Here is a 288,358-nt window from a genome sequence, read left to right as displayed (position 1 = left end):
TGCCAAAACCAATGATGCCAATTATAGAGAAACCAACAATAAAGCATGAACGTAATGCTTTGTATATATGTGCACATGTATATTTGCAAGAAACTCCCTCCCAAAAAAGGAGAGGATTAAGAGAAAAAGCATATTGATGAATAATCAAGATATCAGGTTTACTGATTTCTATCTGCACATATCAACCATTGTCTTACATAAAAATGCAGACCTACTGTACATAGAAAAAAAATTAAAAAATTGCCTCCTTCCTTTTATCAAGAAACATCAAAAAGGAAAAAAAATAGGATGGAAATGAAATAAATAGAAGGGGTAGCTGCATGGATGCCGGCCATGGCTCATGTATTAAAATTCTTGAATGAAAAAAACAGGCTGTCCTTATATATAGGGAATTTCTCTAATATCTGAATATATTGGGCATTAAAATAATGTTGAAGTTGCACTTACTCTGACCGTAGACGAGCTTCCATACCATCAGGGAGAAATAGTTTTATTGTTGAGACAATGCATCCATGAGTGACTGTATAAAAAAAAGACTTTAAGTTCTAAGTATCTGGTTATTAAAAATTACATTATTAAAGCAATTTATGATAATTGCAAAAATGTTACCTAGACAGAACAAAAGCAATACACAAATGAAAACTGAACATTTCGGGAAAAAGAAAATTCAAATTCTTTCTTCCCAAAAAATAAAAAATAGCAAGCCATTTAAAAACATCAGGAAGACCTAAGTCCTATGCTACTTCCCACCTTGTGGTATGAAAATATCAATTTCACTAGCTTATCCCAATAATTTCATTATGATATTCTAATTTCCAGAGGTTTGAATATGAGGCTTCCAGTGTCACCTTCTGTAATTGGTTTCAAAGGAAAGAAAGGAATTAATGTAAAATGATGCCTCTCAAACCCATTCTCACCTGATATGCTAGAGGTAGACTGTCACAGATTAAAAGATCTACTGATTAGGTCCAACTATAAGCATGACCAGATATAACCTAAGACCGTGATGGCGAACCTATGACATGCGTGCCACAGGTGGCATGCAGAGCCATATTTAACGGTACGCGAGCTGTCAGCTCTGGCATGTCAGCTGATTTTCGGCCTTCCTGAGGGCCAGGGGAGACCGTTTTCGCCCTTCCCAGGCTTCAGGAAAGCCTCTGGAGCCTGGGGAGGGCGAAAAACAGGCCCAACAGGCCAACCAGACATTTGGAAACAATCCGTTTCCGAATTCTGGAGGGCCTTGGGGGCTGGGGGAGGCCGTTTTCACCCACCCCAGGCTTCAGGAAAGCTTCCAGAGCCTGGGGAGGGAGAAAACTCCTCCCGTGCGGGGGAGAGTATGCGCATGCACCGGAGGGGTGGTGCGCCCATGTGCAGAAGGATGGGGCACATTCCATTGTGGGTGTGGCCACAATTTTGGCACGCCTTTACAAAAAGGTTTGCCATCACTGACCTAAGTCAACTCTCATGAATTCCAAGAAGTCTATAAAATCTCAGTTTCTCCAATCTGGCCGATTTCTAAATCAGCATTGTACTTATCCCAACTAGCTGAGTTAGAATAACCATTGGACAATGGGGAGAGCATCATCATCCAAGAAAGTGAAGTATACTTGCCTCACTTCTTGAAGAAACTTATTCAAGACAATTCTTTACAATATCAAGCTCAAACACCCATAGTCTCCATTTGTTTAAAGCTTATTTTGTTATAAAATGTATTTGGCAGAAGAAAAGAAAGTGATCCAGACTCTTACCTTTCCGTGTGTTCTCTGTTACATCTACACCAAACTGTATAATATCTCCAGACAGAATTTCACATGGTGGACTCTCTTCAGATCCTCTGCTCAATCTCTGACTATTTATAAAGGTACCATTACTGCTCTTAGTGTCTTGAAGATAGAACTATAAGATAAACAGAAAAAGTCTGTATTTTTTTCTGACGTATTAAAGTTTAAGTCAAATTTAAGATTAAAATTTCAGACAATTCACTAATTGAAAATTAAAAGAGGATATTTATGATCATTCAAGTGCACTACAGATAATATCTATATTATAATTGCAGCAGAGTAATAAATGAGTTTATCCCTTACACTTTGAGAATGAAAGAATCCCACAGTTGATCACCTATTCATTGGATTGCATTCACCTCTATTCTGTTATCTAGAAATTTATGTTTAAATTAGCCTTATTATAACCTTTAATAAATTATGTACCATCTGAATAATTTTCTTTTTTTTTTCTTCTTCACCCCAACTCTCCATCAGGTGCCGAGGTGGCGCAGTGGTTAAATGCAGCGCTGCAGGCTACTTCAGCTGACTGCAGTTCTGCAGTTCGGCTGTTCAAATCTCACCGGCTCAGGGTTGACTCAGCCTTCCATCCTTCCGAGGTGGGTAAAATGAGGACCCGGATTGTTGTTGGGGGCAATATGCTGACTCTGTAAACCGCTTAGAGAGGGCTGAAAGCCCTATGAAGCGGTATATAAGTCTAACTGCTATTGCTATTGCTATTGCTACTTCCCTGAGAGCACAGTGCTGTCCCTCAGCAAAGTAGTAGAATTTATAGAAGTTTGTTTTAAAAATCAATGTAAGTATCTGGAATTCTATTCATGGGTGAAAGAGCTACAGTCATTCTGTATTTTCACTTCGTAACAAGTATGTTTAAAATTAAAGAAAAAAGTGAAAGGAAACAAAATTAAGAATAACAATACTTTGTGAGAAAGGCTTTATCCATTAATGTCCTCCACCCATTTTTTTCCAATTTCATTTACAAAATAAATATTGTGAGGGGAAAGAGATTTTATAAAACATAGAATTAATGAAAGTAAAATGTTTCATAGAAGATCACCCAATATTTTCACACCAAAAGCTATTTACTTATATTGGTGCCAATAAAAGAGAATATTTGTAGCTCAAGTTTGAAAGAAAAAAAACAAGCTCCCATTTCCTTCTAACACTGATGATATTACCTAGTTTGATAATGAAATGTCTGCAAGAAAACTACCAAAATCAGAGAGCACGAAGAACCCCACACTTACACTTTTTAACCGCAATGTGTAATAAAGCATTTAACAGAGCAGTCCTTACACAAATATCCTATTTGAAATATCAATGCACTACATCTTCTGTTAGGTTTAGTTTTGCAGCCTTAAGGGCCTCCCCACATAAGCAGACAGATATGTGCAGATGATAGCTCCACAAGGAATGCCACTGAAACAAAATGCCAGTAGCTTCATTTTAGATCAATTCTGGTGGAAATGTCATCTCTGTGAGCACACAATGTCCGACAACATGCAGTAGAAGTGTGTTAAAAGTTTGAGGCATGTTCATCTCTAAACACTTAAACAAATACAATCACAATTTAAATTGGTAAGCAAAAATATTTTAGATAAATTTTATAATAATTTCAGAAATACTGGGCACATTTAGAGTCAATAAATTGTATATATGAATTGTTAGTGTATACGTTTGTTTGGGCTGTAACATTTTGCTTATCCAAAAAAAAATAATATTAGTGTAAACATTTTAATAAATGAAATATTTTATTTTTTGTTAGCTTTAATGAAGTCTGCATTAAAAACTAGAATAGCCAAATATTGCAGGATGTAATTATTTTTATTACGTTCATTACCTAATTGTTACCATCTGTTATTTATGGAATTTAAACAAAGCTGAAATTGTCTACATTGAACTTTATTATAATTAATTGTAATTAATGATTATATCACATTGTAGCTCTCAAAAAACTGTGTCAAATAATAGTATCATCTAGTTTCTATAAGCAGAATAACATAGATTACATGCCAATAATAAAATTATAAAAATACAATAAGAATGTAACAAAGTATTTCTACAAGACTTCTATTTCACTCCTTCTCGAGGCTCATAACTTAAAAATATACATATTCCTGCATTTAAAAAATCGAAACAACACAAGTTTGTCTCTGAATTTTGCCTAACTGCCATTGTAGTTTACAGTAAAAAGTTTGTTGGATGTCGTTTATTTTACTTTTTATCTCGTATGACAGTTTAAACCCAATCTGAGTCAACTGAACTGTTAATTCATTGAAATAGATATTACTAGAGCAATACAATGGCTTTTCTCAATTGCACTGTACATATATAGCACAAAATACAAGTAGTACATGGACTCAGAATTCAGAACTTTCAAAGGATTCGACTCAATAAGTGGTCAGAGATGTTTCGTATCTATTGTCAAAATGTCTACCTGAGATGAGTTCATTAAGTATCTCTTAGTGAAAATTCTTCCTAGGTGAGACCTAGAACTGTGTGGTAGATATAGTCCCCTTGGAGGTTATCCATACTAGATTCAACATATAATAAACTGATATAATTTATTATAGGTTCTAGTGACTGGTAAGTTATTCATTCTGAACTGTCTCTGCTATTTTCAAATCACTGCACATTTCATTGACCATTAGGAACAAAGCCTCTGAAAGGTGGAAAGATAATTAATATTGACCCATACCTAAATACTCATTTATCAAAGGCTTCTAGATTTCAATGTATTTTTATATACTTGTTTAGTCATTAATATAAAAAAGTATTCAGGGAATTGAGTGAGAGTGTAAAAGTATGTGTTACCTGGGATTATAAATTTGATTATAACATTGCTACAAATGTATAAATTGCACCAAATGTCCCTCCCTCCATTCTATGGAAATCAACTGAACTGATTGCTAACTTACCTCTGTCACCACAAATTTAATTTTTTATTTTATAATCTGTACTAATGAAAATATTTTTCAAAAATAATTTTATTGAGTTTTAAGAACATTATACTTAATATCTTTCAGCAAGCATATTATACATAAAGTACACAGGTATTTAAATATATTGTTATTGTATAAAATGTTCAGTAATAGGGAAAACACTAACCTATTATATAATAATGTCTTTAAGTAGAATTTTTAAAATATACTACATAACATTAAATTACCTAAATTAAAATCAGAAGTAAATGGTCCCATGGAATACAGGATTCATAAACTTTTATTTATTTAACTTTATTTATTAAAAGAATAAGAATTTTAAAAGAAAACATTCTGTAAGTAAATCTGTATATATGTATGCATCTAGCTAGCTAGTTATCTTACTGCAAGACTTGTCTCCATAGCTACAAATTAGTACTTAAAACCTTTTCCTTCCTAAAATTTGTCACTCTTCTCCATAAGAATTGACAAGTATCACACGAGATATTCATCACAATTACAATTTAGTTACTTTCTATGTAGTTCTTTTCCAGTTTTCAGTTGAGTATCTTCACTTCAAAAGACACACTTTCTCTTCATTAGCAAATTTAAAGACCATAAAGCTGATTTCTTAAATAAAACAGCCATATATCCCATAGGAATGGTGATAACTGTCTATCTCTTAACTATCTGGATCTGGCCATTTTTCCATCTGAGGGGCTCCATTTTGGAAATGTTCCTTTAAAAATGCTTCCTCAATGGAAGGATAAGAGGCAATCTGCATTGAAGCTTTTCTTTCAATTGTGTTGGGAGACTTCTACTTAAACCATCATAATAAAAATTGGTGTCAGGTTTATATTCCAAAATTACAGTTGACTCTTCTGCATTGTCAACTATTTGTGAAATTGCCTCAGTGGTTTGATTACTTTATACACATATTTGCACCTCTGAAAAAGTTTGAGTAGTCTTTTTAACATCCTTGGAGCCTAGCTGTTCTATAAACTGATGTATTTTATTTTTTGAAAATTTCAAATACATCTCTGATAATTTGCTCCTCCTCCTCCTTAACTGTTTAGTCAAAGAATACTGTTTAGTCAAAGAATAATGGCTGCTTCTTCAATCACCAACTGACTGTAGCCTGATCCTTCAGGTGTCAGTACACAAGCTGCTTCAAAGCGCAGCTCTTGAAGCTGCTTGCAGATCTTTTGCTGTATCAGAGAATCTTGAGGGATAATTCTGGAACTTTCTGTAACCCAGGAAAGTCATATAAACTAAAGGAATGCAAGTTTTTTCTGTTGATAGTTGAAGAAGCTACATTTCAGGGGAAACCTCTCAGGGATCCTTCCCTTACCATGTAATTAGTTGGCCATCTTTTCACCGGAAGCAATTCTCTTATATTTCAATATAAAAGCCTACTCCACATTGCTCTTAGTACATTAATTGGTAAGAAGGTTTTTGTTTTGTTTTTAAATGATCATCCAATTCACTTATACAGCTAATATTTTCATCGCCCTCTTGTAAGCTATGATTTTTAAGTCCACCTTAAAATCCATTTCAAGTGTCTTCAAATGAGTTTGTTCACCTTCAGTAACAAATTTTAATTTCATTTAAAACAGTTCACATATAGAAAGTTCAAAGGTTTCTTTTAAAGAAGCCATCATGTGCTTTAGTAATCAACTTTCAAAGTCCTGTTTTGCATTGAAATATAAGCAAAACACTTTTTCACACATCAAATAATCTAATTAGTTTCAAAACCTTTCTTTAAATCAGTTTCACAAAGCCTTAGCATGCCCTGCCACAGTATCTATCCAAGCCCCTAAATGTAGAATACAAGTTGTGGGTGTAAAGTGGCTCTAAACTCATTGATGGAAAACCCATGAGTCCTTAACACATTCAGCGTGAGATGGAGATCACCCATAGCCCTGTCACTGGAGGTTGACTGTACCAATATGTCATCCAAATAAAATTGTACCCTGATAGGAATGATGTGCAGATGGGCCGCTAGGACCGCCAACACTTTAGTAAAAACTTGGGGCGCAGAAGAAAAGCCAAAAGGTAATGCTCTGTATTGATAATGATATGACTGGTAACAAAAATGTAAGAATTAGCAATAGCAATAGCAGTTAGACTTATATACCGCTTCATAGGGCTTTCAGCCCTCTCTAAGGGGTTTACAGAGTCAGCATATTGCCCCCAACAGTCTGGGTGCTCATTTTACCCACCTCGGAAGGATGGAAGGCTGAGTCAACCTTGAGCCTGGTGAGATTTGAACTGCCGAACTGCAGATAACAGTCAGCTGAAGTAACCTGCAGTACTGCACTCTACCTACTGCGCCACCTCAGCATTGACGATGCTCCCTCAGGATGGGTACATGCAAGTACACCTCCATGAGGTCGATCAAAGTAAGAAAATCGCTGTTGAGAATACCTTCCAAAATGGAGATTAAATAATGCATTTTAAAACATCTGTACTTAACATACTTATTCAACCGTTTCAAATCAAGGAAGGCCCTCCACCCACCCACCCCCGAAGAATTTGGTATGACAAATAGAATGGAATAGAACCCACAGCCTGCCTGGTCCGCAGGGACTTCCTGTATGGCTCTAATGTCCAGCAGGTGCTGGATGGCTGATTGCATGAGAAGTCGCCTCTGGGGGTTGCTAGAAACAGGGCAACAAAGGAAAAACTATGGGAGAGGGGAAACTAACTCCAGGGTCAGACCGAACCTGACCGTGGTCCTAACCCAGGCATCAGTAATTGTAGCATCCCACTGGTCAGTGAAAAAAAGTAACCTGCCTCCAATGGGGACCTGATTCTGAAAGGGATTATGATCTGTGCTAGTATCGGTTACCGCCCCCCGAAAAGGGATGCTTAGATTGGTTCCCCTTCTTCAGCCTACATTGCTGAAAGAATCACTCCTGTGGCGAAAACCCAAGGGAGAGTACTCCGATTGCCGGGAGGGCCCCCCATATTCCTGGGCACGAAAGGGCTGCATTCTAGAGTTGGGTGCTGGGCATGAGAACCCCCTCTTGGGGTTGGAGGGAAGAATTTTGCATTTATCCTTACCCTCAATCAATAGGGGAGAGAATCCACAAATAGGGTGCCCCCCGCATATGGTTCAGATGCCAGGCGCCACTTATGTTTCACATCTGTTTGCCACTGTCGCAGCCACAACAGTGTGCACACGGCCACCGATGACGCCATTGCTGTGGAGGTGAACCGAGTAGCGCTCAAAGTGGCGTCTGAAGTAAATTGTACAGCAGCTACAATTTTATTCAAGTCCTGATGGGCTCTTGAATTACTGGCCGGAATCTGCTCTTGCAGCTGTTGTAGCCAGCAAAGGCTCGAGCGGGAGAAAAAGGATACCACCGTCAAGGCCTGCACCGCCCAGGCAGCCACCTGGTGACCCCCTTGGAGGACCTTGTCCGCCTGCCTGTCCTCTGGCTTGAGGATGTCCTCTTGCGCCCCTGGCATCGTGATGTTAGTATACAGAGCGGCAGTAGGGAGATCGATTGTGGGCCACAACAGTGACTTGTCAAGAGTCTCAGCGACATTGTAAAACCGCCTGTCATTGGCTGGTCCAGATGTAGGAGTAGACCACGTCAGCAAATTGTGTCCACAAACAATTGCGGAGCCGAGATGACATCAGCCTCCATCTAGTGCTCAGTGAACCATACACTCGTTGACTGAGCCTGCTGAGGGGGCTCCTTTGCCCCTTGATTCCCAACCAAAGAGGTGGCCTTGGCCTTGCACAATAGGGGGTAAACAAATTGGACGGAAAGAGGCTGGTGTAGGTGGGCTTCTCGGGAGCGGGTCCCTTCTCCTCTGATAGGTTGGCCTCCCTGATCTCCCCTTCCTCTGATGCCGGGGAGGGGCAGCGGTCAGGCTCAGATGGTGGAGGCTGGGCCATAGAAACTGCCTCCCCTCTGTGCGGTGCCCAAGGAGCTCCTGTGGGCCTGTGGCCTTCTCCTTCAATCCTGCCGCAATGCCTGTTTTATAGCCTCTGCTATAATGTCTTGGAACCCTGATGTCATAGCTGGCACAGCGGAAGGGGGGTACATGGTTGCTAAGGGGGTCACAGTTCCCTCTGGATGAAGCCCAGCTGTGGTAGGGGTGAAGGTGGCTTCTGCACTGTGACCTTGCCAACGAGTGTCTGGACTGCACCACAGTCCTGAGGTATTGATGGGCAACATAGGGCTGAATGGGCCCTGACACGTCTGCAATTGAAGTGGAATTGAAACTGGTTGGCTAGGGGCCCATGGCCCCTTATCTGGGTGGTGGGCAGGCAGCCCTGCGGTCTCAGAGTGCTTGCTCTTGGATGAAGCCTTATGAGGTTTTTGGGTCTTTGACCCCTTGCTGCCAGAGGAAGAGCCCTTGCTGGAATCAGTAGTCCCCTAGGAGGCAGCCGGCCCAGAGGGGGATAGGGCAACCTGGGCCACTGCAAGGAGCCCTTGGTCAGCCTCCATTGCTCTCCTGCCAGCTCTGGGTTGCCCAGATCAACCACGCTGCTGTCGGCCATGTGGTAAGCAAGGAGGCTCAAGACAAAATGGCTGCTGTGGTGTGGCTCCGCCCACCTTCCAAAATGGTGTTCGTGCTCTTTTGAAGCCACCAGTTGGGCCTGTCAGCGCTGCGGGCTGCACTGCCGCTCTCACTGCTTCGGTGCTTGGCTGCCTGTTATTTTAGGAGCCTCCTCGTGGCTCTGCAACCTCCTGCCTCGCCCAGCACTTCCGTGCCTTCTCCAAAGCCTCGCTATGAGGTGGGAAGCAGAGGCGCTTCCAATCGGCTGCCATGTGGCAAAAGGGCTTCTTCCCCAACTCCGGAGGCTGCTAGGGCCCAGGAGATAATTGCCTCAGTTTGCAGCAACAAATTGTTTTGTCGTCGGGGCGAATTGAGCAGTGTGGGGAAGAATTAGCTCCCAGCCAGAGCAATGTTCCCTCTAATTTTTTTTCAGTGTGGGCGGAAAAGTATAGTGTTTGAGTGGCACATTTTCATGCCTGAGCACCTGAATTTTTTTCACAGATGTCACCCAAGACAACAACGAAATCAGTGTTATTTGAAAGTCAAAGTTATATTTATTCAAGATACACATTTAATTAAAAGTGTTATATATCAGTATCACTTATAATATTATTAAAATATTAAAATACTTGGTAATGTACACTGTTATTCACTGAAAGTCTGTCTCATCTTAAAGTTTCCCACGTCTGTCTTTCTTTCAACAACCATTCCGAGCACACTTTGTCAAGATCAATCTGCGCCGCTGAAGTCTGGTAAGATCGGATTTGCATCAGCATATCCAAGTGCTCAGTTTGCAGCCGATTGCAAGCTTTGGTTTTGATGGCATTCATCAGGCTGAAACCTCGCTCACAATCGGTGTTTGACGCTTGGAATGTTGCGCAGATGTCCAGCAGACATGACAGCAATCCAAACTGTTGCTCTCTTAGTACAAACTGAACTATATCATTAAATGAGTGCATTAATCCAGACTTGAATTTCTCTGACACCAGAAATCTGAAGTCACGATATTGTGACTGTACAGCTGATGTGATGCTGACTTCATCCAAATCGTCAAAGAAATGCTGGTATTTTCCAACCAGAGTTGCAATCTCAGTTTCCCCAAAATTAAAAGAATTCGCATTCGACAGAGCAGCAGTTTCGAATATATTCCAATCTGTCAGCTCATTGTCTGGAAAACGACTGTCAATATGCAAGCACAAAGGTTCAATAAATCTGAGTATAGGAGCCGTGTCAATGTCTGGGGTTGCTCCATATATTTACGAGCTTCGTTATTCCAGTAAACCGTTTCACCTAAATACTGCAGGCGAAGCTTGGTTATTCTGGCCTTCACAAACTGAACGGCTTCTATTGGTGTCAGGTTGCTTCTTTGCAACAGCTTGTTCAACTCGGCTAATTCGCAAACAACGCGGTCAAACACGATCAATGCAGCACGAATCTGTGGATCCATCAACTTTCTGTAACAAAATTTACAGAAAGGTCACTGTGTGTTTCTGCTTGCTCTTTACAGTACTCAACCAAAACTGTAATGTTTCTCATCAATACTCACAATGCAAAATGTCTGGAAAGCCATACTTCATTCAACAGTTTGAAGGCTACCGATTCACACTCGAGAACTTCTGCTAGTTCTGCAAATGCCGTTTTCTTCACAGAAGAGTGGCAGAACAGAGTGTAGACAGTTCGTAGTAAAGTCTTGATGTCCTTCATCAGTGAGACGTGCTTACACACATCATCAATCCCCAGGTCTTCTTGATGTGCCACCCAGTGCTGTTCAAGCAAATGGGATATATCTCGACGAAGTTGAGCAGCCAAACCATTATTCTTACTCAGCATCACAGATGCACCATCTGACGTAAACATGACCATCTTTTGAATGTTGATGTTGTTTGTAGCATAGAACTCTTTTATGGCTGCTGTGATTGCTGTGCTGTCGCACACTGACAACTGTAAAATTCCTGCAAACACGGTTTTATAAATTGCAGCATTAGACGGGCGGAATTTCGCATACAAAATCAACATTTTGGTGACTGATACATTGGTGCTTTCATCAGCAATAAGAGTATGACAACTGGCATTATCATGCATGACTTCTTTCTGAACAACTGCATTGATGCACTCCACAAACTCAAGGCCATAATTCTTGCTGCGCCAGCTCTCCGGAATGGACACATACTTCCCTATGTGGTCATGTATGACTTTGACTGATAATATTGACACATTCATGTTTATGGCCAGCAACACATTATCAATCAAAATTTTGACTTCATCAGCATTGGCATTTCTGCGCAGTGAAACTTCTTTCTGTTCGCTCTGTCTTCTGCACTTTCAGTCAGTAGCCTCGGCAGCCCTCCAGGTTTCTGGCATCGTAGTTTAGTTATCGAATCCAGGTGAATCTTTTGATTGATATGACGCTTCAAATAATCAATTTTCCAATCGTTCCATCATTTTCCAGTGGTGAATGCACCGCCTGTACAAGCTTCTTGGCATATCTGGCAAACAATGTCGTCACTACTTTCACGATAAGTGAAGATGTCACCCAGTTTTGTTAATTGTTTTCTACATAAAGTTATAGCTAGTTATAGTTATAGTTTATTAGTCTTGTATACCGCCCACTCCCGGAGGACTCCGGGCGGCTTACAATACAAAGGGGAAGTTGGCAGTTCAGTCTCTACTAACTCTCCCAACCATTCTAGTTTAAACTTCCAGCTGCACTTTTTTTCTCGTAGCAACATTTACTCCAGCTTTACGTTTCAACATCAGCACTGACTGATGATGTACCTATAGGGTTAGGGTTTATCAATTATTACAATTCTTTTTTCAAATTCATTTTGGATTAAATAAAAAAGAGCTTTGAAATGAATGGCACTTAATACCAGTAATATTAAAATAGTAAATGTTTGATATACTTCATTTTAATGAATTTCACTTGATATACTTCATTTTAATGAGTTAACATTCAATTGCAAAAGTTGTCTATATACTGTATGCTTCTGTGAATGTATTATATGCAATTTGCTATTTTAAATGAGTAAAATTATTAAAATCTCCATACATAAAGTCTCATTCACATCTAACAGTTTTCTTCCATCATTAATTTGTAAACTCAAGGATTTATTGCCTGCATGTTCAACAATGCTTGCTGATTGTTTAAAAATTTGTGGGAATTTGTTCCTCTCTGTACAGGGGGTTTCAGTAACTTACTACTACTGCAAAATTAATAGCAAAACTAATAGCAAAACATTAAATTTTATTATTTTTAATATGAAAAAATAATTTGACTCATAAAATCTTATTTTTTTTCATGAATGCTCACACAGAAGTTACTTGCTATTGGAAAAAGTACATTCTAATAATGAATAGCTAAACAGAATAGGAAATTGCATTATCCAAAACTCTAAAAAAATGAAGTGAAAAATATTTTAGCCACACTTTTTTCAAATCTTACTCCTCCTACAACCCAATGAACTGCGTGAATGACTTTAAAGTACTTATATTGTAGTTAAGGTTTTAATTCTAAAAAATTTCTAAACTCCATACTACTTGCAAATATAAATAGATTGTTAAAATGGCTATACCATAACAAATAAGAAAAAAAACACCTTCCTTTTGTTTATAAAGTAGTGATTTTAGTTTGCTCCAAATGATTTAACTATGGAAGTCACTATTTTAAACTGACAGATAGGAAGTTTAATTAGATTAAAAGCAAAAATATTCTCAATGACTTTGAAAATACCAATGAGTTATCAAATATAGGTACTCCTTCATTACAACATGGGACTGGAATTTTAATTACTCAGCAATGTGGTCACAAAGCTGATGTCATGTGACCGGGCTCTCTTGCCTCTTTCCGACTCCGAGAGCATCAATCATGTTAGCCCAGGGATCTGCAAAGTTTGCTCTTTTAAGACTGGTGGACTTCAACTTCCAGAATTTTGAGAGTTGAAGTCCACCAGTCTTAAAACAGCCAACTTTGCAGACCCCTGTGTTAGCCCAAAGCCTGGTGCTGGGCTTTGCTCCCCCATTGGTGGAGCCCCGAGAAGCGAGGAGGGAGAAAAAGAGACGGAGTCCAAGGAGCTTCCCCCTCCCCCCCCCAGCAAAAATCTAACCGGGGAGCCGGGCAGTAGCAAATTACCCAATCACGCAGCACGCACGGAAAGCGAGGTCCGACTGGGTGGGCAGCGAAACTCCAGGGCTCTTTTCTAATTCCCCATGAAAACTGTTGCCTCTGAAGCATTTGCTCCAGTGTTTTGAACCTTTAAGTGCCCCTTTCCCTTTTTTCTTTTCAACCCACACTGATTAGGGAGAATCCTGAAGTCGGGCGGCAATGTACTGCAGTAGGAAAGGTTTAGCTGGAGGGGTTTTTGATTGTGATTCCGTAGCCGCTCTGTAGTTCGTGTCCAGCAGATACGTGACGCTGCATGGCAGTTAGAAACTACTGAGCGGCGTATTGCAGCCATGTATGCGGCCGCGCAAGCATGCACCTTAGAGGGAACAGTGAGCCAGAGCGAGGGAGAACTTCACGCATGCCTGCAATTAGCCGGCAGTCAGGCTTCAGAGCCCTGAATCTGGCAGTACTCACAGTCAATGAAAGCAGAAATTTTGAATTAATCAGGTTCATAGCAATATGTATCAGATATGGAAAGGATAACACAACTGTCCCAGAATGGACTGAGTCGGAAACTGGGTGGTACCACTCATGGAAGCAGGTTATATGGGGTTTAATTAATTAGTAATCAGACTCAGTCCAATCAGAGCATGGACAGTGTCAACCCATGCATGGATGCTATCTCCATCCTTATTGAGAAATAAGAATTTTAATTTGTCCTGAATGATAAGCCTATTTTAGTTTACATGTTAAACTTATTTAGTACTAGCTGTACCCGGCCATGCATTGCTGTGGCCCAGTCTGGGCATAGTGGGGCAGAAGGTGGGTGCTGCCGTTTGTCAGGACTCGGGGCTGCTGGGCAGGCGAGGTTGGTTGGGGGAGACGGTGCCGGGGCTGTCAACCTCATGGAAGTTGTTGAGCATCTCCTCGGAGGAGCTGCACTCGGGCTCCCCCAAGTCGGTGGCCCGGGAGAGTGAGACGTCCAGGATCTCGGAGGAGGAGGAGTCCTCGGTGTGCCGCCTCATGGGGCACCCAGGGGGCACCCCAGCCCCGCTGCACCTCATGCTGACACCGCCACAGCCACCCTGTCGGAGCTGCCTTGGCGAGGCCGTAGCTGGCTCGCTGTGAGGGGGCCAGGCTGAGGAGGCGCTTCGCCTCCTCTGGAGCTCCACTGGGCTGGCTGGGGGTAGGCCAGCTTAAGGGCGGAGGGAGGTGGCTGAGGGATGGCGCAGGTGGCGCCCCGCCGCAGACAGCAAAGGCCTGGTGGGAGGGGAGGGGAGAGAGGGGAGGGGGAGGCCAAAGGGCTTCGGCTCCCCTTGGTGGAAATGACCGAAGCTCATCAGAGGGGTGGAAAGGGGAAAGAGTGCAGCCGCAGCCCAGCCACACATATAAAGGAACTGTCGGGATGAAGCTGGAGAGAGGCCGAACTGTTCCAAATATACTATACTCACTAAATGAATGCTATGGTAAATGACACAGCTCAATTCCAACACAATGTCACACAAAATAATTAAATCAAAATGAAAATAAATCAAAATCTATGAAAATTCAATATAACAATGCAATCGGAAACATTGAAATGTAATCATGAAATATTTAGTATAGCGTGTGTTGCTTTTACATCCACCAGATGGCGCTGGAAACATTGAAATGGAATCATGAAATATTTAGCATAGCATGTGTTGCTTTTACGTCCACCAAATGGCGCTGGTTTTCAAAAAAGCATGTTTTTAGAAAAAATCATGTTTTTACCTGTCACAGGTGTGACATCTATATAATATACGTATATAAAAACATTCGCTTATTCGAATGCAACATTGTGTCAAATTTTCAAAGCAATCGGTGAAGAACTTTCAAAGATTAGTGATTTTGAACAAACAACCATAACATTTTTATTTACATAGACTATTATTATGAAGATATAGCCATATTCCACAAAATGCTTGCCCTATTTGTCGGACTATAAGATGCACCAGAGTATATGGCGCACCAAGATTTTGAAGAGGTAAATTTTAAGAAGAAGTTTTTGCACTGTGCAGGCCTCCCAAACCCTCTGCATCTCTCCTTTTTTGTGAAAAATGGGGCATGCAGAAAGTTTGAGAGGCTTGCAAAGTGCTCCTGGGGGCTGGGGAGGGCAAAAACAAGCGAAAATGGGCCATTTTTTGCTCATTTTTGCTCTCCCACAGGACCCAGGAACACTTTGCAAACCTCCAAAAGCCTATGTATGCCTTGTTTTTTTTGCAAAAAACAGTTCCCAAACCCTCTGCACGTCCATTTTTATGAAGGGGGCAGGGTTTTGGGAGGCCAAAAATGCTGCATGTATAAGATGCAACCAGATTTTCATCTTCTTTTGGGGGGGGGGGAAGGTGTGACTTATACTCTGAAAAATATGGTATGTTTTAATAAACATTATTCTAATACAAATGAGTTTATAGATATAGATAAGTGTTGATTTTTAAGATTTACCTTACCTTGCCATACTGGTTCAGAATTTATTCTATTTATAAATTGATCTATTTAGGATAATAAAATTAACTTAGGGTCTGCTTTGTTTTTATTTACTAAGACATTTTACATCGCAGAAGCAAGTTTATTTTTCAAAATGTTAGATTCTGTTTCTTTACAGCATGCAAATTTTTGTTAATCAGTATACAGTGATGTTTTTAAATTACAGTTTTCAAAAGATTTTAAAAATCAGTTGTAACAAGACCATATTGAAAACCAAGTATGTGTGTACATAACTGTCCATATAAAATACACATTGAATTCCTGCTGTGTTTATTAGCTTAAAATGTATTTATATTATGTCCTATATGTTAAGATTTTTAAAAAGATTTTATATTTAACTTTTGTAATCATTTTCCATCCTGTCTTTTGCAACTTAAGCATTCCACCAGGAATATGAGTAATTAATTGGAAACAGAGGCAACTAAAGAAGGGTGCGGCCTTTCCAATTATAGTTCTTAGTGCAAAAACGCAACAAGAATATCTTGAAAATGATGTGTTTCTTTAATGATGTGAATAATTTCCCTTATAATCAAAACAAAAATACTTAGGAAACAAGATTTTACTCCTTTATCACAAATAATTCTTAAAGAGAAGAACTACAACTTCCTCACATGTTTTTGCTACCCAATAAAGAAAAAGTCCCTAAAAACTGGGTACTGTGTTCATGGGAAATATTCTATAAGAACTTTATAAATAGTTTTGTGGAATAACTATTTTCCCCTTTTTATGCTGTTTCATATAACAAATATACCTATTACCTATTTTCAGCACAAACAAATAAGGAGTAACAAGGTTATATAAAATGGCCATATCATTCAAAGAAAGCAATTATCTCTTAATATTTAAATATTTACATAATACTTAGAAGACTGGCTAACATTTTAGAAGAAAAGATGGCAAAATTGAATAAAAGACAGCAATGTGATGCAGCTGATAATAAGACATATTGATTATGTATAAACAGAAGAATGGAAAGTAATTGTCTCTCTCTACTTTGCTTAAAAAGGCTTCACTTAGTATAGCATATCAATTCTGGGCACTGCTATCTAAAAAGGATGTTAAAAAACTGCATTTACAGCTGTTTACAACATCCTGAGGTCATGTGATCATGCTTTACAATGTTTGTTGGAAACCTGCATTTATTTCCGGGTTTTGACAAAAAACAAAAACAAAAAAACCCCACCCACAGCAACCACTGCAAAGCTGGTTGTAAAATCAGTTGCAGTCACATGGTGACCAGAATGTCTTACAACCATAATTTTGGCCTCAATTATGATCGTAAGTTAAGGGTAGTCCTGTAAAAAAAAGGAATATACATAAAAATATTAGTCAATGAAAAGATCTTTAAAAAAACCAAAAAAAACAAAAAAACCCAAACCTATATGGGTGGTAGGGATCAGGGAGGGCAAGAGCCATAACAGATAAAGATTCTCAAAAAATGATATTGTTAATCAATGGGACCAGAAAGTGATTTTTAATTGTTTTTCATACTTACAACTATTGCATCACCCCCTTGGTCATGTGATCAAAATTCAGATGCTTGGCAACTGGCTCATATTTATGACGGTTGCAGTGGCCCAGGATCATATAATCACTTTTTGTGACCTTCTGACAAGCAAAGTCAATGGGGAAGCCAGATTCACTTAACAGACATGTTACTAATTTAATAACTGCAGCAATTTATCTAGCAATTGTGAAAAAGCAGGCTGTAAAATGGGGCAAAACTCACTTAACAACTGCCTTGCTTAGCAAAGGAAAGTTCAGGGTCGATTATGGTCCTAAACACCTAAATACTGCCTGTACAGTAATTCAATAAAAAGGTGATCTGGAAGCGACTGTGTGAAAGACCTTTGGAATCAGGAGCAATTGGGGTACTAGATGAACTTGTACAAATTTTGGTTTTCTCTTAACCATGGTTGCCACTTACTTTTTGAGCAGGAGCTGTGAGTCCAAGAGGTCCCCAAGATTACATAGAAGTCCCAAATGGGGAAGCATGACCCATTAAACAACAATGATGGAATATCCCCAGAACAGGATGGCCCTAATAAACACAGGCATTCAGTCTTGTCAGGATTGAACCTATTTCTGTTCCTCTCAATTCAGACCAGCACAACCTCCAGATTTTGACAGCACTGTTTGATCAACTCAGGGTCTATATGCATGGGGTACCATCAGCATATTGATGTTAAATGGTCCGAAATCAATAATTAACCCCACCCAGCAGTTTCATGTTAAACAAAAAGGGAATGACAACCAAGTGTGAATGTCTCTCTGCCAATCCACACCAAATGAAACCAGCCACTATCAGTTCTTCAAGGAAGACCAAGCTAATATCTCCCCTTTATTTTTGTGGGAACTGCAGGAGAGTTGTCTGGGAAGTTTACTCATTCTTGCCCATACTTGGGCCCTTTGCTACTTTTATCTGATTGTTATCTTGGCACAGGCTCTTCCTCCTTCCCTCAGGGTCCTGTCTTCTTTGCTTTATAGCCACAGAGGAAGGAGAAAAACTACAGCAAAATAAGTGGAATGTTGGTACTATCTGACATGTTGCTTCTCGGTGGGTTGCGGGAGGATCCAACAATGGGATTATCATGTCCTTTATCTGCCCAGAGACTGAGTCATTAAATTGTAGCCACTCTCTCCTTGGCTTCAGTTTCAACGAGGATGCAGCTGGGTACAAATGATATAGTGGAACAAAACCCTGTGTAGGGTCCCAGAATTACAGACCTACTATTTACAGGGCGGGTTTGGATCCTCCCGCAACCCACTGAGAAGCAATGTGTCAGGTAGGACCAACGTTCCTTCTCCAGTGTAGTTGCGGGAGGGTCCAACAATGGGACATACCAAAGTGGCTGTCCTAAGGGTGGGGAACTGACTGGTCCAGAGTTCCCGATGAAGTGTGCACTGTTTGAAGAACCCTCCATCCGAAGGAAGCCTCCATCAATGCAAAGGCATCGAGCCTATAGTGCCATATGAAGGGCTATGGTGAAGCCCAGGCAGCTGCCCTGCAGATCTCCTCAATAGGACCCTGGGTAACCCACGACGCTGAAGCCACGGCGCTTCTGGTTGAGTGGGTTGTACTCCCACTTGGCACTGGTAAATCCTGAGCCTTGTGCTATAGATGCCCTCAGCCAACGACCTATGGCTGAAGGGGTAACCCTGGATCCTAGGGTTGAATCTTGGAAGGATACAAAAGGAGCCTCCGTTCTCCTGAGAGAGGCAGTCTGTTTTATATAGATATGGAGTGCCCTCCTAATATCTAATCTATGCCACATCTGTTCCCTATCATGTGAAGGTCCCGGGCAGAAGTCAGAAAGGATGATCTCCTGAGCTTTATGGAATAGAGAATTGACCTTTGGTATAAAGGTGGGGTCTAGGCAGAGTACCACTGTATCTGGGTGGAATATGCAAAGGTCCACCCTGACCAAAGAGCGCCCAGCTCTGAAATGAGTCTAGCTGATGTCATAGCTACCAAAAACACTACCTTAAGAGTCAAAAACTGAAGGCTAACTGTCTTCAAAGGTTTGAAGGGCTCCTTTGTGAGAGAGCCTGTAGAACCGTGGTCAAGTCTCGGGGGGGGGGGGGAAATCTATGAATTACTGGTCTAAGATTGGCCGGCCAGATGCTCTCATCCCTTACCTGCTAACATGGTAGACAGCACTGCCACCTGTCTGCGGACAGTGATGTGAGAGAGAAAGAGCCAAGAAATTATGTTCTACCTTGGGCTGGACTGAGTTGAAACTGGGGCCAAGGAGAGTCAAGGAGGCGTGGCTACAATTAAATGACTTAGTCTCTGGGCAGATAAGGACATGATAATCCCATTGTTGGACCTTCCCGCAACCACACTGGAGAACTTTAAGGTTCTTTCCAACACTAAGTTTCTAAAAGAAATATTGAATGTTAAAGACTTATCACTAGATACATAACTATCACAATGGTTAATTTTTTACCATCCGGAAGTGGGCAGGCAATAGAATCTGTTTTCAACAGGAAGCAAAATGTCATCCCCAAGTCACATTACTTAATTTTGGGAGTTTGGCAACTGACACAGATTTACGACTATAGGACATTAATCCAAAAACCACTGTAGATTGTTATTATGCTAATAGCTGATCCCATCTGCCCTGCGCATGCTGCTACCTCCCTGGCCATCTTTTAATTCGTATTGCAGTACTTTCATCATTTATTTTTGCTCTTTTATTGTTTTATATTTACACTTTTTATCAATTTAAATTCTACAATTGTACTATTGTAATCTGCCAAAGTAACCCCATGCCAAGATAAATTTAATAATAAATAGATTAAAATAGATTAAAACACAAGCAATAACACCACTAAGAGCCAGGTGGCTCAGAAACTGGGCTAAGGAAATTGTCAACATATTGGCAAAACCACAGCCATGCTAGACCTCCATCAACAACCCAGCCCAAGTGATTGGGAAGCAAGATCTTAACAGCCTTCTGCATAATAGTATCAGGGTCAGCTATATCTTGAAAGGGATACTATTCCACAAAACAGAAGCCATGATAGAAAAGAAATGCTTCTTGGGACCCACAAGATGCTGCTGCTTCACAAATGGGAACTAAAGCACACCCACTCTGTCAGATCTAGAAGGATGTACTGAAACCACTAGGGATAAGCAGTCCACAAAGGGTTTTAGAGGGCAACTAAGATCTTGAAATGAATCCAGAACCCCTTTTAAACCAGTTCTACTCATATAGCAATAATGGCATATTGTAGTATATCAAATCACAAAACACCACTGTTTTATACCAGTTTACACTTCCAAACACTCATCAAGGACAGTCACATGTCATGCATGTTACAACAATTTAATCAAGTGATGACTACAGCACAGGTGACCATGAAACTGCACATTACAATTAAGGAATAAATATAATTGGCACACAAGATGTAACTATACAAATTGGCTAGCACACTATACAAACTGAATAAAAAATTTTTGCAAACCTTCCCGATCGCAGATACCATCTTCTCTTTGAGCAGGAGCCACAAATCCTATAGAATCCTTGAACTGTACACCAATTCTGCCTCAAGAAATATGTTTGTCCCCCAGATTTTCATATGTCAGTGATGAAGTCTAGGGATGCTGTTTACCATAGCAGTAGAAGTCATGGGTTATAGCAGCACAAGTCCTATGGGTTTCCCTGAGCAAGGATTTTATGATAGATTAGATATGAAGTTGCATATCTAAGGATGTCAGCACTGACATAGGGCCATGAAAGTCATTAACGGAATAATCATCTTACCAATGGTTGTGGCCAGACATATCACAGTCACCAGGTCAAAAGTAATCAGAGAATATATATTTCCTGCTACTTTCTTCAAGAAGTGCCTTGGCCAAGAAGTGCCTTGGTTCAGAGGCCAATATCCCTTTGGCCTCTGAACCAGAAAAAATACTTTTAAACACTATCTTCTTCTCCACTGGCCTAACAGGCAACAGATTTAAACATTTTAAGTAATTAGTATTAGGAGGTACAGTATATTCTGCACATCAGGCCTTAGTTATTAATTTTCTACCAGTTTTATTTTACAGCTAGTCTTCTTGGTGAACTAAGAATGAAAAACAATCTAACTAGTTGGGTTTAGGTGTTTTCACAGCATAAATGACTTGGTGAAATTAAGTTCACCATAATTGTGTGCATGATCAGTTAATTTTAACTGTTAATTTTCAATTAATTTTAACTGTTCTGAGTTAAAATTAAAGTTGTGGAGATTAGTTGACCTTTTTCTTCTTATCACAGACTCACTCTACAGATTATCTACGGCTGCTGAGTACAATTTTAACTAACTAGCTATCCACTAAGATCCAACTTGGTATAGTGGTTAAGGCACTAGACTAGAAACCTGGAGACTGAGTTCTGGTATCATCTTGGGCACAAAGCCAGCTAGGTGACAATTGACTAGTCACCTTCTCAGTCCTAGAAAGGAGGCAAAGAAAATTAATTTCTGAAAATTCATGCCAAGAAAACTATAGAGACTTGTCTAGTTTCCAAGTTTCAGATATGACTGAATCGCAGAACTAAAAAGGAAAACTACATTTTCATACTATTAAGTGCACACTTAACTAGCATGTTAATCAGAATGTCATGGATAATATTTTTTCAAATGTTTTGCTGAAATAAAGAAAGTTGTCATCATACCAATATTTTAGCCCCACTTTGGTACTATTTTGGGCCAATCACTTTCCCTAGACCAACCACACTGGCTTGTTGATGTGGGGAAAACAGAAGATAGAAACATTAGGTATATGCATCCTAAATTTTAGGTAGGCTAAAAAATCAAGTAATAAAATATTTTAAAAATCAAGATCCTTACAGAATGATTGTTTTACAATCTGTTCTAAAATCTTCCCAGATATAAATGTTACTGGTTGATCTGTAATCCCTGATTATTGTTTCCCCTTTTAAAGATAGTAGTTTTTCTCTTCCAATCATACATCTCTTCAGTTAGCTAGAAATTTTAGCATATTCAAAAGAAAACAAGTATTCCTTTTCTTGTATCAAATTTCAATCCTTCCCCTTTTTATCTTGCTCTTCATAATCACAGAACACTTAAAATTTAACTAAACTATAAGGTGAGCATTTTTCTTTTTATGCATTGCCTATAAGCATTTGAGATTACCTGTAAGCATTTGTTTCACTGAGCAGCAGATACACTGATTTTTTCTCATCTTTAATATTAACTTTATATCCCACTTTCTACTTTAATTTTCAAAATTTAAATATAGATTATAAGCATATTATACAATACAATAACAGAGTTGGAGGGGACCTTGGAAGTCTTTTGGTCCAAACCACTGCTTAGGCAGGAAACCCTATACCGTTTCAGACAAATGGCTATCCAACATCTTCTTAAAGACTTCCAGTGTTGGGGCATTCACAACTTCTGGGCACATGCTGTTCCACTGATTAATTGTTCTAACTGTGAGGAAATTTCTCCTCAGTTCTAAATTGCTTCTCTCCTTGATTAGTTTCCATCCATTGCTTCTTGTTCTGTTCTAATGTGCTTTGGAGAATAGTTTGACTCCCTCTTCTTTGTGGCAGCCTCTGAGATATTGGAACACTGCTATCATGTCTCCCCAGTCCTTCTTTTCATTAAACTAGACATACCCTGTTCCTGCAGCTGTTTTTCATGTGTTTTAGCCTCCAATCCCCTAATCATCTTTGTTGCTCTTCTTCGCACTCTTTCTAGAGTCTCCTCATCTTTTTTACATCGTGGCGACCAAAACTGAATGCAGTATTCCAAGTGTGGCCTTACCAAGGCATTATAAAGTGGTATTAACACCACGTGATCTTGATTCTATCGCTCTGTTTATGCAGCCTAGAACTGTGTTGGTTTTTTTGGCAGCTGCTGCACACTGCTGGCTCATATTTAAATGGTTGTCCACTAGGACTCCAAGATCCCTCTCAGTTACTATTATTGAGCAAGGTACCAACTATACTGTACCTGTGCATTTTGTTTTTCTTGCCTTACTTTTTTCACCATTGAATTTCATTTTGTTAATGCCCAATGTTCTAGTTTGTCAAGATCCTTCTGTATCTTAAACCTATCTTCTGGAGCATTGGCTATTCCTGCTATCTTGGTGTCATCTGCAAATTTGATGAGTTCCCCATTTATCCCCTCATCCAGATCATTGATAAAGATGTTGAAGAGTACTGGGCCTAAAACAGAACCTTGGGGTACCCCACTGCATACCTCCCTCTATGTAGATGCAGTTCCATTGAGGACTACACATTGAGTGCGGTTGGTCAGCCAGTTACGAATCCATCTGGTGGTGATGCTGTCTAACCCACATTTTTCTACTTTATCTAGTAGTAGGTTATGGTCTACTTTATTCAGCCTTGCTGAAGTCCAAGTAAATTATATTGATGGCATTCCTCTGGTCCACTAATTTTGATTAGGTGTTGTCTACTTTCAGGTAATTATATATTTTAAATACATAAGATTGTTCAGCAAAAACCTTTATATAATTTAAACATATAAATTCAGAAAATAACTATATGGAATTCTTGTTGCTCTCTGGATTTAGTTGTTTGTTTGCAGGCATTTCTTCTCTGAGCTAAATAACAGATAATGATGGTAACTGCAAACAATCAAGCATAGAGACCACGTCCATTGAACTCCAAGTTACAGATATCCTTTTCTATTGGAACTATATGCTAAAATATACAAAAAGACCGTTGGCTTACCTGAACGGTCGTTCTCGGGGCACTGCGAAGAGAGCCCAGATGCTGGGTTAACACAGCCTATCTGCCCTTGGACTGAGTGATGTTTTTCTTGACCACGCCTCCCTTTGCCTGCACATGCTCAATTCGAAAACGAAGGAACCGTCCTGTAATCAATTACAGTCAATACAGCCACATCGTTCAAAATACAAACACCCGGGTGGGTTTGGGCTCTCTTCGCAGTGCCCCGAGAACGACCGTTCAGGTAAGCCAACGGTCTTTCTCCAGTGCACTGCTCAGAGAGCCCAAATGCTGGGACATGCCCAAGCTATTGAGTCCCAGGGTGGGGAAGCGCCGAAGCCTCTGGCATTTCAGCCACTCTTTGTAATACTCTTCTGCCAAAGGAGGCTTCGGCTGAGGCAAAGGTGTCAATCTTATAGTTTCTAATAAAGGCCGTGGGGGCCTTTAATAAAGTTTCTTTAATATAGTTTCTAATAAAGGCCCAGGTGGCCGCTCTACAAATGTCTAGGATAGAGGCCTGGGTTGCCCAGGCTGCAGACGTTGCAGCGCTCCTGGTGGAGTGAGCGGTGATTCGTCTCGGAGCCGTCTTGCCCTGGTGCTCATATGCCAGTTTGATGCAAGCACGTAGCCAACGTCCCACAGTGTGAGAGGAGACCTTGCGGCCCAGGGACGCAGGGAGGAAGGAGACAAAGAAAGCCTCTGACCGGCGGTAGTCCTTTGTTCTCTTTACATACGTGCGCACGGCCCGTCTCACGTCCAGCTTGTGCCACTCACGCTCCTTAGGGTGAGAAGGATGGGGACAGAAGTTGGGCAAAATAAGTTCTTGAGTCCTGTGAAACAGGGAGTTAATTTTCGGAGCAAATGACGGATCAAGTCTCAATATTACTCTGTCCGGGTGAACTACGCACAAATCCTCCCTGACAGAGAGCGCAGCAAGCTCGGCTACCCTGCGAGCGGATGTAATGGCCACCAGGAAAGCGGTTTTGATGGTGAGGTAGCGCAGACTGGTCTTTTTCAAAGGCTCAAATGGGGCTTTGGTCAGGGCCTTAAGCACAAATGGAAGATCCCATGACGGATACCGGTGAACAGTTGGAGGGCTGATGTTCGCTGCTCCCTTGAGAAAGCTCTTGATCTGGGGGAGCTGACTCAGCGAGCGAGAGGAGCCCTTTGCCAGGATGGTAGACAACGCTGCAACCTGGCGTCTGAGGGTGCTGACTGCAAGGCCCTTATCCAGACCCTCTTGCAAAAAGTCTAGGGTCTGGGGGATCGAGGCTGAGGAGGCCTCTATGTTCCTAGTCTTGCACCACCGTGAGAAGGCGGCCCAGGTGGCATCGTAGATTCTAGTCGTAGAGGGCTTCCTGGACGCTTGGATTGTTCGAATGACCTGGTCAGAGAATTTTTGCTTTCTCAGGAGCTCCCCTTCAAGTGCCAAACGGCTAGCTGCAGCCACTGGGGCTCCGGATGGGTGATGGCCCCCTGGCTGAGGGCAATCTTGTCCCGGGGGATTCTCCAAGGTCTTTGAACTGAGAGGCTGACCAGGTCTGCGTACCAGGGCCTTCTGGGCCAGAAGGGAGCCACCAGAATGAGGTCTGCCTTTTCAGTCAGGAGCTTGTTCACCACTTGAGGGATGAGCGGAAGTGGAGGGAAGGCATACAGAAGTCCCTGAGGCCACGCTGACCTCAGAGCATTGGTTCCCTCCGCCTGGGGCGAGTGGTAGCGACTGAAGAAGCGTGGGAGCTGTGTGTTGTTGTGTGTGGCAAACAGGTCTACCTGTGGCTTGCCGAACCTCCTCAGGATCTGCTGGAACAGGTCCGGGTGCAGGCGCCACTCCGAGTGGTCGATGCGTTGTCGGCTCAGCCAGTCTGCTTCCCGGTGGCTTACGCCGGAGATGTGATCTGCACTGAGAGAAGCCAGATGACGTTCCGCCCACCTGCCCAGCGCTTCTGCCTCGAGCATGAGGGCCTTTGATCGAGTGCCCCCTTGCCGGTTTATGTGCGCTTTTGTCGCCACATTGTCTGTCATCAACAGTACATGAGCCCCTCTTACTAGAGATGCGAACTTTCTCAGCGCTAGGCGAGCTGCCCTCAGTTCCAGCCAATTGATGCTGTGGGCGGCCTCCCTCTGAGTCCATCGGCCTTGGGCTAGGTGGCCCTGACAGTGGGCGCCCCACCCCAGGAGGCTGGCATCCGTGGTGACAACTAGTCTCTCCGGCTCCTTGAACAGGCAGCCCTTCCTGACTGCCTTGGACCTCCACCATGCCAGAGACCGGATCACCTTTCGTGGGAGCCGAACCCGCCTGAGTGAGTTGCTGTTCCTGGCCCTCTGCACTGGCAGCAGAAACCACTGCAGCTCCCTGGCGTGAAGGCGAGCCCAGGGAATCACCCCCAGGCACGAGATCATTATCCCTAGGAGCTGGGACAGCTGAATGATGGGTACCGACCTGGCAAGGCTGCAGTGCTTCACTCTGCGTCTCAGGTTCGACAGCCGGTCTGGCGAAAGAAATACCTGGCAGGAGGTGGAGTTGATGACCGCACCCAGGTGCTGTATACAGGTGGATGGTCGGAACTGGCTCTTCTCCATGTTGACAGAGAAGCCATGGTACTGCAGGGTCTGCACAGTTAGAGAAACATCGCGGTGTGCCTGCTTGGTGGTGAGAGAGTGAATGATTATGTCGTCTAAATAACATTCCAGACGAACCGGATGGTTGCGGAGATGAGCCGCTAGCACTGCCAGAATTTTGGTGAATGTTCTGGGCGCAGATGATAGCCCGAAGGGAAGAGCCCTGTACTGGAAATGCTTCCCTTCCGCGTAGAACCTCAGGAACCGCCTGTGGGCCACATGGATGGGGACATGCAGGTAGGCCTCTTTGAGATCTATTGATGTCAATAGGTCCCCCTCCCTCACACAGCCCAGGATGGAGTGGAGTGACTGCATCTTGAACCTCTTGTAAGCCAGATGCTGATTTAGGCTCTTGAGGTCCAAGATGGCCCTCCACCCCCCTGAACTTTTGGGCACTAGGAAGAGGATCGAATAGAAGCCCCTCCCCTGCTGATCCTTGGGGACTGGCTCTATCGCCTCTATCTCTAGGAGATGGCAGATTTCTGCCCTCATGCGTTCCCTCTTTTCTGGGTTCCTGGGGGTAGGACAGCGGATAAACTTTCTTTGGGGAAAGGATAGGAAGTCCAGGAGAAGGCCCTTGCGAATGGTGTTGAGGACCCACTTGTCCGATGTTATCTCCTCCCACCTGTCGGCATACAGCCGTAGCCGACCCCCGATGGGGGGATCCCTGTGACCGTCACTTTCCCTTACGAAAGGGCCGGGATCCACCACTGTTGTTTCCTCCTCCTCGGAATGGTCTCCGAAAGGAAGACTGGGATTGGTTGGCACGAGCCCCGAAGGATCTGTCTTGGTGCCTATCCCCCCCTGCCTGAAAGGGCCTCTGATAGGAGGAAGGGTGAGAAGATTGCCCTGTTTCCTGGCTCCTGTAGGGTCTCTTACGAAAGGACCCCGCCCCTTTCCGGTCACCCCTTTTAAAGGTTGCCGGAAGGATCTTGCGTTTGTCCTTGGTTTCGGTGACAAACTTGTCCAGGGCCTCTCCAAACAGAAAGCCCCCTTTAAATGGGGCCGATGCCAGCTTCCATTTAGCCTTCATTTCGGCCTGCCAGTGCCTGAGCCATAGGAGGCGGCGGGAGGTGATATTGGAAGCTAGAGCTCTGGAAGAGAATTTGCTGCTGTCAAGGTGGCTTCCGCCGAATACTCGACAGCGGTAATAATCTTGGTTAGCTCATGGCGCCACCTAGATTTCCTGGGCGGGGGTCTGGACCTGAGTTGGCGCAGCCAGAATAGGGTGGCCCTAATAAAAAAGGAGGCAGAGGTGGATGCCTTGATGGCCCAGGCAGACGCCATGTGTGTTTTCTGACATGCCTTTTCTGACCTCTTATCTTCTGCCTTAAGTCCCTCTAGGAGCTCAGCTGGCAGGTTGGAATTGGAAGTCAGAGACACGATTGGGGCATCTACTTCTGGGAATTTGAGGATTTCCTCCATTTTATCTTCTACTGCATATAGAGTTCTATCCCCCCCACTGGGGTTGGTCAGGGTGCCTGGCTGTAGCCACTGGCGCCGTACCGCGTCCATAAATAGGTCTGGCACAGGAATAACCTCGGGAGTTTCTACTGTCTCTTTGAACAACCCATGCTTAAGATCCTTGGAAGTGGAATCCTGAGAGGCCTCAGGCCTGGAGGTGGGGCCTAACTCTGTGGCCGTCATGGCTTTGTGCAAGATAGACTTGAATAATGACGGTTGAAATAGGCCAGAGAATTTTGGCTTGTCAGGGGTGGGGTTTTCGTCTTCGGAAAGGGCGAAAATCTCCCCTTCTTCCTGCTCAGAACTTGATAACCCAGAGTGAGAGGGGCTTGAAGATGGGGAGGAGGATACAGGCTCCTTAGAGGTGGAGGCCCGAGGTTTGCGTTTCTCCTTTGGGGCCTTGCCCTTGCGAGAGCCCTTGCGCTTAATGCCTTCAGCTATCCCTTGGGAGATGGCTAAGGCAATTACCTCCCTCATTTCATCCGAGAGAGCAGGACTTTTCCCCCTTTTTTTCTTTTGCTTACTGGTCCTGCGCTGGCTAGGCCTGCCTGAGCTGGATCCACCCTTCCCAAAGGGGGAATTCTGGACAGAATCTCGTTCCTCTCCGATGGAGGAGCTAGGGGAGTCGGGGTACCCCCAAGATGCTTCAGGAGATGGATCCCTGGATGCATAGTTATCCCCAGACAAGAATTCACTGTCCCCGGGGGATTGGGCCTCACGATCAGGGGAAGCTGACTCCCTGCTGCGACGGTCTGGGCTAGGTTCTGGCTGAAGGGGCCTTGAAACCTCCCTGGGATCCACTGTGGCTCTTGGAGAAGACCTTTCAAGTGAGCCTTTGTGCCCTTTGCCTTTATTTACAGAGGGATCCAGCTTGCAGCGCTTGCTGGAGGGCCCCACCTGATCCCCTAAGGCCTCCCTGCATTCCTCAGCCATTTCAGGTCCCCACGAGGCCTGGGAGATAGCTGGAGTTGGGATGGGCACGCGCTGGCCTTTGCAGTCCAAAAGCGCTGGCAGAATCTCCAGGAGGGAAGGGCCGCCTTGGGGTCGGATTTCCTTCCTCCCACCGCCCTCGGTTCCCCGAGACTTAGCTTATTTTCCGGAGGGAGAGACTAGCTGGCTTCCCAGACTAGCCCCCAGCCTCCCCGCGGCGTTCTGCAGTCGTTGAGGGCTCGCTGAGGCTCCGTTGGCTGGCTGGGCTCTTCTTGCTGCCTTGTTCCTAGCACGCTCTGAGCTCTGCCGCTCTGCCCAGTGAGTCGGAGCGATCCAAAATGGCGGGGGTGCGCACGCAGCCGCTTCCCGCTCTTTCCAGCCCTGAAAGGCGCGCGAAGGCTCCAGCCGTCGCTGCTGTTGCCGGGCAAAATGGAGCAGGCGAGGGAATCCTAGCAATCCGGCTCACCTGCTTTAGAGCCTTCTCAGAGCCTTGCTGGACTTTTCCTCCCCCTGGGACGCCCCTGTTCCAACAGGGAACTTGGTTTATCCCACTAATTGCTCCCTTGCTAGCCAGCCCCCGCTGTGCAAGCCTTTTCAACCCCCTGCAGTGCTTGCAATTAGCAACAGCAGGGAAAACCCGGCAGCCCTTCTCTTAAAGCGACGGAAGCCTCACTGGAGGCAAATAGACAGACCTGATGTAGAAGTGTGATTTCCTCTATCTGAGAATTTAAACGTGGTCCAAATTGGGAAACTTTTTCCAGCCTTTCTGCTCTTAGACTGGAGCTCTCCCAAAACAGCCCTAACTCGGGCGGACTGAGTTTTCGAATTGAGCATGTGCAGGCAAAGGGAGGCGTGGTCAAGAAAAACATCACTCAGTCCAAGGGCAGATAGGCTGTGTTAACCCAGCATTTGGGCTCTCTGAGCAGTGCACTGGAGAATATGCTCCTTCTCCCTTGCCATTTCAAATGTATCTAACAAATTCATTTCCTAATGTTATATTGCTATTAGCAGTTATTCCTTGTTAATTGACAGTGTTAAGAAAAAAAAACACTGTCAATTTTTGAATGTTTCATCGGAGATAAGACAACCTTCTCTATTTGTGGAGGAAGAAACAGCTATGGATTAGTCCAGAAGGTCTATGATGCCTCTCCTCAAAAACATTTGATGCCATATCTTTAGATCCATCCCCATTCCAACCCACACTCTTTAAATGACTTTAGCCTTATCAGGTTTCTGCAGAAACCCATACTTTTTGATAAAATGAAAGCAACTGCATATAAAATCATTATCTACTATGTCCTTTTGCCCTAATGACTTGTTCCAAAAGACACAATTGCTTGCAATTTATTTCCTTGTTACTAGTCTCATCCATTATGATTTCTGTAGGGGGAGGGGGTTTCCACACATACATACAGACACACAAAAGACCCAAAAGAAATGTGCTACATAACCTGTCTTTGCTGTAATTAAAGTTTCATCCAGTTAAGTGGAATTATTTTATATGCAAAGCACTGAAAGCCTAAATAAATACAGATGCCTTTCCGTTTATAATTTCACAAGCACAGTGCCAGTCAATCTAAAATTCAGGGAGAAAAGATTAATTATTAGATTAAAGCATATATGTGTGTGTGTGTGTGTGTGTGTGTGTATGGGTATGGGTATGGGTATGGCTAGCTGATGAGAGCTAAATAGCTTGAAATAGATCTATACTAATCTCCCTTTATTTATTTATCAGCACAAATATAACAAATGTAACAAAAAGGCAACAGTAAAAAATATTGGGTTTCTGTCTGGATGGTGTCTTGTGACGAGCCGAAGGACAGAGAATGGAAGTAGTTATCTTCCTCCCATATTTGGGCATACCGGGGGGTTGTGACTATATATATATAATACACACACACTATATGTGTGTGTGTGTTTGTGTATGTATGTGTGTATGTGTATGTGTGTGTGTGTATGTATGTATGTGTGTATGTGTGTGTATATATATATACACACATACATACATACACACACACACACACACACATACATACACACACACACACACATACATACACAAACACACACACACATATAGTGTGTGTGTATTATATTATATAGATTATATATATAATCATATATATAGATTATATATGTAATCTATATATTAGATTAAACCAAATTGATGTAACTGTGAGAGGGATCTCCCATTTAAATATGAGCCAGCAGTGTGTAGCAGCTGCCAAAAAAGCCAACACAGTTCAAGGCTACATAAACAGAAATCAAGATCACGTGAAGTGTTAATACCACTTTAATGCCTTGGTAAGGCCACACTAGGAATACTGCATTCAGTTTTGGTCGCCACGATGTAGAAAAGATGTGGAGACTCTAGAAAGAGTGCAGAGAAGAGCAACAAAGATGATTAGGGGATTGGAGGCTAAAACACATGAAAAATAGCTGCAGGAACTGGGTATGTCTAGTTTAATGAAAAGAACGACTAGGGGAGACATGATAGCAGTGTTCCAATATCTCAGGGGTTGCCACAAAGAAGAGGGAGTCAAACTATTCTCCAAGGCACCTGAGGGTAGAACAGGAAGCAATGGGTGGAAACTAATCAAGGAGAGAAGCAACTTAGAACTGAGGAGAAATTTCCTCACAGTTAGAACAATTAATCAGTGGAACAGCTTGCGCCCAGAAGTTGTGAATGTCCCAACACTGGAAGTCTTTAAGAAGATGTTGGATAGCCATTTGTCTGAAACGGTATAGGGTTTCCTGCCTAGGCAGGGGGTTGGACTAGAAGACCTCCAAGGTCCCTTCCAGCTCTGCTATTGTATTGTATTATGGTCCATGGCTTCATAAAACTTCAACTCAGCGGTGAAATCCAGCAGGTTATGACAGGTTCTGGAGAACCAGTAGTGGAAATTTTTAGTAGTTTGGACAACCGGTAGTGGAAATTTTGAATAATTCAGAGAACCAGCAAATGCCACCTATGGCTTGTCCCAGAGAGGGGATGGAATGGAGATTTTGCAGTATCCTTCCCCTGGAATGGGGTGGGAATAGAGATTTTGCAGTATCCTTCTGCCACACCCACCAAGCCACACCATGCCCACCAAGCCACGCCCACAAAACCTGTAGTATAAAAAATTGAATTTCACCACTGCTTCAGCTCCTTCCTATTATAGATTTAGAATGGGAAACATAGCATTCAGGTAACAGAGGCTAGCCTCACAATGAAATTCCCAAGCCTGTCAAGGTGCTGTTAACACATGGAGCTGCATAAGAAAGAGCTAAGAGAGTTGGCAAGGTCCCAATCCTATCTGGAGGATTGTAGCAAGAATGGCAATGACAATTTCCTACGTCTGGTTGAAGCTGTGAGTTGGTCATACTCCTATACCCTCTATGTTTCACAGCAGAGCAATATTACAATTAGTGATCCCAGTACAAGAAAACAAAGCAAGAGTAAGGAGAACAGGTGAATTTTCCAGAGTGGGTTTGCAGGATGGTCCAGTGATGGTATTATCACAGCCAATTGGCCTTGAGACTGGGTTGAAGCTGAAGCCACGCCTCTGGGCTCCTCTCCTCTGACTCCAGTTTCAATCCAGTCTGGCCAAAGAGAGGTTGAAATTTATTGACTCCTGATCTGATTTACCTTTTCTGGACCATCCTCGACTCAGCTTGCTTCCTTCTCACAAGGAGACCCTTCCTTCACCTCCCAGTAAGTCCCTGCCGATAGCTGTGTTTTTTTTCCAGCTACTCAAGGGTTAAATCTCAAGGCTTGGAGGCTCCAGTGGCTGGGTCGCTGTCCCAGCAGCCATTTTGACCAGCGACCACATGGAGCCTTGAGCGGGCAGATTGGAGCCGGTGGGGGCTAAAGGGCTCTGGTTTCCAGCCCAACAGCCCAGAAGCCTAGTACAGAGCGCGCCTTGCTGCAGCAGGATTAAAAGAGGGCGCAGAAGAGCGCAAAGGCTGCAGAAGCCCCAAGAGCGACAGAAGCGGCTGGGAAGGTGCGCAGCGGCAGCAGACTCCCTAAGAAGCCACGACAACCCTGAAACAGGCCCTTGCAGCGCTTAAAAGATTAGGGCCTGCAGCGAAGGAAGTGAGGACCGATATCCTTCTGGCTGCGGGGTAGAGGTGAGGAGGGAACCACAGGAAGCACGAGGAGTGGTCGTAAGTAGCTGCGTGATAGCGGATAGATCCCCTTCCCCCCCATGTCCCCTGGAGAAGGGACTTCCTCCAGGCAGCGTCCCACTGCTTCTTTCAGGAGGCTTAAAACCTCAGCTGACACTCGCCCTTCCCGTGCCAGCCAAAGAGACGAAGCTAGGAGGCACACGGCTCTAGTGAGAACCTTTTCCAGGGCAGAGAGGTTGAGGGCTCTGCAGGGCAGGATCAGCCCCTCCCCCTCCAGGTTCAGATCACCCTTAGGGGGTCTTTCTAGGCAGGATTCTCCCCCTAGGTCATCAGATTCCTTGAGGGAGTGCAGTGGGGGCGCCCATTCCCCCCCCTTTCCATGGAGGATCTTGACCAAGTAGAAAATCAGGCTGAGTTTCTTTCTCAAGAGACACAGTGGGGAGGGAGAGACCTATCCAGGACTTTCCTGGCACCTATCCCCAGCCTTAATCAGGTGCCAGTGGGACCCAGCTGGGGTTCCTTAGATATGGAGGATCTGCCTGTTGGCCTCCAGAATCTCATTGAAAGAGCCATTGCCTCAGGTGTGGCTACAGGCATGCAGCATCAAGTGCCTTGGCCTGTACCTCAGGGAGAAGTCATGGTCCCCAGTTCTTCATCATCCCAGCCACGTGGCCCGACCCTGCCAGTCTGTCTTCCTGGGACCCCTTCCCTGGTGAGTGAGGGGTCAGTCTTGGGGGACAAGGCACAGTGAGACCCAAATCTCTCTGAGGATGAGGAGTATCTGGAGCCTGACCCCCCCTGCCTTCACTGAGTTGTTCCCGCCTACCCTATTTCCGGTCCCTCCTACACAGAGCACATGTCATGGCACACCTGGGGGGGGCAAGGGGACAAAAGAAGGGGAGCCGGCGAAGAAACCCCAGGGCCCGGTCTATCCCGAGCCAAAAACTGTTAAGGAGGAGATCCCAGCTCCCAATTTATTCCTGGAAATAGTTAGGAGGCAGTGGGAGACACCCGGGGTTTTCCCTACTCCAGGCAGTAATGACAGACGGTTCTATAACATTGAACCAGATTCCTCTCAAGCATTGCAGATGCCCTCTGTGGATCCACCTGGCCTTGTCTGCCCCAGCCTCGCTGGTACCCAAGGATGTGGCAGACAACCTGAAGGCAGAGGACAGGAAGGCGGAGATGATCTTCAGGAAAACCTTCCAGTCGTCAGCTTGGGCCATTAAGGTGGTGGCCTCTGCATCATTCTTCTGTCGTATGGCCATCCTTTGGATGGAACAGATCCTGGCGCGCGTTCCACCAGAGGATGTCCGTCTACACCAGGACCTAAACAAATTAGTGACAGTTGCTCAGTTTTTGGCTGACGCAACCTTAAAGGCTATGAAGCTTTCTTCCAGGGCTATGGCATCATTCGTCGTATCTCGTTGCCTCTTTTGGCTCCGAGGATGGCAGGAGGACAATAAGGCAAAGTGGCAGCTGGCCTCAGCAGCCTATACAGGGGGCTCCCTCTTTGGAGCTTCCCTTGACCCAATCCTGGTGGAGGGTAAGAACAAGAAAAAGGTGCTACCATCATCAACCAAGAAGGTGGAGCAGAGGACCACGCCCTACTACTGCTGGTCTGCACAGTGACCACAGGAGCAGGAAACTCACCAGAGCAGGTATCCTCCTGACAGGTCGGATAGGCTACCCGACAGGGGATTCAATCGGGACAGATCCCTCTTCCAGCCTCAGAACAAAGGGCCCTTTTGGGGAGGGTCGCCCCTTCCACCGGGGCAAGCAAGTCCCCTACGACCCTACCCATTGGAGGCCACCTGGCTCTGTTCGCAGATGCCTGAGCAGAGATTTCCACAGATACCTGGATCCTCAGTACTGTGACCTATGGTCTCCGTCTAGAGTTCCTTTCCTCTCCCCCCAATTGTTTACAGGTATTCCCCCGGCCAGGAATGTTGATAAGCATCTGCAGATGTGGAAGGCCATCCAGCACTTGCTCGACATTGTGGCCATAGAGGCGGTCCCTGGGGACCAGAGGGGCAAGGGGTTCTACTCTAACCTTTTCTTAATGCCAAAATCATCGAGGGGATGGGGAGCCATTTTAAACTTAAAACTCCTGAACCAATTCCTGGTATACAGATGCTTTAAAATGGCCTCTCTCAAGTCCATCCTGGCAGGGATTTAGGAGGGGGACTATATGGCATCCATCGACCTCACTGAGTCTACCCGCACATCCCCATTTTCCCTGAGCATAGGCGTTTCCTACGTTTCTCCTACCTAGGGGCTCACTTCTAGTTCAGGGCACTTCCGTTTGGGTTGGCTTCGGCCCCCAGAACCTTTACCAAGGTACTAGCGGTAGTGGCTGCCCACCTGAGGGAGATTCCCATCAGGCTCTTTTGTTACCTGGATGACATCCTCGTTCAGGAGGCGTCTCCTGCCCAGACTAGGTCAGATCTCCAGCAGGTCATTGATGCCTTCCGAGGCTTGGGGTTCTCGATTAATTTCGAGAAGAGTACTCTCTCTCCAGCCACCCAAATCCTCCACCTAGGGGCGGTCGTTGATTCCTGGTTGGGTCAGGTTTTTCTCTCCCTGGACCGCAGGTCCAGCTTGTTGAAGTTAATTAACCAGATCCGGAAGGATTGTTGTGTTCCTGTAGCCCTTCTTTCCAGCTTGCTGGGAAAGTTCATCTCATGCATCGGAATGGTCCTGTGGGCGCGACTACATGTCAGGACACTCCAATGGAGGCTGCTGCCATATCAGAGGGCCGATTCCAGCAACTCGACACTCAATGTACGAGCAACGCTGCAGATGCTGATATCTCTCAAGTGGTGGATGTCCCCAGCATTGCTCAGGGGCTGCGAATTCAGGGAGAAGGAGCACCTCATTTTGACAACAGAGGCCAGCCTGTTCGGTTGGGGGGCTACGCTAGGCTCCCAGCTGGCACAAGGCCGGTGGTCAAAGAGTGACCTTCGATACAACATAAATTTGCTGGAGCTCTGGGTGGTCCACCTCGCCCTACGATGATTCCAAAACTCGGTAGAAGGTCACCACTTCCTCATCTTAACAAACAATGTTGCAGCAAATGCGTATATCAATCGACAGGGGGGCACACGATCCAGAGCATTGCACTCCAAGGCGGTATCACTGGGATACTGGGCGGAGAAACACCTAAGTTCTATCGGAGCAGAACACATCACCAGCATCGACAACCATCAGGCAGACTGGCTGAGCCGGGAGACTGTAGACAACGGAGAGTGGAGTCTGTCCAAGGAGCTCTTCCAGAGGATCTGCCAAAGGTTCAGGAGACTGGTGGTGGACCTGTTTGCCACTCCGTCCAACGCTCAACTGCCATGGTTCTTCTTTCGGTTCCCAGCTCGAGGAACGGAGGTGGTCAACACCCTTCGCTCCAGGGGGCCAGTCGGGCTGCTGTACGCTTCCCCCCCCGTCTCTCCTTCCCAGGGTCATCCAGAAGGCAGTCAGAGAGCAGGTGGAGGTAATCCTAGTGCCCCCCTACTGGCCCAGGAGAGCCTGGTTCGCGGACCTGCTGAGCCTGTCAGCAGGGAGACCGTGGAGGGAGATGAGATTACTACAGGGAAAGTTGATCCACCCAGATCCACAGTGGCTCCAACTGGCTGTGTGGAGATTGAGCGGGAGCGCCTGAGAGGCACCCTCCCGTCCCAGAAAGTGATCAGAACCATCGAGGCTTCCCACAGACAGTCAACCAATCAGATTTATGATGCCACCTGGTTGACGTTTGTTTCCTGGTGTCAGGCTGCCCACGTGACCCCTACCAGGACCTCGGTACCCCAGGTGTTGGATTTCATCCAGGAGGGTCTGTAAAAGGGACTGTCCCTAGCTAGTTAGGAGACAGTTAGCAGCACTAGCCACGGTGATTCCTGGGGAGGGCCCCACTCCACTGCCTTGTCTGCCTTTAGTCAAGAGGTTCCTCAAGGGGGTAGCCCACCTTCATCCACCACCAGTCCATAGGTTTCCCACATGGCATCTTCCCATGGTGCTATGGGCCCTTATGGCCAAGCCTTTCGAACTGCTCCGGACAGTCAGCCGGCAGCTACTCACTTGTAAGGTTGTGTTCCTGCTGGCTATCACCTTGGCTAGGCGAGTATCAGAACTGGGAGCCCCCTCCTCCAGGGAGGATCTATGCAGATTTCACAACAACAGGGTAGTGCTTCGCCTTGACCCGGCATTCCTGCCCAAGGTGAACACGGTCTTCCACCGTGCCCAGGAGGTGGTTCTCCCAGACTTCTGCCCAGATCCGGTCAGGGAGCGGGAGCACAGGTGGCACCTCTTAGATGTAAGAAGGGCCATACAGATCTACTTAAGACGGATGAGTTCCGGAGGTCTGAGGCTCTGTTTGTATCGTTCCAACCCTCATCACTAGGGAAGAGGGTTTCCCCGTCCACCATTAGTCGGTGGAGTCACCTGGCCATTGCCCTCGCCTACGAGGTACAAAACTTGCCGGTTCCAGCTGGAATCACGGCACGCCCCACCTCGGAGCGGAACCACCTCGGCAGCCTGGGCCTCCCAGGCCCCTATAGAAGACATCTGCAGGGCAGCTACGTGGGCCTCCCCATCGCCCTTTATCCAACACTACAGACTGGATGCTTTTGCATCCTCTGATGCGGCATTTGGCCGCAGGGTCCTGCAACAGGTCCTGTCAGATGAGTGAGAGCCCACCCTATGGGACGGAAACTTGGGTATGTCCCATCACTGGGCCATCCTGCAAACCCACTCTGGAAAATGACAGTTGGTCATTTAAGAGGTGTTTGCAGGATGGGCCAGTTCCCACCCTAGGTTAGATAGACAGTATTGGGGGATGGAGGTGTCTCCTTTGTGACTTGTTTTCAGGATCTCGGGAGCACATACTGTGTTGAAACTGGAGTCAAAGGAGAGGAGCCCAGAGGCATGGCTTCAGCTTCAACCCACTCGTGGCCAATTGGCTGTGATAATACCATCCCTGGCCCATCCTGCAAACACCTCTTAAAATAACAGTTCAGGTAAGACCAACTGTCATTCATCTATTTCTATACAAAAGCTTGTCCAACACATGCCCAGTCCAATGTCTGAGAAACCCTAAATCATCAGTGTGCAACTATTGTTATCGAACATACTTGGCCATTCTATCACACCAACCCCTTCATATTTTATTGAATAGTCCAACTTCTAAAGGCACAATCAAATTCTGCCAGTATTATCCCCTCTGCTAACTTTTGCTGATATTAGCACTGCTATTCAGAAAGCACAACATACTATTAATCTACATCACCATTGAAAAAATAAACAGAATAGTGCATTTGCACTAAAACTCCAGACCATTCTTTTCTAGCCCCATAAGTTTAAGGCAGAAATAATTTCTGCCATTTAAGCAATTTGTTACATAATGGATTGATATAAATGGGTTAGGATTAGAGATTAAAAGTGTCAATAGCTTGGGGGAAGGAGGAGGTGAAGGAAGGAAATTATTATGGAAGAAAAAAGAGCGGGGGAATCAATGTTTTTTCACAGAAATAGAAAGTGAATTCAGTGCCTTATTTATTAGTAAATGGTTCCTGTTCCCAAACAATACAGGAAATCCTTGACTTATGACTGTAACTGAGCCTGGCAATTATGAATAAATCATGGCAGTCATAAAGTGGGTCATCATGTGACTGACCAATTTTACCATCTTTTTTGCCATGGTTGTTAAGCAAACAGCACAGTTGTTAAGCAAATCCATTGTTCATCATGGCCACATTTTTGTCAGAAACCAGAAGTAAATACGTTTTTTCCGGCAAAAACTTTGTAAATCACAATCAACTGCCTGCAGGACATGTCCAAAAAGCTGTAAAGGCTGGCCAGTTGCAGAGCATGCAAAAAGTAGCCATTCTGGTTCCCGAATTTTCGAACAGGGTTGTAAGTAGCTTTGAAGAGGTCCATCATAACTTCAAACAATCACTACATGACCCGTCCTAGATTGAGCTGTATTGTATTTGATAGCATTACTACATGAACCATATTATTTGATTTCTAAAGCTTCCTATCTCACAAGTGACTCTGGGCGACATACATTATAATACATAAAACTATTTTAAAAATTAAAAAAATACAAAATAAATATGTATGGCACTAATTAAAGCGGCAGACAAGACATATCTCCTTGTCCCCAGTGGACAACCCTTGCAGCAGGTCAAATATCCCTGACTAAATTAGACAGGCAGAAACAACTGGGAGAAGACTTTTACTTAACCCAATATCAGCTGCATATACATTTATATATATTTTATAATGTAAATAAATAATTAAATACCTATGATGTGAATAACCCACCAGCATTCACAATATTGTATTAGTCTCCTTGCTAGTCTAGGAACTGTGAGACTGAATACATACCTACCCTTAGGCATGGCCTTTACCCTGTATATATAAGATCCCTTCTTAGGTAACAGAAAAAGTTTTGATCTTTGAAAAGGCAGACCTCTAGAGATTTGAAACAAGATGTTTTTCTATCTGAGTTCAGAAAGCAGGAAGAAAGCATTCTCTCTTCAGCAGGTTGATAAATGATTGGAGGAGGTATCCCAAGTACACAGGGTAAGCCTAGGGACAAAGGACTACATAATTCAGCTTAACTGAATTAAGAAACAGATAGCTGCTCTAGTTAGACACTGCATTAATTCTATTTTTTTAATCATTCTCCTACTGATACTTCCCTAGGCAAGTAAGAACCCTCTGTGCAATTTCAGACTATTTTCCAAAAGATGTGTCTTCTCTATTAACTTATTGTGAACCAAAAATCTAGCTTTCTAATTATAGTGGATCACCACTATCTTGTGTGCCAATAAGTTAATGGCCTGTCAACTCACTGTTCAGGCCTGGCTGCACAAGGAGGAGCTAGAGAGGTTGGAGCACATTCCAGCCCTGGCTGTGGTAGTGCCTCAATGCAGAGCTGCACCTCTCTGAAGTCATAGCAAGGAGAAGGAAGCAGCAAGGCAGAGGCTCCTCAGATGGTCACTCTCCAAAGGAGGAGGAGAAGAGGAGAGAGAGAGGAAGAGATGGATGGACAGACAGATTTCTACAATTTTCTTTCCAGAAAAAGTTGCCAAGTTATATACTACTTCTGCAAAAAAATACTAGCAATGTTTGAAAACTATATATAGTTTTCTATAGTTTTTGAGAAAATTATATATAGTTTTCTCAAATTAACAAATGAATATTGATATCATGGCTGACATGAATAATTGCAAGTGAGACTAAGGATGCATTCATCTCAGGATGTAAAACCAAATATTGTTCTAGTAGTTGATTAAAAATTATGCCAGCTAAATTGCCAAAATGAAATGACTTTCTTTTATAGGAAATGTGGCTTTATTTATTAAATGTATGATTAATGGACTATCTGATATTCATTTCCTCATTTTGACTTGGTAAGGACTTTTGTATCAACATACAAAAAGGCTTCAATGTTATCTTTAAACTAATGAATCAGTTCTCAGACATCATGTGTGATATTTTGAGTTTTAAATCCTTAGGTCAAAGCATTATTTTTGAACTCGTATCACTTGTTTAACTATCATTCAGAATCAAGGTCTTTGTGAGGAGATGATGATGATGATGATGGTATTCCTTCAAGAGAGATCTAACAAAGAAGGGAGGAGAAATTTTCTGACAGTAAGAACAATTAATCAATGGAATAGCTTGCCTCCCAGAGTTGTGGGTGTTGTGTCACTGAAGGTTTTCAAAAATAAACTGGACAACCATTTGACCGGGATAGTATAAGTGAGCAGGGGGTTGGACTAGAAGACTTTTAGGTCTTTTGCAGTCCTGTGAGTGTTGTTGCTTTGTTCAACTTTAAGTGACTAACAGATACATTTTTCTCTGTAGGAGACTTAATTAGCCAACATTAAAGCAAAGAGTCCAGTGTTTACTTATCTCCAGAGGTGTTGGGTTCAAAGTATCAGGACCATATGTTAAGCTGAAGTACAGAAGATTTATTCAATCTATTCAACTAATGGTCAGCACTAAATTGGCATTAGATAGGCTCAACAGAATTCAGGGGTGGAGGAATGGACTTGGATCCTTTGTGGCATCTGTAAAGATAACATATTTAACTCTGCTCATCAGCTCTGTCTGCTCTTCTCCTTTGCAATCCTAAGTGAAGTCTGTAGTTCTTCTTGAATCTAAGTACTTTGGACAATTTTCAATTGTTATATTCAATATATAATTACACAATTCCAATGTTCATTAGCAAATCATTCATCAGAACAGGCAAATCTTGGTTGTACCTGCATCTGGAAACCATTATTGTATATTATGCATATCTAAATAGCATGTTTTTCAACTTCATAATGACTTAACTAGCTATCATTTCTTCATCACTGACTGATAACAGCCGGATCTGGAAATATCAAAATTTTGTAACGGAAGTTGATTATTATACTACCAGCTTTTGGTAAACCTTGTCTTATAGTTCACCATTATGTGCAAATCAACCCACTAGTTTGTTCAATAAATCATGTCTGAAAGTCATAGTTTAGTACAATGTACAAAGCTAATCTACAGCAATTTATTTAATTAAAAAATTGGTTGGATTATATGCAAAACACTCAATCATGAACCTACTGTTCATAATACAGTTAGGTTTAGCAGTACAATGTGTGAACCTAAACATATCACAATATAGTTGTGTGTGATATGTTAATTCAATGTACCAAATGTTAAGGATTTAGGATTTTTAGGATTTTATTAGTATTTATAGGCCGCCCTTTTCCCTGAGGGGACTCAGGGCGGCTTACATAAAATAAGGAAGGGAGGGTACAGACAATAGACACAAACAATACATAGAAGTAAAATAGTAAGCAACATTCATTCATCATTCGGGTGGGGACAAATTATCTTTATCCCCAGGCCTGACGGGCTAGCCAGGTCTTAAGGGCTGTGCGGAAGGTCTGGACGGTGGTGAGGGTACGAATCTCCACGGGGAGATCGTTCCAAAGGGTCGGAGCTACTACTGAAAAGGCTCTCCTCCGTGTAGTTGCCAGTCGGCACTGACTGGCAGATGGGACTCGGAGGAGGCCTAATCTATGCGATCTAATTGGTCGCAGGGAGGTAAATATATGAGGCTACCCTATATCTAACATTAGCCAACATGTCAATCAGAATAAAAAAGTATTTGTTTTCCCTTACTTTGAAATAAAATAAAAATTCTAAAAATGTACAAAACATTTCATGATTCTGAGTTCAGAACAGGTTGTTCCAACCACACTGAAGCGAATTCTATGGTACTCCAATTTTGACGGAATTACTATTTCCATCATAATTATAAAGCAGTTATATCAATCTGATTGATATAATCATGCAGAGCAGGCATAATACATCTTTCTTCTCTCCTGTGAAAGCTTATAGTAAAATTTGTAGTAAACATCTATGGTTAATTATTATTCTCATTTAATTTTCTCATTTAAATTTAAATATGACCTCAATATTTAGGGTTCCCTCAATATATTCCAATATGTATACAGACATAAGCATGAATGTTTGACAACAATTTAATCTATATATATAAAAGTCAAATGCCACTCACTCATCACAAAATCTCCAGAACTGCAAAGCCTGAAATTCAACACATATGTTCCTCTTGGCTTCTAAGTGCTCACTAAAAAAGGATTTTTCAAAATGACCATCACATCATCAGTATTTCTTATAACTGCCAGCTGCTTTATAGTAACATGCTCTGTTGCTATCCCTTCGTTAAACAGGGTGTGGGTGTGGCCAGTGCATGACTCATCCAGCCTGCGGGCTGTGAGTTTAGACATTCTACTCACCCTCCCCACCTGAAAAGAACTCTGTTCCAACTGCTAGTTGCCTCACATTCCATTACCTAAGTTCCACTCCTTCACTCAGGAGTAGCCTGGGGCTCCTTACAGTTTGTAACTAGCTGGATACAGCATGGGTATCCAGCTAGTTACAAATGTATTTTATTCCTTCCTGAACCACTGTACTAAGGAAGGTAGGGACAATGCTCGGAGAGACGCTCTCTCAGAACTTCACTGCTTGCACCACAATAAGCACTGACAGCTTCCATAATAATCCCTTCCTGTTGCATGAGGCTAGGCTGGATTAGTATGTGTGGTTACTGAGCTTCATTTTACTGTCACTTCCTATTTGGACTGGGCACAGAATCTTAATGTTAGGTTATGTAAAATGTTGGATGAAATATTTTGTGATAATATTATTGGTGATGTTAGTATTACTAATCATTTGTAATAACATCAATAATTCTATGTACAAATGAGAATTACAGAAATTAATATTAAATATCAAAAATATTCCATATTATTAGTTATTACTTTCTGTAATACTGATTTACATACAATTATGTTTTAAATGAACAATAAGGTAAGGTCATATTTAGATTTTGTATGTAAACGATATCATACAATATGAAGAGAATATACTGGAGCATCTCCAACAATTACAGTATTAGCTCTGCAGCAATGACCACATTAGTATCTCTGCAGGAAAATCCTGATCAGTAGGCAGTAACATCTCCAAGGAATTAATTGCTGATGTTACTTCTCTTCCAAATTCCAAAGTTAACGGTAAAGCTGTTTTAATTTAATATAAGAGGAACAATTTTCTCCTCTTGTAACTAATGCTTTCTCTGTAAATTACTAACTAGACACTGCTTCTGAGAACATTCAATATCTGGAAAAAGAAATCGCTTTCAACACTTACGAACACAGATTAAATCTGACCAAAATATTGTACTTTTTATCCCAAAATAATTACTCTGACTTTTTATTGATGAAACTTTGGTTGTTTAAGATATTGTAGTGCATTACATGTTAGGTATTTCTATAAATATTCCTAAATCAGACATACTCAATTCTTAAAATGTTTAATACTTACAGATTTACCATTCATCAGATTTGGTATAAATGTGGCAAAAGCCTGAACTCTGGTTTGATGTTAATTTACTGTGCATAAGTATTCAGATATAATATATAGAATATTTAGTAATGGACAAATGATATTCCAAGATCATTATAGTCTTGATAATGAGCAACTGATTAATGATCACAGAATACAATTGTATAAGATACAATATATTTGCTCAGAGTGCTTTTTCTAATAGAATCTAAATATGTAAAACATAAGCATAACAAGGATCATCTTTCTGCCAACATATCTGCTACACAAGAGAGAATACAGCTTAGGCAAATCATTCTAGTGCCAGCAGTCACAGAAGCCAATGATATCTGGGGCCAAAGCGTGCCAGAGATTCCAAATTATAATATGAAATCTGTCTTTTTACCCTTGTGCAAAGTGAAAAATCTAGTTAAAACTATAGTAGCACCTAATACTCTTTATCACTATTGTGACTATGCCAGATAAATAGAGTACAAGTGTGGCCATTTTATCTTTCAAGGCCATCATGGAGAACAGCAACCAACTATAAACGCATTAAAAGACCTAATGTTTAAATTCAGATTAAACAGCTCTCAATCTCATTGCAACCATTACAATATGTATGCTTTCCAAATTTAACTGTTTACAACTGTATGGTAGCTCCACTGTTCTCCATTCCTATTTTCAAGAGTTCATAATATTGAATTAATGTATTTTTTGCACTATAAGATGTACTCCCCCCCCCCAAAAAAAAGTGGGTGGAAATGTCTGCATCTTATAGAGCAAATATTGCGGTGGGAGGAGGGGGTTGTTGCGACGGTGGCATTCCCTGCTGCCTCCTGTCACCACCACCACCATTCACCACTGCCGAGGAACGCTGGAGCCTTCACTGCCAAGCAGCTGATTGGCAGTTGGATTTGCCTCCTGGAATACCACTGATCAGCTGTTCTAGGTAGCAGGGATTGCTGCCGCCACTGCTGATCATTGCTACCAAATGGCGGCAATTAGCAGTGGCAGCAATCTCCACCGCCTAGAACAGTTGATCAGTGGTATTGCAGGAGGCTGATCCAACCGCTAATCAGCTGTTCGGCAGCGAAGACTCCAGCATTCCCAGGCGGCACCGGCAGCAGCACAGGTCAGTTGACTGGTAGTGGCCGGAAAAGAGCAAAGCCCTGATGAGCCATGTGCTGAGGCTGCGATAACATGCTGAAGCTGACCAGGCTGCTTGCTGTTTCGTGCAAGGATGCTAGCCAGATGAATACCAGATGGATGCTGGGAGGCAGAGGCAGAATTTTTTTTTTTTGCTTTCCTCCTCTAAAGCTAATGTGCGTCTTATTGTCCAGTGCGTCTTATAGTGTGAAAAATATGGTATGTTCAAGAGGGCAAAGGTAAAGATGATACATGTAGCACACTGTGAACTAAGATAAATACCTGTGATAACCTGTAGGAAGATAAAGTCAAATAAGTGCATCCACTTGATTCTGAGGTGAAAATGGATAACTAAATGAAGCAGAGTATGCAAAATCTCTTATTTGTTCCAAGATTGTAGTAGCCATATTGAAACTAGAAATTGTACCTCAGCTGAACAATCTGCTACTATGCAACACTGTAGTATAGTTTTAAAATAATGTGTAGAATAAATTACGACAAAGATATAGACGCACACTTGCAGAAAGTATTTCAGCATATTTAGTCAAACTAGAAAGATTGGTTTTAGGACTGAAGACAGACTATACAAACAAATTAACCAGTATTATTTTAATACTTTGTTCCTTATTTAATGTTAATTTTCACTACTAAAATAATTCAAAGACCTAGACTGACTTTAACCAGAATTCCTCTTAAGTCTTGTGAATATCTTGGGATGGTTGCTTTGATACATTACCATTTCCCCTGGTGGTCTTGAAGTAATATCTTAGTGTCTTTCAAGCTTCTTAGTATCATTAGAAACGCTTGATCTTTAACATATTACAAAAAGTGTGACTGGATTCTATATTTTGAACTGTTAATTTGCACCTTAAATACAAGTTACTCTACATTAAAGTCACATGACATTCATGTTACAACTTATTCAACTTTCAGTTTGTTCTGTTTTTTTTCCTATTGCATAATGTGCAGGAAAATAAGCATCCTTATCATGTCCATGCCATACTGTGCCAGGTGGTAATTTTTGCTAATATATTAATTAATAGCTTTCACTAAAATAAACCAAAAGAGTGTAAGTGTTTTCAAAATAATAAATGTATACTAATACCTGACACTAAAAACTTATTTTATAGTCACTAAAAAATAGGACAGGCAATCCTTGACTTACAATCATTCATTTAGTGACTGGTTGTAATCACTAAATGACTGTTCAAAGTTACAACAGCACTGAAAAAAGTGACTTGATTATTTTTTAAACTTATGACCATTGTAGCATCACATGTCAGTTGGATGCTTGGCAACTGACATGAATTTATGATAGTTCCAGTGTCCTGATCATGTGATCACCTTTTGCAACCTTCTCACAAGCAAAATCAATGGGGAAGCCAGATTCACTTAACAACCATGTTACTAACTTAAAAGGGTTTCACTTAATAATGGTGGCAAGAAAGGTCTTAAAATGGGGCAAAACTTACTTAACACTATCTTGCTTAGCAAAGGAAATTTTGGGATGAATTGTGATCGTAAATTGAGGACTACCGGTACTTTAATGAATGTAACTTGGATAGCAAAAGCATTGATGTGAACATATTACAATATCTGAATATTCTACTTTAGTTTCTACTTGAGAAACATAGGTATTATGGCATGCTTAACATTTAAAGAGTATCAGCCTTTATGCCACAAAAACTTCTAATACAAGCTAAAGCTAAAATAGTACAGAATGCCTATGCAATCCAACATAAGTCTTATGTTGAAAAAAGAAGTTTTCACAAGAAGCCTAGACTTCTCATTGTACCTTTCAGGAAATGATTGACATGTTTTAGATGACATTAATCACAAGTTTGATCACACCAAAATCTTAGTTATGACTTACCTTGTGTACCACTGATTTAAAAAGTTTGATTTGTATGCAACCCACGGTACCCATTCCATTATGGTACTAATGGAATGTAAAACTACAATACCGTGTACAGGTATTTCCAATTTTTTGTGTTAAATACTTAAAATTAAATTGTGTATTCTTAAAACTGGAACATTCTTGCTTAAATATATTTTAAAACATACAAAGCAAATAAAGATACATTGCTCAGATACAATCAGTTATATTTTATGAAGGGTGAATATAACAATTACCCAAAGGAATCCTCAATAAAATGTGCATCTGCTTGCCATGTAAAGTTGGAGGTTTAAATTATAGCTTCAGAATACTAAAAAATTACTTCACTTAAGTATTACTTTCCTCAGAATGACAAGCAAAAAACTAGCTGCATCATTAGCTACAGCATTCATTTTTAAAAAACTGGAATATTTGCCCAATTTTAAATCATATTACAATAAAAAAACCATCTAAGCATAGATAGTGAAGATAAAAAATGATTTATTTTTTAAATTAAATGATTTATTAGAGAACTAATGACTAAGGTACTTTTGATCAGGCATGGAAATATCTGCTATCTTCAGACATCAAATTATATAGTACTATAAAGCAGTGTTGGAGACAATAAGTCAATAGTACTGTTTGAGATGGATGTGCAGTATCTGCACATTTCTTAGTTTCAAATATATAATAGTGCAATGAGAAGGTTGTTGTCAGAATAAATTCAACAATTTTTTAAAAACACTTTACAAGCTAATATGGCCTATTTATTGATAAATTTCTTAAAAACCAATGCCTTGGGCAAAATTTAATAAAGTCTGAAACATGTAAATCAACATTTCAGTCTTCGAAGAATTAGCAACACTAAAGTAACTAATATTAAAGAAAGCATGTTCATAAAATTTTCTTGAGAAATTTAAAATGTCTTACCTTTCCAGTCTTGTGGTCAAACCAGACAAGTGCATGATTCCTAGACAGGACTTTACAGTCAAAGGTGGCATTATTTTGAGCCGGTCGACATCGAGCCACTGATCGTCCAATTTTGACAGGCTCATCCAGGTAGACATGGCGTTCTTGAAATGGATGAGAGTTCGGGCGGCAAGTAAAGATAGCCAAGGCTGAAGGCATTGAGGATAGATATGTGGTGCCACACCAACCAGGAAAGAAGAGAAACTCTTCTTGATCCAAGTCCCCCTCCACAGTTGATAAGCAAAGCTCCCACTATACTTCACATTAAAGCAGGACAAACATTACCTGCCATCAAGGTCTAACAACTCATACCTCCAGTCTGTGAACTAAGGCAGGCAATAATCCAACAGAGAAGCCCCATTGTTTTCTTTTTAAAAAAAGGTTTGTAGCAAGTTTAAGAAGTTCTACTTTAATCCATCTCCCTCAATGATGTGAATAAGCATATACCACTCCAAAGAGAAACAGAACTTGTTCAAATTAAGGTGGAGATAGTTATAAATCCAAGTGAATGACTCACACAAAAAATACTTGTTTGGGATGTGCGCACTTTTATCCTCTTCCGTAATCACTTGCCCTAGCTTTTCTTCACCAGAGAAGCAATAAAAATTTCAAGAGAGTGGGACTGAAGAGGTTCACAAGACAGGAGTTAAGAACTGGAGAATGATCCAGGGATAAGTCTGTGGTTCATCGTTTCACACATCAGCAGGATCAGGAAAGGGAGGATGCCTTGCTAAAAAAAAAAAACAGGTTTCCCCCCCTCCCTAGGCAGCATAGGCCCAGGCTCCAATTTTCAAGGAGCCAACGGAAACCCCAGTGCGATCATGAAGGAAATGCAAGTATTTCCCCATACATCTTAGCGCAATACACCTGGCTACATATCCGAGCCACTGAATAACACGGGGCTCCTCCAGCAGAGAGAGAGAAACGGACAGGAGGCTGATCAGCCAGATGCGGACGTCGGGTGAAAGCAGGGCTCTATTGGGGTCCCTTCCACTGAGGGTCTAAACCAACGCAGATAACTTATCGGGGAAAGGGGGAGAAAGCCGTCCGGCGGCTCTCGCTGTGGAGGTCTCGGGGCAAACGGCGGCAGAATCTCCTCAGGAAACTGGGAGGGCGAAGGCCGGTGGCACCGCGGGCGACGAAGACTCGGGAATTGCAGGTGGCAGCGAAAGGGCGAAAAATTTCACTCCCTTCCTGAGGCGCCTTTTGCTCTCGCCCTGCCGGAGCTCCGTCCCGCTACCGCCCGGGAGAGGCCTGGAGGCCGGACGCCTTACGAGCTGGGTGTCAAGCGGCCGCCGTCCACGAAAACTTTCCCTCGACCTGTGAAATCAAAACAAACCCGGTCAGCCTCCGGAGCTCAGGCGGGCCCCGGCTCAGCCGCCCCTCGCGGGGTTTCTCGGCTCGCTCAAGGCGCGCCAGGGCGAAAGGGCAGCGGGACGCGAGAGTCTCAGCGCCCTCCGCCCGCCCGCCTGCTCTCCCGCGCGCTCTTACCTTCCCAGCAGCAGCAGGAGCGGCCATACTGACTGGAAACCTACCCGGTGTAGCAGCCGCCGCCGCCGCTGCCGCCGCGCTGCCGGGGAGGGGAAAAGGGAATGAGAGGGGTGGAGCTGCCTTGCAATGGGCCTGACCAAAAGAAAGGCTGACGGCCGGCCAGCCGTTCTGCGCAGGTGCAAACTGGGAACGCGCGACAGGGAGACATGCGCAGAGGGAATCGCTGAAGCTCTTGGTTGGAGACTGGCAAGCCGCGGTTGCCCGTACTCTGGGAATGCGCTGCTGGCGCTGTTTCCGGGTAGTTAAAAAAAAAAGAAGAAGGGTAAAAGCTCACCAGAGGACTAAATGGAAAGGCCCCGGCCCCTAAAGGAAATTTAAGTTCTGCAGATACTGGGGGTGGGGTGGGGTGTTCCCCCAAAGAAGGGAGGGAGGGGAGAAGGCATGTTGAATGGCAAGGGGTGGAAAAGCGGGCAGCCAATAGGTTTACCTGAGAAGACGCGAAATCTAAAGCAAAATTGGATATCGTTACTCCACGGAACGAGTGGGAAAACTTTTATTTTACACCTTTAAAAATCGCGAAATTGTTGCAGCAAGAAATCGAGGCGGAGACCTTGTCCAGTATTGATTTGCCTGGGAGTAATTTCACATAAATAGAGGTTTCTTATTATATCAGTATATATATATATAAACAATATATATATTGTTTATTAAGCAGTTTATACCATCCCTGAGATTTATTCCAGTGTAAGTGCGGATCAGTTTGCAGATAGTTCTTTAGTCCTTCGTTCCCTTTGCCACAAATGCCTCCTGCATTTTCATCAATGATACCAGACATGTCAAACCAAACAGTATTTAAAATTATCTTGAACTGGAAGGTTGAGTACAAATCAACAAGAGCAACATTAGCAAAACCAAGGTCAAACTTAAATGTTGAGGAAACAACGGTACAAGGGCAGGAGATAACTGGTTACAGAACATCATTTAAATTAGTTGGGCTAGAGTCCAATTCTGCTTTGTTCATGGAAGGGGGAGTAAGTTCCACTGAACAAAAAAAGGCTGCATTTGTGCAACATGCCTATAGTTAACTGGATTGTTACTCAGCCCAATTTCCTGAATTCACATGATGCATTAATTGATCCAGGAACTGCGCTCACACAACATGCTAAATTAAAATAACTAATTTATGACTGTCATGCAAATATAGTCACTTGGTAATATTTATCGTGTTGTTTTTAAATTAATCTGTTTTTTCATATTCAACATCCAAGCCAGTTAATTAAAAAATTAAACACTGGCTCTGTTGACATGAACACATTGAATATGGAATATCTGTCTAGATTATATGAGCTCTACTAATGAGTAATTACATAGTTCATATCCTTTGAATCCAATAAGGTAACAATGGTTAAGTATGTCATTGTAAACACACCTATTTAAATATATATAATTTTGTAACAACGATAAAATCCCAATTACAATTGCTCAAGTATTTTCAAATCACAATAGCTGGTCTTAAACGTAAGCATCCTCTCTCAATTACAGTCCTTCCTAAAAATCGTTGCCAACACTTTTCCTTTTTTCCATATAGATTACAATCCTAATGTCAGGGACTAATTGCAAAATGCAAAATATGCTATTTTCTTACTTCTCCCCTTTCTGGAATATATATAATTCTTTACAACAATTGAGGTTTATTTACCATATTTTTCGGACTGTAAGATGCACCAGAGTATAAGACACACCAAGATTTTGAAAAGGTAAATTTTTAAAAAAAGTTTTGCCCTCCCCGGCCCCCAGGAGTACTCTGCAGACCTCTCAAACCCTCTGCACACCCCGTTTTTTGTGCAAAAAGGGGCATGCAGAGAGTTTGGGAGGCCTGCAAAGTGCTCCTGGGAGCTGGGAAGGGCAAAAACAGCCCAGTTTTTGTGAAACACGGGTCCATTTTTGCTCGTGTTTGCCCTCCCCAGCCCCCAGGAGCACTTTGCAGGCCTCCCAAACCCTCTGCACATCCATTTTTTATGAAAAACGGGATGCATGAGGCAGGGTTTCAGGAGGCCAAAAATGCTGTATTCAATGTATAAGACACCCCCAGATATTCACCCACTTTTTGGGGGGGGGGGAAGGTGTGTCTTATACTCAGAAAAATATGGTAATATATCTAAATCTTGAGCAAGTCCAGTTTTAGATATGTAAAAGCAATTTAAAATCAAGTTGAAGATTTCACTTCTAAGTTTCAGATGTCCAAAATAGTAACAATTTCAAGATTATATGATGCATTAAGCCTCAGATAAAGCTCCAAATGTGATTAAGAATCCATATAGGTCTTTACTGATCCATTTTTGTGATTTAGTGTGAATAACAAATGATTTGATCACAGTGTCTAGACTCAATTCACGTTTGTCTAGTTTCTGTTCATATACAGTTAGGAGTTATGGCTACAGTTGGGACTGGAACTTCTGTGGCTAAGTGAGATGGTCATTAAGTGAATGATTTTACCAGAGTTTTGACCACAGCTTTTTTGCTGTGGTTGTTAAATCTTGCAGTCATTAAGCAAATTCAGTTTCCTCCCCATTGAATTTGCTTTGTTGGAATCCAGCTGGCACAGTGGCAAATGGCAGTTATGGGACTCTGAGCCAATGCAAGTATGTTAAACACATGTCGATTGCAAAATGCCCAAGTGACTGTTGGTTAAATTACAATTTAGGAATTATTTTCCTCATAAACATTTTGTAGGACAGAAAGCAATACAATCGCAAACCAGAGTAGTCATGTACAGTATTTCCTCTGTCTGTTTTTCGCTGCTGTTTCCATCCCCAGGTGCACAAGGAGCTATTTTCAAAACAAAGAGGCTAGGGAGTGAATTAGTTTTGCATGCATGTTGCCTCACTGAACTACCATGATTTGTTTGTTTCAATAATTGAAATAAATAAAAACAAATAAAAAGGAATGATTGACCTATTAAGCGCAACAAAATTTACTAAGTTACCAAGTGAAACAGTGAATTGTCAAAACATGTCTGTAGTTTGCTAGGTGGAGCCCTTAATGATGATTAATGCTGAATTTGCCTTACTTTGTCATATAAACAAGCCAGCTGTGTTCATACCAGCGCATTAATCTACAACCTAACTAAATGCATTACGCTAAGTGCACAGCTTCAGAAGAATTGCTTTGGACTTTGCTCAAACATAGCACCTTGGTATGCTTTATTAAATCATGCAAACCTTTTTCCCCGGCTTCCATGAGAGTCTGAGAAATATGCTGCTATTTTTAAGAATTGCATGCAACATATACTGCTTTAATAATTTACTGCATTACAGCAGTAGCAAAGGCATCCTGAGAATTGAGAACTTTTATCAAAAAGTTGAATATAACATCACATCATTGCAATGCAACCTCTACCTCTTCCATGCCTGCTTGTTTATAACAGGCACAGCTTGCACAGAAGAGGCAGAGCTTGTATTGCCTCACTGCAAGGCCATTTTCATCATTTGCCCTTCTGGATGTTCTTAAGCAGCAACATCATTTTCACACTTGCACAAAAAATCTGAAAAAAGACACTCAGATTTTAATGAGCTACCGAAAGGTGTTATACTCATTCAAGAGCCAAAGCACTTCTTTTTTAATCATTTCTGAAGCAATTACATTCAGTTAAGTGTTTTATGCAGTGTCAACTGAGATGGTCAATTTATGGTCTGTTGTGATGTATAAAACCAGAAAAGTTAGTCATTGTTATAAAACATAGATAAAATAGCAATGATATGTTGGAGAAAATCGTGACCCGTCAAATGCGCGCCCGACAAAACCGTGCCGACAAAACCGCGTTGAGAAAAGAGCGAGGTCAAAATTGCGCCCATAGAAGCGCGCCGATAAATGCACACCGATGAAAGCGCGATTAGGGTTAAGGTAAGGGTTAGGGTTAGGGTTATTACTTTGTTTTCGTGTTGTTTCTTGATGGCGTGCTTTCATTAGCGTGCATTTATTGGTGCGCTTCTGTGGGCGCGATTTTGACCTCACTCTTTTCTCACCACGGTTTTGTCGGCACGCTTTTGTCGAGCGCGCATTTGTCGGTGAACAGAACAAAATTAGCCCCTTTAAAACATCTGACTCTAGATATGCCCAGAGCAGTGACGTGCGGTGAGGTTTATGGCTGGTAAGGCAGCAATTTAGACTTGTGGACTTCAACTCCCAGAATTCCACAGCCAGGCATGCTCAGTTCCGATTTAAAGTGACAGCATTTGTTTTTCTCCTTTGCTAAATAGGTTTCCTTCTTTCTTTTTCTTTTTCTTCTCCCTTCCCCTCCTTCCTCCCTCTCTCCCTCCCTCCTCCCTCTCTCAAACACATACACACACAAAGTTGCACCAGGAGGATGACGTTTGAATTCCTCCCCCTCCCTCCGACCCACACATACCTTTTCCAGCTGTTTCAGAGAGGATTTCAACTCTGCTTTTGCCTGCCATCATGAAAAGAAAAAAAAGGAAAAGGAAAAAGGCAAGAGCTGATGTCAGACTGGGCTAGTTGCTGCCAGAGTCACCATGGATGACTGCTTAACTGTTTAAAAAAGCCTCTAAAAAAGCACCCTCTACAGGAGGAGGCAGGAGAACAACATGCCTCATCTGCGTCAGGAATTGTTCGGCTTTTAACACTTGTTTAACTCTGCTCAAGTGATCATGAAAAGTCAGACTAGATGAGGCACGTCATTCTCCTGCCACCTTCTGTAGAGGGCGCTTTTTTAGAGGTTTTTTTAAACAGTTAAGCACTAAGCAGAGTCATCCACGGTGACTCTGGCAGCAACTAGCTCAGCCAGACCTCAGCTCTTGCCTTTTTCCTTTTCCTTTTTTTTTCTTTTCATGATGGCAGTGGTGAGGCTCTGCCTCCCCTGCCTCCCCTGACTGCACATCCCTGGCCTAGAGTCAGATGTTTTAAAGGAAGGCATAGAAAGGATAGGTAACTTGGTGCTCTCTATACTTACCTAGAGGGCACCACATTACCTATCTTTTCCCTATGCTTTATTAACCTACCCTGTTTTCCGGAAAATAAGACCTCCCTGGATAATAAGCCCAATCGGGCTTTTGAGTGCAACTGCTAAAATAAGCCCTCCCCTGAAAATAAGCCCTCCCCAAAAATATTGCAACACAGCAGCAGCCAAGAGATGACCATACTCGCCACCTCCTGAACCTCAAAAATAATAAGACCTCCCTGAAAATAAAGCCAAGTGCTTATTTCGGGGTCAAAAGAAAATAAGACCCTCTCTTATTTTCGAGGAAACAGTATATAGGAAGCTTCCCTACCCCTTTCCTCAACATTTTTTTCATCTCCTTCATGATCTTTTCACTCACGCTCTGTTCCTCAACTTGCAGTTGCCTTGTCTCTGGCTTTATGACTTTTATTAATTTATTAAAATATTTAAATCCTACTATCCTCTAAGCAATGCTTCCCAAAACCAGGTAAACTACCCAAAATTAGGTAAAAGTGAAGTTTTTTTTTTGAAGGGGGACAATGACACGCAAGGTGCTTCAAGAAGGATTTTTTCGATTGCCTAAAATTGCTGAAAGGCAATATTCAACTAAAATATCTTATGACCAAAAACCTATATTACACTGGAAAGAGTTTTCAGTGCTACTAAACTAACTCCATATTTTGAAGACAATTGAGGAGTATTAAAGTAAAATGAATATCTGCAAGAAGTTTTGTAGAGTTGAGATACTCTCTTTTAACAAATCAATAAATAGAATTTTAAATAAAGCAATTGTATCTCTTATTTATTTAATTGTATCCCACGTTTTATTATTTTTACAAATAAGGTAAAGAAGCTGTCCAACACACCTTCCTCTCCTATTTTTCCCCACAACAGCCCTAGACGGTGAGTTGGCCTGAAAGAGAGTGACTGGCCCAAAGTTACACAGCTGGCTTTGATGGCTAAGTCAGGATTTGAACTCATGCCCCCCTGCTTTATAACCTGGTGCCTTAACCACTAGATCAAACTAACTTTCTTTATATGACTTTTAGATGAAAATAATTCAATAGAACATTTTGTGAGTTTAGTTTATGCTTATCAATTAAAGGATATTTATAAAAGACTAAATGACAATTTCAGCTTGTTGGAAACTTAATCTAATAAAGGGGTACTGGCATATATAATTTGGGTTTATTCTGTAGTGACATATTTCTGAAATATTCATATGAATATTCATATGATGTTAGAAAGAGAAAGTGTAAAATTATTCATTAAATTATGTACTGAAAATCTGGAATTCGTTCATCAAAAACTGAATCATAACACACTGAGCACAGATAAGAAAGACTCTGCAAAGACTCTTATTACACCCAGTTTAAATGCTGGCTTGTTGATATGTGACATGATACCCTTTACCTATGAATTTTTTATAGTGATTCAATTGACAAATTGATCCATTTTTACCATGTGGCTAAGGTTTAAACATTGGTTGTCTGTTGTTTTTAAATATGTTTATCCATCAGTATGTTTTAATTCTTTTAAATAATATTTTTCACTTCTTTCTTTAGAGTAATAAAGCAACACATTAAAAATAATGTCAATAAATGAACAGGTTTATACAAGAAAAAGCAATCCTTTAATACCTCGGTCCCCAATCATTCAGAGCCTTAAAAATCAATACCAGAACTTTGAATTCTATCTGGAAGGAATCTGCAAACGAATGTATTAATTTCAGCAAAAGAAACAAGTGTCTACTGCTTACAACTGCTCTTATAGATCCCATGTGAGGTTTTGACCCAGTAAACCACTTTTTTTCCTTCACGATGCACGATGCAAATATTACAGCTGGCAGAATTGAGCTGGAATACCCACACTGTTACTGGTACATTAGAGCAAACAGGGTTTTCTTCATTTCTTCATTGTCACATAGGCATCATCCATACTTTTGCTACCCAGATCTGTTAGTCCTAGCAAACATGCTAGTCATTTTACTCTCCAAAGAGTGGGAATGTTTTGGACAACATCCATGCCACTTTATGAGCTCACATTATCATAAGAGCCAAGTTGGCACAAAGCAAAGGTCGATCCAGTCAAATGTTTTACTCGCACAGCACAGAATTTGTAACCGAAAGTTCATAAGCACAAATAAGGGTATAAATAGCACTCTACAATGCAGGTTTCATAACAAATGTTAACTGAGAGGCATTTCCTTTTAAAACAACACACTTTCAACTAGTAGCCTAAAAGCCATAGCCTCTGTGACCTTGTTCCAGGCTTGTGACTGGTACCTTGCTGCATTGAGGCTATGCTATCATAAGCGTAAACTCAGGAGTCTGATAGCACCACTTCTCTTTGCGCTTTAATAAAAGTCATAAGCTTTTGTGAGCTGTATGCCTGCTGATAAAATTGCCTTTTAATAAAATGCGTTAGAAAACAACCTTTTTTTGCCATCATAAACTAACATGGTTCTCCTCTTACAACAGAATAAGCTTGATGCATTTCTCTTTATAATTCTGTAACACACATGCAGGCATAGCTAAAGATAGGCAATCTTGTCCCATCAGCTGTTGTCGAACTACAACACCCAATATCCCTAACCAGCATAGCTAGCAGTGATGGCTGTCAGAAGTGGTTGATCAGCATTATCAGTAGGATCGTAGTCTCCTACGAACAAAAAAAAATGTCCTTTATCAAGCTTCACTCATTGATCTACAGTGTATACAGATGAGTGCTCCCCTAAGGAATCCTATGAACTGTTACCGTCTCAACCCAGTCTTCAGATACATAGCAATAGCAATAGCAATAGTAGTTAGACTTATATACCGCTTCATAGAGCTTTCAGCCCTCTCTAAGCGGTTTACAGAGTCAGCATATCGCCCCCACAGTCTGGGTCCTCATTTCACCCACCTCGGAAGGATGGAAGGCTGAGTCAACCTTGAGCCGGTGAGATTAGAACCGCTGAACTGCAGATAACAGTCAGCTGAAGTGGCCTGCAGTACTGCACCCTAACCACTGCGCCACCTCGGCTCTCTCCACATACACCTACAGGTAGTCCTTGACTTACAACAGTTCATTTAATGACCGTTTGAACTTACAACATTGAAAAAAGTGACTTACGACCGCTTTTCACACAACTGTTGCAGCATCCGCATGGTCACATGATCAAAATTCAGATGCTTGGCAACTGACTCATATTTATGGTGGTTGCAGTGTCCTGGGATCATGTAATCACCTTTTGCAATCTTCTGGCAAGCAAAGTCAAGGGAAAGCCAAGTTCGCTTAACAACAATGTTACTAACTTAGCAACTTCGGTGATTCAGTTAACAAATGTGGCACGTAACGTCGTAAAATGCGGCAAAACTGACTTAACAAATGTCTCAATAGAAATGTTGGGCTTATTTCTAGAAATGTAACTTTTGCATTATAAATTCATTTGTAGTTTCAAACATGTTATGTAGAAATAAATATGTGTTTCTATCTGTGGGAAACTGAAACCCAGTTCTGCAAGTATGTTTGCATTAATTGCACAATATACCGCAGGTATAATTTCCCTTATCAAAGAATCACAAAGTTGGAAGAGAAAATTTAGGCCATCATTTCCTACACCCTTCTCAGTGCAGGAATCCAAATTAACTATCTGGAATACGTCCAAATTTCTACCTCTCTAGGTTATTGCTTTGAGTACAGAATTTTTATCCTAACCTTAAATCAGGTTCTAGGAGAATAAAAACAGGTCATGCATTCTTCCATGGGCTACATTTTTAGATTATAATCCCTCTCAGTCTCCAAAGGCTAAACAGACAATTGTTCTTAAAATTTTGTAAAACTCTTTTTAATTTCAACATTTCTGCATAAATATGACCTAAAACACGATCTGTTCTCCACACAAATCCTAAAACTCTTATCTAATAATAATTGAGTCAAAAACACACAGGCAATCCTCAATATATAACCACAACTGCGACCAGAATTTCTATTGCTAAACAAGGCAGTTGTTAAATTAGTTGCACTCAATTTTATGACCTCCCCCCACCCTAGTTGTTAAATGAATCACTGCAGTTGTTGGGTGAATTATGTGATCTTTAGGCAAATCTAGCTTCCCCCACTGATTTTGCTTGGTCAGAAGCCAACTGGGGAGGCCCCAAATGCAATCACATGACCCCAGAACACTGCAACCATCACAAATACATTGTCAATCACAGGAAATCAGGAGTCCATGCAGTTTAAATGAATATATAACTTTATTGCAGAGTAAAGCTCTAGAAGAATCATAATTACTATCAGAGAAAGTGAGTTGGTGATAACTAAGACCCAAAAATGCTTTTTCAAGAAAAAGTCCAGTTGCCTCTTGAAAAAGCACCTTTAGGACAACCATGACCTGGATGACTGAGAATCTCCATTAGACGGGATAGCTAAGAGTTAATGGAATTGAAGGTGGGCTGGACTAGGATCTGTTGTGGAAATGAAGGGACTCAAGACTAATTATGCATTTGATCCCTCCTTTGGGCTTAGCTTGGTCATCTCCTACTTACATGCTGGTTGTATTTACACCTTGATTACAATTTTCATCACATGACAGGGCAGAAAAATTGAAAATTCAAAAAGGTTCATAAACATTTAAGCACCATGGTACATGGCTCTTGGCATCTTTCCTCATACAATTTTGTTGCACAGTAACCAATACTAATCCTCAGGATAGGATCCCACTAATGCAGAAAAGAACTGGCTTTTTTCTGCTGAACTGTGCCTTTATTGGGAACTGTGCCTTTATTGCTACATCTTAAAAATGCATTTGCCTTTTTGGCAGTCACTGCAAATTTGTTTTTAGCCACCCTGTTTCCCTGAAAATAAGACCTCCCCAGATAATAAGCCTAATCGGGCTTTTGAGCGCATGCGCTAAAATAAACCATTCCCAAAATATTGCAACACAGCAGCAGCTATGAGGTGACCACGCTCGCCGCCTCCTGCATCTCAAAAATAATAAGACCTCCCCGAAAATAAGACCAAGCGCTTATTTCGGAGGTCAAAAGAAAATAAGACCTTGTCTTATTTTTGGGGAAACATGGTAGTAATCAGACTACTACCTCAAGGTTTTTCTTTTTGTATATCCTGGTACGTTCAATTGTTTTATTTATATAGCTCCACTCTATTACTTTCAACCTTTCAACCTATTTCTCCAACCTGTAAGATCCCTTTTAACATCTTATAGAGTATTAACTATCCTCCTCCTATGTTTTTAATCGCCTGCATATGTGATAAGTATTCTTTCTAGTCATACATTCAAGTTATTAATAAAATACAAACCTGTATAGACATATGATATAATTGACCCTACCCATCACAGTCATAATTCATGACAGTCATAAAAATGGGTTGACAAATCTGATTTTATGACTTTGTTTGCAGTGGTCATTTAGCAAACGTTTTTGTCATGAAGTAAACCAATGGCTTGCTATGGGTGCAGTTTTGCCAAAAACCAGAAGAAAATGCCAGGAATTGGTATGCATGCATGGGACATTACAAACAGACATAAATTGGGCCTGGTTGCTGAGTGACTGAAGTTTGGTCATGTGGCCACAAGGGGAACCCAATCATTGGAACCTTGAATCTGGATCATAGGTAGCCCCCAGGTAGGGCCATCATAATTTTGAACATCATTAGGTGACTGATCCAGTGGTGGGTTACAACTGGTACACTCCGGTACGGACGTACCGGTGCCTGCTGGGAGCACCAGGTACCGTTCTGGTATGGTGCTCCAGAGAGCCCACCCACCCATGCTCCTTACCAGTATTTGAAGTTTTTGTGGCTTCCACACATGCACACGGAGCGTACAGCACCTGTGCAACACTCCACTGAGCAGTTGGAGCATCGTGGAGGCATTGTGGATTATCGTGGGTGGTAAGTATGAATGGGCGCATTGCATGTATGTGCTCATGCACTGCGTACATTCTTGTGGTGGACGCCCGGCCAGGTTGCACCATACCGGATCCGGAACCCATCACTGGACTGATCATAAGTAAAGGTATATCTGTATTAAATCTTGGATCTTGAAACTTTGTGGCACCTGCATGATCCCTTATTCCTGCTTTATATAGATAATTAGATATACACTCAGGCTCTTTGCAGGAAAATAGCCTTATTCTTTTAAAAGTTATCTAAAACATACTAAAATAAAAAAAATTACAAATGTAATTAAGGGAATTCATAAGAATTTGGAGTTTCATATTTTATGATTTAAAGAAGCTAATTATAACACATGTAGAATATAATTATAATATCCAATGTGGAAAAACAAGTAAATGTTGTTCAACAGATTTTTATTTGCTATCCTCAGTAGCTGTTTGCTATAATTAAATAGCTAGTTCACATTCATTCAGGTGGAGCTGGCAAAACAGAGATAGAGACGTTTGCCACCCATTCCAAGAATGATAAGATAACAAGATTAACATAGCAGTCATCTCAGTAAGATAAGGAGACTCCATATATTGTATGTCACAGAATAGGAACATTTGAATGACATTAAATTGTCTCAAAATCTCAGGATAATTAGCTAATTTTAGAAAAGATAGATATTTAGTTTGAAATTTAATATATCAATTGTTTTAATTTGGGAAAAATATGCCCATCTGTGAATAGTGAGCTATCATAAAAATATCTAAAATAAAATAACTGTCTATTTAGTTTTAATATAACACCTGTTGCAAGATCATGTTTAACTGGCTAGCAAAACTATTCACTTCATTGACAAAGAGAAAGTTACAAAATTTGCTTTTCTTATGATTCCTAACAGTGGCTTAAAATTACATTAAGTTTATATATTAGCTGAATTCAAACAGGGCAGCTGACTGAATCTGCCATTATTATAATATAAAAGATTTACTTCTTGTTCTAACTAAAATCAACTAATGGTGAAGGAGAGGAGAACTTGTTTTGTTCACTATCATATGACAGTTCTAATTATTTTGTCTAACTTTTCAAACAAACTATAATGGTCCAACTGGGGTTAAAATAACTGGGATTATAATGAGATACAATGTGTTAAAAACAAAGATCTACAGAAACAGTTCTGCTTTATGATGCCCTTGTGAGCATCCATCTGTATGATTGTTCCCAGATCCTGGAAGAGAAAGCAAATCTCAACACTGTTTTCAGGTTGAGCCAATACAATATAGGACTATCACATTAGGTTGGAAAAATCTGGGCAACCATTAGATGGCATCAGGGAGCCAAAGTGTGCAATGTGAAGGTGGTCACAATAAGTAATTGTGTATAACATAATTACTCAGTTTCAAATAATTCTGATTAGCTATTAGGAAGCTATTTTAATACAAATGTTAACATCAATATTGGTATAAATGAGATTTCCTACTGGTAGCAGTGCATTTTAAAATATTATAATATGTAGTAAAAAAAAGTTTGAATTTGAGTGGATTTGGTGTGGTCTTAATGAAATGTTGAACAAAGGTGCTTTTTCCAACAAAGATTAATAAAGTCGCTTTGACATATACAAATCTTGCACTTTTGTTTGTATTTATACAAAATGCATATTTTGATGAATGGATGTTTCCCAGATGTGCTGATCTGAGTACATTTTTTCTGGGAAGAATTGTTATTTCCTGTTTGCTTCTATAATTACAGCATCTCTCCTTTAAAACACACACACACACACACACACACACACAGAGGATAAAAGAAAGAAGAGAATTGCTACCTCACGCAAAAAAGGTTCTAGAGTTGATATTCAGCTATTGTCAGCAACGAAAAAAATTAAATGTAAATCAGTGTGTATGGATGTGCGTGTAGATTAAAATTTAAAACTATATAATTGAAAAGCTCAGGGTTTAGATTCTAAATTAATAGAAATACTTCATAATGCTGTGTACAAAAATAGGTCAGTTCTTAAAGTATTATGCGACATATGACTTAAGTAAAATCAATTTTTCAAAAGAAAACATTGAATTTAGGCAATAATATATTTTAAAAAATTATCTATTGGACAAATTATGTATGGACAACCAATTCTGCTTTCAGTAATCTAGTTAAGACTTTGCTGCTGCCTGGCACATTGCTACTGATTATCCGCAATTTTGCACCTATTTTTATCCTTTCAGAAAGAAAAAAAATAGATAAGACACATTAAAATGATTTAGGAGTATCACGCTGCTATAAGTTTCCAAAAAATTCTATTAGTCTGACTTATGAAAAGTAAAAAGGGGCTTTTGAAATATGTTGATCAAATGCATCTCAGAGAGCTAAAACTAGACTTGTATAGTACAGTAATCAATATATCTTGTTTAAAAATAAAATATATACTTTAAGATGTGGTTCTGCAGTAACATTTACTTGTGGGCAAAATATTATTATCTTTCAGAGTAAGAACATATGGCATGTGAAGACCCAGAAAGAAAATAGAAAGTTTACTTGTGTGCGTATTCATGATCTGATTCACATACCACAGTAACTTAAAATGTGGTTTTGCTTTAGTTTAGCAAGTTATACAAACCCACCCACGATGACAATGAATTATAGTTTAAGGCATTGTGCAAGCCCAGTCAATCATTAAAATTTTGATAAACAAAACAAGAATTTAAAAATCAACACACATTTGCTTTTCACAATAACAATTGCAAGAAAAGCTGCTACATTAGGAGAAGGAGGGAAGGGTTCAGTAGAACAACTTGTAGACAAGGTCATTTCATCAGATTTATTTCAAAAAATGTTTGAAGAATTTGGCAAAAAGATGACTGCAGTGGTTAAAAAGGAAGTGGAAGAAGATCTTGTAGGAATAAAAAAAGATTTGAAAGAAACTAAGACAATTGAAGGATCTGTAGTGCAACTGGCTACAAACTTTAAACAAATTATTGATCCAATGGAAGTTTTGGAAAATAAGCAGAAGTTATAAACAGATGGAGAAAGATTTGGACAATTTAGTGCTACTGGAGCTGACAGAAAAAGTATTTTGCTTAAAGTTTAGAGCAATTCAAGAACAATGTAGGAGGGTAACAGGTTTTTTTTTTTTTAGGACTAATCGATACATAGCTAGAAAAAAGCTACTGAAGATTATTTCACTACGTGATTACAATAGCAATATTATATGCACAGGGATGGGGAGATTTGACACTACCCGCTTTGAAAGAAAACTTGGTAAAACATGATTTTATTTGTTTATATTTTACATTTCTGAACTGCCCATCTCCCTTCAAGCAGGACTCTGAATTGTGTACAATAAAGCATCAAAATATAAAACAGTATATAAAAATTAAAGTGCTAGAGTTAAACATTTAGAATTAAAAATTTGAAAATTACAATAATTTTCAAGAAAGCAAGATTAATTAAGACCTGCTAAAATTAATTGACAAAGGCAAAGGGAAGGATCTTACAGCACTAACCAACCCCATGACTGCTCCCCATGCAAGATCACAGAGCCATTTAAACCCCTTTTTGGAAGGCCAGAAGAATGAGGACCTGCCTCACCTCCAGGGAGAGAATATTCCATAGGGAGGAGGCAATAACAGAGAAGCTCTATTCCTAGAGCCTGCCAATCAAAATTCGTTGCTTAATGGGCTCTGCACCATATCTACCCAGATTGATTGGGTGGGACAGACTGATGGGATGGGATGAAGTTGGTTCAGTAGATAGCCTGGCCCCTTGCCATGTAGGGACTTATAGACCATGAATTGGACCCAGAAGCAAACTGTCACCCTGTGCAGTTTGCAGAACACAAATGTTGCGTGTCCCCTTTGCCACTTTGACTGCCACAAGGTAAACCTTAATGGCTTTCATTTGTGTTCAGTCAAATTCATTCTTTGTTTTCCTCCAATGTTGCTCTACATATCTCTTGACTCTTTTATAACTCCTCCATGAAACAATGGGAGTAGCTAGGAGAGACCACACAGACATAATCTTGCCAACAATTCCATCCAACTCCCTATTGCAGACATCCATCAGAGCAGTATTTCTCAACCTTGGCAACTTTAAGTCCTGTGGACTTCAACTCCCAGAATTTCCCAGCCAGCTGCCTGGGGGATTCTGGGAGTTGAAGTCCACAGGACTTAAAGTCACCAAGGTTGAGAAACACTGCATCAGAGCCTCTGCAGCAGAGGTGAGTTCCTACTGGTTTGGATTGGTTCGGCTGAGTAGGTAGTAACTCACTGCCCATGCCTCCGAACCGGTCCCATCTTGTTTTTTGCTTCTGCGCATTTGCAGAAGCAATATTTTCACTACTGTGCATGCACGTGTAGCACGCATCAAGCGCACACATGCCCAAAGCACATCCCTGAACAAACCGGCAGTAAAATAATCCAGAACCTACCCCTGCTCTGCAGGATCATGCAGCAGATCAGCACATAGCTTTCCCAGCTTCCTTTGAAACCTAGTTGGGTCCATCAGTCACTGGGCGTAAGCCAATCAAATGGATCTATCCTCCTTGAGGAGGGAAGGGCAGTGCAAGAGAACCTCAAAGTCACTGGGGCGTGATCTGATCATGACAGAGGAACTAAGGAAAGGTCTTCACTCAAATCACATTGCCATTGCTCTGACAAGAAAATAAAATCTAGGGTGAGGTCATTGTCCCCAGTCAGGCCAAGCATGACCTGGAAATGGCCCAGGGCCATCATGGAAGCCATGAACTTCTGGGCTGCTTCAGACATCTGCCCCAGGGGTAGCAAAATGAAGTCCCCCAGAACCATAAGCCTAGAGAACACCCCTGACAGGCCTGAGATGGCCTTAATGAGTTTAGGCATGGACGTTCCTATGCAGCAAAGAGGCTAGTACAGTAACAACAATCACAACTGTTCCCAAGATCCTAACTTCAATAGCAATAGCAATAGCAGTTAGACTTATATACCGCTTCATAGGTCTTTCAGCCCTTTCTAAGCGGTTTACAGAGTCAGCATATTGCCCCCAACAACAATCCGGGTCCTCATTTTACCCACCTCGGAAGGATGGAAGGCTGAGTCAACCCTGAGCTGGTGAGATTTGAACAGCTGAACTGCAGAACTGCAGTCAGCTGAAGTAGCCTGCAGTGCTGCATTTAAGCACTGCGCCACCTCGGCACTTCAGGAACATGTGTCTGTTAGATCAGGTGAATGAAGGCACACTCAGGCTTCAGAGTAACAAATAGCTCTTTATTATCACAAGTCAACTATGTACAATCCAGCGAAGGTTCAGTCTGACAGCAGCCCTTTTATAGGGAGCTGTCAGACCCTTCAACCAATCAGATTGAATCTCTGTTCCTGCCGGAACAGAGGACCTTGGTGTAAACCATTACCAATGTTTCTGGTATCTAACAGTCTCCAACTAGCAACTTGTGGAGCAGGGTCCCTGATGGCTACCAGAGATTCCTGGATTACAATTGATACCCTTCCTCCCCTGCCCTGGGGTCTCAGCTCGTGCCAAACCCTAAATCTAGTTCGGCATATTTCCGAAAGGGCCACCTCTCACCAGGCCCAGCCAGATCTTGTAAATACATGTCAGATGAAAACAATTGTAGGAACAAGATGTTTCTCTTCAAGCAATTACCGATTTTTGGCAGTTATTAACTCAGTTAATATACTTTTTACATACATCTACTGGGTAGTGTGTGAAGCCTCTAGGATTAGTTTCAGCTAGAATTGGTGATCCAAGATTGAAAAGTTGAGCTTTGCAGAGAATTTTTATCCCAAGAGGGAGGGGATCATTTTAAATTCAAGTTATCTCTATACTGTACAGTAATTAATACAGAGCATGAGGAGTAATAAGTTTAATTGCATTTAATTACATTAAATTGTAATCATTTTAAAATCAAACTTGAAAGCAAATCAAATTTTGTTAGCTTTCTGACTCTGCCCATTTCTTCCTCCCAGGCCTGTCTATGTTTTGGAGTACAGTATCCCCTTAGCAACTACAGTCCATAGCATTGCTCATCCCTATTCTCCCTGTGAAAGGTGTAACATTAATGGGTCTCAGCCATATGTTTAAAATGGTAAAGTTTTAACTGTTGTTTGTAAGTTGTTTTTAAAGTGCCGAATGTTTAATGATCTCAGTCCTTGAAAAATGCAACATTATAAATAGGTTAAAAAAACTTTTACTTGAAATAAGAGAGTAGATTGAAACATAGAAATATAAATTATTATTGTGTAAGAATTCCTTTCTACTGAACGCCATTCTAGAAAGGCTAACAACCTGGCACAATAACAATAAAAATATTTGAGTAAACAATAGCAGGAATTGATAATATATCATGAATGCAATTTTAGAAGGATTATCAGAAACTAGAATACCTGTAATATACATTTCATCTTATTATCGTCCTTTTATTTGTTCAGATTTATTTAATGCAATGTGTGGATGACAATTATTTCATAATTTAGTCCTACTATAATTTTTTTTTACTGGATTCACACATTACACTGTACCTTATTATGTGACTTTAGCTTAGTGTGTTTTCTGAACCCAATACCTATGGCTTAACAAACAACCCCTGGCTTAATCTCATGTCCTCATTCATCACTGGATTTCACATTAAGAAGCCTTAGTCTTTTTATCCTCTGACATTTCACATTGAGAGTAAACATTAAGCTCTATCTGGTGCCAGCAATGGGTAGGTCGTTTGTCCATTTGAATAGTGTCAGATGATGCAGAAACCAAAATCAGCTCTGGTTTGCTGTTGACTTGTTATTTTAGATAATATCCTAGCACCTTTGTTCTAGCCAATACTTCTTGTTTGTTTGTTTTTTAAATTAATTTTGCTTTTTTGTAAAAAAAAAAAAAACACCGTTATTTGTATTACAAAAGGGAAAGAAAACTTGTTAGACAGCACAGCAATGCAAAAAGCATGAATTGCTCAACATACAAGTAGATCCATTCATTCAAGAATTATAAAATTGTAGTCATTTATATGAGAAAGAAATTAATTAGTGGAACCACTTGCCTCCAGAAATTGTGGGTGCTTCATCATTGAAGTCTTATAGGCAGGGGTCCCAGGCCTTGAGCCATTTGGACCCAGGATCCTGAAGTGGCGAGCAAATGTGCACACACGCATCTCCACTTATGTGAGTAATGCTCAAGTGTGTGAATATTCTCTCCCCCACCCACCCCCCCGGTCCAGGCTGCAAAGTTGGCAAGGTTGGGGAACTCTGGTTCAAGGTTTCCTGCTTGAGCAGCGGGTTGAATTAGAAGACCTTCAAAGTCCCTCCCAACTTTGTTCTCCATATTCTGAAAGAAGCTTCATTTCCATCAATGAAATCTCAAACAACCTTGCAATGGTAATTTTTCCTGAGCCAAGATACACCCACTGTGGAACTCTTGAGTGAATTCCAAGTCCCATTCATTGAAATAGGATTTCATAAGTTCATTATGTAAAGTGCACACGATCCAAAACCATGTTTCTTACTCATAGTAACTATTATTTACAACATGTTATTATAGATCACAGGCAGATTCTCTCATAGCACTTCTATGCTGCAGATGTCAATTATTTCCAATTATCCCAGAATCTGTCATTTCCCTTTCCACTATGGGATTTAGGTTGACTTTTGCATGAACTGTTAATCCTAAATGACACAGATACAATTACGAAACCTTGAATGAGGATGCTTTTCTGGCAAATTATCTGAATACTATATTCAGTAGTGAATAAAGTGGCCCAAGTGCTATTGCTATTATAACCAACCAATGGGCACAAATGCTATGGGGAAATACACTAAACATGCCCATAGTTACATTACTATGTGATTGTGACTTCTACTAGAAAAGTACCTTAGCCATGGAAATGAAAACTTTGAGCCAGTCATTGTCTTACCTGTTCTGGAATGATGTAGAAAAACTAGAGGAAACAATGCTATGCATCTCTGAGCCATGACAATAGGTTTAGTTTATGGTCCGATGTAACATAGCAATCTAGAAAATTGAGGTTTTTAAAAAAATATAAACCAAGGATAAGTAAGTATATCATGCAGATGGTTTTTCAGTATGAGTGTTTCAATCAAAGGAGTGGATTCTCTAAGCAGACTGATCCCTAAACATAGTTTCGGAATTGAATGGCCCTGCTGATGCAGCACTCTTAAGCCCAAACCATACAAATAAATGCCTCAGCATATCCCATTTTAATCTTTTGGAAAATGGGGGGTTGGACTAGAAGACCTCCAAGGTCCCTTCCAACTCTCCTATTGTATTGTAAAGCCAACCAGAATGCTTAAAGGACAACAACTTCCATTTATTTTATTAAAAAACTAATTGTATTATATAGGGCCTGAAGAAGCAGTAAGTAAGCTATCTCCAGTGGATATGGATTTTAGCCACACAAAACTATCTTCTATGCACGCTTACAGGACTCCAGAGGATGGTAGAGGACCAGAAGGCCTGGAGGAATGTTGTCCATGGGGTTGCGACGGGTCGGACATGACTTCGCAACTAACAACAACAACATGCATGCAAATAGCTGTAGCTGTGATGCTGATGCGCTTTACCAAATGAAGCCTAGAAAACAACACGGTACTTAATTACAGTGCAGTATTCAATCAACAGAGAAAAGGCCTACCCATCTAGAAAGTATCAGAAGAGTGGAGAGGGGAATCCTGCCTTGCTGCAAAGTACTAGACCAAATGTCAGGATACTCCAGTTCATCTTCCTTCTACTGTCCTTATCGCTTTCTATAGAGGGACAATTGAGAGCATCCTATCATATTACATTACTGTCTGGTTTGGAAGCATTACTGCTTCAGACAGGAAGGCGGTGCAGAAAGTGTTGAAGATGGCAGAAAATTCTATCTATCCAGGACATAGCACATAAGTGATGTTTGAGCAGAGTCCGCAGGATTGTCTGGGATACTACACGTCCTCTTCATGACCTGTTTTCCTTGTTACCTTCTGGGAAGAGACTTCGTGGTATCCAAAGCAGAACATCTAGATGCAGACAAGTTTTGTTCCATATAGCAACAATCTTGTGAACTCTCAAGTTTCCTCTTTCCACTAAGTATTCAAAATGGACAGTGATTAATATACAGACAGACAGACAGAGCAGGTGTATATTTATGTACGTATATAGTGTTGGAAGAACTGTCCATCTGGGTTCAGGTCCAAATGGGGAGAAAGACACTGGAAACAATGGTGGCTGTTTGGAAAAATGGTTTTAATGGTGGACAGAACTACATGGCTTGAGGTCCTGGGCAAAATTGGGAAGAGTCTTCCGAAGAGATGCCGAGAGCATCTCTGGGTTTTATGCCCTCTGGCTTTTGAATTTGAGCTTGTATTCTGATTGGTTGTCATGCTCCCATGGGGCCATGCAGGGGCAACTCTGTGGGCCATCCTGAGTCCTAAACTTGGTTGACTCTTGCTGGATGATGATGTAATGAAAGGGCTTTGGGATTCCTATTATGGCTCTGCCTGAAAGAGGTAGATCTTTGTTATGTAAAATAGACTGGCCTATTGACAAAGGTGTGGGGGCTGAGTTTCTGCCTCTCTTTTAGGGGAAATATTCTGCCCTTTTTAATATTTTCTAAAATAATTCATTTTCCTAGGGGACGGCAGGGTGCTAACTTCCTACAATACCATGTGTAGTATAAGTATTATGTATTTGTTTGTTGGATATACACTTTCTCTTGAGAGCAGGCAACATAATTTCATTTTTAATGTGGGGTGTGTGTTCTTGTAGTAAAAAAAAAAAAAAAGACAAAGTTATTTTATCTTATCCAAGCTGGAGTACCAATGTGTCGGATTTAAGAAACAAGTTCTTAAAGCTTTCTTGAGTTCTGGGTTGAACTCAAATGGGAATGCTGAAAACAAAAGGACTTTTCCTGCATCCACAGCACCCTTGCTGTTTCCCAAGAATCTTGCATTCCATGAAAAGGGAGAGGACAGAGGACTTTTCAACATCTTCCCTTTGTACCACATTGGTTTAGAAACTTCCTTTTCTCCGCGCAATTGTACTTCAGTCCCCGCCCTTCGCTCCATCCCTCCCCCCCTCATTGCTTCCATTTGGACTCTTCCATTTCCCTCCTTTCGAGTCGCTGTGGACTTTCCCACCGAGAGTGGGGGGAGGCGGTGGCCCCGAAGAGACGTGCGTCATGCGGTCTTTCTTCCTCCGGAGTCGGGGCTAGGAAGCGACACCAGCCGCGTCTTAAATTGAGGGCGAGAGGAGCTCGGCCGCTTATAGTAGAGACTGACTGCGGAGGCGGAGGCAGCCGCCGGTGCAACCCTGCCGAGCGCCATGTCGCTACAGAAGCCGGCCGAGGGCGGAAGCGGAGGATTGGCGGATTCCCCGGGGGCGGAGGAAGCCGAAGATGGCTCGCCCAGTCCGTCCTTGCCGCCGCCGGTGTTGCCCTGGGACCGCTTCTCGGCCTGGCTGCACTGCGTGTGCGTGGTGGGCTTTGATCTGGAGCTCGGCCAAGCTGTGGAGGTGGGTGACGCGCCCGGAGAAGGCTAGGTCCGGTATGCCGCTCGCCCGAGCCCGTCCTCGGCAGGAGTCGCCCTGCTCTGCGGAGAAGCGGCGGCGCTTCTTTTGCCGAAGGTCGCCCGGGGAAGAAACCCAGGAGAAGGAAGCCTTTCCTGCCTTGGGCTTTTATTAGGAAGTGCGGACCGCTGAGACGGCGCCGAACGGGGTTTGGTGCGTTGCAGAGGCCAGGCATCCCGAAAGCGAGGAGGGGACGCTCTCTCTTCTCCCCTTCGGTGTGCACCAAACAACTAGCGCAAGAATTCCGCAGCGTTTTTCCAATATGCAGCACTGAAAAGAGCAGCCAGGGCCACCACCACCACTTCGTTATGGAGTTAAGCGGGGGTGGGGGGGACCTTGTCATTGAATGATAAGGAACCTTCTGTCTGGAGTCTTTTAAGACAAGCGGTGTTTTTATACAGCCTGGAAAATAAACATACCGGTGTATTTCGAGGGAAAAAACCCTCTTTCAAATAGATTTGCCTGTTGGTTTCATTCCTCCCCTTCTAAAGAACTCTAGGTTGCTTATGGCAATTTAGGTAATGATTTATTGATATGGGTTTTTTTTTTGTCCAAATGTGGTGTTCAGAATGGCTGTAGTTTTTAGAGACATCCCTGAAAAATGTAGGAACCTGCGTGAACAATGCCACATGTTGCATTTCATTGCTGATGGTTATTCCGCCATTTAGGCTTACTTAGTAGAACAGAACAGAGCAGAACTCTTTATTGGCCAAGTGTGATTGGACACACAAGGAATTTGTCTTTGGTGCGTAGGCTCTCAGTGTTCATAAAAAGACAAGATACATTCATCAAGAATCATAAGCTACAGCACTTAATGATAGTCATAGGGTACAAATAATCAGGAAACAATATTAATCTAAATCATAAGGATGCAAGCAACAAAGTTAGTCTTGCAGTCATAAGTGGGAGGAGATGGGTGATAGGAACGATGAGAAGACTAATATTAATAGTAATGCAGCCTTCTTGAGCAGTTTGACAGTAGCGAGGGAATTATTTGTTTAGCAGAATGATGGCGTTTGGGGAAAAAACTGTTCTTGTGTCGGGTTGTCTTGGTGTGCTCTATAGGGTTGTTCTGAGGGTAGGAATTGAAACAATTTATGTCCAGGATGTGAGGGGTCTGTAAATATTTTCTCGGCCCTCTTTTTGACTCATGCAGTGTACAGGCCCTCAATGGAAGGCAGGTTGGCAGTAATTGTTTTTTCTGCAGTTCAGATTATCCTCTGAAGCTTGTGTCTGTCTTGTTGGGTTGCAGAACCAAACCAGACAGTTATAGACAAACTCAATAATTCCTCTGTAGAACTGAATTAGCAGCTCCTTGGGCAGTTTGAGTTTCCCAAGTTAGTAAGCCTTCCAGATATGAAGATATGTTTATGTTTAATTAAATTCCCAGGACAAGCAGTGCAATCACAGGGGCAGCAGTTTGCAGGTCTTGCTTTTCTTCTGTTATAAGTGCACGGTGCCTTTGAGCATTCATACCATACGTTAAGGGATAAGATTAGCCAATGAAGAATGGAATAGAGTTAGACAGAAAAATGGAAGATAATCTGGGATTTGAATGAATATAGAGTTGCAAATGAATTGCCTAGAAGCCACATTGAAAGTATAATGTTCCGTATGTTGCTACTTGTATTAAGCTAATATTTGTGATTTATACTAGGTTTTGTATTTCAAATAGGAATAATTGAGCATGTGGCAGGAGTTGAATATGAATCAGCTTTAATCAAGCCAGTTAATTTCCATACTAAGTTTACTAAACATGAGTTTGCTCTGGACTGACTTAGCTGGAAATAAAACTGTGGGTTTTTTTGTTAAAAAGAAATAGGGATAAAGGCTAATTTTATTCAATGCAGCATAGTATAGTGTTGATAAATTTAGAGTGACATTTAATATATCGTTAAACTTACCATTCTTATTTGCCCTGGTCTCTACTTATGAAATGTCCCCATAGATCTATGTTACAAATTGAAAACTGTATACAGTTTTCTCACACTGTATCACTTTTGTAGTATTGTGGTATTTCCTAACCTGATACCCTTAGAAGATTTCAATTGCTATAATTTTCAACTATACAGTAAATAGATTAGTTAGCCCCATTTTTATTTGTTTTGCATAAACAAATCCCAGCCCACTGTTAAGTATTAGCTCTGAGAGCTGTTAGATGAAAAAGGACTTGTGACTTGTATTTACTAAATAAATCTTAAATTTGAGTTTAATGAAATTATAAGCATCTTGTGATTACAAGTCACAATCTCATAAGTCTTTTTTTCCCCAACAACATTCATTAATCTAGTTTTTGGGCATTAAGTAATCTAGGACCCAAGTTGGTGAGCTTTTGGATTTGATGAGCAGATTTGGAATTTCCCATACATATTATAACAAGTTCAGAAGTCTAATCGGTTAAGTTGATCGAGCCATTCCCTTAATCCTCTTAATTTCCCCATCTTGCTTTTGCTTTTCTTAAGGACAGGATGGCACAAAAAGAGTACTTCTCCAGCTTGTCCCCCCCATTAAAAATACCGGTTTGAAGCCCAAGTAAGAGTAAAAGACATTTTTATAAATCAAAAGAATGCTATAGGTTTAATATAAAAAGTATGGCAGTTTTTCACTTCTTTTCACATGCTGTAATAATTAAGGTGAAGTATTAATCTGTGTTAGGAAGCCAGTCAAAATTGGTTATAAAATCTTTTAAGCATGTCAAGTCTTTATTTGACATTATTGTTGGAACTGTTTTGGGAAATATTAGTTTGGAAAAGTTTTATTGGATGCATATGATGTTGAATATGTAGTCTCTTTGAATTAAGAATATAGGTTAGCAGTTGTGGGCTGCTTTTTGGTAATAACCAGGGCCCAGTCATATTGATACCTGGTCCTGTGTACTATGTGATAAATTAATAGAATACTTTCTTTTCTCGACTGATGAAAATTCTCGTTTACAGGTTATATATCCACAGCATTCAAAACTTACAGATAAAGAGGTGAGTAAGATCATTAAGAAGACATTTATAAAATATATTTTCCCCTCCAAAATGTAACTTTTATTTTTCTCCCCTAGAAAACCAATATTTGCTATTTGTCTTTCCCAGATTCCAATTCAGGTAATCAGATATGTATGTTACTTACATATATATTTGTATAAAATATTTGTTTAGCTAGAACTGTGCAATAACTATTTTTGTTTTATCTTTATTTCAGAGTTTTATGAAGTGAAGTATGAGGGATAAGAATATACCCTTTTATCTGAATGTTTCACAGACAGTCAACATCTAGGAAGCTGTTGTGTAGAAGGTGTAATTGGATGTCAGAATTATGTAAAATATTTGGAAGAGGATTTTCTCCACACTGCTTGCAGTATTCAGAAGGCTGCATTTCTTAAAAGTTCAGGGTCATAGCTTGGAAGCCTTTTCCAGCAGAAATGCCTTCTGCACATGCATGTGTCTTCCCTGAAGACCTGGAAATGTTGAACTTCTAAGAAATGTGGCAGCCTCAATACTCCCAGCAGGAAATTTTGACAAATATTTTGCTTGCTCCAGAAACTTCCTCTCAATGCTTCACAAAGTCCTACTAATATTCACGATAGGCTTAAGACATACATTGTACTAAGCCATAAAGCTATTTGATTTTTTGTAATATTGCATATTATGAGAAGCAATTTAGGTAGTAAACTATAATGTAGCATGTTGTACCAATCCAGCCAGCTTTAATCTAGTCAGTAATTGTGGCTAACCAAATTGTATTTTAACATTGAGTGTAAACCCAACCGTACCAATGCAGAGTTGCAAAAAGAAGCATCCAGAAGAGGGTCAATAATATCAAAATGGTGGGGACAATGTGACAATCAAAGCCTTACCACTTCTTAATGTATTTCATTAATGTCAAAAGGATCAAAAAGGATGGGGCTTCAACTGCACTTTTGCACCTGTCATTTTGATTTCATTGATACCTCCCCTCCAATACATGCACTGCAAATGTCCTAGACACAAAGATTGCATGTAAAATCCTGTGTGTACCTATTTAGAAGCAAGTCCCATTGGAATCTGTGAGATTTGCTCCTAAATAATGTACACAGTATAGTACTGGAAACTTTTTATATCCATTCCATAAAATAATTTCAGTTTGCACTGAGGGTAAGAGTTTTGCAGATACTGTAATGATTAAAAATCACTTAGCAATAACTTAAAATTGCATGCGTGTAGCGCACGTGGAAAAAAAAATCTTGAAGTATTTGGAGTGGTTGAACCTGGAATTTTACATGAGGAATTGTAGCTGATGGCTCTAACTGATTACAGATTTTAACTCTGAGATTATTCAATATTTTGTTTGATAAACCTCTTAATTTTCATTTTAGAAATTTTATATATATTCAAAGTACATAGTGTTTGCCTGGCTGCTTGAACAATCTTAAGATGATTATACTGTTTTGAGGGCAACACATAACGTTACAAATGATAAGAATGTGGGCATCCATGGGAAACAAATGGGAAGAAACAAATTACATGTTTGTAATCACTTAACTGCTGTGAGTCATCAGAACAGGTACCTGTGTCCTTTTGGCATAATCATAGTTAACTGGATACCAGCAGCTAAGAATATTTTGCAATATTCAAAAGGATTCAGATTAATCCCTAGCCTAGAGCAGTAGTTTAACTTGGGACCTAAGCATGAGGTTACTTAAATAAATCTGTTTATAAATTACTGAATGTATTAAAATGTTTTTAAATAAATGTAAAATACTTGCCAGTTGTAACAAAAGCTTTAGATGTTTTCCTGGAATATAGATTACAGGGTTTCTATTTTTGCCAGCAATTTGGTAAATATTTTTAGGCTATTTTTAATTTTTCAAAAATAAAAATAATCTTTATTACCATTATTGTGAAAACAATAGTAGAATCTCTAAGGAAAAAGCCTAGAATATGCTTGAGAGGGTTTGGCTTGGCTTGGACTCCCCAAGTATGTAAAAATGTTCCATCACAAAATGTTTCAAAGTAAGAATGTAAGAATTAATTATTTTGTATGAATATTCCTATGCAAGTATTCTGCCTTGGTCAGGCTATGTTGCAATTACTTACTGGTATTTGAGAGATATTTTTTCATGTAGTCCATTTACCAGAAATAGTTTTGATTGAATTTGATTTTTGGATTAAAATTGGTTGCTCAAATATGTTGGATAAGGGTCAATTTGAATGACAATTATTTAATGAAGTTTCAAGAATATTTCATCAAATTATATAACTCCCCACTGGCTTCTCATCTTACCTTATAGGTATTTATGAAGATAATTTAAATTATTTCCGCCTTGTGAAATTTTTAAAATGATTATTTCTATTATGAATCAAATTTGTTTATTAAGTTTAGATGCCACCCATCTCAATATCTTAAGGTTTCTTTTATTAACAGTTTTAGTGAAATGTATTTTGTGGGGATCAGGTTGAGGCTAAAGAAAGAGAAAAGGCCTGTTATTAGCTTATGTTTTTTAATTTATATGATTAGAATTTTACACAAATAGGTGATTCTTAAATACTGAAATCTGTGTAGCCATCAGTTGTGTAAACCTTTTGTAGTGTGAATCTTGTTAAGTATGAATTTACACCACGAGCATTTGGGTGGAATATATTCATTTTTCTTGAAGTTTTTAGAAAATACCTTGGTATTTTTTGACATTTCCATCTGGGGAAGTGTATATGGATTTCCAGTTTCATCTGATTTGAAATGAAGTTGAAATCACATTAAAGTTAAAATGGTGCTTCCTACAAAGTGCTACCCTGAAATATTTTGATGTAAAGCTTGAATCTGCAATGATTTTAATTGGCAACTCAAATTTGGTTGCTGTTACAGGTTCTTGTTAAGTCATCTAGGCAGAAGGAGATGAGCAGTCATATAGCACCACATCAGTAGTAGGCAGGACAATGGGAAAAAACAGTCAGTATTAGAGTAGCAGCACTGATTACTGGCATTTGCTCTCTTTCTGCCAGTTTACTTGGGTCTTCTTTAGAAGCTAAGTAACTCCAACAGGGCAAAAAAGGGAACTCTATAGAAAGCCAGCCTGAAGGTGCAAACTTGTATTCTCTTGATAGCAGGGCTATCCACAGAGTGTGTTTTTTTAATGTGGGTTGCACCTAAAAACAGGCAAAGGTTTGATTACACTAGACTTTCTTTTACTGTAATCTGTAGACACTCCTTATTGGCAGAGAAAAAGAGGTACAGTCTGCAGCAACCATAGTATTTGTGTTACATTCAACAAGAGAGGACGGCATCATACTTGGACTTTGTCAAGTAGAAAGTCGTCTAGGAGAAAATACCACTGTCTGCTTCCTGAGCCTTTCTTGAACGTAAACACTGTAGGTTTGATTTCTATGCATGGAGTTACCTAGAACTGTGTTTGGCATTTAAGGAGCATTTAAACAAAAAATTAATAATATTTGTTAAAAGCACTTGCTAGTTACATATACCCTTTTAAAAAATATTATCATCTCAGTATAGTCCTTTGCTGTTTTTCTCCTCTTTCCTTTTTGGTTTAGGTTGCCTTGGAAACACACAATTTTGTTTTAGGTTTCGGCAGTCTTCTAGCAGAAAGCTTTCGTGGCACTGTTTGCTGGATCAGTTGGACAGAGATCTACCAATTTACTTGAAGGTTGGGAAAGTAGGATGTTTTATCTTGTCCAGGCATGATAGTGTCTTTTGAATTCTAATTATTGTGATGGTATTTAATGGTAGAATTGTTAAGTTTTGTTCCTAATAAGACATGCTGCATTGTCCTGCATCATGTGGCCAATAACTTTCAAAACTTTTAATAATGAACATATTAATTATCCTTTCTGCTGAAATACTACTAATTAAAACAGCTTTATTTGTGTATACAATTGGAGGGGGTTTTTTTTGAGGGGGGTTTATTATAATGCTGTTATATTCAGCTGTTTTAGATTTCAGGGAATCCTTCCTGAATTTTTCTGAGGATTCTGGGAATTATTGATCTCTAGTTGATCTCAGGACATACCCAAGCCCTTCATGGGCTGGCAAATTGTAATGGATAAAAGTTCAAAACACTTCTGTTTACTATTTCATAGCTACACGTTAACATTTTAGTGCAGTACTGTATCTCCAACATTACATACAATTATGTAATTTACAATTATGTAAAAGTTATAAAGACTTGTGGTTCAAAAATGCCTATAGTGCAAACTAAATTGGGAGGGGGGAAAGAAGCATTGCTTTTCCTTCATGGAAACTTATCATAAGTGACATAATAATGTCACAGATTGTAGATAATCTATGTAACAGTACTTGTTTGTCTTCTGTAAATATCAAAAATGTTGAGAAACAAAGTATATAAAATAAAAGTACCTCTTAATTTTTAACCAGTTTCTTAACAACTGTTCAGATTTATAATGGATCTCCTCTAAAGATATTATAATCCAGTTCCAAAGTTCCTAGACCCTTTTTGGCACTTGACAACTGGCCTGCATTTTTGGCCATTTGCAGTGTCTCATGGGTCTGTGACTACAATTTACAATTTAGTTTTGCCCCAAGCTGGTGTTTACTTCCAGTTTTCAGTAAAAATTCCCTGTAGCCAACAATGAGTTTAATGACCACAGCATTCGCTTAAATACCACGGATTCATTTAATGACTATGGCAATTTGCTTAATGACTACTGAAAAAAGTGACCTGGTTTATGACTGTCGTGAATTATGACTGTAATGGGAAGGCTTCATTATGGTCATAAGTCAAGGACTACCTGTAAAGGCTACTTGTGTAGGGAATGTTAGCTCCTGTAGATTCTTAATTTTCATAGACATGAGCTAGATGTGTGTGATAAAATGTTTCCAGTGACCTCATGTCTGAAAATGTAAATATCCTGAATAATCCTCCTGTGATTTTAATTAAAGTTTCTTAAAGAACACCTGCTAAGTATATAGCATTACTCAGATTCTGTGTTTTGGGATGTTTTCTTTTTCTTTACAGAGGGATCCTGCATATTTTTCTGGATATGTGTATTTTAGACAAGTACAAGACAAGACGTTAAAACGTGGTTATTTTCAGAAGGTAATTTAGTTTTAGCTGAATTGTTCATGGTTGTCTTCTAAATATATTCAAGACAAAAAAATAAGCTCCATTTAAATCAGTGGAAAATATTGCCTATAATATGTTTAAGATTGAGGCGTGAATATTCACTCCTCAATTATAAACACATTACCTTGGCCAATCTGAAAATCCAGAATACTTAAATCACCGTGCTATCTGCAATATATATTTGGGTCATAGCCAATGAAATTAAATATCCTTAAGCAAAACAAGTGATAACTTTTTGGTGTAAAGAATTAGACTAGAAACTTGGAGACTTGGAGTTCTAGTCCTGCTTAGACAGAAAGTCATCTGGGTGATCTTGGGCCTGTCCACCTCTCTCAACTCTGAGAAACGGGCAAGAGCAAAACAGTTCTGAAATATTGCCAGAAGAACTGTAAGGATACTGACTCAAAGGCATTCAAAAACACAACAAACCAATTGCCTTACCTAACCCATTGTCCTGTTCTACATTTATCATTATTTTCATATATGAAACGTACTATCAAAAAATGCATGGACATTAGCTGAAGTGGCTGCAATCCATGGTTCCCCAAATTAAATAAAGAATATTTTAAAATGTATTTGTTTTAAAAAATAGTTAAACTCTTGTGAGATCATCTTATTTTAATATTCCCACCTAAATCACACTGGAAAATGTTGGTCCAATTAGCTTATAAAATCAACTTGTGAATATACAGCCCCCCCCCCCTCAAAAGTAAATACATACAGGTAGTCCTCAGGCATGTCCATTCATTCAGCAACTGTTCAAAGTTACGATGGCACTGAATGAGGGAGACTTATGACCAATCCTCAGAATTTCAGCCATTGTAGCGTATCCAGAGTCACATAATTATGATCCGATCACTCAGCTTGTGACTACACAAGCTGAGTGAACCACAGTGGTCCACAGTCAGAACCACAATTTCTGACATTTCCTTTTGGCTTCCTACAAGAAAAAATAACTGAATTTAGTGATGAACTAATATAATACTTAATATAAATTATAGTGGTTTTGGAAAAACTAATTATGAATTATTTTGCTTCTCTTACAGTCTTTAGTTCTGATTAGCAAGTTGCCTTATATCCACTTATTTAACACTGTTCTTGAACAAATTGCACCTGAATATTTTGAGAAAAATGAACCTTTCTTGGAAGCAGGTTGGTAATATTGATGGTTTGGTGATATTGTATATTTTCAAAAAATGTGACATTAATTACAACTTTTCACCAGTGTATAATTTGTGAATATTAGTGGAAGAACACTGACTTTGACTTCAAAATTGCTACCTCTGACATATTAGTGAGGATGCTGTTGCCGGTTTGTCATCTGATCCAGATCATCTGATGAACCTGAATAAATTTAATTCAGTAGATAAATCTTTTTATTCACAAATGTTAGGGAGCACTGTTAATAAAGTCTACAAATATGATTACTTCTCCTTTGCTTTAGCTTGTAGTGATATTGATCGATGGCCACTGCCAGTCCCAGGGAAAACACTCTATTTGCCCATTATGGGCATTGTGATTAAGGTAATTTTAAATTTATTCCATTTTTCTTTGTTGCTTGAATTCAGCCAACAATATCTGTTTTTGTATGTAATATGTTTATTAGGTATAAAGCATCATCTTTTTTAAAATAAAGTCTTAGTCATCTAAATGTATATTTATTTCATACTTGCACAAGTAAGAGAGGAAAAGAGTGCCTAAAGGAGAACTTGGTATAGGTAAAATCCTAAAGGAACAGTGTTTCTAAATATTGTTTTCAATTTAGACCTGTAATTTAAAAAGGTGCATTTGTTTGCCTCTGGAGCAGTGGTGGGATTCAATTTTTTTTACTACTGATTCTGTGGGCATGGCTTGGTGGGCGTGGCATGCTTGGTGGGCGTGGCATGCTTGGTGGGCGTGGCAGGGGACGGATACTATAAAATCTCCATTCCAGGGGAAGGTTACTGCAAAATCCCCATTCCGTCCCGATCAGCTGGGACTCGGGAGGCAAAGAATAGTTGGCGGCGGGGCCAGTCAGAGGTGGTATTTACTGGTTCTCTGAACTACTCAAAATTTTCGCTACCAGTTCTCCAGAACTGGTCAGAACCTGCTGAATACCACCCCTGCTCTGTAGGATGTATGAGGCCTTTTAATTGAGCATTAAATTTAATTAATTACTGCTTGTCATTTCTTAATGAACTCTGCAGTGGTTATTTAGTTGATCTTTGTGTGAGTCTTTGATGAATTTACTTAAGTAGAACATTTACCCCTCTTCAACAACTTAGACAGCTATTTCAATTGGTACAGCTAGACTTTGATTTTTAATAGACTCTCACACACACACCAGGGGTGGGTTGCTGCCGGCATTACTACCAGTTCAGCACACAAAAAAATTTGCACCTAAAAAGGTCTGCACATGCATACATCGTTAGAAAAGGGGAAAAAAGTAACTTTTGCAATGAAGATTATTCTGCACATGTGCAGAACTGAAAATCAAGATGATGCTGCCGCCGAAAGAACCGGTTTGCGTGCGTGGCAGGACGAGTTACTATCTACTTGGCCGAACTGGTCTGAACTAGTAGGAACCCACCTCTGACACCCTCATGCACACACACACACAAGCAGAAGGAACTGTTTAGAGCAGTATATTTTCACGGGTAAATCTAGCAAAATATTGCTTTCTTGAACAATATCTCAAATCTTAAAGCTAATTAAAGTTAACATTTGCAGTGAATGAAGAATGCATATAATTTTTTTCCTAAGGTGCGGATTCCTACCTGTCACGACACGCCTGGAACTACTCAAGTGTTACAGTTGACACATCAGGTAGTTCACTAGCAAAATAATATTCCCTCAATACAAAGATCTAACTTCAAACGCTTCATTTCCTAGTATTTTAGTTGGGAATTCTGGAGTATATTTTTTAAAGCAAGCTAGGAAAACTATAACAGAAAAAGAAAACTTATCTTTTTGGGTGGAGATAAATGAGATAATGCAACTTAATATTATAATATTTTCTAAAACGAGTTTCTTTGTCAACAATGAGTCTTGGGAGCTGAAGGAAGGAAGCATTTCAGATTTGGCAAACATAAGTTATTCAGCTTCAAAGGAAAACAAAGGAGGCAAAAGTTGGCTATTAAGAACTCCTCCTGTGAGTGGATCCTACTCTGCAAACATTTCATATTTTAAAAGCCATGTCATAGAATCTAGATAAATATTGAAGGGATTTTATCATTCTAGAGCAGGGGTGTCAAACTCCCATCATCATGGCAGCATCACATGACATATCGGGACTCCCCCCCCCTTTGCTAAACTGGGTGTGGGCATGGCCAGAGAGTGACAGATCTGGCCTGTGGGCAGGGAGTTTGACAGCACTGTTCTAGAGAATACTTTCACTTTTATACATCTTGCTGATGTCATTTATTTTCAGCCCATCCCTTTAAAATCAACTTCCTGCCTTGTAAGAGAGAAAAAATGTGGCAGGCCCTCCTATTTCTTCAGCCTGCTACACATTGTTTTCCTGATCTCTTTTGCCTGAAAGGAGTGAGAAAAATATTGTGATGCCTTTAGAACGATTCCTAATCCTGCAATTCTGTTACCTACAAGGTGAACAGAGCTGCTTCTAAGCCCAATTAATAGAGGAGGAGATTCTGGTTAAACAGATAATACTGTAAGAGGATGGGGGTGGAGGTGAAAACTCTTGTTTCCTTTCCTCTCTTCTGCTCTGATAGAAGGGCTTAGAGAAGAGAAACATTCTCTTTTAAAGTTATGCAGTTTCAGAAAGGGAACTTGCTGGACTGGCAGGAGAGATAGGGCTGAATTTCAAAGTATTAGAAAATGGAAAAAAGAAAAAGTTAAAGAGGATGAAAAGAGACAAAAATAAAAATACAAGAAACAACCCCAAAGATGCTGTGGCAGCCAGCAGCTTGTGAAAGCCTATGTTTGGGGAAGTGGAGAGTGGGAGGCTGAAGAGGAAATTCGAGACACATCTTACTGCAGAAGACTTGAGTCCAATTGCATGATGCCAGGAGGAGCTCAAGTGGGATAAATTCCCTGGAGGCCACAGCAGAAAAAGTTGAAGTCTTAGATGATTAAGCTAGAAAAACAAGGACAATTGGTTAATTTTCCCTTTACACTCTCCCCACTTCTATTGAAATGATAAGATATAGGGGATCCAGGAGGCGACCTTGAAGGCTATGCTGATTGAAGTGCAGCTGCAGTCCGTCAGAGACAACAGCCAGCCATATCTGCAGAAAATAAGCAGAGCAGCAGCTGCCCCTAGTAGGAGAAGGCAGCAAAGCATAATTGAGTTCAGGGGAGTCAAGGAAAGTCAAGAAAATATATGGAGAGACCTTGGGTGGAAGCAGCAGAAACCAGGAAGTGTGGCTGGAGCGTAGCAGCAACCTGTATTTTCTGCTACAGCACCAAGGAGCAAGAAAGGATTGAACCAGACTTAATCAAAACAATAGCAATAGCAATAGCAGTAGACTTATATACCGCTTCATAGGGCTTTCAGTCCTCTCTAAGCGGTTTACAGAGAGTCAGCATATTGCCCCCAACAATCTGGGTCCTCATTTTACCCACCTCGGAAGGATGGAAGGCTGAGTCAACCCTGAGCCGGTGAGATTTGAACCGCTGAACTGCTGATCTAGCAGTAGCCTGCAGTGCTGCATTTAACCACTGCGCCACCTTGGCTCTTAAGGGATCAAGATAACCTATAGATGCAGGATAGGGCAGTGAAAGGTAGCTTTTTTAAAGAAAATGAAAACAATGTGACAAAGTATATCAATGTATGTATTGATTATTTAATGAGGATAGTTTATTAATAGGACTTAAATTAAGCTTCTGATCGGGGTATTGCAGGATTCAAATGGCTATAAGAGGCTCCCAAACCTTCTTTTCATGGAATCAAGGAGATGGGAGGTATTGTAGTCGAAACTTTTGCCCATTGCAGAAATCCTCATATTCTGAATAAAGGGCTGTCCGATATATTCTTGAAAACCTCCAATGATGGGGGCACCCGCAACTTCAAGAGGCAGGCTATTTGATCGCTTAACAGGTCTCACAATTGGGAAATTCCTTAGTTTCAGTTTGGATCTCTCACTGTAAAAGTTCCACCCATTTTTCTTGTCCATCTTTCACTGCAGCAAGATGAGATTTATTTGCCCATCTCAGATGTGTATCGTATCTGGGTGAAAACTGTACTTGAAAGCTGAGTTAAGGAGAGGATAATAAGCATAAAATTCCGCAAAGGAGCTTTTCTAGCAGCTTTAATGTTGGCTTCGCTTTGGCACCTTTCTGATCTGTAAACTTCAACTCAGAATTTTTTTAGCATGCAGCTGGGGAAGGGTGCCGTAGTGTATTCATTAAAGAAAAGATTGAAGTGGAATAAATCTAGTTGTTCAGAAGCAGATATGTGTTAGAGACTTGTAGTAGCCATGGCCATCTTGTGTGCAAGTTTTGTCCATTCCTGAAAAGCCTTTTTACTCAATCACCCTATCATCACCTACTATTTGGACTCTATGTATTCTATTTGAAGCTTGTAACCATTCACTATTTACCAATAGGCCAGTCTTTCTACTGTTATTTCTGTCCAGATGGTAAGTTCTGGATGAGTTGGTACACTCCAGGTCCCAGCTGTAAAGCACTTCATCTTGTGGGACTCTGGAGATACATCATCTCAGTAGATGCTGAGCAACAGCATTCCTCTGAGGTCTGCGTGGGTCTGACTTTTTGGCTTCTTATGGCTTAAAGCAGTGTTTCTCAACCTTGGCAACTTGAAGATGTCCGGACTTCAACTCCCAGAATTCCCCAGCCAGCATCCGCTGGCTGGGGAATTCTGGGAGTTGAAGTCCAGATATCTTAAAGTTGCCAAGGTTGAGAAACACTGGCTTAAAGCCATAAAAACCTGGTTCTTTCAACAAACCCTGGGATAGATGTAGTGATTGGCTCCCTGATGCTTGTTGGAACTAAGTTTGTTTAGTTGACCTTTTTCTTCTATGTGCCATGCATTATTCTGTTTTTGAGCTGATCCTTTTGTTATGTTTATTAGTTGTTTGAATTCTATAGTGTAAACTGCCCAGAGTAATTTTGTAACTGAGATTGTGTACAAGTAGAGAAATAAAAAAGTAAGGAATCTAGTGAAGACATTCTTACAAATGTATGTGATCAGCTTATTATTTAAAAATTGTTTATTTTGTTATTCTGATCAAAAGTTTTTTTCTTTTTTAGGCAGATTCACAAATCTCCATTGCTTTGCCATCTGTCTATGAAGTAGATCTATTTAGGTAAAAATGAAAAAGATCTTGATTTGATTACTTGAAGTTCGCACATTATATCAAAGTATTTCAGGAAATGAAAGCATGAATTGATTAATTGGCAAAGAGACACTGAGATAAGATAGCCTATGAAACACATGTATTTAATTTACGTTACATGCATCTTTGTGTCATGTGTAGCTGTTTATGTGCTCTCACACATAATGTTATTTTCCTACATTTTTGGCTCTTCTACTAGCACTGCCCATTTGGCAGTAAAAACAGATAGCTATTTCCTTTCTTTTAACTGTGGAGAGACAACATTTTCATTGCAATCACCACTGAAGAACTTTTAAAATTAAATAAACTTTAATCTTGCTTCTAATAGCAATGAGAAAATACGTGTTTTACCCACTCTTTGGATTAGTAGGGATTATAGCTTTTCCACCATGTGTTGTAGAGGTGGGGACAAAATTGGGAGGAGGTGGGAGGGGTGATGACAGACATGTACCATGTCCATTTGTGCATCTGCTTAAAGTTCTTGACTCCAGTCCAAGAAAATTATCTATCCTTGGTTGATGCACATTATAATCATTAACTTTAACATACTGTTACTTGAATTTGATCAAATTTCTTTTTGTGTAAAATGAGCCTACAGGTGGGTTTAGAGAGGTTAGAGAGGAACTCTATCCACTAATTAGGAAAGCAATTCCTGTTGTACGTTTTCTTTGCTCTCTTTATGCAAATGGTTATACTGTATTTTGGAAAGTGACTTCTTTTTGCAGTAAAAGAAGTCAGAAAGTCATTTCTTGAGAATTTAACATTCTGTGTGATCTCCCATTGTGAATGCTGCAATATGAGTGAAGGCAGCTCTGATCTTGTCCTGATAGCTGGTTAAAAGTAGGAACCTGGTAACTATGGTTTGAACCATACAGTTCAATTCATACTTTATCTGCAGAGCTTTTCTACTTCTATGTTTTCCAAGAAGTTTTAATAATTATTCTTCCTTAAGAGTTTTGAGTGTGCAAGCTAAGTTATATTTCAACTGCAAATTTTGGTTCTGCTGTCTCTTATACAAGTAGGGCAAGGGGAAAAATATTTACTTTTGTAAATCTGTTTCAGATGTTTCTTGCCGGTGTTCTTTCACATCCAGATGCTGTGGGAACTAGTGTTGTTAGGGGAACCATTAGTTGTCATGGCACAATCACCATCAGAATCTTCAGAAACTGTCTTGGCGCTTGTGAGGTAAACATATGGAGTATTTTAAAAAGCTATAGGATGGGGCTCTTGGAGGGAATCACAGAATGGAAAGGTTGTAGCGGGATAAAAGCCTTTAACTTTTCATTAAAAAAGAAAAAAAACTATCCAGACAACACGATGTTTATTAAGTACTAAGAAATGTAATTAATAAAAAATTAATACAATTTATTTTTTAAAAAAAAGAAAAGAAAAACTTGGATCGGATTTCATAAGCCATAAAACTGGTTGCTTTTTCTATTCTCCAAAAGAACCTGAAAGCAGGACAAGAAGCAATGGTTGGAAACTAATCAAGGAGAGAAGCAACCTAGAACTAAGGAGAAATTTCCTGGCAGTTAAAACAATGACTTGCCACCCAGATGTTTTGGTGCTCCAACACTGGAGGTGTTTAAGAAGAGATTGGTCAACCATTTGTCTGAAATGGTATAGGGCCGTGATGGCAAACCTATGGCACACGTGCCACAGGTGGCACACGGAGCCCTCTCTGCAGACACGGGAGCTGTTGCTCCAACTCAGCTCCACCATGCATGTATGCTTGCCTTCTGCCGGCCAGCTGATTGTCAGGTCTCTGCTGTGCATTTGCGGGGCGTGGGGCTCATGCAGGAGATATGCAGGCATGCATGCACAGGGGGAAAGGGAGTGTCACTTGTTCATGCACAGGGGTGTAGTGCGCCCTCCCGTGCCTCATTTCTGGTCCCAAGAGGCTTCAGGGAGCCTGCTAGGCTCTAAATTGGCCGTGCGTCGGCGCATGCGCATGCACGGAGGGGGGGGAAACCTGTGCATTGGATTATGGGTGTGGGCACGCAACAGCAAAAAGGTTAGCCATGACTGGTATAGGGTTTCCTGCTTGAGAAGAGGGTTGGACTAGAAGACCTCCAAGGTCCCTTCCAACTCTGTTATTCTGTTACTCTGCTATATTATGTTCAGCCCGCCTTGAACTTTCTCTTAAGAGAGCTACCCTTTTTGTTTTTGTTCTTGTTTCTTGCAAACCTTGGAATTCCTTCCAACTTGTTAAATTTAGTTTTTCTACATATAGAACTGTTTTGTTCTATGTGCAGATTTTGACTTGGAAACTAGGATTTGAAAAACTATTTAGATAGTCAAATCCAACATCCTGTTAGTGCAAGAAGCCACATTAAAAGATCCTTGACTGATGGTTGTTCAATGTCTGTTTGAATATATCCAGCAAAAGAAAACTGGACACTCCCTCAGTAATTGTTTCCAGCACTAAATGGCTGATCCTGTTTACTGTTAATAAGAGTAGTGTGCAAAATGTTTTGAATCTTAGTTATTTCAAATTTGAAATGAGGTGTTTTAAATTCAAAACATTTGACAAACTCTTGTAAAATTGCTTTAGCTGTTCAGGAAAATATGTGTTGAAAGTCAGTAGAAAATTGCTACAACTTGGAAAATTTTATTGAGATTAGCTAGCAAATATGTAATAAATTGAATATTTTATCTCCTATATGTTCATTTCACAGTTGTATCTCGCCTTTGAAGTACTACAGTGATTTTAGACCTTATTTTACAATACATGACAGTGAATTCAAAGACTATACCACTCGTACACAGACCCCGTAAGTAAATGTATGGTTATGTTATACATATACAGCTTGTTTGTTAGAGTAATTTTTCTGATATAATTTTGGCTTGACAAAGGACCTTTTGCCTTTCTACTCAAAAGTATCTCACTGAGTTTGGTGGTGGAATATTGATTGAAAAGATTAGGAACCTTTAAAGAGGAAGTTTTAATGGAGGAATGTATTATTCAGTTCAACTATCCATAATTAATTGAATTTCAATTGAGAATTGGAAAAAAGAAAAACTGTTGCTTATTTAGTAAATTTTCTCTAGAATACTGTTTAAAAAAATTATTCAGAATGATTAAATATCCAAATATGGAAAACATATTTCTGAGCAAGTTTTTTTTAGAAATTAAATTGTGTTGTGCTTACCACCCTCATGGAAACAAAGCAATGCTTGGAATGTTGATGACCCCATTAAACAAAAGTAAAAGATCAAGCAACTTGTGACTTAGCATACACTGTTATTTCAAACCGAGTTGACATCTCTCTGAATATTTTGTTTTGGGGTCTACACTTCTTTGTGGTCTAGGCAGCATTTCCAGTTGTCACATCTATGGAGTTTTCCACTATAGTTACTTTCAAAAGATTATTCTGTTTGTGTGTGAATTTACTAGGACTGTTGGTTGAAATTCTTGATAAATTGAGAGGGAGATGAAATCATGTCTAAACTGTTTATAGTAAACTAAAGTTAAGCTCATCAAAACTTAAAGTAATGTTTGTTTTAAAAGCTGCCCTAGAATGCCCTGATTTATTAAGAAACATGGGAGGATTCTTGAGTCTGATAAACTTAACACTGAATCTCTTATTCATGTTCATTTTTAATTCTTTCCTGCTCCTCCACCAGATTAGTATAGGTTTGCATTTATTCCCAGTTGTTGTATTGATAATGTGCTTTTTTCTGGGTATTGAAAAAACATTGCAGCAGGTTTATAATTAGTAATTTGATTCCTGGGATTTTGTTGAGATATTACATTAGTGTTTTAATTCAACATGCAAGGAGCAGTGACCAGCCCCAACTATCTCCTAATCTGTTGGTAAAATAAATGGATGTATACCACAAGGAGCCTTCAATGCATGCAGAAGTTTTCTTGTAAACGGGAATCATCCACTCTCAGAACTGCAGTTCAGAAGAAAGAAATCATCCATAGAGTTGATAGAAGCGATTGGCTGTAAGCAAGGAGACCAGTTTTTTAACTTACATCACCAATCTAATTTATGGAGGGTGGGGAGGCTGGCTCCACCATTCCTTACATGTTGAATCAACACTTAAAGGTATCATGCAATATTACTGGTTTACCGAATGCCAATTCAGCAGGTTGATACCTGCATTTCCTTTATCTCAATTTCTTTATCTTTATTTCAATTTAAAATTAAATTGGTGAAAATGTAGCCAAGTAAATGATTTTCTCAAGTACGATAAGTTACTACATTGGTTTTCCCTTTTCTCGTGATAGAGGTTAAGTTTAGTTGCTTTTATTGTAGTTCTTTGTTAAAAATCACTTTAGCTTGCATTATTTTACTTAGATTTTCTACATTTTAAAAAATATTCCCATTTCTTTTTATTTCCAATCTCATTTGCTCTTTTACTTTACAATTGTTTGGATTTTATAATGATGGCTACATTTGTCTGATATTAGCATCAGTTTCTAGAGATATATATGCATGGTTAACTAAACAATTTGATATGCAAAACCTAGGTGAATAACCAGCAAGCTTTTTCAGCTGAGAATAAACCATCATGCATCTGATCTAGGTCATGGAATGTACTGGGATGTGGCAGGCTCTCACTTGGGATTCAGTCACGAGGGAAGGGTCTGAGCATGGAAATAGGATCTTCCAGATCTTGTGAGGGCAGCTAGTTCTCTGGGGATCTGTTGTACTCCTCAGCTTTAATGGGGACAGCATTTGCTTAAGCTGTGAACCATAATGTCCCCAGAAAGAAAAGAGCAGAACTAAGTTGGGTAATAATAAACAATACGAATCTGTCAATTCTGTTGAGGATCAGAGGCAGAAAAGGACACACATTCTTTTCAGTTCAGGGGCTAGGGAATAAAGGAAAGGGCTGGGGTTCCTTTGTTTTCTTGTGTGTTGCTTGTGCACTTTCAGCAAAGGAAAGGGGCGTTCATATATCTGTGCCTTCCGAATCCCAATCCAGTGTGGTTTATAAACTGTTATGGCTTGGTGTGTAGTGTGAGTTCAAACCATTGTATTGGATTTGACAGAGTCTGATCAAGCAAATCATGGCTTTGGACAATGTGTTTATCCACTATTTATGTTTACAAGGGCTTTCACCCTCCAGCACTTGCTACCAACTCTTCCCTTCTCCCATTTCTGTTCAAATTTCAGCTAACAAAATTGGCTCAGGAAGCTGTCACTGTTTTGAGGAGTAAATCTCTGGCAGACCCCCTTTATGGGTGATCTATAAACATGAACATGTCTCATTAAGAGAAACTGGGAAATAGTTTTTTTCCCCCTCCAACTCTGTTCATAACTCCCAGATTGGCTTTAAAAATAGCATGTGGGAAGCACAGCAAGCTGGAGAGGAATTTGCAAAATTACAGTCCTTTATGTGAACAACAGCTTCTGTCATTGGCACTGAACTGAAATTCTTTAATATGAATATACAAAATGAGCCCTTTTGTTTGGGAAAGGGCTACACTGGATCTGAACTTAATATAAAATATGCTGCATATTTTCTATTTATGCCTTCCCCTCTGGGGCTTAGCAAGTTTCCATCTCTCACTGGTCTCATTTAAGCACCTTGTGTATTACAGGCCTTCTGTCATATTAGGAGTGACAAATCCATTTTTTGCTAAAACGCTGCAGCATTGGCCACACATCATTCGAATAGGAGATATCAAGGTCTCAGGTAAAGTGTTTAAATTGATTGGCGATTTGTTTTGAGATGTACAGAAAGTTAAACCTACATTCTTCTGTTGTGGTTAAATCAGAGGTGGGTTTCAGCTGTTTCTGTCTGGTACACCCGTACCGGTTGAAAGAATTTAGCATGCCTTCCCGTAGCGGGGCTTCCAGGGCCCCCGTAACGGAACTGTCACTCCCCTGGCCTGCTCCCCCCACCCCCACTCTCCTGCCAGCAGAAGCCTTCTGGGAGGTTTTGGCTGGTGGATGCACAGAGGGAGCTCCAAGCCTTTTTGCCTTCTGGCAGAGCTGATTCTGCACCTTCTACGTTTTCTTAGGCAGAGTCACACACCCACCCGCCTGCCTGTCTTGCCTTACACAAGTTGGTCTGGAGTGGGGAAGGGCCATTCTTCTGCTCAGCTTACACATGGTTCCACATCCGCAGCTGATCTCTTCCCGGCCAAAAGGGCACCTTTTTGATCCCAGCGGGGCTTCTGGAAGAGAGTGGCCGAAGCGGCTTCGCTCTCCTTCTGCCAGCCGAAAGAAAAGCCTCAGGGAGATATTGATACAAAATCAATCACCTCGTGGCCCGGCCAGTAATTACCCTGTCAAGCGGCTACAGCTGATTCAAGTGCCGATCGGAACAGTCAATCCAGTATAAGAGAAAAGGAGAGAGGGAGGAGAATGTGTGCATGCACACATGCCTATTCAGGAAGTGGTGGGGAGATTTTAAGAATTTCGGAGTCAATCCAGTATAAGAGAACGGGAGAGAGGGGAGAGAGGAGGAGAATGTGTGCATGCACACATGCCTATTTGGGAGGTGGTGTGGAGATTTGATAAGCTTCTGGAGTGAATCCCTTCCCAATTTTTAAATTGTGGTATTGTTTTGTTCGTGTTTTTTCTTTTCCTTATTTGTACACCCCCCCCATTGACTTGGGTTGTGAGCCGCCCTGAGTCCCCTTCAGGGAAAAGGGCGGCATAGAAATATAATAAATTCAAATTCAATTATTTGTCTCCAAAGGTGTGCGCAGAAGCGCCTGGGTCCATCCACTTTCCACTCACTTCCTTCCCCCTCCCCCTTTCCCTGCTGCTTTGATCAAATTAACAGGAGAATCGCTGGGGCTTTGACACCCAGCAGATTGGGAAGGAAGAAGTGGGTTTGTGCCAGCGGTGGATTTTTAGGGGAACTGAGCGTCAGAACCCAAAATCCAGCCACCCCACCCCCCCATTAAAGAGGAAGGAGGGAAGGAAACAAAGGAGCTAGAAATGAGATGGAAGGAAGGAGAGTAGAGGGGGGTGGAAGAAGGAAGAATTGCATGTGACCCCAAATAATTTTTAGGGAGGATTGGGAGAAAGGAAATATTCTAATACATTATTACTAGTATGTTTATTAAGAAGATACATTCAGATATTAAGAACTGAACACCTTTCTTTTCTTTCCATCCTTCCAACCTTCTTCCTTCCTTATTTCTTCCTTCCTTTATTTCTCTACTATATTATTTTGCTCATTTCCACATTCTTAAAAAAAAAAACTAAATTATCTAAATGGATCATTTATAGTCAAGTTAACGAATCTGAGCTAGAGCTTTTGTCACGGAGTACAATCAGTTTTGAACAAGATTTCTAGAGGTCCTTTAGATGTGATTTCTAAAATGTGAGAGAGAGAGAGAGGAAAGAAAGAAAGAGATAAAGAAAGAAAGAAAGATAGAGAAAAGAAGAAAGAGGAAGGAAGGGAGAGAGAGAGAGAGAGAAAGAGAAGGGAGAGGAAGGACAGACTGTTAACCCTGGCACTAGACAGGGCTTTAGAAAGTGCTTTGAAACAGCACAGCAATCTAGTGCTGGAAGGGATCTTGGAGGTCATCTAGTCCAACCCCCTGCCCCAGCAGGAAACCTTATATCATCTGGATTATTTTGGTGCCTCTAACAGAAAGGAAAATTGCCAGAAAGGAGAAGAAGTTTACTAGGACAAGGCTGCTGTGCAGAGGAAGGCAGAGATAGTCCTTATGACCACAATTGAGCCCAAAATTTTGGTTGCTAAGCAAGGGCGTTGTTAAGTGAATTTCACCACATTTTCCAAGTTGGCCATTCCCACTCAGTCACACGACTGCCAAGACATTCCCACCCGGTCACATGACCGCGGAGCCACTCCCACAAAACAGGCCACACCTACAGAATAGATTCTAAAAAATTTTGAAACCCACCACTGGGTTAAATGTTGATAAAATAAGTGTGGTACACACACGGCAGCTGTACTTTGCGTGGGCCACTGCATTTTGTATCAACTGCAGTTTCTTGCTATTTTTCAAGGGCAGCGCAATATAAAGCATGCTTCCTTGTCAAGGTGGTGTGGATAACAGTGGTTAAATCCAACTGATATGTTGCATGTACAAAGTTTGATCATGCTGGTGGTTATCACCATCTTTCCTGTTTAACCATAGTGTGAGAGCTGATGGAGGCTAACATGGTTGGCCCTCTCAAAAGATCTACCAAATAGTGAGTCCCTTCAGGTCTTCCTTCCACCCCAAGTCAGGGCTCTTTTTTTTAATTATCTTGGGAGCTGGATGGTTAACATCTGTGCACAGAGATTTTATCAGGGAAGATTTTCAGCAACCTAATCATTAAAAAAGTTGGAAGTAGGTATTATCTTTTGTATTCCCTTCTCCCCGCTTGTGGGTCCTGGAATCAGATCGCCATATTTATGTCAGCATTACCTAAAATGGAAAGATTACTTTTAAGAAAATGAGCATCCTGGAACATTAAAAGATTCCCTTTTTATGCGATCTGGCAGGTGAAGTTCCAAAGCAGGTTAAAGTAAAAAAACTGAAGAATTTAAAAACCTTGGATTCCAAACCAGGTAATACATTTTTTTTACATTATAAATTTCCAATTTGGAGTCATGTGGGACAATTCCAGATATAAAATTAGTGTTTTTCCTTCCTAGGTGTTTATACATCATACAAATCATACTTAAACAAAGATGAAGAAATCATAAAACAATTACAAAAGGTACTGTTTCAAACATGAAGTATTAGCAGTAATTGATACTGGACAGAGACAATGCTTATCTACTTTGTTTTCTCCCTTTTTTTTTTTGAACAAAAATGTTCTATTTTCACATATTCCCTGATTAGGCACTGCCCTCCTGTGAACTTCTGACTTTGTACAGAACAGAAGATGGCCATGTCCCTTTGTTATTTGAATTGTTGTCTTGTTTGGTATTTATATGCTGGTGAGGTACTCAAGGACTGAGTTGTGGCCTTAAAGCTGCAACAACCTTTCAACTAATTTTCACCTCGGTCCACCTGCTGCAAGATACCTATAATTAAAACATTTTAACTGTCCCTTCCCTGTGACTGGCTACTTGGCTGAGAGAGAAGAGTGTGCAGAAAGTTTTTTTAAAAATAATGTCAAAGAAGGTGTCATCAATCTTGTCTGTATTCTGGTCCTACCCATTGCTCATTTCAGGTTCATCTACCTTGCAATCCCCAACAGATTATTTCTATGGGAATTTGACCCTCAACAATATCAGCATCACAGTGTTTTCCATTATTCACAAATTTGCGCTCTATTGTTGTGTTACACACAAGGCAAGAGTTGGATGTTATGAGTCTTGAACCTCAGTGGGCCCCATTTTATCCTTATCTTATGTTAAAGATTTATAGCATGGTTTAATTTGTGGCTTTAAATAATTTGTCAGAAATTCTGGCATACATTCTCTCCCCCCATTATATTGTATAATATTATGAATATGAACATTGTACGTTAACAGTTGCTTATTCATTTCAGTTGAGTGTATCTGCAGTGAGCATAATTGCTTGTTTTTCAGGGAGTACAACAGAAGCGTCCTGCAGAAGCCCAAAACATAATCCTTCGTCGTTATTTCTTGGAATTGACTCAAAGCTTCATTATTCCCCTAGTAAGTGGATATAAATGAGAAACCTATTTGTTTCTCAGTGGGTGCTGTATTTTTCATAATTTATTTGTAGAACTAGAATGAAGACAGTTTGAACAGTAGACTTTCTTTCTAAAAAAAGAAATAATTGTACAAAACTTGTTTGATAATAAATAAATCATAGTCCGGGATGCAGTCAATGATTATGGTAAGTTCTAACGAAAGTTTCTTTTTAGTTGTTTCCACATTCTTTTAAAGCAGGGTTTCTCAACCTTGGCCGCTTTAAGCTGTGTGGACATCAACTCCCAGCATTCCCCAAACAGCATGGCTAGCTGGGGAATTCTGGGAGTTGAAGTCCACACAGTTTAAAGTGGCCAAGGTTGAGAAACCTTGTTTTAAAGGAATCCAAATCTGAATTAAAAACATATTTATCAATAAGTTCTTTTGGATCTTACTTGTGCTTCTAAGACAACTTTAAACACAGCTATTTTTTCTTATTTTGTACTATGTCTATGTCATAGTTCATTTTAGGATTTCAAAATTCTAAGAGTTTTTTCAGAATAAAAAGTACTAAATCTTGTACTTAGACATGTACTATTGTGCAAGGCCGCACTTCAAAATTTGGTCTTTCATAGAATAGATGCTACAATTAGCATGATGCCAATTTTACGCTTTTTCTTTCAAAACAGCTCTTCTAGTCACTTTTTTGAATCAAATAAAACACAATTTTAGAGTTGCTTAATACCTGCCTTTCTGTACAGTATCTTATTTTTACATCTTGTTTTTGTTCAGGAACGATACGTAGCAAGTTTAATGCCTCTACAAAAAAGCATATCCCCTTGGAAGGTGAGAATATTTTTAGAAGCTAAGAATTTATTCTATATGCACTCACAATCCATGCCCTGTTAGCTTATAGTTGTGTCTTCTCATAGAGTCCTCCACAGTTGAAGCCATTCAGCAAAGAGGAGTTTATGAAAACGCTTGAGAAAACGGGGCCTCAGCTTACCTCTCGGTTAAAGGGGGACTGGATAGGATTGTACAGGTAATTTTGTTATACTAAAAAAAGCCTTAGCAGGATGCTCATTGTGTTCTAGTAGGCCGTGTACAGTTACATTAAATTTTGTTTATCAAATGTATATAGCCATATATCTCACAAAAATGACTCTGGGCAGTGTATAATAAAGCAGTTAAAACATATTTAAAACAAGAATTAAATATAAGTATGAATAAGATTGCAGGAGAATGAAGCAGTGTCCTACACACAATGGAACCATCTCATTACAGTTGTCCTTTCTTGCTTATGAAATGCATATTTTTAAAAAATCTTTTTTGCTAATGTCAAAATGTGTTTTGGAGGCTATTATTACTAAGGTATTTGAATGTGTTTTGATGCTTCCTAACTAATCATTCTAAGAGTATACCAGCGCAAAACATAATGGGCCATTCTTTCCAGTTGCTAGCTAAATCAATTATTCAGCCCCTTATAAGACAAGCTTTAACTGTTTTATAGTTTGGGAATGGAGTATGTAGATGAAGGAGAGATAGGAAATTCATGACTCATCTGCTATTTAAAAATGGGTTTCCCAATAGTACGTTAAACAGTGCATCTGCATCTATATATCATTCATTCTTGAAACATCTTCAATTCATAGTATTTTGGTCTGTGGGATAGTTCTTTGGAAATTTCTTCCACATTCAAAATGTTACAGTATGTCTTCAAAGCAATATAACGCTGAAGTTCATAAGAATCAGTCCATTCTTCCTCTGGCAGTTTATATAGAAGTAACAAACCAATATTTGTCACTAACCCTAACACTAATTACTAGTCATTGTTCTGAGATATAATAGACACGTATTACAAGAGGGTTCTTTGTCAGCATACAAATGTAAGCAATTCAAAAATATATCTTATGTTCACATTGGATACATTTCATTTGGAAATTAAATAAATAGATATTTTGCTTTGATTGCAGAATATTTCTGTAGTGAAACAAATTTTCCCTTTGTCTTATAGGCATTTTCTGAAATCTTACAATTTTGATGGTTGGTTTCGGACACGGCGGAAAGAAATGACACGGAAGCTGGAGGCACTGCATTTGGAAGCATTGTGTAATGAGGTTAGATCAGTGGCTTTACATCAAGATTTTTCTCATCTATCCATTGTAAAAGTGCAAAACAGTGTTTATACACTACTTGAAAGTCCAGTTGAAAAATGTGCATATCAAATTGAAATAAGTGTTGAAGAAATTGAAATAACAAAATGCTGAAGATAGTTTCCCGCCACTGATTTTAAATTACATTGTAGAATCTTGGTATAAGGAGTAGTATTAAAATCATTAATAATTTAGTTGTTTTAGAATTGATTTGCTTTTCTTGTATCTTGTTTGATGTAATATTTATGGATGTAATTAATTTTCAGGCACATTTTTTCTTTTTCTAGGACCTGCTTTTCTGGAGTCAGAAACATACTGAAGTGGAAACAGTGGATCTAGTCTTAAAATTAAAAACTAAATTGGTATGTAGATTATTTGCAAAAAAATTGTTATGCCTTTGCAAATGTTTGTATGCTGTCCGCCTTTTTAATTATTCCAGTTGACACATAAATTGTTAGAATGATTCAAGGAAACCATATTGTATATCTGTCCATTCTCCCATCCGTGAAAGGATAATGCGAAGGACTTTTGATGACCCATAACCAAGGTTCCCAATTCCTTCTAACCAGCATTGTTACTCCCCTGTCGATAGTTTTTCTTCCTGGCATCTTTGTTGAACATGTGTAATGCTATTTCACATAAACATACAAGTTGCTCTAATTCCTTAGATGGAGAAATAGGCAACTGTTTTTAGACCAATGGACGTTGATGAAATTTTGAGCTCAAAAAAACCCCATTTACCCATTTTACCAGGAGGTTTCTTGTTAATGTGCAGCATGGCAGCTTCCCATTTTTTAAAACAAATATTATTAATTAAAACAAAATTCAGCTAGAGAAGGAGGCGTTAGCTGGGTGCATTTTAACATCCCATTTTAACATTCCCCAGACATTGCCTGTCCTCCTTGCAGTGTATAAAAGTGTAGCACTTTTTATTTTCATTACTACCAAATGTGTATTGATGCATTTTTTTTAAAAAAGTGCTTATCGGAATAATATATTTGTTCACAGCACCATCTGCTGGTCAAATGCAGTTGAAGGGAAAATCTATTTTCCATTTAATGTAAAACTAAGTTTACTTCCATGAAGTGGAAAACATTGAAAATCTGTCAAAATGAATTAGTAAAAGGTACCCGATATCATCAGTCCAAATATTTGAATAAAGTTCTCCATATAGCGACTGACAGTAGCACTCCACTTTCAGACAAATATCTTTCCGAATTGAAATATTAGAAATCTTTTTTATATAAGCATTTTTATTGAGTTATAGAATATTATAAAATACAAAAGTAAACAGAAGAGCAGTGAGGGGAAAGGGGGAAGAGAAGTGAGGAAAGATATGGGGAAGAAGCATTGACTTCTGACCCTCTCTTAAGTAAAATAAGGAATTAACATCAAAACAAGCCATTTCTATAAAGATCTATCGGTCTAATATGTTAAACCCAAAGTCAGAGTTTCATTCTTTTCCACATAGAACATGAAGTTCAGAAGTGGTCTCCATGTGGAAACAAAAGTACTTACTATATTTTTCGAAGTATAAGACACCTTTTTCCGTCAAAAAAGAGGCTAAGAATCTGGGTGCATCTTATACACTGAATACAGCATTTTTTGCCTCCTGAAACCCTGTCCCCTTCACCAAAATGGCTGTGCATAGCTTTTAGGAGGCTTCCAGAGTGCTCCTGGAGCCTGGGGAGGGCAGAAATGAGTGAAATACGGTCCGTTTTTTGCTCACTTTTGCCCCCCTAACCCCCAGGAACACTCTATAAACCGCCTAAAAACTATGCATGCCCCCCTCTTTTTTTTACAAAAAATGGGCCCATTTTTGCAAAAAACGGACCATTTTTTGCTCAAAACCCTCCCCCCCCCCAGCACTCTACAAGCCCCCTAAAGGCTATTCATGCCCTTTTTCTGAAAGATGGGCCGTTTTTTGGGACGTCTGCAGAGTGCAAAAGCTTTTTTAAAAAAATTGCCTCTTCAAAATCTTGATGCGTCTTCTACTCCGATGCGTCTTATAGTCCAAAAAATACGGTATGTTATTTACTTTAATCAAAATAGTCAGTTTTGCCATTTCAACTTCTGCAACCATTCTTCCATGGTAGGAATCGAAGTGTCCTTCCATTTTTTTTGTGCATACAATAGTCTTTCTGCTGTCAACTTATGCCAACGGTATATGGGAGCAAAGTTCCAATTTTTTTCTCCAGTTCTTTTTCTATTAAGTTCTGATTTCATTTTTATCTCCATTTTCAAATTTTTCTGTATTAAAATATAAATCATATTCCAATTTTTTTTGCTTGATCACATGTCTACCACAGATGAGAAAAAGACCCTTCTTTGCTTTTATACTTTTATACCAACATTCATTTGACATATTCATATTTATTTGAAATATTAGAAATGTTGAGCCTTTGATCTTTTATTTTACTACTGAACTTTAGAAATAGATAAGATAGATATTAGATGTAGCAGTGATAACATAATAAAATATTTTAATTTGCATTTTTATAATTATAGACCGATGGAGAAAACTTGCCTGTGAAACCTGGAACTATCGAAAAGTTAAAGAAGCACATTGATTCAATTATACTTGCACAGCCGGAAGATTTACAGGGTATTTTGACCAAAACTGGTTCTGTGTGACTAGTGAATACCGCCATATTTATCATATCACACATTTCAAAGGCTTAAAGAGGAGACTTGGAGAACTGCAATCATGAAAAATATCTTGTTATGGAAACACATGAATGCTTTTAAAAAGCCTTTTAAAGCAGACTTTAACACTCAACTTGAATACAGAAGGAAGATAGTGTCAATTATGTGTAAAATTAAGTGCTCTTATTGAATCTTAATGTATTTTAGAATTGGATGTGCAATGCTGGCGTTGCAGAGCTGCTTCAGCTGGTGGTGCTCTGCCCAATTTATTCCACTCAGGGGAAGCAATATTCCTGCTGGTTTGGAACACTGCCCACTTCAAGATGATAGCTTATATTCTCCAGTGGGTATTTTCTTATTTTATCTCCTAATAAAATCTCAAATTGCTGCCTAATCTTGACAGCTTTTCTCAGACATCACAGTTCCGTTTGCCAAGCTATGGTTCGGTATTTGGGAGCACCTTGTGACGGGAGCACCTTGTGACTTTGTACAGGCCTCCCACTCTTCTACTTATCTTTTGAGAGCCTCCATTAATTGTAGTCAGAAAAAATATCCTGTTCAAATTATAAGCAATGAGAGATCTGAACTGAGGTTGAAACCCCTTCAGATCCTGGTTTTAGTCTGCAATTTGGAAGGCACTTGATTCCAGCAGTCCCAGTTTATCTGGCTTAGATTCTCTAGCAAATTATGTTATTAATTAATGTGGGGGTGAGGAGAGTTCATGGTGGGGAAAAGAGGTCAAGGAAAAAAGGGAAATATATGCTTTTAGTCACATCTGCTTTGTGACACCTGAATCAAGCTAATTGTTGGTGCATACAGTACATTACTTCTTTGATCATATAACTAATTCTAGAAGTTAATTAGCTAAAACCATAACATAATTAAATGCTTTTTTCTTAAAATATCTTTCTTTTTTAGAAACCTATAAACACACTATTATTAGTTTACCTCTCCTCAATTTTTATAGATTTCAGTGGGTATTTCTCACTAAAGGCCTTTTTAATTAGACCTTTACAGCAGTAGGCCTTACTGTAGTACTGCAGTTAAAATTAAACTGTAGTATTAGCATCCATTTTCAAAGTGTAAGTAATTAGAAAGCTATATGCAATGATCAGCTGCCTCTCTTTACTTCAAACACCACTAATCACTTTCTTGGGGAAACTTTTGAAACAGTCCTTACCTCCCATCTCTAGATATTATTAAAATGAGCCAAAGTTGATATAAAAGAAGCAGTCACACAGCCTTCATACTCATTCTACATGTCCTATGTAAAATACCACACATATCAAATAAGTATGTAAATATACATTAAAATACTTTTGAGAATATACACACATCAGGCTACAGAAATCATTACACACCAAATGGGCTACTATATTGGGGAAAAATTGTTTCCTTATGTGAAATGTATAAGTTAGTGGTCCCTTCTGACATTTCGTAATGTAAAGAGGTTCCTCAAAGGCGGCCTAATGTTTTATGTGAATTCACATGACACATTAACTGTAAGGGTGACAAGTGAGCATGCTCTTGCTGCCATGTTACTTTCTTCCCCCTCTGCCGTACTGTATTGCATCACACAGATCCTACTCAACTAACGATTGTGGATGAATGGAAACCAGACTTTGTCGCTGTAGTCTCTTAGGTTATACACTGGTTTCTGAAAATCCAAAATGACAGTCACTTTCGGCCATAAAACGCAGTAAATTGCCAACTTCAGGGGAAAAAAATCATATGCAACAGGAAAGTAACAGAAAAATACTAGTGTTCATTAACAGAAATAATTTGCACATCATGTAAGTACAGGTACTCTTTTGGATTAAACAATCCCCAGATTCTATGCAGATTCATGCATATGCAGTTGATCCAAAAGGAAAGACTATAGATGTAGTTTTCTCATGTTGGACTGGACTAACAGTTATTCCAAATTATGTCTGCTGCATAGCTACTGAAAGAACATTAATTTGCATTAAATTACTTTCTCTTCCAGTGTTGTAAAACTTTTAAGTATTTCATTATTACTTTATACTAATTTAACTTACAGTTCTTGAAAGAGGTTATGCAAATCACATCTGTCTGTACTCTTTAAGTTCACACAATGAGCCATTTTTCACAGGCAATAAATTATTGCTAATGTATATAACTTTTTTGTTCAAACAAGCATTTTATAACGTATGTGAAATAGGACTTGGAGGATTTGTTCCAAGAATGTTAAACCTGTTCTTCTGTGTCCAAAATTATATGTACGTATGTACATTCATAACACAGAGATTTCATAACTATTGCTTTCACTGAATATTCATTTTGAGTAAGATTAACATGTAGGCCTTTTGTAGAGAATTGCCTCTGAATGAAATTTTGTACCATTATTTAAGAGTCCTTAGATTTAGTTCCAAACTGCCCTCTGTATTTTTAAGAAAATGTATTTTAATATTCATTTATATGAATTCCAAATCAAGATGAAATTGAATTGTAAAAAGCTGACTTCTGCAATTATGTTACTATTGCATTATTGTCTCACACATTCTTTTTGCACATTTTAAATAATGGACACTAAATCTTCATTAACTGAAGCATTACATAGTACATTTGAACTAGCTACATTAGCTTATTTTCCAAGTGTATTTTTAAATGAAATAAATATCATTTTACAGAAACTTTCTACGTTTATTCAGTGTGTTATGTGATAGAAAACCTTTGGTCGGTGTACTTCTGACACTCAAGGAACCTCAATAAACTTCTATGCCAGTATTTTCAGCTCTAGCCCGCCTAGATCAGGGGTGTCAAACTTCATCATGCCAGTGTCATGTGACATATCACAACTTCCCCCCCTCGCTAAACTGGGCATGGTTAGTGCATGATGCATCCCATGGGCAGGGAGTTTGACAGCTCAGCCCTAGATTATTAATATTGTCATCATGTCATTTAAACTTTTCAAAAGTACTCAGAGCCTTTAAATTCAAATTGAAAATATGAGGGTGGTGACAAGTTTTTTGTAACAGAAAAAAGAGTAGTAAATCAGCTATGAATATGATGGATGGAGACCCTTGCCAAAATGGGGGTCAAATTGCAAAAGATGCAATAGGAAGCAAAAGCTTGTAACATTTAAAAATGAATTCTGTATACGAAACTTGTCCTTAAATTTCAATACAGTTGTTGTTGGAACTTTTTTTGGTTATGGCTTCCAAACTTTGCCTCAGTAAATCATGCAGTATTCTCATTATTTGATTTTCCTCTTGAATCTTTAAGGGATTTCTCTCTGGAAGGAAAAGCTTGATAATTGTAGGTTTTTATTGCCTACAGTAATCAGGTTAATAGATTCCAAAATGAAAGCTGTTTTAAAGACTTCATCACTGGCTCTCAGTAAAGTCTGCAGGCAGCAAGTTGTAATGCAGAAATGATGGCACATGTGGTGACATGATAAAAATCCTTGCCCTTGTGTTCTTGTATCCTGGCATCTCCTGCAAGTACGTTTGTCCTGGATTTAGTGTGATGTTACATGTTTCATCACTTCCCTTCCTCTGTAAATGCCCATATTGGTTGTGTTTGTGCTACATTTTAAATTATCTAACCACAATTGCTAAACCAAAATGAGGTAGCTAATAAATTGGAAACAAAGAAGTCATGTGAAGGGAACAGGGCCACATGTTGTCTCATTAAGGTGTCTTGCTGAGCATGTAGTATGATGGACACGGCAACTTGATTAGTCCTTCACCTATTGATAATTAGAGCTGCCACAAGGATCTTGTATATACTAGATGTTGTGTTCATTTTTGTGTGTGTATGCACTTGCCTTTGAGTCAGTGTTGATTCCTGGTGCCTGCCTGGATTAGCCCCTGGAGCTTTCTTTGCAAGATTTTGCAGAAGTGGTTTGCCATTGCTTCTTTCCTAAGGCTGAGGAAATTTTCAAAATTAGTCTCATATTAACATTTGTCAAATAAAAGTATCAACTGGGGTCCATAACCTGCCAAACCAAAAATGACCACTGATGGAAGCCTTTGGATTCCCTGGACAAAGAAGTGAAGGATAAAATCTGCTTGTGTTTTGTGCTGATAGCATCACATCTGCTTTCCATCACCACCACTATCCCAAATTTGGCAACAGTCAGGTTCAGGAAGATCTGGCAGAGCTCTTATGGATCCATTCAGTAATCCCAATTGCCTGTTGCTTTGACTGTAATACAAGCCACTTAATGACAGCTCTGGTTTCCAACACAATTGCAACTTGCATATTCATTTCAGCTAAATGTTTTCAATTTAAACAACTAAGTAACTGCAGGAAATTCCTGATGTTGGGAAGTACGGTTGGTTGGTTATTGCTGCAACATTTCCAAAGAATGGAAATTTAATTTTGCTCACACTTGAAGTGTGTTTTCCCATTGGGCTGAGTCATGCTCTGCTTAACCACAATACATTTGATTTTGGCTTAAATGTGTGAACTGATACATTCCCACATCATGGCTTATTGCAGAGCATAAATTCAACCACCGACTGGGTTCACATTGCAAACAAAGCATGGTTTACTATTCACATGGGCAAAGGTATTGATTGAATAAAAGTGAGGCAAATGGCAACAGCTGGTCACAGCAGTGAAAACAGTTACAGCAGCGGTGGGAGGGTACTGCCAAAGCAGTAGGGGCAGCATTGTAGGCAACATAGCCATCCGGTATAAGCCACATCATGTACTCTGTGACAGCATCTGATAAATTAAGTATTACCCTCATAAGACAAAGCCCATCCTTAGGAGTGAGATATATCTCTTTGCCGTGTTCAGAATTGAATTTCTCTCTTTAGGTATCCTGTTATTTTAAAAGAAAGGGAGAAGACTGTGGAGAGAAGCTAAGTAAAGATTACAAGTCCTGCCATCCCCAGCAGCCTCCATTTAACATTTGGACTCTCCAAGGAGCTGGAGAAGCCAGGAATTTGAAGGAGAGGGTTGTTTGTTTCAGGACTACAGAAATGAGTAAAATGTATAGCCAGGAATTTGCATTAGGTTTTGTATTTTTGTTTTCTGTATTGTGGTAAATCTTGTTTTTTGGTCCCTCTGTACAAGATCATTTATACCAGACCACTGCCGTCTTACAATCTGCATTTTCTTCCTTTAAAAAAAAAACTAATTTGGAAATTGCTGAATTACTACTGTCTGGGAAGCTCTGTAATTATCTTCTTTCACACTGCATGTCTAACTGTTAATAATGTTTTAAAGGGGGTTATTTTTAAAATTGATTTTGTTTATCTCCTCTGAGATTAGTTTCTCTCCCAATGGGAAAAACAGGGGCTGGATCCTCTTAGACACTATGTTAAATGGTTCAGAGGAGGCACTATTTAACTGATTTCAATTATTTGGATATTATCTACTTGAACAACTCTAGGAGGCTTGCAGGAATACTTTAAAAAAATCCATTAAATCCAAAATACTAAAAATGTTCACTCTTAATCTGCAGCTATCTTTCCAACTCATTCCTCAAAGTGCAAAGTCTTTGCTTGCTTCTTGACAGATAACATTGCAGGGCTTAGTGTAATTAACTATTTCATTCTGATGGTTCAGATTCCCACTTCCCTGATTTATCTAAAAATTGGCATTTTGTCTAGGACAACTCACCATGGACCACTTGCCGTGGTCATCTTGCAGTGGCCAACTCACTATGGCCATCATTCCATGGACAATTCCATGGGGGATGGGGTAATTCACCACAGCCAACTCTCCACGGTCATCTTGTCATGGCGATCTCACCGTGGGACAACTCACCACGAACAACTCCATGCAGGATAAACTCAATGCAATAAATGTTAACTGCCACTGTCTCTGACCTTATTTCCATTTGTGTCAATGGAAACAATGTCAAAAAATCCCACAAAACCAATGGCAGATAACATGTATCGTATTGAGTTTATCCTGCATGGAATTGTCCATGGCGAGTTATCCCGCAGTGAAATGGCATGACAAGAAGGCCACGGTGGGTTGGGCGTGGTGAATTGCCCCATTCCATATTCAGAGGATCCTCTTTCTGCCAGATGATGCAGGGTAAGAAGATAGTGCGGAAGATAGCAAGGATCCATCCAAGATCTTCGCTATCACAGATCCAGGAGCTTGCCCACAATTTATGTTGTTATTGAAAAAGAGGCATTATTCTGCTGAACTAGCTATTTTTTCCTCCATTTTTCAAATATTGATCAGAAAGGCAGTAAAGGCATGAGAACCCAATCTTGCTTGCATGCAGGGTTTAGACAGGAGACAGTGGTGGATGCAGGAATGTACCAATAGCTACTATTGCAGGAAGCAGGAAGCAGCTTATTGTAATATGAAGCCTCAAGGGCTTGTGGGAGAGGCAGTTGGGAGTCTCTAACCCTCCACCCTGTGAGCTTCAATATCACTACATCTTTCACTGACTCAGAGGTATTAAAAAGTGGGAGAAACTGAAAAATAATCTGAAAACTTTACACATTTTTTTCAAATCTCAACAGGATTTATTAGCTGTATTTTAACAAACCCTAACAGATTACCTTTGAGGGCACAACTTTTATTCTGGATATATCCCAAATTTTAATTATTTTTAATTTGTATTTAATGTTTTTATTAGACTTTTTCATTTTTTCAGTAAAAGCAAGCTTTTTGGCTTAGAAAAGCTTTACAGATACAGACATAACAGTTCATTTCATTTTGGTTTAGCATAATTTATGACTCAAGTCACACATGACAAGTGTGAACATCCTTTTGGCAGCAAGAGTCACACTCAGCACTTTAAGACTGATGAAAACTCTAAAGCCACATTTCACATATTGTTATTATGTTATCATGGTGGGTCACATGGTCACCCAAAGATTTAGATGATTTGGCATTATTATCCACCTCTCCAGTCTTTCCCAAGGACCTGGGATAGGCCAATGTTGTTTGATGATGTTAAAGGTATCAGTGCAAGATGTACCAGTTTTTCCAAATGAAACTGCCTTTTGTAATTGACTGATGGGGATTTTGTCAATGCTGATGGTGATTCAAGTGGGACTTTAGATGTTTTAGAATTGCATTTAAGTGTGTTGTTGTTGTTATATACAAAAAATGTGAAATCATAGTTGCTAGTTTGTTAGCTGGTTTTGACCTTTGTACGCACTGAATTCTTTTCACATCCTAGGATGTCATGATGCATTGGTATAGTATATGTGTGGAACCAAGCAGTGTAGCCTTTTTGTAACTGACAGATGGAAATTTTGTCAATGCACATATGTTGTAAGTGCTGCCAAGATTTTTTGGTATGAGACCACTGAACTATGGCTGCTTATGCTATAATCTTTCAATTTCAATTCAGTTCTTCAAATTTTTCAGATGCAATTATTATTACTGTTGTCATCACCCTGTCTTTCTGGTCAGAGAGAATTCAAGACAATTGTTTTTGAGAAATTCTATTTCTTTTTTTAAAGAACAGAAATAATGTAATTGGTCAGTTTTCATGTTTTCATTTCCAAATGGTGGGAAATGATCTGTCAATTTTCAGCTGTCATAATCGGAGATAATGTTAATGACTGCAAAGGGGGATTCATGGGCTAAATGAGATCTTAAAGCAATAGATTCACCCTTCTTCTTAATTTATGGATGGTACTAGTAGCATGAAGTAGTAGCATTAGCCGATTTGAAAAACCTAAGCAGGGTTGAACTAATTAATTTTTATATGGGAGACCACCAAGAACCTCAGGACTATATACTGGCCTGAATAGTAGAAAAACAGACCAGAGAGCAAAAATGTACCATTTCCATATCTATAATCAATAGCCAAGCTTGACCTACACATATTTTTCATCATTTTGTAACATGTGAAAGCATATACTACATTGAAAATATCATGGTTAAATTCAACATGTTGAACCTGATGCCTGAACCTGTAAGAGAGTGAAGTAATTCTTATGTCATTTTTCAAGAGTATAAATCATTCATGAACTCAACCCAAGGTATACCAACACAGCATATATACAAACAGCCAGCTATTTATTTGCTTAGATCTACTCAGAAATATTTTAAAAATAATTGTAGGGAAAAAGCGAAAGAATGAATGAAAAGTATGATGTCAAAAATGGGACTGATTATAGGTAGTCCTTGACTTACAACAGTTCATTTAGTGACTGTTCAAAGTTATAACCTCACTGAAAAAAGTAAAAGTTTTTCACACTTATGACTGTTACAGTAGCCCCATGGTCATGTGATCAAAATTCACACAGTTGGCAACTGTCTCATATTTTGACAGTCACAGTGTCCTGGGTTCATCTGCTTAACTTTTGCAAGCTTCTGACAAGCAAAGCCAGTGGGAAAACCAGACTAATTTAACAACTGCAGTGATTCACTTAACAACTATGACAAGAAAGTTCTTTAATGGGGCAAAATTCACTTAAAAAGTGTCTCATTTAGAAATTTTGGGCTCAGTTGTGGTTGTAAATCGATGACCATCTGTATTGAAATAGAAAAAATAGTAACTGTAGAGAACAGATAAATGAAAACCTCAGCATGCAAGCTTCACTTTAATATGAGGTGATGTTGAAATAGAACTGATTTGGTCCTTTCTTTTTGCTACAACAGATATACAAACTTAACTATAATCCATTATAGGAGAAAACAGATTTGCTTCTGATGATTTTACTGTTTAAAGCAGAAAGCAGATTTTGCTAATTTGTTCAGCTGTTTTTCAGATCATGTATTGTTTATTCTGTCCTTCCACAATGAATTAACATTCAAGGATGCCTACTGAGAAATCTGCCACTGCATACATTTGCCTCCTTAAAACTAGGACTGGTTTACGTCAATTCAGCTAGAGGGATGATGTAACTTCAGGTGGGTATGAATATTGTATATATCTGATTGTTAATGGTCATAATTTATATACAGTAATTTCAGAGGTGGGTTTCTGCCGGTTCGCCCCAGATCGGGCAAATTGATAGTGGCGGCAGTGGAAGACTCCACCCACCAGCCCGGATGTTTCTGTGCATGCGCAAAAGCGTTGCACGAGTGCACACAAGCAAACCGGCAGTAAAATAAATTGAAACCCACCACTGAGTAATTTGTGGAGATAAAGAAAACTTCGAAATTGTGAACAACCACTGCAATTCAAAGACAAATATGAATAACTATATTTGATTGGTTAGATGATGAATTATTTTGATTAACACCTTAGACTGGGTTTGTAGTTGTTGGTAGTTTATATGTCTTATATTGCAACTCTAAATACATATGCTTGATTTTCTACTAAACTCATCAAGACTTTCAATAAGTTTGTTTTGGGCTAAACTGAAGTTATTTTCTTTTTAGACTAAAGAATCATCTTTATCAAACAAAAAAGACTTCTCAAAAACTAATTCTCAATAAACTTTATATCAGCACAACTCACGCATAATAGTGTACACAGTAACTAATATTTTGTAAAAAGATTGACAGTATTTCAGAGATATCATAGGTCTTTTAAGAATTGGTTTGTTTCCAGCATCTGTGGAAGAAGAGAGTGCACATATTACACTAGCTTGGGATAGTATTCTTGAATAAGACAAAGGACAATACAGCATTCTCTTTCTCTTATCTATATAGAACATCAGAGCATCTGTCACCAAATGGGGGTAACAATGTGGAGTGAACAGCTCTGAATCTTTGGTTTACTGGAAGTGGTTGGTTCATTCTGCCCTAATGATAAAGTTTCACTTTTGTGATTTAACTTCTTCCCTAGTGAATCTCAAGTACTAGTGGATAGATGAATAACAGTACTGGTATATAAAGGTAAGGAAAGCCAGTTTGGCACAGTTGTTAACATGGCAAGCTAAAAACCAGACTTTGAGTACTAGTTGTGCCTTAGGCACAGCCTTGGCCCACCTATTCTCAGCCCTAGTAAAGAGGCAATGGCAAACCACTTCCAACAAAACTTGCCAAAAAAGTTGGAGAGACTAGTCCAAGCAGTTTTCAGGAGTCCGCAGACTCAAATGATGGGCTGGCTGCTAAAGCAAGGTCATGGCACACACTTGAAAGTAAATTAGGAAGACTGTAATTGAGGTGTGTGTATCTGTCTGGCCAGACAAAGAATGCTTATCAACAGGAAATATGCATGTGTAAAGCTTGTAGCAATTATGGGTAGTTAGAAAGTTGATAAAAGTAACAAGAATTAGACAACTTGCAGACCTCAGCTAAAAGTTAGGAATAGAGATGGCCAGCAGCAAATGAAATGTCTGTTAGATAACTCCTGGAGCATTCATTAGCCAAGGCTTAGGAATGGGACAGCTATAGACCAATAGAACAAATTGTAGAATTATTGCTAAAATGTTTATTAGAGGATATTTCTTATTATTTCACCTTGTCCTGCCTTCTCCTTTCGTGAAAAGCTTTCTTAATCCTTTGTTCTTGGTCTTTTGACCAGGAACCCTTTTCCTTGGAGTACTCCAATAAAAAGCAATCAGAAAACCTGCACCTAGTGTCTGGCGTCCATCATTGGCTTCGGCACCAGGCTCAGACCCAAATTGGTAAAGAACCAATTACAAAAGTAAAGAACAATTGCAAAAACTGAATATAAAAGTAGAGGAACCATTGGGGTTCACACCAGGAATGTCAGTATCAATACTGTGTGCACACATTCTTTGATAGACAAGCTCCTAATTTTCTCCCAATTTTTTCTAGATTTAAAGCAGTTTTTGTTACTGCTGTTGATAGTCCAATAGATCTTTGCTGATCTGCAATGAATCCCTCCCAGATGATTTCCTTTCATCATATGAGACTCGGAGCGGCTGGAATCTAAAGCGTCATCAGCCAGTTTCATCACTAGATCTGTTACTTGTCAGAATTAAACCTGTGGCAACTGAAAAGACACTACCTTTGTTCAAGGCACTACAAACCGGAAGTAGGCCTCGCGCTTCGCCTAGGAAGGCTATGCCTCCCAGTACACATTGCAGCAGGAAAAAAACCCGGAAGAGGTGTTTGGAAAAGGGTTTTTAAAAAGAAATTACTACAGCCCCCAGCATGCCCCGCGTCACATTCCATTTGGAAAGGCTAAACCACCGGATTGCTCAAGAACTATTTTTCCCGTCGTGCCGCACAGCGTAAGACTCAAGCTTTCCAAGGCGGCTTGCTAGCTAGGAGCATCCCGGGAGTTGTAGTCTTTTTTTTTACCCTTCGCGAGGCTGATTCCAAGGTTCGTGGGGGCGGCGCCGCGGTGAGGATGTGGCGGGCGTGACGCGTTTCTGTCCGCGTTGGAGCCGGGGCGGTCGTGACGTGGCAGAGAGCGAGCGAAGAAGAGGCGAGCCAGGCTCCCCCGGACGCAGACAGAGCAGCCTCGGTGAGCGGAACGCCGCGAGCTCCTTCCAGCGCCCTCGCCGTAGCTCATCGCCACCCGGAGAGGAAAGCAGCGGAGGAAAAAGAAAGCGAGCAGGAGGGACCGACGTTCGGGTCGCTTGCTGCTGCCTTCCCCCACCCCTTCGACGCGGCTAGCGCCATCCCGCTCGCTCCTTGCGCCGCAGCGCCCCAGCCGGGAGCCGCCATGGGCCTCACCATCTCCTCGCTCTTCTCGCGCCTCTTCGGCAAGAAACAGATGCGCATCCTCATGGGTGAGAGCGGCGCGAACAAGCCGTATTCCGCACCCCCGCGCTCGGCAGCCTTTCCTCCCCGGACAGCCTGCGGCGACCCCACCCCGGGCATATAGCAGGCGGCCCAGCGCGTCGCTCGGGAGACTAGACTGCTTCCTCGCCGCGCTCGGGGCCCCCACGTAGCCATAGGGCGGGGGAGGCTTGGGTGGGTTGCCCGCTACTGTTGCCTGGCGGGGTTTCGAACGCCTCGTTTGGGCGGCAGGCAGGGGCGCAACTTAGGCCGGAGGCGAAAGAAGCGCCGAAAGAGAAAGGGAAAAGAGAGAGAGAAGCGGGGTGGGATTGGAGGCTCGAGTGGTGGGAGCCCGGATGGTCGGGATCTTCCCAAGGAATCCACCGCAGAAGGTGGTTTAGGTCAAGGCGATTGTCTCTCCAGCCCCCTGCCTGCTCCCCCCGGAGGCCCCGGCCAGGATGTGGTTTGTTTTCCGTGCGATGGGGCTTCTTCTTCCTGTGTTTCAAAATAAGTTTTAGCAAAAAGCCCTCATGGTTGCTAGGGTTCCTTTTGTAAAAACAGCCTCCTTTTATTTTCGTTCAATCCTATTTCTTCCGCCTGAGGAAGAGGGTTAGAATAAAGTAAAGAGAGGACAGGTGCCCTAACACTTAATAGACAATTGAATCAAGGTCGCTTATGGTTTCTTCCCCCCCATTTTTTTTAATTGACCTTTTCTCACATCGTTTGTTACAAGGGCTTAAGTTGAAAGGTTAACTGTACAAATGGATGTATGCTTCAGTGTATGAAGCTGGACCTTTAGCACATATATTTTTAGTATTTGCTATTGGGAGATGGGTTTTAAATGGAGATACTAAAAATACTTTTCAGTATTGACATGAATAACAAGGAAAAAACAGTCAGAAAAAAGATGTATAAAAGTATATATATACATATACATATGTAAGTGTGTGTGTGTGTGTGTGTATGTATGTATGTATGTTTGTTGCTGGTAGCCTACAATATTACTTTGAGAATTTGTCCTAAATATATAGTTGCTGTTCTAAAATAGCCATGGTTTTGAACTGTATCTCTCCCATCAGGTTAAATGTGTAAGTATGTGTATTTGAAATTATGTGATGTGAAAATATTTCAAATTGCAGAATTGTACTTTCTCTTAACATTTTCTGTTATCCTCATGTAGCTAAGGATAACATTATTTTCTTTCTTCATCTAAGCTTAATTTTAAAAATATATATTTCAGCTGCCTGAAGATATTCTTTTTATTCAGAAAGTGTGGTATGTGTAAGAATTTTTAGTGGGTTATGAATAGTAAGGTAAGCAGGATTGCAGAAACCCAGCATATGTTCTGAATCTTGTTTAATATATATCTTAATTCTAACTTGAAAAATGAAAATATGGCCTAGTTTGATTTATGTGTCTCCTCGCACTACTAAGAGCCAGAAGAGAATTTTGGAAGTTTCAAGTTTTAGATTTAAATTAGTTTCAGTTTATAATTGAAACTACAGTATATGACAAATTTAAATGAGACTTTTCTTGCTTCATGTTTCAGTACTAAAAGTGCTGCCTTCCTTGGTTAGTTGTTATGTTAACAGGATTTGAAAACTGTTTAAAGCATGGCTTTTGTACCAAATTAAACTATGCAAATCCAATACATTCAACTTCCAACCACAATTGGCCCCAAAATTTATGTTGCTAAGTGAGAAATTTAAGTGAGTTTTATCATATTTTATGTCTCTTCTTGCCACATTTGTTAAATGAATTACTGCAGTCTTAAATTAGTAACCTGGCTGTTATGTGAATCTGGTTTCCCCATTGACTTTGCTTGTCAAAAGGTAATCCACCTGACCCTGGGACATTGCAACGATCATAAATGTGAATCACCTGTCAAGCATCTGAATGTAAATCACATGACCATGGGGATGCTGCAATGGTCATGAGTCCGAAAAATGGTCATAGTGGTCATTTTTGTCAGTGCCGTTGCAACTTTGTACGATCACTAAGTGAACTGTTGTAAACTAAGGACTACCTGTATTGGGCACAGCAACAAATTTCTGTTTATTCATCCAGTGAAGAATGCATCAGACTTTCTCATGCATACAGTACAGAAAGTGAGAGGGTACACGAGAACATGTTCTTTCATGGACATTGTAGGTCAGGTGTATCAGCTTGACTTTCATTTGCTGATGAAACTATCTCAGTGTGGGTTTTTTTTTTTACATTTCATGTTAATTCTGCATGATTCCACCAAAATTTGGAATGTTACACAGAAAGACCAAAACTCAACAAAACTATTTCTTCTGTCAATAAAAAATGTTATGTTTTAGAAATTGGGTTAAGCATTTGAGGGCATATCTGAATTTTGCAGTACAACTGGGTGTGTTGGAATTGTCTCACAGTGGTCCAGTGCACATGAAAAACCAACAACCCAGAGTGCACACAACTAAACTTTCTTTTCTCACCCTGCCCCTACGTAGCTTCAGAGGGTTGTGGGTTTGAACAGAACAAGGTATATTATATAGGGAGGCATAATTGGAAAATCATTCTATAATCATTGGATATTAGCAATGCTAGGCTTTATTATAGCAGATTAATATTATTACAGCTATTATAGTCATAAGTGCCAGTCTTTAAGTGCCAGTCTTTAGGAAATAATATTGATATGTTTTAATCGTTTTTTAAAATCCTGTAAAAATGCTCAACTGTATTTTTTCCTATACAGCTTCAGCTTAACTGTTCCAGATGTTCTCAACAATGATAAAGTTGTTTCTGTTAATAATATATTTTACATATATTTTAAAGTATTTCAATCAGTGACCATACCCTAGATAAGAATCTCCATTTTAGTCCAGAGTATTTTTCACTTTGGTAAGTAAGAATGTGAAGAAAAAAGGTGTAGTTTCAGAAGCTTAGCTGCCGTGAAAAAACATAGTTTTTTAAAAATTTTGTGATAAGATCTCTAAAGCTCTTTTCCCCTTCTTGAGAATGTTATATATCTGATTTCTGGCTGTGGGATAATGTTATCACACCATTTTCAACCTTGCTTTGTATATTTTTAACTGATCAAAAAGCAGAGTGTATCATCCCATTTCTATTCCCATGCACCTCTCTCTAGTCCTCTTCTAAGAGCATCTCTCAGTTTACACATGAAAATGGTGCACTCTGAGGAGAAAATATAATGAATTTTATTTTGTGGTGTTAAATGCATCAAAAAATAGAAGACCACTGTGTGAAGAGTTGCCACTGTAAGAAAGAAATAACAATCTGGGAAGGTGTTCTTTGAGGGAAAGACTGGGCACTTTTGCAGGATATGCTGAGCCATAGAAGTTAAGTAAGCTCCAGTTCTGTGATTCTTCCTTATTTTTATAACAAGCCACAATTTCAGACTTTGATTCTATACATCAGCCATGGCTCAGTTTGAGAGTTAAGTAAACTATATGAGAATTAACTAGATGATTGGATTGCATGCAAATCAAAAACATATCTTCATAGGCATATGGCTGATGTTATAAAGTAAAAAGGGCTGTGGGAAGAATTAGCCTGCTCAGTGCTTATGTAGAATATTTTTTCAGCTATTGTTGCTTTTCTTTGCATAGGTCCTAAAATTAATGCAGTGTTCTGGACATTTTTATTTCTATGTTCCACTGTATAACATTTCATATGAAACCTTGGCTTAGATCTTAAAACTTGTAACAATATGAATTTTCCTCTCCCCTTTTCACCTTGCAATTCCATTTAGTTTCCACATTTGGGAGATTCATACAGAATCTGCTTGATTTGTTTATGACAATCCTGTGCTTTATACTACATACTTCTCATTATATCTCTAAGCATTTGGGGATGCATAAGTCTGCAGAGGAAAGAAGCCAATATACAGTCTTTTTCAATTACAGTTCTTGGGATCCCCAGCATGCTTTCTAAATAATTATGAAATGCTGTTTGTAAAAAGAAGTGTAATTCCCAAGCTAATCCTTAGCATTCTGCTGTATTACAAAATACTGTATCTCTCATCTCTCAAGGATGACAACACGTAATGCAAAAGTTTGTGAGTTCTTGAGCTTAATTTCTTTACGCAAAATCATCGTGGGTTTTTTGTATTATTTTAAGATCTAATATATTTCAGCCTCAAACTGAAACTGCATTATTAGCATTAATAATGCTAAATGCTAAAAACAATGCTAAAACAGCTTTGTATTTATAAGTATTTATAAGATATCTGCTTTTCTAAATAAGGCTCAGAATACATATTTACTTTTATTTAATGAAAACCTATGTAAAAATATAGTATGTCTTTATTTTTTAAAAGTTAATTGGAAAACTCTAACAAATTATAGTTACTCAGTATGGAGTATAACACATGTAAATTTGAACTTTATAGTAACATGCATTTCAATAATACCATATGTTTTTAAAAGGAAAACACAATTTTAGTATAATTCTGTAAATCTTGTATTTTTCTAGAAGTATGCTAATATTTCTTCCCCTCCCCATGGTCCTCTTTGAAAGATGCTATTTTTTCCCCTGATACTGATGTTGCAGGGAGAACTATGAAGAGGTTTTTCTTTTCCTATAATGAATTAAATTTTTATCAGTGTTGATTGGCACATATCGTTTGTTATTCACTTTTATTCAGATTTACCAATTGCCAGTTCAGAGTTAGTACAGTCGTGTGTTGAGGAGACTTTGGGAACCTTCTATTTGGGACCCAAAATGATACAAAGCTGAATATTTCAGATGACCTAGAGGCAGAAACAATAATACTACAAACTATACTGAATACCAGTTCTAGTGGACCAGAATTAATATTCAGAACTCTTGCTTATGCTATTTAACTTTTTTGGTTAAGCAGCTGGTTTGGAAGTGAGGAGACCAGTTACAAATCTCAAAATAGGAAAATAAATTGCAAAGTGAAGAGAGAAAATAAATTGTATTTTCATTATATATTTAGGTAGAGTAAAATTATGATACAACACACCCTGGGAGATGGACAAGGAACATTTACAGGATAGAAAATCTATTTTGAAAAAACACACATGACTGAATCTGTTGTAAAAAGTGTGAAGAGTGAAAATTGGCTTTATTGTTTTCTCCCCCTAGTTGGCTTGGATGCAGCTGGAAAAACCACCATTCTCTATAAACTCAAATTAGGAGAGATTGTCACTACAATTCCAACAATTGGTAAGAACATGGGAATGCATTAATTTGTTAATATTATAAACAAACAACAATGTTCATTAAGTTTAGGTTTATAGGAGAATTGCAGTTTGTCACAGTATAGGCTTGAATGAAATTTCTAGACTATTACACTCTTTATGGTACATTATTACTGAGCTCATACGTTTTATGTCTAAAGATACTTGTTTTGAGGAATAATCCCAACAAAGAGAAATTCTAGAGCCAGAGATGAAAGTGTCTATGACCAGTACACAATTTTTCCTGCTACTTGTTTGCTTCCAAGATAAACTATTCAGATAAAAGAAACCCAAAGAAGCCAACATTGAAAAATGTTCTACAAGCTGAGATAAAAACTCAAGAAATAAAATCTTTGTTGAATTTCTTGTTCTAGCACTATAATTTTTAAAACGTGACTAAACAAATTATGCTGCCCCTGAAAAGCGTTCGGAGACTACAACTGGTCCAGAATGCAGCCGCGCGAGCGATATTGGGTGTACCAAGATACACCCGTATTACACCCATCCTCCGCAAGCTGCACTGGCTCCCGATTGGTCTCCGAACGCGCTTCAAGGTGCTGGTTATCACCTTTAAAGCCCTACATGGCTTAGGACCTGGATATCTTCGGGTCCGTTTTCTGCCACATACCTCCCAGTGTCCGATAAGATCTCACAGGATGGGCCTTCTCCGGGTGCCGTCAACTAGACAATGTCGTTTGGCGGCTCCTCGGGTGAGGGCCTTCTCTGTAGCTGCCCCGGCCCTATGGAACGATCTACCCCCAGAGATCCGGACCCTCCCCACTCTCACGGCCTTCTGAAAGTCTATTAAGACCAGGCTTTTCTGGCAGGCCTGGGGCTGTTGACCTCTTGAATGAGGTCCAGCCCCACTAAGGTTGAGTGCATGTTGTGTCTTTTAACTTGCCTTGTCTTCTACTTTTTAAACTTTTTAGTGTTCTTTTAAATTGTTTTTATGTAAACCGCCCGGAGTCCTTCGGGATTGGGCGGCATATAAATTTATTAAACATTAAACATTTATTAAACATTAAACATGTACTTTTAGCTTTTTGTGAGTATATTTTGTTTTTGTCAGATTTATGTAATGCCATCCCCACACCTACTTCAATCAGCTATTTAAGCATTGAAATCTCCTTAAAACTGGATAGTTTGAATAATATTGCAATTTGTTGTAATTGATATTTCTGGTAGTTATAATTTTCTTATTTTTCTTTAGGCTTTAATGTGGAAACAGTAGAATATAAAAATATTTGTTTCACTGTTTGGGACGTTGGTGGTCAAGATAAAATTAGACCACTCTGGAGGCATTATTTTCAGAACACACAGGTAATTTCTAGCAAGTTATTTATTTTTTAAACACTCATTGAATTAATGACTCTCAATTATTTAGGATTTAAATAACATCCTTAATTTGCTTTATTTCATGGTGCTATGTCATTTTTTAAAATGTATTTTAATGTATTTTTTTTATGTTTGCTTTTATTATTTATTTGTACTTGTTGGGGATGGAGTCCTATAGCTAAAACCAGTACAAAATGTTAATCTCATCCATTGAATAAGATTATGTTTCTCCAGAAGCCAGCATGACAGGTCAAGGTTTAAGGACTTTATCTGTGATGTCCTCATTGCAAACTGTAGTTAGGTGAGACATAGGTCCCTTGGGCTTATGATTTTGTAAGGCTGAAGAATTAACTACAACAGTGTGGCTGTATAGATACTTGGTTCCCAGCATTTCCCAAGTGGTTGGGAATGGAAAAGGCAGCATATAGTAACTATCGCATATTACTTGCACAGTTGTTTTCATGAGCTGTATTCCTCTTCCAATCTTATGAAACATACAAGGTGAGCTGAGGCATTGGACATTGTTTCCATTCCTTTGCATCAGAGGGCAGACTGTTAAATATAGTTCTCCATGGCACTATCCCCACACAGCAAAATTGTTTCGCTTAATAGAGAAATTCAGTCATTGATGGGCAAAACTGTATTTGGAGCACAAATAGCACATGTGAAGCCTAACAAAGACCAAAGGCCTCATTTAGTCCAGTGCTCAGTGCAGGAATGGAAACTAAATAATTACTCCAAAAAGTTAGCCATTTGAAAACTTAAACTGAAGAAGAAATCTTATGATATCACTTAGTAGGACTGTTTTGTGAACTTTGATAGAAATAGTAGTCTTAATTATCTAATGGAGATGCATTCTTTATGGTTGCTATAGCAAGTTAATTAAATAGTGTTAATTCATTAGTAGCTGAAGACATGGTTTTTTTATTGAAAGCTATCATAAATTCTAAAGTTTGGATATACTTTCCTGACCATTTCCTGGCTCTTCTGAAGTACTGGCACATAGGAACAGATTGCATGTCAGGAAAAAAAAAGCTTGATATTTTGCATGGTTTCACATCTGAAACTTTATTTTGGAGATAAAGATATATGAAATCAAGGCAGACTTGACTTGAATCTTTTTATTTATTATTATCTCACCACATTAATCAATACTTTCCCCTCTCCAGGGTCTCATTTTTGTGGTAGATAGCAATGACAGAGAGAGAATTCAAGAAGCAGCAGAAGAATTGCAGAAAATGGTAACTTAATCAGAATGTGACAATTTCTGTGCTAATGTGACAACAGAGTTTCTTTTAAAAATATTAAATCTGGAATATAAAATAACAAAAAAAATCAAATAGGATGTTCAGAGACATTATTGCATGTTTTAGGGCTATGGAAATAATTAGGTAGAGGTGTTTTAGAGTACATGAAGTGCAAGTATGTCATCTGCCTGCAACTCTTTAAGGTTACATATATGCAATTTGTTTGGAGACTAAATATTATGTAAAGCATAGGAAAAATAGAAATTATAAACATAAGGAATTAAGGGCACAAGATAAGAAAATGAAAAGGGATTATTGTTAAACCTACTTCATACCAACCCTTCTTGCTATACCACTTCATAACTTTATCTCTTTGTAAATCATCCTTGCTTTTACTGTCTCCAGACCCTCCTTTGCCTTTTAGCCTTCAGACATCTTGCCTCCCTCTTGTCAATTGCATCCAGCCATGTTCTTGCTCCTCACATTCCTCCATGGTTCATTTATTTTGCCATTCAGTCGTATTCATTCACCGTGATGACCAACCTACTATTTCTTTTCTATTGGCTACATGTTATTATATTCAGTCACAATCTTTCAACGCTGATTCATTCTTGACTCTTTTTCTCTGGTTTAACCGCACACAATTCCTAAGTGATCCAGTCCTACAGCATTTAGTCTACTTTTATGCTTCTGGCATAAAAAGTAGGTGCAAATATGCATTTATATAAAGCAGTTTTCACTTTTTAGAGAATATTTGTGCAGTAGAGCACATATATCCCCATTACATTTCTACTAGTGTTTGTACATATTGAGATCTCTTCACCATTTTTTCCCCATTTTTAATAGGCATTCTACCAAGGTACACAAACTCAATCAATTGCTCCTGCTTGCCACCATTAATGTATAGCTTGGATTCATTTATACCACTTTCTTTTCTTCTTGGATATTTCATTTATTCATCAAATATAAAACTGCCTGACTTCCTAAAGATGCTAGGAGGCAAACAACATTAAAAATACCAATACTACTGTCAGCCCTGGAGGAACTGCTGACCTTGGAGTCTTCATTGGTTGGGGTGTTACTTGGAACCCTGACAATTACTTTTCAGATTCATTTTCCTTGTTATATATCACTTATCTAATATTTTCTGCAAACAGTTTAGATTCTCAGCTAGCAACATGGCATCTGAATACAAAGGTACATGCTCATTCATATTCCTACATGACATGCCTATAACATCTCTATCAGCATTCTTTGGAAATTTACCCATAAATACCTTAAACAGTCGAGAGCTTTCCTTGCTTCTAACTCAGGGTTGAGCCTTTTGAGTTGCTGTCCATTTAATACTAATACTTTATTTTTTTATATACAGGTCTTATAATGTTCAATAACTAATCACACATTCACATAAGATGCTCTCTCTATGAATGTCCAATAAGGACCTAAGATTCATTATCACCTGAGTACATTTTTTCATTGAATTCATTTCCTAATGCAGAAAACTAGTCTGCGTACCTCATGCCCTGCATAAAGCCAGACCACATTTGGCTCAGTGCAACTCTTGGTACCATTTCATTCAGAATTCTGCCAAGCACCTTCCCTGGGACACTTAACCAAGAAATCCTCCCTGTAGTTTTTGCATTCACACTTGCTCCCTTTTCCTTTTGCAAAGAGACAATAATCGATTCTCCCAAATTTGAAACACAGCTGAAGCCTTTATTCATATGGAAAATCAATTGCACAGTCATTCTGTATCAATTTTTCAACATTTATCCAATTACACTGCTTATACCTGCAACTGCTATTTTTTCAACCTAGTTATATTTTTTACTTTCTTTTCGTCATTTTTTCCTCAGACAATCATAGAGTTTTCATTTTCATTCTTGTCTTCAGCGTATGGTTCCTTTCATTCAAATCTCTAAAAAGTTCCTGACATTCCCTCATTTCATTTTCTCTCATAATATTTCATAATCATATATTTTGCTGGGGTCTCTTGGTTTAGTTCACCCACTTCCAAAACAATGTTTTATTTTTATCAAATTTCTGAGCATTGTTCTGCTTCTTTAATTTTTTTTCTTTGCAGCTGCTTTTTTCTGCAATTTGTATCTTTTTCTTATTCAATTTGTAATTATCTCATATGCTTTTTTTCATCCACAATTTCTTTATTTGATTCTTCTAAGAATGTAAAGTTGTTTTCAATGCCCAGAACCATTGGTTTGAGATGACATTTGTTTGACAATGAATGAATGAATCACCCTTTTTCATTTTTCTTGTGTGGAGAACTCCTCGCGTTTCTGTGGCACACTAATATAATTCTTTACACACAATTTCTAATGCCTTCCCATCCTGTCTCATATTCAGAACTTTTCGTCATCATTATGCTACCACTAAATCTCTGTCTTTCATCCAAAAATGAATCAACTGTGCTTTTCAGTCACTTCCTTTTCCATGTGTACGCTTGAATAGATTTGTGTTTAAACTCTGTATTTAAAACATTCTGCTAGGCAAGTACATCATTCTCAAAGATTCAAATTATATTTTTCTGTGCCTTTTCAATCCCACTCATCCATTTCTATCACTTAACAGAAGAGTTTTTCCACTTCGGAGTCATTCAGAAAGTTGTGCAACATCAACGTTTCCCCAAATGTGTTACTGATTGTCCCCTCCCCGAGAGTGCAACATTCTAAGCTGTAGGTTACTACTACTATCATTCAGCACTCATACCTCAAATTCAGTTTTTGACATACATCTCTCCTTTTTTTTCATTTGTAATTAAACCTGTACTATTGCTTCCCTGCATTCATTGTCAATCTAGAAGATCAGATACCTTTATATTCTTGTTCTTTCTCTTAATTTCAGATATACAATGTATTTATTCTCTCATTCATTCATTTTATTAGTTAGTTTACACTCTTCATAATTAAATTCTCTTTCATTCCAAGTTGTCATCTTTCATCTGCCATTGTTGTCACCAAAGGAACCTATAGGTTTTGACATCTAGTTTTCATCATAATTTTAGTCAATTGAAATGTTTTCATAACTTTTTTCCATAATTCAAAAGTATGGACTAGATTACCAGCCTTTCTTTTAGCCATGGGAAAAGTAAGAATGGCATGATCAGTTTTGGCATGTTTATTTGCAGTAACATTATACTTCCAGGAGCTACTTTAGCATAGTATACCATTTCTCATCTGACGAGTAGTAGTAGTAATAGTAGTAGTAGTAATTATTATTAGATATGCCACCTTTTTATTTGTGTGTGCGTGTGAACACAAGGCAGTGAATATACCTGTGATTTCACCTATTTTCTCCTCAGAACAACGTGAGGTGGGTTGGGCTGAGAGATGGTGTTTGGCCAAGGTCACCCAGTTGACTTCCAGGCAAAAGGGAATCCTAGAACTCACCGTTTTCTGGTTTTTAGGCCAGACTTTAACTGCTACACCAAACTGGCTTTTGGTGATAATTTCATCAGCTTTGTTTCTGAATACCATTTGGGGAAATAAAGGAAAAATACAGCCAATGCAGTTGTCTTCTTCCCTTGTAGGTTTTTGCTTGTTAGAAACGTCAAAAGATAGAAGTTATAATGTTTTTTTTTCTCCAGCTTCAAGAAGATGAGTTGAGAGATGCGGTGCTGCTTATTTTTGCAAACAAACAAGACTTGCCAAATGCCATGGCAATCAGTGAAATGACAGATAAACTAGGCCTTCAGTCCCTGCGTAATAGAACTGTAAGTACTGAAATTTTCTACATTCAGTGAAACTTCTGAATGAAAAGCTGACATTTGGTAAAAGTATTTGTGTTCATCATGCAGGGCTGTGTTTTCCTTAGAAAACAACACCCAAATGTGTATGTGGCCACTTGATACTGCAAAGGCAGAGTGGCATAAAGAGTTTCTAAACTTCTGTTTCAGCTGTCAGCAACAACAAACTTCTCAGCCGAATTACAATTTTATTTTTAGAGTGACAAAGATTGTATTTTCTATGCTAAGAAAGAAATCATTGATAATTAAGATAAGATCATAATTATGACAATTAAAACAATTGTAGTTATGTTTAGCAATATTTAAATTTGTGTTTCTTTTAGGACTGATTTCGTTGATATTATATGTAATCATTTTAGCAAGGGCTACCTTTATATTAATCTGTAATCATTCTGGCCTACTGTGGAAGGAAGAGTTACTATAAAAATGAAATAATAAGGTTTTTTATTCATTCAAGTTAAAACCTACGCTGTCTTTGACTATAATTTTGCATAAAAGACCCCTTCAGCGATTAGTAATTGCTAGAGATGATAGCAAAAAGAGACGTGGTGGCTCAGTGGCTAAGACACCGAGCTTGTCCATCAGAAAGGTTGGCAGTTTGAATCCTTAGTGCTGCGTAACAGAGTGAGCTCCCATTACTTGTCCCAGCTTCTGCCAACCCAGCAGTTTGAAAGCACATAAAAATGCAAGTAGGAAAATAGGAACCACCTTTGGTGGAAAGGTAGCAGCGTTCCATGCACCTTCGACGTTAGTCATGCCAGAGACGTCTTCGGACAGTGCTGGCTCTTCAGCTTTGAAACGAAGCTAAGCACCGCCACCTAGAGTTGGGAATGACTAGCATGTATATGCCAGGGGAACCTTTACCTTTAGAGATGACAGCAGTACTGAAGTTGGTTGCATTTGCCTTCTTCAAGGATGTTTTTTGACATCCCTGCCTATGTTCTTATTTAGAATTGCTTAATATAGTGGGAGGCATGGGGATTTGTCCTGGATTTCAGAACTGAAATGTGTTCTCAAGAACAGTCCCGAATATTAATAATATCACTTCCTTCTTTTTACAGTGGTATGTTCAGGCTACCTGTGCTACACAAGGTACTGGTCTATACGAGGGACTTGATTGGCTGTCAAATGAGCTATCAAAGCGTTAACTGCAACTGGATGACTTTCGCACCAAGGACACGTTTGATATAAGTGGTCTAGGCTTGTTACATCAAAATTAGCTGCATCTTGGTTTATTATACAGTATCTGGAACTGATTTGGGCAGGATATTACAGCATTTTTACTTATTTTGTTGCCAATTATTGTTCTCCAAGCTATGTTGCCAAGGTAACACTAGACTTGGGTTAAAGAGAAACTCCTTAATTTGGAAAAAAAGTGTATCTTCTGATTTTTCTTTTTGTTGTTAGCCTAAATGCCTGAATATAGTTGTGACTTTGAAATCTATTGAATGCTTATTGAGCCCCAATTCAATTAAGTATATTTAAGACCCCTCTTATCTCCTAAGTTACCAATCCTTGTTTCATTCCATAAGACAGTCTGCTGACTTAATCTAGCATTCCATTTATATTTATTTCTCTCCCTTATAAAAACACTTCCTAATGTTGCCAAGAATCCTCTAAAACACTATTCAAATCTTCTGCACTGAGGAACATTTTATTAACCCCCACCTTTTCAATTGACCCACTTTTGCCTTTGTGTGAACTCAGCCTGATAATACTTACTGTGCTGGTTGCAACAAGCTCATTGGAGTTTTTAAATATTCAGCAGATTGTCTTTTTTTTTTCTTTTTGCATGTTGCTTTCAGTATCAGCCTGTTTTGCCCAGTGTATAATAGTTCTGCTAAAGTTTTACTGTTTATTGGTGAACATATCTTCATGAAGAGATTTTGAAAATTCTTCAGACTTGATGGATTAATTTCTTTATAACCTATTCAGAATTATTCCTAATTAAAATGATAAAAATGTATAGCTTTGTTGTATGCTCCTTGAATCTTACGTTTGTGGAACTGATAATGAATGTGTGACGGATTCTTTTTCAATAAACGGAGTTTTTTCTGTACCTTGAACACAAACAGATCTGAATAGATTTTGAATTGTTTTCAATTTGGCAAAAAATTAAGATGGGCAGTTAAAAGTTGTGTACAACATAACTGATTAATTATCAAAGCTAAATCTTGTAAAAGTGTTTTGAAGCTGTAAATTAAATCCTTTTAAGATGTCCAGATATGAGAGTACTTAGAGTTCAGAATGTAATAAAGTTCAAACTGCCCAAAGAGTCTGTTTCATTAATGATTGACAGAACACTTTGGTTTGCTGGCAATTGTCCTGTGAGTCCCACGTAGTCAATTATTTGATGCTTAGATAATCTGATAGCCACTTAATTTGGAAATTTTCATATATCTCTTCTCAAAAATGTGAATTTTCTAATGTCTTTTAAACTCATTTATAACTAGCACCCCAAAAATGATGCATTTAAAACTGAATTTTTAATTTATTGAATTACTTTATATCATTCAAATAATTCTCCAAACTGCTAAATTTACATAATACATACATTAGCTTCATACTTCATATTAAGCCATAATATCTTCTTTGGCTTGTTATACTTTTTTGACAAATTATGGTATTTAAGAAATTAGCACAATTTGAGAACTGTCATCAGTACTTTGCAAACATGTTGGGATGTAATAGCACTATGTAGTGTCCACAGAATCCATATTTCCATCTACCTCTTCATCCTAGTCATTAATAAAAATGTTAAGGAATATTGGTCTCATGACTGCATGTTTTGGCACTCCATTAGATGCCTTCTCCAGTTTTTTACTTTAACTGTATAAATGTTCAGCCATGTATGTATACATTTAGTAATCGTTCTATCTACCAGAATGTTATCAGATATTTTGTCAAATACTTTACTTTTATAACATTCCTATATCTACTCAGAAAATTGTTGGTTACATTAAGCCAATCAGACCTTGTGTTACTTAATAGGGCTTGCACAGATCAGCATTGTTTCTTTGACTTATGTTCTCATTCCAGTCTTAAGCAGGAACATTTAATATTGCCAGGCTATTCAAACGAGAAAAAACTAAATCTGATGTTCAAACCTGAAAATAACTTAAAAACAAATAGCTCACACTACATTCCTTCCAGTTTGTATATCTTAGGCAAGGTTGCCTGAATGCCGTCAAAGGAAACAAAGATTTAATTTTTTTTAAGATGCTGTTCTTAAGGGATACATTTGCATTTACATCATGGCTTATGGCTTTCTAAAAATTACTGAAATACTATTTTTTTGCTGTTCAAAATTGAGATTTTCAACATTGGTTATTACAGCTTATTAGATCCTCTGTTAAATTGTTTTGTATTCTTAGCACAAGACGTGGTGGTGTACAAGGTAGTTTTTTTTCAATTGCCATTTGCTTCTAAACTCTGGTTTTCCAAAGGATTCTAGGAGTCAAACATTGTGAAAATGCAGCAGTTAATATCAAAATGTTTATACAAGTGGGAGTTTTTTAAGTACCTGAGTCAAGTATAACTAATTTCAACTGTCAGAAAAATTATGTGGAGTGTATTTACCAATTAGAGCAAAAGTTAACTTTTGGATGATACCAGCTGACTCATGACTGGTTGGGTCATGCTTTCAGAACTTTCTTACTCAGATTTCTCATTGCCTTTGACAATGGCAGAGCTTTGAATATACTGCTTTAACTGGAAAAGCTGGGATACATTCAGAGATACATCTGCTTTGAAAATAGCCCATGTTGAACTCTATAGCAGAATCAAACACTATTTGTATCACGTCATAGTGCTTAACGTGTGTATCACATCATAGTGTTTTATATGTTTATGTCATCATAAAACTTGCCAAATTTCAGTTTCATAAGAGACATGGGTCCCAGATTTTGGACACATTCTGTAAATTAGTCCATTTGAGCTAACTTGTTTAAAATGTTTAACCCTTTTGTTGCATTGTTTTGCCCAGGTAAAGGTTACAGGAATCAAGAGTTTTTAATAGTATATAACACACAGACTGAATATACTGTAGCAATCTGGTTAGGTAAATAAAGGATCCAGAAACTACATAAATTAACAAACCTGACAGACAAAAATGAGTTATACTGTTTTCATATGGAATACTAAACCATGGTTAATCTGGTATCTAGTTTAACAATCTATGCAAATTGACATAAAATTAGCCATAATTATGGTTGCATGACCTTGTACCATAAAGTAGCTAGCCATAAAATAATCTTATCTTACACAAATTAGGGCAATGAAATGGGGTGCCAACATCCTCCATCATTAGTCACAGTTAACATAAGCTGCAAGAAGTAGACCTAGCACTGTCACATGATGGGGTCACAGATCAAACAGTTAAGCAATTAATCATTTTAGTTAGTTTATTTTATTTATATGGTCACCTATCTCAAATCCGTAACTTTGGGCAGCTAACAAAGATTCAGGATTTAAAGGTGCAGGGTGCAGAACATGCTTAACCAGGTTACCAGTAACACCAGTATGTTGATTACATCTGGACATTCAAACATCCTTAGTTAATAAAGGAGACAATTTGCCCTTGTACACAGGATTAACAGTTGAGTACCTTTTTAACTTGGTCTTGTGAACCAGTCTGGAAGAGGGTTAACTGGAGCTAAATTACCTCTTATAGCCTCTGTCAGCGAGACAAGACACTAGAGAAAGTTAGTCCCATCTCAAAGATGCAGCTACAGCATCTCTTTAATTACTTATATTTGCTTAAAATGAAATAAGTGAGGTTGTCATCCACTGAGTCTTTGCTGCTTAGACCTTGCTCAAACCATGAAAATTCTTTGCAAACTTTCCAAAACAGCAAGAAGCAATAGTCCTTAAGCTCCCCTAAACGTGGATTACTATTGATCAAAATTAAGCTCCCTAGCAAAATCGGCCTTTAGTCAAAAAAAAAAAAATCACTGCCCAAATATACCATAATATTACTATTATTTAAACCCAAATTATTTTGGTTTGTATGAAAGAGCTTTTCCCTCAATATAGTGGGAACTGTCAGAATAATTTTTTTTGAATCTTTAATACAGTCTTATAAAGACAACATAGTGGGTATTCCCTCAACATGTCAGTAGTGACTGATTGGCAAATATCAGTTTAAACAAACCAGTCTTACTCCTTATTTTAAGTCATCTGAAAATGAAATAGGACAATCAGAGTTTCAAATTGTATTGATTCTGTTCATTAATAGAAGAAAAATATAGCACTGGTACATAAGAACGCTGTTATAAAAAGTATGACCACTTACAAAGAATTATAAATGATATATAATTGTGATCAAAGCATTCCAACTTAATTTTTCACAAGTAGCACGTTTCCAAAAATAATGAGATTATTTCCACTTTATATCACATATTAGTGCTATATGATCTGATGGGTGTGAAACACTTGGTAAGGCCTGGTGGGTGGTTACTTCTTCATGGCTTGGCAGTGGAATTACCTGTTCAACCTCCAAAACATTTGCATCAATGAAAATATAGTCCAAACATCCATGAAAGCCTCCAACATAATTAGTGTAGGCTGGTTCTCCACAAGCACTTTTAAGACCGAACTGGTGGGTTAGAGACATAGCAAACCGTTGCTCTTTAACTTCTGAATCCCAGCTCTCATGATCTTCGGTAATACTACCACTATTGACAAAAGTATATGTTCCAGTTGATGGTGTGGCATTAAAATCCCCAGAGAGGATGAGAGGTGTACCAGGATACATGTCATTGATCACATGCTTAATATGGGATAACGCTATTGCAACTTGGATTAGACGGATATTTTCACCTAAAACAAAAGAGAGGATCATTACGATTAGTCAATGGGTCTAAGGTTTCAAATAATTTTAATATCCAGTCTTAATTTTTTTTAAAAAAAGTAAAGCCCCCAAGTTGAGTTTGATTCCCAAATATAATATAGAAATGGTTTGCCATTGCATTCTATTAGGACAGGGGTTTCAAATTTGTAGCTTTCCATGTCGTATTAGGTAAACTATGCCACACTGATACACAGGTGGATGGTGACAGCCAAAATATGTTAGCAGCTTGCAAGTCTTAGACAGGCCTTATGTCTTCTCATTTGGATAGAGTAAGGCTCTGCATCTAGGATGGAGAGGCTGATGGACAGCAACACATATACTGTACTGGGGTATCATCACAGCTCAGCCTGGAGCTTGTCAGCTTACCAGCAATAGCAGGCAGGGCAGGGCAGAGCAGGACTAGGGCAGAGCCAATGGCTGTTATCCCTGGGAAATAGCACAGGTCCATTTTGGGAGATGGTGACAGAACCAAACAAGAGGCCAAACAATTCCCTCCAGAATAGATTTCTCTAAATAATTTTGACTTTTAAATAATTTTTTCTAATGTTTTTGTTTTTACCTTTGTACAGAGTTCAGAATCATGTAAGGACAACTGTACAAGTTTACCAAATAAATGAACATCTCATTCCCAGAAATTATACTTTGTCCTGTTGTAGTCTCATTCCAATTCTACAATTGATCACCTGTAAAGTTTCCTAATTTTTTAAGGAATTTTTAATTTTATTTACATACGCACATGCACTTTTAAAACCCTGATCCTCTTTGTGCTGCATCAAGCCTTCCTACTTCCTAACCCACAATGCTGCAGTCACTTGTGTGGTCTCCATCAAAAGAATGTTAGATAGAAGATGTGGGTTGTTTCCTTTCAGGAAGGCTCTTGGCTTCTACCAATGGTTGGGTGACGCAACTGTCAGGACAGTTTACAGGAACCCAGCCATTGGATTTTTCAGGCTTCTTGGACTTTTCTACACTGCCATCACCTGCTACCATCCTACAGTGTTATCAGAGCCCGTTTCAGTGCTAATGATGTTCTTGAGGCCATTGCTGTTACTGATCTGCTGGTCTGGCTGACATTTTGTACTCTGCTTCCCCCGGCCGCTGGCACTGGTCCGCTGCTTCCACTGCTACTGCTTTGCTGATTCTGCCAGTTCTGCAAACTGTGGCCCATAATTAGTTATTCCTCTTGGCTCAGCTCCCATGCTCCCAGTTCTTTCTGTACAGTACTCTTTTCCTGTACTTCTCTTCAACTTTTTGTTATTTTTCTTTGTTTCTTCCAACTTCGATTCTTCAATGTTCTTTTCTCTGACTCCTTCGGTTTTCCATACTTTCTCTTCCTTTCTTCAATTAAGTATAGTCAAGGGCCCCTAAAAGGGGAAGTGTTCCTTTACCTCCATCCTCGTACTATAGAATGTATTTAATAAATTTTAGTCTACCTAATAATACTCTAAAATTGAGCTAAATTTGCAGAATTATATATTAATTACAGGAAGTGACACACAGAAAACTAAGGACAAATATGTTTTTTTTCATATAAAGAGAATTACTGGGATACTTTCATGCAGTTCCCTTAATTAATCGAAGAGTTTATTCTCTGCTACTGTAATACACATCCCAAAGATGTTAAGTAATTATTCGCTGTTCATCAGTGACATCAAAGCACTTTATTCCATGGTATTCAAATAGCTCCAATTAACAATAGATTGTGTGCTTATGAACTTATGAACAATACAATAATCTAGACTTCTTCCTTGGAAACCGCCGGTGTTCTTGCTTTAGCTTAATAAGAAAGTTGCTGCAGTTGGAAAGGACCTCACTTCAACCCTGTGGCAAAAAACAGCACCACACAGGCTTCTAGTTCTGCAATTTACCAATTCTCAATTTATATCCAATCCCAGAATCCAAAATACAAGATAATAACCCACTTAAAAAAATATCAGAAACAGAAATTACCTTTTGGGTGCCAAAACAAGTGAGTGTTGGCTACACAAATCTTTCTTGAAGAATCATTTTGAGACTGAAGGACAGAAACCTACAAGAAAAATGTTCATGAATTCTGATACTGCACAATACTGTATATAGTATCTAAGTTAGGGAAATGATAATGAGCATAGTAGTTGGGATTCTTTCCAACCTCTTAAAAATAGTTATAAAACACAAGTCTGGTGATAAAAAAGAAGGGGGTGTCTAAGTGAGATGTCAAATGATTGCTTTGTTCAATAATCATATTCTTGTCATTTCTGGTTGTGTGTGGAAGGGCTATCTTCCACAGACAGAAAAACTGTCTGCTGGAAGATTTTAATCATGTGAAGCTGAAACTTTTTAAGAGCAAAGAGTTGCCTGCTGAAGGAATTCAGATTGGAGCTGGGCTGAAAGCCTCAGGCAGGCAGCCCTTTTGTTCGCCAAAAGACTCAATTCTACACAGAGCTGAAATCCTCCAGCAGACAGCCTTTTTGCTCTCAGAATGGCTTCCCTGAGGGGCTCAGCTTTGTCTGGAGTGGATATCCTCTGACAAGACCCACTTTCAGCCAACTCCAAAGACCAAAAGGAGTCCTCTCTCTAGGGGACAGCAGTTTGCAATCTCCCCTCCCCTTGATTTTCTGAGAAATTTGGGGGAGAATATTGTAAACAGACATCATTGTGGAATGTTTGGCAACCAGTCCTAAGTGTGAACAGGTTGCCAAGTATCCAAATCATAATCACATGATTGCAGAATAGGTGTGCATATGTATGAATATGTGACATTTTTGCAATGGCCAGAGAAGTGCCATCCTTTTTAGACAGTTATTAAACGAATAGTTATAAGTCAAAGACTATCTGTGGAGAAGTCTGCAACACTCCAAACTACTGCCCACCTTTTTCTTCCACAGTAATGTATTAGGACATGTTTTTTTCCATAAACCTGGTTGGATCCAACTCATTTTATACACAAATCTTATTGTTGCCTTTTCTACACGCACCAAATTTGGCTCCATTCTATTTTATTTTTAGGGAACTATCTTGCTGATGGACAAAATCTAGGTCGCTTTACACAATTTATTTCCAACATTTGATTGGGTTGAAAAGAATAACATTATTTCTGAAAGCATGCAGCATATGGTTTCTGGAGTTGCTTGCAATCCTCAGTTGCAGCATTCCCATCACATGACCACGAAGAAGGCAGATTTACAAATGGAATATTTCAAGCCATAGTACAGTTGCCTCTCTGGGAAAGGTACATCAGATGAATGTTTTCTGCATCTGCTGTTCTCTGCATTTCCCAGCCAGATTTTTGCACTCAATATAATTTTTCCAACTTACCTCCCATTTTCTTCTGTTTTCAGAGAGTTATGCTGCTGACAAAGTCTGAAATCCTTTTAGAAAATTTATTTTCCCTATTCAAATAACATCATATAAAAAAGGACTAGCTACTTTATATTTGAGGAGATGGTTACTGTGCTCCCCCTATACCCGGGATGGCGAACCTATGGCGAACCACAGGTGGCACACGGACCCATTTGTCAGAGCACGCAAGGCCCTGCCCTGTCAGCTGGCCAGCGCGCATGCACGCACTGGCCAGATGAGTTCACCCTTTTTTAAAGGTCATTTTTCGCACTCCCCAGGCTCCAGAGGCTTTATAGGAGCTTGGGTAGGGCGAAAAGAGCCTTCCCCCCCCCCTGACGCCCTCCGGAGGCTTCATGAGCTTCCCTGAAGCCTCTGGAGCACAAAAAACTTGCCCTGTGGGCAAACCAGAAGTTTGGGAACGGTCTTCCGGTTTGCTTGGAGGGTCATTTTAAGTGCCCTGGAGGCTTCAGGGAAGCCTCCTGAAGGTCCCTAAAGCCTCCAGAGGGCCTGGTGGGGGGAGACTGTTTTCGCCCTCCCCAAGCTCCTATAAAGCCTCTGGAGCTGGGGAGGGCGAAAAAAGCATGCAAAAAATTGGGGGGAGGGGTGTTCGCGCCTGTAGTGCACGCATGCACACTGGGGGGATCGCGCATTGCATTATGGGTGCACGCCTGCACAGGACCCTCCTGCACTCCCCCCACTTATGGCACGCCAGCCAAAAAAGGTTCGACATCGCTGCTCTATACAGTATCACAGTAATTTTCTACTTTGGTCAATTTGTGAGGATTTTATTCTCATTCTTCTTTTTCTTTGAAACCATATTTTTAAGTTACCTTTTCTTAACAAAGTTAAGTAAATGCCTCAAGATACCAGAAGATGCAGTTTGGGGAACTGAGACAGTTCTGGCTTTGAATGTCTCAATGAAAATCCCTTTAACTTAACCCACAAACACCCTTCCCCACCCTTCCCCTTAGATAAGAGGGACTAGTAAGCCATACCTGTAGGGCGGATGATCGCTTAAGCAGACTTTCCTCAACCTGCGGGCAGGTAGCCACCTTGTCCCGCAGTTCTCTGTGCAACGGATCTTCAAGCAGAGCCTGATTGAAGGCAATGTCGTGCTGACTAAGGAGACGGAATTTGTCCCTTCGGTAGAAAGTGGCCAGGCCTTCGTGCTGCCTCTCTTTGATCCGGAACAGCCCCTCCAGGCCGAAGGCATCAAGCGCAGGCCCCAGGCTATCCACGAAGACCGACTTGTCTACCTCCTGCAGGCAAATGATGTCGGCGTTGTAGCCGGCCAGTTCTTTTTTGAGCAGGTTTTGCCGGTAGTCGAGCTCCAGCGAGTAGGGAGCACAATACGGATAAAGGACAGTCCGCGAGAGCTCAGTCCTGGCGTAGATGTCGGCCAGGATGTTATAGGAAACCATGCGGATCAGTCCCGGCACCGCGACTTTCTTGGTGTAGAGATGCCGCGCCTCGAAAGTGCAGGCGCCCGGGCCAGCCTCCACGGGGCCTACACTTTCCGCCTCGCGGGGCAGCCCGTAGCGCCTCTCGCTACTGCCCGGGATGCACACGAGCTTCAGGCGGCTTCCGATCTGAGCGTTGGTCGGCATGAAGACGCGTTCGGAGCCGGCCGGGGCTTCCACCCAGCTGTTGCTCGGGGCAGCCGATGCTGTCTCAGCCGGCTCGATCTTCTGCTCGTAATACCAGCGGAAGAGGCAGTCGCGGGCGGAGCCGAACTCGACTTGGAGCTTGGGGCACACGGGGAAGCCGGCCATGAGCGAGCGCGGGAGCTGCAGCTCGGTGAGCGTGGGCGGATTGCGCTCCACACGGTAGCGGGTCTCGCCGATTTGCAGCACCGACCCGTCTTTCCAAGCTTCCTGGTTGGGCACGTCCTCGGCCACGGCTTCCCCGTCCTGGGAGAAAAGGCGGACGGGGACGAGCTCAGAAGGCGTCCCCGGCGCCCCGGACTCGGTCTCGGTCTGCGCTTTCTTGCTCTTCTTGGCCTTCTTGGCATGGCCTTTGCTGACGTTGTTGGCGATGCGAGCCAGCGCCTGGCCCAGAGGCTCCGTCTGGTCTCGGTGCACATGCCGGGTCTTACCGTCCTGCAGCACGATGGAGACGCTCAGCTTAGGCTCCGCCGGGACGCAGCGCACTACCGCCCGCTCCATGGGGAAGGCAGGCAACCACCAAGTCAGCCGCTGTTTGCCCGGACGCCTTGACAAGGGAAGGGCCTTCAAAGTGCCGAGCAGACGCCGCAAGAACCCGTAGCTGACACCATTCATTTGCTCGCCTCCTCGCTCGCCCCACAGCACAGAATCGCTTGGGCCGCCCTGCCCAGCTCCGCGAGGGCCAATGAGAAAACTCGCAGCGAAGGAACAGGAAGGAGGAAGCGCGACCCGGGAAAGGAAACCACGCGCTTGCCGGAAATGGCGCCCAGACTCTCAAGGGCTGATTAAACGAGGGAGCGGAACGACAAAAGAAAGGGGAGGAGAGAGTTAAAGGACCCGGAAGGTGGAGAAGGTCAAGATTCTCTTTAGGCGTAGCTCTGATGTACCAAGCACCACTGACCGGAAATAGTGTTTCCCCTTCAGCGGCTTGCCGTGTGCTAGACTAGAGGATGAGGCTTGTGGGTTTGTTCTTTTCTCTATCCCAGAACTAGATGAGTTTAGTGTTAGGCGCCTGGGAATTTGGTGTTTTAGTTGAATATAAAACTCTTATTAAGCAAGGCCAGGTGCCAAAACAATGGCTAGCAAAGTTAGATGTAAAACTTTGCTGTATGGACTGGCGCTTAGAAGCAACATACCTACACTACTGGATTGTTATCTACTTATGCAATAAAATCTAAATCTGTTACGCAAGTCAGGAGCTCTAAAGCACTAATTATAGAGAGGCATGGAACTGCTCTTTATTGTTAATGTTAAACAGTGGCAAAACAATGTTAAGCATATTAATTTTTTTAACAATTTACTGCAAATTAGAAAAATAGGGGCAAAGAAACTGAAGAGGGACTATTTTTTCAATTATTTAGTAGAAGTACAAATTATTAACTCTATTTTACTTGGAAGTATTTAAATATTACTGCAAAGAAATTAAGTTTAGTAATATTAATTACTTCTATTTCTAGTAATAGAAATTAAGTTTAGTAATATTAAATTAGCTTGACTTCTAGAAACCAGACTAGAAAACAGGAGACACTGAATTCTAGTTTCACGTTAGGCACGAAAGCCAGCTGGATGTCTTTGAGCCAGTCTCAGCCCAATCCACCTCACAGTTGTGAGGAAAAGAGGAGAAGGGAGTATTATGTATGTTTGCTGCTTTCAGTTGACTATAAAAATAAGGGAGGAATAAAAATTAAAAATAAAAGAACTTTATAGACCTGTCCATGAAAGTTTTCTTAATGCTGTGATTTTCTGAGGCTGTGCACATCTAAATTAGATTCATATTTCATACAGGGTGTGCATTTCTTTTAATCTTTATAAAAATATACTATGTTTGGTTTTCTTTGTAATAGATTGTTTAACTCATGGAGAGAGAAATTTTCAGAGACAAGGGACTTCTCAGAGTGCATTATGCTGTAGGAAGAAAACTTTTTTCCCCAACAGGCAATAGTGTCCCCTAACAGAGCTAGAGACAAAAGCATGTCTCTCTGGGAAGCCAACCAGCACTGGCAAGCAAACATAAAACACAATTCTCTCAAGATAAGGGAACTTTTTTATCATACCTCATAAAAATTCCACACCAAAGAGATTTACACATCTAAGTTCACACACCCCACAGGACAATGAACGGATCTTCTTTTCCTGGGCTTCACATATCCCCAGAGGAGGAACACCTTAATTTGCACATCTAACTTATTTCACATCAAAGTCCATTACTTCATGATCAACGACCATTGTTACCATAAGTACTACCATTCTGAGTATTCTAAGTTCATAGTCCACCTTTTGATTGCTCTACTGCATTTCATGCTATCAAAATAAAACTTTGCCTCTACTTCAAGCAGTTGTCCTGCATCCTTTATCAGGTAACATGGTTTGGAATAGGACTAACAAACTTTAATCTACACAGGATATCTGAGGTGTCAATTTATTCACCTTGAAGATATACTATATAAGTAATGGTGAATAAATTTTTTGACTCAAAGGGCACTGAATAGTTGTCAGATATGACAGAATAGACAGAGCAAGTGTAATAAACCAGTTGACTACTTATTCAGTTTGTATTCTGCCAAGAGTCAGATTTATCTATTATATTTGTTATGCTCAACTTCAACCTCTGAAACAAGTTCGGTTTTATCAGTCACTGAAGATCAACTGCAGATGACAGCTGTTGTCTTCCTATTCAGCTTCTGAGTTTTCCAGCATCTCATTGTAGGAAATAGATGCACCTTTGGCCTGTGCTAATAGAGCTCTTATGTTCAAGTCAAGGCATTTTACAAATAAATACTTATGTACTGATACAAATATGCCAATGTAATTAGTTGAGATTCAGATCAGATAAACTTAAATTTCAAAAATAAAGATCAGGTAGTTTTCATTCCAACTACCGTAGTTTTGTTTCATTTGTTTCAGATTTTGTATCTGATCTTTCTATACTTGGGTCATGAACAGTACATATTAGGGAATGTATAATAAAACAAAACAAAGTGAATACAACTAAAAACACCTCATCAGAAGTATATAAACAGGCCTGGCAAACAGGTCAAGAAAAAAAATGCTGTGATAAAGTAATTTTATTTGCATACTTGGAGAGTAAAGAAATAGTTACATTCTTAGAAGATTGATTGATAATTGATTCCCAATAAAAATATTACTCATTTATACTTCCAGTTATATATATATATACATACATAAATACACACATACATACATAAAATAAAAATGTATTTGGTTTAATAATAATAATAATATACATTTCATTATGCTTGCTGTATTTGTACAACATAGCTTAACTTTTTTAAAAAAAATAAATTTATATGCCGCCCAATCCCGAAGGACTCCGGGCGGCTTATATAAAAAATGTTTACTCAATCCAATTTGGGGGTTTGCACAATATTGTGGTTCCTAATACAAACATACTATTTTGTGATTTAGTATGTTGGTTGAACATTATCAGTCAGACTTAAACCAGAAGAGTTTCAGAGCTTGTTTTTGGGCTTATTGTCCAGCACTGTGTCAGTGGAAATTTAGGGAAGTAATTCTTTTTGAGGACAATTTTGAGGCCAATGTAGGAAAATCATGGGAGTAGTAGGGCCTCTACTATTGAACTCCTAAATTTTGAAGCTGACAACATGACAACACAAAGTTGCAAAACTCACCATGATTATTCAGGCATCAAAAGTACACACCACCAGGGACATGATTTATCCTCAGAGTGAATAATCTTTCTGCGAGGTTCGTCACTTTCTATAGTAATCAGCCTGAAGAAACTAACTACACTGATTCTGCATCTGAATCTGAGTAGATTCTTGTTCCATCCTTCTTGAAGTTATTTCCATGGAACACCAATAACACTTTTGAACAAATATATTGCTTTGAGAAATCTTTGCATTGGTTCACATTGTATCCATTCAGCAAACTAAGGATTATAATAGTACCTCTTTTTGGGTATCCATTCAGCAATTAAAGATTCTTACAGTATCTCTTTATAATCCTATGCAATAAAATAAAGTTTAACTTTTCATATTTATATATGTTGGAAGAGAGAGTGAAGTAGGTACAGTCCGAATGCCTTGGTTCCTTTCTCCAGAACTTCAACCCAGCTTACACAGGAAGTCTATTAATTTTATCCCCACAATAATCACAGTGAGAGGAAACACTCTGGAAGTCAATGAGGGTTCTTAAAATCATTTTAGTGGAGTTATAAGATAAAATAAGATACAAAATACTAAATAGAAAAGTAAATAGGAAAACGGTTGGGAGGAAAAGAGGGAAGAGGGGTGGGGGAAGAAACATTGACTTCCGACTCTCTCTGTTGCAGTAAAATAAAGCATCAACATCACAACTTTTTTTTCAGAATAATATGAACAAGCCATTTCTATAAAGATCTGAAAGCCATTCAGTTTCAATCGTTGAGGGAAGAGTCGATTTTGAGTCTCAGTACATCTGAACCACCACAGTATACTATTTTACATACTCTTGCTACATAATAGCACTATTTTATCGGTTCCATATTTTCAAAGGAATCCCGAACTCGTTCCTTGAAGTGATATTTCGTATTTCGTCACCCCTATTTTTAACAACATCGTTAACATTTCCAAAGTCAATCAAAATGTTGCTCGTGGGGCTCCTCTTAATAAGAGTTCAGCTGGTAACATAAGTGGCAGCGAAGTGTCTCTGCGCAAGATTAGGACGCCTTTTCTTCGAGGTGTTCGTTTTTAATCACCCTCCGGGAAAGGCAGGAATTAAAAGATATAAAAAGGCGCATTTGGCACCGGCCCAACGGTGCGCCCCTTTTGGAGAAATAAAGGACAGTCAGCCCGCCCTCCTCCCCGGTAGAGCGCTTCCACCTCCCGGTTTAAGCAGCGAGGAAACTCCCTTTCTCGCTGCTTAAACTGGACATCGCGAGCCCTCCTCTCGCGGCGGGTGAATTTGAAGCGGAGGGAGGGACCGTCCGCCAAACAGACCGGGGGTGGGTGGGGCCCTACCTCGTTCCCATAGCAACAAACGCCTTGTTGACAACCCAGTGCCGGCGCTTGTGGAGTTGGACGCCGGGCCCTCTTGCCTTCATCGCTCCCCTTTTCTCGGCTAAGCCCAAGCGATCCCAGCATCCCTGAGAGAGGTGAGGGGCCCACAAGGTGACAAGACGACTGGGCTCGCCCGGATGCCTCCCAAACGTGGCTGCAGACCGAGAGCGAGCGAGATGTATTTCAAACAAGGGGGTGTTTTATGGCTCCAGGATTGCAGCTAGGATTCCTTCCGCTGCCTGCTTGGAGACTTGGAGAGGGCAAGACAGCTGTTGCTACAAATGAAGCTGCCCTGCTCTTCCTACAAAACCAACCCACTGTTGAATTCAGAGCAACTTTTCCTTCCTATATAGATGCTGCTGATCTCGGAGAGACGCTTGAAAATTAACTGATTGCATTGCAAGTTTGCAGGGGTGGGAATAAAAACACCTTTGCTTTGTGAACTTGCTTTGTGGGGGGTTTTTTCCCCCTTGGGGAGCCCTTTCTCTGGAACCAGAAGCTGCCTAGAGCCTGTACACCCTTGTGTTGGGGTATAAATGTCTATAAATAGATTGTGTATCTCAAGTGTTTCTTAAATTTTTCCCTTTGAGGACCCCTTTCTATGTTTAAAATGATGGAGGCCATCAAAAGAGATTTTGCTTATATGGGATTTATATTTACCATATTAAATATGGATGCATTACGTTCCACTAATGCGTCTCACAATTGCTTGATGGGATTTTAGTACTGAATTATTTTTCAACATAAGCCAGCAAATAATTTTGATTTTGTGGACTCTGAGTCTTGAGGGACCCCAAGGGTGCACACTTTAAGAAATACTCGTGTGCCTCAATTGCTGGAAATGGAAGCAAAAATCCTGTCTTATTGTTATTCCCTATTCACTGGTATTCGGTACCATATTGACTAGGTGTCTGAATGGTTTGTTACTCAGTCAGCCAGATATTCAGACTGGAATTGGCATTTTTATCTACCAATAGAGTCCTTACCAAAGACCTTGAATAGGTAGGTGTTGATATTTTGTGGTGTTAGAAGTATCATCACGGGATGTATTATTTACATTGTTATTACTAATTATTAGGTTATTTTCTTATACTGTATATTTCTCTAACTCCCCCCCCCCTTACAAATGCATTTGAAATGATTGGCTCTACTCTCACATAATACTGCAGCTTACAAATATTGAGCATATCAGTAAGCTGCACAAAGTACATGAAAATTTTCTCCTCTTATCCATTCAAGGGAAAGAACAAGCCATATTGTATTTTTTTATTTAATAGATTCCTGATTTGTCTTTACACGTTTTATCCTAGCTGGTAAAGTAGATGACCTCTACTCTAGGTTCTGCTTCTTGATCCATGTCAGGACTGAGGGATACTAGAAGCTCTTTTTTTAAAATACATAAATGTATGCCTTCATACAAAAGTAATCACAGGTTCTTGCTTAAAGTTAGATTCATATTCAGGAATCCAAAGCACTTAATGAAATCAATGATCCTGAAAGTTATTATTTTCCTTTATTGATTGGGATTTTGAAAAAGAACTGTATCAGTCAAAGGAAAATGCATATAAAGTTATATAACACTACACTTATCAACATGGAATTATTTCATATTATACATTTAAGTTTTGACTTCCACCCATCTCTGCATAATCAGTATGTTAACATCTTCATCTACATTAAAATGATTGCCATAATCTTTATGAAAATTAGTTTAATCATCTTACTGTTTTTGTCTCTGTCAAAAATACTTGCTTTTATTTTAGATGTCAGCTCCAAGTAAATCAACAAACACTCATGATGAAGATGAAGATGTATGGAACCTTCAGTTACCACCTATCGCTCTTCCTTCCACATCTAAGGAGTTGACTGAAAAACAGAAGAAATTGATGAAATACCGAAGAGTAACGGAACAGCAGAAGATGCTTAACAAAATCATGTAATATCTCTCTTTCTGTACAGCAATTATTATGGAGTGGTAGTGGTTGTGCTTGCCTTATTCTCTGTTCTAGGGCTCAAAAGGCAGTTTGTGACACACATGTCTTGCATACTTTTCTGCCTGTACATCTGTGCTGCAAATTGCTGGATATAAGATTGTCATAATTAATTCAGTATCAAATGCTTTACCTAAAAATGCACAGAAAAACAGATACTTAAAAGGTAAAATATCCAACATGAGCTGAGCTTACACAATACAATGGTATAAACCATGGCTCATGATTGCAGGCGGTCCTCAACTTAAGACCATTCACTTAGTAATAGTTGAAAGTTACAATGCGGTGAAAAAAAGTGGCTTATGACTGGTCCTTGCACTTACAACCGTTGTAGCATCCCCTTGGTGGTTTGATCATAATCTGAGTGCTTGGAAACCATCTTGCACTTACAACAGTTGCAGTATCCTGGTGTCACATGATCATCCTTTGCAATCTTCCTAGCTGGCTTCTGACAAGCAAAATTCCCCCAATGGAAGGGAAGGTTGCAAGTGACCGACTGTAATTGAATCCCTCCACCTTGCTGTTAGTCATTCTCTTTTTGTCTTTCCTTCCACCTTTCCTAGCATTATAGTCTTCTCAAGGCAGCTAGACCTTTTCATAGTGTGTCCAAAAATTGAGCCTGGTCATTTGCAACTCCAATGAGAACTCTGCAATTAATTTCTTTAATGATCCAATTGAGTGTTTTATGGACTGTCAATGATATTCTCAGAAATTCTCTTCAACACCAAGTTTCAAAAGTATTGAATGTCAATATGTTTTCTATCCTGCTTTTTCCAATGCAAATTTCTCTTTCATAGACACTCAGAAGGAAACCTTTTGCTTACTACACAATTCTGGTAGTTATAGTTATAGGCATATCTCCACATCTGTATATTTTTCCAAAACCTTCATGCTACTTTAAATGCTAGTCTAAGGCATATCCTTTGATTGTTGAAGCTTTATATCAGGCATGAAAGACCAGGTCTGCATGTGAAGATTCACCTAATCTGATTTATTCTAAAAGCCTATGTATATAAGGTTTTTTTTTTGTAGTCAGTACCTGGTTAGAGTTAGATAAGGGTCAACAGCATGCAAGGGGAGGTTGGACTTAGTTTGCTTGTGGCTATGTAAGGACTCTAAGCTGATCCCTCTTTTCACCCACCCCTAGATTCCACCATTCCTTCTTCTACACTTTTACCATTATAGCTGTTTCTAATAGGCAGAAGCTATCATCTGCTTCAAAATGTTCATTGCCAATTATAAGGCTTGATTTGTTGTGATTGGTTTAGTCTTCTTTATACTAGTTCATATTTTTCCAAACATTGCTGCATATTTTTTCAACATCATTTGTGTACTCTTCTACATTTACCTTGTTTTAACATGTCTCTTTCCATCTCTGATGTCTTTACAAATGTCATTGTAATACTGCTTCTTGTCTCCCCTGTTTGAAATACTTTGTTTCTTCTTGAGATCTTTTTTCCCCCTTGGCTTTAGCTTCTCTTTTTGGCAATTTGAAGTTTGTTCTGGCATCCAAATTCCTTTCCTCTTTTTCTTGGTCTTTATCTTTTTTCACATTCATCTGTAATAACATATTTGAGTTCATTCCAGAGTTTCCCTGGTTCTGTCAGGTGTGGAAAACCAAGAATGACACATGTAAATGTGCAAAGTAATTATTTTATTGCTGTTCACCTAAATAGACAGAATCTTCCCAGACTAAAGCACACTTTGCATAATTGTATGTGAAGTCTAATTGTCTCATCCCACTGGAACTGGCCTGCCCAATCTGTGCTGGCAGAGGAGACATGCTTTGAGCTTCATTTATAAAGGAATTCCAGTTGCTGGGGTCCAGGAGAAAGGCCTTCTCTGCCATGGCTCCTGCCCTTTAAAACATCTTACCCTCTGAGGTGAGATTGTCTCCCATCCTTTTGTCCTTACTCCGCCAGATGGCTTGGGATCCTAACCAGGGAGCATCACATTTGAAATGGTTGTTGAATTAAGAGGCAATCCTCTCTTTCCCCTCTGTGCATCCTGTTCCTCCGTCTCCATCATTTAACTATATTTTATTTTGATTGGGATTTCTATTTTTATTCTTTTAAAATTGTTTATTTTTAGGATATTGATGTTTTAATTCTGGAAGCTGCCCGGAGTTGAATCTTTACAAGATGAGCAGTAATTAAATAAAATAAATAAATAAATATTCAGTTATTAACTATATAATACTAAGTGATCTTGACTTGGTTCTTTAACTGGTTTATCTGTTATGTTCCACTGATAGATGAGCATTTATACAAATTTGTTAAGTGTTTCAATTTATATTAGTTTTCTGATCCCAAGATGACAATATCTCCTTGATTGATTTCATCTTTTACTGAATTCAGATTTCCCATATTCATGCTTCTTATGTTTCACATTTCCACCATCTATGCAGCTTTGGATTTTCTTTTCCTGCATGGAAATATCTGCAATCAGATATCCTGAAGATTTTAAATTAACCTTCATAATATTAAAACACCATTAAGTGTCGTGGCCCAGCAGGATCCGGTTGAGCTGCTGATGGGCTCGGATAGCAAGGAACCATATGAGTCTGCCAGGGAAGATGTGGAGGACCCTGGGCAGGGTTCAGACTCAGAGCAGGGACCAGAGAGGCTGGTTGGCCACCAGGAGGCGCCTGAGGCATGGAGCAGTGGGGAGGATCAAAGGCAGTTTGTCCCTGATGCAAGATTAAGAAGGGCAGAGAAACGGAAGCAGCAGCTCCGTAGGCAGACTCATAGACAATGATTAAGCCTAGGTGGTTGTGGCTTGGCCCCTCCCAAGAGAGTATATAAGTGGAGAAGTTGGGAGCGGGTATTTGCAGGAAACAATCGTTTGAAACAGTATTGGAAAACTCTGTCTGTCTTGTATCGGTGTCTGTTGGATTTGGGTTGCTGCCAACTATTCTTGCATGTGAGTTTTGTCTGGGCCTTCAGCCAAAGGAGTTGATAACTCCATGATTAAAGAGTGGCAAACAGCCAAGCCTGTGTCTGGGTGATTCGCAGGCCAGAGGGGGTGGGGTCAGAACAATTAAGTATTCCAAAACTCCTCAGCTTTTTCTCAGTAGTATGCTAAGTGCCCTCCAACCTGAAGGGCTATATCATTGAACACTTTATGTTGCCTATTCATGTGATTTTCTTGTTAAAATATAGGAGTGGTTTACTGATTACTTTTCCCATGCAATATGAAGTCATGCCTTTGTTCTTGTCACTAAAGTGATCGTTTCTTTCCAGCAACTTCTTATTTTGTTACTGGCTGTTGCTTTAATTGGACAGCTGGGTTGACTTTCATCCGTTGGATGACCCTACTGAGAATATATATTTTGGTGTATCCTTTATCTTTCTCTGGAATATACCACCATCATGATACAGAGGAGACAACCAAATTTAAAGTAGGAGTAAAATAGAGGTTGAGACTCTAGAAAGAGCACAGAGAAGAGCAACAAATATGATTAGGGAACTGGAGGCTAAAACATACAAATAATGTATGTTGGAATTTCATTAAATATCTAATTTAATGAAAAGAAGGACTAAGGGTGACATGATAGCAGTATTCCAATATTTAAGGGGCTGCCACAAAAAAGGGGGTCAACTCATTCTCAAAGCCTCTAAAGGCAGGATAAGAAGCAATGGATGAAAACTAATCAAGGAGAGAAGCAACCTAGAACTAAGGAGAAATTTCCAGATGGAACAATTAATCAATGGAATGGCTTGCCTCCAGAAGTTGTAGGTGCTCTAACACTGGAGGTTTTTAAGAAGATATTGGACATATTGGTCTAAAATGGTATATGGTTTCTTGCTTGAACAGGGGGTTGGACTATAAGACATCCAAAATCCCTTTCCACTCTGTTATTCTGTTATTTTGCTAATAAATTATAAATAATTAAGTGGCTAACCCTTCTCAAATCAATATGATTTAGTTTGATTATGTTTGAATGTTTGCCAGTTTGCCGTTCAGTACCAACAATCTTGGTGAAAAATAGATACAAGTCTGAGACACTTATAGAAATATATAAGAAATTTATATTGCTCACTATTTTTTATTCTACTTCAGAATTAATGTTGCCACAAAAGATTATACAATGTCCATGGAGGAATTTCTTAGCAGAGAGCCTGAGCTTGTTGCTCCACAATTGCCTTATACTGTAAGTTTTTTATTTCAATATATATGGATAATAATAGTTATTTTTTCTTTTTTTCTTTACAGCACTGTCATATCAATCTGAGTTGAATTCAGGCCCAATGAATTGCTAGTGCATTAATCTCCTGAATTCAAGCCAGTTTGCACTTCTTTTACCTTACCTGAATATGATTTATTCTAGGAAAAACTCATGAAAAATCCTGGTAAAAAGCAACAGGCCCATACTTTCTCAAGTAGTTACATATAAACCCTGTCAGTAAAGAAAAATTCTGTCAGTAAGTTGCAACAAAATATTGAACAAATCGAGGAACAGTTTCAAAGAAATAAGACATTTTGGTCTGAGGGAACCAGAAACTCTTTGCCTTTTGGAAGGGAAAGAAAAAAAGGCAACACTCTTGAGTGGTTCATAAACACCACTAAGCCATTGTGTAGTTTGTTTGGTTTTTACTTATTATTGTAGTTCATTCAACAAACTACAGGTCAAGAAATCATAGGTTAATTGTGTATAAATCCTACTATTGGATTGATTTCAATCCTAACCAAAGAGATTTGATCCTAATTTATGAAAGTCCCATAGCCTTCGGTAGTAGATAATTTCAATTAAGCAAAAGAAGAACATGTGAAAAGTTTTTGTATTAGAATAAGCAACATAATCATTGTTGATGCTATCACTATTAGCACTTTAGTTATTAAGAAGACACTGTTCTTTGGGCAGGTGTTAACGAAGTTCCTTGCTTTTGCATTTTTCACTTTTACTGCATAAATGGTTCCACTGAGCTCTGGAAATAACTAAGATCTATTTCATGCAATTCATATTAACCCTTTTGAGGGCCTTATGGATAGAAAAATGGAATAGATAGAATAAATATATGAAGTATGTTTTCCTGCCATGTCCTATAATAAATTTCAGGTCAGGAACTAGTTGATTACTTTGAAAGGCTGGTTCTTTCATCCAAAGTCAGGTTGCAGTACATATCTATAGTGTGTATATCTAAACTGTATATATTACCTGTTTTATTTCTCACCATGAATACTCTGCTTAGTTCTCTTTCTGCAGATCTATGCTAGCTGTCTGAGCTGCAATGCTGCAGATATGAGCAACAGTACAAACAGAAGTTTTCATTTATTACATAGCTATAACTTGTAATAGGGTTATAACAATTAACAGTTACAATGTTATAACAGGTATAATAACAGGTATAACAATTAAAAGTTATGGTTTAGTCTGATTGAATTTTGGACAAAAGTATTTTTTTTCATTGACACTACCAAGAATTTCTCATTCAGTTTTGTGATCTTTTCTTACTTTTTCCTCCACAACAGATGAACAGTGAACAGAAACAAATTAGAGTAAGTGAAGGATTTAAGGATTTTTAAAAGGACTGTTATGATTGTAACAAGTTACATGTAAACTTTATAAGTTTTATGAGATATGGAAATGCGGCTAATATTCATAGTGTTTGTTGTTCCTTATCCATAGAACTAACATACAAATGATGAAGATATTGAATATTATTTATTAATTTTATTTGAAGATCATACTTGTTAGGGTATCCCAATATTGCAAATTATTAATTTAATTTGATAACCATGTTCACTGTTTTGGTAACCTTGCAAAATCAAAAATATAAAGAGCCGAGGTGGCGCAGTGGTTAGGGTGCAGTACTGAAGGCCACTACAGCTGACTGTTATCTGCAGTTCAGCGGTTCTAATCTCACCGGCTCAAGGTTAACTCAGCCTTCCATCCTTCCGAGGTGGGTGAAATGAGGACCCAGACTGTGGGGGCGATATGCTGACTCTGTAAACCGCTTAGAGAGGGCTGAAAGCCCTATGAAGCGGTATATAAGTCTAACTGCTATAAAGATTTTGATTAAAATATTAGTAACATGAATTTCTGATTTTTAAAGTAGTATTAAAATTTACACATTAATTAAGAATTCTAATTAAGAAATGTAAGATTTTTTAAAAGTTTATTTATGCATCTAATAGAAAAATGGCATATATCCCTCCTTTGTCATATTAGCACTTTTTGTGTTAGATTATGCTTGTAGAGTATAGGGATAAAAAATACTGAGCATCAATCAGCAAACAATGCTAAACATATTGTCTCCTGCATGGGAAGACAAAAATAAGCTAAGGTCTGTTCATTCCTGGGAGGCTGAGTAGGGAAGTTACTGTTCTGCCCTATTAGAGCTGTAATATTTTATCTCATTAGCACAACTTGGAAAACGTTGCCTTAAAACTGAAAGAACTGTAATCAGACTTTTCAGCTGGAGGCAACAAAAAAGGCACAAAGTCAACATCATATGGTGTTGTCCTTTAGCAACAGCTAGCAAGACATTCTCAACCTATACAATATGGACCATAAAGATAAGCTCTCAGAGTAATATTACAATTTATATTTTCAAATCACAAACAATAAAAAGCATTAGTTTTATTTCATTACATAATGATGGTTTCATTTCAGAATAATTATCTCTTTATGAAGAAATGTGTTGAAACTAATCCAGTGGTACCTATTCAGCAAGAGTGGTTAATCTCCATGCTGACATTGGTACCACAGTCTCTCATGGAGGGCAAGGATAGAGAGAAACTGGTTGAAGAACTCTTAACTGAGATAACAAATGATTATGAAATGAGTATGAAAAGATATATGGGTAAGTTCAGTATCCTGTTACAATAATAGCCATTTTCTCTAACATCTTTCTATATATTTCTTTGTATAACATAAAATATATAATGTATTTTTTGCCTAAATAGCAAAAATTATATTGATACCTGATTCTATCAGAAATATTATCAGTTATATTTTTCTCAAAGCATACTAATATGTTACTTACCTATATGTTAACAATAGTTATTATTTATATATAGGACTATGAATATATAGGTAGTACTTGCCTTAGAATCATTCATTTAGTCAGCTTTCAATGTTAGAAAAGCAAAGACAAAAGTGATTTACGACTGTTTTTCACACTGATGACCATTGAAGGATCAAAAATTGGGTGCATGGCAATTGGTTCATATTTATGGTAGTTGCAGTGTCCCGGGGTCATGTGATCATCTTTTGTGACCTTCTGACAACCAACGTCATTGGAGAAGCCAGATTAATTAAACAACCATGTTACTAATTTAACAATCCAGGAATAAACTTAGCATTTGATATCTCTAAAGTATGCTATGACTTCTGTGTTCTTCTTACATGTTTTTAAAAGCCAAATCAATATCAATTATTTTGTTGAAAATAAAACATTTTTAAAATTATTTTATGAGTAATATGCTAAAAGAGTATGCATAGCTGTTTCTAAAAATACCAGCATATCTCTGTAATGTTTTGAATAGTCCTTGCAGTTAAATACAGTTTTTAAAATATTACTTTTAAATAGCATTTCCTAACATATATTTCCAATATATCACAGTACGAAGCGTTCTTATCAAGCCTGAAGTAAAATTACTTGAATATGAAAAAGAAGGACCTTTACCAGTAGAACCTGTGTGAGTAAATTATATTAATAAAGCTATATTCTAGATGTTTTGCTGAAGTAAAAGTGGAATCTTTTTTCTTATTTCTGATAGTCTGATTTTGACTTTTTAAAAATTTGAAGCTAAAAAATGTTTCCCTGTTGTTTGTTAATCAAAATTATATTGTTTCTTTTTTTCTCCCATGTATTTAGTATTGTCATTTTGTTTATTTGTAGAGGATTAGACTTTTCTAGACCATGGCATAAAAGCTTTATACAAGCAAGAAAACAGATTTTTGAAAATTTACATATTCTCCATCCAACGTTAAGAATTCTCCTTGAAATCGGTTACACAATGTTTTCCTCGTTACTTATAGTAGATGTGTGTGGTTTCAGGTAACATTTATTGTTTTGGATTTAATTTTCTAAATACAAGATATATGCGTGTATAATTCTAATTAGATATACTGCACTATTAGATTATTATTTATATTCCTTTGGTAAAATATATTACAATAGTATAGTTTTTACAATTCAAATCAAATGTTTAAGGACTTGGCAATGAATTTATTTAGGATTCTTAAGATGATATAAGATACCCACCATGTAATATCTACTACAGGTGATAGTCTCTTCTCCACATTAATTATGAATTTATTCTCCAAAGAGATTGTCATATAGTCAGAGCAGCACATGTACAGACAAGAAGGAATATGAACAAGCTTGGGAAAATATCCTTATTAGCAATCAGGAAAAAGTAAATTCCATTTTATGAAAATTTAAAAGGAATCCTAGTGAAAAGAGAATGTGACTGAGTAGTGGGGAATATCAAAAAAGTGAGAAGTGAAAATAGAATAACTTAACTAGTTTCCTAGAATTCTGACACTCCATATCATAATACTTCATTGCAGGCTTCATTTATTTTTTATGTGAGTTTTAAATCTGGACCAAAAATACATAAATAACATAAGGTCTCTGATTTTTTAAAAAATAACTATTAACATGTACATTTGCTTTGTATTTGTTGTCCATTGATTTTGCTTGATATTGTTTCATTTCTTAAATTAACACAGGGCAAGAGGCCCAATTGAATGTGAATCCCTTCAAAATGATGTGTCTATAAAATGCTTAAAAACAGAAGAAAAGATATTAAACACATGGTATCCAAGGGTCATCAATCTCTTTACCAGAAAAGAAGCACTGGAGGGTGTGAAACCAGATCAAGTGGATTCTTTCTATAACTGTGTGGCTACACTTATGTCTAATCAGGTCTCTTTTTCATGCCTCTGTAGAACATATATGTATGCATCTTAAGAATTTCATTTTTCATCACTTCAGCAGAAGAAGAATTCAGATCATTCATAAAACTTTCTTTCAAAACACCTTTGTAAAGGAATGAAAAAATTATGTTTGAATCTGAATCCATGAGAGATTATTGCAAGAGTTATGTGAATGTTCATGCCTCATTCTAAATTTCAAAATGTACATATTCGTATTATGGAAGCTGTGAATAAACAAGACAATATAGAGGATGAGCTAAAGATTGCTTTAATTGTCTATACTAAAATCTTTTTTAAACATTATTTTTTAGCTGAAGGAGTTATTAAAAAGATCCGTTGAAGCTTATGTGAAGTTGTTTAACTTAGAAGATCAGAGATGGCTACCATTATTCAAAATGGAATTGACTTTTGATGATGAGAAAATGGACTTTTATCCTAGCTTTCATGATTTGGAAGATACCATCATATGTATTATTACTTTGATTTCACAAACTTTGCAGGTTCTGTTTTTTCTATTATATTTAATCTCATAAATACGTAAAATTTATATTGCTTAATAACTTACACATCAATCCTAATAATTCCCACATATTTCAGTTTATTTTCAGGTAATGCAGAGATGATTGTAAACCTCACATCCAATGCTAAATGATTTTCATTATCTATGAACGTTAAAATAACTTTCTTGCACTTAATAGTTAAAACACATTGTTTGGATTGTGAATCTACTCCAGAAATAATCTGGTGAAACAAAGGATACTATCTAGGTTGGATTCAGAGCAAAATAGTTCTCTCAGTTTATTGAGAAGCAGCTAAGTACAGAATTGATTGGCTAGATTTTGGGGTATCAAAACCTCTCTTCTCTGTTTCTCTGTCTTGAGCAGCATGTTTTTTTTTTAAAGTGAATGAGAAATTAAAATAAAAATTTTAAAGACATATAGGCACTTCTTATGAACTCATAGTCTATAATAACCAGAAGTTCAGAAGACTAAATAAATGCTTGATCTCCTATTAAATGGAATACTAGAGACATTGTCATTGGAAGGAGAAAGTAGGCCCTTGTGGGAGAAAAAAAATGTCAATTTTATTCCCCACTGTAAAGTCTAGTTTTAGGTGTTACAAACAGAAAATACGTGAATGGATTCATTGTGCTGTTCTATGACAAAAATATCATATACCATATACCATATGTACAACGCCACTGGGGAAAAAAGGGAAATCTTTCAGAATAGTATTCCATGAGCATCTGGATGCTACTGGTGGCAATAGGTAGAATGCAGTATTGCAGGCAATTTCTGGGGTCAAGGTTGACTCAGTTTTCCAACTTCCAAGGTCGGTAAAATGAGGACCCAGATTGTTGGGGGCAATATGCTGACATTATAAATCACCCAGAGAGTGCTGTAAAGCACTATGGGGCTATATATTTAAGTGTTATTGCTACTACTAGAGCAAAAGGTGCATTTCTGAGTGCATGTTGATGATACAAAAAAGAATTTAAATCTTTCTCAAATTTTGATTTGTAAAGACTACGGATGCATAAATAGCCTCTTTCATACAGTTGGATGGTCCACAGAACTGCTGGAGTGGTCTCCACTAGTTTCTGAACTAAAAGTAAGAGGCGATAAGATTAGTTAAGAAGCAGTGTTATATGCAGCATGTTCATGTATATGTTTATTCAGAAGTCATTCTGATTATTTAAAAGCAATTCAAGTGTTCATTCAGTTTACTCTCAATAAAGGCATATTCATAAATATTCAATTACCATAAAGCTGATAAGTACATTAATGTTCGAAGTAATTTTATGAGTTTGTGTTGAACAAGCTGATATATAAATAGTATTACATATTATGAAATGATTTCTTAAAAGCCATAAATAATCCTTGAATTTCTTTTGAATAGAATGTCCAGACAATACATTCATGGTTAGGAGGTACAACTATAGTAACAACTATTGACACTGAACTTCCTGACCATGTTATAGCATGGGCTTCATCTGCACTGAAGACAGCAATCAATGAGAATTTGAAAGGTGCAAAAGCACATTTTGATTCTTATGGTGAGTAGTTTACAATGATTCTTTTCAAAGTCATATCTTTAACCTTCCAAACTTAATAAAATTACTGCTGATTATTATAGGAGAAGATCATTTAGGACTAAAGACCAGCACACAATCCACTGATGCACAGATTGGCTTATTACAGTGCCAGAAGCCATAGATAAGCCAAAAATGGGAAGGAAAAGGGTATCTTTGCTTGTTTTATTTTTGTCACATTCCCTTCTTCATTTCCTTACAGAGGAAAAATATGGCTGGCTTATAGATGGTGCTGCAGATGACCGTATTAAAACATTTATAGCTGAGGAACACAGTTTTGATGAATATACAGAGGTAATTTCATGTATAATTTATAATTATACCTGGCTTTTATTCTGTAATATACAGTACATTAAGATAAAATGCCATGATTCTTATTTGAATTAAGCCAGTTCAGTTGAAAAACAATGATATTTTTTGTTAACAAATCATTTCTTGACTTCCATTTGAGCTTTGGAGGATGATCTATGAGACAAAATTTGTGCTTTAATCTTTGCAGAGATTTAGGGTTTCAATTTTGTCCTTAAATTTCTAATGATTTTTTTAAAGATCTTAAAATGTTATGGTGCTATATAGGTTTGTAAAGCTTGAGGCTTTCATTTTACTCCTTAAAATGCCTCAATCCCTGAAAATTTGGGCCTACTCATTTGGAGAGACTTATAAAAGAAACAAGAACCATAATGACGCTCACCATAGATAATTGATTGCTCTTCCCTGATACATTTTTCTGAAATCAATCCTGGCATTTCGCATTTCTAGCTATTATGAGAGTACCATAAACATTTTGGTGAAAAAAAATATGTAAACTGATTTGAAAAAATGGTATTTAGATGTCTCCTTTATAATCTTTTATTGTAGTTTGTTTGGGGCTTTGTTTTTGCAGCTCTATACTGCTCTAACTTTTTTTTTTATTCAAGATCATTTGCATTGAAAATAAACATCAGTACATTAAAAAAATTACACAAATTTTACAAAAATTATACAAGCAAACCTGATTCATCTCTGCACCAAAATCCCAGTAGAATAGGATAACTTTTCATAATGAAAGCAAAGTGGGACTCCTTTTACCTATTTTATAATTGAGAAATTGCCATTAAGAATGAGCCCTCTCTTAATCTCACATGAAATGGAGACCCAACAGTATTTCTTGGGAAAAATTCACAGGGTAGGCTAATTCTGGTTGGGAGGAACAGTCCTACAGGTACCTTGGTGTCAATCCATGTGGCATTTTAAAGGTGAAAACTGGGATTTTCGATTGGGCCCAGAAGCCTATTGATAACCAATGCTGTGATTTCAGTATATATAGATGTCACATTATTGAACCTTATTATTTAAGGTTATTTAATAATTATGAGTAAGGACGCGGTGTCTCAGAGTTAAGAGGCTGAGCTTGTTGATCAGAAAGGTTAGCAATTCAGCGGTTCAAATCCCTAGCACCGTGTAATGGAGTGAGCTCCCGTTACTTGTCCCAGCTTCTGCCAACCTAGCAGTTCGAAAGCATGTAAACAATGCAAGTAGAAAAATAGGAACCACCTTTGGTGGAAGGTAACAGCGTTTGTGTGCCTTCGGGGTTTAGTCATGCCGGCCACATGATCACAAACATGTCTTCGGACAGCGATGGTTCTTCAGCTTTGAAACAGAGATGAACACCACCCCCTAGAGTCAGGAACGACTAGCACATATATGTGAGGGGAACCTTTACCTTTAATAATTATGGTACTTTGATCTATATGTGTGCCAGGTTTCAGGCATCTAGATGTGAAATTAATATTACTTTAATAGCCTATGGATTATGACCAAACAAAATGAACAGTCCAGTCAAGCCACAGAGCAGCAAGCTTGTATATAATTTACAAAAAAAGCAATGAAGACTGTTCATCATCTGTAGCTTGCTATGCTAGGAACAAATAAGTTGTGCTGATAGAATAATAGCTCGGTTTGTGATTATGTTCCATGCACCCGGTTTTAGGTTTTTTCCTGAAACAAAAGACATTATGTCCCCACAAAATGCCTGCCCTTCATTCCACAACCTGGAATTGCAGTTGAATTTCCCTTTAACATTGATTGCAGAAGTGCAACCTTCACTGCATCATTGGAAAGGTAGTTCATTTTGTCAAATCAGTGGTGGGTTCCTGGAGGTATGCCTCAGTATGGGCGCACCGTTGGCTACTGGGAGCATACCTGAATGGTGTTTTGGAGGGCCCACCCACCCGCCCATGTTCCTTACCTGTATTTAATCCAATTCTGCCATTTGCGCACGCGTGCCCAGCCGAGCAGCTGGAGTGTCACAGGGCAGTGGGTGCCCATGCGTGCGTGGCGCGCATGCCTAAGGTGGACACCCAGCCCAGTCGCACTGTACCGGTTGCGACAGGATCCGGAACCCATCACTGGTGCAAATATGTACAACTGGTAGCCCATGAATTGTGGGAATGTCAGCACTCTCTCTATGGTTCTCAGGTTTTTTTTCAGAGCACTTCCATTATATGTGGTATGAAACATTTGAATTTTGGATATGAGTAAAACAATTCCGAATTTTTTTTTAATGTCATATATATAATCAGTAGGAGGCTGTTATTTTAGAATAGGCTTGAAGTCACTTGCATGAAGAACAACAGAATGCTGGCATCTACCATCAGTGCTTTTCGCAAGTAGTTGTATAATGAAAATAGTACTTTATTTACATTAATCTAAACTAAAATGAGCATGAAATGTTGTAATTGGTTCAATGGAACTTTCTTTCAAATACTTGTTTCAACTGAATTCAGTTATGGACCTATATGTAAAATAACAAATATAATCATCTTTTGAAGCTTATAGATGAATTTTTAAATCTTTCGACGGAAATAATGAGCTTGCCAATGATAGTTCACTTCACTATGGTGCGTTTAGATTGTGATGACTTGAAGCAAGGGTTATGTGAAAAAGCAAGAAGCTTTGCATATAAATTATTGGAAGTATTAGCTCACAATCATAGAGAAGAAAATAACAAGTGGGTAATTTTTTTATTACAAATTATCTCATACTTAGAAAAATATTGCCACATATTATATATAGCACTGTTAATTTTTCATTTTGTTTTCAGGTACCCTTTGACTTTTGACCAGTTGCTTAGTGACCATTTGAAGTTATAATAGATCTCTCCAAGTTCCAATGCCCCCCTCTCCACCTGCATTTGGTTGCTTGGCAACCAACCTGCATTTATGGCTGTTTGCAGCAATCCCCAGACACATGAGCATATTTTATGACATTTTTGCTGAAAATTAGCATTTACTTCCAAATTGCAACAAAATTAACCCATAGCAAACTTTGACTTCACTTAATGACTGTGGCATTCGCTTAAGGAATCTGTGGTTTTGGTCACTTACTTTATGACCATCATGACTTATGACCATAATGGGCAGATTTTATCATTATTGTAAGTTGAGGACTATCTATATTGTTTTCTGACAGATTGATTTTTCATTGCTGCACTTAAAAATTAAGTACTATATATAGGTCCGTATAGTATGCATTTGGATGTAATGATCACTAATCATTACTTTTACATAAAAGCTATGCTGTAGCAAATGCAGTACTGAAGGTACTAGAAATAGAAATGTACATAATTGTATTGTAAATCCGAAATGTGTAAAACTCACATCAAAATTATTTTTTAGGATATGTAATGAATTTGAAAACATTAAAGAACGTGCATTAAAAGTTCCTGAGACAACAGAAGAAATGATGGAAAGTATAGCCTTTATAGACAAGGCTAAAACTATAGGTATACAGAAGTTGTATGAAAGGATTAAGGTAAATATTTTAGGAGACCTGGTTTTTAAGTGGCAGCATATTAATTTAATTTCAGCTGATCTTGATTTTTGTCCTATATTGTAAAATAAGTTATATAGGTATTAACATCTAGTCATTGCAGCATACCACTATAATATGAACTGTTATAATATGAACTTTTGGTTTGTTTACACATCATGGCTTTTTAATGTTTTAAGTAGAGTTGGTGTTTTTTGGGCTGAGCTTGAGTCCAACATGAAGGGTGGGTGGAATTATTGGCTGCTTATAGTCATTTTTCAGAAGATTGAAATATTATTTTCAACTTTTCTTCAAAAATAGTTGCTGTCCTCTCCCACTACTGGCACTTCTTTCCTATCACAGCATTCATTTTCCTTTTTCTGCAGGCTCCTTATTCCAATTTTTTTGATGTTTATGCAGGGGGAGGGGAGGAATTCAATTTTTCCAAAGTCTTATTTTTCTATATAATATTACTAGACTACCTCACCTGCTGAGATACTTAATTCTAGTCTTGGTTTTAAGTTTTAAATCACAAATGGCACAATATTTTCATTAAAATCTGTGAATAATTTAAGCTACAATCCTATCCTCACTTACCTGAGACTAACTGGGCATTACCTCTAGATAGAAAACTTAGAATTGATCTCAAAATAATGCACACATTCAACTTACTGGTTCACAGTACTATCAAACACAGAAATGTTTTAAAAGGAGTGAATTGCATTAAGTCTGGAACTTGTTTTTATAATGTATCTATATTACAAATTATTGTTGATTAACTAGAATTACAATATAGCTTGAGTTTATACTTCATACAAAACTCTATAACTGTCTGGTTTGGCTCTGCAACCAAACAAAACATACACAGACTTCAACGGATAATTAGAACTACAGAAAAAACAATTGCTACCAACCTGCTTTCCATTGAGGACCTGTATATTGCACGAGTCAAAAAGAGGACTGTGAAAAATATCTACAGACCCCTCACATTCTGGACATAAATTGTTTCAACTTCTACCTCAAAATGACGCTATACAGCACTGCACACCAAGACAAATAAACACAAGGACAGTTTTTCCTGTATGTCATCACTCTTCTAAGCAATTAATTCCCATAACACCATCAAACCATTTACTAAAACTGTATTACTATTCTTCTTCTCCTACTTCCTATTACCTAACTCCTCCCACTTATGCCAATAACCATGGTGTTTGTATTTTTACGATTTATATTGTTCTGTTGATTCCTAGTTTGATTTGATTGCTAAATATTGTATCTTATGATTCTTGATGAATGAATGTATTTTTTCCCTCTCTTTTTTCTTTTTTCCCTTTTATGTACACTGAGAGCATGTGTGCAAAAGACAAATTCCTTGTGTGTCCAATCACACTTGGCCAATAAAGAATTCTATTCTCTTCTGTTCTGTCCTGTCCTATCCTATCCTATCTTATTCTATTCTATTCTATTCTATTCTATTCTATTCTATTCTATTCTATTCTATTTAAATAGTATTCCAACTGAAGCTGAATAAACATTATGGCAGATTATCAATCTTCTGGCTAAATTTAAAATTGCCAACTACAAGCTATCATTTTTCATGATTTACCTGCCCTACTTCAAATTTCTCCTGTGAATTATACAATCAAGAAACCCCAACAGCTTTTTTCCCCCCTAATTGGGAAAATGTAATAGGTGTGGGTGAAGGGCGGTGGCTCAGTAGCTAAGACACTGAGCTTGTTGATCAGAAAAGTTGGCAGTTTGGTGGTTCAAATCCCTAGCACCGTGTAACGAAGTGAGCTCCAGTTACTTGTCCCAGCTTCTGCCAACCTAGCAGTTTGAAAGCATGTAAAAAAGGCAAGTAGAAAAAAAAGGAACCACCTTTGGTGAGAAGGTAACAGTGTTCTGTGCTCCTTCGGCATTTAGTCATGCCAACCACATGACCACGGTGACGTCTTAGGACAGCGCTGTTTCTTCAGCTTTGAAACGGATGAGCACCGCCCCCTAGAGTCGGGAACGACTAGCACATATGTACGAGGGGAACCTTTACCTTACCTTAATAGGTGTTGGAATGATATACCCAGTATTATAATTGAGCCCAATCGCTCTTCAGATTTACATCTTGTTTAAAGCAGAAATAAACTACTTAATTTCTTTTATAGGAATGCCAGCGACGAATGAATTATCTTCTGGATGTTTATTTATTTGAACCAGAAGACTTGACCCTGAATGCAACTGTTTTGTTGTGGCCTCAAAATATTAACCCTATCTTTGATGAAAATGATGATGTAAATATAAACTTTTTAATTTTTTTACATGCTATATTATCTGAGAAAAAAAGACAGTTTTGTAAGTATCTCAGCTTTAAACTCTTACCTTTGAAGACTGCTGTTTGACAAATTTACTATTACAAACCAAATAATTCACAAATGGTATGTTTGAATTGATTCAGTGTGATTTAATGAAGTTAGGTAATTGTCAGCGGTCCAAATATCATACAGAATTAAATCACAGTCTAAGGCAGAGCTATCCTTAAAGTTCCTATGTAATAAGTTAGACATGTTGGCACATCTGTGGAATTCCAAATCTAAAAGCTTACTGGGATTCCACCCAGTTGAAAGTTCATGATCTTATCCCCACACCCATAAATCCATCACATGGTCCAATCTTCTTCAGCCACACTGGCATTTCCACCTATCTGGTTCCGGTCAGATGCAGAGGTGCGGAGACAAAAGGTGACCTTGGGCTTCTAGAAAAGAATGACAACAACACATGCTATAATTCTACTCCTTTCCTATTCCCCCTCCCAATTACTACACTAATGAAACAGCATAGAAAAATAATAGAAAGTGTGGCAGGCCAAATATCCTAAAAGGAATATAACTGCAAGCCTGACAGTAATGCTATTCATAAATGCACTCCACTTCTTCTTTGTCTTATAGATTATAGAAATGTCTAAACGGAAGGGTGAAAGTGAATTACTAGCCAAACGTGAAAAATTGATAATGGAAGTAGAAAAGCACATTCGTCGTATGCATGAATTCACAGAGTACTGTGATTTGGACCGCATGCAACAGGTCTGTGATATTTGGAATAATTTTTGCTTGGACTTTGAACAAGGAAGATACACAGTAGTAAAATAGTAGCAAAAAATAATTAACTATATTGTCAGACAAAAAAATTTATAATAAAATTTATATTTGGTCAGACAAAAAATTACTCTGATGAATTTTGATATTCTCTAATGCAGCAGTTCTCAACCTGTGGGTCGGGAGCCCTTGGGGGGGTGTCGAACGATCCTTTCACAGGGGTCACCTAAGACCACGAGAAAACATATACTTTCGAAAAAATACGGAAAACATAAAATAATTTTATGATTGGGGGTCACCACAACATGAGAAACTGTATTAAAGGGTCATGGCATTAGGAAGGTTGAGACCCACTGCTCTAATGCTTAGTACATTACATTCTGTTGCTGATAGTCTCATTAAAATATTGCTACTTCTAATATCAACATAAATGTATTTCATTATTGGAATGGTAACATTAAGGTATTAACCTCAAAGTAGAAAGTCCTGGGGCAGCCATAGGTGATGAGATAAAAGTTTAATAGTCTTTGGATTTATATGCAAGATAGTAGCATGTTTTGAAGTTTGATGATGCTACAAAGTGATGTAATGGGCTTATGACATCTGTACACCTAAGTTTCATGCAGGAGTTGCAATAGAAATGAACGTTAAATCTTTACCAGTATTTACAAGAAATTTACTGACAAAATTTTTTTGAACATCAGGAATATGCTGTATATTTCTTCAAAACAAGTATTGAGGTGGTAATAAATGTTAACCAAATGAGTTCTTACTTTGTTGTGGTTGTTATATAAGAATCTGAATATGGGTGAACATATCTGTTTATTTCATCTTAATTCAGTTAAATTCAGTTAATTTTTTTAAAAAACAACATTTATATTTATAAATACTGGTATCTCGTAATCTTAAATGTGATCAATTTATTTTTTGGAATTTGACATTTCTAATGATAGATAAAATCTATTTTCAGTATGTGACTGACATGAGAACACTGCAAAAGCGCATACAAGAGGCTGATGAAGCAGTTACTTTTATTAATAAAGAAGAGAAACTTTTAAATTGGGAGCAGACCGAATATCCAGAGTTGGATACCTTAAAAGTTAACATTGAGCCATATCAGAAACTTTTTGTTTTTATATTGAAGTGGCAGCGGACCGAGAAACGGTAAGTTATACAAATATTTTAAGGGCATAGCAACTAATATCTGGATAGTTTTTTATCTAAATTCCATAGTGGATGTATGATTAGAAGGTGTTCCTCCAGAAATTATCAACTGTTGCTCATCCATGAGAAATAGCTATGTCTTTCTCATTGAATTCAGTGTTCAATCTATGGATGAAAATGGTCCTCTTTATCAATAACATCCAACCGCTTTCTTCTCAGACCCAGACAACAGTACAGAATGATCAGAACATTTATTCTGGTCTTCGGTGTAATCTCCTGTAGATAACATTATCAGAAAATTGAGGAGAAATATACTAAATACACATTTTAAAATTCAATTTACCTCCCCTGAGATTACCGTGAGTTACCAGTTGTGCAGAGCGAGTTAATAATTATTCTCACACGTTTTACAGTATATTTTGAGGGCACAACTTATCAATTTATTCTCACTGTACATCTGATTCCTATTACTCAAGAAAGATGTATAGAACCTCATATGCAAAAGAATGATAGAATATTTCCTTCCAATATTCAAGTTTACATCAATTTCATCCATACTATTTCTCATTATTTAAGGAGGACATTGAGACGGGTTTTATTCTAATCTTTGGGACCTCAGTGATTTCATAAATGGCAATTTTTTCATAGAGACATGAAACAGGTGTTCTAATTTTTTGCAATTATGCTATTTTTTTCCTTCCAAACGTCATGGAAAACAACAGAGGATCAGCTGTCCTTGTTTTGATACTAATAATTATGGGAAAGATTTAGTTGAGGAAGTAGAAGTAATAGAAAATTGGGGGGAAATAATCAATATAGTACTTGAGATCTTGGTTTTAAAAGAAACTAAAACAATGTAGTCAAATTTATTAAAATTCTAAATGGATTTTATTTAAATGAATTTTAATCAATTCAAAGCACTGATGGGATCCAATGGCAAGAGAAACTAGTTGCAAATATTGCTCAAGATGAAGACACTAATATATATAATTATAAACAACTGCAGTGAGGAAAATGAAAAAGAAGCCAACAGGAAAAGCCAATGTGACTACACAAAAAGCAAAGAGATGTTCTAAAAAGGGTTTCTTTAAATATGTTCAAAAAGAAAGAAAAGGAGTCAGAAATAACTTACTCAATGAAGACTGGAAAATACTATCAGCAAAGAACAGGCAGAGCTATTCAATACTTATTTTGGTTCAGTCTTTTCCAGCAAAGAAGTATGTGTTCCATCAGGATACTGTGAAGAGAAAGATGAAGGGATCAGAGTGAAGACTGAGACTGATAACAACATATCATGGAATGCTTCTTCATTTTGAATAATAAATTTCCAAGATTAGATTAATTGCAAGTTAGTGAATCAAAGGAACTAACTAATGAAGTACCAGATGATTGGAAAGAAAGAGATATCTTCAAAAAGATGAAAAAACAATTCATCCAATTTTATAGAAGTCAGTCTGATACCTGACCTGATTCTTAAACAGGTTAAAAAAGAAATGGGTCTGTAATCATCATAAAAACAATATGTTCATTATCATATATCATTGTGGATTAGTCAATAACAAGTCTTGCCAACAATCATAACTGATAGTTTGATTGGATAACTTTCTTAACAAATAATGGGAATGTGTAGACATCAACATGCTCTTGATTTCAAGAAAGCATTTGACAAAGTTATCCATGACACGCTGATTATCAAGGTAGTCAAATGTGATTTGGATGGCGTGCTAATTAAATGGATACAGGGTTGGTTTTAGAACTGTATACAGAGAATTGTCATAAATGGTTCTTTCTCATAATGAAAAGAAGTCGTGATCTCGGACTGTCAAAAAAATCAATATGAGGCTCACTATTAAGATTGGAATAACTAATAGCTTAGAAAACAGAAATAATTACACAATGATCTTGAAAAATTTAAAAAATAGGCTAAAGTAATATGCACAAATGCTAAATGTTAATACATAAAAATAAAACAATAATTACAATTGAACGTGCCATTATACCTATACCTGGTAACTGTACTTGTAAGAAAGTTTTTGGATTACTGATTAGAAATGAATATGAACCACCACTATGGTGCAAATGCCAAAAAGGTAAATGCAGTATTGGGTTGCATTAATAGAAGGTTATTTTCTACATCATAGAAAGTATAATTTCACTTACTCTGCTTCAGTCATACCAAACTCTGAAGGATAAGTTCAGTTCTGAGCTATTATTAAGTAAACAATAAAAATAAAATGGACATTAAAGGTTTGCCATGAAGAATCTGCTTAGAATCTGACACATAAAGCCACTTGGATTTGTTCACTTTGGACTTTGGCTCAGCAACTCCTATAGAGTTGACAAAAGAGAAGTCTATGAGACATTTGAGCCTATGAGGAATTTAAAGCCTGGCTCTTTCAATAGAATGAGGTGATCTATCTATCCCTGATAGTGTAATTTGTTTTTATGACAGATATTTGATTTATATATTTTCATTCTTTTCTTTTTTAGATGGATGGATGGTGCTTTTCTAGATCTCAATGGAGAAAAGATGGAAGGTGAAGTAGATGAATTTTTTCGAGAAATTTATAAGACAGTAAGGTTTTTTCAACAACAGCTAAAGAAAGCTGAAATAGAAAGAAAAAAATCATTGCGAAGAGCGGTAGTTGAAGAGAGAGTAGAGGAAGAAAAGAAGGACAGTCCAACTATTTCAATGTGTAATGCTGTAATGCAGCAGGTTAAAGATTTCAAAGTAAGTGTTTAATTATAAAGCAAAGTTTTAAAAAGTATGTGCTGAAATACACTCAGAAATGTGTAACAGTGGTGATCTTTGCATGATATGCTGAATTGCATCATGGGTAAAACTAATGTGCTATACAAACTGTAACATCCAGTGAATGAAGAAGTTATAGAAGAGCAGATTTAATTCAAATAAGATTTAGATTTCAAATCCTCTTCCCTGGTCAGCTGAGCCATGATAATATTGTTAACTCAGTCAACAGTGGAACAACAGTCTAGCCTATGTAGTCAGTCTCAAAGAGGAAGAACTAAGGCTATAAAGTGGTTAGAAATGCACAGTATTATAGAATATGTTGCTGGAAACCCTGGCAGCCATTGACCACCCATTTTTATACTGATCAGTTACATACATCAATCAAGCCTAATACTTGAAAACTAAGGTTTCTTTATCCTTTATCTTGGGTTAATCCACTAAATCAATGGAGGGTAACTATTGAAATGAGATTGTCACCCCCCCCAAAAGAAAATAAATCGAAAGTTTATTAGATTTATAGCAGACTGGTATAAAAATGATAAAAATGTGGTATAAAATGGTCCATAAATTTGAAACAGAATAAACGAAGTAGTGTAGAATGCAATTGTTTAAAATCATTAAATTGTGGAAATAGTATTTTAGGAACCAACGAAAGCATAATTGATGGAGAAAAAAATTCAAAGTAGAAGAAAGTATATTAAATGCCAAACCTTTTCCAATGTACAGTAAACATATATAAACATTTTAAATATTTAATCTTAACATTACTCACATGAAGATCGAAGATTCTTGGATAGTTTTCAGGTTCAACCGATAGTAGCAAAAGTACATGGAAGGTTAATAAAGGAAAAGAGTTCTGAAGAAGATACATTTTCATGTCATTTTTGAATGCCTTATTTCTGCATCTTGGGAGAAAGTTTGAAAGTAGAGAGTTATACCATAGTACCAAATAAAAAGCTCTTGTTTGTCTGGGTCATGAGATTCTATGATTTGACTGATCACTGTGCTTTAGATAACACCACAAATTGCATTGGTCACTAGTTTGCATTCTGACTGGTTACTGATTATGACCTATAACCTAAACAGAGGTGTCAAACTGGATTTCTTCGAGGGCGAGATCAGCATTGTAGTTCTACTTCACGGGCCGGCCGGGAAGGGGAGAGATGGCACGGACACCTCCAGCAGCACCCTGCTAGCCAAAATGGATTGTCCTGTTAGTTAGTAATATAATTAAATCATTCCAAAAGTGTTAATGGCACCAGTCAAGAAGGCACTGGTGATTTCCAGACTCAGGGCCAATATCTTCTAAAAATGATAAGCAATTTGCATTAGAAATGTGTGTGTATGTGTGTGAGTATGTACACATAAGCAATTTGCATTAGAAATGTGTGTGTATGTGTGTGAGTATGTACACAAATATGTATGCAGAAATAAATATATGCTTTCAGCTACGCTGCCCAAATTCCTAAATAAATTTCAAATTTTGTGTAACATTTTAATTTTTTTCTCTCAACTAGGAAAATATCCCCTTGGTGACTATCCTTTGTAATCCAGGCATAAAAGCTCGTCATTGGAATCAGATGTCAGAAATTGTTGGATATGATTTAACTCCAGATTCTGGAAGTACCTTAAGAAAAGTGTTAAAGCAGAATCTAACTCCTTACTTAGACCAGTTTGAAGTCATAAGTATGGGAGCAAGTAAGGTAAGATAAAACACTAACTATTAAACCCAGCTTCTTAAGATCCAAAGGAATTAAATAATAAAACAATTGATTTCCTCTATGGCACAGGAATTTTCACTAGAAAAAGCAATGCATAATATGATGGAGACCTGGGATTCAATTTCCTTTCAAACTGGCTTATATCGTGAGACTGGAGTTAGTATTCTGTCTGCTGTTGATGAAATCCAGACAATTCTAGATGATCAGATTGTAAAAACACAAACAATGAGGGGATCACCATTCATCAAGCCATTTGAAAAACAAATGAAGGTATTTGCTTTCTCTTTTTTTTAATTCTGGATGTATGTATCTTCAAACTGTTGACCTACATTCCTTGATAAATTTGCTCTAGATTGTAGTTTTATTTTTAATCAAAGGTAATCAAAATATAATTTATAAAATAGTTATAGGGTATTCATTTAAAAAAATATAAATACATAATTCATACATTAAAAGGTGCAAATCTTTAAATTTTAAATGAGCATTACAATTTTTCTTAAATATTAGGTCAACAGAAAGTTTTGAAGGGTTGCTTTCGTTTGATAAAAGTGTATAAAGAGGCTATTTTCCTTTACTTGTTGTCACTTTAAGCCCTCATTCACCATTCTTATTCTGAGTAAACAAAATTGGAGTCTGCCGAGACATACCGTGTTTCCCCGAAAATAAGACAGGGTCTTATTTTCTTTTGACCCCCCAAAATAAGGACTTGCCCTTATTTTCAGGGAGGTCTTATTATTTTTGAGGTGCAGGAGGCAGCAAGCTCACCGGCCTAGCTCTCTCCGTCTCACCACCTGCTTGCCTGCGGCTGCAATGACCCAAATTCTCTGTGCGACCTGGCCTCTGCCTGCCCTGCTTGCTAGGCTTCCTGCTGGTTGGCTGCCAAACAGCTGACTGTGCTGCTCTGTCCTCATGAGGGTTCTTTGCCCTCTTGGCAACACTGCTTTTGGCTGTCTTACTGGACTGTTCCTGCCTGGTGCAGGGCACATCATCCCAGATCTATGATCTCTGGAGTGCCCCCTGCTGCCAGTGGAGCTGTGCCACCCACACTGCCTCACACAGCCAGCATGAGAGCTAGTGCCCACCAGGGCCAGGGCCTGAAGAGCTCTGAGGATGTGCGTTTGTGCTGCAATCCTAAGTAAAGAACGATCGCCAGGAAAAGGGAGAATTTTGCCTCTTATCCTGTTCTCAGTCTGTGCTGAGCTTCAGGACAGGGTGAGAGGCAGGAAAATCTCCCCTCCCCATTTTCAAGTTATTCGCAAAAATGCCCCATTATGAGCCTTCAATGTGAATATATATGTGTGAAGTGACCTCCGTAAAGGAAGGTGTGGAAATCCATATACCTGGGACATTGGAAGAAGCCCTGCAAGGAGACGATGCTGTCAATGTGCAGGAAATCTCCTCCCCCCCACCTGCAAATCGCCCTTTCAAAGAGGAGTTCACTGGGATGAAGAGGTGGCTGGAGGTGGCGTTTGCGTCATCTTCATCCTGGTAAAACGCCTTTTTGAAAGGACGATCTGCAGGTGGTGGGGTGAGATTTCCTGCACATCAGCAGCAGCATCTCCTCGCAGGGCTTCTTCTGATGTGCCAGGTGTATAGATTTCCATGTCTTCCTTTCTTTTTCCATGGACGGAATTACCTGCTATGACTGTCACCATTAGGTAAGAAAGGCTTTCACTTTTGGCACACAATGGGAAAAAGTCTTGCCATCACTGTACTATACCAAGGTGAAACATTGTTTACTCATACAATCTGTTTAGGATTTGATTAATTGATTGATTGAGGTCCTGCCCTTCCACTTGACAGAATAAGAATGGGAGATGACACTCCAAATGATACAAAAGTAAGATAAAGTAGAACAATGAAGACAGAATTAAGATGTTCAAGTAATGACTAAAACAATCAATAATTTTCAAAAGTCTGGGTTCAAGAATTACATTTTAATCCTTTTTTAAAATTATAGAAAGTGAGCATCCACTTCTTGGGTACATTATGTCCCATCTTTCAATTACTTGCAGATAAAACCTCTCTGTGATCATGCCTGCATTCTAGGAATGCTGCTGTTCTTAAAATATATGATTTACCTACTACTGCATCTTTTACTCAGATTTCCCCCCAAAGACTATTTCTTTACCCAGAAATGCCTGCTCTCAATTATAGATGAGAGATAAGAAATGTCTAAAGTAGCCCAAAGGATAAACAAAATGGAAGAGAGTTTTCAATTTAATTTGTCCCATTATTCTGGTTTTGACTTTGACTTTCATATTATATATCAATTTAGTTACTCTGTGCTAAAATCTTAATGTATTTTTAGGAATGGGAAGAACGCTTAATCAGAATTCAAGAAACTATTGATGAGTGGCTAAAAGTTCAAGCGCAGTGGCTTTATTTGGAACCAATTTTTTCATCAGAAGACATTATGCAACAAATGCCAGAGGAAGGGCGCCAATTCCAGACTGTGGATAGGTATTGGAGAGATATTATGAAATACTGTGTCAAGGATCCCAAGGTAAAGTAGTAATGATTAGATGAAATAAGTACCACATATTTGTAAACTGCACAAAACCTTTAAGTGACTTTTCTTTTGTAAAGTAGCCTAGTATTGGAGTTTCAAAAAGCCATTACTGAAAATCTATCATACTTTGTGAAACAACAGAATGGCAGAAATTCATTTTTTTTAAAAAATCTGAATATACTGCAAAAATATACTGCCAGTTTCTTTATAATGGGAGGTGGCTACTTAATAATTGAGAAATCTATAGAAAGAAAAAAAATTCTATTCCCAAATCTAAAAGTTAGATTTCACATGAAACAAAAAATAGCGTACAGTTAATGAAAAATAACTTTGCACAATGGAATGTTCAATTATTTTTATCATTCTTTCAAAATTACAGGTTGTCTCGATTTACAATTGATCATTTAGTGACTGTTCCCTGAAAAAAAGTGACACAACTATTTTTCACAATCATGACCGCTGCAGCATCCCCATGGTCATGTGATTTACATTCAGATGCTTGACAACTAACTCATATTTATGACGGTTGCAGTGTCTCGGGGTCATGTGACCACCTTTTGCACTTTCTGACAAGCCAAGTCAATGGGGAAGCCAGATTCACTTAACCACCATGTTACTAATTTAAAAACTGCAGTGATTAACTTAACAACTGTGGCAAGGAAAGTCCTAAAATGGGGCAAAACTCACTTAACAAATTTCTCACTTAGCAACATAAATTCTGGGCTCAATTGTGGTCATAAGTTGAGGACTACCAGTATTAAAGGATGCTTAGTGAAATAAACATAATCTGTAATCATGATTCACTCACCAAAATTTCAAAAATAGAAATATTTTAGTGTGAAATAATACAATTGGCACTCTTAATTAATTCCTAAATTTGATAATATGCTGGGCTGAAGGTGAAGAAACCAAAATTGTCATCAGGTAATACTGCTATTAGCAGGAATCCAAATTCTGAATTTGCAGCTCATTCAGTTCAGAATGGGGTCATACTCTCATGTAAGAGTGTCCAACTAATTGATGAATTGTCACAGCTGGGTTACGGTTGGGGTACAGCTGGAATTGTGCAAATCTATTCCTTGACTGCTTATCCATAAATTTCAATTTTAGTGAAATATGGCAACTAGGTCCTGCATGTAGAGAGGTGGGTTTTAAATATCAATATAAACAATTATAGATTTCCATTAACAGTTCATTTTTTCATTCATTTTTAATTAATTAATCCATGTTAACCATTAATATTTGTCAGATGCCTGGCAAAAATTTTGAACCTAGAATCATTTATAAATATTGCATGAATAACATTTTTGATAAATGTATGGAACAACATTACTTGCACCTTCAACCGTGTAGGGCTTTCAGCCACATGAAATTAATGAAAAAATGCTTAGACACATAAAGAGGCTGGAGCTCCCAGCTCTATGAAGAGCATGTTAGTGTATTTTTTGCCATTTTTTAAACATACGAAATTAGATATAGTTTTTTCCCCCCAAGCCCTTGTTGCAAATGTACTTAGCAGTGTAATTGTTGGACATGTAATTCTAGTCTAGGGTTTAGTTTTCTTTTCTTTTTTAGGTTCTTGCTGCCACTTCATTGACTGGGTTGTTGGAAAAACTTCAGAACTGTAATGATCTTCTGGACAAAATCATGAAAGGATTGAATGCCTATCTTGAAAAGAAGCGTCTCTTCTTTCCCCGGTAAACTTCTGTTGTTCATTAATAAAGCTGGAATACATATCTTTACATTCATATTTTTATGCAAATGTACTCAACTATAGTAATTGATGCATTATTAATTTATTTTAGCTTTTTTTTCTTGTCGAATGATGAGATGTTGGAGATACTGTCAGAGACTAAAGACCCTCTCCGTGTCCAGCCTCACTTGAAAAAGTGTTTCGAGGGCATTGCTAAACTTGAATTTCGGCCAAATCTGGATATTAAGTCAATGTATAGCACTGAAGGTGAACGTGTGGAATTTATTTCAACTATTTCAACTTCTGAAGCTCGGGGAGCTGTTGAAAAGTGGCTAATACAAGTCGAAGATGTTATGTTGAGGAGTATTCATGATGTTATTACAAGATCAAGACTGGTATATTTTCTGTTAATATTTAGAATCTTATTTAGCTGATAAGCATCATTATTAGATCTGACTAAATTGGTTGTGTTCCCTCAGTAATTTTGAGGAAAACTAAAGCTGAATAGATGAGGAGGTGAAGAGATTTAGAAAAGTCAATAGGGAGGAGCTTGAAAGTTTTTTTTTCTTCCATGTAGATTAAACTCAACTAGGAATGTCACCCATATCTAGATAGATTGCATAATCTTAGCTATAGTGACACTGTAGAACAAATTTCAGTAACCTCACTCAAGACTGCTTATAATATATAACTGGTGGTTATTAAAATGGAAGTGGATATTCTGATCTTCACCTATGGGGGGAAACTGGCTTAGCCTCAATGTTGTAATGCTAATCCATGGTTTTGCATTTTGTGAAATGAGTGGCTGGGTTCAATTTAGTATATTATTCATCATGATTACTCCTAACTAACACTGATAATTTCTTTAGGCATATCCAGAAAGCCCAAGAAAGGATTGGGTGAGAGAATGGCCTGGGCAGGTGGTTTTATGTGTCTCACAAATGTTTTGGACAAGTGAAGTTCATGAAGCCATAGCTAGTGGGCCAGAGGTACTATTATGAATTGTAATTTTTCTAATATTATTTTTGTATTATCTTTTTAGCCATGTTATATTTGTTCTTCGATGCTTATGATACAAAGTCTATGTTGAATTAATGATGCAAGTTACATATGTAAATAAATACAAATATAAAAGTCAACACTCAATGAAGTTGAATTTTACTTTTGTTGATTGTATGGACATAGCCATACAGTTTTGTTTTTGTTTTGCCAGATAAGTTGTAATTGTTTTCTTCCTGGACTTTTTTTCAACTTTCCAATCTAGTTTATCCGTATTTAGAAAACTTTATGTCTTGATGCTTTATTAATATTGGAGACTCTTACAGTACTCAATTCCCTAGTTATTTATCACAGTATTTTCAGAACAGTAGTATCAATCCAATATTTGTTTTCTGGATATTGTAATAGTGTTATACAGCTATTCTAATCCAAAATAGAAAAGGTGCTTTAAAGAGGAAGTATATCTGCTTGCATATCAACTCTAGAGCACTTTTTCCGACATCTTTTCTGTTTCAAATTTAAATGCGGATTCCTACAATTTAGTCATTAAGTAATAAGATTCCTAAAAATAATTCCCAATTAATTTTCTTTGGTAAAGAAAATTACGGATAATGGGAAAGTCAGAAATGTACATGATTATTTTTGATCATTAAAGTTATTATGGCAAAACTTAATGACTGATGATATTGGGAATTAAACAACAGAATATAACTGAGAAACTCTTAGCTATTCACACTAAAGTTTGTATTATAGTCGAATTTTCCATTTTCATTGTTCAGGGCTTGCAGAATTATTACCAGGCTCTTCAATATCAATTAAATGATATCGTAGAACTGGTAAGAGGGAAGTTGTCTAAACAAACACGGATTACATTGGGTGCTTTGGTCACTATTGATGTGCACGCTAGAGATGTTGTCATGGAAATGATTGAAAGCGGTATGTGACTTAGTTTTTATTCATCATCATAAAATAATAAATACTGTTGTGTGTTTGATTTTTGCCTGTCTCAATTATTTTTAGATTGCTTTCCTTTTATATTTTTTAGCTAAAAAAATATTAACCTAAAATATATTCCTTCTTTATATTCTATTAGGTGTATTAAAGGAAACAGATTTTCAATGGCTTGCTCAGTTGCGATATTACTGGGAGTATGATAATGTACGTGTGCGCATCATCAATTGCAATGTAAAATATGCTTATGAATATCTTGGCAATTCTCCTCGACTTGTTATTACTCCTCTCACAGACAGATGTTATCGCACTCTGGTAAGGTTTTAAAAATTCAGTTTCTAAAAAGTCAGTTAATTACAATAAATACTAGCTGTATTTGCATTTATAAAGTTACCTTGAACAAATATTGTTGTCCTCAGAATTTCTGTTACTAAAGAATAAGATTCTAATACTGTACACTTCTTGTTCTTAAATTTATTAATTGAATAGCAGTATTGAGTTCTCCTTTGCTGGTTATTTTCTCCTATAGTTGGATGATTTTTTAAATTTAAATTCTTACACTAAGCAGAGTTGGAATCAAAGACCTAATGTTCTCTTTCAGCCCTATTGATTCTAAGAAATGAAATTTATGTATAAGTAGCGTTCTCCAGATTTGGAGCAATTCCTCAAGATTATCTTATCCTATTGAAATTCAGTATCTGATTCTGATAATGTTGTGACAAATGGAAAATATAAATGAGTTTGTTTTGAATTAGGAATCTGTTATTGGAATAACAAAAAAGCTATCGTACTGTATTATTGATTCAAAGGAAATGACAGATCTGCTCTGATTTGATTACATGCCATTTCATTAGTTTTCAAGTGTGAAGGGTTGTATTTTGAAATATTATCATCAATGTCTTTCTTTTAGATTGGAGCATTTTATTTAAATCTTGGTGGTGCTCCAGAAGGTCCAGCTGGGACAGGTAAAACAGAAACCACCAAAGATTTGGCTAAAGCTGTTGCGGTGCAATGTGTTGTCTTCAACTGCTCTGATGGCCTTGATTATCTAGCCATGGGGAAGGTAAATTGAAATTGCGTTTTTAAAAGTGTGATTTCAATTTTTTCCAATATTCCTAGATTTTATAAAAACAAGGAATGCTTGGAAGCAATCCAACATCATAATTTGTTACTATTTTTTTTCAGTCCCATAGGGCTGAATGCAAAGTTTAGTAAGTGATATTTGTTTTTAATTGGTGTAACAATTAAATATTTGGTGTAACAATTTATCTGTTTAAAATTTGTATAACTGCCCATCTTAAACCAAACTGTCATCAGCTGACAATCCAAAACTAAAGTATACAGAAATAGAAACAAAAAAACCCAATAAAACCCAAAACAGAAAAACCTGGTACCACAACTACACTTCCCTGATGCAACCTGCAATATTCTCATGTCAGTCTAACCTCACACTATTCCAATGCTTGGGAGAATAACCAGACTTTAATTATTATTTCATGATCCCCTTAATTTACAAAATTAGACATCCATTTTACACAACCAACAGATGTGGTGGTATCTAAAACATATGGTCCCAAATAAATAACCAATTTCCCCATGTTAATACCTTCTTGATTTGGAAGGTTTAGCTTGATAGATAGCATGGTATTTATGTAGGGGTATGCATAAGCGCACCAGCATGTCTAACGTCCCTGTCCTACTGTTCCCATTTATTTGTACCCATTTCCTGTGTTGTTGTTCATGTTTATTCTTATTCCTGTTATCTTGTATTTGAGTGACTAAATAAATACATAAATAAATAAATGGTGGTTGTCACAAGGATTATCAACATTCACATTTTTGAGAATGTCAGGCCTGGTCTTCCTCCTTACACTTCATTTTGTTATAGTGATTTGGAACATTAGCTACACAGTCGTATTATGGGTGTCACTTCTAGTCTTAGAATAATCGATACAGACAGTTTGGACAATTTATTGTTCTTCTTAAAGAGAGGATGCTTGTAGACAGATTATGTCACAGTAGCAGAACTCTGACATTGTTTTATTTAAAGAAGAAATAGCCACAAAGGTGGTTTTTTAGGGGTAAACAAGCTCTTGAACTAGTAACAAGGTAGCATGAATTATGACTGGCCTTTATAGCTTAGGATATTCTAGGAGCCTTTTTCCAGCCCAAAAAGCATGTTTAATAGTTTTCCACAGTTCTAATATTAATATACTCGATCATTAAATATAAAAAAGTTTAGCCTGCTAAAACCGATTAAATCAGTTTCAAAACTGATACAGTATCATAAAGGTTAGGATAAATAAATGCAATTAAGGCTTGAAAAACAAGAAAAGTAAGAAGTATATTGTACTCATATACACTGTGCTACCCCATAGTTAACAGTAACATTATTTACTCACTGAATCATGAACTAATCATACTATCTGGTTGTGCACAATATAATACACATTCTAGGTTATCCAGTTGTGCAAATGCAGCCAGCTTCCCATGAGTATCTGTAGCAATGGCCCTTTCAAATGATGACATATGCATTCTGACATTGCTGCACAATCTTTCCCTATACATGTTTGTGGTGTGATACCATGATGAAAATACTAAAGGAATAGAGTTGCTCCCTCTGCCTTCTGTTAAGAAAAAGTACAGTGCAATTCTAATTTTGTGGCCTTTTTCAAACTACTACTTTTTGCTAAGGATTACTGCTTCATGTTTCTTCATGTAACTAAGTACAAATAATCAATAATTTTACAGAAGTTTTTCAATATCATTTCCCCCCCTAATATAATGTGTTGTTGTTTCCTTACTGAAACAAAATGTAATTAATATAGTAATGAACATGTGTTAGGGGTTAATAGGGAACACTTCTTGGAGTTAATTGTTAATTAATAAGTTGGTTAATTGACTCCAAAATTAACATCAGACCAAAAATCAAGTAAACAATACCCCATTCAAGGAACTGCCCAACAAGCCAACAGTAAACAGCCATCCAAAGAACTTCTAAAACCAACCCCAGGGCAAGCCACTGCGATCAAACCTCACTCCTTACTACCACTGATGATGTTACCTAGTTTGGATAATGAAACAAACATCTGCAAGAAAACAACCAAGCTGTAAGAGCACCAAGGGCTCCTTATTTCAACCCTGAACTACAAATATTCTCCTTTATTGGAACATCTGTTAGTTCTGAGAACATTTAACTCGGAATGTTAAATTATGTCAGCATGTTAAATTATATATTCTTTGCTGTGTCTGCTGTTTTGTCTTTAGTTTTTTAAGGGTTTAGCTTCGTCAGGTGCTTGGGCCTGCTTTGATGAATTCAATCGTATTGAACTGGAGGTATTGTCTGTGGTAGCCCAGCAGATTCTTTGCATCCAGAGAGCTATACAACTGAAGCTGGAGATATTTAATTTTGAAGGAACTGAATTGAAGCTTAATCCCAATTGTTTTGTTGCTATTACTATGAATCCAGGTTATGCAGGTCGCTCTGAACTACCAGATAATCTGAAGGTAAAATAGAAGAATAGATTGATTAATGGAATAATTCAGATATGCTTTTAAATGTATTAGGTTTGTGAGTGCTTTACCTGGAAAAGCTCATGTATTTCATATGCATAAAAGAGGTAGTCATCATAAACAGCATGTGCCAATGTATTATTTGTATACATCTTAACATTTCTAATGATAGATATGCATATAAAAGTGAAAGTGAAAGGCAGTTGTCTTGAATGAATTAATAAACCAATAAATTGAAGATGGATATGATTTTCCAAGAATGGAAGAATTAGAAATCTATAATAATATAACAATTTCTTTCTAGGACCAAGTTACAAAGCATTGCGCTATAGGCTTTTGAAATGATTCAATCTGAAATGAGAACTTTAATAAAATAATACTTACTGGCCACACACACAGTATCTAAAATAAACCTTACTGCAGGGCAATTTTACTAAATGGCTTTTTATTGTGAAAGATTATAGATGCCAGCCATACAAACTGCAGTAATTTTATGATACCAGTTTTCAGAAATAGTAGCAATACATCTGTTTTTATTCTATTATTTTAGGTTCTTTTCCGAACTGTTGCCATGATGGTTCCTAATTATGCCCTCATTGCTGAAATCTCTCTGTATTCTTATGGATTTTTGAATGCTAAGCCATTGTCTGTGAAGATAGTGATGACCTACAGATTGTGCTCAGAACAACTTTCATCTCAGTTTCATTATGACTATGGAATGCGTGCAGTCAAAGCAGTACTAATAGCTGCTGGTAACTTAAAACTAAAATTTCCAACAGAGAATGAAGATATACTGGTAAGAACTACCTTGCGGTTTACAAATTTGAAATTAATCCATTCAGGTTAAGTGGATATTTTTGCAATTAATGATAGTCTTTTTGTTTAATTAAGTTACTTTTTTTTGTTTTGTCAGCTCCTTCGATCAATCAAAGATGTAAATGAGCCTAAATTTTTGTCTCATGACATACCTCTATTTATGGGAATTACAAGTGATTTATTTCCTGGTATTAAGCTTCCCGAAGCTGACTACAGTGTGAGTATATTGGTAGAATGTTGTTGGCGAGTAATATTTTTATTTGCCCTAATTAATAATTATTTGCTACATATGCACATTGAAGACAAAGTTTTGAGTTGTAATTATGGTAAGAAAGTTTAGACCATTTCTGTGAAACAAAAATTCATTCAACTTCAATGTATTTGTAGAAGTTCCTTAACTTTTAATAATTAATGAAACATTTCATTCTTCTAAAATGTGGCTTAATTTTGACATGTATGTCTTTGCTTCTAGGGTGGTATTTCTAAACTCTTGGTAATCTAGCTCAGCTTTCTTGATAAATATATTTTTCAGTGTCTTCATAATTTAAAAAGGTCAACTCCATTAACAAACAACCAGAATTGATGACTGGCAGTATAATTATATGCATGTCCACTCAAAAGTCACTCACAGGTCAACTACAAAGTATTGTAGTTGAATCTAATTAAGCTCTTGTTTAATATATTTAGGATTATTCAGCACATTATAAAGGATTGTGCAATATGTTCACACTCATGTTTTGATCAGTTCCTGGTTAGATGATTGCAATGCACTCTACATGTGACTGCTTCTGAAGAGTGCTCTGAAGTCAATGGTTTAGAGAGTTTAGAGTTTAGAGTAATTTATTTATATGCCGCCCTTTTCCCTGGGGGGACTCAGGGCGGCTTACAACTCGAAAAGGGAGGGAAACAAACAATTGACACATAAGACAATACATCATTAAAAGCACGACATTCATACTATTCGGGTGGGTTACAGTCTTTAATCCCAGGCCTGACGGGATAGCCAGTTTTTAGGGGCTGTGCGGAAGGTCTGGAGGGTGGTGAGGGTACGAATCTCCACAGGGAGATCATTCCATAGGGTCGGAGCTGCTACCAAGAAGGCTCTCCTCCGCGTAGTTGCCAGTCGACATTGACCGGCAGATGGGACTCGGAGGAGGCCTAATCTATGGGATCTAATTGGTCGGGTGGAGGTAATTGGCAGTAGGCGGTCTCTCAAGTACCCAGATCCACTACCATGAAGGGCTTTGAAGGTGATAAGTAGCACCTTGAAGTGTACCCGGAGATCGACCGGAAGCCAGTGCAGCTCGCGGAGGATAGGTGTTATGTGGGTGAAGCGAGGTGCACCCACAATCGCTCGCGCGGCCGCATTCTGGACTAGCTGAAGTTGCCGGATACTCTTCAAGGGCAGCCCCATGTAGAGCACATTGCAGTACTCCAGCCTAGAGGTCACAAGGGCACGAGTGACTGTTGTGAGAGCCTCCCGGTTCAGGTAGGGGCGCAACTGGTGCACCAGGCGAACCTGGGCAAATGCCCCCTGGTCACAGCTGACAGATGGTGTTCAAAAGTCAGCTGTGGGTCCAGGAGGACTCCCAAGTTGCGGACCCTGTCTGAGGGGCGTAATATTTGACCCCCCAGCCTGAGAGATGGAATACTTGCCGAATTAGTGGGAGGGAAACACAACAGGCACTCGGTCTTATCTGGGTTGAGCACAAGCTTGTTAGCCCTCATCCAGTCCCTAACAGCTTCAAGGCCCTGGTTCATCACGTCCACCGCTTCATTGAATTGGCACGGGGCGGACAGATACAACTGAGTATCGTCCGCATACTGGTGGTATTTTATCCCGTGCCGCCGAATGATCTCGCCCAGCGGTTTCATGTAGATGTTAAAAAGTAGGGGGGACAAGACCGAACCCTGCAGCACCCCATATGTTAGGGGCCTAGGGGTCGATCTCTGCCCTCCAACTAACACCGACTGCGACCTGTCCGAGAGGTAAGAGGAGAACCACCGCAAAACAGTGCCTCCCACCCCCACCTCCCGCAGTCGTCGCAGAAGGATACCATGGTCGATGGTATCGAAAGCCGCTGAGAGGTCAAGGAGAACCAGGATGGAGTCGTGGCCTCCATCCCTGGCTCTCCAGAGGTCATCGGTCAATGCGACCAAAGCGGTTTCTGTGCCGTAGCCAGGCCTGAAGCCAGACTGGAATGGGTCCAGGTAACTAGCTTCCTCCAAGGACCGCTGGAGCTGAAAGGCCACCACCTTCTCAACAACCTTCCCCACAAAGGGGAGGTTGGAGACTGGACGGTAGTTGTTAAGAACGGCTGGATCCAAGGATGGTTTCTTCAGGAGGGGTCTCACCACCGCCGCCTTAAGAGTGGGGGGAAAGACCCCCTCCCGAAGGGAGGCGGTAACAACCGCCTGGATCCAGCCCCGTGTCACCTCCCTGCTGTTACCCAATGGTGTGGGTAGTTATGGATACACCATGGCTTGGTCAGGTTGTAGCATTACTTCGCAAGCTGCACTGGCTTCAAATACACTATTGGATGCAATTTAAGATGCTGGTTAGATTTGTAAAACTGTCCATGGCACAAAGGCAGACTGTATTCAGGATTGTCTATCTCTGAACATTTCTTCCCATTCCACAAGACTCAATAGATTGGAATTGCTTTGGGCCTTCTGCCTGAAATAAGCCATCTGATGGGACATAGAAATCCTGTTTCTGTCACGGTGCCTGCCCTATCAGAAATTCAGAGGGCTCTGATCCTATGGCCTTCTATAAGATTTGGAAAATATGTTTCTTGTCTGGGCCAATGGACATTGGTATTAGCTGAGCCATTAAGGATTAAGTGGCTACTTGTGTTCCCTCTCAATACATTGTGTTTCATTTCTACTTTGGATTTTGCTTTCAGTTATTCTTTATTTTTAATCCAACATTAGCTACCTGGAGTTGTAATAAGTAGGATGAGACGCCATGCCATATAAATTGAATAAATAATTACAATACATTGATTAAATAAATAAATGTGACTTATTTCAGTTTTAATTTTCTTTCCAGGGCCATTCTTAAGATGTTCCTGATACTGAGCAATGTTATATTTTGAATTATATTATTCAATTATATTAAAGAAATAAAAATATAGAATTTGTTTTTTTATTGTATTTCAGGACTTACTGGAATGTGCAAATGAATGTTGTAAAGAGCATAATGTCCAGCCTGTTAAAGTTTTTCTAGAAAAGATGATACAGACTTATGAAATGATGATAGTTAGACATGGGTAAGTATATGTATGATAAGTAACCCTGTTTGTTATGGTTTCATCAATATAATAGTTAATTTACAGGAGAAAATGTTAATTCCATTACATTGGGGTTCAATCTCATGTTTTTTACTTACCATGGAGTTCTTTTTAAAATATAAAACAAGAAAACAAGCCATTCCATTCCATAATCACAGTTGTATGAAAGTGCAATATTCAGATATTCTGGAGGGACGCTATTCTGCTTGAAAAACTCAGCTACTTTTCCTTACTGTAACTTCATAAAAACTCAGTGTACTCCCACTCTCTCATTCTTTCCGTTTCTATAATTCCATTTTCACTTTTGTGGCAATTAAATGGGTATAGATATCTTCAGGATTAATTATGTGAATAATGCCTTTGCTTTTCTGGGCTGAGAAAAAATATTGGAAAACAACTTTTATTTTATCAGGTTTATGCTTGTAGGAGAACCTTTTTCTGGCAAGACAAAAGTTCTGCATGTATTAGCAGATACACTTTCCCTAATGAACGAGCGTGGGTATGGAGAAGAAGAAAAGGTAATACACAGAACTGTCAATCCAAAAGCAATTACTATGGGACAACTCTTTGGACGATTTGATCCAGTATCTCATGAGGTAAGTACTATACATTCCTTAGATTACAAAAATGTACCTTGTAATTTTGATCAATGTAAATCTTCAGCTCCATTAAATTGCTTATGGATGATGGGGTGGACCAACTGCACTGTAATATATAAGCATCTGTGTACTTGTATACTTTTATGCATGTTTCAAGAAATGTTTCAAATGCAAATTAAAAAGAATAAGATCTGTCCTTCTTTATTTAATTTGTTTAGGCTGCCCATCTCCTCAAAGACTCTAGAAAGCTTACAAAAGATCAATTTTATAATTAAAACATAACATAGGAAAACACAGCTGTCCACACAAGACAAAAACAATGACATTTTAAAAATGTGACGGGCTTCACAGTTTCCTTGTTTCTCTCATCTTCATTCTAGTGGACAGATGGCATAGTGGCCAATACTTTTAGAGAATTTGCTTTAACTGAAACACCTGACCGCAAGTGGGTTGTTTTTGATGGTCCTATTGATACTCTTTGGATAGAAAGTATGAACACTGTGTTGGATGACAACAAAAAGGTAATGCTATTAATTACTTGGATTGCTGGGTGGGGGTGGGGATTGCATTATCTTCCAAATTACCCGCTTCTTCCTATTATTGCATACATATACTTAATTTTCAGTTAAACAGAGTTTTAGGAAGTTAATTTCTTTTTTCTATTTTTTTTAAATTATTCATATAGTTTATTATAAAAAAGAAAACTGAAATTGTATTTCAGCAACAATCTTTATTGTGCCTATTTTTAAAAAGGCTTAGCAGTACAATATGTATAATAGCTCACATTTTTAAAAATACATTAAAGGAAAGGAGGTCCATGATTTAAAAATTTTAAAAGGGTTGAATACAAGTAACTGCAGAAAAAGAAATGAAAACAATTAATTCATATATTGAGCAAGAATATAACAGCTAAGTGCCTTGTAAAAACTTTCTAATATAAACCCTATCTTTTAAAAATACTTACAAAGCTGGTCCTTAAGTAAACTATATATATATAAAAGTGAAAAACACTCACACAGCATCATGAAATCTCCAGAATTGTAAAGCCTACAAACTTGAAATTTGGCACGTATGCTCCACTTGGCTTCTAAGTGCTCGCTTAGAAAGGATTTTTTGAAATAACCATCAGAGCATTACTATTTCTTATATTATTATTATTATTATTATTATTATTATTATTATTATTATTATTATTATTATTAACAGCTCTGATGCTAAGAAGTTAGACTTTCCACTCCCACTTCCCACCTGAAAAGAACTCTGTTCCAACTGCCACTTGGGTGTGGCCAGCGCATGAGTCATTTGGCCTGCAGGCTGGAAGTTTAGAGAGGATCAATGGGACCAGCCTGAGGGAGAGAAGGGGATAAGATAGGAAAGGCCTCTGTGGGGCAAGCCTGAGGGAGAGAAGGGGAGAGGATCAATGGGGCTATCCTGAGGGAGAGAAGGGGAGAGGAGAGGATCAATGGGGCCAGCCTGAGGGAGAGAAGGGGATAGGAGAGGAGAGACCTCTGTGGGGCAAGCCTGAGGGAAAGAAGGGGATAAGACAGGAGAGGCCTCTGTGGGGAACGCCTGAGGGAGAAAAGGGTATAGGAGAGGATCAATGGGGCTATCTTGAGGGAGAGAAGGGGGAGAGGAGAGGCCTCTGGGGCAAGCTTGAGGGAGAGAAGGTGAGAGGAAAAGCTTTTGTGGAGCAAACCTGAGGAGAGAAGGGGAGAGGAGAGAATCAATGGGACCAGCCTGAGGGAGAGAAGAGGAATAGGAGAGGAGAGGCTTCTGTGGGGCAAGCCTGAGGGAGAGAAGGGGAGAGGTTTTTGTGGGGCAAGCCTAAGGAGAGAAGGGGAGAGGAGAGGTCGATTGTAACTACTCAGTAATTTTCAAGCTGTAAGTATCAATTTATCAAGCCCGATCACATAGTTTCGTAGCAGATTACGGGTATTCAGCTAGTACATTAAGATTTACCATTTCTACTAGTAAAAGCAGCAGAATGCTCTTGTGGGCTGCACACAGCAAACCTCAGTTTACTCACTGTCTATTACAAGTAGTCCTCAACTTACAACAGTTTGGTTAGTAACCGATGAAAGTTACAATGGCACTGAAAAAATGTGACTTATGACTGTTTTTCATAGTTACAACCTTTGCAGCATCCTCATGATCAAGTGATCAAAATTCAAATGTTAGGCAACTGGTATATAGTTATGACATTTGCTCTGTTGTAGGATCATGTGATCACCTTTTGCAACCTTCTGGCAAACAAAGTTAATGGGACACCAAATTCACTTAACAACTGTGGCAAGAAAAATTATAACATGGGGCACAACTCACTTAACAATGTCTCACTTAACAACATAAAATTTGGGCTTAATTGTGGTCGTAAGTCAAAGACTACCTGTATTGTATTCTTCCTCAGGACGCTTTCAAGGCATGAAAAATCTTATAGAAATTATGATGATTTTTATGTTCAGCTATTCTGAACGCCTCTACTAGCCTTAGCTGAAACACTTTCTGTCTCAACTCAAAGTTAGTAGAATCCTTTATCAAAGGATTGCACACATATAATTTGGATGTTTTTTTCTATCTTTTTGTTTTCAGCTATGTTTGATGAGTGGAGAAATTATTCAAATGTCACCTCAGATGAGCCTCATCTTTGAGGCTATGGATCTATCTCAGGCTTCTGTAAGTTAAAACCAAGTTAAAATAGTTTTCTGATTCTGAAATTGCAACCAGAATGAGATTCTAAAAATATATTTATTATTCTGCTGTAGCCAGCTACAGTCAGTCGATGTGGAATGATTTATTTAGAGCCTTCGCAGTTGGGATGGAAGCCACTTGTTACTTCATGGTTGAACACACTTCCTGAACCCCTGAATGAAAAGGAATTCCAAGACCTGTTTGAAGACCTTTTTGATTGGTTAGTACCACCTGCTTTGCAAGTTCGTCGGAAACAGTGCAAGGTAAATTTGACATTCTCTCAGGAAAATGATTTAATCAACCTATGTTTGTTGACAGAATCATATGTTGGTAAAGCCAGCTTTCTGTTTGGAATTCTACATATTTTTAAGTTTGTATAGTTCAAAAATATGAATAAATTGCTTGGAGTGTAGGTAGTTCTCATTTAGCAGGATGAGCACCTTGGTTATTCAGCAAAGAAATCATTAAGTGAAAAGAAATACTTATGATCTCAATGTAGCTTTTCTTTGCTTTACAGATTTGGGAAGGTCATAAATGCAAGGATTGGTCATACTAAACAAGGCAGCTGCTAAATGAGGACTACTTATTCTAAGACTGGTCTTTTGAATCCTGCTTCTAGTGGGTTGTAAAATGTGCTAGAACTCTCAAAATTTGTTCACTATTATCCATAAGGAATTGTTGTAGATTTTTTGGGTTGAAAGGTTTTGGCCTTACTTACCTGGAGGGATGAGTTCAAAAGACGGTGACTGTTTCATCCTGTGTCTGCTAGACTTTATCCATGTCCTCCACCCTCATTTATTTATTTTATTTTATTATTTATTTTATTTATTTTGTCAAACATGTATAAAATAACAGATATGTATAAACATGTTTATGAATACAGGAAATGGATACAAATAAGTGGGGACAGTAGGACAGGGATGGTAGGCACTGGTGTGCTTATGGATGCCCCTTACAGTCCTCTTAGGAATGGGCTCCATGAAAAAAAAATTATAAACTTTTAATAAAATATTACAATTATATCACTTGAATCATATTTGTAGCTGTTCAGAATTTGTGCTCTCAAAATATAAAATGCAGTAAAACTTAAATTTATAGTACAATATTATAATATAAACCTCTATACCCTGTTTTCCCAAAAATAAGACCTCTCTGGACAATAAGTCCAATCAGACTTTGGAGCGTATGTGCTAAAATAAGCCCTCCCTGAAAATAAGCCCTCCCCAAAAATATTGCAACACAGCAGCAGCTATGAGGTGACCACGCTCACTGCCTCCTGCACCTCAAAAATAATAAGACCTCCCCAAAAATAAGGACAAGCACTTATTTCGGGGGTCAAAAGAAAACAAGACCCTGTCTTATTTTTGGGAAAACACGGTATCTATATCTGTCCTACACATGTACTTATGTACTATTACTCTTTCTCTCTTACAGGAGTTAGTTCCCACCAGCAATAGCAATAATGTGGTATCTCTTACTCGGCTGTTGGAAATACTATTGTGTCACAAAGCAAAAAAAGATCCAAGCAATAAAAATATCCATAAATGGGTCACGGTTGGTTTCATAATTTAAAATATGTTTCAAACTTAAAAATTGGTTATAATTTTTTAAAATAAATTTTAGCCTTTTAAGTTTACCATTTTTACAGTTAATGTTTAAGACAAAGTATAAAATATTGTGTTACTATAGATAAATAATGCACATTTCAAATCTTTTATCTGGAAATTTCCTATAACTGTAGGAAATGTATTGAAGTTAAAATATTTATACTTAACTAATAATTTCTCCATGAACATATTTTATGAAAATGCAAATTATTTATTTATTCTTTTGAAAGGGTTGTTTTGCTTTTGCTATGATTTGGTCTATTGGAGCAACCTGTGATAGTGATGGTCGGATTATATTTGATAACTTTATGAGAGATATTGTCATAGGAAAGTTGGATGAACATCCAATACCAGCAAGCATAGGAAAATGGGAACATTCATTTGAAGAAAAAGGATTGGTGTATGATTATAGATTTGAGGTATGGAATCTGGTTTAGAATTATTGATAGTTATTTTAATTTTTTATTTGTTCTCATATTTTTTATATGAGAAAGAAACAAGTCACCACTAATATTAGCTTTCATTAACTATTAGTATATTTCTCAGATAATCTGTACATATGATCAAGTATTAAAAAAACTCATGAAAAATGTAATATTTTTTTAAGTGATTGTCTTTAAGATAAACCTCTTTAACCTCCCTTTCTAATAGAAGAGAAAATGGGTAAAATCTTCCTTCCCATCTAGTTTTTACAGTAAGCAGTAGTGAGACGCTATTGATATGGTAGACATGAGGTGGGGGAATGTTTGCAAAAGTTTAGTTTGCATTCAAGAAAATATATTTATTTGTTTTTTCTAGAGCAGAGTTTCCCAAACTACCAGAGATACCTCTCTTGGGGAGGTGCAGACACAGTCCAGGGAAGGTGTGAAGAACCTTTTTGTTGTCTATTGTTACAATAAATTTACCTTTCCCAAAGTTTCATTGTATTGCTTTTATTGTTTATTTATGTTCATTTGATATTTGTATTTTTAAGGAAGGTATCACACTAAAAAGAGTTGTGATGACAAAAAGTTTAGGAATCTCTGTTCTAGAGAATAGGTTTAAAAGGGGGGGGAGTGTTAACATTAGTATGCCTTTTAACGAAAACAGAGGTGCCTACCATGTGTTCAAGGGCCCTCACTATTGGAATAGAAACACAAAATGTGCTTAAGTTACATAATATTTTATCTTTTATACATTTCATTGTTTAACTTAACTGCTTTGATATTAAAAGAGATGCTGGTGTCTATGAAGTTGTAATGAAACAGAATTTATTTCTGCATTTCTTCACAGTTAAAAGGAAAAGGTCGTTGGGCACATTGGAATGAAGCTGTTAAAAACATCAGTTATACTGAGAAAAATATTAAAATTCAAGACATTATAGTTCCAACAATGGACACAGTCAGATATACCTATTTGATGGAATTATGCATTAAATATGGAAAGTAAGAAAATGTGTTTCTTTAATTATACAAATTTTTCATTTTCCATATGAGCTCTTTATGTAAAGCAGAAACTATTTTACAGTCTAATTAACAAACAAGAATTTAGTACTACTGTGTTTCTAATATTAAGCGGTACAAAATATTATTTAAAACAATATGTTCTTGTATGCGCCCGGTTTAAAGAGTATTAACTTTTATCTTAAATTTTTGCATAATTGCTCATAGTATATTATTATTGTATCAATATATTTAGAATTATAGAACTTTCTCTAAGAAAGTAGAATGCTCAATTTCTTTAAAGTTCATTTAATTTCATTGCCCTTTCTAGCACCACTTCACCACATACATATTTCAAGCCAATATGCAATAGGATATATCTGCATAGCAAGCCACCGTAAAATAGAAGAAGGGGAAATTATGTATAGAGGAGTTCCATTTTCATCTTAGATTTTACTATTTTCTCAGAAAAACGCTGAAGTGAATTCACTATTAAATACCTCTATAGACAGGTACTTCTGTTGGGCTTAAATGCACGGATTTATCTCAATAAATCCTGATAAATTATAAAAGATTGATTTCTGTTAATTTACATAGGCTAACATATTGGACTGTTGGGCCAATATGTTGATCCACTGCTCTATGCACAAGGTATTCAATTTCTATTCCTATTCCAATGGACACCATTGGATTTTACCTTGTTTCTAAAATCAATAATATTTTTTAAAAGTAATTAAAAAAGAATAGCCTATGGGGATAGAGGCTTCCTTCCTTCTACAGTACTCTTTTTCTACCCATACATGAATTTGAGATTGTACTCATTCTTGAACAAGGGAGAAATGGAACTAGGTGTGACTGGTGTAATAGTAAAATAACTTCATAAAATATGGCAGCTAACCTAGGAGCTGTGTAAATAGTAGAGTAAATATTAAAAAGTATAATAGCAGTGCCCGGAGCCATGAATATTATTAAAAAGTTCCTCTCGACCAAGTGGTTCTAAACCTAGTTCAATTGTAGTTTTCTTTATTTCATTTATTAATTTTGTAAAACTGCTTAATAGCCAAAGGTCTCTGTAATGCACAATATAACTCACTAAAATATAGTCTCAGTTAAAACCCAATATGATAATTATAAAATAAAAGCATTATATAAACTAGGCAGTAGCACACAGCCATTTAAAAACTAACCATTACAACAATGTTAAAATACAATTAAAAGTCAACCCAAAGCTTGGGAAAACAGAAAGGTGCTAATGTTGTTGTCAGTTCTACCACTCAGGGGAGATGATTTTAATTCCACAACAGACAGATTATGTTTGTAAGTGGCTCCGATGGACACCTTTCCAAATCTACTGAAATGTAAGGAAGGAGGAGATATAGCACAATCAAACTTGCAAGTCTGTTATTACATAGCCAGTCTCAATAAAGTTGACTCCTTGTGGTCTAGTATCCATCCAGTGGGGCTGACCTCAATCTTGCACGTATGATTGCCTGAACGTTCTGCTTAACATATTGGATTTCTACATATGTACATTTCAATTGCATTTATTCTTTTATTTCTCTATTATTCCATGAATAGGTAACTAAAATTATAAAGCAATCATATGATTCTCAAGCAATTAAAAATTGTCAGAATCAATTGCTGTTGTTTAATAGTTTCAACTATCTAGTCTAGCTTAGTCATGAAAAACTAATGTCTGTCTGAATTCCTTTCCAAGGGCACTGCTTTTTGTGGGACCTACTGGTACTGGGAAGTCTGTATATGTAAAAGACAAACTAATGAACCACTTACAAAAGGACCTCTACTTCCCATTCTTCCTTAACTTTTCAGCTCGAACCAGCGCCAATCAGACCCAGGTTAGTGAGATAGTTCTCTTTGGAATTACTTGGAATTTTTTATTAAAATTTGAATTTTTTAATTTATTTTTGCTGGAATCCTACTTTGCTTTGTATAAACTTCAGCAGTTTATATTTAGATTCATTTGACATTAATATTCATTTACTTCTATCATTTACTTAGCTAAACAATATAATTAATAATAAAACATATTATATTTAAGCATAGGTAACCTATTTTATTTAAGATTCAGGATAAGCTTTTTATATACCCACAAACATCTAATAAACCACCATTTTAAATTACAAGGTACATTAACATTTGTCTGCATCTGCTTTATTTGCATTTTGTGCACCAGAAATATGTCAAACTGCAATATACTCTGTGGCACAATGTGGCTTGCATCTCTGTTTAGTTTTACATACTTTCAATCATCTGGGTCAATATCTGATTAAATCAGGAGGAAAACTGCCACACATGTATTCCTGTCAGAGATGAATTAATGTGTTTGTCAGCATATATTGGCCATACGTGGCAACCTGCATTTATTAAGCTATTATGTAGAGGAGTTCTTTTAAATTTCTTCAGAATAATTATACAAGATAGCCCTTTTATCTTTAGAGTGGAAAAATTGAATCTTTCCTTGGGATCAGAGGATAGTAAAACAAATGATTGATTATTCATAAGGCTTTCAAAATAACAATAATGCATATATTTGAGTGTTGAATGTTCCTCTTAGTGGCACAAGTGTGTGTGTGTGTGTGTGTGTGTGCATATATATATGGAGTATATATATGCACACACACATATATGAGCAGCTCCAGTAATGGAGCTGCTCATATATAGCAATAGCAACAGCACTTAGACTTCTAAACCGCTTCATAGTGCTTTTACAGCTCTCTCTAAATGGTTTACAGAGTCAGCCTATTGCCCCCAAAAATCTGGGTCGGGTCCTCATTTTACCCACCTCAGAAGAATGGAAGGCTGAGTCAACCTTGAACTGGAACTGCTGAACTGTGGCTAGCAGTCAACTGAAGTAGCCTGCAGTACTGCACTCTAACCACTGCACTACCTCAGCTCTATCTGTATATCTGTAAAATCACCTATTACAGATAATGTTTGCTTGTTCACATTTCTGTTTTTCTCAGCTCCAGTCCAGACCAAGAAATCAACTCCATAGAAAGACTAAAAGTACTTTATTGAATTTCATTGTCATAATAACATTTTGCAAATCTGATTGTACTTAGTTCTTCTTATACTTCGGTAAATTAGGGACGTTTCCACCTAAGCCACTTGTAAATACTATCTTATTGTGCTGGGCTTAAAAAATATTTCAGCCACTTTGAACTTGGTTCTGCTACAGATTTCAGCATATAGGCTTCAGTCTTTGAACAAGATTCTTAGATCATTTTTTATCATTTGTTTATATTTCTTGAAGCTTGTGTTTCCAGTTCTCTTAGGTTCTACACGTTGCAGCTGTAGATCTTCAGCATGGCAATCAATATTGCCTTTCTTGCATTGCTTTTTTTCATCTGTTGAGGGTTGATTTTATGCAGTTAAAGTTGAGTCATGTCACTGTTCTTTGGTGCGATATCTTTTTGTGCATTGTGTGTGAGGCACATCTTAACCTTTATTTTAAAAAAGAATGTAATAAATTAATATGTTATTTCTCATAGGCTATTTTTAATGAATGGAAACATGTTCTTTTTTTTAATTGCAGAACATTATCATGGCCAGGTTGGACAAAAGGCGGAAAGGAATATATGGGCCACCTGTGGGAAAGAAGTGTGTAATCTTTGTAGATGACATGAATATGCCTGTACTGGAGCAATATGGAGCTCAGCCTCCAGTTGAACTTTTAAGACAGTTTTTTGATCATGGAATCTGGTAACTGGTATTTTTATTACATATAATGCAGAAATGTTTGAATGTTATGATGCTTGCAGTTATACAAAACATCTGTTTCAGTTGTGAGGATATACCACTATTGTTGTTTTTTCCACTTTTTCTGCCTTTTTTGGGAGGGACTGCTTCATTAGTAGTAGCATTAATATGAACTAGTTTGCCCTTCATACTCAACTTGAGGGGTCCTTCTTCAGAACAAGATTTTTTGAAGCAGGTAGATATGAACATTTTTGTACCATAGAAGCACAAACACTCCATGATTACATAGAAGATTATTTCATATATGCATTTATTATTAAAAGGAAGCTACATTTTTATAAGGTTTTAGTCAATAATGAGGATTAAGCACACATTTCTAAATTTATATCCTTCAATTTCCATACAGAGTAGAACCTTATTTTCTTAGTGAGTGTTATTATTATTCATAATAATGTATAATAATGTTAAGTATGACTCCATAAGGAATTCCCCTTTCATGTGATTATTTCTGCAGTACTAAGAAATTGTGGTGTACTCAATTCTGTCCTTTTATCAATGAAATTCCCTTTCTATTAGATCAGATTTGGAGGTTTGCAGGATGATGCAAAGATGAGGATTGGAAAGGGAAACTCTTGCTGCACAGTTAATGTATAAGATACTATATATAACTAGATGAATATTAAGGTATTTCTATGCTATTGCACTAAACGTTCATCTTTTGTTGTGGTTGTCTGAATCTCACATTTATATTTCTTTTAAAGGTATGACTTAAAAGACACAAATAAAATTACACTAGTTGATATTCAGTTGATGGCTGCCATGGGTCCACCAGGTGGTGGAAGAAATCCTGTAACCCCTCGTTTCCTGAGACATTTCAATATTTTCACCATTAATTCTTTTAGTGATGAAACAATGGTCCGGATTTTTTCTACTCTTGTTTCTTTGTATCTCAGAATAAATGAATTTATTCCAGAATATTTCACAGTTGGAAACCAGATTGTCAGTGGCACTATGGAGGTAGGCCATATTCTCTGCTTATTTTTAGTTCTGCTAAAAATATGAACTAACAGATTTTCAAGGTGACTCAGATAGTCTCATAAATATATCATTTGGGGAGAAAGTGCAACTAATTTTTCTAACGGGCAAATATTTTCTGATAGTATTGAGAAAGTGTATTCAAGGGATCGACAAGACAGAGAAATTATGAAACGAGCATTGCATTATTACAATGCAATCTCTGCCTCTTTTGCATGTCTATCATGAGATGCATACATGCACACACACATATGACAGACCTGGTACCGCAATAACACCAATAGTCCAAAGATGGGTTGCTCCCAGTTCAGCCCGGATCGGGTGAACCGATAGTAGTGGCGGTGGGAGGATCCACCTACCTGCCCCGAAGCTTCTGTGCATGCGCCCGAACCGGTAATAAAAAAATTGGCAACCCACCACTGCAATAGTCATGTTAGTGCTTTGACAAAATCTCTGTACTTTCAGATACGTACCTGTAGACAGGTGCTTGGGTATATAAGCTCACTTAGTGATTTTGGCTCTCAAATGTTACTTTGCTGTAATAAATCAAATAATAAGTAGGTTTATGTGCATGGTCACCTGCAGCTTCCTTTATTAGTCACTAACAGATTGATCTGTCAGGACCCCCAGAAGTCCACTTTTAATATCTGCCACTACTGCTTGCAGCAGTTTCCACAACTTAACTCCTTTTTGTCATATGATGGATTCAGAGTCCAGACATCACAGGGTTCATTTCAAAATGTCTCCCCCCACCCCTTCGGGGGGGTTATTCTTTTTATACAGTTTTTACAAGCAAAGCAATGAGCATATAGCAACAGGATTGTAATTGGCACATTCTCCTTGTCAATTTCTAAGAACATCCCATCCAGGGTAGACTCACATAACTCAATAGTTCCTGGTACTGCTTGTTGAAGGTAATTAGGTGAGCTCATAGGTTAAGAGGTAACCAGCCACTGAGATCATAGCAGTGTGCTGCGCATGTCTTTACGTAACAGTCACATAAAAAAGTATTTAGAGCAAAAGGTATTTTTATTTCACATCTCCTATTGTTTTCATGTTTCTGTCAGATTTATTCAACAGATCATCTACAAGCTAGGGCTGGTTCAAAATACAATGGCTTGGGCAGTATTTCCAAGCCCATATATCATTGCTACTTCACTAGCAGAAAAGGTTACCAGTTGGCTTCTGGTTGCAATTACAAGTGCTGATTGTCACTTTTAATGGCATGGGGCTTTGATATTTAAGAGAGCACCCATCTCCAAATGTACTGGCCATCCAGTACTATGATGCAGAATTGGTATGCACTGGGTCCCTTTTATTAAATGTCATCCTGTGGGAGTGAAAAGCATGTGTTCTCTGCCATGGCATCTGTCATCTGGACCAGCATCCTCCAGAGATACATATAGCTCCCATCCTTCAAATGTTCCAGAGTTTCTTTAGACCTGGCTCTACTCCCAGGTTTATGGTTAGAGTATATACATGGAGCCCCTGGTGATTTTTTAGAGTGGTGTTATTTTTATCTGGGTGGTAATATTCCTTTCTAACACTTTATTTTAAAAAAACGTGTAAGCTGCTCAGAATCTTTTTGAAATTGGGCAGCCTTCAAATCTAATAGAGATGTAGATACATACTTGCGTTTGATGATCTACGTTTATGAAGTTCATAATTCTAAAAGTCTATGCTTTTTTCTTTCCAATAATTAAGGTATATAAGAAAGCCATGGCAAACCTATTGCCAACTCCAGCCAAATCCCACTATACGTTCAATCTGCGTGATTTTTCACGAGTTATCCTAGGCTGCTTACTTATTAAGAGGGACTCGGTTGTCAACAAGCATACAATGATTCGTCTTTTTGTACATGAAGTATTTCGAGTGTTTTATGACCGGCTTGTGGATGATGCTGATAGGGCTTGGGTGTTCAAACTCATAAAAGAAATTGTGAAAGAACATTTCAAAGAACCCTTTGATGCAGTATTTTCACACCTGAGACAAGGAAATGCACCTGTAAGTATTCACAGTATTTATTTAAAAAATAAAATTTATTTATTCCTGCCTGACCAGATTTAATAGAAATAAAGTAAAATCTTACAATTGGGTGTAATTCCATATGGCAAAAGCAAGATGCTTCTTCATTGGATGTTGATTTCAGAATAGCCATATTTTCATGCCTTTTAAAATACTTTTTAAAAAATGCCTTTTAAAAATTAAATAAGACAGCATGAAGACACTGTGACTCCTGATACATCTTGTGGCCCTTTTGAGAGGTTACAGAATATGACTGTTGGGATATATTGCAGTGGATATGCAATTTGAGTAAATTATGGTAGATATCCCATTGAGATATCTGGCTAGCAATATTCTCTGAAATAGAAAGGAAGAGAGACCCACTTGATTTTTGCTACATGATAGTTTCAAAAGCTCCTTTTTTACAGCAGAAGTATGAAATGGTAACAGTGTCTATTTGAAAGAGGGGGAAATCTCCCATTCCAAAAAAAGAAAGAAAAAGCTCCATCATTTGCTGTCTTTGGAGGCAAATGCTTTCCTTGTCATTTTTTTCCTCTTCATATTTTTTCCAAACATCTTCGAAGCTAAACATGCAAATAAAAATAGAAAAAGATCCCAGGGACAAAAGGGGAAGATTGACTTCTGTCTCTTTCCCCACATTATTTTTGGCACTAAAAATAGAACCTTACTCTTTGAGAAGGTAGCGGGAAACAACAGCCCATGAGTCTGTTTAGCAGGACCCCTCAAATATTAGCCTCAACTGCTCTGAGGGAAAGATCCTTGGAGAAAAGCCCACAAATATCACCCAGAGACCAACTTCTGTTGCATTCTTGTCGCCACAGTACTACCAAGTGTATGTAGCTGGATCCAGGTGTTCCTATCCTATGTATTATTGAAATGTTACTTATTTTATCTTATTCATAATTGTTGAAATTGCTAATTTGATATGATTTGTATTTTGGAAGTAAGAAATTGTAAATGAGACATTTTTTAGGCAGCTGCCTGCAAAAAGTTGCATCATCTGTGCTGAACAGATTAATAATTTGGGTGTCGAATTGGACTCACATCTCCTGCTTAAGGAGTAGATGGTAACTGCGGCCAGAGGACTTTCATACAGCTCCATATTGTATGCCAGTTACAACCATTTCTGGATCAAGAGCTATTTGCCATAGTAATTTATGACTTCCTCATGTCTTGATTCCACAATTGCAATGCACTGTATATGGAACTGCCCTTGAAGATCATTCACAATATATATGTGATCTAGTATATAGAAATACAAGTTATCGTTGCTACTTATTTTGATGAAGTAGTACACTAGTGCAAGTGGAAAATAGTTATCAATTGGCTTCTGGATGCACTTCAAGTTGATGATTATCAACTTTAAAATTCTGCCTGGTTCAGGACCAGAGTATCTATCAAACCATGTATTCCTATTAGAATATGACAATCTGATAAGATACAGAAGCTCTGAGAAATCCATTAAAGATATTAAGGGAATGTCTTATTTTGTTATCCAGGATTAGAATTAACTTGGTCTTAAGAATACTATTCCTAAATTGGTCTATAACTGATGAATAGTTATAGAGCTCCTGCCCCGCTGATCACTCAGAATTAGAATCACATTGACAAATTTTGCCAGAGAGCATGGACTAGATAGGCTGATTCCATGTGACAAATAACAGTTCTACATACAGTATATGTACAAATTAAGACATTCTTCTTCTTGTGCCATATCTGTCATCGGATGTTGGCGATCATGTTGGCAATCCTATTTTTGTCAACAGCCCCATGAAAAAGTGCTGCTGAGTTTTGCCCATACCAGTCTCTTAAGTTTTGAAGCCATGATGTTTTTCTTCTACCTGAACCTCGTTTGCCTAAATTAAGCCATATAGGAATTACATCAAGATACTTTATTATTGTTGCTATTTATATCTGAATCAAGATACTGACATTTTCTCTTCCTCCTTGCAAAATTAGCATAGCAAAAGGTTACTGTACTAACATCCATTAGTATACAGTAATGCTTAGTACCATTTTGAGTAGCAATGGTGTTTTCTGATTTAATTGTTGCAATCTGAATATTTTTTGCATTGTATTCCATGATTTTTTATAATGTATTTGTTGCATTTATGAGCTTATGTACAATGGCTTTGAGCCTTAAAATGGCCAATTCAAATGTTTATCATTAACCTCTTATTACATTTATCAGTACAAGTATCATAATCTAATTTCTGAGTTCTTATTTGCATATCATACTTTTAGGCTGAAATGACTAAATGTCATTTCTTTTCCATCAATAGATCAGTGAAGAAGATCTGAGAAATCTGTTGTTTGGAGACTACATGAATCCTGACCTTGAAGGAGAAGAAAGAATTTATTATGAAATTCCAAATATACAAACATTCAATGATGTTGTGGAACTATGTTTGGATGAATACAATCAAACTCACAAAACAAGAATGAATCTAGTAATTTTTAGGTGCAATAGCTTTGTACATTACTTTTTTCAATAATTATTCAAAGAATACTTATAGTCTTATGTAATTTATTTGTATTTAGAAAAAATACCAAGTTATAATTTAACTTAGGAACTTGCCCAGGCAAAGTCTTGTAGTAGTAGTTAATTACCTTATACAGAACTCCTGATTCATACTGACATTTTTTCCAAAGTCAACAGATTGTATTTTTAATAAGCTGTATAGATTTTGACAATAAATTAGATTAATTCTATGAGTCACAAACAAAACATGTTGAAATAGTGTTATTTCCTTAACATGAGTACAATGTTTTTCCTCAATTCCTCATTGTTTCCTCAATTTTCAAATTGAGCAAAAGATAATAAATTATGTGTTCAGTATACAGAATGACAGATAATTCTTTATAAATATTTAGTTAATTAACATTCAGCCAAACCTGTCTATTTTTTCTTAATTTGGGGGGGCAGGCAGAATTCTGAGGTTTTCATTTTATAAAATTTTGTTACATTTATACTACAGCTTAAACCACAGTTTTTAAATTTTCCACTTCAAAAAGATGGAAAATATTGTTAATTTCCATCTTTATATGAAAAAGATTTGATTTTCATTGTAATGTTGTTTGCTGAAACTAATATTTTTAAAATCAAAGGTATGTATTGGAACATTTGTCTCGTATATGCCGTGTGCTCAAGCAATCTGGAGGTAATGCTTTACTTGTTGGAATGGGAGGAAGTGGACGACAATCCATGACCCGATTGGCTACATCTATGGCAAAAATGAATATTTTCCAACCTGAAATCTCCAAGAGCTATGGAATGAATGAGTGGAGGGACGACCTAAAGGTAAAAAAATATACAATTAAATTTATATTGCTTAAAGGCTTCTTAATGGTTTTAGAAAAATCTAAAGGACCATGCTTGCGACCAGTGATTCTGGGAAAAACCCATTTTGTGATGGCTAAGAGTTGATATCTCCTTCGTGGAACATAATTAATTAACTGGTTTTAGAATTATGCTCTTAAAACTACCCTGCAGTAATTTACACAACCAGATACCATGCAGGATTTTACCTATTAAAGTTATACTGCATAGTTTAAAATGTCAGTCAGAAGTGAAATTTTCTGCCTGGTAGAGTAAGGTACCGTATATACTCGAGTATAGGCCGACCCGAATATAAGCCGAGGCGCCTAATTTTACCACAAAAAACTGGAAAAGTTATTGACTCGAGTATAAGCCTAGGGTGGGAAATGCAGCAGCTACCGGTAAATTTCAAAAATAAAAATAGATACCAATAATGTTTTTGAATATTTATTTCAAAGAAAAACAGTAAACTAGCGGTGTATTCAATGAAATACTTCACTCACCTCATGATGCTGATGTCCCGCTGTGATGATGATGTCCCGTGCAGCCGCGGGAGCGATGTCCCGCCTCCTATGACACATGGCACAGTGATTCCTATCATTGGATCACTGTACCAGAGGAGGTGGGACATCGCTATGTGGCTGCTTGCCATAACAAGGAGGAGGTGGGACATCGTTGCAGAGCAGCAGGAGGGGGAGGAAGGGGAATCGTAAGACAGCCCTGCATTACATTAGAACGTGAGGAGGGGGGATGGTGCGGTGCGCGCTGCGCGGCAAACTGACACAGAGGGAGGGGAAACTCACAGGGGCACTGGGCCATTCACGAGTGTCACCCAGCGGCATGGCCCCGCCCCTTTTTCTCCTCCATTTCGGGCAAATTTTTCACTGACTCGAGTATAAGCCGAGGCAGCTTTTTTCAGCCCAAAAAGTGGGCTGAAAAACTAGGCTTATACTCGAGTATATACAGTACTTATTCCATGAAACATTTGAGTTAGAATGTTCTGTGCTCTAGCAGTAGAAGATTTTTTTGCGGGGGGGGGGGAGGATTTGAAATGAATACATGAATTATCCTAATGTGATCAATAATACTATTATACATATAATATCTATATATGATATTATACATATCAATATATAATATGATATTATATATAATATCAATATACACACATGTATGTGTGTATTTGGAAATAAAAAGTAAAGAAAAGTAATAAATGACAAAAGTTTAAAGAAAGAACTAAGGAAAGGAGAGTCTTCATAACAGCAGTTACAACTACTGTGAGGTTCTTGGTGCTTTCTGAGCTTGGAAGTTTTCTTGCAGACATTTAATTACCCAAGTAGATAATAGTGTTGATGGGAATAGTCTTGGTAGTTCCTTAACTGGGCAGTTCCTTAACTGAGCATTGAACTGAATGCTTAATAATGTTTGTGTTACTCCTAGAACCTTCTGAGGAGCGCAGGTATGAAGGGCTTGAAAACTGTGTTTTTGATCACAGACACACAAATCAAAGAAGAAGGGTTTTTAGAAGATGTTGACAGTGTGCTTAATACAGGAGAAGTACCAAATCTTTTTGCAGCTGATGAGAAACAGGAAGTTATGGAGGTATTCCCATATAATATTTCTCTTAAATATTAGAATAATCTATTAGAATTATTTTTAAATATTAACATTAAAATTTAAAATATTACCACACATGGCCACAGGTAAGACTGGGGTTTAAGTCTGCTTTATTGAAAAGGAAAATAACCTGTAATTTGCTTAACCTCAGTTGAACCATGCCCCTAGTTGGTAAATTAAAACCTATCTATATATTACGCTATATAGATAATAATACACCATTAATAGAATAGTAGAAGTTCCTGGGAGCAATAATGCAAGCTCTTGTCATTCATTGGGTGTACTACTGCAAATGTGCTTTATGTAGGACTATTATTAGAGATTACCTGAAACCTACTGTTGCTGAAGAATGAACTGCTCCCTGTCTAGTGGCAAGTGGGAATCAGCATTGCTCTATATCATTGATTTTTCAATTACTCCGTTGGCTTCAAAATGCTTCTTTGGGCAGTTCAGTCTGGTTTTCAAATATATAGTTCTTTATGGCCTGGCAGTGGGATGCGTTGGCTCAGTGGCTAAGATGCTAATCTTATCAATCAGAAAGGTCAGCAGTTTGGTAGTTTGAATCCCTAGTACTGCGTAATGGGCTGAGCTTCTATTACTTGTCCCAGCTTCTGCCAACCTAGCAGTTTGAAAGCATGTAAAAATGCAAGTAGAAAAAATAGGAACCACCTTTGGTGGGAAGGTAACAGCGTTCCATGTGCCTTCACTGTTTAGTCATGCCAGCCACATGACCATGGAGACATCTTCGGACAGTGCTGGGTCTTCAGCTTTGAAACGGAGATGAGCACCCCCCTAGAGTTGGGAATGACTAGCACATATGTATGAGGGGAACCTTTACCTTATGGCCTGGCACTCAGATATCTTCGAGATTTTCTCCTTCAGATAGAACCAATCCCTCAGATCTACTCCTCCAGATTTGGGGTGCTGAAATTAACCCACATATTTGAAGTTGGGGATGAGAAAGCAGAAGAAAATGTTTTTTGTTTTAGTTTTGACTCCATCAAGACATTTGAATGCCACTCTTACTGATGGTTGCATGTAGGTAGTTAAGATGAAGCTTTTTATCAGAGTCTTTAATACTTAGGAAATCACTGGGTTGAAGATATTAGGATGGGCTGATGATTTTGTTTTATGTCTTTTTTAATATATTTTGTTATGTTTTCATGTGGAATATTGTGAAGTGCCAGAACTCTTTGTAGAGTTGTTTGTAGTGTATAGAAATATGATTAATAAAAAGGAAACAAATAGGATAAATGTATTAAAATACAATATAGTTTAAATAAACATTATCACCAGCTTCAATTTAAAAATATTAATAGTTTTAGATTCTTATGCTACACTGCAGTTATGAATTTAGGCAATTTATTTACCTGTAGATTCACTGAGAGTTGGGAAGCATATAAATTTAATAAATTATTATTATTAGCATATTTATTAGTTTAATTGGCATTGTTTTCTCAATCAGAGAAGTTAATTTATTTTGATGAATACATTACAATTCCTATTAGTAGTCAGATTTCTTTCCAAAACTAGACTTTGGAACTTCTGTGATTTATTCTCTAGGGAGTTCGTGCTGCAGCCCAGGCAGGCCATAAGCATGAAGAGCTTGGTCCATTGGCCTTATTTGCTTTCTTTGTCAACCGTTGCAAAGACAATCTCCATGTTGTAGTAGCTTTCAGTCCAATTGGAGATGCTTTTCGCAATCGCCTGAGACAATTTCCATCTCTCATCAACTGTTGTACTATTGATTGGTTCCAGGTTTGTAGAAATAATCAGAATGATGTCAATGTATTTACCAGGCTCTTATATATTCTTACCCATAAAAACTTTCTTTTCACTCTCTTTGATATTGATAATCTTTTTCTTAGATTTTGAATGAATGTCAAAAAATTTCTGTTTTACAGAATAATCCAACTTTGAATGTTGGATTGGTAATGAATATTCAATTGGATGCTTGAATACTACAGATTTTTTTTTAACAAAAACCTCTTAAAGCATCTCAGTGTCATTCAAAAATATATTCTTTACTCCAATATGTTATTGGACAGTTGATCATTGTGGGGAATGGTTCTTGCTTGACCTATTTTGTTATGTATAATGATGTATAGCGTGTTGTTAGTGAATAGAAAGGATTCATCACTTCTCTTTCATTTACCGTTTTGCATGATATTCTATGTAGAAGATGGTGGGGGATCCTATTCTGATCTACTTACTACTACATTTATGGCTAGAGAACTAAACATATTGGTATCATTATGAAAATATTTTATGGGTTCCAAAACCTCCTGCAAGTAGTGCTTGTGGTGCCTGAGGTTCATTGCTAATAAATAATACAAAGAAATGCACATTTAATAAAATAAATAAAATAAAATGAATATGTAAGAAGAAAATTCATCTGTTAACAAAAAAATTAACACCCCCCCCACTGTTTGTTTAAATTGTCATTATATTGATTAAGATCTTATGTGAAATACAAGGAAAAGGAATATATGTGAAATGAAGTAATGTGAATCTTTTTCCTATTTCTTTGCTGGTCTGCATTTAACAAATTTCATGATGAACTATTTGTTAGTGGACTGGAGTAGCAAATACAATGTATGAGTAGTTCTTAACTTATGACCATAATTGAATTCAAAATTTCTGTTGTTGAGCGAGACATATGTTAAATCACTTTACAACCTTTCTTGACACAGTTGTTAAGTGAATCACTCCAGTTGATAAGTTAGTAACTTGGTTATTAAGTGAATCTAGCTTCCCCATTGACTTTGCTTGTCAGAAGTTTGCAAAAGGTGATCACATGACTTTGGGACACAGGAACAGTCATAAGTATGAAGCAGTTGCCAAACATCTAAATTTTGATCACATGATCATGGGGATGCTACAAAGGTTGTAAGTATGAAAGTGTCATTATAACTTTGAACAGGCACTAAATGAACTGTTGTAAATTGAGGACTACTTGTATAAGAAGGCACATTGTATGAAAACTTTATATCCTTATGCTTACAGCCATGGCCTGAAGATGCTCTTGAACGTGTGGCTGTCAAATTCTTGGAAAAGCTTGAGCTCACAGAAAATGAACGCAAAGAAGTTGTTCCCATCTGTAAATATTTCCATACATCTGTGTTATCACTTTCTGAAAGGTTAGCTTTCTATATAGATTTATGCCCCTAAGATAAATGGAAAAGAAAAAAATCCCAAGATATAAAACAATATTGCTAAAAACCACTAATATTTAATAAATAGATTAACACATATTCTGAGAAATAAAGCTGTAATGTCATTTTCTACCTGCTTTGAATTACCTTATTGTACAATGTGTTTAAATTTTTATCAAAATAAATAAGTTGCAATAAATAAATTTATCTCCACACATAGCTATTATGGATAAGAAAAATTCATGAATGGGATCTCTCCCTCTCCCTCTCTCTCCCTCTCTCTCTCTCTCTCTCTCTCTCTCACACACACACACACACACACACACACACACTGTATATTTTAAAATGTTTTCACAATATGGAGAAGCTATAAGTTGGGAGGAGAGATTATTTAAAATTTCCCTGGCCTCTAAAGGAAGTTCTAAGAGTGTCCAGTAAAAGATAACTTACAATAGGCTACCATTGAATATCTTACTTTTCCAGCTGGGAAGCCCTTGATTCTTCTATCCAGAACTTCTCCATTCACCTCGGCTATAGGAAAATAGGAAAGAAATATATTGCATCTTCTTGCTTAAAGCCTAGAACTATAGAATTTAGCAAACTGTGTGCCAGCACAGAAATGCAAGAGGCAAATGCAAGAGGCATTGTGCATTGGGAAAATGAGATTGAAAAAATCCCTTAGAAAATGAGTGAAGATTAATCTCTTGATATAAAAGGGAATATATTGGGGAAAGAGAAATGTGATGTATGCATGTGTTTGTGAAAGAAGGTAACAATCTCCTTTGCAAAATTCCAAATGAAATAAATGTAATCAGTTTAGATTACATACTGTTTATGTATTACCTTCTAAAATAAGCTCTGGCTTTGGCACGCTTTCACTGCAGAGAGAATAGTTAAAGCAAGAACATCTGGATCTCTTCTTGGATTGTTGTTCTTCTTTTATTGTTTATAAATGGAATTATATAAGAAGCAAAAGCTGAATTACACATGTTCAAGCCTTTCAGTGTGGAATCAATTTATCAAATGCTTTAGGGGTCACTAGTTTTATTACAATAGCCAATTATAATTTCCTAATTTAAATGTGTTGCTTATTCTGCTACATACATAGAGGGAAAAGAACAAGAATATATATTTATTATCAAACAAAATAGAGCTTTTTCTTTGAATCCTTGTTATAATTAATGCATTATTTTTTATTGATACAGATTTTTGAACCAATTAGGACGACATAACTACGTTACACCTACTTCCTACCTTGAACTTATTGGTTCCTTCCAACTTCTTTTGTCACAGAATCGTGATACTATCATGAAGGCAAAAAAAAGATATACTAATGGATTAGACAAATTAGCTTTTGCTGAATCTCAGGTGAATCAACAATAAAAGTACACATTTGCCTTGTGAGAATAGTTTCGTAATTTCAAAACTCAACCCTTAGCTTTTTCTTTTGTTTTAATTGGATTGTTTCTAGTGCTATTTCTTTTGTTTTTAAATAACAAGTTATCACCATTTATTTCAAGAAATATTAGCATTTTTCTATATGATTTGATTTGTAAGGCAGGCTAGAAACTTCTAGCATATCTACCCATAAATAAATATCATTAGTTCAGAGGGGTTTCTCCAAAATTAATGAGTTTAGATCGTAATCCCAAGAGTACATAATAAATATTTTATTTCTTCTTTCTATTTTTTGAATATTAAACAATTCATGCGCAACTACTTCTGGTTTCAGGTTGGTGAAATGAAGAAAGAACTTGTTGATTTGCAACCAAAATTGGAGCAAGCAAAAGTGGATAATGCAGCCATGATGAAGGTAAAATTTATGATGGTTAGGATAATGTGATTATTGTAGTATACAATTAAATGATCATACTAGTTGTAGTATTTTAATGGTATGGTGATTTTATAGTTTTGTGTGAGAAAATGTGTATTTTTTATGACTTGTACGGTAAACTATTCAAACTGAAATGTTGGTAAATGTTCATCTTTCTAATATCATTTTGTGACAGTCAATTACAAAAATAGAGATTTTGCTTTGCTGTGCTATACTAGGCAAACTATAGTGTAAATGATAATGATTAACTTACATTGCTGTTAAATAAATGTCAGATGGCAAACTATAACCTCTAATGCTTCAGATTAGTTTCAAAATTATTAAGAATTATAGTAATTATTAATTAACAAGTAATCTCTTGGTTTTTCTCCTCTCAAGTTTTTGCAATGTTAGCTGTCCCAATTGCCATGAGAGCTATTCATTGTCAAGTATTTGACAGTAGCGATTTTTCCCAAGTGGAATCTATCTTTTAAAACTTTTTTTTAAAATCACACTTACACACAAACACAAATATATACACTCACCCACACACAGAGCTTGTCCCAGTGAAAGTGGGATTATGGGTAGTCCTCTATTTACAACTAAATATAGAGCCGAGGTGGTGCAGTGGTTAAATGCAGCACTGCAGGCTACTTCAGCTGACTGCAGTTCTGCAGTTCGGCTGTTCAAATCTCACCGGCTCAGGGTTGACTCAGCCTTCCATCCTTCCGAGGTGGGTAAAATGAGGACCCGGACTGTTGTTGGGGGCAATATGCTGACTCTGTAAACCGCTTAGAGAGGGCTGAAAGCCCTTTGAAGCGTATATAAGTCTAATTGCTATTGCTATTGCTACAACTGAAATTTAATCCAGAATCCATAAATCCATAAATCATAAGTCAAAGCATCACGTGATTGGATCTATTTTTTAAATATTTTTGTGGCGATTATTAAGCAAATACTGTGATTGTTAAACAAATCCAAATGAGTTTTTTCCCCTGGAAACCAGACGTAAACGCCAGAAACTGGCAGAAAAAATAACACAAATTGCATTATGCGACCACAAGATGCTGCAAATGGCCATTAAGGTGACATAGTTGCCAAGTATCAAAATCTGATCATGTGCCCTTGGGATGTATTATGGGTTGTAAATAGCTTTTGAAAGGTTTTTTGTACCGTCAAGTGGTTGCTAAGCAATCAATGGTAAGTCAAGGACTACCTCTAATAAAAATCTGTCCTTTCCTAGTATATCGTCTTGGTTGCATCTCTTCTGTCCAAGCTTCATGAGCTGACAGCCAGCAAGGAGAGGAGGGGGGGAGGAGTTGGAGAGGGACTGTAAGGATGGAAGCCTAGCTGAGCCTTGTGAGAAGCTTAAACCAGCCAAGGTCAACTAAGCACCTGTTTCCTAAACAATACACAAGCACCTAATTGGACGTTTGCAGATAACCAGGGCATGGCTGGGGTGGGGAGGGAAGAAGAAAAATTACTTTGTATTGTTTGCAAGGAAAAACCTCAGATTCATCTTAAGCTACTTCTGTAGCCACCTAAGCTTCAATAAAGTATACTCTTGGCAAAAACAAATGGCCAGGAGACTGTCTTTGCTAGATGACTGAATGAGACAGTTGACATAGATGCTCATATATTTGAAAGAAGTATGCTTTCAAAAACATCAATATAAGAAGTCACAAACAATAATTCTAGTGGCAATCATTAATTTTATGCTGAATTTAACTTTTTTTAAAATACTTTTTATATGGCTCCAAATATAAACTTAGATTTTCAAAACAGTTATTTTGTCTTACTAAGTGTATGCATGAATCTAATGGATTGTGCATCTGTTCCATGATAGTTGCTTGTTACTTTGCCTTTACTTTCTAGATCATTGAGAAGGAATCTGCTGAGGTTGAAGCAAAAAGCAGAACTGTAAAAGTAGATGAGGAGCTTGCTACAGAAAAGGCCACGGAAGCTCAGGCACTGAAAAATGAATGTGAAAGTGACCTTGCTGAAGCAATTCCAGCACTAGAGGCAGCATTGGCGGCACTTGACACTCTGAAGGCAAGTTAAAGACAGTAAGAGCTTATGAAAGAAACTTAAATAGAGACTTGGTTGGAATAGCATTCTCTTGCTCATTGTTTGATTGAAGGAGGATTCCATCCCTTATTCCTTCCAAAAGATCAAAGTTTAGTTCTTGATCTTTTCCAATAAGAACAGAGAACAGATCTATTTAAATACGTGACATTTTGGAAACTACAATTTGACAATAGATATCATTTTAGCCTGCAGATATTACAATTGTAAAATCAATGAAGAATCCACCTTCTGGAGTTAAACTGGTTATGGCTGCCATTTGTGTCATGAAGGATATAAAACCAGAAAAAATTGCTGATCCTTCTGGAATTGGAGGCAAGGTAAAGTAATTGAAGCAAAGTAAAATGTTCCTAGTGGCAAAATCTACTTTAATAAACAGGAAACATATACCTAGAGTTAAATAAGATAAAGCTGTAGGTATGGTAAAGCTGATTCTTCATCAGTACTTAACCTCCATTAAAATTATGAGTTTTCATCATGAAATGAGAAAGTGCAGAGAAACAGTAAATTGGATTATTGGTTCCATAATACATTTTTAGTAAAATATTTCTATTGATAGGAAGAATGTCTATGAATGTGGAAGTGGAGTTAATTTATATAACAGACTATTGAATTTTTCAATTTTTTAATTCAATTTTTTTTGTCACTAAAATGTGGATTTTTCCTTTATTATCTAGTTTCACTCCACTATTAGAAACAAACTACCACTTTATTTCATCTGTTAATAGATTGTAGGGGGGGAATTATAATGAGGAACCTCAGCATTTTTCAAAAATGTAAAATAGATTATTTTCACACATATAGTGTGTACAGGATAGGGTTCTGTAAAGCTTTGGATTTAAAGATAAAGGGCATCTTATGTAGTGTCTCTCAGCAATCCTTAAAGCAGCTCTGTTGGTTACTAGAAACACACAGTTGCCACAGAACCCTGAGAAAGTTATGTTTGCTTTAAGGAATTGCCAACAGGAGTTAACTGTGTATCCATGTGAACTCTAAAAAAACTTTTTATCTTTGAACCTGAAGGGCAAATTCACAGTCCTTGCTATATATAGTCAATGACATGTATATTATTCCATACAAATTCTTTTCTGCATCCTTTTATTCAAATTATACATTCCTTAGGAAACCCTCTGCATTTTCCCACTTTCTCTTTACCTTTTAAAACACCATTTAACATAATTCTGTAACTTTCTTTTAGATTTTAGACTACTGGGGACCTAGCAAAAAACTTTTAGGTGAAATGAACTTCCTTAAAGATTTGAGAGAATATGACAAAGATAACATTCCAGTAAGTCTTTGTATATTTTAAAAATGATAAATTGTGATTCAGTTACAGCGAACATAATAGACTCTTATCTCTTGTCTAGCCTTTAAAAGCCAGCATCTCTTTAAATGGAAGAAAGATATTCACATATCACACATGTGAGAATAATAATTGTAAGCCCTTTCTTATTTCCTTCTAGCTAGGACATAAACAAGCCCCAGCCACTTTTTTTTCCTATCACATGCTCATGATCATGCCTGGTTCATATCTGAGACAGCTTAAAGTCATTGCTACATGTTCTACCATTTAAGTAATGTGTTCTCATTTAAGCAGGCAGCAAGCTATAAAAAAAATTATGTGGCTGTATTGAAATGATCTTCACTGACCATTTAGTCTCTGGTATGAACAGATGATTCAAAGGGATGGATTAGCCCATTATCCATTAGCCACTTTAGACTGATGTTGGCCTCTCCCTTCCATTCAATTCTTGGGCATTGTTTCCAACATACATTACAGTTGGGGGAGAAAATGAGGCTGGATCTTTCTGAACTGATCTGTTGATATTAGACAATATTAACAGATTGTTAGGCTTCTTTTGAACATGGGTTTAGCACTACTTCAGAAGAGAGAAAAAACACTGGCCAGAAGTTGATAGTCTCCTACTGAACACATTTGTGCAAATTATCTTATGCCAAACCATAGCCATCTGGCATCTGTCAGAACTTGCCATCTCCTTAAAGCCTCAATCCAAGCCCTTTCCCACATTGAGAGTGATCTCTAAATGTTTTCCTGTTAGCTGAACAAACCAGGAGAATCCATCAATCTCTGTCATAAACGTGCCCAGGGCAAGATCACCAGCAGGGGGAGCAAATTACAGCTTGATTATAAAAGCTACTCAGTAATGCATGTCTAATAATAGCCAAATCATTTAGAGAATTATTACTGCGGAATCCTGTATTTCAGATGTATGCAATGTATGTTTCATGTAGGTATCAGTGATGCTGAAGATTCGTTCAGAATATCTAACTAATCCTGAATTTGATCCTCCAAAAGTGGCTAAAGCATCTTCTGCAGCAGAAGGGTTATGTAAATGGATTATGGCAATGGAGGTTTATGACCGTGTAGCAAAGGTGGCATTACGTTTTTTTTTTCTTTTTATATTGAAAATATGATTTCTCCTAGTCAGAACCTTTTGAGATCCTCTTGCAGTGCAAACACAAATTTTGGAGATAAACTGCTTTTAAATATGGAAGTTCAGTATATCACACTATAATTATTACATTAGTTTAGCATAAGGGATATAGTATAGACATCTAGTTTATAATTCTGCCAATCATTTTAGCCATAGTCCAGTAACACTGCAAAAGTGGATATCCCTATAAAACTCTCTGTATACGAATCAGAGTAAGCAGTGGTGTATTAACCATTAAACAAACTAAGCACATGCTTAGAGCACCAGGCCCAAGGGGGCACCACAAAGTTGAGAAAGAAAAAAAAACAATGAAAATTTGTACAGTATGTACAAAGGAGGGGGGCACCAAGATTTGTCAGTGCTTAGGGCACCAGTGAGCCTTAATCCACCACTGGCAGTAAGAAATCTCATGATAATTTCTTAACGAGAATAGTCTTCTGCAGCAATCTATCTGAAGAGTAGATCATACCGTGTTAGAAAATAGTTCTACACTGCAAATAAGTAAAGATCTAGAACAGAGGTATCAAACTCGTGTCGTCAAGGCGTCGTGTGATGTATCACAACTTTTTTCCCCTTCGCTAAACCAGGCATGGGCATGGCCAGTTTAGGGCGCATCCGGCCCATGAGCCACAAGTTTGACATCCCTGATCTAGAAGGAAGTACTTCATATTAATCAGAATAGAGCTGGAAGGAACCTTGGGGGTATTCTAGTCCAATCCCCTGCATATTGTCATATTTAATCATTTTAAAACTTCTTCTGTTTTTGTTTTTAAAATCATAATCATTATAGAATATAACAATCTATATTAAATTTATTAAATAGGTGGTTGCTCCTAAGAAAGCCCGCTTAGCAGAAGCCCAGCAGTCATTAGCACATACTATGGCATTATTAAATCAGAAGAGAGCTGAACTTAAAGCTGTTGAAGATCGTTTGGAATCATTGCAAGAAACCTTCAATGAGAAAACCGAAGAAAAAGCCCGCCTAGAATTCCAAGTGGATCTGTGCGCTAAAAAGCTGGAAAGAGCAGAAAAGCTGATTGGAGGACTTGGTGGAGAAAAATCAAGGTCAGAGACAATACTTTGTACGCATTTTACCAAAACCATTATAAGGAAGAAAATACACACTTTTCAGTGATATTTAAATGTAAACAGTATTTAAGAGTTTGCATACTATTTACTACTTTTTAAAAACCTTTTTACAAACTAAAAATGATAACATTACAAGTTATTCACAAATTGTTTTAAATTGATTTTTGGCTGCTACATGGGGCTATTTTCATGTCTTACAATATCTATATAATGAAAGGTTTATTTTAAGCTCTAGTTGTATTGTTTGTGTATTCCAGACAAACTCTCAGTGGTTTACATATAAAATCTATAAAATAATAATATTCCTTCTGCAAAGGAAATATAACATCTCCTTTTCCTAATAGCTCTTCCTCACACACATAATTAATTTTAACAATTGATATAACAGGAAATAAAAATAAACCGCCTGAACTATTCAATATGTCACTTCGGCTAATCCGCTCACCTTTTCTCCCTTAGATGGTCTCATGCTGCAGATGACCTCCAGAACACTTATGACAATTTGACAGGAGATGTTCTGATATCAGCAGGGGTGATAGCATACCTTGGTGCTTTTACTGCTGGATTTCGACAAGAATGTACTAAAGAGTGGAGCAAACTCTGTAAGGTAGCATTAGTTTATTGCTTTATTTCTAGAACACACATAGTCTTCTAATAATGACTCTGTCAAAATAGGTGTTTTATATATATATATATATTGTTGTTGGCATGATGGAAATAATTTTAACATGCATTATGATTTTAATATTGTATATCATAATGGAAACAATAGGTAAATCTGCATTGAAAATATGATAGAAAAGTCTAAAAGTGAAATGCTTTTCTAAATCTTGCTTTAAGTATAGGAAATTTTTCTGGTATTGCCTATTAACCTTTCCTATTTGATTTCTCTTGACTTACTCAAAAATGAGATTAGATTAACATGATGTATTTTAATACTCTTTGTACACATGCTTAATAATAAAGCTTTATCTATGCCTACAGGTGAAAAATATTCCATGTTCTGAAAACTTCTCTCTAAGTAAGACCCTTGGCGATCCAATAAAAATTAGAGCCTGGAATATTTCAGGTCTTCCAACAGATCAGTTTTCTATAGATAACGGTGTGATTGTTGACAATTCGAGACGTTGGTAGGTAACTAACATTAGGCTATTGAAGCATTCATATTGATAGTTTTAAATCTCAGGTTATATTTTTTTCTCTTTTCTATATGTATTGTTGGTTGTTAATTATTTTATGCCCACCAATTTGTCCTTAAGGTAATTGAAGGAGATAGAGAAAGATTATATGCATAGTTACATGCAAAAACATACCTATGTACCTACAATTTTAACTACTCCTTCAGGATAGAGAGCATTTTCTTGGGTGTAAAATAGCAATAGCAATAACATTTAGACTTATGTACTACTTTACAGCGCTTCACAGCCCTCTTTAAGTGGCTTACAGAATCAGCATATTTCCCCCAACAATTTGGGTCCTCATTTTAACCACCTCAGAAGGATGGAAGGAAAATGATAAATGAGAGCTAGTTTGGTGTTGTGGTTAAGGCACTAGATGAAAATCAGGAGACTAGTTCCAGTCTTCTCTTAGGCATGAAGCCAGCTAGGTAACTTTGGACTAGTCATTTTCTCTGAATCAAAGGCAAGGGCAAGCCACTTTTGAAAACTGGAGAGACACTCATTCAAGCAGTTGCTAGGAGTCAAGCCTGACTTGAAGGTATATTTACATATCCCCCCCAAAAAATAGTTGCCTGAGGTAATAAATCTGCAGTACTAAGTAAATTAACCATAATGAAAGTATACTATAATATTTAATATTATTTAAGTATAAATACTTAAATAATTATTTATATATAAATAATGGATAAAGTATAATCTTTGATAATTGATTCAGTGATATCAGAATCCGTTATTTTGTGAAATACATAGCTTGTTGTTGGCACCTTTCTGTCAATTTTCAAAGTCATCTCCTCCCACAAATGTTTATTATTAAACATTTAAAAAAAACAATACTACAATCTTTTTTTTCATTGTTAAACTGAAATTATTAAAAGTATTAATAATTTTATGGATAAAAAATTAATACTTTTATGCTAATAGGTTTGATGCTATTTTGTAGGCCACTAATGATTGATCCCCAAGGTCAAGCAAATAAATGGATAAAACATTCTGAGAAAGAGAACAGACTGAGCGTCATAAAATTTACTGATTCAGACTACATGAGAACTCTAGAAAATTGCATTCAGTTTGGAACTCCTCTTCTGCTTGAAAATGTTGGAGAAGAGATAGATCCTTCCTTGGAACCTTTGTTACTTAGGCAAACTTTTAAACAAGGTACAAGAAATAGTAAAGGCTAAATATTCAAAGGAAATATTTACTATTTTTGAATAGTCCGTTATATTGTTTAATGTGTTTCTTTTTATTCCTCATATACTGCTGCCTAGTAACAATGGAAGGTAACACAGTTTTTCAGTACCGTCATTTTTATTTTATAACTAAATTTGCATGCATTGCAGATTTAAATCCAAGAATCTTATCCTTCTGTTGTTTTAGTAACAGCTATGTTGCATGTATAATATTGATTACTATTTTGTATGTTTTTGCTTTTCCAACATTCAGGCAAAGTATGTTGGAAAGTAAAAGCAGACAGTTTGTTTCCTTGTAAGAAACATAGAATATCCATTATAAGTAGGATTTTGACAGGTGTGTTTATTCTGACTTCTGTAGAATTTCTCCCTTCCTTTTATTGTTCCTTTTATTGTTTCTTCAATTTGTTCAGGTTTTGTATCAGGTTACAGAAAAATCTGTGCTAGAAAGATATGAAATTATGGGCAGAAGAGCAGTGTCAGTTCAATCAGAATAGTTCAGAATAGTTCAAGATACATTTTCTCCTCTCTATGTAGGCATAAACTTTTAAATAAATTGTATGCATGCTAGCTAAAGAGATGAAACCAGTGGGTTTCTATACTATGTTTCAACATTATTCAAAAGGCAGTAAAGTGAGTTTTATGAGGGGTGAATAAAAATGAAGTTGGAGTTAAAGCAACATTAATAGACATCTCTAATAAATCTAATTCCTACCTTTAATGGTCTCCAACATTTGCCCTCTGAAATTTGAACAAACAGGGATTACAGAAAAGATATTCCCATGGTGTGATTTATAAAAGCAATTTATAAACTGTTAGATTAAATCCAGGAAGGGACCAATAGTCTTAGCAAAACAAATCTAAAGAAGTACAAAGATTTATTTTATTTGGATGGAGGTAAGACAAGGCAAAGATGTACCAGGGATTAACTGAATGGAAGTGGGACTGTCATGAGGTATAAGATTATCACAGAAGCGAAAGATGACATATTTAACCAAAATGTAAAAACAAAGACATATCAGGGTAAGTGTTGTAAATGATAAACATAATGTAGAGGTTCCCAAATTTTCCTGATTCACAGAGCTTCTAGCAGTTCCCAAACTATGCAAAGTGATGCCCTAGGATCCATGGCCCACAGTTTGGGATTTGCAGGCCTAAGAAATAAAATCAAGGGGGACAAGGAAAAACAGCACAATATGTATCTATTGTTAACTTTCAGCTTGTAGCATTTTGCTGACCTGACCAAGCACAGATCTATCTACATTTGGGATCTCCATGGACATTTCAATTAGCAACCTTGGGGCTTCAGTACTATTCTTTTCTTTTCTTTTGTTTTATTTTAAAATGCTATTTTAAAACTAGTTGTGCAAGAGAGAAATGGAACCAGTGTTACATAAATCCAGGGGTATCCCAAACTATCATTCAACATGAATACTCTTATAATCTCTTTAACTACTATATGCTAAACTTGCTGCCAATTAAAAGCTACTGCTGTATAGAACAAATACTTCGTTTTCTTTAACACTAGGTGGCATGGATTGCATTCGACTTGGTGAAACAATAATTGAATATTCTTTTGATTTCAAATTTTATATTACCACCAAATTAAGGAATCCACATTATTTACCTGAATTAGCAACAAAAGTTTCTTTGCTAAATTTCATGATTACTCCAGAAGGACTTGAAGATCAACTTTTAGGCATAGTTGTTGCCAAAGAAAGGTAAGTGTTTTAATTTTCCTCAGGAGGTTTAATTCATAAATAAAATAAAATTCAATTTCATTCTAATTCAGGAAGAATTATTGAACATGCATGCATACATATAAGTATATACATGTGCATATGCACATGCATGGGCAATTAAGTAATAGGTATAGATTTTTAAAGAGACCAAATTTAATTTTTTTTAATTAAAAAAATAGGGGAAGTGGATATTAACTTGTGAGCTGAAGCCTGCATTCTTCCTTGTACAATAGGTATGAGGTAATAGAAGAAATTTTTGTCAATGTTATATATTTGGAATACTAAGGTGATTTAATTACAGGAAGCAGCAGACTTCAAGGTATTGAAGCTATGATAACATGTCTCTTGCAATTGCCAGTATGGAGCCTATCCTAACTTTGATAGCTTGACTGAACTAAATAGGATATGAAAAAACATGCATGAGTCTACTAATAGTTTTATCGAATCATTTAATTCAATAATGAAGAACAAAAGCGAATATTTTACATTGTATAATTTTTTAAAAGAGATATTTAAACATAATTGTGGCCAACAGAACATTGATATAAAACGGACAAAAGAACCTCAAAAAATCCACTAACAAAAAAGTGGGCTTGTCATTTTAGGCCAGAATTAGAGGAAGAACGAAATGCTCTTATCCTTCAATCAGCTGCTAATAAAAAACAACTAAAAGATATAGAAAATAAAATTTTAGAAACATTGCAGTCTTCTGAAGGTAATATTTTAGAAGATGAGAGTGCAATTACTATCTTGGACTCAGCAAAAATAATGTCTAATGAAATTACAAAGAAACAGCAGGTAAGTAACTTCAGATTTTGCAAATAATAGCTATATATGATTAATATGTTGATTCCAAAGCTGAACATAGCTCTAGTGGTGCACAGCAATACTGTAATAACAGTAGCATTCTGTGCGCAACCTTAGTCAGGAGATAGAGACAACCACTTCTGAAAAATCTTGCCAAGAAAAATGCAGTGACTTGTTCAGGCAGATAAGAATCAGATATGTAAGGGGGAAAACATCAATGCTTAAACTTGGAATCAAACATATGGAACTTATAAAACTCAACACACAAGGTCACACCAGTGTTTAAAAATCTTAGAATTTTAATATGAATCAAAAGTTTGGCTCCCTAGTTATTGAACTTGACTCAATCTTTAGTGCTAATATCAGCATTTCAACGAAGAGGGTGTTTGTGGAAAAAAATATTGGAACTGTCATTCTAAAAATTTGCAATGTGCCGTCACATTGTTAACCTGGATGATAGAAGGAAAGAAAGCATGGCAGGATGAAAAAGACATTTTCTTTCGAATATCCTGTTGCTTCCACCCTTTCCCAAATACAAGCACTTACTAAAAGGAATTGTTTTAGGAGTCAGGGGAGCTGGTAGAAACAGGGCAATGCTTTTCTGAAAAGAACATCTAAGTGGTTTTCCATCTCTATTTAAATAGTTTTCCTCTTTGGTTGAATTGCTTTTTATCTTTGAAATAGTTCTTTTACTTTTAGCCTTAAACCTCAAAAGATACTGATGTAGTCAGCTTTACAAATGTGCTAGCATAAAGTAGCCTAGAACATTTGTAATATACAAGAAAGTTCTCAACTTTTTCTGATTCTGTGTGGGTATTCATGTTTTATACAAACACACAAATCTAATTATAGGACTTGCAGCAGCTAATAAACAGGGCACTGGCCATTGTGATGGTATAATGCAAGAAACACTGTAGAAAGAAAAGGCTTTGTTTGATGCTTAGAATTTATGGTAATAATTAAGGAATGTATTTTCTTTAGATTGCAGAAAAAACTGAAATTAAAATAGCACAGTCTCGAGAAGGCTACAGACCCATTGCAAAGCATTCATCTGTATTGTTTTTTAGTATTGCTGATCTGGCTAATATAGATCCAATGTACCAATATTCTCTCAGTTGGTTTGTAAACCTTTATATCAACTCTATTCATGATAGGTGAGCAGCAATTGTGTTCAAATATTTCATTTTTCAAGATATGTCTGTTTAAAACCTATTTATAGTTCCAAGTACATTATTTTGTGAAAATAGTTGTTTTTCTGTTGGTTTGTATGTAAACATTTATCATCTGTAAGCCACCCACATTTGCTTTATAGGGGAAATTGGCAGTATAAAAAATTAATTAAACAATCATTTCAAGTTGTAGATAAATATTTAATAGCACCAGACCTTCTTAAGAAATCAATATTTTTTTCTCCCTCTTTTTCTTTTTCCTTTTATTTTTTAATTACATATGCCTAGTCAGGTGCACATATTGTAGATATTGCAATATGTTCCAGTTAAATCAATATATGAATATGTATAACAATATTTTATTTAAAGGGTATGCACTTTCTAAATACATGTTTCTATTTTTAATAGCAACAAGTCCAAAATTTTGGAAAAAAGGCTACGGTATCTAAATGACCATTTCACATACAACTTGTATTGCAATGTTTGTCGCTCCCTATTTGAGAAGGATAAGTTGCTGTTTTCATTTTTACTCTGCTGTAATCTTCTGATGTAAGAGACTCTAGAAATTTTAATATATTAAGAGAGTGTTAATTATTTATCTTGTAGCATCTTAAATATTAGGAAATGTATTTCAAATAGTGGCATGTTTGCACTTGCAAATCATTGGTGCAAAGAAGCTGTTAAAATGCATCTGCACACAAGAACAAATTGAACTAGGATTAAATTGAGATGAGGTTTAGTAATTCAATCCCATTAAATATTTTATGAAATATATCATTTATCCAAATCCTTTCAGTTTATTTCTATTCTATGTTGTATCCCTTCTATAGTTCATGTAGTCTTTCAGTGTTGCCTCATTAATTTTTCTTGTAGGAATCTTTGCTGGCATTTTTGGGCTTTCCATCCCATTACCGATATTACAGGATCGCACTCAAAGCCTGCATACACCCTGACATGAACATGCCATGCAGTCTTGTCACATAGAGATTCCAACATGGTATCTGTTTTTTTTTTTACCCCATGAAGTCTTCATTGTCAAAGGATCTCTAATCGCTTAAGTTAATGGTAAAATGTCTATGGAGGTTCTCAGTCAACCAGGTCATGGTTATCCCAAAGGTGTTTTTTTTTCAAATGGCAACTGGACTTTCTTGATTTTTCTTGAAGATCTTTCACTTCTCCTCTGAGAAGTTTTTTCAATTCTAATTAACTGGTGGGATTTATACTGTTTTCAGTTATCTAGTCATTAACATTTGAGAGTCGTTGAAGCCACCTGGGGATTAATGGTACAAGTAGTCCTTGACTTACAACCCCAATTGAGTCCACAACTTCTGTTGCTAAGTGAGATGTTGTTAAGTGAGTTTTGCCCCATTTTACAACCTTTCTTGCAACAGTTGTTAAATGAATCTCTGCATTGTTAAATTACCGTATTTTTCAAAGTATAAGACGCAACTTTTTTCCTCAAAAAAAGAGCTGAAAATCTGGGTACGTTTTTTTGCCTCCTGAAGCTCTGCCCCTTCACCAAAATGGCTGTGCATACTCTTATGGAAGCTTTCAGAATGCTCCTGGGGCTGGGGAGGGCAGAAAAGAGCAGAAAATGGACCATTGTTGCCCCCCAGCCCTCAACAGCACTCTATAAGCCTCCATAAGGCTATGCATGCAATTTTTTTGACAAAAAACGGGCCCATTTTCGCAAAAAATTGGCCGTTTTGGGGAGGTTTGCAGAGTGCAAAAACTTTTTTCCCCCTTTCAAAAAGCTCTTTAGTTAGAGTGATTGATGAGAATTACATTGATCAAATGCTGTGCCAGCAGAAACAAGTCTTAGGTGCTGCAGGTTGTCAGCTATTTCCTTCTCCAGCACATGGATAAATACACCTGGAAACATCTACCAACCTACCTACCTACTCTCTCTCTCTCCCTCCCTACCTACTGTATTTCTCTCTCTCTCCCTCCCTCTACCTACCTACCTACCTACCTACTCTATCTCTCTCTATTCCTTTATCTACCTACCTACCTATCTAACTACTTTCTCTCCCTACCTACCTACTGTATTTCTCTCCCTCTCTATCCCTCTATCTACCTACCTACTTTTAAAAAGAAATTGCCTCTTCAAAACCATGGTACGTCTTATACTCCGGTGTGTCTTATACTCCGAAAAATACGGTGGTAACGTTGTTAAGTAACTCTGGCTTCCCCATTGACTTTGCTTGTCCAAAGGTCACAAAAGGTGACTACATGACCCTGGGACATTGCAGATGTCATAAATATGAACCAGTTGCCAAGCATCCAAAATTTGGATATTTGGACATAGTGAAGTTTAGTAACAATAATGGCTACTGAATTCTGGCATAACTTCTAGTTGATAATAGATCAATTGCAATTTAATCTAAAATAATAGTGTGTTACTTAAATTGTACATGGCTTTTTTTTTTCTTAAAACAGAGCTAGGAAAGAAATGGAACATCAGGAGTTTATGTTTTTATTAACTGGAGGGGTTGGTCTCAAGAGCAAATTCAAGAACCCTGATCCATCTTGGTTACAAGATAAAAGCTGGGATGAAATATGTCGTGCAAGTGATATGCCTGCTTTTAAAGGATTACGGTACAATAGCAACTCTTTTATCATTGTTTTTTGGGGTGGGGATAAGCATTTTCTGATATAGAAGTCATAGTATGCCTTGTGCAAATCAACAGGCAAAAGGTGTAACTTTGCTTTCCACCTCACCCAAATTCTTCTCTGAAGTCTCAATAAGACAGTTGTTATTCACTGTCTTTGCTGAAAAAACTGTAACATGGATGTGAGGCCTTCATGTAGCATGCAAGGGCACAAATTGCCTGCCTTTTTATGTGAAGAAATACCACATTGCCACATTGGGAGCATGCAGTAAAGAATGAACTGTACATTTTCTGGAGAAAAAAAAAGTGGCAGAAATTGGAGAGAGGCAGAGGAGAGAATAAAAAGTCAAAGAAAATGATATAATAAGATGAAAAAGAAGTCTTCAAGTGGTTTCTGGGGAAACTATCATTTTGTGAATAAGGATGAAGCATGTGACATAATGTTATTATTTAATTTTTATAAATAATTGGTTCACTCAGAAAGTGAGAAACAGAATATAATAACCCCACTCCAATGACACTACTCTACTATGAAAAAAATCTAATAAGAAAATATAGTACCAGTGGAAGAACACAATCATTTTGGAAGCATGATGGCAAAGAGATTTTAAATTATATTACAACCAAAATAAACTTAAAAGATATTATGCCATTGCTTTCCAAATGAACTGGACCTCACCACTCTTACTCTAGAAGAACATCCAGAAGAGTTTTATTCTTGTATAAATTTGAAATCTAATCTTTCAAGTTTATTTTATTGTTATAGGAATCACGTGACTTCAGAACCCAATGAATGGCGTAGCATTTATGATAGTAAAGAACCCCAGACAGTTCCTTTACCCAAACCATGGAATACAGAATTAAATGAGATAAAGAAAATGATTATTCTCCGATGCTTGAGACCTGACAAGGTAAAGATGATTTATGTAACATAATTTGAGAGTTAATTAAGTAGCTGTTGTTTGCGTTCCTAAATATAATTCCATTTATTTTATGTCTATCTTGCATTTTGCTAAATGTAAACATTCAAAACAGCTAACAGTACAAATACAAAATGCAAAAAATAATCTTCTAGTCAATGTAAAATCTCAGAAACGCCAATAGCATTTCAATAAATGCACTGAATAACAAATGCTTTAGCTGACTAAGCTACCAAGAAGCTATATTTTTGACTCATTTTCAAATTTTGCAAACGTTTTAGAGCATTCCTGCAGAATTGAATTGCTCCAATATTGTTAAAGACTATTCAAAATCAGATTTAGTTTTGACACTGATAGCTGCCCAAAAAAGAATCCCATTAATTGCAAAGAGTCAAAGTAAAAAAAACATTTTCAAATTAAATTCAAAGAGAAACTGAACTTTCTTATTATACCCAGTGATAAATTATTACAATAATATTAGATTGTCATGCATCACAGGTAAGCAAATGTGAAATCAACTATATATTTTCTTTCTAAAAAGTGAGGAGTTAAGCAAATGTACAGCACACCTATTTCCTTCCAATATTCTATACACTCTATGTTGAAATAAAATCTCTTCCGGTTTTAGTTGTTTAACTTTTTAATTCAACACTGTTTAAATCACTTTTCATTTTAAAATAAGAAAGAAAGAAAACAGTATTACAGCTTATAAAGCTAACAATTTAAATTTATTCCTAAAATATGTAGAAAAAACAAACCTGCCAATATGTAAGCCTTTTGGATCATTGCGACAATTTACCATGCAATATTTAGATTTGTTTGAATTATTAAATATTTAAATTATTAAATATTTACCAGTTAAGCTGCCTTGAAATAAAAACTGAGTAATTTATAGCAAATCCTATGTTATGCTGACGATTTATTTGAAAACAGATTACACCAGCTATAACAACCTTTGTGACTGATAAACTTGGAAAGAAATTTGTTGAGCCACCTCCTTTTGATCTAACAAAAAGTTACTTAGATTCAAATTCTTCAATCCCTTTAATCTTTGTGCTGTCTCCAGGAGCAGATCCTATGGCAAGTAAGTTCACTCATTATACTTGGGGTTTTTTTTCCTTACAAAAGCTTCTTGTTAGTTTGCGTATTTTTTATGTGAAGTTGCTGAGCATCTTTATCAATAGTCATTGCAAAACATAATTTAGATCTTTTATGTATTACTGATGCATTAGCCAGGGCAAGAGAGGTGGAACGCAATAATCCTCTGAAGGCACTTGATAATGATCAGATGTCCTGCTCTACAAGCAAATATTTGTCAGGATATGTATGTTAAGTTGAGCAGCTTTAGTATAGTCAAAACTTTCCTGAACCAGAATCTGGGCAAGGATAGGCCAAACCTTTATCATCTCTCATTTGGATTACTTCAATTTGTTGCACGTATGACTGCCTTAAAGTTAATTTGAAATTACAATTTATGGAAAATTCAGCTGCTTACCTACAAACCAGTAAAGTCTGCTGCAGCAGTATAACATTAGCTTCCATGAGCTGCATTGGCTACCAGTGGGTTTCTGGGCCTAATTTAAGGTGCTATTTTTTCACCTATAAAGCTCTTTATGACTTGGGTATTCTAGGTCAGCAGTCCCTAACCTTTTTAGTGCCAGGGAAGAGAATTTTTCCATTGACCTAGGGGAGGCAGATGGTTTCAGTTTCACTCACTTATCCACCATTCACCTCCATCTATTTGACTCAGTTCCTAACTGGCCACAATATCCATCTGTTGCCTAGGGTTTAGGGATCCCTATTATACATCTTTGGGGCTGCCTGCTTCAGGCTGAATCTGCAAGCCAAGAGAGATGCTGCAGATTCTTCCCCAGAAAATGTTAAAGGGGCAGAAATCCAAAAGCAGAGTTTCTTGGTTCTATCCTCCTCACTCTGGAATTGCTTTCTCTCAGAGGTTGGCTTTTACCTCATTATCTTCTTGAAAAATAATTTTTTAAAAGTGCTTTTCATGAGCTAAAAAGATTAGAAATTGACTAGAGTTTCTTGGTTCTATCTTCCTCACTCTGGAATTGCTTTCTCTCAAGAGGTTGGCTTTTACCTCATTATCTTCTTGAAAAATAATTTTTTTGAAGTGCTTTTCATGAGCTAAAGAGATTAGAAATTGACTTAGCCTGAGAATTTTCAGTTTCAGATATTATGAGCAGAAGTAGTACTAGGATATAGTACATATAATACAATAGTAATGTAACTATCTTTTTTGATGATGTAAACTATATATTTCCAAAATTATTTCCAAAGTTGGGCAGATCTACTATCGTTTGCTGAGGTTGCACATAATAACGCGGTACATAGTGGTATGGTTTATACGCCATTCTGGGTGGTGAATGGGTTCGACTTCTTGACCATTCCTGAATGTCCAAGAGCACCTCCTGAGCACAGGTCTAAGAAGGAATGGCTAAACTATACTAAGTAGGCTAAACTGCCTACTCTGAAGTAACTCTTCTGCTTGGATGCAGCTGATAAGGAAGGAGGCAATGATGACACTGAGTGGGGGTTTGGCTGAGGGTCATGGGGATTGGTGCTGATGATTAGGGGGATAATTTGGGTAATTGGGTGGATTTGTGGGTGGAACTGGGCGGGGTAATGGTATATCTACGGTGATGGGGTTAACTTTGTTAGAACTGACTTGGATTTGCTTACCTTTGTATCATAGTCATTTAGTGCTGGTTATCACATAGTTTCTTAGATAGAGATAAAGTTTTTCATTAAACAAACCGACTCTCTATTTTCAACATGAACACTGGAACATGATATTATGAACATGTAGTTATTTATGTCTTGGTGTATATAAATTGTCCCATATTAATCAATTCATACCTCATACCTACAAATGAAATGTAAACATTTATCAAATCTGATTTTGAATATAATGCCTTGGTAAACTGAAAGGCATGACTTATAAATAGTTTTAGATGTGTGATTTATAATGATTTTCAGACAAGTCCTCCCAGAGAAGGGCGGCATACAAATAATAAAATAAATAAAAAAATACAAATATTAATATATTTTTGTTTTCATGCTAGGTCTTTTAAAATTTGCAAATGACAAAAATATGATTGGAAATAAATTTCAGTCCATCTCTTTGGGACAAGGGCAAGGACCAATAGCAACAAAAATGATTAGAGAAGGAATGGAGGAAGGGACCTGGGTTTGTTTACAAAACTGCCATCTTGCTGTTTCCTGGATGCCAATGCTGGAGAAAATCTGTGAAGAGTTTAACAGTGAAACTTGCCATTCCACTTTCAGACTCTGGCTGACTAGTTATCCATCACCCAAGGTATTTCAAATTCAAAAAGTACCTGAATATTTATGAAAAAATTGTATTCTATAATAAATAAATTTCTTAGCTGCTGTCAGATAGCTCTAAAGATATTCTCTGCAACCCATCATGACTTTAATAAACAAGGCTTTCATATTTAATATTTATTTATTATTAAATTTATTTGCTGCCCATTTTGTGATTTGAAATGAACCTAAGCTGCTTAAATGTGAAAAGATGTGCAAATTAAAAAAAAAAACTATAATCCTGCTTTTTATTTAGAGAAGGAAAAATTAGGTAAAGGTAAAGGTTCCCCTCCCACATATGTGCTACTCTGTATCCCCCAAAATAAGACCTCTCTGGATAATAAGCCCAATTGGGCTTTTGAGCACATGCGCTAAAATAACCCCACCCCCGAAAATAAGCCTTCCCTGAAAATATTGGAACACAGCAGAAGCCATGAGGTGACTATGTTCACTGCCTCCTGCACCTCAAAACTAATAAGACCTCTCTGAAAATAAGGCCAAGAGCTTATTTCGGGGGTCAAAAGAAAATAAGACCCTGTCTTATTTTTGGTGAAACGTGGTAGTTGTTCCTGACTCTAGGGGGCGGTGCTCATCTCCGTTTCAAAGCCAAAGAGTCAGCGCTGTCTGAAGACGTCTCCATGGTCATGTGGCCACCATGACTAAACACCGAAGGCGCATGGAATGATGTTGCCTTCCCACCAAAGATGGTCCCTATTTTTTCTACTTGCATTTTTACATGCTTTCAAACTGCTAGATTGGCAGAAGCTGGAACAAGTAACAGGAACTCACTCCTTTACTCAATTCGAACTGCCGAACTGCCGACCTTTCTGATCGACAAATTCAGCATCTTAGACACTGAGCCACCACGTCCAAGGAAAGATTAGATGAGATTATTTACCTGAGTGCAGTGGTGGGTTCTGGATTCTGTTCCAACTGGTACGGTTGGAATGGCCCCAGAGTTACCCACATGCACACGTGCGCAGCACACACATGCATTCTAGCATCAAATGATGCTTCTGCAAGCCTCCGCAAAGCTCCAGCTGCTCCACGGAGCATCCCGCAGGTGCTGTATGCGCCATGTGCATGCGCGGAAGCGCCAAAAGCTTAAAGCACCGGTAAGGTGGGTGGGTTGGCCCTCCGGATCACCATACCGGAACAGTATCCAGTGCTCCGGGCAGGATCCGGTACGCCCATACTAGGGTGTACCGCCTGCAACCCACCACTGCCTCAATGGTACCTACTAATTGTCTAGACAGTGCTGGTTACTATGGTAAATTCTGGCCATTAGGACCCAAGCACAGCCAAAGCTCTATTTTACCCAAAGCATACTAATTCTCTTCTGTACAAGCTAGAATTTCTAATTTAAAGATTACCTTAATATCCAATACACTCTTACTCATCTCCCACCAATCAGGAAGTACCCATATTCTATTAGCACACAGAGGGTGTACTCCATAAAAAAAAATCTTTAGAGAAGTGCAATAGTTAATTCAGGTCAAATGCTACTACTGATCTTTAAAACCCTAAATAATTTGACTACAGGAGTCCTGAAGATGGTTCTTGCTATATATTTTGGATGGCTCTGAGACTGAGGAAAAGTATTAGATTTATTGTGTATGAAATTTGCTGTCTCATACTCCTGTCAATTAATACTGAAATTGTTATTAATCTAATTCTCAAGATTAATATATTGATGTCATACACAATGAAAAATAGCTGTACTGAAGGGCAGTAAATGAATTATATATGATTTTTAAAAAAACAAGTAGAAAACAGATTATTGAACCTCATGACTTGATTGTTAGATTGATTCATTGATGTAAAGATGCAAAAAACACCAGGCACAATATTTTAAAAAGGTAGTGTATACTGAATAATTTTTAAAAATATATAAAAAGAAAACTGTTAGTAAAGTTACCATACTTGCATTCTCTAGTTTCCAGTCACCATTCTTCAGAATGGTGTGAAGATGACAAATGAGCCTCCTACAGGCCTCCGGCTAAATTTACTTCAGTCTTTCCTCTCTGATCCGATTTCTGATTCAGACTTTTTTGCTGGGTGTCCTGGAAAGGAGCAGGTAACTTTCTTCATAAAAATTGGTAAAGAAATCGTTAATTAGCAAAATTACATGGCTTTGCTTGCCAAATATTACTGTGTAGCTTTAAAGTATGATATTCTATATAAAGATTTATGTATAAAATTTGTATTCTTTGGCATTTGTATAAAATTTCTACTGCGCATACTTGCTGATATCTCGCTATCTTATCTTTTTCCTCTGCCACAATTTCAACAGTTTTTTACCCATTAGCTCCATAGTCCTACAAAATGGTAACTCTTATTATTTCACTGTGAACTTCAAAGAGGCTAAGTTCTCCATCCTTGTACCATAAAGGAGACTCTCTCATCCAATCAATGTATTAACATGAGGGCTGCTTAGCCGAGCAGCAATTAGACAAGTGGCAAACCTCTGAAAGGATGCAGAGTAATATAAAATTTTGTTCCTGAATAAATTGTACAGCTGGGAAAAGGCAACTCATTGGAGTTAGTGAAAATATCATTGCATGGCCAAAACAACCTTTGAATGTTATTACCAGCCAAAAGTTTTGTAGACACATAATTTTTCAGTTGTGTTTGCCTGTCCTTATTTCCATCTGGGTTAACTGAGTGTTTTTCTCCCTAATAGAGATGGGAGAAGCTGCTGTTTGGAGTTTGCTTTTTTCATGCCCTAGTACAGGAGAGAAAAAAATTTGGACCTCTGGGATGGAATATTCCTTATGGATTTAATGAATCCGACTTGCGAATCAGTGTCAGACAATTGCAGGTAAACCTCTTCATTGTTTCTTCCAAAATCTATCCAGGATTTTGTAACAAAAACTTCATAAGCTGATTCCATTCTAAATTCATACTTGAGTAGACCCTGGTGCTAAGAAACTCAGATATATAAGTCTGTATTTCAAGTCTAATATTTCCTTATCAAAAGAAGCTTTAAAAAACCCTAGTAACCTTGTTTGAAGCATGAACTGTTCTGTTAAATATATTAATATTAATGTGATTTTTCCATGTTTCTTTGATGTTCTTTGAAGTGGGCATTCCAGAACCCTGCTGGGAAAAACAGTCCAGTCTTGAAATATTGATAGGCTTTTAATAGATCGAAACATTTAGATAAGATTAGAGAACACCTGAATATTGTTCTTCTCCACTGCTGAGTACTTTGTTTACAATTTCAGCTGTTTATAAATGAGTATGATCACATACCATTTGAAGCAATAACTTACCTTACGGGTGAGTGCAACTATGGAGGAAGAGTGACAGATGACTGGGACAGACGTCTACTACTGACCATGCTTGCTGATTTTTACAATACAGATATAGTGGAGTATTCACATTATAGGTTTTCTCCCAGTGGCAACTATTATGCTCCCCCAAGGGGCACTTATGATGATTACATTGAATTTATTAAGGTATGATTTTATGTACACGTTTCATGTTTTTAAAAAGTATTTTGCAAGCTAAATTCATCTTGAGCACATTTCTGTCTATAGACAACTGTAATATATTATCTTTTTACTTTATAGAAAATAGTGCCAAATGAAATCCAAATAAAAAAATATACAATGTTCAGCATGCTGAATGCTGGTATAGCATTGGTTTGAGTGTAAGAACGCTAGAAGAACGCTAGAAGAAAAATTATTGCTGATTATTTGCAGAGCTATTCAATTCTCAGATGATCTGCTGGAGGGTTAAATTAATTGATTAGATTACTATTTCCTCAGTCCTAAATAATTAATTTTGTCTTATTATCTAGAATCTTCCTATTAGTCAGCAACCAGAAGTGTTTGGACTGCATGATAATGTAGATATATCAAAGGATCTCCAGCAAACAAAAATCATTTTTGAATCTCTTCTGCTGACACAAGGAGGAAGCAATCAAGGAGGGTCTAAAAGTGGTGGTGACAGCACTTTATATGAAATTGCAGATGACATCCTTAGCAAGGTAATATGAACAAGCAATATAGTATATAAATTATAATATAACTGCTTCAGAATTATTTTTCCGATGTTAGTCTAATTTGGTCTAATCTAATCTATATTGTTTAAAGTTCTCAATTATTAAAATACAAAAAACTCATACTGACACAAGAAGTTGCATATTGTGAAAGCTGTAACTTTCCCAGTTGCAACATGCTGTGAACATTGGATGATCAGAAACTATAAATGAAGAAAAAATGCTTTGGAATTAAAATGCTGCAGAAAATTGTTAAGAACGCCGTGAATTGGTCATTTAATAAATAAAGCAGGGCCAGATTGTTCCCTTGAAACCCAAGTAATGAAGCTAGAATTTAGGACTTGTAAACATAATGTAAAATCACCAGAGCAGACCATAATACTTGAAAAAATCAAAAGGAGGCAAAAAGAAGTTGTCAGAAGATAGATTGAGTGGCATTATCTTACAAAAACCCATCAAAATTACTGGCATGCAATCCTGGAGAGGAAATGTTTTTCCAGATCCCCACAAATGTCAAAAGCTACTGAACAATAAAAGACTTTACAGACTAGATTTTACAGAGGAGGTGGTAGAGATCCAAAGCCTGGAATAATAGAATTTAGTGTAACTTTATAAGCATTCTAAAAAAAACCAAATATGTTTGCAAGAAACCAGATGCGGGGCAAATGATGTGTCATATTGACATCATTCAGCAATTACTATGTCACTGTGCATTGCATTTTGATGTCATTGTGGCTTCTATAAGCTGTCCATTATTAAAATTAGTTTTTTTATAAGATAGAAGGGGAATATGGATAAACAAAAACATCCAAAGAAGTGAGCAATCACAGACAGAGTATCAAATAGAATGAATGCATTTGGTCTAACTAAATTAACTATAGTTACAAATTGCCTAATTAAATAAAATCTGGGATTTCAGCACATGTATGGTGTAAGATATAGAGAGAAATGATTGACAGTGATAATCTGAGCTGTTTATTTCTGTCAGGTCTTTTTCATTACATGATATATTATCTTCCAAATTTTACACAATGTGGAGTCTATTTCTTTAATTAAGCAAACATTGTATGCTCCATTTTTGATGACTTTACCCAACTATGTAATAAATAACTTGGAAGTTGAACCTACACACATGATTACCTAGTGACTGATAAATTTATCACTAATTTATCTAATTTTCAACATTTATACCTGCATTAAAAAAATTATAGCTGCTTTTGGAAACAATCTAAATTATCTCAAATTTAGACTTCTTAGCAAAATGCTTGGCAGATTCTTTAGGGGCGCTATTCTGCCATGTTAAAAAATAAATGATTTTCACATTTGCCCAACTTGAATCTTATTCAGAGATGTGGAAAGATACAAAAGTGCACTAGGTACTTATAATGATTTCAATGAATATATCTCATTTATTAATATATAAATATGTATTCAATAATAAATGTTATTGCAGTCGGGACATATTTGCTGTAACTTGAAATATGAACAACAGTTGAACTTCAATGCCAAATTCTATCATACTCAAATAAATAAAACACAACAACTCAAACAGAAAGAAAGAAATCAATAACTCTTTTGCATGAGACAAAAAGCTATCATTTGTGGAGATGTGAATTATGAAACTGTAATCTGGTTTGTAGACTCCATTCACAACAATGTAGTCCCTTAATTTTAATTTAATGGAAAAAAAAGAAAAGAAAATAATTTCATATGATTTTGTTGAAATATATTTAATCTCCTTAAATAATCTTCTCATTCTCGCACTGAAATAATACATGCTATGTAGAATTTGTGTAATAGCAATTGGAATTTTGCAATAGGAATTTGAATTCTTTGTATGTGCCTTATCTTAATTTATTATGGTTATATAAACACATTCATAAATCAAATGTACATTTGTCAGAATTAAAATAAGTATATCAATCTTTCTAGCTTCCAAAAGATTATGATATTGAGGCAGCACTTATTAAATATCCAGTGATATATGAAGAAAGTATGAATACTGTTCTGGTCCAAGAAATGGAACGTTTTAACAAGTAAGGGCTTTGTTTTCTTCATCTGTTTACATGTTACATTTAATTTTCCAGATGGACACATAAATTATATACTAAATCTCCTAACCCTACAGTAGAAACTGTTAAATTAAAAATACGTTTTAAAGCTGTCATAACTATCCTTTTTTTAGAGAATTGGAAGTATAGTATAATCATTTGTACATGTAATTATTTGTAGATTATATAAAATTTGCAACTTGAATTATATGTCTACATTTTTGTACATTTAGTTTAATAAAAACCATACGCACAACTTTGGTAAATTTGAAGAAAGCGATTAAAGGATTGGTTGTGATGGATTCTGAATTAGAGGCCCTATGCGCCAGTCTTCTTGTTGGAAAAGTTGCAGAAAACTGGGCTAAACGTTCGTACCCAAGTCTGAAACCACTGGGAAGCTATATTCTAGATTTCCTAGCTAGACTGAAATTCTTACAGGTAAAACAACAAGCATATAATTAATCATTTTATTATTCTGAAATAATTTGCTACGGTTATTAATAATTTGCCAATAGTTTTAAACAACAAGCATATAATTAATCATTTTATTATTCTGAAATAATTTGCTATGGTTATTAATAATTTGCCAATAGTTATATATATATCACAACCCCTGGTAAGACCCAATTATGGGAGGAAGCTAACTGCTTCCAACATCTGTCAATCGGCTCGTCACAAGAGTCCATCACGACAGAAACCCAATATTTTTACTGTTGCCTTTGTTAATATATATATATATATATATAAATATATATATAAAATAAGGGTTTAAACCAAGATTGTTCCTCTATTTCTTTTCCAAGGATTGGTATGACACTGGAAAACCATGTGTGTTTTGGCTCTCTGGATTCTTTTTCACACAAGCATTTTTAACTGGAGCGATGCAGAATTATGCCAGGAAGTACACTATTCCTATTGATCTCCTGGGATATGAGTTTCAGGTAATATTAGATGGCATAGGCTGAATTTTACAGATTACATAGGAATTTGCAAAGTGTCCGAAGTGTATCAATAGATAACTGTGTTAATTCATATTCATGTACTTATCTCTTTCAAGGTAGATGAAGGCAGGAAACAGATACAATAAGTACTAGCATCCTACTTTATTATCATAGCAGAATATTTCAAAGCTAAGAGAAATAAGACAGGCCAATCTTGAGTGCCTTTTACTCCATCCTATCTTTCCAGGACAATCTAATCTTTTTATAAAAGCTTCTGCATACTGTATTTAAATACTCAAAAAGCCTTGGAGACAGTACACAACATCTATTAGGAAAACATAAATGTAGTCTGGAAAAACAGGAAGAAGTGAGAAGAAAACTGTGCAGGAAATCAAACAGCTCAGTTCTCTTAGAGAAATAAAGTTGCATACAGGTGGGCCACAAACACACAGGCAAATGGGCGCCAAGGTTGTGGTGTACAACTTGGTGTAGCTTTTTATGTTCTGCTCAATCATTCAAACAATTTAAAGTTTGTTTCCTTCCCAGATATTGGTAGTCCTTGCTTAACGATCCCAACTGGGATCAGAATTTTGGTCACTAAGTGAAGTAGTGATTAGGCAAAACACCAAGTGACTATTGCTTAGCAACGGCAGCTCCAGTAATCCAGGTTAAAGCATGGGCCAAGAGCTCATGCTTCTGTTGCCATGTTGTGCTCACTCTGCTTCAAATTTCTTCACCTGCCTATCTCCCCCACCATCTCTGCCTTACTGGCTACCCTGGACTCTACCATCCCTGCCACTCTGCCCTCTGGTATCTGGAGCCAAGTGGACAATCTCTCGTTTTCGTCTTGACTAGAGAGCTTTCATTGGGAGATACAGACTGCCGTCTGTCAGCTTTTACCACTTGGTCATCTCTGCTGCTTCAGAGACATCTAGTTTGCTATTTTCCTCAGCTGGAACTCTCCCATTTTAATAGCAATCTAACTTAATTAGTGAGGACCTGGGAGGCAATTAGGACACAATTCATTGTTATATATGTGCAGGTCCTTTGATCCAAAGTGGAAATGGAGTTTTGAACCCAACATAAGGTATTTGCTGCATGTGTTAAAAGCTTGGTTACTTTGGTTAGTAAGCACTTGGAATATACCTCATCAAAGGCACTGTTTTTAGAGACCTGGAAACCAGCAAAATAAAAATAACTGAGCCATGTCAGAAGAAACTCTCTTTCTGCTTTGGATTTCCTGCTGTTCATTATTAATTTATCCATCTACACTCAATAGAAATCAAGGTCTGGATGGAACAAAAAGGAAATTTAAAGGAGAGTAATCTCCAAATACAGTACTTCATCTGTTCATATTGGAAAAGCTATTACTAAAATTATATTTCATTGCTAAAAAGATCACCATATTTCCAATCTGAAATGAACAAAAGATTGTAACCCAGCAATAATTTATTGTTTTTATTTTGTTCAGGTTATTCCAAGGGATACTTCGACTTCTGCGCCAGAAGATGGTGTTTACATCAATGGGCTATTTTTAGATGGAGCTCGCTGGGATAGACCAAAGTTAGTAGTAAATATGTATGGCATATACAGTATTAAAATTGCTTCTCCACCTTTCACTGAATACTAATTTTCAATGTACTTTTGTAATTTGACATCTTACATTCCCTTTTCCTAGCAAAATCAATAGGAGTAAAAGCAGGGCCATCATACTAAGATGCCAAATGCCAAATACCCACTAACTGGCATGATGTAGAAAACCTGAACTATTTGCTGCCAGCTGTGGTGAGCTGGAAGTTTTCATCAGAGATATGGCACTCTAAAACAGGGATGCATTAAATTGTTTTATAAAAGTCATGCGATGTAATATATACTATAGATTTAAAGGCAAATTTCTCTTTAAAAATATGGCAATAGTACTAAATATTCCAAATGATAATTGGGTTTATACCACTGGTGAGTTCCAGATCCCATTGCAACCAGTATGGTTGCAACCGGGCCCGGCATCTACCACATGAACTCACGCAGGGTGCACATACACGCACCCAGCGTGCACATGCATCCTTACCTCTTGCAAGCCTCCACGATGTTCCAACTGCTTGGCGGAGCATTGCGCAGGTGCCGTGCACTCTGTGCACATGCACGGAAGCACTAAAGAGTTCAAATACAGGTAAGGAGCTCGGGCGGGTGGGCCCTCTCGAGCATTGTACTGGAACGGTACCTGGAGCTCCGGGCAGGCACCGGCATGCTCGTACTGGGGTGTACCGCCTGCAACCCACCACTGATTTGTACACTTCTTTACCAGTTCACAACTAATATGAAGACATTCTTCTACACTCCCATCTTCTAACATCTGGATGTTCTCTAACTGGGATCATCTGTCTATTAATATTTGCTCAGATGATTTCCCTCCACTGAATTGAATAAGAAGTGGCATTCACTAATAACTTCACAAACATAACTACTCTATGCTGAAGCACTAATCTTTAATTTATGGTAGAAGATCAAATTTATGATGACTGGACTAGCTATAGTTTTCTTCTTTTTCCTAAATATGTAATGCTGCATAAAGCTTCATTCTTTTGAACTGTACTATGTTAGTTTTCCACAGTTGTTGTTGTTTTTTTCCACCAGAGGGCTCCTAGGTGAACAACATCCCAAAATTCTCTTTGACATGATGCCCATTATTTGGATAAAACCAGGTAAGTGGATTTTTGACCAATAATTATTTCAAAATGTTCAATCCCGTATCTCTTGCAACAAATTAGTGGATTTGATTCCTTAATGTTAGATTACCGATTACTTTACAAGGTTTAAGTTACATAATAAGATGTCCTAGCTGCTTCCTTTCAAGTTGTTCACATCAGAACTCTTATTTTTTACATCTAGATGTTAGCCATAATAAAGAAACATCATTATAGCTAGCATCCAGGTATAATACAATCAATTGTATTGTTGCCAGCATAGCAAACTATATTTCTATATACATCTATATACAATGGTACCTTGGTACTCAACTGCTTTGAAACTCATTGAATTTGGACCTCAACACATTTTGATGTGAAAATGTCCCAGTTCTCATCGTTTGTTTGGTACTCAATGCACAAGCTAGCACATCATCAGTGTCGACTGATTTATAACCCACTACATTATTCCTTATGGGAAAAATTGTTTGGTATTATCATTTTTGGTAGTCATCATGCCTCCTGGACCCAATTAATGACAAGTACTGAGGGACCACTGTATATTTTCATTTCCCTTCCCACTAAAATTTTCCTACATGCCAACTGGGAAAAATAAGAACCAATTGCTATCTCTTATGTGATAGTGAGATATGGTTTTAGCAGAAGCAATTTTAAAGTATTGATAGTTCTGGACCATTTCATTGTCTTTCACATAGATCACCTAGAGCTCTTGATCTATGGTGATAGGGTGGTAGAAGCTGCTTCAATGCAGCCTCCTTTGTGTAGGTGACTAGTGTGGTGGTGATAGCTGACTGGTGCCATTGCTGTGATGGGGAGATTGACAGGAATATCACATGTATGTGTGTAACTCCAATACTCATTGTTGCAACTTAAGTGTTTCATAGGAGTGATCCATAGAAGAACATGTGGATATGTACTAAATCTATCAATTGTTGTAAATTAGCTTTTTTATGTACCTACTATGTGTAACTATTTACAAAAGTTTCATTATGGTCTTTCAGTATCAAATGCAAACAATTAATTGGCAGGGCTGTTGGGTCTCTACTTTTAAATGTTAATATGCCATTTATGGCCTCATAGTCTTTCAATATACATTTTGAACTTGCTGTTTACATTACTGTAATATATTACATGCGAGGAGGCACTTGCTCAGCGGTTAAAGACACTGAGCTTGTCAACTAGAAAGCTGACTCACTCGAGCTATGCAGCAGGGTGAGCTCCCATTACTTACCCCAGTTCCTGCCAACCTAGCATTTCAAAAGCATGCAAGTGCAAGTAGTGGATAAATAGGTACCACGTTGGTGGAAAGAGAACAACATTTCTTCAGCCTCATTCATGCTGGCCACATGACTACAGAAATATCTTCAGACAACACTGGCTCTCTTGGCTAAGAAACTGAGATGAGCACCACCCCATAGAGTCGGACATGACTGGACAGGAGAAACCTTTATCTTTAATATATTGGATGTAAGGTCATTGGCTATTACAAGAAATCTCTCTTGTAACATGACATCAAGATTCTAGACAAGGATTCTTTGATATTTATCATTATTTTAAACAAACCTCAAACAAATTTCAAATGACAGCTTGACTAACATTTATTTCTAGGTACTAGTTAATGTATTGCTTTGACTTCTAAAGCCCTAAATCACTTTGGACCAGATATTTCCTCCCATAAAAATCAATCCAATCTCAGATGTTCTTCAGAAGGCATTATATTTATTGAAGGCATTTAAGAATTAAAATTCATCCTTTTGGGTGGTGCTGGTTAATTCAGTCTGTATCTCTGGAACCGCTCAGATAGCATTGCTATTGAACTTTAGGCACTAAATCAAGGCATTTTCCCACTCCCCTTTTTATGTTAGTATTTGAACTTAAACAGTTTTTAACTATAATGTTATTTTGTTCCCAAGTTGCTGCTGTCAAAAAGAGATATTTTAAACATGAAAATAATGTAAAGGAATCCCATCATACTCAAAACTAAGATGTTAGAGAAAAGTATAAGAATCCCTAATATTTCACTTATAGTCACATGTTTAATTGACCACCTCAAGAGATGCAATGTGTGTGGTGGTTGTTTTCCTTCAGTTGTACTCCATCGTGCTGCAGTGCAGTTTGTAAGCATTCAGTATTTTTATTTCATTTTATTCTCAGTTATTTCACCTTAGAGAATTTTTTCCCTTGCAGCCAAAACATCAGAGATCAAGAAATCAAATGCTTATGTGTGTCCGCTGTACAAGACAAGTGAACGCAAAGGAGTCCTTTCAACAACTGGGCATTCAACTAACTTTGTCATTGCAATGAAGTTGTTAACTGACCAGCCAGTCCAGCATTGGATCAAGAGAGGAGTTGCTCTACTTTGTCAGCTGGATGACTAATTTTATAGAACCCAAACCAGATGAGCCTAATTATACTCCATATTCATATCTTTCCCTAGAACTTTCTAAATATTTTGATCATTTAGACTTTCAAATTGGTAACAATATTTTACAATAAATTGAACCCACCCTTGTTTATTGATGTTTTTACTTCTGTTCTTTTATAAGAAAAGTGTTTACTATGCAAAATATCTTATTTAGCCCATCATAATTCATTTTGAAGTTGTTGAAAAATAAATTTCCTTTTGCTCAAAAATGTTGTCACTTCCTTTCAACTCTTAACATTGGAATATCTAAAACATTTGATTTAGTCTGTGTTGATTTCTGCTTTCTGGACAACTCTTCTGCTTTTTTGGAGAGAGAGAGATTCTGGAAGATAGGTTATATTAAAATCCTTAACCCTTCATCTCCAGCTGGACACAATATCCTCAGTGGATCATTCTTTTGCAGCCATGTTTCCTCATCTTTTGCATGCATTTTTTTTTTTGAAAAAATATATAAAACTTTGCTACTTATTGCGGATGGCACATATTTTTACCCCAGAATAGCTGGAATTAGTTCTTGATCATCTTGTGGAAATGTTGTTATTATAGCATAATCAATAATATGTGTTGTGTATTGAGGCATCATTACAATCTAAAGCTAGCAGGTATCACAGAAAAAACAAGAAGTCAATTTTTATTTATGGACTGTTTTAACACAGCAGCCTTGTTTTTGCAACAAGCTTAACTGGAGTGCAGGGGCAGAGTAGAACTATTTAATGGAAAATAAAGTTGCCTTTCAAGTTCCGTGATTGAGAGAATATCCTAGACGTTCTCTGCAAAATTGGTGTTTCCTTAGCACTTCTTATTTTATTCAAGTGCACCTCCTATTTATACAGTAATGGCTGCTAGTACCAGAGATGTACGTCTGGTTTCCATAGTTTTGGTCAATTTTAATGAATAATAATACCTGGATTCTGTTGTTGCAAATGGGCTTTTTGGTTTCTGATATGATGTGTATTTTATATTTGCTAACATTTGAACTGAACTCTCTCCCCAAAATCAATTCATATGCAATCCTCTACAGAGGGCTGCAAAGCACTGTGAAGCTGTATATGAGTCTAAGTGCTATTGCTATTGCTAAGAGTAAACATTAACTTCAGGGCTAGTAATGAATAAATCGATGACCTTCATGTTTTTCTATATATGACTACTTAGCTGGTACTGAACAACTTCCCAGGTTCTTGCTGCTGCTTTAATTATATGCCGTGTATTTAGGAATTTCCTGAAATGAATTAAATTTTCCTAACAGTTATTACTGTCTGATTTTTAAATGCCTGTTCTTTGGATACTTTTAGTTATTCATTTGCTGACCCTCATTTAATCCATATGTCTTGTCTGCAAGAGAGAATGTCTTACAGTCAGATATTTATAGTGAGTTATTAATGGCTGCAATGATGCAATGAGTCCGGGATCATTTTTCAATACATCAAACATCACATTTTGGTTTTGACACTTAGAGTGAGCAGTCTGTGTTTCAAATGTGGGAGAAAGGTGAGGAAAATGTGTGCTGTCATTATAAAAAGTCAGTTCTCCCAAAGCTTAGCTTCCTAAGCTATTTCTATATAATAAAAGTTAAATGTTGACATTTCTGGAATGTTGTTTTTTACTATTCCAGGAGTAACACAAGTGGGTGTGTGTTTGCATTTTGCATGTTTTGCTTTTTATGTGTTAGCATTCTAAAGACAAAAGGTGTTTTGTGATTTTCTTGTGCCCTATAAACTTTGCTTAATAACTTTTAAAACTTTTTCAATATGTATTCATGTATTTATGCATTTATTTTGATGCAGCTAAATGAAAATATATTTCAATGCCATTGATTTTAATGGGGAAAAATAATTGAAAACAATGCCAGTTAAAATGCTCCACTTTGGCTTAATTCTATCACTAATTCTGTCATTATGGTGTAAGCCATTTTTAATGTACAACAGAGAGAGGTTCCTGAATAGTAAGAGACTATTAAATCAAATGCTAGTGATTTTTTTTTAACTAGGAAACATCCGCATTGCAAATGATATTCCATGTTTGTTAATAAAATCCAGATGTTCTGCATCTCTTTCCATTTAGTCTGAGCAGCTTTCAGCGGAATGGTTACTTTTTAATGTACATGACCCAGCACTTTCTTGACACATACAGCAAATATAAGCAGAGTGAGGAAGGGCAATGCAAAAGAGATCTCAGTAGGAACATGTTGAGCAAAGGTGGGGGCAGTAAAGATAGGAGAATGAAGCATGAGGAAGAATTGAGCCCTTGAACTCTAAGTTCCTTGGCACAGATATGTGCTCAGAAAGAGGAGCAAAAACAAGCCAAATTGATAACCTGGTCTGCCTAGTGTGATCCTGATGGTTTTGGTGTCTGTCAAGTTAATGCTCAAAAAAGGATTGAGACAGGACAGTTAAGAAGTCCTTTTGTTTACCATTATATAGTTCTATGTCTCTAGCTACTGATATTTCTAGAAGATGCAACATAACATTTAACCTCACCTCATTCTGTAATTTAAGATATGTGATTTTAACCTGTACGATACTACAAAAATGCATGATGAGGAAGCCGAGGATGACATCTCTATGCAGCTTGTCATTCAGCAAAGCCTGCATGACATACCCGGGAGCAAGACGGTGACTATTGCAAAGAGTGACAGGTGTGCCCTGCCTTTGATATATTGTTCCTAGCATCTGTTAAAATGTTTCTTGGAACAGAAACTATGTAATTTTTGAAATAGATAGTTTCACAGAATGCTATGCAACTGTTCACAGAATATTGTTACAGGCATGGGATTTCCATATTTTGTATGTTTATGTGATGATTTTTGTACCTTTAGGACAAGACATATTTTTATTTATAAATGTGGCTGGTGCCCATTTAATATGAAAAATCTCTGTCCCAAAAAGATTGACATAAATGTATAAATTATAAAGTACCTATTTTATTTTATCTTCCATGATGCCAATTATAATGTATTTAGCATTGTCTGTTCTGTTCTTGTTTTTAATGTTTTATTAAAGCAAAGTATTGAACTTCTGCTTTCTCACTCTAAAGAAGGGTAGGCAGCAATTTTACAAATGTGGAGAAATGTCCTACTCTGGTAGCCAAGATCTATATGAATAGTGATAATGAAGTGACTGATGATTTTATCAGAGGGACAGACCTGTTATTTTCCTTTTTTAATTTTTATTTTTAATTTATTTTTTATTGTCAAATAAGTTTATTAATCCTGTTTTATTCTCAGTTTTTAGGGGAGGGGATACAAAAACTTGTGCCACTCCTGTTTTTGGGCACCCTGTCACCAAAGTTTGGCAGATTGATCTCTGGTGGCTCTAGGCGTGACCCATCAAAACCGCGGTCCACAAAAGTGCGATCGACGAAAGCGCGCATTTGACGTCATCACAGTGCCACGAAAAAAATTAAAAATTGGGAAAAAAATAAAATTAAAGCAAGCCGATTCACATAAAGGTAAGGGTTAGGTTTAGGGTTAGGGTTAGGGTTAGGTTAAGGGTTAGGGTTAGCTTTAGAGCGTTAGGGTTACGTCTAGCGTTACGTTAAAGGTTAGCGTTAGGTTTAGCGTTAGGTTAAGGGTTAGGTTTAGGGTTAGATTTAGGCTTAGGTTAAGGGTTAGGTTTAGGGTTAGGTTTAGGGTTAGGTTTGGGGGGGTTAGGGTAAGGTTTTCGCTTTATTTTTACATTTTTCGATCACAGCGCGATGTTTTCGTCGCGCTGTGATGACGTCAAATGCGTGCTTTTGTCGACCGCGATTTTGTCGTCCGCGGTTTTGTGGTGGAACCGGCTCTAGGGACTGCAGTAAATAAATCAATGAAAAATAAGGCACAGGGGAGGTCATGAACTGCCTGTTGCTCATCTCTTGTCTATGGAGCTATTTTTTTAGTTGAATAAACAGAGTTACTAAATGCTATTTTCCTAAGCATTACCATATTTAATTACAGTGAGGGAAAGGTAGGTATTCCCCTCATCCTTTCAGATAATTTCTATCATCCAATCCCCAATGCCTTATTCTAAAATATTGTGAACTCTTAATCAGTAGAAAGTGTCAGTTTTCCTGCTTCGTTTTCTCCCACAGTGATAAATTCCTGTGACTTCACTTTCTTCATGATTTAGTAAGTCCTGGAACAGGAGGACACAACTTGTTTCAGGCCAAGGTCCCCATGGTGGCTACTTTCCAAAAGCCACAATGCAGAATCAAAGCAACATAACATTAGAACATTCATGTTCTTTAACTTTCATTACAATAAAATACAGTTAATAGGATTGCTCTCCAATTGCATATTTGACCATTTCCCCCTTTGGTTGCACTAACCATAAGAGTTTGATTCAAACTTTAAAAATCATGTAGGAGCCATTCTTGAGACTCTTAGGAGCAAAGAAGAAATAGAAACAGTCACTATTGCAATGAAATGCAATTATTCCATTCAATGAGAAAAAAGCAAGAAGAATGGCACTTGGGTTGTTTAATGACAGGAAGACCTAAGGTACAGAGTAGAGCTCTGAATTCAATGAGAAAAAGACAGAGTTGAGAGAATAGAGGGGGGAAATAGGAGAAGTACTGATTTATATAGTTTTCAGCCATAGAAAGCAGAAAGAGAAACATATGAGCTCTTTGTGAAATAATAAAGGCAGAATTTGACATCCACACACATACATGCTAAATACCTTTAAAGTGGGCCCTTTTCCCAACTAGACATGCCCACAAGAATCCTAGTGTTTAAGGATTTCAAATGTGATTGAAGGGAAATCTTCCCTGCAACTAGTGAATTGGATATTTTGGCTTGACCATAACATTCAGGTTGGACATGCCTTGAGTCAAATTCTCTATAGCCCAGAGAAAGAAGAGCAAATCACATCAATGGGTCTCACTAAACTTCCACATATATGGGTTTTGGCACGTTAAGTCAGATACAACTACCATGTGGATACAAATAATAATAATAAAAAGCACTAGGGAGTGACATTTCTACTCTGGTAGCAGTTTCATTTCATTTCATTTATTATATTTATATGCCGCCCTTTTCCCCCCGAAGGGGACTCAGGGCGGCTAACAAATCAAATCAGGGAAGGGGGGGTACAGACAAAAAAATAAACGATACATAACAATACATAATTTAAAAACACACATCAGTCATACCATTCCAGATGGGGGCAACAGCTCTTTAGCCCCAGGCCTGTGGGAACAGCCAGGTTTTAACGGCTTTGCGGAAGGCCAGTTAAAAGTGCAGGTAACTGTCAAGACATATAAACTCAAGTCAAAGAGTTTGGTAAACTATTCTCAATTCCAGAATACCCCAGAAGCTTATTCGTTAGGTGTATAGGACCTGTTTTTTCTACATGAAACACCAGTACATTAAATATACATATTAAATATTTTCTCTTTTTTCACCATTATTTGCAGTTTGAAATTCACTGTGATATGACAATATTTCTGGCTTATTTGACTTTTTTAAAAATACTATTGCATTATCTTTGCAGCTTTTGTTTCACAACAACTCCAGATTACAGAAAGATCATCACTGCCATTCGGACAGTTAAGTAATAAGTTCAATTTTCTTGCGTATTTATAAAAAACACACAAATGATCTCAATTAGTTGATCTCATCCCTCATGTGCAGAGGAATTAAAACGACCACCTCCAGCTTTTTATTATTTTGATAAGAGTTTGTTACTTATTACTAAAACGAAGTGGTCTTTGAGTTTAAAGAGCATAAATTCTAGATCTTTCATACTCATAACAGGTGAAGAAGAGTCTTTACTTCAGTTGATGAGGAATGGACCTGCTTTTCAGGAAGTAGACGCTCAAGGTTGGCTTCCTCTTCATGAAGCAGCAGTACAACCAAACAAGACTATTCTAGAAATTACTTTGAAAGGTAATGTCCCTTTCAGGACTATGTGTGATTCTCATCAATTTCATCTGTTAAGTTATCAATTCCAACAAAACTGTCTCTTTCAGCCTCACACCCTACTGTCTGGCAACGGACCAACCTGAAAGGAGAAACTCCTCTGTTTCTAGCTGTGGACAAATGCCTTGTGGAAAATGTCAATGTCCTGCTAATCAATGGGTTTGATCCTGATACTAAGAATGAAGAAGAAGATTCTGCTTTAATTATTGGTAAACCAAATTGTATTGTTTGTCTGACAATAATTAAACATCCCCAGTTATAAAATAATGATAGCTTGCATTGATTGAAAGTGGTTTTTCATGCCAAATTTAAGGATATAGTTGCCTACATGAGAAGGTATTTTCTGCCTAGTGACTCATAATCCAAAAAAGACAATTTTTCTAAATGTGAATGAAGAACAGCACTATAAAATGTTTATCTCTTCTTTTTTTAAACACTGAATAACAGGTTTATTTTAAAGTTTAGCACTTCATTTTGCTATATGATTCTTTTAATCATACCCAAGCGACATGTGAGACTGCTAAACAAAGGTTCAGTCTGATATGCTCAGTGGAGATTGAATAATTTAATAGTTGAGAGTTAAATGACATTTTCAAATGCTGCTCTTTTGCATTTTAATATTTTACAGCAATTAAACATGAATCGTATGAAATTGCTTCCTTATTGATACAATTTGGTGCCAATGCCAATCTACAGTGTATCAACAAAAGGACAGCTTTACATGAGGCAGCCAGATTAGGCTTGAAAGATATGGTGGAATTATTGCTTTGGTCGAAAGCAGATCCAGATCCACGAAGTTCATATGGGCTCACCCCTCTAGCATTGGCAGCACAGAATGGGCATACAGAAATTCTGGAACTCCTACTGCGCAAAGGTGAAATGCTCTGTATAAATCCTTCTGCATTAAATGTACTGATCTACAGAACAATTCTATTTCTTTGATATCAACAATGTAGTAATTTTATGTTGATATAAACTAAACACACAAACACTGTATTATTTTTTATTTATTATTTATTATTAAACATTTATTGCTGTTTTCACAATAGGTGCCAACATCCTTTCCCAAGCATCAGATTCTGCATCTATATTATTTGAGGCTGCTGGAGGAGGAAACCCAGATTCCATCTCTCTCCTACTAGAATATGGAGCTGATGCCAATGTACCAAAGCAATCCGGTCATCTTCCTATCCATAGAGCTGCTTATAGAGGTCATTTCTTGTGAGTTAGAATATACTGACTCCATTTATGAAACTAGGGGGAGGCAGGGAAAGTAATCTATTCTACTTTGTGGTTTATCATATCTCTGATGAGAGAAAAGTTTCTTGCTTGTCAAATCCTGAGTTACAAGGTTGAAATGTCATCTTCATCTTCAAAAACTAGGTTGAAAAAGCTTGTAGCTTTCTATGCACAATGCCAGTTGCTGACATTGTCCTTTCTACACATCTGTGAAAGGAAGTCAATTTTCTTATGCATTTCACTGTCCTAGTCCTGTGACCCAAAAACATTGGTAGACGTTAGGCCAAATGATAGGGGATTTTTGTATCTGTCAGACATCTTTACAAGTAACATACGTTCTTCATGTTTTATGTGAGTATGAATATTCTGTTGATATTAGAACAGTCTTCCGGTTTACCGACAAATGCGCGCTCAACAAAAGCACGCAGACGAAACCGTGGTGAGAAAACCGCGAGGTCGAAATCGCGCTGACGAATGAGCGCAGAAGTGCGCCAACAAAAGCTTTCTCACTGCGGTTTCGTTGGCGCGCTTTTGTTCCTGCGCGCATTTGTCAGGTCACGCAGTCTTCCATAGCTAAGCTTGTGAATATAGAAGAATATAGACCCGAATAGACTGGGTCAATACCATTTTGTTTCTTTTGGACTGCCGTTACTGTCGCACCTTAAGGAATTTATTTTTCTTTATAAAATTACTTGAAATAATCAGCTTGCATTTGTCTTTCTCCCTTTCTTCTCCCATTTTATTATTTGCTGAGATTTTAAAAGATTTTTTTCCCCACTGAAAAAAAATTCTTGTCTTTTTATATGCATTTTAGTAAATGTCCCAAAAGTTGATAATTTCTCTTATAGAAGCTTACAATTCTTGCCTCTTTATGGTGATCTCATTGCCTTTTCTGGTAGGAAGCCCTGAGGTATGGCTGAATGGTTTGTTTGAAAGAAGGTTTATCTTTACCTTATTGCTAGGGCTTTACAGATTTTGATCCCAGTCACGGATATCAGTGCCATAAAGGAGAGTGGAATCAGCCCACTTCACTCGGCGGCAGCAGGAGGACATTCTCAGTGTCTTGAATTTCTACTCAAATCTGGGTTTGAGGCTAATTTTATGTTGCATCGAAGAATTCAGAAAAACTACGATGATGAGAGAAGGTCAGCCCTGTATTTTGCAGTCTCTAATGGGGATATTAAGTCCGCTCATTTGCTCCTGGATGCCGGAGCCCTACCAAATCAAGACCCCGTTAATTGCCTCCAAGTGGCCTTGAGAATGGGTAACTATGAACTCATCAGTCTCCTGCTTCGCCATGGAGCCAACGTGAATTACTTTTGTAGAGTCAATACCACCCATTTTCCATCGGCCTTACAGTACACACTGAAAGATGAAGTCCTGTTAAGGATGTTGCTGAATTATGGATACAATGTTTCCAGCTGTTTTGATTGTCCTCATGGAGACAGCAAGCATTCCAAGTACTTATTTGAAGGGTGGACCTCAACTGTTATCAAAGACACAATGGTAAGTACTTCCTGGGGGAGATGAATCCTTCCTTTATATGCTGATTGGTACTTATAAATTGCTCAGTATTTAAGGGACGGTGGGATTTGTTTGGTTTTGAAAACAGAAAAGGATCATAACCTTTAAACCTTCAGACCTTACGCGCAGCCCTCAAGAACTGGCTATCCCGCCAGGCCTGGGGGTAAAGATTTGATCCGCCCCCACCCGAATGTTGAATGAATGTTGTTTACTTTTTAATTATGTGTTATGTTATATGTTACTGTTTGTATCCCCTCCCTATAAGTTGTTAGCCGCCCTGAGTCCCCTCAGGGAAAAGGGCGGCCTATAAATAAACTTATTCCTATTCCTATTCCAAACATGCATCGAGCAGAGACATTCTATAGAATAAATGGCAAGTGTTCAATTATTTCAGAGGCGTCTGCTTGGTATTTTTGTGAAATTGTATTAGATGTATGGTTATTCGTTTCGCTGCTGATTTAGCCTGGGATGCATCGGGCACTTTATAATATAAGGCGTTAAATGCTGTGTTCTCTTGTTCCTGTTTCTTTTTCTTAGTTCTGTGAAGTGATTACACTGTCATGGTTAAAGCACCTGTCCGGGAAGGTGGTGCGAGTGATGCTAGACTATGTAGATCATATTAGAATATGCTCTAAACTTCAAGATACTCTTCGAGAACAAAAACTGTGGCCAGAAATCAATGCAATTTTGTGTAAGTGTCAAAGTTATCAGCAGATATTATAAAATGTAAAGGTAATTGACACAATGCACTCTAATTTTCAAATTGATGGATCCATTCTACTCTATGGTTAGAATAAACCAAAAGGTCTCAATTTGATAAATATACAATACAATACAATAGCAGAGTTGGAAGGGACCTTGGAGGTCTTTTAGTCCAACCCCATGCCTAGGCAGGAAACCCTATACCATTACAGACAAATGGCTATCTGACATCTTCTTAAAGACTTCCAGTGTATATATTAATAATATATATAATTTAAAACAATGGTTTAAGAAATACTTTCAACATTGTATTGTTGGAAGAAACACTATTTTGGGTTCAGTTCCAAATGGGGGGAAAAGATACTGGAAACATGGAGGCTGCTTGGAGAGGTGGTTTAATGGGGAACAGGATAACATGGCTTGAGCTCCTGAACAGAAAAGGGGGATCACATACTTCAAGATGTTGGGTGAAGAAGAAAAAAGGGCCGAGATGCTGAAAGCCCCTGGTTTTATGTCCTTTCTGGTCTTAGATATTGAGCTTGTATTCTGATTGGTTGTCAGACTCCCATGGGACCATGCAAGGGCAACTCTATAGGCTGTGTTTTGAGTCCATGTCTGGTTGACTTGCTGGCTGATATAATTTTCCGAAGTGTCTTGTGAAGAGTTTCTGTAGAAGGCTAACCCTACCTTTGTTATATAGAATAGATTAGCCCAGGTCTTTAATGGCCCATTGACAAAGGTGGAGGCTATTAAGAGTGAGTCTGTTTTCTGTGTAAAAATGTTTCTCCATTTCTTATTCAGAAAACATAATATTCTGCCTTTTCAATATTTCCCAGGATATTTCATTTTTCTAGGAGAGGGGTGGGTTTTAAGTTCCTACAGTATTTTGACAGTCAGTATCTCCCCATTACTAAATATGACTGGATTTTTTTTTACTTTATTGAAGGAGAGATCACCATAATCTACTGATACATAGCATAAACAATCTTTACACAGAGCAATCCCTTTAATTACCACTTATTAGTGATTAGTAAGTAGTATTTTCTTCTTTGCCTCCGCAGCACTGAAAGTGCTAAGGCACAGAATAAAGTAGTATCTTCTAAAATATCTTCTAGATCTATTTTTGTCATATAATTTTATAATTGCAATTACCAGTTAAAACAATTTTAAACTTGTCACATTGAATAAAGACCACATTGGGCACAAATACTACCTCCTATGATGGATGAAGATCCCATATTAAATGTATTATAAGATACCAATCAGACTTGTATCCAATTTCTGGATGAAGGTACTTGTGGAAGGAGTTAACTCATGCTTTATTCCAAGGCCCTCCCTTAAATCTTCAACACTGTACCAGTGTCAAAACTCAGCTCCTCTGGGCTCACAACAATCAATCAAAGAAATTATAATAAAATCAATAAAAGATAAACACCAAAGCTTAGAAGTGCAATGAAGTAAGGAGTCTCATTCTTCCTTGCCAAAAGCCTATGTGAAGACCAGACCTTCATAGCTCTGCTAAACAACAGTAGCGTTTGGGGGGAAGGGCGTGTCAGAGTCCACGTCAGAGCACAACTGAGCAACTTTATCCATCAGATTGTCTCAATAATCCTCAGTGAACCAAGAGATATTCTGAGGGCCCCTCCCTACCCAATAGGGACCAGGTTAATAATCCAAACAGGAAGATAATGTGATTATTCCCTTTCCATGGTTCCCGTCACTTGGTTCATCAAGCTCGCTCTTATGAGTTAGAAATAGGTGTAGGAGTGGAGAATTCATATTACAAAACCTATTATTTTATTTTCAGCAAACACACGTTCTTTGCAACATCTTTGCCGTCTGAGAATCCGGAAATGCTTAGGACGTTTACGTCTGCGCTGTCCTGTCTTCCTGACATTTCTGCCATTACCAAACCGCTTGAAAGAATATATCCTCTATAAGGAGTATGACCTCTATGGACAAGGACATCTAAAAGGAATCTACTAAGTCAAATGCATAAAAGTGCAGTTGGAAGATATCCTATATATATAAATGAACGAAGATATTAAAGCATGTTTAAAATAGAATTCTAGTTGGTACTAATGTCTGCCTGCTTTATATGACAGTACAAAAAAGTACTTTGATGAAAAAGTTAATGGAACAAAACACCATCAAACCTCAAGAGTTTTGCAGATCTGATTCATGGCATTTTTATTTGCATAGATATACATATGATCTAACCATGTTAATTTGAAATATCTAACACCACACAGGTGTAACATGTGACACTCAAATGAGTGTACTCTGGGAGCTGATGTCACCAACCTTGTGATACTCTTTTATCTTCTGATTTAAATGGAGACTTCAATTGGTCTGGGAAAAAGGGGTTCCCTATAATATATATTCTATCAGTAGACGGGGTTCTCCTTGCAATCCTTCATATGCTCACAAAATCCACTGCAATTACTTTCCCCCCTTAGCTGTAAATATTGAAAGCAGTTTCTTAAAAATTAGCAAGCGTGAAATACAAGAGTGTGTCGTTTGGTCATAGGTGCCCACATTGGACTGAAATAATTGCATGCTGTTTAGCACATAACATTTTCAAGAAGTACAAGCAGGGCATAAATAAACTGCCTAATCTTGACTTTTTCTTTAAAAGTGCTGTTGAATATTCCCTTTAGAAAGAAGACAATTTGCACGTGTAAGGGGTGTTAATTGGCACAAAAAAGTAGGTCATGTATATACTAATGGAAGGTCTTTTGGTTTGGTACTTATATTTTAAAGCAAGACTTCTTGTGTGGCTCTTAAAAATTACATTTAACTTTAAAAAATTGGCTTTCCAAGTGACGTTTAGTCTTAGATTTTGTATGTGTGCTATTCAGAGATCCCTTAACAGCCTAGGTTTCTCCTGCCCAATCCTATACTATGCCTTTAATTGCAAGTGTATTTATTGCAACTTCAAAAACATTATCTTTTACAACCCCAAAAGGTTTTCTTTGAAAAGCAGTATTGTAAATGAAGTATGTATTTCCAAAATAACTGAGGTCTTGCCATGTACCTTTTACATTACAGGTGTAATAAAAAATGTATATCCTTGTCTTGTGTATTGCCTACACCTATTGTATATATATTAATTTATTTGAAATAGAAAATACATAATAAAAATAGGACACAACTGTTAGTTTTGCTTTATTAAGTACAATAAATGAATCTCTTTTATATGGATATTCTTCCATTACTGACAGATTTCAAATGCATTTCACAAAGGTATTTTGAAATATATGTTTCCAATATATGATGTGCTTTGAAGAACAAATGCTAAATATTTACATAAATATTGTAGAAAAGCATCCTCTAAAATTGACTGGATTTCGCTGAATTTTTCCCCAAATTGTTTTATTAGTATCAAGATTTTACTTTACAATTGACAATATCGAGCAGACAATCACTAAATATTAATACAAATATTAAGAGAAATTAAGAGTTTTAATTAACTTTCAATTTAAAAATCACAATCACTGAAGCAAGACTTAATCTTTACTTTCTGATTAATTCACTGTATTATAAAAGTCATCCCAATTTCTTGTTCAAACCTCTTGGTTCGTTTACAGATTTCATTATGGAACATTCTCTGTTACATGATGGATGATTAGTCCTACACCATGTCATGATCACTGACTGCCTGACAATATCCATGCATGAATTAGAAAAACATGTCCCTGTGTGCAATTCATTTTCCCCAGGAGTGTGAAGGACATTATGCTACAGGGGAGGAAAAAAAATGTTCAAGCAGAAATGTGCTTAGTTAGCCCATGTATTTGTCGAAAGAAAGTGATTTCAGTGATTTGTTTCATGAAAACAAAAGAAAAATAAACAGGGTAATAATTTTGTTGAGATATCACAAATAGCAATCCTGATTTTTTAAATCAATCCTATAAAATTAGTTGAATGTCTCTGGCTTACAATACAGGCAAAATATGTTTCTATAGTTCATCAGAGATTAATTATCTTATTCAAAGAAATATAGCAATTTTGACTTGAATGTTGTCCTTAGAAATATGATTCAGTACAGAAGGCAACTTAGAAAATACACTTGTGCAGCAACAGAACACAACTGCCAAGTTCATTTGTGCCTTGACCGCATACCGTATACTTTTGTATGCAAAAGTAAAATTTCACTCAGTTCAGTGGAGTTTACCTTCAGAAGAACAAGAACAGAACTGCTGACTCCAAGGTCTATCTGCTGACTCCAAGCAATAAACCTATCAGACAACCAAATCATACTTTTTTTTCCTACCCAGAGAACATTCCTGCTAGAAAATATGACCTGGGAATTAAAGCCACTGAATACAATCCATACAAGTTAGATTTTGTAAGTAACTGCAAACGGGTACATTCGAACTCCAGAGCAGTAGCCTGTGAACTTTTTTATAATAAAGATCATTTGGTATTATTCACATTATAATACATCTTTACAGAGAATATACACACTATTGGTTTAAAATGAACTAGTGATTTACTTTGATTTTATGATTTCATAGTATTATGTGGCTTAAACATAGCTGTAAACTGTGGATAAACAATTGTAACAGATATTGCCAAGTTTGAGCGAGGTTGCATAAAATAGAATTGAACATATGATTTCCATATCTGCGATTTTATACTCAAGTTGAAACATAAGGAAACCTTTCAAAAACTGGCAGAAGACTTCTCAGTGAGCAATCAAAGCTCTTATTTCTTGGGTCTCCAAGCATCTTTTATTCCCTTGCAATTAGAACAAAGAACAAACATCCCTACTTGATCTCAAAAGATTTTCCAGTCCAGGTTAATTGGCCGTTAACAGTTTTTTCTCCAAAGTCTGGGATCTGCCTCCAATTTCCATACAATTTCTTCTTACCCATTTCAATATAAAAGAGGATAAACTTACAGTATCTATGGTATACTCGTACTGGAATGAAAAATCACTCCATGCTACATTTTTCACGAATCAATAAGCTGATATAGAATTATAAGTACCTGCCTGTTTTTTTCTCAGATTTAGCAAATGTGTGCAATTTGTATGTATTTCTATCGCATGTGGATTTAGGTAAATATGACAACAGGTGTTAGAAAAATTATCTGACAGATTTTCCATGCAACTGTTTCTATCACCAACATAATCTCAAACTTTTGCTAATGAGAAGACACAAAACTTGATTCCAATAATCATGGCAATTCTGTTAGAAGTGTATGCACTTTATTCTCATCTAGACATTTAAAAATCAATTTGTATAATGTTACAAATATACACAGTGCATTGACACTCCAAAGTACTTTCCAGTGTTTGGTTGAATGTCTTTGCCACCCTCCATAAAAGTGCTCTATGGATAAAGAGGAGAAGCCAAGATCACTACCAGCCAGTAAAATTTCAAGTAAAAATGATATTCTCATATTTCACCTTAAAACAATATTGGGAGTGACACTGATTTCCTTGAACTCATACACTCTAGACACAAGCACATGCCTATCGAAAGCATTAATTAAAAGTTATCAGGCTGCTTCCATTATTGACCCAGCCGTTTTTAGAAATCAAAATTGGCTTTTTGTTCAGAGGCTTAGGACTCTTTGAAGACTAATATGACTCAATTGTTATGAGATCAAATGTTAGTATTTAAAAGTAGAACAAGACTCTCTTATTTTACTGCAGGAAACTAAAACAAAACCTCTCTGAAAACAAAGAAAAGAAACCGAAGATAAAGATTTTCTATCTACTTCTTAAGTTACACAAATTACTTTCTAAGTCACCAGAACAGCTAGGTAATTGAAACAGAATAAGTTTTGTAATATCCAAATCTGCTACAGCCATGAACATTTCACTACGTTTCTTTATGGTATGAGAACAAAAATCCATATTTACACTGAGCCATTTAAGAAAGATCAACCTTAACGAGTGAGAATACAGAGTTGGATCATGTAAAATAAATGTACATGATTTGTTTTGTAAATTGTAAATTTACATTTCAATTTATCATTTCAGATAAGAGGTTCAAAGGCTTCTAACTGAAGGTGTTTCACGCATCAGATTCTTGCTTCTTCTTTCCATCTTCACCCAAATCACTGTCTTCTGATGGGCTATTGCTAAGAACTACAAACTGTCCTTCACCAACACTCTGGTTGGATCGACTAGAAGCCGCAATTAATCGACTTTGCTCTTCTAAATCCTGAAAAAAAATACATTTACTGATTTATGTATAAAACTATGTGAATATTGCTTTAAATAGTAAATAATAAAGATATCCTTATTGGCAACTATTTATTGTGGCCAGTAAGTCACATGCTACAAGTAGTCCTTGTTTAGAGATCACAATTGGCTAGGAAAGGATTGCAAGAGAATAAATAGACACAAATTGGAAATACACATTGACAGTGATGTGCCTGTGCTGCAGCTATGAGAGTATTATGCAAACAGCCCAATGTATTCCACATTGTAGTCCTGCTTACTCTCTTGTAATCCTTTCTTCTCCAACCTGTCCACTTTGCAAGCAGAGGAAAAAAAGAAAAACAATATGTCAGACACAGGACAATGCATACTGTAATGGTGATCATGTGACTGACGGACAGCACTGATGTTAACTTTGAACAAGACATGGTAAGCAATGACTACCTGCATTAAAAATGAATTACCAAGATTCATCCATCTGGACATAAAGCTTTATATATACTTCAAGCATTCGACAATGTTCAAGAATAAAATCTTGTGAAGAATATGATTCATGCTAAGTATTCAGTATTCTGTTTCCAACTTGTGAGTCACAAGTCTCCTGGCCTCCCAAAGTAGGGCATTGCTTATCAGGTTCTAGCAACTAGTAATGTACTAGCGCCAATGTTATCCATGTAAAAATATCTGCTTTAATCTAAAACCAATCAATATGTATTGTGAGGAAACGTAATATGTTTATTAAACAAAATGGCTATTTTGAAAGCTCAAATGCATACCTTTTCAATTTGTTTCTGTTTATTGAGCTCTTTTTGCTTTTTTTCCTTTTCTCTTTCTAATTCTTTCTGCTTTTCTGATGATTTTCGATCCTGAAATTTTTTTAAAAAGAAAATGCCAAATACCAAAAAGTAACATTATTTTCACAGAATGGATTACTACTTTGTTTTGCCTGAAAAATTACCTGAATATAGGTTTCCAAGCATTTTTAACAAAATACTTACTGCTTTTCTAAGGAAAGTGTTAAAAATCTTGGCTTTCACATCATTATCAGTACATCATATCAATAATACAATAGGAAAATGAACTACACAGTAATTTAATTAAAGACTAAAAGACCAGGTTGTTTACATAATTGTTTCTCCAAATAGTAATTTGTCTATTCACAAAACACTCAGTCACTGTATGATTCTGCTTCTCAATTATATCTGATTAGAACTGACCTGTGTCTGCTAAAGAAATGAAGAAATGCAGAGGCACCTTCTTAAAAATATACTAGGATAGGAAAAAGACCCTTCTTCTTCTCAAATCCAGCTAAAGAATGTTGAAGGGTAGTTCACATGGGCCCAGACCTTCTTCACAGGAATGTACAATGATCACTTCAAGAATCAGAATTATAGCTACCTATCCTCCTGCTTTAAGGTTGCACTTTATTTATACACATTTTGCAAACTTTGGAAAACACCCCCCCCCCTACATTTGGCCCATACAGACTTGTCAAACCTCACACAAAAAAGAAGCAATAGTTCCAAGAGATTTTACTTCCTGATTTGGACAATAAAGCGACATTCTTTTAAGGATTAAGAAGGATGTAGGTTGTGGGTATAATACAGATAGTCCTCAACCTACACCAGTGGTCCCCAACCTTTTTATCGCCGCGGACCAGTCAGCCTTTGATAATTTTACCGTGGCCCGCTGAGCGCGCGCAGGGGTGGGGGGGCGTCTCTTCCCTGGAGCCAGGGTAGAAACCATAATGTTCATTATGTGTTTATCAAGCACACATCCTAATTGGCTGTAATTTACTGTGTGACAATCAATCATGGCTTTTTTAGCCCACATTTTAAAAAGTAATGTTTAACATAAAAAGATCCTGAAATCCTTCATCATTGTATAGCATTTTATATACAGAATAGATTACAGACTGCTAAAGCTTATAATCACTTACTACCGTACATAGCGAAGAATACAACAAAGTATGCCAACAAAGTGTAGCTAAACTTTTAAAGAATACAATTGTACAAATTGAAGTTTAAGTCTCTGAGCTAGTGGTCTCCCTAATAATTTACACAATAACCAAATGGCAACAGTTATGAAATGCATTCACCACATGCAGCAGCAAATATTTCATAATCAATATACACTAAGAGTGCATATTAAGAGTATATAATACACACGCAGAGAGAGAATATACAATATGCATTAAGAGTGCTTGTCTGTCTCTTCCTTCATGCACACTTCTCTATTTCAAAGTTTGAAATCTAAACAGAAAAGGGCATTTCAAATGTTTCACACGTCCACACGGCCCCCTTAGGCAGTGCTCCTTTCCCACGGCGGGAGACAAAAACGGCGGCCGCAGACGAGCGAGGGGAAAGCCCGGCGCCGGCGAGAGCTCGCGGGGAAGAGGGGGGGAGGAAACAACCACCTGGGCTTCTCACATTCCTCGCGGCGAAACCTCGCGACGGCACACGCCCACCAACCGCCTCTGAGAGAGGCTCAGTCCGGTGGCCCCGCTCCGCGCACCGTCCCAGGCACGCGCCCGGCCACCCCAGCCACCAATTTGCGTGCGCTGCTCAGCAACCGAACGCCCGGCCTTAATTCATGCCCCTTTAGCTTACCTCCCCTCCCTCGCCGACCAGCCAGAATACAGCTCCCACCCCAAAAGCTAACGTCCATTGGCTACCCCTGCCCTTGTCCTTCTTCGATTGGCTTATCCATCCCATCCACCCGCCTACCGAAGCTTCCTCACGCAACTGGAAAGGAACTGAACCGACACCCCTCCTTCATCCCACTTTACTTACTGATTGGACGACGTTGTCCTGTAGGCCTAGCGACTTTCCCTTAAGCCCCCGGCCGCTGCAGCGATCATGGCCCCCGGCCGCTGTGCGGCCCGGTGCCAGGTACTCCACGGCCCGGCACCGGTCCGCGGACCGGGGGTTGGGGACCACTGACCTACACAACTGAGCCCAAATTTTCTATTGCTATGCGAGACGGCTGTTAAATAACTTTTGCCTCATTTTACAACCTTTCCTTGTCACAATTGTCAAGTGAATCACTGCAGTTTTTAAGTTAGTAACAAGATTGTTAAGTGAAACTGGCTTTTCCATTGATTTTGCTTGTCAGAAGGTTATCAATTGTGATCACATGACTGACACTGGAATTGTCATTAATACGAACCAGTTGCCAAGCATCTGAATTTTGATCAGGTGACCTGCGATGCTGCAACAGTTGTGAAAAATGCCATACGTCACTTTTTTCAGTGCGACTGCAACTTCAAACAGTCACTAAATGCCTGTATATTCTTAAGATCAAGACAGATAAATATTTAAGAATAAAAAAGATATTTTATGTGATTTTGTTTTAAGAATTAAGGCAGATTTGCCTACTCTCTGTTTTGCCTTCATTTGCAAAAAGCTTAGCCAAATTATTTGCTTGCCAATATCTATTTGGCACCCTGGATCGGAACTGCTTGTGACTTGCAAGGCACTGGTTGATAGTTTATTTGTGAGAATAGTTATTGGATGAGAGGGTTCTGCAGTGGAGTTTTTAGGGTTTTTTTTTTCATTTCACTGATTGTCAACAGAGAGATTAGCAACATATTCAAGTACTTAATATCATCACACCTTTTTTTTTAGAGATGGACAATAATTAAATAATTACTCTAAAAACCATTTTTTTTGTTATTTTAAAGTTGAACAGGACTTGAGGTTGGACACTGAAATTTCATTAATTTGGGTAGATGTCAGGAGATATTGCAAGTGATACTGAACTATATCTTCATTTGATATAAACTACCTCTACATTTTATTCCAAGTTAAAGTCTTACCAATTCAGCATGCAATGCAATCTGTTTTGCAAGTCCCACGGAATCACAAATCTAAATGAAGAAACAAATAGCTACTATTAGAATCACTATAACATCATCTTCAAGGACAGTAAATCTTCAATTTAACAGACTATTTGGGGGAGGCTTGTCTGTTAAAACCAAAGATCCGTGACAAATGAAAATTTTCAAACATTGAATTGCCATTAAAAGTGATTCTGACAATTAGAGGTGCAGTGTATCCGCACACTGAAGAAAAACTGTAGCTGGATTCGACAGGAAGTTCTCCAGCTGGACAGACGTGAGAGATGTGGGCTCCTAAGAGTCTCACATGAACCCTGTCTGACAAACCATCTCCGAAGATTCTTTTGAATCAGAATCGGGACAGCAACCTTCATGGTTGACAAGATGCTGGCCTTTTTGTCAAAATAAGTTTGGAACAGGTGGAGACCGGGAGAGATAAAAGACCTCGTAAGAGAATTTATCTAACCCACAACTATAAATTAAAGCTGGAAAAGGCAAAGAAATTTTGAGAACATAAATAATACTGATGGTCAGATTGGGTCTTTTTTTTCCTAAAAGAAAAGGAAGAAAGGAAGGTTGTAACACCAGCCCCCCCCAAAAAAAGTTCTTTGTCTGCGGTTTCAAACAGAAGAACAGAAAGCAGAGCAGTTACAAACCCACATAATTATAAACGTTAAATTTGGTTTTGGATCTTAAACAGAAACCAATATTTTTACTTTGTTTGAATTCCTTTCAGCTAAAATAATCAAGAAAAAAGCACATCTTCTTCTGAACCCACTCAATATAAACTATAATTTGGTCTCGGATATCAAATGGAAAGCAAATATTTTGATCTCTTTTTCTCTGATAATGGATAATCTAACCTTCACTGTGTGGGAAGTTTTAACCAACCAACTACCATAAATCAGAAGTTGCAAGAGTAGGAAGCAAGAGACACGTACCCGACCGAATCTAGTTCTTTATAAGTTTGTTCTAATTGATATGTTTTAAGCAGCTGTGGCTGATCAGAGGCGGAAGGTGACAGGGGGAAAAATTATTACAGAGATAAGAACTGAAAAATGCTAGGGTTTTTTCTTTTTTCCCCCTTCCCTCCTTTGTCTTTTTATTTTACTGCAAAAGATTAAGATGGCCCCGCTTCACTTCTGGTCCCACAGTAGCTAAAACTTAAGGTGGACCAGAGCCTCAAAATAAGACTTTGTATAACTAACTGCAATCTTGGAACTGGATATTAAGCAAGAACAAAAGACCAAGATGTCTCCCATCGTTCTCCCCTACAGCAGTGGAAATGGACAAGCTTAAGGTGGACCAGAACTTTGAAATAACTGTATATCTAATTCTAATTTTGGAACTGGACATCATGAAAAACTGGGAATTTGAAGAACTACATGAAATTATAAAAAATATGCATAAATCATTAAAATCAAGCCTAAATAGAATTCTGAATCCAGAGAAGCAGATATCTAAAGAAGAATTCAAAGAAGAAGGGGGGCAAGATAATGAAGGAGTAGAAACGGAGTGAAACAAAAGGCAGACAAAAGAGATTGAGGCTGTTAGTGGCATAAGGGAGGTTGAAGGGGGAGGTTTTGCCCAAACAAAGAGAAATAAAAAACGTCCTTTTAGTGGTGACCTGGGGAAAGTTGGGTAGAGCGAATGTGCCGAAATGAACAGCAAGGTTTGCCATTCATAGACAACTAAAGGTAATCTAATCCAAGACATGGAAAAATTGGAGAGGGAACATGAAATACACTTATAATGGGAAACTATTGAGACTTAAAGGCAAAATCACAAATTGGGGGCGCGTAAGGATGTATAATTATATAAAGATAATGATGAGAATAGCTGGGAATTGTAACCAGATCTACATCTCGACCAAAATTAGGCTGAGGGGAGGGGGGTTAAAAGTACAATGACTATATATGTATACTTTTTTGTTCTATTTTTCTTTTTAAAAAAGGAGGAGAATATATGTTTAAAATTAAATATGTATATTGAAAAGGAACTATAAATACCATCAACATAAAATGGAACTTGCTCCGAAGCTGAAATGCACCAAGCAAATGAGATGAAGAGTGGGAAGAAAAGGAGAGAGGTAAGAGAAGGAGAGAGGGATAGGAGAGAGGGTAGGAGTGGGGAAGAGGAGGAGAGAAATGAGGAGTGGAAAGGGGAGAGAGAAGTAGGCGAGAGGAAGGGGAAGTAGAGAAGGGAAAGAGGACAGAGAGAAGAAAGGAGGTAGGGAGGGGGATGAGAGAGGGGGAAGAAAGTGAATGCACAAATACAGTGTATGCAGAGCAGAAGATCCAATAACTGGGTTTTTTTCTTTTTCTTTTGGGGAGTTGATGGTAAGATGAATTGATGTAAACATTTAATAATACAATACGATGTTGGTTATGTAATAGTATACATGTGATTATATGTTATGAAAATGAAAAATAAAAAACTTTATGGGGGGAAAAAAGAAAAACTGTAGCTGGGAGTCACCAGAGGCAGTGGATCAGAGCCTGGAACCATTAGAGCCTGCGTTGATCGAGGAGCCAGAGGAACTTCCAGAGACAACAAAGGTGAACTATGAACCAAGGAAATCTGATGTGTGGAATCTCAAGCTTGCTAAACTAAGGGTTTAACTGAATATAACTATAAAGAATGAACAAATTGGTCAAAAGAACTGGGGAGTTCTTGCTGCTCCCTGGTTGTGAGAAGACATTTTATTAACCAACTAGGTAACTGACACTGATGATGTTATCTAGTTGGGTAATGAAATATCTGCAAGCAAATAAGTAGAGAGCACCAAAAACTCCAGAGGTTCTTTGCAAGCTGCTTCCTGCTGACTCTACCTGCATGATTATACAAAACCATCTGTTGGGTGGGGTGTTCTCCTCAAACGGATTTTCATATCCCTGTTTTTTTCAGCTTTGGAATAGTTTAAAATACAAGAACGTTAACTGAAGCATGAAGCATGTACCTTTTCCCCTTCGTTATTTGATTCAAATATGTAGCAGACTGAAGTTGGTCTACCATCTGTTCTTCCTGCTGACGTATGAAGAACAAATCCAAAAAGACGCTTGTTCTCCTGGTGCGTAGCATACAAAACTATATTTGCCAAAGGAAACTGTCCAGAGAGGAAAAGAATTGTCACTGAATAACAGCAGTAAATGAAATTACAGAAATATACTTTTGTATTATTAAAGTAAAAGCCAAAATAATTCATATTTATATTTCAGAAGGTCATTCTGACTCAGCCTACTGACTTCTCAGCAAAGACTTTCTAGTCACTTTGCGACATCAGCTCTTATGCTAGTGCATTCCCAAAAGCTTTCAAATTAAGTTAGGCTTTTACAACTATTAGCAGGAATTCCTTACATATTTTTCTAATTTACAAGCTAGACCACCCACTTTTATAATGTGTGGTTTCAGGATAACTGAAATACTGTTTGGGGAACTGGATAACCTATAATTTTCTGTCAAGAACAATAAATAGAAAATAAACTTGGATGAAACTGAACAGTAACTGGGTTTCTGATGGTTAACTACTTTGAGTTTAACAACTTACCCTGAGTCTTGTAACTTGAGTTTGTGGATCAACTAACCTATAAAGAATAATTTCAGAAATGTTTGATTTTTTTTAAAAGACCAAAATGTATTAAGTGTTTGACAATGTTGCTTTAGAAAAAGAATATACTTACTTTAAACAATCACACGTAACTAACAAATGTGATTCTGTCATTCTGAAAATGTTATGTATAGCTCGAGCTGCTAGTATTTGACGCATTGTTTCATAAACAACATCAGGACTTTCATATGACTTCACTTCCATAGAGCCAAGGAATCTTATAATAAATAGCTGATGAAGGATAGAATCTAGAGCAAGAGCATAATAAACATATAGTTTGAGTAACTTTTGAAGTAAAGCTTTAGCTTTGGCTTTACAAAATATTAATTATGTATGTATCTTGCATATCAATATCTAGTAAAATAAGTTATTCATTTAATTTGTTATAGCTATCCGCTCTAGCTTACTCTGGGCAGCTTCCAAAATATAATACTAATTTTAAAAAAATAAAACCTAGACAAAAGAAAACAAGGCAGAATGGACTAAAAACAATCATTAAAACAGAACACCACAATCATAACCACCCAAACACATTAATCTCTGGCCTGGGACTAAAGCCAGGTTTTAAGGACTTTGTGAACTACAGAAAAGAGGGCAACATCCATATCTCTGGAGCAATGTTGTTCCAGAGAGTGGGGGCCACGACAGAGAAGGCACGCTTCCTAAAGTCTTTCATAATTTATTTCTTTAAAAATGCAATGTATATAAGCTCTGATGAATGTCTATGGAGATTCTCAGTCATCCAGGTCATGGTTGTCCCAAAGGTGCTTTTTTGGTCGTTCCAAAGGTGCTCTTGAAAAAAGCACCTTTGGGACATAAGATCTGCTAGCTTTGTCACAACATTTGGTTACCCTTAGTTTTGACTGAGAATTATTATTTTGTTCAAACAACATTAAAGATAACTAAACTGGAAGCATTTTTGTGATGTGGTGGCTTGATAAAAGTAGTCAAGGAAGGATAATGTATGATTTTACAATATAATTTAGAGACTTTTACACTAAATAATCGTAACAACTAAGAGTTGAAAGCTCTTCTTCCATTTCTTCTTAAGCTTACTCTATAATGTAAGTTACATTTTGGCCATATCTTTATTTTTCTTGATTATTGCAAAGTTCTTTCACTGAAGTATTTTCTTGCACTTTTAGTGTTACTTCAAATATAGCCCCAACTCCAGAGAAAATGGGAATCAAACTGACATCAACTTAGTACTATAAAATCTATTCAATGCAATATTTAAAACTGAATGAATTTTCTCAAGATAGACCAGCAATTCATTAATGCAAATCAACAAAGGAAGAAATTTATGAACTATCATTAGAGGTAATTTAAATAGAATACAGCGAAGAATATTTCCTCTTAATCTGAAGTAAGAAACCTAAGATAAGGTTTATTTATTATACATATTTCATATGACAAGTGCCCTTGTTTTATTATACAGAAACATTTTCCTGTGTATCTTCTTTAATCATTTTATTTTGCTCAGGCTGCCAGCCAAATTATCAAAATATTATTTTAAATTATCAATCTGTTCTCAACACTATGCAATACTACTCAATGTATTTTACATTTACTTTAAAGCTTTGCTCTCTTACCTTCTGTTTCTGATTTGGTTCTACCAGACTCTCCAAAAGGATTTGTACGTCTGTCAAAAAAAAAAGGTATCAAATCAATGTGTAACAGAATTGCATGCTACATTAAAAGCAGCAATAAGACTGAATGGTTGCCCAGGAAGTTCACATACACCAGTGAATTTTCATAATTTCAGAATTATTTGAGATATCTTATATAAAGAACTATATTTTAACAGAAAACTGTATAAACCACCCATTACAAAATTACATGTACTGTAATATTGTTTGGAAAGTTATTTAATTTTATCTGCTTCTGAAAATATAAACATATACTACAAAGTTACTGAAACTCATTAAAACCAAATCACTTTAAGAGAAACTGCAGGCTCTCCTGAGGTTAATATATTAAAATTATTTACATATGAAAAGTTACCATTTCAAATATAGTTTTCTGAAAGCACTGATGAGATATTAATCATAATCAAGAGAAATATGCTTATGCTTAGCTCTCAGCACAGCCATTATTACTCTTTACATTATACTTGTGAAAATTTTCTAGGCTTCCAATATGTAAGCAAAGAAAAGCTTTATCAAAACATTATTCAAATGAAGAACTTAAGATGATCCATAAAATACAAAAGGTCGCAATAGTATTTTTAAAAAAATATATTTAATTTTATATTTTCACAATGTAAATCTTTCACAAAATCATTGTATTGCACTAGAAGCTTTCTAAGGGACTTTACAATTGTCTAAGCTATAATGCAGGATTGATCAATATCCTTGCAATGTGCCCATCTAATCTTATATGTCTTCAGCATAAAATGGTCACCTCTCTCACAAGGCAGCCTGTCTCATTTGCAGACACTTTTTGGGATCCATTTGATCAGAATTATTATAGCTGGCAAATCTCTTGATTGCACTCAGGCATACTTGCTATTTAGTCAGCTCATGAGAAATCTGGTGAATACAACAACGCTCAACACTTTTATAGACTTCAAACTGAAGCAATCTGCTTCTTTTTCAGAGTGGCATTCGGTAGATCTCTTCACAAGTCTATCATGGATGCTGCATCTTTATATTAGCATTCACAGAAGATCCTGAAAACTCTGAATTAGTTTTCTTCAGGCATTTTACATGCATGCAGTATCTACACGAGTAAGGCAATCTCATGCCCTCACCTTATAATTCTGGTTGCCTTTAACACAGAGGATGATTGTGCAGAACAATCTCCACTATCCACAGATGTTCTCCATGTATTTTAGAAACTGACTTTGAGGGGGTAAGGTTACTCACTCTAATAATCTGCATTCACATATTGATAAGGTGTAGTAGCCTGGTATTTGGAGAGAACATTAATTGAGATACAGAGGAAGAGAATAGGACATGTGTACTGTGGGTGCTCAATGGCAGAAAGAGAGGTGAACCCTGGTTGCAAGAGAGCATGGATACAACACAAGAAGAAAGTAAAGATGAAGAGAAGCATGGCTGGGGAAGTGAAGTTCAAGGAATGCAGAAGAGGAATATGATGCCTGAGGTGAAAAAGATAGATAGTAAAATGGACTTGAAGACTAGGAAGAGTTTCAAAAAACTTACCACTTAGTAAATGCCTGGGCTTTGGAGGACAAGGAGTCATGGGAGCTTAATGATTGGATAGCTTTGGTTTAATAGACTGAATGACTGGCAACACCACCACAATTGAAAGAGGGTATGGTATTGCCAGAGGCAGAAGACATAAATTGTCTATTATAGTATAAAGCCCTTTCTCACTTGGGTTTTCATGACCATCGGATCCAAGTGGATTTTTGCCTGCCCAGAAGACTTGGAAACAGGACTTCTGGTTAGACGTCTCCTAATCCTGAAATCACTTGCCCTCCAAAATTAAAATGGCCCTTTCCCTGTTGATGTTCCAGAAAGCAGTGCAAACAGTACTTTTCCAGCAAGTCTTCAGGACAGAAGGAATTAGTATGTGAACAGGATTAATCTGTTTTGAATTAGATTTCTCCTTACATCAAACTTTCATTAGGAGTAACTGGGGTTAATTAATTGGAAAGTTTCTTGTCATTTTTACTATACCAAAGACTTGCCTTAATATTACAATTAAGTATTCACTGGTCCCTAGTATCTGACTACTTTACTGAGGAACAAACACTGTGTACTCAATCACTAAATGATAATTATAAAATATACTGATGCAAAATGGAAGCTCCAGTGAGATAGAGAAGGGACATAAAAAGAACTGTGGACAATGGACAATTTATCTTCCTAAGAGGTATTACTCTAGAAGCCTAGATAATTTTCACTCACCTTTTTTAGCTTAGGAAGAAAGCCATCAGAATGCCTTCACCACCTGGGTTGCCACATTTCTCTTGAGTTTCCAAGAGGAAATACCCAAGTTGCTGGGGCAGGCAAGCAAGCAATAGGAAAGGAAAATATACTTTTTAAAAAACAAAAAACAAAAACAAAAACTGAAGAATGCTCAACAGGGCAAAATAAGTCTGCTACAAGAAATAAAACATAGAATCTTAAGCAACATAAAAGTTTCCCAAGTCGGCAATATTTCATTTTTTTTTGTTTTAATGATCAGCTCATGCAGGTCTAAAAATCCAAGTATCTCAATGGATTAATCTAATAAAATACAGACAACCTGATTCCACCCAATTCCCTTGTATCCAGAAACATTTTAACATCAGATAATGCCCATCAGCTTTCACTTTTAATTAGACCTCTGAATAAGTCTGAAGTCTTTTGCTGAAATCTCTAGTTAAAAGGAAACTCTGCTTAGGCACAATCATTGTTAAAACTGGTTAAAGGGAATAAGAGGAGCTTAAATTTGTGCAGGGCTTTGAGGGTCCTGAATGAAAGTGAGGGCTCTACCCATAATCAAGGTTAAAGCATGATGAATATTATTCTACACAGGTTATCAACAGAGGTGTAAAATATTGAGGGAGATTTATTTCTTGTATTTTCATTTTTGTAATTCTCACCTGCCTGACTGGCCTGGAGTTTTTATTTGACCAGGCTGGTCTTCACTTACTGGAGAAATGATATCAAATTGTATAGGTGTATCAGGTGCAACGATTGAGTCCAAGGAAAGTGCAGACAATGATGTTGAATCAGATCCCAAAGATCCAGTGCTACTTGTACGATTTGTGGGAGGCCGAGATTGTCTAAAAAAAGTAAGAAAAGTAGGAAACATCTCAACCATCTTGATTATCTCTTGCATTTCGGCAGAGAAGAACTGATCCAATTCAGAAGTCAAAGATTTTCTTACAAATAACAAAAGGTAAACTTTTATCCAAACAATAGAATAGTCTCGACTAAATAATTTGAAGACAAATGCCTTATTGAGAGCAAACGTGAAACAGAACATATCATGAATACATCTAAAACATGCTAACAAACTGAACACTCAAGGTCATCAAAATGATCAACTAAATCTAGCAGGAATATTTAAATGCAGCAGCAACAAAATTTCTCAAATTAATATAAATGCCCAATAAAACTTCATTTTTTATTGTTGATTTATAATTTTTATTTTATAATTTCTGATGGTTGTGGCTTGAGAAAAATAAATTATGTAGGACAAATAAGCTAGCTATTACTGTCATTTTAAATTTCGAAGCTTTAATGAGACAAAAACTAGAAAAAGCAAACAAGTGCCTAATTAAAGATCAGTGATTCCCCTCAGATTATTAAAATGAAATAGTAGGGAAAACCGAGCCAGATAAGTTACAAATAGAAACTGAATGATATATAGCTGAAACCAGAAGTTACAAGAGCTGTGTCAATAGTAAAGTCATGATTACTGTTCTGTTCTACAGTATCTACTAATGTTCAAATGATGTAAAATTATTTTGCCCATACATATAATAATCAAAGAATCATATCATATCACAGATTTCAGATTTAAAATGCTATGGGAGAAACCAGGAAACAAATAACTTGGTATTGATTGTGCAAGATCCACTAGAGATTGAACCCATTGAACATGTTATGAGGAAAATTAAAATGTTTGGAGAAATGGCAGATTTAAGAAAAAATAAACCGAAGACAACAATACTGACTAAGAACTTAAAGGTGGAAGATAAGAAGAAATTGGAATTTAAAATTACTTTTAAAGTTGTGAAAAAGGTACAGGACTTGGGAATGTTTCTTGCTGAGGAAAATTCTAAGCTTTACAAAAATAATTATGGTAAAAAATGGAAGGAGATGAAATTGGATTTAAATAGATGGTAAAATTAGATTTGTCATTAATGGGAAGAATTTTAGTAATTAAAATGAATGTACTATCTAGAATGTTATTTTTTGTTTCAGACTATACCTATATTGATTAGAGATTCCACTTTCAGTGTCAGAAAGATGTATCTAAATTTACTTGGCAAAATAAAAAAGCAAGAATTAAATATAAGCTGCTACAAGGTTCTAAAGATAGAGAAGGCCTGGATTTGTGGAATCTTAGATTATATTAATGATGCTTGTTGCCTGGTATGGTTAAAAGATTGGATAACTTAAAAAAATTCAAGGTTATTAGACCTCAAAGGTTTTGATTTGAGATTTAGGTGGGATGCCTATATGTGGTATGACAAATATATAGGATGTCACTCAAGATGAATCTAGAAGATGAATACTTTAAAGAGTGTATGGTAAAATGGATCAAAATATTTGGGTGTAATACCATGTTTCCCCGAAAATACAACCTGTCTTGAAACTAACGCCTTACCACATTTTTCGCGTGGGCAAAAATATAAGCCCACCCCTGAAAATAAGCCCCCTGGACAACCCTCCCCTCCGCTCACTGACCTAACGGTATCCCGAAGGTGCCAAGCCGTGGGAGCGGAAAGGCGCTCACGTTGCTTGGTGCCTTCAGGATACCGCTAAGTTGGGGAGTGGCGTTCTATCTGGCCGGAGGGGGGAGTTGCCGGGTGGCTGCTCCCTTGCAAGCGGGCTCCCGAAGAGCCGGGCACAGCCTCAGGGGCGAAGCAGCCATGAGGTGATCACACTCACGAGCAACCATCCGGCAAACCCCCTCTCCAACCGGGCAGAGCGCAATTCATTGACCTGGGGGGTATTCCTAAGGCACCAAGCCATGTGGCGCTCTGCCCGTCCCCAGCTCCCGCGACTTGGCACATTAGGGATATCCCCTAGGTCAGTGCATGGAGCTCTGCCTGGCTTGAGAGGGGGGTTGCGTGAGTGCTTGTTCCGCCCCCAGCAAGCATGCCTCCCAGCCTCACCATGCCCTGTGCCAGCCGCTGCAGCACTCTGAGCATAACTTCTTCTCAGGCTTCCAAACTCCAAAACTCGGCTGCCGAGTCTTCCAGCAGCGGCCGCTCTAAGAGTGCGCTCTATGGTTGTGGGCTGGCTGCTGGAAGACTCTCTGTCCGAAAGATTCTCTGTCTGGCAGCTGGCTCACAACCATAGAGTGCATTCCTAGAGCAGCCGCTGCTGGAAGACTCAGCAGCCAAGTTTTGGAGTTTGGAAGCCGGAAAAGAAGTTATGTTCAGAGCGCTGCGGCAGCTGGGCCAGGGCATGATGAGGCTGGGAGGCATGCTTGCTGGGGGCGGAATAGGCGCTCGTGCAACTCCCTTCTCCAGCCGGGCAGAGTTCCATGCACTGACCTAGGGGGTACCCCAAATGTGCCAAGCTGCGGGAGCCGGGGGGCAGGCACAGCACCACGTGCCTTGGCTGTGCCTGTCTCTTTGAGAGCCTGCTTGCAAGGGATCAGCTGCCTGGCAACCCCAAAATAATAAGCCCTCCCCCTATAATAAGCCCAAGGCCATATTTTGTAGGGCAAAAGAAAATAAGACCCTGTCTTATTTGGGGGAAAACATGGTATAATACTAGATAAATGGGAGAATGTATGGATGACAGGACTATAATTCACATTAAATTATAGTTTGAAAGAAAGCTTTAATAAAATGATTTATCGTTGGTATTTGACCCCAAATAGAGTAGTGAAAATGTATAAAGGGATTTCTAATAATTTCTGGAAATTTTGTCAAAGTCCAGGTTCATTTTATCAAATGTAGTGGTCTTGCAAATATTTAAAAATATACTGCATACACATATCAATGGCAATGCAAAAAAATATTTAAGATATAAACATTAATGAAACCTGAAGCTTTTCTTTTATAGGTATGATGGACAAGTCAATTGAGAAACAATTTGGAGTACTATTCCTTCAGATGGTGATGGCTGAGAGGATTGTACTTGCCAAAAAAAAAGAGATGCTGACTGTTGAAGAATGGATTTTGAAACTGACTGAATTTGCTGAGATGGCAAAATTAATTGCTTTGATTAGAGATCATGGTCTAAACACCTTTATAAGAGACTGGAAACAATTAGTGGACTTTCTACATGCTAAATATAATAACAAATGGTTAACAGAGGGATTTGAAGATTAATGTAATGTTTAGCTCAACCTGTTGACTGCTTTTTTTCTTTCTTCTTGTATGTATGTATGTATGTATGTATGTATGTATGTATGTTAGTTAGTTAAATTTAACCGACTACTGTTTTCCTTTTTTTGTACACTATTTTTGTTAGTTGTAGTTGTTAGGGTTGAACATATGTTTCTGTTTTGTTTCATTTTGTTTCTTTGTTTTACTGTTTTATGATAAAACAATAAATTTCAAAAATTATTTTACCAAATATAAACATGTCTTTTCTGCTGTTTGGTGACTTACATATTTGGCCTCATGCTTTCATGTCTCTGCTGGAAGGAAGGTGAGGGAGTGACGGCCTCTAAAGCTGACTGATTTACACGTGCAGCAATTTCCTATATTGTTAGAAGAAAAACAATTTTTTTTTTTCATTTAATTAGATCTAAAAATAAATGAATATATGAAGATTTTTAGTAAGCACTGCAACAAATTGAGCAGACATACCAAAGTGATTTTTTTTGTTAGAAATATGAATTTATGAAAACACAGCAGTTAATCATTTTTATTGAGGAACACTGCTAAGCATAGTCTGGACTAAAAATCAATTATTAGGGGTCTCTGGGCAATGTAACTTAAATTTTCTATATTCATCTGCCATGCAGAAGGGGCACTGCAGATAGAAATTGACCCTCCTCTAAGCAAGTCTTCATACCCAAAATCATTCTTCGTCTAAATTGGAAGAAGGCCTTTAATGCCAATGGAAGCTTTCCCAACCAAAAATGTAACCATGTAAACATTGATTTCCATCCAAGAAAGAAAGAAAGAAAGAAAGAAAGAAAGAAAGAAAGAAAGAAAGAAAGAAAGAAAGAAAGAAAGAAAGAAAGAAAGAAAGAAAGAAAGAAGGAAAAGACACAAAGACAAGAAATTTGGGAATGAAAGGAAAATGATATAAAGTCATATACACGTGTACAAGAAACAAAAGAAACAACATATATACAGTTGCATATTTTACATGAGATACAAACTCAGGATTGAAAAGCTATAATAAAATAAAATCCCATCTTCCACCGACCCAATCTTTATTTCTTCTTTCTCTTTCTCAATCATTACATTCTCTGTAGTGCAATCTTTTTGCTCCATTAAAATGTAGATGCAGAATTAAAACCAATTTTTCTCTCAATCTGCATAAACAAAGAATTTTAATCTCTCTATTTATTTCAATATTCCAATGAGCTCTGGAATGAAATGTTTCCTCAAATTTAAATGTAAATTTCACATCTAACAGTATTTCATCTTTTGTATTAAAAGAGTACAATCACATTACCTCTGGGTTTTCGGTGAGGTAAATCTGTTTAGAGATATTGTTTATTGTGCATATCCACTGGAAAAAAAGTTTAAAATATAGTTACTTTTTTGCTCATTATATACTTTGAATTTCTATATTATTGTTAAGAGATTAAAAACATGGTAAATGCTTTAGTATGGTCAGAAGAATAACTTTTATCCTTGGAAATTAACAAAAATAGGTGCCAGGTTATGATTTTTTCAGAGAAGTAAATCTCACCTTGCCCTTAGCCTGTACCTCTCCAATAACAAATAATTTAAAAAAATACTTAACATGTTAACAATCTTTGCATGCATAGACTAAGTTAACAATAAGCAACACACAAGACAATTAGTTTCCAAACTACAGAGCAGGACAGAGGAAACTTGTGACTTTCCAGATGATGTTAAATTCCATGTTTCATGCAATTAGTCATATTTGCTGAGCCTGTTGCAAGTTGTGGTTGTACAACTTTTAGAGCAGATCGTTTCTCCAACACTACCACAGAAGCGAAAGAAAAGTTCATGCAATTTTTTTTAAAAATCATCTTTAAATAAAGTTTCATTTGTCTAGCTGAATTTTTCCTCTTGATTTTTTTAAAAATGATTCCAATAATAGAAGTGAGAAACCACAGGGTTGCTAAATGTGAAATAATCCACACAATATGCAGTTTTAATACTAAACCAGCAATGTGGCACATTTGAAATTCATTTCCCTGCATTAGTTACTTAGCACTGAGAGCAGCAGGTTTCAAACCTATGGTATTTTAAATTGCCTTGTTACAGCTAATGACAAGGTGAGAACTTTCCACTCTGCCTTTCTTTTGGCTTGAAAGCTGGCACAATTTTCCACTATTGAAGATTCTCAATTTCATGATAAAGTTGATGCCTGAATTGAAATCTACCTAAATGTAAATTTCACCACTATACTGCAAGTCATGAATTGCTTGTAATCTAAATTCTTTTTTCTTTATGGGAAAAAACTCCTCTTCTTGTGAATGAAAGCGTTCAGGCTACAAACCATATAATGCTTTGGCAGTCTTCACCTTTTCCATGTCATCAGCATATAATTATTCTGCTCTTTAAAACTGCCGATAACTAGCATCACAAATTTAATTTGGAAACCATTTACAGGTAGTCTTAACTTACAACAGTTAATTTAGGGACGATTCAAAGTTACAATGTCTCCAAAAGTGATTTATGAACATTTTGACACTTATGACGATTGCAGCATCTCTATGATCACATGATCAAAATTTGGATGCTGTTTCCTGGAGCCATGTGACCCTTTTGCGACCTTCTGACAAGCAAAGTCAATAGGGAAGCCAGATTCAGTTAATAACCCTGCTACTAACTTAACAACTGCAGTGATTCACTTAACAAATGGGGCAAGAAGGGTCTTAAAATGGGGCAAAATTCACTTAAGAACTGTCTCACTTAGCAATATAAATTTTGGGCTTAATTGTGGTCATAAGTGAAGGATCTGTACAACCCTGTACAAGCATCATATTTTCTTAATGGCTTTCCATTACGGCAATTGCCTTATTTTATTGCAGAATAAAAGAATGGAATCTGATGGCACATTAAAAGAGTGATCTATTTATTGTAAGAAAGAAAGGCTTTCATTAATTAGACAGATTTGTCAGGTTTGGGAAATTTTACTCCTTAAAGCCTCCCAAAACATTTATTAGTTTCAATAATCATTCTGTTAAAAAGCTTACTTCTTCGTAATCTTTTCTGCTCTCAGCTTGCAAAATTGAAGACCTGTTGGACCAGGAAATAAAAGAAACAAATTGAATTATATTTCTTAAACAAACCCAGGAAAAGAAATGTTCATCAAGTTGTTGGATTCAATTTGTTGATACATGCAATTCTTTATACACTATACCATTTGTACCTTGCCAAATCTCAAACAGAAAAACCCTGATGGACATTGCCCACCTATAATATTTATCTTTGCATTGTGGAACTCAGCATATTTCATTTGAGCTACGTTCTAGGGGCAATTATCCATTGATAGAGATAATTTATGTTATCTGGGCTTGTCTTTTGCTAACCTCTCTCAGTAAAAACCAGTAAGTGCACAGAATGAGAGGGAGATATCCATATTGTGTTTTAGGCTGAGAGGAAAACAGGCAATCAGAAAGAAAAAGCTGGCAGACAACTTTCCTCTCTAAACTGAAAACAAGGATTGAAAATACCATTAACATTTTAGAAGGAAACTAAGTACACAGTAGACAGGATTACACATTAAAATCTAAATACAGAATCTCCTTCAGCTAAATGGGCGGCATACAAGTTTGACAAATGAATAAAATGATTTTAAAAAGCAAAATATATTTAGATTGCCACCTAGAGAGCAGGATCAAGTTCTGATTAAGTAAGTTTATTTAAAGTAATAGAAACTTGACCTGCCAAGTTTTCAATCTGGGAAAGACAAAGTTTTATTCCTTCTTCTCTCCCACCTTTCAAGCAAAACTGAAGGGTTGCAGGAAAAACTTTGTTCCTCCCTTACTAAAAACATATGTAAGAAAAGGTAAGAATACAAACTTTTTGCCATCAAAAGATGTTATTTGAAAGCAGTATCTTCGGTCTTCACAATCCACAGCCATTACTGAACAATTGTCTATATCCATTACCAGCCCTCCAGCAACTTCACCTCTTCCTTGGCTCATTAGGTTTCCACCCTGTGTGAAGTAAAACTGTCTGTCCCAACTGGAAGACACCAGTCCTGTTTTACTGAAGTAAGAAAAAAGAAAATCTGACTTAGTCCAACCTAGCAGCAGAAAATCTCTAATGAAAAAATTATAAGCTTTGGACTGGGAGATAGTTTCATATAATTGAATGCAGTTATGCATAGATTATTTTGGTTCAGCAAGAAATACCAAGAGAGAATATAAAACAGTACTTAACTAAATTTCTCAACATACTGTTTTATCAGCAAAATACTACCGGTATTGCTTTCTCTCCATGTTTATGTATGTGCGCATATGCGCACACTCACACACACACAAAGACTCCTTGTTTTGGGCTTTAAAGATAGCTTTAAGGCCACTTTACATTCTTACTCTACAGCACACCTGTACTCAAAACACAGGAAACAGTGTCTACATTCATACAGCAAAGATGTAACTTTCATACAGCTCTTCTCGGATGTTCAAAGATACAAATATATTTGCCAGATGGTGCAAAAACACTTATAGAATAATATTAAAAGTATGGGTAAAAATTATATTATGTCTGCTATTTCCATCACTAATCATTTCAAAAATGAAATATTGTAATGCAAAAATATTTTGGGCCAGGATTCAACAGACAGGATTCGCACAGGATTCAAAAAAGTAATTGTCAGATCTGTTAGCTTCAGCTTGGCGTCTTGCTGGCATCCTGCCATCAAAGGACAAGGGTGAAGAGATGGGGACAAATGGGCCATAAACCTGTGTGTATCTATTGTGGTAAATAGGGAGGGGGGTATGACAGCTGAGGAAGAGTAGATCTACATGGAACCCGTTCATGCCAGACATCTTCAAGGTCGTTTACCCTGAGCATGGAAAGTTACCAGCCGAAACATCTCAGTGTTCCCAATACATCTCAGCGACATCACATTGGACTTGGACTGGTCGTGGTGGGGAGGGACAGGGAATGAAAGAAATAGTTTTGTGTTGTTGCATGGAAAACTCAGATTCCCCCTGACTTTACTGAAACCAGCATCTCTTATTAAAAGTTTATTTATAGGCCGCCCTTTTCCCTGAGGGGACTCAAAAGTACCTTTCACTTTAATCAAATGGAGTCAGGGAATCAGACTGGGGCAATAATATGGGCAAACAAATTTTATTTTTTAGTGCGACTTTATTTAGTATCTCCTGCTGACCTTAAGTTCACTGGTGGAATTGTTGTGAAGATGAAATAGCGGAGATCACTAGTGCTCCTTTGAGCTTTGGGGAGGCAAGAACAAACAAATAAGTCATTGCAATCCAGAGACAGATGCAATCCACTTTTAAAGCTGCATCCTTTTTAAAGAGAAGCTGCTGTAACAAAAATAATAAATGAAGGAGCAGCTGTTCTCCCAGGTGTATATATCACTTCCAAGGTTTCAAGCCAAACTACCCTGAGACAAGTTAAATTATAATACATTGTGACATGAAACCTCATAAACAAGATCATGGATTTAATGACAAATCTGTACTGTATGCTGGTTGGTACTGGACATTATTTTGAATCTTAAAACTATTAACAACCAATAATTATTTTTACATACAGGACAGTAATCAAGGCCCATGTAATTTATAACCCAGGCTATATTATAGGTATCAGAAATTGGTTCTTACTTTCTTGCATTTAGATAACCAGCCTTGCGAGTAAGGTTTCTTTGGACCAAAAATTTTGTAGTATCAGGATCTGGTAAATAAAGTTGATCACTGGCTATTTCCAAATCTTCTATAGTCTGTTGCATTGTCTCCACTTCATGATCCATTTCCCTACGAACGCTAAAACCATAGTTTTTTAAAAAAAAAAATATTCATAGTAGCTAAAATTAATGTTTTAAAAGAAAGAGCATTACATTATAAAAAAAAAATGAACTTACTCCTGCACACTTGTCCCGATATTTGTTAAAAATTCTTCCAGCTGTTCAGAAAGGTTTTCTGAGCCCATCTTAAAGAAGTTAATCTTTTAAAAGAAAATTCAGATACTTATTTAGTTGGAACTTATAGAATCTTAGATATTTCCATATTAATTGTCCATATCACAACATACATATAATTAGTTAGGTTTTTCTATCAACAAATTACATTTACATGCTTACTTTTCCAATAGATATTAACCATTTAGTACTTCTGCTTAATTTGATTGAATTTATATAGCTGCCCATGCCACAAAAGGTTTATGTTCCAGTTTGATATTATTTTAATACTTTGGATGCTCAAAATATTTTAATGTAGTATTCCAAAATCTCCCCTCCACCATGCATTTTGTAATTTACCTGAGCCTGCATATAACCTAGTAAGGGTTCCAACATAGCAATTTTCTTCTTATACTGCAGTGTATTTAATGCACAGAAGTAATGCATCATAGTCTGATGTTGTTTTTTCCGAGAAGTATATACATCTTCTGTAACTTCATATTTGACCTTTAAAAATGTAATTCAAAGCAAGCAGTTTACTATTAAAAGGAACAATTTCCTTACAATTATGTGAAAAAAATCTAAATTTATATTTTTTTTCCAAAATACATTTTTTCTTCTACTCATCTTCTGCAGATTTGCAATTGTAAATACATCTACATGAAAAGTTCTTTTTAAAATAGTCATTATGATGTCACATGAGAAATAGGTTTTGTTTTTTTCCAGGGCACTGTGTGAACTGCTTGGCAAAATATATTAAATATTACATTACCAAGGGAAGGATAGGGAGGGGAAGGGAGGGAAGGAGAGAGAGAGAGAAATGCAGCACAGCTACTGCTGAGATATCTCACTGAATAAAGACACTGATAACACTGGACAGGAACATATACTACATATATTTCATTGAAGATTAGCTGCATTCACTAGGATTATCACGTAATTTTTAAAATAATTGAAAAGCAACATAGACTTTTTACACTACTATAGCATGAGTTCTAAATGCTGGATTAGTTTCACAAACCTTCTCATTTTCTCTTTTTTTTGACAGTCGACTATATCTGGTAATTGCAGCATCATGATCTAAAAAAACAAGTTTTACAATATTTAAATAGTAGCTACAAACATTACAAGCGCTTAAAGCAAAAAGCAACTAAACTTCAATAAAGCAGTAATTCAGGCAATTAGGCTAATCTTGCTTTTTAAAATATCAATACAAGCAAAAATCTGTTTCCAATAATTTCAGAAATGTTTTTATCATTTCAAGATAAACAAAAACTATTATCCTGAAGCACTGATTATATCAATAAGATATCCTCTTTTTATAAAGTCCCATTAGAACAAGAGCTTACTCATCATAATTTTTCCCCAATTACCTTCTATACAGTTCTCTAAGATTAGTTTCCCTTTAACTTTTAGATTGAAAAAGTTTTTTTAAAACTAGCAAAATTAGTCTCTAAAGACAGAAATCTCTTTATAAAAAGTTAATCTTGACTGTTTATAATTTTATAATCATGCAAAATCAAATAAAAAATAAGCCATGAAAGTAATTTCTAAAACATACTTTACCATTGCTGGAGAGCTGGAAAACCTCTTTCAAAGTCAGAATTTCTGAAACAAATGTAAGAAAATGAGCAGTGTTACTATAGTTCTGCTGCTTTAATGCAAGATGAACAAAATTTGATTCATTTATTATAAGTCTTCACTGGCCTACATTTCAGGGACCATATGAATTGTTTTGTAATGTAAGGTGAAAATAATTCCCTAAAGTTATGGAATTGTATCCAATGGTTGAGCTATTTCTTCCTCTGTTTTCTCCTACGCTTCTCTGAGAATCCTTTCCATAAAGTCAGGGGCTCTCTTTTAAATGTCATGTCATTTGAGATAGTAAACTTGCTGTGGGAGAACTCTTCACCTAACTATATGAGTTTTTTTGAGGGATTCAGGAGGTTTGGGCAGAGAAATAAGAAAAATTTTCAACAACTAAATGCAGTCCATAGGTCAAAACAGAATAGTCGTACAATTCTACTCAAATTTAAGCCTATTACTTCAGTAAAACATACACAAGGTTACAGTTTCATATTTCAAGAGGATTAATACACATAGATTACTAATGCATAAGTATTCAACTCCACTGAACTCAAGGGACTGGAGCACTACATTCTGTTCAAACATATTGTATAGGCAGAAATAGATCCCTCCCTCCCTCCTTGTTCTCTGTTCTCTACTCATCCAACTTTTACTTTTTTATTATTGTATAGATGTATACTTATTGTGTTCTTTTTCATTGTTTATTTTATTGTTCTGTTATCTTACTACTGTTCTGTTTGTACTTTTTATTTCTTCATTTTTATTGTTCTTTTATTTATTGTTGTAAAAATAGGCAGCAAATAAATTTAACAAATAAAATAAATAAATGGAAACAAGAGGTCCCTCAAATAACCAGGCCCATGCCATAAAGGGCTTTATAGCTGGCAACCAGCACCTTGAATTCCTCCTAGAAAGCTACTGGCAATCACTGCAGTTTGTGGTTGCAACATGAGATATCTATTACTGTTTGTGCCACAGTGTTTTTTATCCATTGTAGTTTCTGGATAGTCTATATAAGGGAAACTTCATGCAAAGCACACTGCAATAATCCAATCCTGAGATAACCAGGATATAAAGAGCAATCTGAAGGGCTCCTCGTTGAGGAAGGATGCAAATCAAGAGGTGATATTCAGCAGGTTCTGACCAGTTCTGGAGAACTGGTAGTGGAAATTTTGAGTAGTTCAGAGAACCAGTAAATACCACCTCTGACTGGCCCTGCTCCTATCTATTCTCTGCCTCCCAAGTCCCAGCTGACCGGGAGGAAATGGGGATTTTGCAGTAACCTTCCCCTGGAGTGGGGAGGGAATGGAGATTTTACAGTATTCTTCCCCTGCCATGCCTGCCAAGCCACACCCACCAAGCCAAGCCACACCCACCAAGCCACGCTTAAAGCAATAGCAATAGCAATAGCAGTAGACTTATATACCGCTTCATAGGCCTTCAGGCCTCTCTAAGCGGTTTACAGAGAGTCAGCATATTGCCCCCAACAATCTGGGTCCTCATTTTACCCACCTCGTAAGGATGGAAGGCTGAGTCAACCCTGAGCCGGTGAGATTTGAACCGCTGACCTGCTGATCTAGCAGTAGCCTGCAGTGCTGCATTTAACCACTGCGCCACCTTGGCTCTTTAAAGAACCGGTAGTTAAAAAAATTGAATCCCACCACTGATGCAAATGGCATACAAAATAACCTGTGTAAAGTTTCACCTGGGCACAGCAGATGAGCAGGAAGTGGGAGTTCAGTGAAGTCCCCCCCAACTGAGTACCAATCTTAAATGAGGAAATACAATTCTTTTCAAGGACAGTGATGGAAATGTCTCCACCAAAAGGTCCATTCAGTCTATTTTATTTACCCCATTTTTCAGTCCCTAAGTGGATGGATGGATGGATGGATGATAGATAGATTGATTCCTTGAGACTGCTGGGAGTTGTAGTTCAGCAACTTTTGCAGGCAATCGCTTATGCATTCCAACTTTTATCATTCCCTTTTGCCTAAAACTGTTTTCAATGTGACAAACATTCTTAGATTTGCACTAGACTTCAGGAGGCCACTATAGATGGAATATATATTAACTATTGTTATACAAAACATTGTCCAGCAATCTGTGATCTTTGTGACAACAATTATTGTACCTTTTATATCTCTTTCTTTGAACTGTGTGATAGGAAACATCATGGCATCTGCTAATTGAGTTGATAGTACCGCATGACAAGAACTGAGCTAAGAAGAAAAAAAACAAGTACACAATGTTCCCTAAAATATAAACATTTTCATATTTCACTGTTGTTACAAAATAAGAAAAAATGTTAACTGAAGGACGGGCTGAAGAAGCAGTGGATCCTGGCATTTTTATATCTGTTCTTTTTTTGCAGAAGTGGATAAAAAACAAAATATATATTGTTTAGCACTATTTTTATTTATTTTTTTATTATTATTCATTATTTAGCATTATTTTAGTCTAATGTAATAATTTATTACATTCAAATAAGACCCAAAGAAGGCGACAAACCATGATATAATCCTAACTTTTAGGCAGAATAAATCTGCATTTTGATATCTCCATTAAGAAAAGGTTGGTGCCTGCCATTAGGATTATGCCATTCAAAAAATGGTTTGTTGGGACCACAATTAGGAAGCAAGAATGTATTTGGAAAAGGTCCAGGCAAGCTCTTCCCTGATTCACTAGGGTATAGAAAGAAGAGGAAGTAAAATACAATCAAGCTTGCAAGGTTCTATTTTTATAAACTAGCCCAATAAACTATTAACCTTATTCTCTTGTATAGTTGACTTTCTCGCCTGGTCTACCTAGCATGACTGACAGCTTGCAGGGTGTGAAGGTTAAGGACATCACATGTCATCTGTAGAACCTGCTTGATAATGATGCAGAAGAGGCAGCAATCACAGCCCACACTAGCAGCAGTGACATTGGAATGAATAATTAGCCAGTTCTGGTAGCCAAATTTAGACTCCTAAGTAGAAGATCAAAACCAGGAACAAGAGAGCAGCCTTAGAAATGCTGACCATAATACTATTTTATATAGCATACAAATGGAAAGCTGCACTATCTGCAAACTCTAACACTATCATGTTGACTACAAAAGAATCAGTCCTCCCGAGCTCATTCATGGCTCCTGTCTGAACAGCAAATATATTTGAAGTTACATCTTATATACTAAGTATGGACTGTTCAGAAGTAGAAGCCTTTACTCATTGTTACTCATGCCATTGTCACTTTGTGAGTGGATTATCCTAATGATCTATATATAGGATGGCAACATTTTCTGAGTGCCACAAAATAAGATCTTCTGTAAGGCATTTGGGGAGTAATAAGATTATGTTACCCTGAATAGTGATGCCTCAGATTGATTGGCTATAATGGCATTATTTCTTTTTTTAAGTCTTTGATATAAACTACTATAAACTGTTTAAAGTCTTTAGAAGTGGAGTGATATAAACATTGCATGCATGGAAAATAGGCTGATAGGTTTTTAGAAAGGAAGACTTACCTCATCTATCACTTTGGCAAACTGCTGAAGAGTAGAATTCATAACTTCATCATCACCACCCAGAGGAAAGCGCTACCAAAAAAACCCCCCACCACTTTTTAAATTCTGTATTTATTGATTTTTTTTTCACTCTAAAAAATCACCGTAACATTGCAAAGATCTAATAACTTATACAAATTTAACATTGTTAGAAAATAATAAAGAATCTTGAAGCACTGTAAGTTAAATTTATATATATTGCATTGCTATATTTAAAAGGTATAAAAAACACCTGTTGGCCAGGAGAATTGTGCACATGCAGGCATGCGCACACACATTCACATATCTACAAGAGCTAGTAAATCATGGTATTAAATTATGACTACTTTGATAAGAAAAACATTTGTCATTTATGGCAGTTTCAATTTATTTTTATCTGTTTTCCCCTTTCTGCGTTTCTATTTGTTATTTTCTGGTTTGTGTTGTTATGGACAAACCTTTAATGTTTTAATCAGACCATGCATGTTTTAATCTCTTATTTCTTTGTAAGCTGCCAAGAGCCATTTGATTGTTGCAGGGTAGTTAAGTAATAAGATAAATAAATTCTTAATAATAATAACTGAACAAAAATAAAATTGCATAGGCTTTATAAGAATAAGAAAGTGGAAAAAAGAATGAATGTAATTTCTATGTGTTAAGCTACTGTTAAAACATATAAGTGGAGTTTATAGAAGATGCTACAAACTAGGCAAAAACAGATTATGTTAGTCTGTAATTAATTTTCCATAATGATCCAGTCACTATCGTGATATGTTGTAAAAATCAGGCTGCCATATTAACCCATTCAACTTGGATCACAACATTTTCATTTTATAAGAGGGCTCTACCTGTTTCTCATATTCTTTTAGAAGCTTTGAAGTCAAATGTGTTGCCGCACTGAGTTCATTCTAAAAAGAGAATTTATCCTGATTTTAAAAAGATTTTTCAAATATAAACAACAATAGAAGTACAATATAAAATAAATTAATCAGAGTTAAACAATGTTTCTTTAACTAAATGTATATGCTTTTTGTAACAATTATAGTTTCCCATTTTAAAAATGGAATGATTTATTACAAAGTCATAGACATACACCCTTTTAAAACAGTAACCATAGATTTAGCTAAACAAATAAAAATTAATCAAATTCCCAGAATTATGACTGACCCATTACTCATAATAGAAAATAATATCACTTTCTCTTAGAGCAAAAATTAAACTGCAGTAAAAGATTTGGAAGTAAAGTCAACAAGCAAAAAGAAGAGTGCTGCATATCTGTAGGATTCTTAATCTATGCAGACTATAGATTTAAAATTACTTGCAGAAGAGGGAAAGTTTTTTAAGAGTAAATGCAAATGTAGGTTTTCTTGCAGGAAGCTGAAGGGAGGCCACAAATTATCAACATTATCTTAAACTTGCACACAGCTTAATGATAGGCTGCTTTTGTGAAATAAAAAAAATCCTTTTTATGACATATCCTGGGAGATATATTCAGCATAAATCAGTTTATTAATTGGTTTACCTGTTGGGCAATCATAAAGGTTGATTGCTCAGGAGGTAAACTAGACAGTTACAGTTAGGCTTAAGGTGGGCTTTCCAATTTGATATCAAATTTATTAAGAATCTGTCCAATTAACCATATTATACAATACATGTAATAACTTAAATTGTTGCATAAAAATGCTTGCATCTAAATATATTACTGTTAAAAACTTCTGAAGAATTTGTAAGTTATTTGTTAATGTTACTTGTTAAACAATTAATATGGAAATATTAAAGGAAAACTGTATTTTTCTTTTTCTTTTCATTCTTTTTTTCACATTGACTACTAAAATCCCCGGAGTTAAAATTTTGGTTCCAGGTAGTCTTCAATTTACAACCACTAATTTAGTTACTGTTCAAAGTTACAATGGCACTGAAAAAAGTGACTTATGGTCATTTTTCGCATTTATAACCATTGCAGCATCTCCATGGTCACATTATCAAAATTTGGACGCTTCACAACTGGCATATATTTATGACGGCTGCAGTGGCCGAGATCATTTTGCAACCTCTGAAAAGCAAAGGCAACGGAAAAACCACATTCACTTAACAGTTACAATGAGTCACGTAACAACTGTGGCAAGAAATGCCATAAAATGGGATAAAACTCACTTAAAACTCACAATGCTAGCAAATGGAACTTTTGAGTTTAATTGTGGTCATAAGTTGACAATTATCTGTATAATCGCATCAGTGATAAAAATTTGGAAATATGATTGAAGGTTAATTAATTTCTGCATTTTACAGTCAAATTACCTGTGCATCATAAATTCGATGCATAGCTTTATACAGCTGGTTGATATATCTGGAAATTGCAGCAGCATCTTCTTCAAATACACCCAGTAAAGATCGTGTCTAAAAAGAAATATATAAATTTTATAATATTGCAACCACACTATTTTAGCTACATTTAACAAAGTTCCATTTCACATATAGGTAAGACAGAATCAGAATTCAAAACATTTCTATCTGATCTTTGACACATAACTAAAAGTTACCTGGCAAAAAGCAATTTTTAATGCACATCATTAAAACAAAGTATGCTGGCAGAGTAACAGAATACTTAAATTCCTTTCAGTAAAATAGTTCATTTACTACTCTTTTTATGACCAACAGTGATAGGGAATAATAATTAAATATTTGAGCTTTATGTTTTTGCCAGTTATAAAAATTTAATACTATACAGTTTAAATCTATTTTATATTGAACTTGAAATCTAGATACAAGATAAAATTTCCTTTGAGTCAAGCTCTATACTGGTTACCACAGAGAGATGTCAAAGTTGTTTTCTTAGCTAAAATAAATTCAAAGAATATATTCTCTAAATGATAAAGTATAATTCAAGTTAAGCTTTATAATCTTAAAATATCATTTAATGCTGGCTTTTCAAACTGCTCCTCACTAACTTATGTGGAAACTGAACAGTAAGAATAAGAGCACTGTTCTTTTATGAATGGATAACTGGCTATAAATACTATAGAAATGGAAAAGCTAAAAGAAATCCTTCCAAGAATCTAACAACAGTTTATGGAATTTATATTTGTATGGATAGAATGAATACTCAATTAATTTTCTTTTTAAATTCTCATTAACTAATTGATAATGACTCAAGATATTAAGTATATTTTGGGAATGAATATATATACTGTGTATAACTAGTTTTTTAAAGCTTAAAAAATCTTATAGAGGATAGGAACCTCAGGGTTATATGAAATTAAAAAAAACTAAAGTGTCTCTCTTTAAAGACAATTTACATTTCCAGTGATAAGCTGACCTTCAGAAGGCCATCCTTTTAAAATATTTGGGCTGGCTACTCTAGGACACAGAATGCTGAAACAGAGGGCATACAGATAATGTAACACAGAGAGCTTTGCTAAATAATGTTGGCTGGAATTTCCAGGGATAATGGTTGTCCCAATTATGGAAATTACAAAAGACTGATTAGATACCATAAACTAGTTTTAATGCATTTTTAAATTAATTATATTTGTAGAATTACAGGAATTTCCACTTCCTTAAAAGCAACAGAACAGGGATGCAAAAATCCAACGAACAATAGATTGCATCAAAGAGATAAAAAGAACTTTACTTTTGCAGCCCAGATCTGAAATCCCTACCAGACAAGCAATCACATTAAAGTAGGTAGGATCTAATAAGCAAGAACATCACTAACTAAACTTTTGAACAAGTGCAACAAAGGTAACATGTATTTACTACTGCATCTATTAACTGAAAGTCTGGATTTAAAAGTGATTAATATTAATATGATGAATAAATCAAATAAATTATCAACAACGATCAACGCAAATGTTAAATGTTTTTCTGGAATCCTTCAAATTCCACTAAAGCAAAAAAAAAAAAAAGCAGGGAAAGGTTCCTTTCCTGTAGAGATCCCATTGTTGAATCTGAATTGTTGTCAGCAATGTGTTAACTTTGCTCTCAAAGAGTGTTTTAAATGGGCATCTTAAAAAAAGGAGTTGTATGCATATTTATTAGAAGTAATATCTTTAAATGATCACTGTCACTTGTAGGAGAATATGCTATTAAAAACTGGATATTAAAATATTCTCAAAAATGGGAGACTCTAAAGATTAATAGAAGAAAGATGTAAAGAGTTTAATATCATATAAATTCAGGCCATTATACTGGTATATTTTTAAAAAATGAACTCGATCCCACAATAAAGATTATTTTGCCAAAGCTGTATCTATCTTACCCATCAATATAATTGCTATAGCTAAGATCAAAACTGAAAAGTGATGCTCATATACAGTGTACAACAGCAGATTATAGGAAGTTTTTAAAAGATTTTCCTACTTCTTGTTTTTTGTAGCAACTGATGGGATTACTGGTCAATACAGATGGTCCTCAATTTACAACTGTTCAAAGTTTCAACAGCGCTGAAAAGAGTGAGTTACGACCATTGTACTATTCCCATAGTCACACAATCAAAATTTGTCTCCTTGGCAACTGACTCAGATTTATGACAGTTGCAATGTCCTGGGGTCACATGATCCCCCTTTGCAACCTTCTGAAGTCAGATTCACTTAACAACCATGTTACTAATTTAATAAATTGATTCACTTAGCAACTGTAGTAAAGAAAGGTAGTAAAATGGGACAAAATTCACTTAGCAAATGTTTCACTTAGCAACAGATATGTTGGGCTCAATTGTGGTCATAAGTGGAGGACTACCTGTACTTCATGGGAGTATGAAATAGACACAGTACCAACTTTTAATGTATAAAATTATTCTGATGTGTTTCGAACACCACTATTTATTGAAGAAGTATAACACAAATGAAAAATTTCAGAAGAAAACAGGAATTCATAATCGTACCATATATTCAATCCTCACTGTCAAACTATTCACTAAGGCTGCATTACTATTACTATTAGTCTTCTCATCATTCCTATCATCCATTTTCCCACTTATGACTGCAGGACTGTAATTTTGTTGCTTGTATCCTTACATTTATATTGATATTGATTGTTTCCTGATTGCTTATTTGTACCCTATGACTATCATTAACTGTTGTACTTTATGATTCATTATAAAAGCATCTTGTCTTTTTAAGTACACTGAGAGCAAATGCACCAAAGACAAATTCCTTGTGTGTCCAATCACACTTGGCCAATAAAGAATTCTATTCTATTCTATTCAAATATGCTAATGCCAAATAATTACAGATACTAGCAAAGGCAAACTGGTTTCTTCAGTCCTAGCCAAGTTTATTCATTCTTAAATTGGTACTTCAAAGCTACTGACAAAAATCATCTGCTTAAATCTGGGCGAAGAAGGGCGCGGGCAGGGAAACCGAGGCAGCCACTGAAACAATTTACACACAACGCAAGGAACAAAAACAGAGACGGCCCTTTTATATATATATGGCAGTGGCTGCCTTATATATATATAACGCTCCCTGAACTTCGGTAGAAAACAACTGCTATCTTTTACAAACACACAGACGAACAAACACGCGCGCGCACACGAACCCCGCAGAAAACAGCCGCGGCTCCCACCTCTTGCTTCGCAACCTTTTTGCAAAGGAACCCCTGAGCTTTTCCACGCGAGATCACGCCACGCACCTCACACCTGGCAACACCTGCACCGGCCCTGCCGGCTTTAAAGCGGAGCCCTGACCTCCCCCTCGGAGGGACCCCCGGGAAAGAGGCATCTTCTCCCCTCGCCGGGTGGTTTGAGCCCTTCTCGCCTCTCCCGGGGAGCGATCACGGCGGCAACAGGCTGTTTACGGCCTCCGAACCGCGGCGGGGCGAAGCGAGCTACCTTCCCAGGTCTGGAAAGGGGGCAGAAGGAGCCCGGCTCGGCCATCCTCTCCCTCCTCCGCCCCCTGGTACTGCGCTGGGTCCCCTTCCTCACCTGAGGACTGTCTTCCAGCGCCTCCTCGATAGGCAGCTTGTCTATTCCAGGCATGTCGGCGGCTGAATCTTCCCAGGCCAGGCCAACCCCCCCTCCTCGCCGCACCCAGCCCGACGGCCCTGTTCCCGCCTTCCCCCGCGCCTCCGCGCACCCCGACAGGCCCGCTCCGCTCAGGAAATCCCGCCTCGCCGCTTCCCCGCGGCCGCCCGTCCGGACAAGGAGCGGCCGTCAGCGAGGCTGTGCGCTTTCCTATTGGCTGGAAGGGCGGCCAGTCTGGCTGGGCGAAAAAAAAAGAGGAGAGTGTTTTTTCGGCCCCGCGGGGTTCTGGTGACGGGGGCGGGGGAGGCGGAGATTGAGGGGAGGGTGTCACTTGTGGGGCTTTCGCCCCGTCGGGGGGCAGTTTCTGTGGGGCAAAGGCTTTTGCGCCCGCATATGCTCCAGGTGGCACTGCACCCTGATCTCCGCTTCTGTGCGGGTCATCCCTATTGTGCCGTGTTGTCATGGTGCCATGATTCATCTAAAATTGTAGAGTGGGAATTGGATCTCATAAATATCAAGATGGCAATGAGCTCATTTAGGGCTGATTGACAAGGGCTTAGTAACCCGATTTAGAGCAAGTGGCAATTCAAGGACTGCCGAGTGAGAATACTTAAGTGGATATTAATTTACTTCTTCAGAAATAATCTGAATCCCCGCTTGAGTTTTCCATGCTTGTTAATTCTCCCCCCCCCCCGGTTGAATTGGTTCTGGGGGGGGGGAAAGCCATACCTCATTCTCAATTTGCTTACTGACCCTCTGCAGTGATATTTGGGCCTTTGCAACTATGTCCCAACTATAGGCAGATTTTTTAAGGCAACAAAGACTTATGAAGGAACTATGGAAATGTCCACTTTATTTGTCTTAGATGTAACTGTTGCCCTTAAAATGTCCCAGATGACTACCTCCCAGTAGATATGCTTATCATATTCTTTGGGTATTAGGTTGTGTGAAAGGGACACAACATAAGTTAATAGCTGGCAGCTTTTCAGTGATTTTGGTGATGGATAGATTAGGCAACAGCAGCAAAATCAAACTTTTTTTCTACTGTTATTACTATTTAAACTGTGGTGTCTACTTTCTTTGTAATATTCTTTTCCTCTCTTACATTAGGGTTGACTTTAGGATTGATTTATTTTTTACTTTATCTTATCTTTATTTGTATGGCTGCCCACCTCACCAAACAACTCTGGATGAGGAACAAAATTTTAAAAATGAAAGTAATTACAATAATACAAACATTAAAATGCATAGCAGCCAAGACTAAATCTCTCATCAAGAAGCAGATTTGTAGTTTATGTCAGCCTTATTCCGCCTTATTGCTTCCCTGTTAATCAGGGAAGTCTCTAAAATGGTTGGTTAATGAGCACATTAATGAGAACCAGTTTGGCCCAGTGATTAAAATACCAGGCTTGAAACTGTGAGGCTGAGATCTAGGCCTGCATTAAGTCATGAAAGCCAGTTGGGTGACTTTGGATCAGTTGTTGTCTCTCTGCCCAACTCACCTCGCAGGGTTATTGTTATTGGAAAAATAGGAGGAATGAGTATTAGGTATGTTTGGTGCCTTGAATAAATATAATAAAGGCAGGGGGAAATAAATAATAAAAATAATTATCTCTCCTTCCAATTCATTATCAATTGTGCACTGTTTAATCCAAGTTTATTGCTTATTGCATTTTTCAAACCTGAAGGGGTTGACATTTTGGGTTTATGGAAATAGACTTATAACTGATGATAAATTTAGGGTACATCTCTGTTGGAAACTGCCAGCCAGGCAAGGGAGTGGGATCAAGTGAGGAGTTAGCCTTGAGCCTGTGGCAACTGCAAGAGACCTATGACAACCCATCCATCATGCTCAAGTTCCATAGAACTTTATCTCTTTGTTCTCAAGGAAGGGAAAGCAGTCTGGGGAGATTCTTGTAGTATAGGCAGAATACAATAAAATACTTAGATCCGGTTGCTTGTGACAATATCCTAAATTTCTGGAAACCTCAAATGGACACATCAGGGTCAGACAATGAGATAAGCCATAAACTTTGGTTAGAGAACAGCACACAGTGGGAGAGGGATGGTAGTATGTATATGTGTACAGTAATTGAACTGTTCAGCTTAATATGCTGTAGAGCTTAACATACTCTATAGTCTATCTTTTTATAAACACCTGTTTAAAATGAAGCAGACTTCTTGAGTTACTTTTATATGATTCTGTTCAAATACTAGTTTCACAAAAATGTCAAGCTTCAGAATTAGAAATGAAACCAGATGATAAAGACTTTGTATTTATCCGCATATATGGTGATTTATCTAAATTAATAACAGCCGAATGGCAATTATTACCCTTTTAAAAAATAAAATGCATCAAATACTTTAAGAAAATATTGTTTTATAATATAGGCGAACCAAAGTCATAAGACTAAAAATGACATCAGTATCAAATATTTATTATAGATCATATGAAGTAACTTGCAAAGATAAGCCGTTTAAAAAATAAATTATTAACCAAGATGTATTTAGTATGTCTTTATATATATATTTTTGTATTCTACTTTTTCTCTGTTTAAATATACCAAGATAGCTAGATTGCCAAGTATTTTACTATACTGGCAATGATCTAACCTTTCTTTTTAAAATGTGAGGAAAAGAGAAGAAATAAAATACATTCCAAGCACAAAATCTACTATTTGCAATTATTCTTAATACATATCGATCTGGCATTTTTACAGATCAGATTTAAATTCCTAAACTACTGGTGGACCATGGAAATATGAGCAGGAGGGTGTTAAACTCTACTCAGCCACCCATTAGTTATTCTAGACCCCACTGATTTGAATATTCCAGTCTCAGAATAAAGCAAATATGCATTGCTAGTACAGCATCTTGGCTTGAATAATAAAAAGAATTGCAATCAATAAGTTTAGTTTGATTTTTGTCTGCCGTGCTAGATGCTCATGGCCCATACTTATTGTAATGGTAAGAAAATATTTGTACAGCAACACTCAAAGAAGGGTGTGAATGTGTATGTCTAATTCAGTTCCTGTAACTATTCCTTTCGTCTCAGGCAGAGCCTTCAGAACAGAGCTCCCTCATGACCAACAAGCATTCCTTTTCCAAGTCCACAACTTCTCTTAGATGTTCTGGAGGTGAAGCATGAGAATGGAAAATTGGCGAATGGGGAGGGAGAATGTCATGTGGTCTTCAACATTACTTCAAAACTCCTTTATAGATGTGGTTGAACTTCCAGTGAAAGTATCACTTCTCAGCATCTGGCTTGGCAGACTGAGAAAATGTGATGGGGAATAGTAAAATAACTTGATCTCTGGCCAATATCTGGGAAATGTTGACAAAAAAAGTTTCCACTCTTGTTTTATAGAAAATTTATTTCCCCTTTTCCCCTTCTATATGTAATCCATTTGCAAGGCATACAATTATCAACTAAACCATTAACTAATACAACATTGACCGTTTTACTGATTTTTTTAAACGTTCATCTTTTTGGCTAGTAACAATTAAGTTCTTTCAAAGTAATTAAGGAAGACTTTATTTGCTGTAAAATAGGAGTTCATGGACGCTAGGTGGCAACATTACAGAGTTGTACCGCAGTTGAATATATTGTTTCAACAAAATATAGTAATTATTTGTTTGTAAATAAAGACATAATGAAAAATAAAACAACCATTTTATTTTTGCAATATTTATTTTGCTTCTTACAACATTTCTAACAATACATTTGAGGATTGCCCTTTGAAACAAAATGGTTTTACCAAGAATATTGCCTGCTTCCAGGTACCACTGTAGATTTCAGATTCACATGTGTTCTCTCTCTCTCTCTCTCTCTCTCTCTCTCTCTCTCTCTCTCTCTCTCTCACACACACACACACACACACACACACACATCAAATATTCCCCACAACACTGATAAGAACCAATGTGAATGTGGAGTAAATAAAAATTAGGCAACCCAGGAACAAAAATTGATAAAGAATAAATAAGTGTATTTCCCAAATACTTAGGATAAGCCTTTACAGGGGATAATCTGATAAATCGGTGTTTTTCAACCTTTTTTGTGCAAAGGCACACTTTTTTCATGAAAAAAATCACGAGGCACACCACCATTAGAAAATGTTAAAAAATTTAACTCTGTGCCTATATTGACTATATATAAAGTAATTCTCCCACGGCACACCTTACACTATGTCACGGCACACTAGTGTGCCACGGCACAGTGGTTGAAAAACACTGTGATAAATATATGTGCAATATTCCTCATAGATCTAACAGTGATCAGCGTATGTGGAATTGTGGTGTACTTTTGGTACACCATAACTTGCTAAGACCTAATAGCACATGCTGCTAGCAGGAAAATAGTTATACTACTGTTTTAAAGCTGAGTTTACTTCTCAGTTGTTTCTTGATACAAGGATAGAAAATTGACAATTCTCCAATATGCTTAAAAAGGATCAACATTAATTGTCTTTTCAATTTTTAATATACAGCTTTAACATACTAAACTAAAAAAATGAATGGGGGAAAAACAAAAAGGTAAAACATTATAATAAACAGCTGTTTTTAAATAATGTATATTACATTTGACTACAGAGCAAACTTTTGGTTCAGTTTTTCCATTTTTGTCTATGTTTCAAAAGTAAAACATTAAACATATCAACGATTGCAAATCTGGAATGATGCAACTGTCCGGTCATGAAAAAAAATAATTTTTGTTATGCTACGTACTTGGAAATCCATCTCTTCATACTGATGAGTTCCAAATATTTGGTGTAACAGTTCAAAATTGCATTCATATCTTTCAACGTTATTACTCTCTTCAAAAAACATATTTATAAACCTATGAATATTAAATTCCATGTGGTAGTGTCCTTTTCATATTATATTTTCAGTTTAAAGAAACTGACAGCCAACTCTTTCTAAACATTATTTGAAATGTCCAGTAAACAGGAAAAAAGTGGTATTTGACTGTTGAATCTTCTTAAGAATGAAAAAGCATACTTAATACTGTATTCTTTAAGGCTTTGGAAAAAACTCCCAGCAAGTCTTTATTTCAGAGTTCTTGCATTACTTGATGTGTACCTCAAAATATTCAGTCATTCATGTCCTGGTCAGTTCCCATTTGATCTACTGGAATGCACTTTCCATCGGATTGCCTTTGAAGACTGTCCACAAGCTACAACTGGTCCAGAATGCAGTGGTACATGCAGCTGGGAGGTCCCAGCTTCACCAGTTTCATAAGCTGCACTAGCACTCAGTTTCCTTTTAGGTCCAATTCAAGATGCTAGTTGCCACATTTAAAGCCCTAAATGGAATGGGACCAGGTTATTTGCAAGATGGTTTTTCCCTGAGAGCATCTGCCCCCATCACACCAGATCACATAGGATAGGCATACTTTCAGTCTCTTCCCTGAAATCTGCCATCTAGCAGAATGTAGGAGGTATGCCTTTTCCAAGGCTGATCCTACCTTGTGGAACACCTTCTTTTCATATAGGCTAGTGATAGCTAACCTTTTCCGGACCGAGTGCCCAAAGCACACACGCCCAAACTCCCAAAATGCAATGTGCACATTCCTCCTGTGCATGTGCCCTGTGCATTACACATGTTCTCCCTGCATGCACCCTACCCCTGCACAAGTATGTGCAGTCCCCATGTGCATGCATATGTGCTCCCACATACGCCCCCACATGCACGCAGTCCCCTGCATGCACCCCACGCATGCGCAGCAGAGACCCGACAACCAGCTGGCTGGCGGGATGCATGCACACATGCGTGGTGGAGCTGAACTGGGGCAACAGCTCACGTGCCCACAGAGATGTTGCTGCGTGCCACAGGTTTGCCATCATGGATATAGGCACTTGCAGGCTGTCCATGAATTTGCTGTCGCTGAAGCTCATGAAGTTGTAACCTTCATTAATTTTGGTTGTTCTCTGCTGAAGGACAAAACCTAACCTTATTCTCCTAAATTAGCTTGCTGCCTTATCACCGTCACAAAACTGTTACACATCAGCTTGGAATTCAGCAAATTGTTATGGGGAGGTCTGGGTGCTGCATCATAGACTATGACTTGTAAAGCACAATGCCTGAATCCAGCTTTCATCTTAAATCTAGACCAGACCTTTTCCAGCAAACATGGAAAAGAATGGAAAAATAAAATAACCCCGGGATAAACAGAGCAAATATCTTTGCTCTTATCTTTCTGAGCCACCCTGAAGTCATAGAGTTATTTTAGTGGCCATATACATTTTCATAAATAAATAAAGTTATTGGTGAAATTCACTAGCTCTGCTTTTAACTGGCCTTTTATAAATTTCATTTGCCATAACAATATATTGCAAATTAGGATGAAAATAACCATCTTTCATCTCACTGAGCATCCATAAAATAGGTTATAGATTACTGTATTTGATTAATTCCTCTTAGAATGCCAACATAACACTACCTTTGGCAAGTTGGGTGGCATCCAAGTTTGATGAACAAATAAACAAACAAAATGGCATCAAATTAAATTCTAAGTTAATAGAGGAGCAGACTTTTTAACAGTATTTCATTCAAGTGTTCTATAATCTAACCACTTGGAAGACAATTACTGAATTCTGACAGCCCATTGCAGTGTGCCTTATGCCAAAGACTATTGTCATCTTAGTGACCATGTTCATCATTACGTATGCATATGAAAAAGCAAACACTTTTTCTTCAGGATTACCCTAATAGCATTAAGAGATTATTTTTAAATTTTCATTGGAAGAAAATGCACTTAAATGAGATTACTTATTACTTGACTGGTTTCCTATCATGCTGTTTTGTTTAGGTAAATGAAGTCCACAGGAGTATTATTTAAAAACAAAACTGCCACCAACCAAGCCCTGATTTTATACATTAATGATTTCAAATAAAAGAGAAGTGTTATACTTGTGCATTGGTGCTTTTGAAAAAGTTAAGTCTGATACTCTGGTTACAGGAGATAACACTTTTTGTTCTTCTTGGTGCACTCCCTCCTCCATTAGTTGCTAATTACTTGGAAACAAATAAACAATTAACTCCTCTTGCCTCTTGGTGGGAGAATCTTCATTGACATGCTAAAACTTTCTAATAAAAGATTTTAATTAATGACGTGGCAAATCCAACCCCCTTGTTGCCAAAGCTATAAGAAAAGACCTGTAAGTAAAAGCTGAATTATGGTGTGGGGAGGCTGGCAAAAGAATGGCAGGCAGATCCTTGTATGCTCATAATGCGGCTTCATCTTATAATAATCAGAATAAATCCAGTCTTGGGGAAGGCAAAAACACTTCCTTTTCATTTTCCATTGAAAATATTTTGGGATTAGAGCAGGAAAAAGATGGCACTCCAGCTGCAAAACCCCACAGGCCATGGGTGGAAAAATGCAGTGATTTAGGTAAGATGGAAGTTAAGATTCATTTCAATGTTTTCTTCACCTTTTCACTATGTTCCTTTGCTTTAAATTATAAACCACGTTTAAGAGTCAAATTGTAAAGAAAATCAGATTGTTGTGTTTCAGCTCTGCCTCTGAGTTTAAACTACTCTATTACATTTTGCTAGTAATCATGTTTGAAATGCTTGTGACTTTTCAGGAGAAGATTGTTTGCCCTGCCTACATCTCTCTTCAATATGCTGTGCACTCCCTTTGTATAATACAAGCAACTGCCGAAAAGCTGAAGAAAGAGTTTTGAAATGTGAAAACTATTTCGCAGTCAATGAAAGATTTTCTTACAAAAGGGACTTGAGTTGGTACAGAGGTAGGAGGCCAAGGACTGCATTCACTCAAATCCAGGTAGGGATTTAGCCCATTTAACCTATTCATGCAGCTAAGAATGGCTGTTGTGCTCCCTGCATTCTTTAATAAGGGGCATTGATTAGAAAGAATCCAGAAATGCCTGTTTCACAAGAATTTGTACAATCATACATTTACTGAAGAAAAGGTTTCCCAAATGTTATATCTAATCAGCATTCTGAGCTCAAAAGAGTTTAAATGATTTTTATCAACTTGAAATATTTTAGAATCTTACCCAGATTTTTATTAAAAGCTTTGGCTCTATCATGAATGTTTAAAATATTCTGGCAGTGAAAACAAACAGATAACAGAGTGTTTGTCTATTCTCTTTAGATAGAAATACTGGAAAATGTTTTTAGAGTGAACTCTTATCCTGGCATTGATGTTAGAGAAGAGCTGGCTCAAAAATTAGATTTAGATGAAGACAGGATCCAGGTAACTTTTTATGCTTGCATTATTGGAATCTCAAATCTTATGTTTGCTTAGCAAGAGTCATAATGGATGGGAATAATAATAATAACTGCCAATATTTTGGCCTTGACTGAAGAAGATAACAGTATTAGTTCACTTTGAAATGTTGTATGAAAGAAAAAATGGGGGATTTTTTTTTTCAATTTTACCTTCTAATTCTACTTATGTTTGCAATACAGTAATACCTGGATAATAAGGTAATACATTTTAATATATACCAGAAAAATGTCTGTTGCTAAGACCAAATAAGTAAGATTCATATCCAACTTAATTCAAACTGAGTAGGTTGAATAAATTATGTATTTTTCTGAAAGATTTGGTTCATATATCACAATAACACATGTGCTAAACAAACCACAATGATTTCTTCTAAGTAACACATTAAACCACAAATAAGTTAAGTACACTTTGGCTTCATGCAATATATGAAGCCTAGAACACTGAGTGGGATTTATACTTAAATAACTATATTTGCCACTATAGCAGATGGCAGCATTTACCAGACCCAAGAGGCTAAGTGTCAGTTGGTATGTGGCTAGAAAGCCCTAAGGGCTAAGGGTGGGTGGGGGGTGGTTTAAAGAAAGATCCTAGAAAAAGGGCAGGTCAAACT

General features: G+C 37.6%; 8 protein-coding genes across 21 annotated transcripts in view; 5 read left to right on the top strand and 3 right to left on the bottom strand.

Annotated features, from left to right (window-relative positions):
* Positions 1-49,653, bottom strand: part of SLMAP (sarcolemma associated protein) — a 92,867-nt gene extending 43,214 nt beyond the window's left edge. For 12 of the 13 annotated variants that reach the window (XM_032209251.1, XM_032209254.1, XM_032209253.1 and 9 more), the window contains exons 1-4: positions 49,545-49,653; positions 48,015-49,373; positions 1,749-1,896; positions 448-520 (exon numbers count right to left, since the gene is read on the bottom strand). In XM_032209251.1, the coding sequence (XP_032065142.1) occupies positions 448-520; positions 1,749-1,896; positions 48,015-48,212 (419 nt within the window). In that variant the 5' untranslated portion in view covers positions 48,213-49,373; positions 49,545-49,653. Of the gene's footprint in view, positions 1-447; positions 521-1,748; positions 1,897-20,801; positions 20,906-48,014; positions 49,374-49,544 lie in introns of those variants that run through there. The other variant, XM_032209264.1, reaches the window with a different exon arrangement.
* A 20,843-nt stretch (positions 49,654-70,496) lies between these two features.
* On the top strand, positions 70,497-101,337 carry DENND6A (DENN domain containing 6A). Its single transcript, XM_032210091.1, has 20 exons — positions 70,497-70,872; positions 73,863-73,901; positions 73,979-74,021; positions 77,442-77,554; positions 78,884-78,964; positions 80,038-80,143; positions 80,436-80,515; positions 81,734-81,796; positions 85,202-85,257; positions 86,350-86,472; positions 87,966-88,061; positions 90,845-90,939; positions 93,718-93,783; positions 93,871-93,935; positions 94,756-94,845; positions 95,614-95,667; positions 95,754-95,863; positions 96,836-96,938; positions 97,262-97,336; positions 99,483-101,337. The coding sequence occupies exons 1-20, from the start codon at positions 70,684-70,686 to the stop codon at positions 99,606-99,608; spliced, it is 1,773 nt and encodes a 590-aa protein (XP_032065982.1). The 5' UTR covers positions 70,497-70,683; the 3' UTR covers positions 99,609-101,337.
* A 9,445-nt stretch (positions 101,338-110,782) lies between these two features.
* On the top strand, positions 110,783-124,970 carry ARF4 (ADP ribosylation factor 4). Its single transcript, XM_032208664.1, has 6 exons — positions 110,783-111,175; positions 116,259-116,339; positions 117,564-117,673; positions 118,858-118,929; positions 122,537-122,662; positions 123,757-124,970. The coding sequence occupies exons 1-6, from the start codon at positions 111,109-111,111 to the stop codon at positions 123,841-123,843; spliced, it is 543 nt and encodes a 180-aa protein (XP_032064555.1). The 5' UTR covers positions 110,783-111,108; the 3' UTR covers positions 123,844-124,970.
* On the bottom strand, positions 124,470-135,079 carry PDE12 (phosphodiesterase 12). Its single transcript, XM_032208663.1, has 3 exons — positions 132,863-135,079; positions 130,497-130,575; positions 124,470-128,515 (listed from the first exon to the last, which is right to left on the bottom strand). Exons 1-3 carry the CDS (start codon positions 134,144-134,146, stop codon positions 128,073-128,075), a joined length of 1,806 nt encoding a protein of 601 aa, XP_032064554.1. The 5' UTR covers positions 134,147-135,079; the 3' UTR covers positions 124,470-128,072.
* A 9,551-nt stretch (positions 135,080-144,630) lies between these two features.
* DNAH12 (dynein axonemal heavy chain 12) lies at positions 144,631-231,732 on the top strand. Its single transcript, XM_032239096.1, has 72 exons — positions 144,631-144,693; positions 146,013-146,039; positions 147,157-147,346; positions 148,109-148,184; positions 148,388-148,546; positions 149,224-149,419; positions 149,742-149,930; positions 151,330-151,486; positions 151,725-151,816; positions 154,333-154,511; positions 155,179-155,314; positions 157,471-157,596; positions 158,251-158,385; positions 159,368-159,561; positions 162,052-162,292; positions 163,831-164,016; positions 164,104-164,304; positions 166,346-166,540; positions 168,122-168,243; positions 168,352-168,634; positions 169,109-169,228; positions 170,018-170,174; positions 170,332-170,504; positions 171,100-171,252; positions 173,457-173,696; positions 174,253-174,498; positions 174,616-174,735; positions 177,681-177,790; positions 178,224-178,407; positions 178,791-178,931; positions 181,000-181,083; positions 181,173-181,361; positions 182,533-182,652; positions 182,936-183,124; positions 183,978-184,129; positions 185,844-185,982; positions 187,683-187,849; positions 188,608-188,863; positions 190,586-190,885; positions 193,189-193,367; positions 194,015-194,207; positions 195,666-195,827; positions 197,406-197,600; positions 198,849-198,982; positions 200,203-200,365; positions 200,730-200,810; positions 202,686-202,862; positions 203,084-203,215; positions 204,094-204,183; positions 205,149-205,289; positions 206,175-206,416; positions 206,900-207,047; positions 207,425-207,570; positions 208,559-208,773; positions 210,334-210,526; positions 211,153-211,345; positions 212,336-212,508; positions 212,932-213,072; positions 214,963-215,121; positions 215,902-216,046; positions 216,989-217,139; positions 219,139-219,392; positions 221,337-221,477; positions 222,084-222,221; positions 222,628-222,861; positions 223,206-223,394; positions 225,339-225,442; positions 225,691-225,895; positions 226,261-226,398; positions 227,870-227,961; positions 229,033-229,100; positions 231,291-231,732. Exons 1-72 carry the CDS (start codon positions 144,631-144,633, stop codon positions 231,479-231,481), a joined length of 11,694 nt encoding a protein of 3,897 aa, XP_032094987.1. The 3' UTR covers positions 231,482-231,732.
* A 631-nt stretch (positions 231,733-232,363) lies between these two features.
* On the top strand, positions 232,364-242,878 carry ASB14 (ankyrin repeat and SOCS box containing 14). The gene is made up of 10 exons (XM_032239095.1): positions 232,364-232,384; positions 234,024-234,163; positions 237,000-237,059; positions 237,243-237,394; positions 237,478-237,636; positions 238,056-238,301; positions 238,477-238,648; positions 239,629-240,172; positions 240,728-240,881; positions 242,700-242,878. The coding sequence occupies exons 1-10, from the start codon at positions 232,364-232,366 to the stop codon at positions 242,876-242,878; spliced, it is 1,827 nt and encodes a 608-aa protein (XP_032094986.1).
* A 1,169-nt stretch (positions 242,879-244,047) lies between these two features.
* Positions 244,048-279,568, bottom strand: APPL1 (adaptor protein, phosphotyrosine interacting with PH domain and leucine zipper 1). 2 transcript variants are annotated; one of them, XM_032209538.1, is made up of 22 exons: positions 279,447-279,568; positions 275,822-275,920; positions 274,372-274,431; positions 273,506-273,577; positions 272,132-272,219; positions 269,980-270,021; positions 269,435-269,493; positions 268,774-268,920; positions 268,378-268,460; positions 268,121-268,279; positions 266,343-266,531; positions 265,514-265,556; positions 263,794-263,850; positions 262,773-262,864; positions 259,074-259,256; positions 256,108-256,157; positions 254,589-254,763; positions 254,456-254,492; positions 253,868-254,014; positions 250,888-250,938; positions 247,847-247,936; positions 244,048-247,071 (listed from the first exon to the last, which is right to left on the bottom strand). In XM_032209538.1, exons 1-22 carry the CDS (start codon positions 279,498-279,500, stop codon positions 246,922-246,924), a joined length of 2,127 nt encoding a protein of 708 aa, XP_032065429.1. In that variant the 5' UTR covers positions 279,501-279,568; the 3' UTR covers positions 244,048-246,921. The 2 variants fall into 2 exon arrangements, with proteins under 2 accessions (XP_032065429.1, XP_032065430.1); XM_032209539.1 differs by lacking the exon at positions 273,506-273,577.
* Positions 279,569-286,688: 7,120 nt separating this feature from the next.
* HESX1 (HESX homeobox 1) overlaps positions 286,689-288,358 on the top strand; it is a 3,108-nt gene continuing 1,438 nt past the window's right edge. The window contains exons 1-3 of the mRNA XM_032238954.1: positions 286,689-286,881; positions 287,078-287,277; positions 287,611-287,712. Coding sequence (XP_032094845.1) covers positions 286,689-286,881; positions 287,078-287,277; positions 287,611-287,712 — 495 coding nt within the window. The remainder of the gene's footprint in view (positions 286,882-287,077; positions 287,278-287,610; positions 287,713-288,358) is intronic.

This window comes from Thamnophis elegans, chromosome 2 (genome assembly GCF_009769535.1).
Source record: "Thamnophis elegans isolate rThaEle1 chromosome 2, rThaEle1.pri, whole genome shotgun sequence".
Taxonomy (NCBI): domain Eukaryota; kingdom Metazoa; phylum Chordata; class Lepidosauria; order Squamata; family Colubridae; genus Thamnophis; species Thamnophis elegans.
This window is presented reverse-complemented; position numbering and strand designations above follow the sequence as displayed.

Coding starts and splice junctions, on each gene's coding strand:
- DENND6A (XM_032210091.1), top strand. CDS start 70,684: ATGTCGCTACAGAAGCCGGCCGAGGGCGGAAGCGGAGGATTGGCGGAT. Junction 93,936..94,755: donor TCATAAAACAATTACAAAAG/GTACTGTTTCAA, acceptor CTTGTTTTTCAG/GGAGTACAACAGAAGCGTCC. Junction 97,337..99,482: donor TAAAATTAAAAACTAAATTG/GTATGTAGATTA, acceptor TTATAATTATAG/ACCGATGGAGAAAACTTGCC.
- ARF4 (XM_032208664.1), top strand. CDS start 111,109: ATGGGCCTCACCATCTCCTCGCTCTTCTCGCGCCTCTTCGGCAAGAAA. Junction 116,340..117,563: donor CACTACAATTCCAACAATTG/GTAAGAACATGG, acceptor ATTTTTCTTTAG/GCTTTAATGTGGAAACAGTA. Junction 117,674..118,857: donor ATTATTTTCAGAACACACAG/GTAATTTCTAGC, acceptor TCCCCTCTCCAG/GGTCTCATTTTTGTGGTAGA.
- PDE12 (XM_032208663.1), bottom strand. CDS start 134,146: ATGAATGGTGTCAGCTACGGGTTCTTGCGGCGTCTGCTCGGCACTTTG. Junction 130,576..132,862: donor AGCGATCATCCGCCCTACAG/GTATGGCTTACT, acceptor TTTTTCTTGTAG/GTTTCTGTCCTTCAGTCTCA. Junction 128,516..130,496: donor CTTGTTTTGGCACCCAAAAG/GTAATTTCTGTT, acceptor CTTTTGTTTTAG/GTGAAAATATCCGTCTAATC.
- DNAH12 (XM_032239096.1), top strand. CDS start 144,631: ATGTCCATGGAGGAATTTCTTAGCAGAGAGCCTGAGCTTGTTGCTCCA. Junction 178,932..180,999: donor TGTTGGATGACAACAAAAAG/GTAATGCTATTA, acceptor TTTTGTTTTCAG/CTATGTTTGATGAGTGGAGA. Junction 211,346..212,335: donor AAATTACAAAGAAACAGCAG/GTAAGTAACTTC, acceptor TATTTTCTTTAG/ATTGCAGAAAAAACTGAAAT.
- ASB14 (XM_032239095.1), top strand. CDS start 232,364: ATGGCTGCTAGTACCAGAGAT. Junction 238,649..239,628: donor GCTTATAGAGGTCATTTCTT/GTGAGTTAGAAT, acceptor CCTTATTGCTAG/GGCTTTACAGATTTTGATCC. Junction 240,882..242,699: donor AGAAATCAATGCAATTTTGT/GTAAGTGTCAAA, acceptor TTTTATTTTCAG/CAAACACACGTTCTTTGCAA.
- APPL1 (XM_032209538.1), bottom strand. CDS start 279,500: ATGCCTGGAATAGACAAGCTGCCTATCGAGGAGGCGCTGGAAGACAGT. Junction 272,220..273,505: donor TTGCCAAAGTGATAGATGAG/GTAAGTCTTCCT, acceptor TTTTCTTCTTAG/CTCAGTTCTTGTCATGCGGT. Junction 250,939..253,867: donor CAAATAACGAAGGGGAAAAG/GTACATGCTTCA, acceptor TTCTTCATTTAG/ATTTGTGATTCCGTGGGACT.